The 241,911-nt window shown below is 44.4% G+C and overlaps 4 protein-coding genes, 1 long non-coding RNA gene and 1 pseudogene across 8 annotated transcripts; 3 read left to right on the top strand and 3 right to left on the bottom strand.

Moving 5' to 3' along the window:
• Window positions 1-29,577: 29,577 nt before the first annotated feature.
• TP53I3 (tumor protein p53 inducible protein 3) lies at window positions 29,578-80,532 on the top strand. Of its 2 annotated transcripts, none has more exons than XM_056564355.1 (6): window positions 29,578-29,645; window positions 56,376-56,518; window positions 68,927-69,194; window positions 69,277-69,489; window positions 75,593-75,789; window positions 77,415-80,532. In XM_056564355.1, the coding sequence occupies exons 1-6, from the start codon at window positions 29,591-29,593 to the stop codon at window positions 77,595-77,597; spliced, it is 1,059 nt and encodes a 352-aa protein (XP_056420330.1). In that variant the 5' UTR covers window positions 29,578-29,590; the 3' UTR covers window positions 77,598-80,532. The 2 variants fall into 2 exon arrangements, with proteins under 2 accessions (XP_056420330.1, XP_056420331.1); XM_056564356.1 differs by lacking the exon at window positions 29,578-29,645 and adding an exon at window positions 52,437-52,463.
• LOC130361405 (uncharacterized) lies at window positions 30,931-125,074 on the bottom strand. 3 transcript variants are annotated; one of them, XM_056564357.1, is made up of 4 exons: window positions 125,023-125,074; window positions 97,506-97,805; window positions 33,413-33,663; window positions 30,931-32,288 (listed from the first exon to the last, which is right to left on the bottom strand). In XM_056564357.1, exon 4 carries the CDS (start codon window positions 32,280-32,282, stop codon window positions 31,578-31,580), a length of 705 nt encoding a protein of 234 aa, XP_056420332.1. In that variant the 5' UTR covers window positions 32,283-32,288; window positions 33,413-33,663; window positions 97,506-97,805; window positions 125,023-125,074; the 3' UTR covers window positions 30,931-31,577. The 3 variants fall into 3 exon arrangements, with proteins under 3 accessions (XP_056420332.1, XP_056420334.1, XP_056420333.1); XM_056564359.1 differs by lacking the exon at window positions 33,413-33,663 and having other exon boundaries at window positions 125,023-125,068; XM_056564358.1 differs by lacking the exons at window positions 33,413-33,663; window positions 125,023-125,074 and having other exon boundaries at window positions 97,506-98,101.
• On the top strand, window positions 99,674-115,514 carry SF3B6 (splicing factor 3b subunit 6). The gene is made up of 4 exons (XM_056564360.1): window positions 99,674-99,832; window positions 102,334-102,452; window positions 112,278-112,416; window positions 112,839-115,514. The coding sequence occupies exons 1-4, from the start codon at window positions 99,803-99,805 to the stop codon at window positions 112,926-112,928; spliced, it is 378 nt and encodes a 125-aa protein (XP_056420335.1). The 5' UTR covers window positions 99,674-99,802; the 3' UTR covers window positions 112,929-115,514.
• Window positions 125,075-152,770: 27,696 nt separating the features above from the next.
• Window positions 152,771-238,506, bottom strand: FKBP1B (FKBP prolyl isomerase 1B). The gene is made up of 4 exons (XM_056564352.1): window positions 238,380-238,506; window positions 219,936-219,983; window positions 162,690-162,802; window positions 152,771-155,698 (listed from the first exon to the last, which is right to left on the bottom strand). Exons 1-4 carry the CDS (start codon window positions 238,414-238,416, stop codon window positions 155,570-155,572), a joined length of 327 nt encoding a protein of 108 aa, XP_056420327.1. The 5' UTR covers window positions 238,417-238,506; the 3' UTR covers window positions 152,771-155,569.
• On the bottom strand, window positions 219,264-219,356 carry LOC130363274 (U2 spliceosomal RNA; annotated as a pseudogene).
• LOC130361402 (uncharacterized) lies at window positions 231,448-233,530 on the top strand. The gene is made up of 3 exons (XR_008890995.1): window positions 231,448-232,434; window positions 232,528-232,597; window positions 233,181-233,530. It is a non-coding gene; the product is annotated as an uncharacterized LOC130361402 (long non-coding RNA).
• Window positions 238,507-241,911: the final 3,405 nt, after the last annotated feature.

Raw genomic sequence — 241,911 nt, 5'->3', positions numbered from 1 at the left:
GACAGTCCAGATCTGTGAAATGTGTCAATGGCTGGAAGAACTGACCTATCAGAATGGACATTCACTGGTAAAACCCCTGTATTACTGAAGCGTATGCACTGACTGATGTCTGGTAGCGCCCCCTACAGTACAGGGAGGTATTACATGTTCTGTACACTTTACCTGTACCAGGGTTAGCTGCTCCTTTGGACACCAGGTGACGGCGGCTCCATGTTACTTTTTTAGGACACTGTGTACTGTACAGGACCCTGAAGAAGCTCCTGTCCTCTACATAGACAAGTGTTTCCCAAGCAGGGTGCCCCCAGCTATTGAAAAACTACAACTCCCAGCATGCCCGGACAGCCTTTGGCTGTCCAGGCATGCTGGGAGTTGTAGTTTTGCAACAGCTGGAGGCTCCCTGCTTGGGAAACACTGATATAGACAGTGATTTACAGCTCCCAGGAGATCTTTCTTACTTTTATATGTAAGGATTTGCTTTATCTATATTAGTTATCTACTTATTTTTCTTTAATTCTCACTTTTTCCTATTTTTGGATGACATTTTGGTGCCTTTAAAGGGGTAGTCCAGTGGTGAAAAACATAAGGGGATAAGTTTGAGATCGCAGGGGTCCGACCACTGGGGCCCCCTGCGATCTCTCTGTACGGGGGCCAGGCTCTCCGGCCAGATAGCGGGTGTCGACCTTCGCACGAAGCGGTGGCCGACACGCCCCCTCAATACATCTCTATGGCAGAGCCGGAGATTGCCGAAGGCAGCGCTTCCGCTCTGCCATAGAGTTGTATTGAGGTGGCGTGTTGGCCGCATCTTCGTGCGGAGGTCAACACGCCCCCTTCCCGCGGGCTCTCGGGGCTCCGTACAGGAGATCGCAGGGGGCCCCAGCGGTCGGACCCCCCGCGATCTGCAACTTATCCTCTATTCTTAAGATAGGGGATAAGTTGTTCACCACTGAGTCACCACTGGACTACTCCTTTAAAACCAATTACCAGGTTTCCACAGAGTTCTGGCTTCAACATACAATGGTTTCAACATACAATTGTCGTCCCAGAACCAATTAATATTGTAACTTGAGGGACCACTGTATAGTAAACAAAAATGAGTGACATAAAAATAGACTTATGAGTGCACTGCATATAAACACATAAAAATAATACATAGTAAACAGAAATGAGTGACATAAATATAGACAAATGAGTACACTGCATATTAAATATGGAGTAAAATAAATGATGCAGCATAATTATATGATGAAGAGAGACCAGTTAAATCTACGAGACAGAATAGTAATATACATAAAATAGGGCTTATTGTAATTACATAGAAAAAATTATGTCCCATAAATAGAGCACACCATGCGGCCACCTTTTCATTTATTTTTAATGGGGACCATTCCGTGTTCCATGCATTCTAGGTGTGACAGTGTGATGTCCCAGTACAGGATATAGTCCCATACAGTACTTATGCGCTGTCAGGTTGAGTCCCTTTGTGTCCTAGGGGCTCTTATGTATTAACTATAAAGGACCTTTGAGGACCTTTGAGTTAGTCACATGATAATGTTGTCACATGTTTAATTCACATGTTTTGTTACCCAGAGAGCACCAGATAACCAGGTGACCTTTAGCTTGACCTATGGGCTCCTTGCTCATCCCCCCTTTATTAGAGGGAGAGGTACTACCATCTCTCTCTTGTGATTCATTCTCTGCTGAGTTCAAGTCCAGTCCAGACGTCTCAGAGCCGGTGTCCAGCACATCTGGAGGCCTCAAGCCTAAATTGCAGCCACAAGTCAGTAAGTCAAGTCCTCTCCGTCTCCTGTCACTACCTTCAGTCAAGTCTATTATAGTGAGCGTGGCTGTCCTAAAGTCTGTCAAGTCACTGCAAGTCCCAGCAAGCTGCGAGGTCCCTTCCGTGTTACTGGTCACCTCTCTGGGATCCTGGCCTAGCTGTAAAGACTGTATCATCTGTCTACCCCAGTAAAGCTACCGTTAACCCTGACCTGGCCTTGGACTCTTATTTGCCCTGCCTAACTAGGACTAGCGGAGCTACCTTCAGGTGGTTACATAGGCAAACGGCGCCCTGGCGTCACAAACATTTAGGGGTTAATACCATCTGCCCCTGGGCTACAACATCTGTCCCATACACCTCACATTGCACCCCCTGTGGCACACCACAAAAGCAAATGTAGAATGTTACCCCATACACAGCCATAAATGGATTCTGGATTATGTATAAAGAGCATGTGATGAAGGTGTTTGTACAGGGGATCAGCGTGCTGGACTTTGGTTTTTATTTTATTTGACAGTATAAAGGTCTATTCACATGGCAGAATTTCCACACATCCGCAACAATTCCGCTTCCGCACTCATTTGGGTGGTTTCTGGCTTGTGCGGAATCCGGATTCGGAAATTAAGAAGTATGAATGTGAGTGCGGAATCCCATAGAAGTCTATTGGGCTTTAATTGGAGGCGGAATCCGCATGCAGAAATTCTGCCTTGTGAATAGACCCTAAGGAAGGAAGGCAAACTTTTGGTAGTGCTGTGCCCAAATTTTTTTCCATGTCGCTTGGTGTGCCAGGAATATGGGTGTGGCTTGTTGTGGGTGTGGCTTGCTGTGTGGTGGGGTTTGTGGGGTGTGGGTTGTCACAGGGTGGGTTTCTTTCAGAATTGTCCCTATATATTGTTCTCGCTGTGCTTTTAACTCAGACCTGTATAATACAGACCACAGAATCAGTCCCCACCATAATACAGACCCTGGAATCAGTCCCCACCATAATACAGACCCTGGAATCAGTCCCCACCATAATACAGACCCCAGAATCACCACCCACCATAATACAAACCCCAGAATCAGACCCCACCATAATACAGACCCCAGAATCACCACCCACCATAATACAAACCCCAGAATCAGACCCCACCATAATACAGACCCCAGAATCAGACCCCACCATAATACAGACCCCAGAATCAGACCCCACCATAATACAGACCCCAGAATCAGACCCCACCATAATACAGACCCAGAATCAGACCCCACCATAATACAGACCCCAGAATCAGACCCCACCATAATACAGACCCCAGAATCAGACCCCACCATAATACAGACCCCAGAATCAGACCCCACCATAATACAGACCCAGAATCACCACCCACTATAATACAGACCCCAGAATCAGACCCCACCATAATACAGACCCCAGAATCAGTCCCCACCATAATACAGACCCCAGAATCACCACCCACCATAATACAGACCCCAGAATCAGATTCCACCATAATACAGACCCCAGAATCAGACCCCACCATAATACAGACCCCCCCCCCCCTACATAATACAGACCCCAGAATCAGACTCCTCCATAATACAGACCCTAGAATCAGATTCCACCATAATACAGACCCTGGAATCAGTCCCCAACATAATACAGACCCTGGAATCAGTCCCCACCATAATACAGACCCCAGAATCAGACCCCACCATAATACAGACCCCAGAATCACCACCACCATAATACAGACCCCAGAATCACCACCACCATAATACAGACCCCAGAATCAGATTCCACCATAATAGAGACCCCAGAATCACCACCCACCATAATACAGACCCCAGAATCACCACCACCATAATACAGACCCCAGAATCACCACCCACCATAATACAGACCCCAGAATCACCATCCACCATAATAGAGACCCCAGAATCACCACCCACCATAATAGAGACCCCAGAATCACCACCCACCATAATACAGACCCCAGAATCCCCACCCACCATAATACAGACCCCAGAATCACCACCCACCATAATACAAACCCCAGAATCAGACCCCACCATAATACAGACCCCAGAATCAGACCCCACCATAATACAGACCCCAGAATCAGACCACACCATAATACAGACCCCAGAATCACCACCCACCATATACAGACCCCAGAATCATACCCCACCATAATACAGACCCCAGAATCAGACCCCACCATAATACAGACCCCAGAATCACCACCCACTATAATACAGACCCCAGAATCAGACCCCACCATAATACAGACCCCAGAATCAGTCCCCACCATAATACAGACCCCAGAATCACCACCCACCATAATACAGACCACAGAATCAGATTCCACCATAATGCAGACCCAGAATCAGCACCCACCATAATACAGACCCCAGAATCACCACCACCATAATACAGACCCCAGAATCAGACCCCACCATAATACAGACCCCCCCCCCCTACATAATACAGACCCCAGAATCAGATTCCACCATAATACAGACCCTGGAATCAGTCCCCAACATAATACAGACCCTGGAATCAGTCCCCACCATAATACAGACCCCAGAATCAGACCCCACCATAATACAGACCCCAGAATCACCACCACCATAATACAGACCCCAGAATCACCACCACCATAATACAGACCCCAGAATCAGATTCCACCATAATACAGACCCCAGAATCACCATCCACCATAATAGAGACCCCAGAATCACCACCCACCATAATAGAGACCCCAGAATCACCACCCACCATAATAGAGACCCCAGAATCACCACCCACCATAATACAGACCCCAGAATCACCACCCACCATAATACAGACCCTAGAATTACCACCTGCTATAATACAGACCCCAGAATCACCACCCGCTATAATACAGACCCCAGAATCACCACCCACCATAACTGACCCCAGAATCACCACCCACCATAATACAGACCCCAGAATCACCACCCACCACAATACAGACCCCAGAATCACCACCCACCATAATACAGACCTCAGAATCAGACCCCACCATAATACAGACCCCAGAATCACCACCCACTATAATACAGACCCCAGAATCACCACCCACCATAATACAGACCCCAGAATCACCACTCACCATAATACAGACCCCAGAATCACCACCTACCCTAACACAGACCCCAGAATCAGACCCCACCATAATACAGACCCCCAGATTCACCACCCACCATAATGCAGACCCCAGAATCAGACCCCACCATAATGCAGACCCCAGAATCCCCACCCACCATAATACAGACCCCAGAATCAGACCCCACCATAATACAGACCCCAGAATCCCCACCCACCATAATACAGACCCAAGAATCAAACCCCACCATAATGCAGACCCCAGAATCGCCACCCACCATAATACAGACCCCAGATTCACCACCCACCATAATACAGACCCCAGAATCAGACCCCACCATAATACAGACCCCAGAATCCCCACCCACCATAATACAGACCCCAGAATCACCACCCACCATAATACAGACCCCAGAATCACCACCCACCATAATACAGACCCCAGAATCAGTCCCCACCATAATACAGACCCCAGAATCACCACCCACCATAATACAGACCCCAGAATCACCATCCACCATAATACAGACCCCAGAATCAGACCACACCATAATACAGACCCCAGAATCAGATTCCACCATAATACAGACTCCAGAATCAGACCCCACCATAATACAGACCCCAGAATCACCACCCACCATAATACAGACCCCAGAATCACCACCCACCATAATACAGACTCCAGAATCACCACCCACCATAATACAGACCCCAGAATCACCACCCACCATAATACAGACTCCAGAATCACCACCCACCATAATACAGACCCCAGAATCAGACCCCACCATAATACAGACCCCAGAATCAGACCCCACCATAATACAGACCCCAGAATCAGACCACACCATAATACAGACCCCAGAATCACCACCCACCATAATACAGACCCCAGAATCAGACCCCACCATAATACAGACCCCAGAATCACCATCCACCATAATACAGACCCCCAGAATCACCATCCACCATAATACAGACCCCAGAATCAGACCCCACCATAATACAGACCCCAGAATCACCACCCACCATAATACAGACTCCAGAATCACCACCCACCATAATACAGACCCCAGAATCAGACCCCACCATAATACAGACCCCAGAATCATCACCCACCATAATACAGACTCCAGAATCACCACCCACCATAATACAGACCCCAGAATCAGACCCCATTATAATACAGACCCCCAGAATCAGACCCCACTATAATACAGACCCCAGAATCACCACCCACCATAATACAGACCCCAGAATCAGACCCCACCATAATACAGACCCCAAAATCAGACCCCACCATAATACAGACCCCAGAATAACCACCCACCATAATACAGACCCCCAGAATCAGTCCCCACCATAATACAGACCCTAGAATCACCACCCACCATAATACAGACCACAGAATCACCACCATAATGAAGACCCCAGAAACACCACCATAATACAGACCCCAGAATCACCACCCACCATAATACAGACCCCAGAATCAGACCCCACCATAATACAGACCCCAGAATCACCACCCACCATAACACAGACCCCAGAATCAGATTACACCATAATACAGACCCCAGAATGAGACCGACCCTGCTCTATAACACGGTTTGTAATGGAGTAAACTGCACTAAATTCTGCACTTTATACTTTTGTTTGCTGCGATTTTCCTTGGATATAGGTAGCTATCTAGGTAGGTAGGTAGCCAAGTAGGTAGCTATGTAGGTAGGTAAGTAGATATGGAGGTAAGTTAATAGGTAGGTATCAAGGTAGCTAGGTAGGTAGTCAGGTAGGTAAGTGGGTAGCTATGTATGTAGGTAGGAAGCTGGGTAGCTATATAGGTAGCAATTAGGTAACTAGGTAATTAGGGTGCTATGTAGGTAGGTAGCTATGTAGGTAGGAAGAAATGTAGGTAGGTAGCCAGGTGGCTAAGTAGTTGGGTAGGTGGCCAGGAAAGTATTAAGGTAGGTATCCAAGTAGGGAAGTAGCCAGGCAGCTAATTAGGTAGGTTGCCAGGTAGGGAAATAGCCAGGCAGGTAATTAGGTAGGTTGCCAGGTAGGGAAATAGCCAGGCAGGTAACTAGGTAGGTTGCCTCGTAAGGAAGAAGCCAGGAAGGTAACTAGGTAGGTTGCCAGTTAGGGAAGTAGTCAGGCAGGTAACTAGGTAGGTTACCAGGTAGGGAAGTAGACAAGCAGGTAATTGGGTAGGTAGCCAGATAGGGAAGTAGCCAGTGCTCCTCCACATCATCACCCCCACCCCCTCACCTGCACCCCCTCCCTCTCATCTACCCTTTCTCCCTCTTACCCGCACCCCCTCTGCACACACAGCTAAAAGCAGCGCTCGCTCGCCTGGGGATTCGGGACAAGTGTCCCGGATTCCCATTAGCAGATTGAGCACCTCTGCCAGACAGGCCCCCTCTCTGCCCGGGGCCCCTCCTGCCACTCGAAGGCACTCTATGTGCCGTGAGTGGCATACATGCCAGGGGTTGCCGACCCCTACCTTAAGGGTATGTTCACATGGCAGAATTTGTGCGGAATGTCTGCACAAAATATTCCGCACTGACATTCCGCATGGACATTCCACTGCAGCAGAGTTGATTTCAATGGGACTCTGCTGCACTGTTCACATGGCAGAATTTCCGCAGAAATTCAGATTCCGGCACCCACAGAAAGAATAGACTTGTGTATTCTTTCTGTGAATACAACAAGGAAATGCATTACGGTCTATGAGCCACATGTGCGGAATGTCCGCACTTGTTTTCCATTTTCTGCCGTGTGAACTTGGCCTAACTCAGTATCTCGCTCTTAGAAAGACCTGTCTCTGTATCTTACTATCAGGCCGGTACATTTTGCTGTCAGCATTGTTTTGATGCATTGAGTCTAATTACAATAACAGAAGAGCCTGGAGACCAGGAGTGATGGTAATGATCCCACCGGTGCCCACGTGTCACATTACATACCCTGGGGATCATGGTTGCTCGGTGGCTCATGTGCAGCCTGTGCTAATTGCCAGCAGGTTGTAGTCATGTACAGGGATAGCAGTAACACAAAAATAGAGAAACAGAAACAGAGCCGCACATCCACCATTTGTATTTTGATCTATTTGCTTTTCGGCAAAACTTAAAAAACGAATAGGTTGTTAGTATACATTTTGATCAAAAAGTACAAGCCCACTCGCCACGTCAAGGCCACCTCGTTAGAGTGGGTCCCTAACCTGACACTGGCGTAGCGCCGGGCGGCGACCACTGCCTCCATGACACCAAGCCCATAGGGGTAATGACCCAGAGGCCGGGAAGCCCCACTGCTGCCTGACCAAGCCCCAGGCTCCAGGCCACACCGCCCCACAGACAAAACATCACAGAAACAATGACCGCCACAGAGCACCACACCAGTGTGAACACCTACCATGTGCTCCCTGCCAGAGGGCTGCGAGAATGCTAGGTGGAAACCCATATGCAGTCTCCTGCTAATTAAAAATGCCTGGGCCAAATGGGATAGCAGTGTTATCTATCTATCTAGTGTTATCTATGTATGTGACAGATTGTATTGTTGGTGGAGTCCTATATAATAATGTGGTAAAGGGTGTGATGCAAAGGGCAGATGGAATTACCCTAGGGGCAGATGGCATTATCCCCTTGTATTCGTGACGCCAGGGCATGGTTTACCCTCAATACCACCCAAAGGTATACTGCTGGATCCTGGGCTAGGCACAGGGGGCAATAATGACTCAGACACCATGTTTCAGACAACGGCAGCTTTACTGAGGATAGACAGATGGAAAAGTCTATACAGTTCATCCAGGCCCACGGAGGTGACCAGTGACTCAGAGACCTTAAGGGCTTGCTGGGACTTGTAGTAGATGGGGTCAATTTAATGCAAGCCATGTTGACTTGACAAATAATGACTGTGACTGACTTGACTGACTTGTGACTGACAAGACTGTGACTGTGGCTTACTTGTAACTTTGTAGCTGGTGGCTGCAGACTGGACTTGAGGCCTCCTGTGACTCTGGACACCAGGGCCGGATTAACGTAGGGGCGGATGGAGCGGCAGCTCCAGGCCCCTGCGTTAAAATAGGCCCGGCGGCCCGCACAAATGGCCCGCACAGACCGACCGACGCCCGCGACAATCAAGCCTCAAACTCCCTGCCCGCAGGTAGATGATGGTGGTGCTACTTCTGGTGGGGGGTGTTGCTGGTGGATGATGAGGGGCGCATGATGGGGGCATTATATGTAAGGGGCGCTGATGGGGGCATTATATGTAAGGGGCGCATGATGGGGGCATTATATGTAAGGGGCGCATGCAACCCAGCCTTACCCAGCTGCTACCTCCAATGGCCCCCAGATAATTTGAGTTTGAGACCTCTGCTCTATCACCTCCGTGCTGCCCCCTGAGATTGTTGCCCCTCCTGTACTATAGCATGGTGGAGCGGGAGCTGTCAGCTGTCCAGCTCCACCATTTCCTCACATTTCTCACACGCTGCGAGCAGCGGGGACGCCATCCAGGCATCCACGGCAGGCCAGCACATCATGTGACATCACATCATCGCGCTGGCGCCCGAAGATCACCTCCCGCAGAGCAGCGTGTGAGAAATGTGACAGCTGGAGAGAGGTGCTCGGGCGCCGTATGGTACAGGGGAATTATTAAAACTTGGGGGGAGGGGGGGGGGGTGGGCGGTGTGCATGCACAGAAAAGGGCAAATTATAAGTGAGAGGCACATAACAGGGGGGCATTATATGTGAGGGGCACTGGACAGGGGGGCATTATATGTGAGGGGCACAGAACAGGGGGTATTATATATGAGGGGTACATGAGAGGGGGGCATTATATGTGAGAGGAACAGGACAGGGGGCATTATTTGTGAGGGGCACATGTCAGGAGGCATTATATGTGAGGGGCACATGACAGGGCCCCCCTGTCATGTGCCCATATAATGCACCTATAATGCCCCCCCTGACATTTGCCCCTTACTTATAATGCCTCCCTGTCCTGTGCCCCTCACATATAATGCCCCCCTGTCCTGTGCCCCTCACATATAATGCCCCCCTGTCCTGTGCCCCTCACATATAATACCCCCTGTTCTGTGCCCCTCACATATAATGCAGCAATTTAGGGTGACCACGTGTCCTGGATCGCCCGGGACAGTCCCGCATTTGGAGAGTCTGTCCCGGGTCCTGGTCACCCTCATTCCGGGACAATGCAGTGTCCCGGAATCAGAGGCGGCTCTCTAATTAGGTGATTTAGGCAGCCGCCTAAGGCCTCGTGCTAAAAGGGGCCTCGTGGCCGCCTAGATCGTGTAGTTAGAGCAGTGATTTTGGCGAGATTTCTATTTTTTATTTTTTTTCAAATGTCCCGCCCCGGCCTGCGTGCAGGGGGGAAGGGAAGCCTGTGTGCGCACTGCGCATACAGCGTCCCCCTACGTCCCTGCGCACACAGCGTCCCCCTGCATCCCCTGCGTACATCCCCCCCCTCCCCCTTGCAGCGCAGTGAGCCGAATATGGCATTGGTGCCAAACGGCGGAGCGAGCTGCATTTGCGCCGGACTGCCGTGGAACTGCAAGCTGCGCGGGCCGGCTTGCTTAAGGTACCGTACCCTTTCCACCCCTCTGTTACCCCTTTTCAACCCTGTCCAAACCCCCCCACCGTCACCCAGGTCCACCCTCTCCCCCCCCCCCCATCACACATGTCCACCCCCCCCGTCATCCATGTCTGCCTTGTCTACCTCCCTGTCCATCCCTGTCACCCATGTCTACCCCCCCCGTCACCCATGGCCATAAATCTTTTGCTGTTGGGAAACCCCTTGGAGCCCTGCTGGCTCATCGAGGATCAGGGGCCCTTTAAGTGGTGTTACTCTGTTAGCTCTGGATGTAAATATAGCAATATACTCAATGATATAAGTATCCAGTCCAGTGTTTCCCAACCAGGGTGCCTCCAGCTGTTGCAAAACTACAACTCCCAGCATGCCCGGACAGCCTAAGTCTGTCCAGGCATGCTGGGAGTTGTAGTTTTGCAACAGCTGGAGGCACCCTGGTTGGAAAACACCGATCCAGTCCATACTCATCCCACACCATGGCCAGTTAGGATGTCAGGTGTGTACACTGTCCTTAATAATGTTATAATAACATGTACACCCCCTGTCACCCCTGTCCACCCCCCTGTCACCCCTGATCACCCTCCTGTCACCCATGTCCACCCCCCTGTCACCCCTGTCCACCCCCCTGTCACCCCTGTCTACCCCCTGTCACCCCTGTTCACCCTCCTGTCACCTCTGTCCACCCTCCTGTCACCCATGTTCACCCCTGTCCACCCCCTGTCACCCCTGTCCACCCCCCTTGTCACCCATGTCCACCCCCCTGTCACCCATGTCCACCCCCCTGTCACCCCTGTTCACCACCCTGTCACCCCTGTGCACCCCTCTGTCACCCCTGTTCACCCCCCTGTCACCCCTGTGCACTCCCCTGTCCACTCCCCTGTGCACCCCCCTGTCACCCCTGTCCACCCCCTGTCACCCATGTCCACCCCCCTGTCACCCATGTCCACCCCCCTGTTCACCCCCTGTCACCCCTGTTCACCCCCCTGTCACCCCTCTGTCACCCATGTCCACCCCCCTGTCACCCCTGTCCACCCCCTGTCACCCCTGTCACCCCTGTTCACCCTCCTGTCACCTCTGTCCACCCTCCTGTCACCCATGTTCACCCCTGTCCACCCCCCTGTCACCCCTGTCCACCCACCTTGTCACCCATGTCCACCCCCCTGTCACCCATGTCCACCCCTGTTCACCACCCTGTCACCCCTGTGCACCCCCGTCACCCCTGTTCACCCCCTGTCACCCCTGTTCACCCCCCTGTCACCCCTGTGCACTCCCCTGTCCACCCCCCTGTCACCCATGTCCACCCCCCTGTCACCCCTGTTCACCCCCTGTCACCCCTCTGTCACCCATGTCCACCCCCCTGGCATCCATGTCCACCCCCGTGTCACCCATGTCCACCCCCCTGGCACCCATGTCCACCACCTGTCACCCCTGTCCACTCCCCTGTTCACCCTCCTGTCATCCCTGTCACCCATGTCCACCCCCCTGTCACCCATGTCCACCCCCCTGTTCACCCCCTGTCACCCTTCTGTCACCCATGTCCACCCCCTGTCACCCCTGTCCACTCCCCTGTTCACCCTCCTGTCATCCCTGTCCCCCATGTCCACCCCCTGTCATCCATGTCCACCCTCCTGTCATCCCTGTCACCCATGTCTACCCCCCTGTCACCCATGTCCACCCCCCCATCACTCATGTCCACCCCCCCCCGTCACCCATGTCCACCCCCCCCCCCCCCGTCACCTATGTCTACCCTCCTGTCATCCATGTCCGCCTTGTCCACTCCCCTGTCCATCCCTGCCACACATGTTTACCCCGTCTACCCCCATAGTCTACCCTGTCACCCATGTCCACCCTCCTGTTCACCCATCTGTCCCTGTTACCCCCAGTCCACCCCTCTCTGTCACTCCTGTCCCTCTTTTACCCCCTTATCACCCTTGTCCACCCCTTTCTTCCATGTTCACCCTCCTCTCATCCATGTCCACCCCCCAATCCAACCCTCTGTCACCCCTGTCCATCCCTGTCACCCATGTTCACCCTCCATTGTCCACCCCCCTGATCACATCCTTGTCACCCATGTCCACCCCCTAAACACTGCCCTAACAAGTAGTCTAGAAGCCACATTGTATAAAAAAAAATCTCTGATGTGATTGCCTTTATTCTGCTTGAGTATCAGTGCTTTGGGCTCTTTAATAATTTAATAGGGAACAAGCAGTGTCGGGGGCTGCTGGGTGGTCTAGACTTATATAAGTTAACATGCCTTTATACTTGTTATCGTAATGGTGGGGAAGATAGGCCCTACTTTGATTCTGTCATCATTTATAGTCTTCAAAACCTTTTTTACATATATGCTTTTTTATTATTTCTTTTTTTTATTTCTTTTTTATTGTTTTTGCTTCACTCTGACATCCTCAAAGAATAAATAGGATCTAACAGTGGATTTATACAAGAAAAAATACTGGAATATGTTACCTCTATATTGTTTTTATCAGTGGATTATGGATGTTTACAGTAAAAGCATACCCACTATTAGCTGTGATCCCCCTGTCCCATTTGTAGCACCCCAATACTGATATTATACATAATTAGTAAATATATCAAGTAATAAGAAAGTTAAAGCCTGTGTCCACATTTCCTAGTCTGATTTGAACTTAGAATAGAACCTATCTATTTTCTAAGACTATATACAGCGAAGTCCCTCTTTGAGAAGACCACCCCTTTAAAGGGGTATTCCCGTGGAAAACTTTTTTTTTTTTAATCAACTGGTGCCATAAGGTTAAACAAATTTGTAAATTACTTCTATTAAAAAATCTTAATCCTTCCATTACATTTTATGGGCTGTATACTACAGAGGAAATGCTTTTCTTTTTGGATTTCTCTGATGTCTCGACCACAGTGCTCTCTGCTGACCTCTGCTGTCCATTTTAGGAACTGTCCAGAGCAGCATATGTTTGCTATGGGGATTTTCTCCTGCTCTGGACAGTTCCAAAAATGGACAGCAGAGGTCAGCAGAGAGCACTGTGGTCATGACATCAGAGAAATCCCCCCCAAAAAAAGCATTTTGTAAAAGTAATTTACAAATCTGGCACCAGTTGATTTAAAAAGAAAAGTTTTCCACAGGAGTACCCCTTTAAATCTCCTGTGATGGACTTTCAGTACCCCTATTTAAAATGGTAAAGAGAGCGCTGTGGTCAGCTCACCCAGTACGACCCACCGCAAAACAGACAGGTGTGGACCGGAGATGTAATTGAAGAAAATAGAAGTCCAGCGCGGTATTTCAGAGCAATTCGTGCAGTTTATTTACATAAGGCACGCAGTATAACAAGAAAGCATGATGGTGATGTGTTTCGGACAGTAGTACCTGGCCTTACTCATACCCAGTAAGGTCATGAGCAAGCCCAGGCCTTACCAGCCAAAACGCGTCACCACCATGCTTTCTTGTTGTACTGCGTGCCTTATGTAAATAAACTGCACGAATTGCTCTGAAATACCGCGCTGGACTTCGATTTTCTTCAATCACTATTTATAATGCACCACCTCCCCAGAAAACCTCTTTGTGTGCAATTTTGGGTAGTTGTCTTAGGGTGCATTCACACCATGTTTTTGCATTACAGTTCCCGTATCAGGTTTTTGATGAAAAATTGATTCCTCAAAACCGGACTAAACTGTATCAAAATGTGTGTACATATTTTAACCTGTATATGATTAAAAAACGTGAAAAATTATGTCCGGTTGCATCCGTTTTTTTAAGAAAAAAAGTATACGTTTTTAACTTTTCACTCCATTATTAATAAAGTTTCACTTGTTTGATTGAAATTTCAAGAAATTTGAACATACGGTCCTGTACGGTTCCCATTGACTCCCGTGTTGAAAAAAACGTATCCATTTTAATACTGTTTTTCACCCAGACCAAAAACGTGGTAGGCTACGGTTTTGGGTATGGGAAAAAAAAGGACAAAACCGTAAAAGACACAAAACGTATGCAACCGGATGCATCTTTTGGCATACGGTTTTCAATGGAGAGTCAATGCATACGGTTTTCAATACGGTTCCATACGGTTTTCACATTGAAAACGTATACAGGAACTGTATTGCAAAAACGTGGTGTGAATGCGCCCTTACACAGGGTCAGACTAAGACTAAAAAGTAACCCTGGCACACACACCAGCCCACAGAAAATCCAAAGGAATGCAAAAAGTAGACAAATAGTGGCCACTAAGTGCACTGCGGTGACTTTTGCAGTACTAGGTCAGAATGCATTATATAATATGTAAGTCCAAAATTTGAATGGATTCTGCCGTGCGCAGCTTATGTCCGGTGCAGCTTATGTCCGGTCTCAGTCCAGCACTGCTCCATATAGTACTAGTGCCCGCTGTGTCTTCACATAGTAATAGTGCACCCTGTGCCTCCCTATAGTCAATAGCTTCTACACCCTACTAGTAAAAAGGTAAAGACATACAAAATATGCTTGTTTTGCACCAAATATAGTGTTGAGCCCTGAACCCCTTAAGGACGCAGCCTATTTTCAATTTTAACCCCTTAAGGACGCAGCCTATTTTCAATTTTCCTCCTCGCCATAACTCTTTTATGTTTCATCCACAGACGCATATAAGACTTCTTCTTTGCTCGACCAATTCTATTTTGTTCTGACACCTTCAATTTTACCATAAAATGTACAACATAACCAAAAAAAAATATTGTGTGATGGGAAATTGAAAAGAAAAAACACAATTTAGCAACTTTAGGGGGTTTCATTTTTACGCAGTGCACTTAATGGTAAAACTAACATGTTCTCTTTATTCTGTGGGTCATTATGAGTAAAACGATACCCATAGTTAGACCCTTTTTATTATTGTACTGCTTTTTAAAAAAAAGCCATCCATCTTCGCTGCAGGGACCATCCGACTAGTGACGCTGCATTGATGCCGCCGCACAGGGACGTCCTTGCGCAGCAGACGTCCGTGATGTCAGGGGCTTCCCTGCGCTCGGACGTCCCAGCGCAGCAGCGTCAATGCAGCATCACTAATCTGGGGTCGGCCTGAAGCGGAGAAGAGGGCCTCCTGGTGAAGATGGGCGGCCTAGACAGACTCCACACCGGAATTGCGGATGGTCCCTGCAGCTACTAAGCAACAGGATTGAGAGAACTGGGGAGGTGAGTAGACAACGAGGGGGGCCTATATGATGACGCAACTTCCTGTCGCATAGCAGAGCCGACACTGAACAGCATGTATGAGTCGAAACTGTGAGACTTGCACGTGTGTGCTACAGAGTCGGTATAGCAGAGTCGTCATTGAATAGCATGTACAGCAGAACCCGTATATATGTTCTCCGCCACCTCCACGCTGCCGCCACCTCCACGCTGTGTCATTCAGCCACTATATGGTTTCCTTATGCTGCTGCCAACTCCACGCTGTGTCATTCAGCCACTATATGTTCTCCTCATACTGCCGCCACCTCCACGCTGTGTCATTCAGCCACTATGTGGTCTCCTCATGCTGCCGCCACCTCCACGCTGTGTCATTCAACTATTATGTGGTCTCCTCATGCTGCCGCCACCTCCACGCTGTGTCAGTCAGCCACTATATGTTCTCCTCATGCTGCCGTCACCTCCACGCTGTGTCATTCAGCCACTTTATGTTCTCCTCATGCTGCCGCAGACTCCAGGCTCTGTCATTCCGCCACTATGTGTTCTCCTCATGCTGCCATCACATCCACACTGTGTCATTCAGCCACTAAATGGTCTCCTTATGCTGCCGCCACCTCCACGCTGTGTCACTCCAGGTGGGGGATAAAGTCTGGCTGTGGAAGTTCCAGAGAACCAACAAGTTAGATTCCATCTGGGATAATAGCTCTTCTAAACACCCATGAGCACTTCCCTCTTTCTACCCTTAATACCTCTCCCTGTACACAACTATTCTTCTTGCATTTCCTGCTTCTCTTTGACATTGTCTGCCTACCTTTAAAGGGGTATTCTGGGATCTAACCTTTTAGCCCCTATCCAAAGGATATTGGATAAGATGTCTGATTGCGGGGGACCCGCCGCTGGGAACCTCCGCGATCTCGCTGCAGCACCCGCATTGTATGCTGAGCTGCGTCTCCAGTTTTGGAAACCTCCGGTTTCCGGGACTGGGGACATGACGTAACAGCACAACCCCCCCACCTCGTGACGTCCTGCCATGCCCCCTCCATTCATGTCTATGGGAGGGGGCGTAACGGCGTTACACCCCCTCCCATAGGATTGATTGGAGGGTGGCGTGGCGTCACGAGGGGGGCGTGGTGTTATGTCATGTCTCCAGTCCCTGAAAACCTATGGTTTCCGAAACTGGAGACTAAGCTTCGGATACAGTGATGTAACACCACGACCCCCCCCCCCCCCTAGTGATGTCATGCCATGCCCCCTCCATTCATGTCTATGGGAGGGGGCATAACGGCGTTACACCCCCTCCCATTGGCATTAATGGAGGGTGGCGTGGCGTGACGTCACGAGGGGGGCGTGGTGTTATGTCACGTCTCCAGTCCCGGAAACCGGAGGTTTCCAAAACTAGAGATTCAGCTCTGCATACAATGCGGGTTCTGCAACGAGATCGCGGGGGGTTTCAGCGGAGGGCCCCCCGCGATCAGACATCTTATCCCCTATCCTTTGGATAGGGGCTAAAATGTTAGATCCCAGAATACTCCTTTAACTCTTCTGAAATGATGTCCCCTAAGTCCCTAAGATACTGAGGTTAGGACTGTATCACATATTCTATACTCTGCGCCTGGGTTTTTAAGCCCCAGGTGCATTACCTTACACATGCATTTTTCTAGTTTACCTATATCCTTTTCGATTTGGCATATCCCTCCAGGAACATCAACCTTGTTACATATCTTTGTGTCATCAGCAGAAAGACCATTACTTTACCACCGAGACCTTGAGCAATATCACTAATAAAGATATTTAACAAAATTGGTCCCAGTACAGATCCCTGAGGTCCCCACTGATAACAAGACCTTGCTCTGAATATCCTCCATTGACTACAACCCTCTGTTTTCTGTCCCTCAGCCACTGCCTAATCCACTCAACAATATTGGAGTCCAAGCTCAATGACTGTAGTTTATTGATAAGTCTTCTATGTGGGACAGTGTCTAGATAAGCGATTTCTACTGCCCCTTAGCCATCTATTATTTTAGTCACCCAATCCAAAAAAATCTATAAGATTAATGTGACACGATCTCCCTGAAGTAATCCCCTAAACCAATGTTGTTTCTCATCTTGCAATCTATGGGATTTTATGGTTCAAACAGTAAAACTTTATTAAAAGATCACAAAATACAAATGTCACAGCAATGAAAAAACATCACTTAAACAGGGACAGTATATAGTAGGGTACAAAACAAGGGTATACAAAAACAGCATATTTGATTCCAGCAGTGCTCAAAAAATAAAAATTACTACAAAGAGAAACATTGACGGACATAAGGGAAAAATAAAGATGACAACTATGGATCCCAAACCTGATTATGAAATTATGAGTTAAACCAAGTATCTATGTGATTACAGATGTTCAACAATCCTATCCTTTAGTAGGATTTCCATTAATTTCCTCATTATTGGTGTCAGACTTACTGGCCTATAGTCATCTAATTTGGACAGAAAGTGTTTAAAAAGATATATTTATTTAAATGGGTTAACCAGGACTAGAAAACCAAAGCTGACTTCTTCCAAAAACAGTGCCACATCTGTCTCCAGGTTGTGTGTGGTATTACAAATTTGCTCCATTCACTTCAATGTAATTAACCTAGGGTTAAAAGACCTAGGCTTAGCCTAGTGGTTACATGTTTTGCTTAAGAGCTAGCCTAGGCTGGTAAAAACTCTCAGGTACTCATTTTTGATAAAATTATTAATAGTCATACTAAAAATACTTAAAATTATAAAAAAACTAAACTTTGATGTTAATACTAAAATATAGTTAGAGTGATGAAAATTGAAGTGGCCATATTTATGAACTGACTCTATAGTGCACCTTTTTGGTTCTGTCACTAGATGGCAGTGTTTCACAGCACATACATAGAAGTGCAGTACAGAGATTTTTTATTTATTTATTATTATACCAGGCTTTATTTTACAGCGACCATTATGGAACAGAATGGTAGGTACAGTATACTGTACTATGTTTTCACTATAAGCTGATATTCAGTATAATTTGGATGGTACGAATTGGGATGATGTGCTGTTTTATTCCAAACTTCCACTATCACTGGTCACCTAAATGATCAACTCTGTGACCTCATTTAAACCCCACGGTGAAGAGTTTAACCCCTTGGGGACTGAGGGTTTTCCAGTTTTTGCACTTTCGTTTTTTTCCTCCTTACATTTTCAAAATCATAACTCTTTCAATTTTGCAGCAAAAAATCCATATGATGGCTTATTTTTTGCGCCGCCAATTCTACTTTTTAATGACATCAGTCATTTTACCCAAAAATCTACGGCGAATTAAAAAAAAAATAATTGTGTGACAAAATTGAAGAAAAAATGCCATTTTGCAAATTTGGGGGCTTCCGTTTCTAGGCAGTATATTTTTCGGTAAAAATGACACCTTATCTTTATTCTGTCGGTCCATACGATTAAAATGATACCCTACTTATGTAGGTTGGATTTTGTCGTACTTCTGGAATAAATCATAACTACATGCAGGAAAATGTATACGTTTAAAATTCTCATCTTCTGACCCCTATAACTTTTTTATTTTTCCGCATATGGGCCGGTATGAGGGCTCCGTTTTTGCGCCCTGATCTGATGTTTTTAGCGGTACCATTTATGTATTGATCGGACTTTTTGATCACTTTTTATTCATTTTTTATGATATAAAAAGTGACCAAAAATATTATGGATTTTGGAATTTGTTTGCGCGTACGCCATTGACCGTGCGGTTGCAGTTTAATTAACTATATATTTTTATAATTCGGACATTTCTGCACACGGCGATACCACATATGTTTATTTTTATTTACTCAGTTTTTTTTATTGGGAAAAGGGGGATTCAAACTTTTATAAGGGAAGGGGTTAAATGATCTTTATTAACTTTTTTTCTTGCAGTGTTATAGCTCCCATAGGGGCTACAGCACTGCACACACTGATCTTTTACATTGATCAATGGTTTCTCATAGGAAACTATTGATTAATGATTCTGCCACTTGACTGCTCATGCCTGGATCTCAGGCACTGAGCAGTCATTCGGCGATCAGACAGCATGGAGAAAGGGATTGGGCTCAGGGCGTATAGGTACGCCATCAGTCCCCAAGGAGTTAAAGACTATGGCCCACATTTATCATTGTAGGTGTAAGTGAAGCATTTTTTCCACCTTTTTTTATGTGCTGGTAATGAGTAGTGTTAGGATTCAGCAGACTGGATGTGGATCCTCTGTGTCAGCGAGGGATTGGCATGGACCGCGTCGGTGGACCGGTTCTAGGTTGCTACTGGTATTCACCAGAGCCCGCCACAAAGCGGGATGTTCTTGCTGCGGCAGTAGCAACCAGGTCATATCCACCGGCAACGGCTCAACCTCGCTGACTGCTGAGAAGGCGTGGGACAGAAGGACTAGGCAGAGGCAAGGTCAGACGTAGCAGAAGGTCGGGGCAGGCGGCAAGGTTCGTAGTCAATAGCAATAGCAAGAGGTCAGGTACACTGGTAAGGCAAACACTGTAAATGCTTTATCTGGCACAAAGGCAACAAGATCCGGCAAGGAAGTGAAGGGGAAGTGAGGTTAAATAGACAGGGAGCAGGTGGAGGCTAATTAGACAGATTGGGCCAGGCACCAATCATTGGTGCACTGGCCCTTTAAATCTTAGAGAGCTGGCGCGCGTGCGCCCTAAGGAGCGGAGCCCCACGCGCCAGGACGAGACAGCCGGGGACCGGGACAGGTGAGAGACTTGGGATGCGATTCGCAAGCGGGCGCGTCCCGCTATGCGAATCGCATCCCCGCCGGCAGTGTCAGTGCAGCGCTCCCGGTCAGCGGGTCTGACCGGGGCGCTGCAGAGAGAGGAACGGTGCGAGCGCTCCGGGGAGGAGCAGGGACCCGGAGCACTCGGCGTAACAGTAGGTCTCCCCCTCTTAGGTCTCCCCCCCTTAGGTCTCCCCCTCTTTTTGTCCGGAAGTCGCTCCACATGGGACGAGGACATTGGGAGCGATTGTAGAGTCTCCTTCTGGAGGACAATGAAGTCCTGGGTAAGGCAGTTCAGAAGGAATGGGAATGGGGAGGGGGGGCAGAGGGTGAAGCTTGGCACGGGGCAGAGTGTTACCAGGACGGGGGCTATGAGGAGGCACGGCATAGTCCTGATAGGCCTTGGGGAGACCAGGTATAGGGGGAGACACTGAGGTTTGACAGACGGGACTGGGGGCGGACGTGAGGCATCTTTTGTGGCAAGAGGCACCCCAGCTCTTGATCTCCCCGGTAGTCCAGTCAAGGGTAGGACAGTGGCGTTGGAGCCATGGCAGACCGAGGAGAACTTCAGAGGTGCAGTTGGGCAAAACAAAAAGTTAAATTTTTTCGTGATGCAGTCCAATGCTCATGAGCAGGGGTTCTGTGCGGTAACGCACAGTGCAGTCCAATTTCACTCCGTTGACCGAGGAAATGTAGAGCGGCTTGGCGAGACGGGTCACAGGGATGTTGAACTTATTAACAAAAGAGGCCAAAATGAAATTTCCCGCAGAACCAGAGTCCAAGAAGGCCGCGGCTGAGAAGGAGAAGTTGGCAGAAGGAGAAATCCGTACGGGCACAGTGAGACGTGGAGAAGCAGACTTCAGACCAAGAGACGCCACTCCCGCGTGAGCTGGGTGCGTGCGTTTCCCAGATGTGGAGGACAAATAGGGCAATCCACCAAGAAATGTTCGGTACTAGCGCAGTACAGACATGAATTTTTATCTCTGCGGCGCTGCGGCGAGTCCTCTCTTCATGGGTCAGGCGAAACCGATCCACTTGCATAGCCTCCTCGGCGGGAGGCACAGGGGTAGATTGCAAAGGATACTGTGAGAGAGGTGCCCAGAGATCAAGGTCTTTTTCCTGGCGGAGCTCCTGGTGTCTTTCAGAAAAACGCATGTCAATGCGGGTGGCCAAATAGATAAGTTCATGCAGGTTGGCAGGAATTTCTCGTGCGGCCAGCACATCTTTGATGTTACTGGATAGGCCTTTTTTAAAGGTCACGCAGAGGGCCTCGTTGTTCCAAGAAAGTTCTGAGGCGAGGGTACAAAATTGGATGGCGTATTCGCCTACAGAAGAATTTCCCTGGACAAGGTTCATCAAGGCAGTTTCGGCAGAAGAAGCTCGGGCTGGTTCCTCGAAGACACTACGAACCTCAGCGAAGAAGGACTGTACAGTGGCAGTGACAGGATCATTGCGGTCCCAGAGCGGTGTGGCCCATGACAGGGCCTTCCCAGACTGGAGACTGACCACGAAAGTCACCTTCGACCGTTCTGTAGGAAATTGGTCCGACAACATCTCCAAATGTAGGGAACATTGTGACAGGAAACCACGGCAAAGTCTAGAGTCCCCATCAAATTTGTCCGGCAGGGACAAGCGGAGGCCAGGAGCGGGCACTCGCTGCGGAGGAGGTGCAGGAGCTGGCGGAGGAGATGGTTGCTACTGTAGCTGTGGCAGAAGTTGCTGTAGCATGGCGGTCAACTGCGACAGCTGCTGTCCTTGTTGGGCCAACTGTTGTCCAAGTTGCTCTATCTGTTGAGACTGCTGGGCGACCACCGTGGTAAGGTCAGCGACAATTGGCTGCGGGACCTCAGCGGGATCCATGTCCGGATCTACTGTTAGGATTCGGCAGGCTGGATGTGGATCCTCTGTTTCAGCGAGGGATTGGCGTGGACCGTGTCGTTGGACCGGTTCTAGGTTGCTACTGGTATTCACCAGAGCCCTGCCGCAAAGCGGAATGGTCTTGCTGCGGCGGTAGCAACCAGGTCGTATCCACCGGCAACGGCTCAACCTCGCTGACTGCTGAGAAGGCGTGGGACAGAAGGACTAGGCAGAGGCAAGGTCAGACGTAGCAGAAGGTCGGGGCAGGCGGCAAGGTTCGTAGTCAATAGCAATAGCAAGAGGTCAGGTACACTGGTAAGGCAAACACTGTAAACACTTTCCCTGGCACAAAGGCAACAAGATCCGGCAAGGAAGTGAAGGGGAAGTGAGGTTAAATAGACAGGGAGCAGGTGGAGGCTAATTAGACAGATTGGGCCAGGCACCAATCATTGGTGCACTGGCCCTTTAAATCTTAGAGAGCTGGCGCGCGCGCGCCCTAAGGAGCCGAGCCGCGCGCGCCAGGACTAGACAGCCGGGGATCGGGACAGGTGAGAGACTTGGGATGCGATTCGCGAGCGGGCGCGTCCCGCTATGCGAATCGCATCCCCGCCAGCAGTGTCAGTGCAGCACTCCCGGTCAGCGGGTCTGACCGGGGCGCTGCAGAGAGAGGAACGCCGCGAGCGCTCCGGGGAGGAGCAGGGACCCGGAGCGCTCGGCGTAACAAGTAGGAGCACCAAATGTATTAAATTGTCACAGAGCATTTGATCATTTTTGTGCAGGTCACATTTTCTGAAATTTCTCTCTTCACATAAAACAAAAAGCTAAGCTAAGTCTGGGCTGGTGTAGTTTTAGTGACTTTTCAGTGGCTTTGCGCCTTTTTTGCTCCTTTTTTGTTCCTTTTCACAAAAAGGCGCAGTTTATAAAACCCTTCCATATCATGTGTATTGCCAAAATCAGTGGATTGCAACTCAAAATCAGCAGAAATGTGTAAACCAAAAGGCTCAAAAAACCCTGCTTACGCCTTTTTTTTTTTTTTACCCTTTTTTAGACACAAAAGACAGTCTGAAGATAAATGTCAGCCTATATATCCAATACATTTCTATTTTGGCAAGAATTTGGAATCTATTCAAGATGTGAACAGGAACAGAATCTATTGCAGTGTTTCCCAACCAGGGTGCCTCCAGCTGTTTCAAAACTAAAACTCTTGGAGTTTTAGCTTTGCAACAGCTGGAGGAACCCCTGTTGGGAAACACTGATCCATTGGGAACAGGCCTAAAAATCACTGGCCTAAAAATCTCCACAATGCTAACCCATAGAATCCGAAATGTTTTAACTTTATGTCAATGGTGATTGAGCCAGCTATGGATGTCTTGGGATGTTCTGCCCACGTACTGTTTCCAGCGTCTCCATTCAATGATGTAATATGATGTAGACTGACTGACAAATGAATGGTTTTAATTCCACTTTTTATCATGCCACAACATTTGCAACAGGGGGGTTTCCGCATTTATGGACACAATTTGGTTTTTGAATAATACTTGTAGATTTATTTTTTGTTGTTTTTTTTATTTATTTATTTTTGCTTTAGTTTTTTTAAATGCTGAGTTTGCTTGGGCTTAGTACGTTTCGCATTGTAGGGGCTCTTTGCTATCTTCTCACATTGATTTTTTTTTTATATATAGCCTTTAGGTGTGGGTCAGATTGTAGAATGCGCCAGTGTTTCCTCAGATTGATCTGATTTGTTGATGTTTGGAAGTATAGGTTTTTATGAAATTCCTTTTGATCTGATGATCTTCTTTTATCCCTTTCTCTTATGCTGCGATGGCTCCTCTCTTTTAGTGAGACAATCATCCTGTTTAAGGTACATGTTTTTTTATAGGCTGCATTCAGCAGTTGTTCCCCTCAACCGTTGACCTTAAAGGGGTTATCCAGGAAAAAATAATGTTTTATATATCAACTGGCTCCAGAAAGTTAAACAGATTTGTAAATTACTTCTATTAAAAAATCTTAATCCTTTCAGTACTTTTAAGCTGCTGAAGTTGAGTTGTTCTTTTCTGTCTAATTGCACTCTGATGACACGTGTCTTGGGTACTGTCCAAAGTAGAAGCAAATCCCTATAGCAAACCTCTTCTACTCAGTTCCCGGAGATGTCAGCAGAGAGCACTACGGCCAGACAGAAAAGAACAAGTCAACTTCAGCAGCTGATAAGTACTGGAAGGATTAAGATTTTTCAATAGAAGTAATTTACAAATCTGATTAACTTTCTAGAGCCAGTTGACAAATAAAAATTTTTTTTCCTGGAATACCCCTTTAAATCTTTCTCTCTAAATTTTAGATTTGATCTGAAAATATTTTTGGTGCACGTTTTCTATGCTCTTTCGTTATGCCCATAGGGGATGTTCAGGCTCCATCTTGTCTGGTGACCGCTTCAAAATTTTAAAGTAGCTATTCGATTCTACTTGCTTGAAATGTGTTAGTGTTATGAATTCCTTTCTATATATGTAGTTACCAAATCTAATCATTTGTTTTTATTTTTTCCTGGAATACCCCTTTAAATCTTTCTCTCAAAATTTTAGATTTTTTCTGAAAATCTTTTTGGTGTACGTTTTCTACGCTCTTTCGTTATGACCATAGGGGATGTTCAGGCTCCATCTTGTCTGGTGACCGCTTAAAAATGTAAAAGTAGCTATTCGATTCTACTTGCTTGAAATGTGTTAGTGTTATGAATTCCTTACTATATATGTAGTTACTAAATCTAATTGTTACGCCGAGCGCTCCGGGTCCCTGCTCCTCCCCGGAGCGCTCACGGCGTCTCTCTCCCTGCAGCGCCCCGGTCGGTCCCGCTGACCGGGAGCGCTGCACTGATATGGCCGTCGGGGATGCGATTCGCACAGCGGGACGCGCCCGCTCGCGAATCGCATCCCAAGTCACTTACCCGTCCCGGTCCCCTGCTGTCATGTGCTGGCGCGCGCGGCTCCGCTCTCTAGGGCGCGCGCGCGCCAGCTCTCTGAGACTTAAAGGGCCAGTGCACCAATGATTGGTGCCTGGCCCAATTAGCTTAATTGGCTTCCACCTGCTCCCTGGCTATATCACATCACTACCCCTGCACTCCCTTGCCGGATCTTGTTGCCTTGTGCCAGTGAAAGCGTTTAGTGTTGTCCAAAGCCTGTGTTACCTGAACTCCTGCTATCCATCTTGACTACGAACCTTGCCGCCTGCCCCGACCTTCTGCTACGTCTGACCTTGCCTCTGCCTAGTCCTTCTGTCCCACGCCTTCTCAGCAGTCAGCGAGGTTGAGCCGTTGCTAGTGGATACGACCTGGTTGCTACTGCCGCAGCAAGACCATCCCGCTTTGCGGCGGGCTCTGGTGAACACCAGTAGCCTCTTAGAACCGGTCCACCAGCACGGTCCACGCCAATCCCTCGCTGACACAGAGGATCCACTACCTGTAAGCCGAATCGCGACAGTAGATCCGGCCATGGATCCCTCTGAGGTGCCGCTGCCAAGTCTCGCTGACCTTACCACGGTGGTCGCTCAGCAATCGCAGCAAATTGCCCAACAAGGACAGCAGCTGTCGCAGTTGACCGCCACGTTACAGCAACTTCTGCCTCTGCTACAGCAGCAACCATCTCCTCCGCCAGCTCCTGCACCTCCTCCGCAGCGAGTGGCCGCTCCTAGCCTCCGCTTGTCCCTGCCGGACAAATTTGATGGGGACTCTAGACTCTGCCGTGGATTTCTGTCTCAATGTTCCCTGCATATGGAGATGTTGTCGGACTTGTTTCCTACAGAACGGTCAAAGGTGGCGTTCTTAGTGAGCCTTCTTTCAGGAAAGGCCTTGTCTTGGGCCACACCGCTCTGGGACCGCAATGATCCTGCCACAGCCACAGTCCAGTCCTTCTTCGCTGAAGTCCGTAGTGTCTTCGAGGAACCAGCCCGAGCTTCTTCTGCCGAGACTGCCCTGCTGAACCTGGTCCAGGGTAATTCTTCAGTGGGCGAGTACGCCATCCAATTTCGTACTCTTGCTTCCGAATTATCATGGAATAACGAGGCTCTCTGCGCGACCTTTAAAAAAGGCCTATCCAGTAGCATCAAGGATGTGCTGGCCGCACGAGAGATTCCTGCCAACCTGCAAGAACTTATCCATTTGGCCACCCGCATTGACATGCGTTTTTCTGAGAGACATCAGGAGCTCCGCCAGGAAAAAGACTTAGATCTCTGGGCACCTCTCCCACAGCATCCTTTGCAATCTATGCCTGGGCCTCCCGCCGAGGAGGCCATGCAAGTGGATCGGTCTCGCCTGACCCAGGAAGAGAGGAATCGCTGTAGGGAAGAAAATCTTTGTCTGTACTGTGCCAGTACCGAGCATTTCTTGGTGGATTGCCCTATTCGTCCTCCACGTCTGGGAAACGCACGCACGCACCCAGCTCACGTGGGTGTGGCGTCTCTTGGTTCAAAGTCTGCTTCTCCACGTCTCACGGTGCCCGTGCGGATTTCTCCTTCAGCCAATTCCTCCCTCTCAGCCGTGGCCTGCTTGGACTCTGGTGCCTCTGGGAATTTCATTTTGGAGTCTTTGGTGAATAAGTTCTGCATCCCGGTGACTCGTCTCGTCAAGCCGCTCTACATTTCCGCGGTCAACGGAGTTAGATTGGATTGCACCGTGCGTTACCGCACAAAACCCCTCTTAATGTGCATTGGACCCCACCACGAAAGGATAGAATTTTTCGTCCTCCCCAACTGCACCTCTGAGGTCCTCCTCGGTCTGCCATGGCTCCAGCTTCATTCTCCCACCCTTGACTGGACCACCGGGGAGATCAAGAACTGGGACTCTGCTTGCCACAAGAAATGCCTCTCCCCCCCTCCCAGTCCCGTCAGGCAAGCCTCAGTGCCTCCTCATGGCCCCCGTCCTGGTGTCACCCTGCCCCGTGCCAAGCTTCACCCTCTGCCCTCCCTCCCCATTCCCACTCCTGCTGTACTGCCTGCCGTTGAGGAAACCCTTCATTCTTTCCCGGTGTCCTCGTCCCAGGTAAAGCAGTTGTCGGACAAAAAAAGGGGGAGACCTAAGGGGGGGGGGTACTGTTACGCCGAGCGCTCCGGGTCCCTGCTCCTCCCCGGAGCGCTCACGGCGTCTCTCTCCCTGCAGCGCCCCGGTCGGTCCCGCTGACCGGGAGCGCTGCACTGATATGGCCGTCGGGGATGCGATTCGCACAGCGGGACGCGCCCGCTCGCGAATCGCATCCCAAGTCACTTACCCGTCCCGGTCCCCTGCTGTCATGTGCTGGCACGCGCGGCTCCGCTCTCTAGGGCGCGCGCGCGCCAGCTCTCTGAGACTTAAAGGGCCAGTGCACCAATGATTGGTGCCTGGCCCAATTAGCTTAATTGGCTTCCACCTGCTCCCTGGCTATATCACATCACTTCCCCTGCACTCCCTTGCCGGATCTTGTTGCCTTGTGCCAGTGAAAGCGTTTAGTGTTGTCCAAAGCCTGTGTTACCTGAACTCCTGCTATCCATCTTGACTACGAACCTTGCCGCCTGCCCCGACCTTCTGCTACGTCTGACCTTGCCTCTGCCTAGTCCTTCTGTCCCACGCCTTCTCAGCAGTCAGCGAGGTTGAGCCGTTGCTAGTGGATACGACCTGGTTGCTACTGCCGCAGCAAGACCATCCCGCTTTGCGGCGGGCTCTGGTGAACACCAGTAGCCTCTTAGAACCGGTCCACCAGCACGGTCCACGCCAATCCCTCGCTGACACAGAGGATCCACTACCTGTAAGCCGAATCGCGACACTAATCATTTGTTTTTAGATGGCGAAGGATTAGAAGTTAGCCTGATGCCCCAAACCATTGTGACTGATAACCTGTACAAATTTTTATGAGATCAGACGAGCCATGCCACATAAAGAAAAAGAGGTCGTCGATATACCGCTTGTATATCGAGACGTGTTGTTTAAACAGTAGCAGGGATGTGATGTAGTGCCCCATCACTACGTTTGGATACAATGATGCCAACCTAAGCCTAGGTCTTTTCACTCACTTTATAATATGTTAGCCTAAAAGCGCAGACTTTTCTACAGAAGTAGTAACACGGAGCCCCACTCTCTATAGATAAAGCTTTGTGACAACTCCAGTTTGATAATATTATTATAAATATTACTTTTAGCATAACCATTGTTTTTAATTACATTTCTTAATATGGGACTGTCAAGTTCTTAATTTGTCCTTCATAAACATAAGTCATAAACATACCATCAGATTGCCCACTTGCTTTTTATCAGTATTTAAAGGGGTACTCCGGCCCTAAGACATCTTATCCCCAATCCAAAGGATAGGGGATAAGATGTCTGACCGTGGGGGTCACGCCCCCTCCCATAGACTTGCATAGTGGGGGCAGAGAGTGATGTCACACAGGGGCGGAGTCGTGACATCACGATACTCCGGCCCCATGGTCGGCACACGGCAGTTTGTGAGCTTGCAGCGCGGCGTGCAGCTCAAAGAGGTGGGTGCCACATGCAAGATTGCGGGAGTCCCCAGCAGCGGGACCCCCACGGTCAGACACCTTAGGGGATAAGATGTCTTCGGGCCGGAGTACCCCTTTAAAATAAGTATGCTATAAATACTACATGTGTATAGATCCCCGTTAGGACCTGATAAACAGATTAGTCCCCCCATGAAATGCATCCATTCATTAACCCACATGTTTGTTAAAGGGGTATTACGGTGATTTTTTTTTTTAAATCAACTGATGTTAGAAAGTAAAACAGATTTGTAAATGACTTCTATTTAAAAATCTTAATCCTTCCAGTACTTATCAACTGCTGTATGCTCCAGAGGAAGTTATTTCTTTATGGAATTTATTTTCTGTCTGATCACAGTGCTCTCTACTGACACCTCTGTCCATGTCAGGAACTGTCCAGAGCAGGAGGAGTTTGCTATGAGGATTTTCTCTGGCTCTGGACAGTTCCTGACATGGACAGAGGTGTCAGCAGGGAGCACTGTGGTCTGACAGAAAATAATTCAAAACGAAAAGAACTTCCTCTGGAGCATACAGCAGCTGATAAGTACTGGAAGGGTTAAGATTTTTAATTTAAATAGAAAAAAAATTGAAATATGTTTAAATTTCTGGAACCAGTGTATTAAAAAAAAAAATAATAAAATAAAATCTGTTTTTCACCAGAGTACCATTTTAAATAAATATTGCTTCTTAATAATTTTCTGTCCGAATCTGGATTCTTTTTATCAGCACAGCGACACAAAGTATTCAGCTTTCCCCAGGAACATTTTCGGTTGCTACATTCCTTGTGATCCAGGGCCTCACATTGGAGGATCGCGGCTGCAGCTGGACTCTATGTGCAATACTATATGTAACTATTGGTGTTGTACCCAAAGCCCAACCCAAAAAGGTTAGCGAAAAATGTATTTATTCTATACCTCTCAACCGGTAACGCCGCTTAGAGCACCCTCTGCACTTTTTCTATTTTATGTTGATCAGATGGATACAAATACATTCCCTAACATCCATTAAAATGAAAGGATCAGTCACGTGACAAAAGTCTTGTAACTTCAGAATCAGAATATTTACATTTTTACATAACAAGTTATTAAAGAGTACCTCTCATGATCTTGATACATTTTATAATCCTCCCAGTTCACTGCCCCCATCATGATAAACCACCCCCTGCCTTTATTTTTATTATTTTTTAGTTTTCTACCTTGATATTGCTCTGTATTTTCTGCTCAGTCAGATTCACAGACTGTGAAGGGGCGTTACCCAGCAGGCTGCAACATCATCTGAAGCCATACAGGGGAGAACTTCCTCCCTCACTCTGCTACACACAGCCCAGAGCAGTTCAGTGTGAGACGAGCTATGATTAGCTAAGGCTGCACACACACCCCTAAGCACTCCAGACAGCATTTCCTGATTTTAGACTTCTGCCAGACCAGCAGGAGTCCAAAGTCTGTGCAAGAGATGGGGGAAAAAGGGCTTTGAACAAGTAGGGAGACACCTAGTGGCAGCTTTTTTAAACACTAATAAAACTTAGAAAACTTTATTTTTAAACAAAGTACATTAGAAAGATTTTTTATTTACCATAAGGAGTACAATAGCAAAAATTAGTTTTAATGAGAGTGCCCATTTAAACAACACTCATCATTGTGATACATAAGATGATGCTGAATTATCAGAAGTCACTTCCTTAGGTGCAGTCGAGCTTTCATCTTCACTCAACTCCAAGGTAATGGTAACCTAAGATCTTCAGGCAGTTCTGTCTTTCTCCAGCAGAGGCCCTCAGTGTGCAGTACATGGTTCTCGTACACACTTGACTGGCTACCGGGAAGAGATGCCCAACGATGTGCCCAATGAGGAATATAAAATCTCTTGTATATGATGCTCAGTATCTACTGATTTAGTTCAGAGTAGCATGCAGTCCTACATTGGCCTCCCATAATACACATTCTCCTATACAATGGAGATGATTTATAAATTGCTGTATAATAATGATGCTAGGCTTTGAATAATCACATATTCTAGATTGGCCCTCCAGATGTTGCAAAACTTCAACTCCCAGCATGCCCGGACAGCCAACGGCTGTCCGGGCTTGCTGGGAGTTGAAGTTTTGCAACATATGGAGTGCCACGGTTTGAGATCACTGTTCTAGAACCTGATTCGCATGTCTATGGTGGAAGGGGGCCCCAGTCTGAATCAGCAAAGGGAGCTCCTTCTAGGAGGTGTTAGTAAACAAATAAGGGTATGTTCACACTGAGAAAATTCTGCAAGGTATTTCCACGCTGAATTTCCTTAGTAGCTCCACATCGCCCGAAATCGGCTCTTATTTCAAACAGAATATGCCACTAGAATAAGTCCCGAAATTCATAGTCCCGTTGATAATGGGCTTCTACGCATGGATTCCATCGACAAAAATGTCCAGCAAAATCCAATTGCTCATTGAAAGTCCCACTATTCCCTAGCGGTATAGACATGGGATTTCAGCAGGGCCTCTCCTTCTTTTACTAGAGCCCCCTTTCTTTTTTGTATGTCCTTTGGTTTTTGGCTGCCCGTTCTTCTTTTTATAAAATGTTGCAGGTATATAGAGGATATCAGGGGCGTAGCTATAGAGGTAGCAGAGGTAGCAGTCGCACCTGGGCCCTGGAATCTAAGGGGGCCCCAAAGCACATCTGCCCCATAAGAGACCAGTATTATTATTGGCATTTGGGGCCCTGTTTCAGATTTAGCATTGGGGCCCAGAAGCTACAAGCTATGCCTCTGGAGTATATATATATATATATATATATATATATATATATATGATCATTGGTTCTGGATTGTAAGCACCTATTTATTCCAGTTTCTGGAGGAATCTATGCACTCTCTCCTGTAGGTTACTGTCCATCGATCGGCTCAGTTGCTGTTTTTCCATCTTTTTCTGTTGTCGCCTCCTCTCGGCCTCCCTTGTGGAAATGTTCTCTAGACAAGCAATCTGAGTAAGCTGTTTGTACGTCAGCACCTCCTTGTCCCGTTGGTACTTCCCCTGCCCCGCTGGCATCACTGTCATTTCTCTTTCGTGTTTTATCATGTGTTCTATAGGTTTTACTTTCGTGTCATCTATGACAGTAAATCTTCTGTCACTTGCTTCTTCTTTTTTTTTTCCTTCCCTTTGAAGGTATGAGATGTCAGCAATCCTGGGCAAGCAAGATGAAGGAGGCGGCCATTTTGAACTGATCCCATGAACATGTAGCTCTGTGCTATCAGGAAGTTGGCTCCTAGCGAGGCCAGGACGGTTCTTATCTTTTTTGTATGTGTGGATTTCATCCATGACATGGTCCAATGAGGACTGGGGTGTGATGGCCCGTTGGGTAAGCAGACTCCTTCTTTGTCTGAGAACGTCGCCTTTAGTTTGCTTTAGTTTGATCAGACTAGCGCACTGCTGGTAGCGCAGGTTGTCCAGTCTCTCACAGAGGGACTCATCTTCTCTTTTGTTCTGGACATATGCATTGGTTATAACTGGAGCAGATTTGGGTCGGTGTTTTATGGGTTGCTCCATCTCTTGCTGTCAACAAAGAACAAAAGAAAAACTTCAATGAAAGAACAAAAATCTCACAATTCCGAGACCCAGTCTACACTCTTGTCAGCCATCTGTGTTAGACATAGACTAGCTATAGGCTCCACCAGCCAGTGGGTCCCATCAGGACCTACTGAGAATCTTATGTCTATGATGACCAGCAGGCTGCCAACCCAATTTGCTATCAGTGGAAACTGACAGAACAGGTTAAAATTACCATTATTTTCCCTGAAAATCAATTGGCAGCCTATAGACCAATGCAGGCTTTCAATGCATCCTGAGAGTTGCTGTTTTTCCAAACAACAATAGAGCCATAGGTTGGGGACCACTGCTGTAATTTGTAATCTGCAAGCAGGTTCTTCCAGTTGAGTAAATCATGTAACAATTTTATATTAGGATTGGCAAACAGGGAAGGTAGATGAAAGCTTTTATCGCACTGACGGTATATCTCACATACAAAAGAGTCATTTCACAAACCAGATATTTTATTTAATTCACACAACGTGTTTCAAGGCTGTTTGAGCCCTTTCATCAGGCGTCAGGACGTCTGATGAAAGGGCTCAAACAGCCTTGAAACGCGTTGCATGAATTTTTTTGTTAGATAATGTGCATAGATCATAAGAAACGGCTGTAACCACGGTCTGACTAATGGCGTCCTATACTCCCCTGTTTTTAATGTTTGTTCACATTGCACCTAGAATAAAGAAATGGTTTTCTTTTTCTGCAAGTGCCATTTATATTTCTATTCTACCGTCGGATTGTGGATTTTTTTACCGAAAATGCACTGCATAGAAACAAAACACAATTTTTCAATTCCGCCCTACAAAAAATAATAATAATAAAAATAAAAAAATTAAATATAATATATATATATATATATATACACATATATACAATAGATAAAGATGCAGCACTTTTTTTTATTTTCCCCGTAGATCTTGTGGTAAAATAAGTGATGTCATTACAAAGTACAATTGGTGGTGCAAAAATCAAGCTCCTAATTGGTCTGTAGGTGGGAAATTGAAAGGAAAAAATGGGAAATTGCTGCACCCTTAAGGGGTTAAGCGAATCCCTCACATCCGTATCATTACTGATACCAGGTGGTTGCTTACCTGTGGGGTGTAATGTCCTGCAGCAGCGGAGAGTGATGTGCCTGTATCCGTGGACGAGCTCTACACCGCACCTTCCCTGGTACTTGAGAGCTGACTACAATGAATTGATCGTGTTTTGTTTGCAGATATCACGTCTTCCCGTAATGAGTTGTGGGAGGTCTGTACTTTCTTACTGTTTGGGTACAGAACTATTTACCAACTGAAAGAGGATACTTCATTCTGTTTTGTGAGATGCAGACGGGTGCTTTCCACTATGGACAAACATAAAAGATTACCGACAAGTAATAAAACTCACCTCACAAATATGCCAGGATATAAAAACTATATTATATGGGCGATAGCTAGTAAATAAAAGGCTCATATAGTGTCCTAATTTATAACATTAAATAAAATCCCTCTTAAAGCAGCACTTGCGGCATTAAAATCTACTTCGTATGTTTTCGCATTTGAGTTTCTTTATGTTGTTTTCCTCATTTTCATACCTTTAGAAGTCTGCTGGTTGCCCATGTAAAGCTCCTCCCTTCTGTCAGACATGTGACCTCTTGACGACTTACAACCTGTTTTGAACATTTGATCATTTTTTTTCTCTCTTCTTCCATGGGGGAAGGGGTTATAATTGTTTTTTCTTTTTCTAGAGGGTCTTTTTTAGCAAGACAAACTGTACTTTATGTAGGTGTCCTTTTTGTTGGTATACATCCATTAAAGGGGTATTCCGGGCAAAAACATCTTCCATGAGAACTGCAATGTTGGCAAATAAAGGGAGGGGGAGTATTGACCTAAGGGTAATGGAAAGCAAGGGGACATAAATACCAGCCCTTTCTGTACTGGGGGTACAATCCGATGCCATAATACGAGACCCATTTTAATCTTTGCTTTGGGGCTCCTATTCTTCTATATTTGCCACAGATGGATATTAAACTATTTCTACCCCATTTTTCCCCCAGTAGTGAACAATTTATGGCGGTGCAATACAATTATACAGTATATGGCTGCCATGTATGCAGCACTGGGTAGGCTTTCACATCCTAGCTACATAAAATCCTTAATCCTTGTGGGTAATAATGACTCGCCCCCAGCACAATCTACGGTATTCTGCACATGTAGAATAGGTGTACTTGTTACAACAAACTGCTGGCAATGGACAATTGTTGCTTGAAGACTCTTCTGCCTCTTTCTTGGCTCCTTACAGGAAGAATCTGTTCCTTTTGTCAGTTTTTGGAACATTTTCAAAAGAAACACATCTTGTGCTGACAGGAGGGAGGATCTTAACTTTCTCCTTTTGTGGCGGTAATCACATTGTCAGGGTAAGACGAGTTATGTCAAGTTCCTCTTTACATTCCTTGTCTATTATATGGTCAACCTGAAAATAATAAGGTCACCTAAGACATATATGGAAACAACAGAGCCTCATAGAAAAGCTTAGAAGAGTTCTGATGTTAACAGCGGAGTACCCCTTTAATCCCATGCTTCTCTCCACACTATAAGGGTACGTTCACATGGGTGATTCCTTTTCAAACTCTCAGTGGATTTCCCGATAGGAATTTGAAAAGGGGCGGGGTCTTCGCACGCTACACGCAGCTGCTGTCAATAGGGTCTGCGGTGGATTTCCTACAGAGGAGAATGTCCTTTAATTAGATTAGACAAACTGGAGCTTTTTGGCAAGTCACATAAATGAAGCATATAAAGAAAAGAACACTGTACCTACTGTGAAGCATGGATGAGGCTCAGTTAGGTTTTGGGGCTTTGCTGCATGTGGCACACGGCATCTTGAATCTGTACAGGGTACAATGAAATCCCAAGACCATCAGGTCATTGTGGAGCGGAATATACTGCCCAGTGTCAGGAAGCTTGGTCTTAGGTCCTCATGGGTCCTCAAACAGGATAATGACCCAAAACACACAGCTAAAACACCCAAGAATGGGGTAAAGAGCAAAACATTGGACATCTATGAGCCCTGAACTGAATCCTATTGGGAGAGATTTATCAAAAACTGTGCAGAGGAAGAGTGGTGCCAATCAGATTGCTTCTTAAATTTTTAAAGAGACCTGTGAAAAATTAAATAAGCATTCTGATTGGTTGCCATTGGCCACTGCACCACTCTTCCTCTGCACAGTTTTTGATACATCTTCCTTATTTAGCATCTGTGGTAGGAGCATAAACCTGCAGTCTGGAGAAGACATCTTCATCCCTGGAGCAGACAGCTGGAGCAGTATCTTATGAGGGGTGGGCCAAGATACCTGGAGACAAATGCAGAAGTCTCATTGAGAGTAAGGCCGCGTCCACATGGCAGAATTTCTACACTGAATTCTGCATTTGAATTTATAGCCAATTCACTTCAATGAAATTCTGCTGTGTGAATGGGAAAGCAGAATCCCATTGAAACTTATTGGGGGAGATTTATCAAAATCTGTGTAGAGGAAGAGTGGTGCAGTTGCCCATGGCAACCAATTAGATTGCTTCTTTCATTTTTAATCTGTTGGGGACAGTACTTAAGGACAGAGGGCGTACCTGTACGCCCTCTGTATTTCCGATCACCACCGCTCGCTGGATAGTGATCGGACCGGGATGACTGCTGATATCTATCAGCAGGCATCCCGTGGCAATGCCTAGGGGGGTCCTGAGACCCCCCCATGTCAGTGATGGCTACAAATTTGCGGCTATTCCGGGCCAATCGGGTCGCTGGTGATCCGATCGCCCTTAAAATAAGAGTGATTGGATCTGTCAGAGACAGTCCCGATAATCTTAAGGGATAGGAGCGAGGTAGCAGGGGTGCCACCTCCTCCTATCCCCTGCCATTGGTCGATCAGGACTGACCGACCAATGGCAGTTGGGGGCGGGGGGTAAAGTTAATTTCCCCCGCTCTGCCCACTGATTGAAGTCCGGGCAGAGTGGGGGAGGGGGGGGAACCAGCGCAGCGAGGGGGGAGCATGGCCGGCTTACCGGGCGGTATCGGTGGTGGAGGAAGGGACATCGGATGGCGCCAGGAGGAGGAAGACTGGAAAGTGCGACGGTGGAGGAGGCTGCAGTGAAGATTGCTGGTAAAGGACCTTCACTGTGGCCTTCTAAAAGTTGCAAAACTACAACTCCCAGCATGCCCAGAGAGCCAAAAGCTGTCTGGACATGCTGGGAGTTGTAGTTTTGCGACATCTGGAGGGCCACAGTTTGGAGACCACTGTGCAGTGGTCTCCAAACTGTGGTCCTCCAGATGTTGCAAAACTACATCTTTAAGCATGCACGGACTGTCTGGGCATGCTGGGGGTTGTAGTTTTGCAACATCTGAAGTGGCACAGTTTGGAGACTAGTATACAGTGGTCTCCACACTGTAGCCCTCCAGATGTTGCAAAACTACAATTCCCAGCATGCCCAGACAGTCAGGGATGCTGGGCGGTGTAGTTCTGCAATATCTGGCCCTTCAGATGTTGCAGAACTACAACACCCAGCATGCCTGGGCAGTCTGAGCTTGGAGTTGTAGTTTTGCAACATCTGGAGGGCTACATTTTGGAGACCCCTACTTAGCGGTATCCAAACTATTCTTCCCCAGTTGTTGCATAACTACAACTCCTAGCATGCCTTTTGGCTGTCAGTGCATGTTGAGAGTTGTAGTTTTGCAACAGTTGAAGGTTTGGGTCGCCCTGCCCCCTCCCCCTTCCCCCATGTGAATTTACAGGGTACATTCACACGGGCAGAGTTTACAGTGGGTTTATTTCTACAAGTTTGAACTCCCAGCGGAAATCTGACTGTAAACCCCCGCCTGTGTGAATATACCCTAAAAACACTACACTACTACAAAATAAAAAGTTAACACTACATATACCCCTACACAGTGCCCCCTCCCCCCCAATAAAAATTAAAAACGTCTCATACGGCAGTGTTTCCTAAACTGAGCCTCTAGTTGTTGCAAAACAACAACTCCCAGTATTGCCGGACAGCCATTGACTGTCCAGGCATCCTGGGAGTTTTGCAACAGCTGGAGGCACCCTGTTGGGGAAACAATGCCGTAGGGTTTTGGTGGAGACATCCTTGTATCCGGGTCCGCCCCTGTTGCAAATTCCTAATTTAGGCCTCAAATGTGCATGGCGCTCTTTCACTTCAGAGCCCTGTCATAATTCAAGGCAACAGTTTAGTGCCACATATGGGGTATTTCCGTACTCAGGAGAAATGGTGTTACAAATTTTGGGGGCTTTTTCTCCTTTTACCCCTTATGAACAGGAAAAGTTAGGGGCTACACCAGCATGTTAGTGTAAAAAAATAAAAGATATTACACTAACATGTTGGTGTTGCCCCATACTTTTTATTATCACAAGAAATAAAAGGAGAAAAAGACCCCCAAAATTTGCAACACAATTTCTCCTGAGTACGGAAATACCCCATATGTGGACTTAAAATGCTCTGCGGAAGCACAACAGGGCTCAAAAGTGAGAGAGCGCCATGTACATTTGAGGCCTAAATTGGTGATTTGCACAGAGGTGGCTGATAGTTACAGCAGTTCTGACTTGAACACAAAAAAAAAAACACCCACATGTGACCCCATTTTGGAAAATACACCCCTCAACAAGGGGTATAGTGAGCCTTATCACCCCACAGGTCTTTGACAAACTTTTGTTAAAGTTGGACTTGAAAATTTTACATTTGTGGGGTTTTTTTCCCTGAAATGCTGGTGTTACCCCAAATTTTTCATTTTTACAAGAGCTAATAGGAAAAAAGACTCCCAAAATTTGTAACCCCATTTCTTCTGAGGAAGGAAATACCCCATATCTGGATGTAAAGTGCTCTGCTGGCGCACTACAGGGCTCAGAAAAGAAGGAGCGCCATTGGGATTTTGTAGAGAGAATTTGGCTGGAATTGAAGACCATGTGCGTTTACAAAGCCCCCATAGTGCCAGAACAATGGACCCCCCCCCCCCCACATGTGACCCCATTTTGGAAACTACACCCCTCACAGAATGTAATAAGGGGTACAGTGAGCATTTACACCCCACAGGTGTCTGACAGATTGTTTGAACAGTCGTCCGTAAAAATGGAAAATGTAATTTTTCATTTGCACAGCCCACTGTTCAAAAGATCTGTCAAACGCCAGTGGGGTGTAAATGCTCACTGTACCCCTTATTACATTCTGTGAGGGGTGTAGTTTCCAAAATGGGGTCTCATGTGGGGGAGTCACATTTTTCCTGAAATTTTTGAATTTCTCACCAAGAAATGATGTATCGACGAAAATTTACCACTAACATAAAGTAGAATAAGTCACGAAAAAACTATCTCTGAATCAATTTTATAAGTAAAATCATCCCAGAGTTATTAATGCATAAAGGGATAGAGGTCAGATTTGAAAGAAAATGCTCCCGTCCTTAGGGTCATAATAGGCTCCGTCCCCAAGGGGTTAAAGAGATGATTGGAAAATCAAAGAAGCAATCTGATCTGCAGAATTTCTCCAATGAATTCTGCATGGAATTCTGCATGAAAATTATGCATGAATTTAAAGCCAGCAGAATCCCAATGAAGTGAATTGACTATAAATTCATGCAGAATTTTCATGAAAAATTCCCTGCAAAATTCAGTGCAGCCATAGGCTGCGTTCACACAATGTAAATTCTGCACATCTGCATCAATTCTGCATCTGCATTAGTTCAGTAAAGAATTCTGCAGATGTTAAACAGATGCGGAATTGATGGAGAATTTGTGCGTAAATGTTCGCACGGATTCCGCATGATTGCGCATCTTCACTCTGCAGCCACCTGGGACTCCTGTACTGCTGCGGTACTACTACTACTCCCATCATGGAACAGACTCGTTTCCATGATGAAAGTAGTAGTTTCCCAGCTGTGGGAGTCTCCCGGCGGCTGGGGAGACTACAGCAGTGCTAGTACTACTACCCCAATCATGAAACAAACATGATGTTCCATGTTCGGGGTAGTAGTACAGGGGCTGAGGGATTGATCGCATTGGGTTTCACTTCTGTGAGCTGTGGTTAGAGAGATGGAAACCCAATGTGATCAATCCCTCAGCCCCTGTACTACTACCCCCAACATGGAAAAGACTCTGTTTCATGATGGGAGAGGTAGTACAGGCGCTGCTGTAGTCTTCCCAGCTGCCCGCAGTCTCCCAGAGCCGAGGAACTACTACTACCATCACAGAAGAGTCTGTTCCATGATGGAAGTAGTAGTACCACAGCACTGCAGGAGTACTGGGTGGCTGCGGAATAACATCTGGAATCCATACAGATATTCTGCACAAATTCCACCCCCATGTGTTTAAAAACTGCAGAATTCTACACCAAACCAGTTCTCCCTGTGGAAATTAATTGTGGTGGCTGAGTACAGGAGTGGCACCCCTCTACCCTTGCTGCCCTCTCAGGCAGCCTCCATACAGAGACCCCTGCCCCCCCCCCCCCCCCCCCTGCACCTGTTCCTTTGCATATTTGCTTCTATGCTTGTTATATAGAGTATTGTATATAAAATGTGTTATGCCTTTAAGACCTGTTGTCATATGATGGTAACCCAGACCATGTGACCTATGGGACCCCACCAGAGTCTCCCCCATATAAGCCCTGGGTGGAGCCTCCTCTCTTTCTTTAAGTCTTTGCCCAGTTGCAGTAAGGTCAAGTCCTAGGTGTGTGTCTGGAGTCCTAAAGAGGCCTAAAGTCTACCACGCAGCCATGGATCCTAAAGTCCAGTACCCCACAGGTCAAGTCAAAGCCTGGTAAGCTACAGAAGGGGTGAAGTCAGTCATAGTCAGTCTCAGTCAAGTCAGTCCAAGTCAAGTCTGCCTCAAGTCAGCGTGGTCCGGCATCAAATTGTCCAAGTCCACTATAAGTCCCAGCAAGCCCTGTGGTCTCTGAAGTCACTGGTCACCTTTTTGAGTCTAGCCAAGCTGTATAGACTGTTACATCTGTCTGACTCAGTAAAGCTGCCGTTGTTACGTAACTTGGCGTCGGAGTCATTATTTGGCCCCATGCCTAGCCCAGGATTCAGCGGTATTCCTTCAGGTGGTGTAGAGGATAAACCATGCCCCGGCATCACGAACACAAGGGGTTAATGTCATCTGCCCCTAGGGTAATTCCATCTGCCCTCATCACACCATCACCACATAATAATAAAAAAAATAATAAACTAAACATGATAGTTCGTGCGGATTCCGCACAGAATCTGCATGATTTCTGTATCAGCATTGGTTCGGTGCAGAATTCTCCAATTTTTAAACACCTGGGTGCGGAATTTCTGCAAAATTTCTGCACGGATTCCGCATGTTACTCTGCAGCCACCCAGGACTCCTGCAGTGCTGTGGTACTAATACTACTCCCATCATGGAACAGACTATTTTCCATGATGGGAGTAGTAGTTCCCCAGCTGCGGGAGGCTGGGGGGACTACAGCAGCACCTGTACTATTACTCCCATCATGGAACAGAGTCTGATCCATTTTGGGGGTAGTAGTACAGGGGCTGAGGAATTGATCACATTGGGTTTCCCTTCTGAGACCCGCTGCAATCATAAGTTGTTAGCCAAGGGAGCGGGCGTCATGCAGCGATGTACTTTTCACATTCACAAATTCATATTTAAATACCCCGCCAGGAGCCCTGAATGGCCGGCACCGAGTGGACATTCAGGGCACACGACAGGGGTTTTTTAAATTCTACAGTGCGGCTCAGAGTTTTTCAGTAGTAGTAGTACCCCCGGCTGTGGGGGGTCTGTGGGCGACTGTGGAATTACTTTAAAAAAAAACTATATATTTTATTTCATTAAATAGTGGTAGTCCGTGCAGAATCTGCATGTATTCCCCATGCATTCCGTGTGAATTCCGCACAAATTTGGCAGAAATTCAGCCCTATCGACTTCATTGGTATTCCATCACCGAAGTCCAAAAAATATAAGACCAGACTTTTCTGGAATGCGGTAAACAGAATTTTAGCAGCGTAATTCCGCATGCAGAAAATCTGCTTTGTGAATGAAATTGCGGAATTACATTAAAGTAAATGGGCAATACATTTAGACGGAATTCAGTGTGGAAAGTTTACGTGGAATTCCACACGGATACAGGGACGGCCTTAGGTGTTCAGGCGCCCTGTTACCCCATAAACATACACAAAGAGGAAAAAATATTTGCAACAAATATTTTATTTAAATATTTAATCATTCCCCTGCCCCCTTAATCAGTCCCATGTCCCCCTTAATCAGATGCCGTATAGTTCCCACACATTGGGTGCAGTATTGCTCCCCCTCATTAGGTGCAGTATATTGTTCCCCCATATTAGGTGCAGTATAGCTCCCCACAGTAGGTGCAGTATAGCTCCACACATTAGGTGCAGTATAGTTCCCCCACATTAGGTGCAGTACAGATCCCCACATTAGGTGCAGTATAGTTCCCCACATTAGGTGCAGTATAGCTCCCCCACATTAGGTGCAGTATAGTTCCCCCACATTAGGTGCAGTATAGTTCCCCACATTAGATGCAGTATAGTTCCCCACATTAGGTGCAATATAGCTCCCCACATTAGGTGCAGTATAGTTCCCCACATTAGGTGCAGTATAGCTCCCCACATTAGGTGCAGTATCGCTCCCCACATTAGGTGCAGTATAGTTCCCCACATTAGGTGCAGTATAGTTCCCCACATTAGGTGCAGTATAGTTCCCCACATTAGGTGCAGTATAGTTCCCCACATTAGGTGCAGTATAGTTTCCCCACATTAGGTGCAGTATAGTTCCCCCACATTAGGTGCCATATTGTCCTCCACATTAGGTGCAGTATAGTTCTCCCCATTAGGTGCAGTATAGTTCCCCACATTAGGTGCAGTATAGTTCCCCACATTAGGTGCAGTATAGTTATCCACATTAGGTGCAGTATAGTCCTCCACATTAGGTGCAGTACAGTTCCCCCACAATAGGTGCAGTACAGTTCCCCACATTAGGTGCAGTATGTTCCCCCACATTAGGTGCAGTATAGTTCCCCCACATTAGGTGCAGTATAGTTCCACACATTAGGTGCAGTATAGTTCTCCACATTAGGTGCAGTATAGCTCCCCCACATTAGGTGCAGTATAGTTCCCAACATTAGGTGCAGTATAGTTCCCCACATTAGGTGCAGTATAGTTCCCCCACATTAGGTGCAGTATAGCTCCCCACATTAGGTGCAGTATAGTTCCCCCACATTAGGTTGGCAGTATAGCTCCCCACATTAGGTGCAGTATAGCTCCCCACATTAGGTGCAGTATAGTTCCCCCACATTAGGTGCAGTATAGCTCCCCACATTAGGTGCAGTATAGTTCCCCCACATTAGGTTGGCAGTATAGCTCCCCACATTAGGTGCAGTATAGCTCCCCACATTAGGTGCAGTATAGCTCCCCCACATTAGGTTGGCAGTATAGTTCCCCACATTAGGTGCAGTATAGTTCCCCACATTAGGTGCAGTATAGTTCCCCACATTAGGTACAGTAAAGTTCCCCCACATTAGGTGCAGTATAGCTCCCCACATTAGGTGCAGTATAGCTCCCCCACATTAGGTTGGCAGTATAGTTACCCACATTAGGTGCAGTATAGTTCCCCACATTAGGTGCAGTATAGTTCCCCCACATTAGGTTGGCAGTATAGTTCCCCCACATTAGGTGCAGTATAGTTCCCCCACATTAGGTGCAGTATAGTTCCTCCACATTAGGTGCAGTATAGTTCCCCACATTAGGTGCAGTATAGTTCCCCCACATTAGGTGCAGCATAGTTCTCCACATTAGGTGCAGTATAGTTCCCAACATTAGCTGCAGTATAGCTCCCCACATTAGGTGCAGTATAGCTCCCCACATTAGGTGCAGTATAGCTCCCCCACATTAGGTTGGCAGTATAGTTCCCCACATTAGAATGGCAGTATAGTTCCCCACATTAGGTGCAGTATAGTTCCCCCACATTAGGTTGGCAGTATAGTTCCCCCACATTAGGTGCAGTATAGTTCCCCCACATTAGGTGCAGTATAGTTCCTCCACATTAGGTGCAGTATAGTTCCCCACATTAGGTGCAGTATAGTTCCCCCACATTAGGTGCAGTATAGTTCTCCACATTAGGTGCAGTATAGTTCCCAACATTAGCTGCAGTATAGCTCCCCACATTAGGTGCAGTATAGCTCCCCACATTAGGTGCAGTATAGTTCCCCACATTAGGTGCAGTATAGTTCCCCACATTAGGTGCAGTATAGCTCCCCACATTAGGTGCAGTATAGTTCCCCACATTAGGTGCAGTATAGTTCCCCACATTAGGTGCAGTATAGTTCCCCACATTAGGTGCAGTATAGCCCCACATTAATAAGAAGCAGTTTCGCCACATTAGGTAGTAGCAGGTTCCCCAAATTCGGTAGCATTGTCGTTCCCCCCATTCCCCCCCTCCCCCCACCGACTCACACACACACACGTAGACAGACACCCACACATGCACACACACACACAGACAACCACACATACACATTGACAACCTTACCTGACCTGCGCTGCGCTTCTCTTCTCTCCGGCGGCGCCCTGACGAGTGACGTCACTGACGTCCTGTGCGGGTCTGCGGAGGTACGTCACATATGCTACGTCCCTCTTCAGACTCGGGCCGGCCAGACAACAGGAGACGCGGAGGAGGTCGGGGTAACTGAAGCCTTCCGGTGTAATGAAGAAAACTGTGCCCTGAAGTGGAATGTGACCCTCCGCATAGGGACACAGTTGAGGGAGGGTAGTGGGAATTTAATGAGAGGGAGCGTGTCCCTGTGCAGAGCGTCAAATTCCGCTACAAGGCACAGTTTTCTTCATTACACCGGCATTTTGTGCTGCTTGCACGAAGCAGGGCTATATCCCGGGCATCGGGCAATACAAATTATATATACTTGGTGCGAGCTGTGTCGGCTGCCCGGCGCCCCTGTTGCTATGGCGCCCTGTGCGACCGCACAGCTCGCACACCCCTAAGGCCGGCCCTGCACGGATATTCCGTTGTATTGGGCTATCTTCACACAGCAGAATTTCTGCATGGAATTCTATGTGAAAATTCTGTATGAATTTATAGCCAATTCACTTCACTGGAATTCCTGTAGTGTAAATTCTGGCTATGTGAACATGACCTTCCCATAAATTTCTAGATTGCAGTGACTGCCAAAAAAGCTTGTGCAACAAAGTATTAAGTTCAGGGAACCATTATTTTTGTCCAGGACAATTTTATTTATTTTTTATTGATTCTGTTGAACCACAATCCAATAGCATTGTCTGATGTTATAAGTTAATTTTAAGTACATTTTTAGTTATTATTACTTGTCAGTTTTAAGCTATTTCAGGGAGCATTGTGGGTTTTTCTGTTTTAACAATGCAACAGCAAAAACAGTATTGCCATATCATAGCTACATAACAGTAGAATTCAGCAAATTAACAACAATTGTGTCTACTAAACATTGTCTTAAAGGGGTACTCTGGTACTCCATTGTTCTGAATATTTTGTTCAGAACGCTCAGTGCCGGAGGCCTTGATCGTGATGTCACAGACACGCCCCCTCATGACATCCCGTCACACCCCCTCCATTCATGTCTATGGGAGAAGGCGTGTTGGCCGACAAGCCCCTCCCATAGACATGAATGGAGGCGGCGTGGAGTGACGTCTCGACCACTGCCGCAGGAACCCAACGCCCGATGCTGCGTGAGATCACAAGGGGCCCCAGCAGCGGGACCCCCGTGATCAGACATCTTATCCTCTATCATTTGGATAGGGGATAAGATGTCTAGCAGGGGAGTGCCCATTTAATATATTAATATACAATTGTGTGGTGGCCCAGTACAGGAGTTGCTCTCCTGTACCCTTTCTGTCCTGTGTGGCAGACTCTATTTCAGTGTCCATGGGTCCACCTCCATGCTATGTACCCTAAATGGTTAACAGTGCCTTATGTTATTTATTCATTTGTCTTTCTGAGATTAATGTGCCTTTAAATGTTCTTACCAAGTTCTGTGTAACCAGGGAAGGTATCAGTGACCAGGTGACTTGTGGGTGACCTATGGGAGTCCTCCAAATTGCTCCCTTATAAACCAAGGGAGGAGCAGAGCAGTCTTAGTTCTATGCATGCTGAGTACAGTACAGTCAAGCCCTGACAGTGTCTGGTGTCCTAAGGGAGACCTAGGCCCAACCACGCAGCCACGCTTCAATCACCAAGCGCCCCTTCAGGTTAACGTCAAAGCCTGTTAAGCAACCACAGGGGTGAAGCCTAGTCAGTCATAGTCAAGTCAGTTAAGTCTGCTAAAGTCAGCGTGGGTCTGCATAATTCAGTCCTAGTCCACTGCAGGTCCCAGCGAGCCCCCAAGTCTCCTAAAGTCACTGGTCATCTCCTTGGGCGTAAAAGAGCTGTAAAGACTCTTCCATCTGTCTGCCTCAGTACAGCTGCCGTTGTTCCGTAACTTGGCATCGGAGCGATTATTTGCCCCTGATGTATGGTGACTATTAACCACTAACTCATTTGTTGGAAAGTATGTTTTGGCGCTCATAAACTGTGTTGGCATAGGAATATTTTAATGATATTTGCGTTAAATTACGGTAACTACTGTATTAAAATTCTAATACTATCTGTGCCTGGCCAGCAATGGTCTTCAGTATTTTCTTCTTTGTAGAGATGAAAGATAATCACTTGGGTATATTCCAATGAGCCGCAGGGGTGCTACAATAATTATTAGGCGAAATGTGATCTTCCCATCTAAGGTTTCATGCTGTGTTTGTAAAACTAAATGGCCTATGTTAGAGTTTGCCAGAGTACTGTCAGCTGGTGGCCACCACTCCACTGGTGATGGTAAGTATAGCAACAAACACTGTAACCCTGGCTGACATGAACCAGGGACAATACCGTCAACTCTGAATGGAAAGAGGAAATGCAGTATAAAATAACAGATGCTATAAAACATCAAGTGGAGAGTTTTCGTATGGTACAGTATAGAGATGAGCGAACTTACAGTAAATTCGATTCGTCACGAACTTCTCGGCTCGGCAGTTGATGACTTATCCTGCCTAAATTAGTTCAGCTTTCAGGTGCTCCCGTGGGCTGGAAAAGGTGGATACATTCCTAGGAGACTCTTTTCTAGGACTGTATCCACCTTTTCCAGCCCACCGGAGCACCTGAAAGCTGAACTCATTTATGCAGGATAAGTCATCAACTGCCGAGCCGAGAAGTTCGTGACGAATCGAATTTACTGTAAGTTTGCTCATCTCTAGTACAGTATACAGAGATTCGTGAGGGGAGAAGAGAACTGGAGCTGCTCTTTATTTAAATCTTAGGTGACTAAATAAATATATGTGTAAATTTATTTAGAGACATAATGGGTCCCTGTATTGGTACCCTATATATACTCTAGTATAAGCCGAGTTTTTCAGCACGATTTTTCGTGCTGAAAACGCCCCCCCTCGGCTTATTCTCGAGTGAAGTCTCCTCCTGTCAATCCCTTTCAGTAGTCTTCAACCTGCGGACCTCCAGATGTTGCAAAACTACAACTCCCAGCATGCCCGGACAGCCATCGGCTGTCCGGGCATGCTGGGAGTTGTAGTTTTGAAACATCTGTAGGTCCGCAGGTTGAAGACCACTGCGGCCTTCGTCATCATCCAGACCCCCCCTTTAGTTTTTTACTCACCTCCCCTCGGTGGGAAGGAAGGGTGAGCTGGTCTGGGCCATCTATGCTGCAGGGACCGTCCAGTGGGGAGGGTTAGTCGTTCTGGGCTGTCCATCTTCACCGGGAGGCCCTCTTCTCTGCTCCTGGCCTGGCCCCGGACTAGTGATGTTGCCTTGAAGATGACGCACAGGGACGTCCCTGCGCATGAACGTCCCTGTGCGTTGTCGTGGGGGGGCACTGGATGATGACGAATGCCGCAGTTGTCTTCAACCCGATGGCTGTCCGGGCATGCTGGGAGTTGTAGTTTTGCAACATCTGGAGGTCCGCAGGTTGAAGACCACTGAAGGGATTGACAGGCAATGATGATGAAGGGGGTGGGGTGATGATGATGGTGGTGTTAATGACGGGGGTCTGGATGATGACAGGGGGGATAATGACATGGGGGATGATGTATTTCCCACCCTAGGCTTATAGTCAAGTCAATAACTTTTCCTGGGTTTTTGGGGTGAAATTAGGGGCCTTGGCTTATATTCGGGTCGGCTTATACTCGAGTATATATGGTAGGGGATTTGTTATGATATGTTTATAAAGAGTCTCACATACAGTAATTGACAGGTTTCACTGCACATATACTGATATATATAAGCTGTCAATCTGTGTAGGTGGGCTATGCAGAACTCTCAGGCTATGTTCACACAGGGGAATGTCCGCATAGAAAAGCTCCATGCAGACATTCCCCTTACAGCAGAGGACCACTCGGAAATACAGCAGCTTATGAGTTTTGGAAGGGTTAAGATTTTTAAATAGAAGTAATTTACAAATCTGTTTAATTTTCTGGCACCAGTTGATTAAAAAAAATGTTTTCCAGGGGAGTACCCCTTTAAGGAAACTACCTGGTCAGTTTGATTTAAAGGGGAATTTTACTGAAGACCAAACATGTTCTTTCAGGTGCATATTGCCTTGAACTTCCCCTACATTTCCCTTTTCTGGGATCTACTTTGATGGAGGGTTGACTCACAGTAGGGCTGGGCTCACATGTAGTATTTTGTTCAGGTTTCTATTAGCCAAAACCTGGAATGGAACGAACATAGAGAAAACTATAATGAAAAGAGTTGCCTCTTTTTTCTATGTTGTGGACCCACTCATGATTAAAGGGGGTCTCCGCTGCTACACACTTATCCCCTATCCAAAGCATAGGGGATAAGATGTCTGATTGCAGGGGTCCCACTGCTGGGGCCCCCCAGGATCTCCTGGAGCACCTGGAATTCTAAACAAATGCCGGGTTTACACTGCAGTGGTCGTGGCTTCATGCCACGCCCCCTGGGGAAGTCACACCACGCCCCCTACATTCATGTCTATGGGGGAAGGCGCGTCGGCTGATCATGGCCTTAGTCTTCGAGCGCTCTGAACAAAATGTATAGAACGCTGGAGCACCGGAGTACCCCTTTAAATATTTTCCACATTAAAGGGGTTATTCAGGAAAAAAAAAAGGGGTTATTTTTTTATATATCAACTGGCTCCAGAAAGTTAAACAGATTTGTAAATTACTTCTATTAAAAAAAAATCTTAATCCTTTCAGTACTTATGAGCTGCTGAAGTTGAGTTGTTCTTTTCTGTCTAAGTGCTCTCTGATGACACGTGTCTCGGGAACTGCCAAGTTTAGAACAAATCCCCATAGCAAACCTCTTCTACTCTGTGCAGTTCCCAAGACAAGCAGAGATGTCAGCAGAGAGCACTGTTGCCAGACAGAAAAGAACAACTCAACTTCAGCAGCTGATAATTATTGAAAGGATTAAGATTTTTTGATAGAAGTAATTTACAAATCTGTTTAACTTTCTGGAGCCAGTTGATATAAAAAAAAAAAAAAAAAAGTTTTTTCCTGGAATAACCTTTTAGGACCAAACAGTAACCAAAATACTATGCGTCAACCCAGTCTAAGGCACAGACTCAGTCCCACATTGTTCCTCTGCCCAATCCAAGTCATCTGCAGGGTCCAGGGAACAGTAACCAACTTGTACCTGTCAATAACCAGGTGAATGAGTTAATATTTAGTAATTTTGACAAGTTATATTGATAATGATGGTTTCCATAACTAATATTCACACATACCAGGGCATTTACCTATAATTTATAATAATTAACCATTGGGTTATAATAGGAAATCAATGATGTCAGCTTAATACAATGACAGTATTCATATAGCTCCTTATGTCATTGTCAGGTCCTCCATCCTCAAAAATGTAAAACTCAAGAGAAGTGCACCTTGGGTAATATTCATGTGTGTAATGTATTATGTGATGGGCACTGAGTTTTATGTAAATTTACGCCACCATATTCATAGAAACAGACTCAACCATCATCCAGCAGCTGGTCTGTGGGTTGCTCCATCTATTGTAAATGGATCAGTCTGGTAACATCTACATGTATTCTTTCTTTGGCTTTAACCCCTTAAGGACCCAGCCAATTTTCACTGTAGGACCCGGCCATTTTTTGCAATTCTGACCACTGTCACTTTAAGCATTAATAACTCTGGGATGCTTTTACCTTTTATTCTGATTCCGAGATAGTTTTTTTGTGACATATTCTACTTTATGGTAGTGGTAAAATTTCATCGATACTTCCATCATTTATTGGTGAAAGATTCCAAAATGTAATGAGAAAATGTAAAAATTTAGCATTTGTTTTTTAACTTTGAAGCTCTCTGCTTATAAGGAAAATGGATATTCCAAATAAATTATATATTGATTCACATATACAATATGTCTACTTTATGTTGGCCTCATTAAGTTGACGAGTTTATACTTTTGGAAGACATCAGAGGGCTTCAAAGTTCAGCAGCAATTTTCCAATTTTTGACAACATTTTCAAAATCGAAATTTTTCAGGGACCAGTTCAGTTTTGAGGTGGATTTGAAGGGCCTTCTTATTAGAAATACCCCATAAATGACATCATTATAAAAACTGCACCCATCAAAGTGTTCAAAATGACATTCAAAAAGTTTATTAACCCTTTAGGTGTTTCACAGGAATAGCAGCAAAAAAGGAGAAAATTCCAAATCTTCATTTTTTACACTAACATGTTTTTGTAGGCCCAGTTTTTGAATTTTTACAATGGGTAAAAGGAGAGAAACCTTCCTAAAATGTGTAACCCAATTTCTCTCGAGTAAGGAAATACCTCACATGTGTATGTCAAGTGCTCTGTGGGTGCACTAGAGGGCTCAGAAGGGAAGGAGCGACAGTGGGATTTTGGAGAGTGAGTTTTTCTGAAATGGTTTTCAGAAAAACTCACTCTCCAAAATCCCACTGTCGCTCCTTCCCTTCTGAGCCCTCTAGTGCACCCACAGAGCACTTGACATACACATGTGAGGTATTTCCTTGACATACACATATGAGGTAATAGGAGAAAATGCCCCCCAAAATTTGTAACCCCATCTCTTCTGAGTGTGAAAATACCCCATGTGTGGATGTCAAGTGCACTGCGGGTGAACTACAATGCTCAGAAGAGAAGTCACATTTGGCTTTTGGAAAGCACATTTTGCTGAAATGGTTTTTGGGGTGAATGTCACATTTAGGAAGCCCCCATGGTGCAAGAACAGCAAAAAAAAAACACATGGCATACTATTTTGGAAACTACACCCCTCAAGGAACGTAACAAGGGGTATAGTGAGCCTTAACAGCCCGCAGGTGTTTGACAAATTTCCGCTAAAGTTGGACATGAAAATGAAAAATTAGATTTTTTTCACTAAAATGCTGGTGTTACCCCAAATCTTTCATTTTCACAAGGGATAATAGGAGAAAAAGCCTTCCAAAATGTGTAACCCCATTTCTTCAGAGTATGGAAATACCCCATATGTGGATGTAAAGTGCTCTGCGCATGCACTACAATGCTCAGAAGAAAAGGAGCGCCATTGAACTTTTGGAGAGTAAGAGTAAATTTTTTATATTTTTCATAAGGGGTAAAAGGAGAAAAAGTTTGTAACGCAATATGTAACGCAATTTCTCTTTAGTACGGAAATACCCCATATGTGGCCCTAAACTATTTCCTTGAAATACGACAGGGCTCCAAAGCGAGAGAGCGCCATGTGCATTTGAGGCCTATTTTGGGGATTTGCATCCATCACCAAAATACCCTATGGCCCAAACAGGGTGCCTCCAGCTGTTGCAAAACTCCCAGCATGCCTTGACAGTCAATGGCTGTCCGGCAATACTGGGAGTTGTTGTTTTTCAACAGCTGGAGGCTCCATTTTGGAAACAGTGACGTACAAGACGGTTTTTTTTTGTTTGTTTTTTATTGGGGAAAGGGGACTGTGTAGGGGTATGTTTATATGTAGTGTTTTACTTTTTATTTTGTGTAGTGTAGTGTAGTGTTTTTAGGGTACATTCACATGGGTGGGGGTTTACAGTGAGTTTCTCACTGGGAGTTTTAGCTGCAGCAGAAAATTGCTGTAACCTGCCCATGTGAATGTAACCTGTACCTCCAGCTGTTGCAAAACTTCAACCCCCAGCATGCACTGACAGACCATACATGCTGGGAGTTGTAGTTATGCAACAGCTGGAGGCACATTGGTTGCGCAACACTGAGAGTTTATTACTTAACTCAGTGTTTTGCAACCAGTGTGCCTCCAGCTGTTGCAAAACTAGAACTCCCGGCATGTACCGGGGATCCTGCAGCTCGCCCGGACTACACAAAATTATATTTATGGACCTGAGGAAGGTGCGAGTGTCCGTCGAAACGCGTTGTCCTGTTTTACCTATTGACTTCTTTTACCAATATAAGTTAGTCCTGCGTAAGTGCCGCTCGATCTCTGTTTCATTCTAACTCCCGTCGAGATACAGTAGCGCTCTCAAAAAACCCTGATCTTTTTGCACCCTCATCATGTCCTTTACATAGACAGTGATTTACCACTCCCATCAGATTATTCTTACTTTTATATGTATGAACTTGCTTTATCTGTATTAGTTATCTCCTTATTTTTCTTTTATCCACATTTTTCCTATTTTTGGATGACATTTTGATATTCTTCAGAAGCCATTACCAGGTTCCCATAGAGTTATGGTCTCAACATACAATGGTCTCAACATACAATGGTCGTCCTGGAACCAATTGATGTTGTAACTTGAGGGATCGCTGTACTGTAATACACTGAGGCTGCACATAATGCTGTGAGCTGAACTCTCCACCAGGGGGCCTACCTGGGAAATCCTGAATAAGCATGACGCAGCGACTGCACTGGAACAAACCATTTCATCTGAAGAGGAAGCGACGTACGCTTCACCATGAGACACACAGTGTGCAAAATGTGAACTTCACCTGACCACCGAGGGTGCTTTCCTAATTGTTTATCTTGGTTAATTTGAGTAATAAAACATTTTGTAAAACTTTCCCTCCCCACTAATTGTAGAATGGAACGCTCTGCATGTTAGTTAACTTGGTTGAACTCTCCCTTGCACAGTGCCAGACTGCAACATGGAGGGTGAGTGCAGAATACCAGGGTGCCCTCACAGAAGGGGCATGCAGGAGATTTATGGCATTTTATGCAGATACTATGTAGTATAAAAATTTTTTTTTTTGGGGGGGGGGGGTGTTCTAGTATAAGTAAAGCTTCAGCACTGTTTAAGCAAAACCTCTGCAACTTTCTAATGCTCCTTGTGTTTTAATGGATCATTATTCAAGATCTCTGCATGCTGTCAGTGAATGGGAACCGTAACATGCCTAATATTTTTCAGAGCTGAGGCTTTGTTTTATGTGTATACAGACTGTTGCTACAAACTATCAGATGCTGTTTACTGGATACATTTGTAGCACTGAAAGTGTTAGGTGAATTTTATTTTGTTTTTTATTTATTTATAGATGCTATTCCAGTGTTTCCCAACTAGTGTGCCTCCAGCTGTTGCAAAACTACAACTCCCGGCATGCCCGGACAGCCGTTGGCTGTCCGGGCATGCCGGGAGTTGTAGTTTTGCAACAGTTGGATTATACATAAATGCTTTTATGATAAATGAAAGCTTCTACAGGGTGTTCTACATTTTTAACCCCTCATGCTCCAAGTAGGTTAGAGTATTGAATTATATGTGTCAGAAAGTTGCACAAGTTGGCCCTCGTTTAAGGAGCGACTTTCCCACAGGAGCGTCTGTGCTTTACATGGACCCAATCCATTGATTCCAATTGCTGCCAAGTTCCTCCACAGTTTACACGTGATGGCATGGGATCTCAGCAACAGGAATGGTACAGGGAAACCTGTTGTCAGTTCTATGGTGCCCAAATGGCGGGCAGCATAAAACTGGTGCAGGCAGCGTAAAACCAGGCTCATGATTTTCAGAGTAATCAAAGTTAAAATGCCACCGGGACCTGGCACCCCACAGCAGCAGGACCCCCCCCCCCCCCCCACTGTTTCCAAGAACGGAGTAATTGAATGGCACATTTGTGGCCTGTGCTTCATTCATTCTCTATGGGGCTCACAAACATTGCCAAGTTTTCCACCGATCTCGTGATTGGTAGGGGTCTCAGCGGTTGGCGAGCTGGAAATACCCATTTCTGTACTCTTTTACAGCTTGTACAGGGGTGGCCACACTACTGTTTAATCTCTGTAATAATTGCTATACTGGTTGTCATTCAGATACCCCAACAACAGTTGTGACTCCTTAATCTTAAAGGGGTACTCCAGTGGAAAACAATTTTTTTCATATCAACTGGCTCCAGAAAGTTAACCCCTTAAAGACGGATCAATTTTTTTATCTTTAATCCCTTAATGACTGAGGGTTTTTCGGTTTTTGCACTTTCGTTTTTTCCTCCTCACCTTTTAAAAGTCATAACCCTTTCAATTTTGCACCTAAGAATCCATATTATGGCTCATTTTTTGCACCACCAATTCTACTTTGCAGTGACATCAGTCATTTTACCCAAAAATCTACAGCGAAACGGAAAAAAAATCATTGTGCGACGAAATTGAAGAAAAAACGCCATTTTGTAACTTTTGGGAGCTTCCGTTTCTATGCAGTACATTTTTCAGTAAAAATGACACCTGATGTTTATTCTGTAGGTCCATACGAGTAAAATGATACCCTACTTATGTAGGTTTGATTTTGTCGTACTTCTGGAAAAAATCATAACTACATGCACGGAAATACGTTTAAAATTGTCATCTTCTGACCCCTATAACTTTTTTATTTTTCCGCTTATGGGGTGCTATGAGGGCTCATTTTATTTTGCGCCGTGATCTGACGTTTTTAGTGGTACCATTTTTGTATTGATCAGACTTTTTGATCGCTTTTTATTCATTTTTTCATGATATAAAAAGCAACCAAAAATATGTTATTTTGGACTTTGGATTTTTTTTGCGCGTACGCCATTGACCGTGCGGTTTAATTAATGATATATTTTTATAGTTTGGACATTTACGCACGCAGCGATACCAAATATGTTTATATTTATTTTTATTTACATGGTGTTTTTTTTATGGGAAAAGGGGGGTGATTTGAACTTTTATTAAGGAAAGGGTTAAATCACATTTATTAACCTTTTTTTACACTTTTTTTTTGCGTATTATAGCTCCCATAGGGACCTATAACACTGCACACACTGATTGCCAGCACTACTCACTGCATAGCCATAGCTTTGCAGTGATCAGCGTTATTGGCGGTCGATTGTTCAAGCCTGCATCTCAGGCTTGGAGCAATCAATCGCCGAAGGCAGGTAAGAGGACCTCCGCTCGTGTCCCAGCTGATCGGGACACCGCATTTTCACTGCGATGGTCCCGATCTGCCCCACTGTGCAGCCGGGCAGCTTTCACTTTCATTTTAAAGGGTCAATAGCGCGCGGCACCGCGATCGCTGCCGCGCACTATTAGCCCTGGGTCCCTGCTTCAGATACATGCCGGGACCGACCCGATAGGATGCGGGGTCACCGCCTGACCCCGCGTTATATCGCGGGAGCCGGCCAGGGACGTAAATATACGACCTTGGTCGTTAAAGGGTACCTTTCGTCAAAAAAATATATATAAACTTATATATTATAGATTAATGTATGCAGAATAACTTTCCAATGGCATCTTATTAAAAAATATGCTTCTTTCTATTTAATTTTCCACTTAGAAAAAATAACCACTAGCGGTACCAGTCTTGACCGCTAGCCTCTTTTTTTTTTTTTTTTTTTTTTTTTTTTTTATATATATAGATTACAGACTCATGCTGGAGTCCTAAATCTCAGACTACAGCCGGGACACAGACAAACTCAGCACTGCTCCCTGCCTGTGAAAAACTCCAAAATATTGTGAAGAACTGGAAAGTTCTTCACAATATTTTGTGATGTATGCTACCTTTTGAACTTTTATATTTTGCTATTTGTACCAAAATTGGAAATTTTTTTTTTTTTTACGGCATTTACTGTGCGGGATAATTTACATTATAGTTTTATAGTACACGTCATTACGGACGTGGCAATTACTATTTTGTATATGATCTGTGTTTTTGATCTTTATTGATGACAATACACGGTTTTATTGGGAAATGTGCATTTTTAAATTTTTTTTTTCACTTCATACATTTATTGAACAACCTTTTATTATTTTATTTTTTACTTTTTACAGGTTATACTATGCTGCAATACATTTGTACTGCAGTACAGTATGACCTGAGCTGCTGCAGATACTACAGCCTGTGTGATTTAGCCTGTGGCTGGATCTCACAGGCTTCCGTAGCAGGCAGACAGAAAGTCATCATCTGACCTCCTGCCGCCATAGCAACCAACGGTGACCCGCGATGTTATTGGGGCATTAACATTGGTGAACGCGCGCTCCCCCTGTCAACACCATAGATGCAGTGATCAGGATTGATCACAGCATCTATGGGGTTAATGCTGCCGGTACTGGCGCTATCGCAGCACCGGTAGCTGCAGCGGGTCCCCGGCTGTTATTGACAGTGCAGAAGATCGCTAGGACGTATGCATACATCCCAGTACGCGAAAGTGTCGGGTGCTGGGACGTATGCATACGTCCTATAGCGGGTCGGGGTTAAACAGATTTGTAAATCTGTCTGACCAACCACAGTGCTCTCTGCTGACACCTCTGTCCATGTCAGGAACTGTCCAGAGCAGGATAGGTTTCCTTTGGTGATTTTCTCCTACTGTGGACAGTTCCTAACATGGACAGAGGTGTCAGCAGAGAGCACTGTGGTCAGACAAAAAAGAACAACTTAACTTCCTCCGTAGTATACCGCAGCTGATAAGTACTGGAAGAATAAAGATTTTTAAATAGAAGTAATTTACAAATCTGTTTAACCTTCTGGCACCAGTTGATATGGAAAAAAAAATAGTTTTCCACCGGAGTACCCATTTAAGTACATTCCCAAGCAACATTATTATTAAAGGTTATAGGACTTTTGTTTTTAAGGTAAAATGTTGGCAGCATTCTTTGATAAACCTGGAGGCCCAGAAAATCTGTACATTAAAGAAGTTTCCCGACCTATCCCAAAGGAAGGAGAGGTTCTGGTACAAGCCCATGCAAGTGCCCTGAACCGTGCAGATTTATTACAGGTATGTTTTCTGTTTTCATTATTATCCTTTCTTAAAAATCTTTTTTTACATTATATTCACACATAAAATGTATTCATCTCACTTTTTTAACCATTCCCTTACCCACCAACCCCACTGGGGGGGGGGGGGGGGGGGGGTTACTGTTCCTTGCCCCTTTACTCCACTTATTCCATTATTTCTCTCCTTTCCTCCAGGCTCTTTCCTCTATACCAAATGAATTCATAATTTTTATTTTTCCCGCTAGTCTTTGCCAGTCCTTAATGTTGCGCTTTGAAAAATTAATATTTCCTAGTGACCCCACTGATACTAAACCCATAACTGTGTGGCTTTCTGCAATGAACTAGCCTGATTGTAGAAGCCATGCGGTGATCCACGAAAAAAAGCACAAGATAACCGCTCTTTCTCTTCATTGACTACTGAAAGGTACATTCACAGGGTTACTAGCTGTTTCCTAACATAAGCTGGGAACTTCTGTATATGTTATTGTAATAGTACCCACTGGTTTAGCATTGATGATCCAGTAGTAACCGGACCTAACGCTTGTCCCATTAGAGATGTGTTTTATGACTTTGGATATCTTGAGAGCGTGACCTTTGTGCATAACATATAAGCAGACTTATAAAGCTAACAGTCAGTAAATCTATGACCAGTCCGTAAATCTATGATGTCACGCCACACTCCATTCATTCATGACTATAGACCTCATGACCTCTCATAGAAATGAATGGACGGAGTGTGGCGTGACGTCATGTCTCCAGCCCCCGCTGGGCCCCCGCAATCAGACATCTTAGGGGATAAGTTATAGATCGCGGGGGGTCCGTCCGCTGGGACCCCCCGCGATCTCCTGTATGGGGCCCTGGCCGTCCGCATGAAGGGAGGGTTTCCTCCCCGTATGATGCGGAGGCTGACACGCCCCCTCCATGTATCTCTATGGGATATATAGGGGGGCGTGTTGGCCACCTCATCAAGCTGGGGATGGACACGCCCCTTTCCTGCGCACTGCTGGGGCCCCATACAGGAGATCGTGGGGGGCCCCAGCAGCCGGACCGCCCGTGATTTATAACTTATCCCCTATCCTTCGAACTGCAGAGGTGACGTATAAGTTATATACCACTACAGTTTTCCTTTAAGATGCTTATGGCCGGAATATCCCTTTAAAGGCTACACAGTACGGACTCTCAGTTAAGGACTTGAGTGAATATATTTTATATATTGTTTTGTAAATACCTGAAGAGAAAGTTTCTATACAAACGCATGAATTAAGCAAGCAATATCTGTTCCGTGTTCTATGAACGTTGGACTAGTGAGGTAATTGGTGCTCATCCTAAAACCCGTCTTTTTGTCTGAGGATAGATGAGCTTCTCCCGTGTACTCAGAGCCCTCTCAAGTACAGGGTAGCAGAATTTAGGGCCCTTCCCATGTACAGGGTAGCAGGATTTAGGGCCCTTCCCATGTACAGGGTAGCAGGATTTAGGGCCCTTCCCATGTACAGGGTAGCAGAATTTAGGGCCCTTCCCATGTACAGGGTAGCAGAATTTAGGGCTCTTGTCATGTACAGGGTAGCAGAATTTAGGGCCCTTCCCATGTACAGGGTAGCAGAATTTAGGGCCCTTCTCATGTACAGGGTAGCAGAATTTAGGGCCCTTCTCATGTACAGGGTAGCAGAATTTAGGGCCCTTCTCATGTACAGGGTAGCAGAATTTAGGGCCCCTCCCATGTAAAAAAAACAATTTCTTTTACACCTAGATCTTAGATGGCTTGGTGCAGAAATAACATATCAAGGAATGTATACTGCATAACTAGTGATGTCACAAACATAAAATTTTCAGTTCGCGAACCGCGAACGCGAACGTCCGCCAAAGTTCGCGAACCGGGCGAACCGCCATTGACTTCAATGGGCAGGCGAATTTTAAAACCCACAGGGACTCTTTCTGGCCACAATAGTGATTTAAAAGTTGTTTCAAGGGGACTAACACCTGGACTGTGGCGTGCCGGAGGGGGATCCATGGCATGGAGTCTGGTTTTAATCCATAAAGGGCATAAATCACCTATTATTCCTAAATGGTTTGGAATAACGTGCTTTAGCCCCCTTTAGGCATCACATAGTTAGATTCCCCCCTTTAGACAGCACATAGATTCCCCCATATTAAGCAGCACATAGTTAGAGCCTCCCTTTAGGCAGCACATAGTTAGATCCCCCCCTTTAGGCATCACAAAGTTAGATTCCCACATGTTAGGCAGCACATAAGATTCCCCCATATTAGGCAGCACATAGTTAGAGCCTCCCTTTAGGCAGCACATAGTTAGATCCCCCCCCCTCTAGGCATGGCATAGTTAGATTCTCCCATGTTAGGCAGCACATAAGATTCCCCCATATTAGGCAGCACATAGTTAGAGCTCCCCTTTAGGCAGCACATAAGATTCCCCCATATTAGGCAGCACATAGTTAGAGCTCCCCTTTAGGCAGCACATAAGATTCCCCCATATTAGGCAGCACATAGTTAGAGCCCCCCTTGAGGTAGCACATAGTGGGATTTGAACACAAGGCCCCAGCGCTGCAAGGCAGCAGTGCTAACCTCTGAGCCACCATGCTACCCTTAGCATACATCTAATATCGACGGTTGCAAAAATGGACAGAGATGTCAGCAGAGAGTACCAGAAAAATTAGGCCTGTACACATGCCTGAAAAATGTGGTATTGTTGCAGCTGTTCTGTAGTAGCGGCCATAAAAATTGCAGCACATAACAATTGCCGCAGCAGAGGCCAGAAAAATTTGGCATGTACACCTGGATGAAAAATTGGTATTGTCGCAGCCGCTGTAGCAGCAGCCTGAAAAATTTCTGTTTGTTTTGCCAGGCAGAAAGTGCCCTAAAACATTGCGGCTTGAACCCTAGTTGGTGGCGGATAAGTCACGCAAGTCATCCGGCATTCAGAGTTCAAATACAGCAGCGTGTGGACCATTTTTAGCCCAAGGCAGCTCATCTGATCAGGCCTTGTTCAGTCAAATGTATCGCCCAGTGTCAGTCCCTTCGGGATCCATCCCTCATTCATCTTAAGAAAGGTGAGGTAATCCAGACTTTTTTGACCAAGGCGACTCCTCTTCTCAGTGACAATACCTCCTGCTGCACTGAAGGTCCTTTCTGACAGGACACTTGAAGCGGGACAGGCCAGAAGTTCGAGCGCAAATTGTGATAGCTCGGGCCACAGGTCAGGCCGGCACACCCAGTAGTCAAGGGGTTCATCGCTCCTCAGAGTGTCGATATCTGCGGTTAAGGCCAGGTAGTCTGCTACCTGTCGGTCAAGTCGTTCTTTGATGGTGGACCCCGAAGGGCTGTGGCGATGTGTAGGACTTAAAAAGCTCTGCATGTCCTCCATCAACAGCATGTCTGTAAAGCATCCTGTCCTTGCCGGCGTGTTCGTGGGAGGAGGAGGTGGATTACTTTCACCTTTTCCCCTGTTAGATCCCTGTTGTGCTGTGACATGACCCTTATACGCTGTGTACAGCATACTTCTTAATTTATTTTGGACCTGCTGAATCCTTTCCGCCTTGCTGTAATGCGGTAACATGTCAAGCACTTTATGTTTATACCGGGGGTCTAGTAGCGTGGACACCCAGTACAGGTCGTTCTCCTTCATCCTTTTTATACGAGGGTCCTTCAACAGGCACGACAGCATGAAAGACCCCATTTGCACAAGGACAGATGCCGAGCTAATCATGTCCCATTCCTCATCCTCAGTGATGTCAGGGAAGGTATAATCTTCTTCCCCCCCAGCCACGTCCAACACCACGGGAACCAGATAGGTGACAAGGAGCACCCTGGGATGCCTGCTGTGGTTTGTCTTCCTCCTCCTCTTCAAAGCCACATTCCTCCTCTGACTCCTCTTCCTCACAATCCTCTTCCAGCGTTGCCGCAGGTCAAGCAAGCGATGCTGATAAGGCTGTTTCTGGTGGTGATGGTGTCCACAACTCTTCCTCTTCACGCTCATCTACTGCCTGATCCAGCACTCTTCGCAGGGCACGCTCCAGGAAGAAAATAAATGGTATGATGTCGCTGATGGTGCCTTGGGTGCGACTGACTAGGTTTGTCACCTCCTCAAAAGGACGCATAAGCCTACAGGCATTGCGCATGAGCCTCCAGTAACGTGGCAAAAAAATTCCCAGCTCCGCAGATGATGTCCTAGCACCCCGGTCATACAAATATTCGTTGACGGCTTTTTCTTGTTGGAGCAGGTGGTTGAACATTAGGAGTGTTGAATTCCAACGTGTCGGGCTGTCGCAAATCAAGCGCCTCACTGGCATGTTGTTTCGCCGCTGGATATCTGACAAGTGTGCCATGGCCGTGTAGGAACGCTTGAAATGGCCACACACCTTCCTGGACTGCTTCAGGACATCCTGTAAGCCTGGGTACTTGAGCACAAAGCATTGTACAATCAGATTACACACATGTGCCATGCACGGCACATGTGTCAACTTGCCCAACCTCACCAACTCCTCTGCAGAGCCACGCATTCCATGCTTGGCAGCCGTCACCAAGTTTACCCAATGCGCAGTGTAAGTGATATACCTGCCCTGACCATGCTTTGCAGACCAGGTATCAGTGGTCAGATGGACCCTTGCCCCTACACTGTGTGCCAGACATGCCATAATTTCCTTTTGCACAATGGAGTAAAGGTTGGGGATTGCCTTTTGTGCAAAAAAATTTCGTCCGGGTACCTTCCACTGCGGTGTCCCAATGGCTACAAATTTTTTAAAGGCCTCAGACTCCACCAGCTTGTATGGTAAAAGCTGGTGGGCTAGCAGGGCAAGTGGTAGCATGAGAGGTGCCCAAAGCTAAGCTAGAGGAGGAGAAGGACGGTGCGTCAAGGTTCCGAGCGGAAGCTTTAGTAGTAGATTGGGTGTCTTGTGATAGCCAGTCAACTAAGTCCTCAGAACTTTGGGGGTTCAGGGTACGTGGCCTCTGAACACTGGCAATTCTAGGGCCAAAGGGAATCCCAGCACCACGATGACCCCTGAGGGGTGGCCTTCCTCTGCCTGTAATTTTTTTGGTTAAAATTATACAAGTGTCACACCTAATGTGATTTGCACTAGGGTGACACAATTTGCCTTGCAGGCAGGAAAAAGGGCAACTGTGACGTGAACGAACAGTGACGAATGATTTTATTTAACAGCCAAAAAAGGTATTTTTTTTAAATTTGCACAACTGTCGCAGCTAATGTGATTTGCACTAGGGTGACACAATTTGCCTTGCAGGCAGGAAAAATGGCAACTGTGACGTTAACTAACAGTGACGGCTGATTTTATTTAACAGCCAAAAAAGTTTTTTTTTTTTTTTATTTGCACAACTGTCGCACCTAATGTGATTTGCACTAGGGTGACAATGAGCAAAAAAACTTGCCAGCGGAGTTCCCCTTTTTTGCAGTGGTCCCCAACCAGGGTGCCTCCAGCTGTTGCAAAACACACGGACTGATATATTTATGCCCTTTGAATACTGTAGTAGTTAGTTGCTTTAAAGAAAAAAAGCTTACCAGCGGAGTTCCCCTTTTAAGCAGTGGTCCCCAACCAGGGTACCTATAGCTGTTGCAAAACACACAGACTGATATCTTTCAGCTCTTTGAATACTGCAGTAGTTAGTTGCTTGAAGGAACTTAAGTTTGATTCTGGAGTACCCCTTTTAACCAGCGGTTCCCTCCCAACCAGAACTGATATATTTCAGCCCTAAAAAGGGCTTTTTTGGGTGCTGTCCTTAAAGCAGATGTTACACTAGTGCTTTAGGAGTAAACTGGACCCTGAATACACCACCTAGCAGCAACCTAGCTATCACTTTCCCTATACAGCAGGAGCAGCTTCTCTAACCCTCCACTTCCTAAGCCTGCAGCATGCTGAATGAGGCTAAAATGGCGTCCGTGCAGGAGGTAGGAGGGTCTGGAAGGGAGGGACTGATCAAAGATTACTGCAATGTTAAAGTATAGGGGGTGGATAGAACTTCACATATGTTCGCCCGGCAATGCGAACGCGAACATGCAAAATTCGCCGGGAACTGTTCGCCGGCGAACAATTCGCGACATCTCTATGCATAAATAGGTAGAGATGCCATTCAAGACTCCAGTACATCTTGGTAACATTCTTTGCCAGAGCTGTAATAGCGGCCACATTTTGGATATTGCCTACCTGTTACCAATATAGATCTATTATTATTTTTCTTATCACTTCTTAGGCTACAGTCACACTGTGTAAAAATACATGCAGTGTGAAGATAGCTTAAAGATTTGTAAATTACTTATATTTAAAAATCTTAACCCTTCCAGTACTTATCAGCTGCTGTAAACTACAGAGGAAGTTCTTTTCTTTTTTAATTTGTTTTCTGTCTGTCCACAGTGCTCTCTGCTGACACCTCTGTCCATGTCAAGAACTGTTCGGGTCAGGAGCAAATCCCCATAGGATAGGTTTTATCCTGCTCTAGACAGTTCCTGACATGGACAGAGGTGTGAACAGAGAGCCCTATGGTCAGACAGAAAAGAACTATACAACTTCCTGTGGAGCATACAGTAGCTGGTAAGTAATTGAAGGATTAAGATTTTTAAATAGAAGTAATTTACACATCTGTATAATTTTCTGGCACCAGTTGATTTAAAAAAAAAAATCTCGGTCGGTACAATTCGGGGACACAGAAACCGGGGGTATATGCTCTTGCCACTAGGAGGCGCTGACACTAGGCATGCAATGAAAAGGTATCCCCTCCTGGCAGGATATATCAAGTCTACTGACCTTGATCTAATCAGTTTTAGCTTAGTGTCAGTAGGAGGCAGATACAGGTCTGGCGCTCTCTCCAGACATGATCTTCATTTTTATTTTTTATAGCTAGGGCCTGTTTTAGACTTTTTTTCCCCCCTTTTTATTTTCTTGTTTTCAGGTGGGGGTTCAGAAGCATGGTGCTACCTGTTCCCCCTTATGCGGCTAAGGGGCACGGGCATAGAGTATGCACCGTTAACCCCTTCCCACCAACGGCCAGCGCCTGGAGTTGCACCTTGGGTCCAGGTCCCCTATCTTCCCTGCTCGTCCCGCTGTCTCAGCCCGACGTGATGCAGGTGACTATAGCTGGCTGAAGACATCTTAATTATGGCGGTGTACAGGGTGAGTATATCCCTCCCCCTTCCTCTCCCCCCTCACACCAGCACTCTTTTTCTTATTATGCTGGGTCCTTACTGGGGAGCCCCTTATCTCTGGGGTCTCCTGTGGGTGGGACTTAAATCCATTTTCTTGAGTTGTGGAAATCGGGTGAGGTGTTTTCTCACAGTGCCGGGGATTGCGGTGCATTTCCCTCCCCCTCCCCTTCTCCCTCCCTGGCACTGCATACTTACAGCGCAGCGCTTCTCTATCAGGGATGCCGGCCGCAGCTCCTGCAGCTGCACTGCAATCTTGCGCCCGGCGTCCTTTTACTTTCACTTTCGCCGGCACTCGGCAGGCGCGCAGGGCAAGTGAATTAGTATAGACCGTGGCTGCGGACGGGTTGGGAGCTTCTCCCTGCCCGCATTTGGACACACAGCGGAGCTTCTGCCCACTTCTGTGGCTGGTCATTGAATAATTGCGCGTGCACCAGGGGTCACTGATTTACCTATCAGCTCAGTTCGAGCAATTGGGGTAATTTTTCACCAATGAGGGTCTGTCCTGGGGCAGAGGCAGCCTCCGGCATGGACTGTTAGCTCCTCCTCTCTTCTCTCCTGCTACATGGCCCATATCGTTGCAGCTGCTCCTGGTCTCCTCAGCTCCAGCATCAGGGGATCTACAGCCTGCTCTCTGCTCCAGCCTGCTTCCCAGCTCCAGCAGCGGGACACCCAGGCCTGAACCAACCAACCAGCCAGCCCCCCCAAGAGAGGCAACCGCGGCCCTGGTCACCTACTATGCTTGTGTGGGCTGCAAGACCAAAATACATGGTGGTTCCACTGAATCCAACTGTTCTGCCTGCTCCTCCAAGCGCGCCATGCCGTCTCTCTCAATATCTCAAGATGTTCCCCTGGAATGCGTGGGGTCCGTCCCTCCCCCAGAGTGGGTTTCTTTCCTCACCCAGTCGATTTCCAAAATGGCTAGGGTCTCCAAATCAGTGGCTTCCGCCTTGGAGAGGTCCTTCCTACGTACTTCTCCAAGGGAGTATCGTTCAATATCCCCTGACCCTGTATTCCAACATGCTCGCATGCGCTCTAAGGGATAGACACTCTTCCCTTAGGTCTCGCTCCTCTTCCCCAGCTCACAGGCAGCGTCCCCTCTCCAGGGGCCTTTCTGTGGGTAATCATCCCAGGTCTCCGACTCCTCGTTCCAGGTCTCACACACCTCAGTCTAAGGCTACCTCGTAGGGAAGTAGCGGATAACGGGTCGAAATCAACCTCGGATCATGAGGACCACTCTGCAGTGTCTGAAATGGTGGACGGATTGGTGTCAGCCATCAGGGACACTTTTCGTCTGGAGGACCCAAGAACTTCGGATCCTGATCCGTAAGTTTCTTTTCGCCGCTCTCAACGTTCTCTCAAGGCTTTCAATTCTCATGCGGAATTTGACAACTTGTTTGACAAGGCTTGGAAGCATCCGGACAAACAATCTCAGGGAACCAAGAAGTTTCAAGCTCAGTTTTCCTTTCTTCCGGATCTGGTTTCCAAGTGGACAGTGCCACCTACAGTTGATCCTCCAGTCTCTCGTCTGCCTCTAGTGGACGCAGCATCATTTAAGGATCCTGCGGACAAAAAGAACTTGGCAAAATTTTCCTTTGAAGCAGCAGGTTTGTCCCTGCTTCCCACCTTTGCATCCGCTTGGGTGGAGAAGGCTGTTTCAGTTTGGGCTTCCCAAATACGACAGGGCATTCTGTCGGGTGCTCCCTGGGAGGACTTAGCGGATATTGCTCGCCAGCTGTCTCAGGCCGGTGACTTTCTCTGCTCAGCAGTCTTGGAGTCCGTTCGCTGCAAGCTTTTGCTTCAGGTAATTTGGTTGCCATTCGATGCTCCATGTGGCTGAAGGCATGGAATGCTGATGCTGCTTCGAAGAAATCTTTAACAGAGTTACCCATCTCCGGTACCCGGCTCTTTGGGAAACAGCTGGATGAAATTATTTCCGAAGCTACAGGGGGTAAGAGTTCTCTGCTGCCGCAGAACAAGCCTCGTCGCTCCGATCCCTGTTGGAAGGGGACTTCCTTTCGGTCCTTTGCATCGGGTCACCCTCCCAAACAGTCCCACTCCCAATCTCGGATAGCCCCTTCGTTCAAGGCATGTCCTCCCTGGAAGTCAGACATCCTCTCCGGCGGTTTCACAGCCAAGTCTGGTACCCGTAAGCCTTCCTCTTCCTTAAGGGGTGCCCCACCCGCATCTTCTTCTCAGGTGGGAGGGCGTCTGTCTCTTTTCCGGGACGTTTGGCTGGCTCAGGTTCAGGACCTCTGGGTACGGGACGTCATTTCAGATGGTTATCGGATAGAATTTGCTTCCATCCCCAGGGATCGTTTCTTCCGATTCCGCCCTCCTCGATCCCCTTCTTTGGCAGCGGCCTTTCAGGTCGCTTTAAGTACACTCCTCTCTCAGGGAGTAATAGTACCAGTTCCAACAGGGGAGCGTTTTTCAGTGTTCTACTTGAACCTCTTTGTCGTTCCCAAGAAGGAGGGCTCTGTCCTTCCCATTCTGGACCTCAAGTGGTTTTCATGGACCAGGGGGAGTTTCTTTCGTTGGTGGACATCCGGGACGTCTATCTCTACATCCCTATTTTCCCAGACCATCAGCGTTTCCTTTGATTCGCTGTCCCTGAGGATCACTTTCAATTTGTGGCTCTACCTTTTGGCTTGGCTACAGCTCCCAGGGTTTTCACTAAGGTCATTGTGGGAGAAATCACCGTTATCCCCGAATCGGCGGATTCTTTTGCCCCCTGCTGTTCGGTCGTCCCTTCTGTGGTGGCTCCATTCTCGCCTCCTTCCTCGCAGTCCTTAATTCCCCTCCACTGGCAGGTTGTCACGACCGATGCGAGTCTCCAGGGCTGGGGGGGTGTGTTTTGGGATCTGACGGTCCAGGTTTGCTGGTATCCTTCGGAGGCTTGCCTTCCCATCAATCTTCTAGAGCTCCGGGCCATCTTTCTTTGCCTCTTCCACTGGGAGATCCTCCTTCAGGATCGGCTGGTCCGTGTTCAGTCGGACATTGCCATGGCTGTGGCATACATCAATCATCAGGGCGGCATGCGCAGTCCCTCGCCGATGGAGGTCTCCAGGATTCTGATCTGGGCCGAGGCTCGAGTTCCCGGGTGTGGAGAATTGGAAAGCGGACTTTCTCAGCCGATCTTTGGCAGATCCGGGGGAGTGGTCTCTCCATTCGGAGGTGTTTGCACAGATCTGTGATCTCTGGGAGACCCTGGATGTGGATCTCTTTGCGCCTCTCCCCAACAGGTGGGTTCCCCACTTTGTTGCAAAGTCACAAGACCATCTGGCTCTGGCGGTGGATGCCCTGGTCATTCCGTGGTCATCCTCCCATCTCCCTTACCTCTTTCCGCCTCTCTCCTGCCCAGGGTTCTGCAGAAACACAAGGCGGAGGGCGCTCCTGCCATGCTAGTGGCTCCAGACTGGCCCAGTACGGTGACATAATTTGGCTGGTCGCCGACGTACCGCTGCGACTTCCACTTGGCCCCGATCTGCTCTCCCAGGATCTTCTCTGCCACCCCAGTCTACTGTCACTGCATTTGACGGTGTGGCGGTTGAAACTGCGTTTTTAAGAGCTCGGGGGTTTTCATCCGGGGGGATTCACACCATGCTTTGAGAACGGAAGCCTTCCTCCGCCAGAATTTACCACCACACTTGGAAGGCTTATTTCCGGTGGTGCGAGGCGCAGTCCGCTTCCCTGGTCGTGTTTTCCTTACCGTGCCTTCTTGCTTTTCTACAACCCGGTTTAGATCAACATTTGACCCTGAGCTCTCTTAAGGATCAAGTGTCGGCTCTTTCTATTTTGTTTCAATGGCATTTAGCTTCTAAATCTCATGTCTGCACCTTTCTGCAGTGCGTGACCCATAAGGTGCCACCTTTGAGTTCTCCCACTCCTCCTTGGGACCTCAACCTGGTGCTTGGTATTTGAGGGAGGCTCAGTTCGAACCTCTTCGGGATGCCTCTCTTCACATCCTTTTGTGGAAGGTCGCCTTTCTCATCGCTATCACTTCCATTGGGAGGGTCTCTGAGTTGGCGTCTCTTTCATTTCGCTCCCCTTTTTTCTTCCTTCATCAGGACAAGGTGGTTTTTTGGCCATCTCCCTCCTTCTTGCCCAAGGTGGTTTCCCCCTTTAATGTGAACTAAGATTGTTCTTCCTTCTTTTTGTCCGGCTCCTTCCAATGCTAAAGAGCGTTCCCTACATAGTCTGAACGTTGTTCGGGCTGTCCGGATATATCTTTCAGTCACCTCTTCTTTTCGGCAGGGTGACTCCTTCGTGATTCCAGAGGGTAGTCACAAGGGTCTTCCGGCTTCCAAGGCGACCATTTTGCGGTGGATCCATTCTGCCATATTGGAATTGTACCGTCGTACAGGAAAGGCCCCACCTTTTTGGGTGACTGCGCATTCCCCGCGTTCCGTTGGGGCTTCTTGGGCTCCCCGCAATAGGGCTTCGACCATGCAAGTCTGTAAGGCGGCCACCTGGTCGTCCTTGCACACTTTCACTAAATTTTACCACGTGCACACATTCGCGTCAGTTTGGGCCGCAAGATGTTGCTGGCAGTTGTTGCTCAGTCCTCTGCCTGATTCTGTGTTGGGGTTTCTTCCGGCCCCAGGGACTGCTTTGGTACATCCCACAGTTTCTGTGTCCCCCAATGGTACCAACCGAGAAAAGTAGATTTTTTTATGCTTACCGTAAAATCTCTTTCTCTGAGGATCCATTGGGGGACACAGCGCCCACCCATGATTTGTGACTAAGGTTCGGTTTGTTTTTGTCTGAGGGCTGGTTCAGTTCCCTTTTTTGTCTGGTACCCTCGGACACCTGCTGGTTTCCTTCTCTGTCGGTTTCCTCCTACTGCTTTGGGACTAAACTGATTAGCTCAGGGTCAGTAGGCGGGGTATATCCTGCCAGGAGGGGCCAACTTTTCTTTGTAAGCCTAGGGTCAGCACCTCCTAGTGGCAAAAGCATATACCACAGTTTCTGTGTCCCCCAATGGATCCAACTAGAGAGATTTTACGGTAAGCATAAAAAATTGACTTTTTCCAATGGAGTACCCCTTTAAAGTAATTCTGGGCACAGCTTACATATTGTGTTATTCCTAGTACAGGGTATGAGGGTAAAATTCACTGATCAAAACAGAGAGAATTCCTGTGTCCTTCTTGACCCCAGTACTGTACTATGCATAACCCAGTGTATTGTTGTTGCCTAGAATGTTCTTCAACAAGGATGTCTTATTACATTTTCTTGGTTTTGCAGAGACGGGGAATGTATGCGCCACCCCCTGGTGCCAGTCAGATTCTAGGTCTGGAAGCTGCGGGTATAGTGGTGGCACTTGGTCCGGGGGTTGATGGACAGTGGAAGGTTGGAGATCGTGTCATGGCACTTCTTGCTGGAGGGGGTAATGCTCAATATGTGTCAGTGCCTGCATGTCAGCTCATTCCGATCCCCCAAGGCATGAGTGACACTGATGCTGCTTCCATTCCTGAAGCCTGGCTCACTGCCTTCCAGCTTTTGCACTTTGTAGGTGAGTTTCCCTGCCAAACCTATTCACTGAAAGTGCCCTGTTCTGCCACTGGTTCCAATTCTTCTATGTTGCCCATTTACAGGTAAAGTTCAGAAAGGGGAGACTGTGCTGATACATGCCGGTGCCAGTGGTGTTGGTACAGCTGCCATCCAGCTATGCCGCTTGGCTGGAGCAATCCCTATGGTAACAGTAGGTTCCTCGGAAAAAATAGAAATTGCCAAGAAACTTGGAGCTGCAGCTGGTTTCAATTACAAAGAAGAGGATTTTGGGAAAAAATGTCTTGAGGCCACAAACAGTAAGTTAATTCTAATATGTGTTCTATGTAGATTTTATAGGGTCTCTTATATTAGCTGCCCATAAAATGTCATAGGCAAATAAAGCCTAATCTATTGTATAATGAAAAGTTTTGCAATTCTCTAACATATTTTGTGTTTCAGTTCCTTACTGTCATGAGGATCTCTGCTTGCTGTCAGTGAACTAAAAAATTCTTGCTTGCATCTAGGGGGTGAAAAGGTGAATGGCTTGTTTCAGTGTATCGGGGTTTGTCATCAGTTGGTGGACAGCCTTCCATCTTCTAATGGCCCTACAGGGGCCCTCTGGAGCGACACCACTGACGGCAATGCAGTTTGTGCAGAATTCCGCCAAAAGAATGAACATGATAATTATTTCGGCAGAATCTGAATTTTGACAATAATTCTGCAGTGTGCACGGTACAGCAGACGATGAGAGGTTGGTGCACTGGAATTTTTGCAAGTAAATTCTGTAGTGTGAATGGAACCTAATCCCTTTAGTCCCACATCCAAAGGATAGAAACATTAAAAACATGAATATAAATAATAGCAAGCAGAAATACTGAATGCAGTAAGGAACTAACACGGGTGAAAACACACGATCAGGTTGCTTGGCAGTTGCATTGCAGTTTGTAGCTGAATTATGTGCGTTTCCAATTGTAAGCAATGGAATTTCATTGCAGTATTGGAAACTGCAACACAACCTGATCATGTGATTTCACCCTTAGCCCCCTTAAGGACCCAGCCCATTTTCACCTTAAGGACCCGGGCATTTTTTGCAAATCTGACCACTGTCACTTTAAGCATTAATAACTCTGGGATGCTTTTACTTTTCATTCTGATTCCAAGATATTCTACTTTATGTTAGAAGTAAATTTTTGTCGATACTTGCATCATTTCTTGGTGAAAATTTTATGAAAAGGTTTGAAAATGTTGCATTTTTTTTAACCTTGAAACTCTCTGCTTATAAGGAAAATGAATATCCCAAATAAATGATATATTGATTCACATATACAATATGTCTACTTGATATTTGCATCATAAAGTTGACATGTTTTTACTTTTGGAAAACACCAGAGGGCTTCAAAGTTCAGCAGCAATTTTCCAATTTTTCACAAAATGTTCAAAATCAGAATTTTTCAGGGACCAGTTCAGTTGGAAGTGGATTTGAGGGGCTTTCATTTTAGAAATACCCCATAAATGACCTCATTATAAAAACTGCACCCCTCAAAGTATTCAAAATGACATTCAGAAAGTTTGTTAACCCTTTAGATGTTTCACAGGAATAGCAGCAAAGTAAAGGAGAAAATTCAAAATCTCAATTTTTTTACACTTGCATGTTCTTGTAGACCCAGTTTTTGAATTTTTACAAGGGATGAAAGGAGAAAAGACCCCCAAAATTTGTAACCCAATTTCTCTCGAGTAAGAAAATACCTCATATGTGTAAGTCAAGTGCTCTGTGGGTGCACTAGAGGGCTCAGAAGCGAAGGAGCAACAGTGGGATTTTGGCGAGTGAATTTTGCTGAAATGTTTTTTGGGGGGCATGTCGCATTTAGGAAGCCCCTATAGTGCCAGAACAGCAAAATAAAAATAAAAAAATCATATATGGCATACTATTTTGAAAACTACACCCCCCATGGCACGTTTCAAGGGGTACAGTGAGCCTTAACACCTTAAAGGTGTTTGACGACTTCTTGGTAAAGTCAGATGTGTAAATGAAATCTTTTTTTTTTTTTTATTACTAAAATGCATTTTTCCCTAAATTTACCATTTTTATAAGAGGTAATAGGAGAAAATGCCCCCCAAAAGTTGTAACCGTATGAAATACCCCATGTGTGGATGTAAAGTGCTCTGCATGCGCACTACAATGCTCATAAGAGAAGAAGCACCATTGGGCATTTGGAGAGAGAATTTGTTTGGAATGGAAGTCGGGGGCCATGTGCAGTTACAAAGCCCCTCGTGGTGCCAGAACAGTCGCAGGTGGGGAGTTTGACTGGTGCTGTACACCTGTCAAACCATAACGCAGGTGTCCTAAGGCGAGCTCAGGGAGGACAGAAACCTCACGTTGAGCAGAAGGGCCCCCCCCCCCCCCACATGTGACCCTATTTTGAAAACTCCACCCCTCACAGAATTTAGTAAGGGGTGCCGTGAGCATTTACACCCCACTGGCGTTTGACAGACTTTTGGAACAGTGGGCTGTGCAAATTAAAAATTTAATTTTTCATTTTCATGGACCACTGTTCAAAATGTACCCACTATTACATTCCTTGAGGGGTGAAGTTTCCAAAATGGGGTCACATGTGGGGGGGTCCACCGTTCTGGCACCATGGGGGCTTTGTAAACGCACATGGCCTTCAAATCCAGCCAAATTCTCTCTCCAAAAGCCCAATGGCGCTCGTTCTCTTCTGAGCCCTGTAGTGCACCAGCAGAGCACTTTACGTCCACACATGGGGTATGTATATACTCAGGAAAAAAGCCCCCCATAATTTGTAACCCCATTTCTTCTATTACCCCTTGTGAAAATGAAAAATTTGGGATAACACCAGCATTTTTGTGAAAAAAGAAACCATTTTCATTTTCACAACCAAATTTAATGAAAATTCTCCAAACACCTGTGGGGTGTTAAGGCTCACTATACCCCTTGTTACGTTCCGTGAGGGGTGTATTTTCCAAAATGGGGTCACACGTGGGTGTTCTTTCTTTCCGTTTATGTCAGAATCGCTGTAACGATCAGCCACTCCTGTGCGAATCACCTCGAATGTACATGGTGCGCTCTCACTCTTGAGCCTTTTTGTGCTCCCGCAAAGAATTTTACATCCATATATGGGGTATTTCCGTACTTTTTTCCTTTTACCTCTTGTGAAAATCAAAAGTATGGGGCAACACCAGCATGTTAGTGTACAAAATAAAAAATGTTACACTAACCTGCTGGTGTAGACCCCAACTTTACCTTTTCATAAGGGGTAAAAGGAGAAAAAGCCCCCCAAAATTTGTTAGGCAATTTCTCCCGAGTACGGAAATACCCCATATGTGGTCGTAAACTGTTGCCTTGAAATACGAGAGGGCTCCGAAGTAAGAGAGTGCCAAGCGCATTTGAGGCCTGTATTAGGGATTTGCATAGGGACGGACCTGGATGCAAGAATGACACTTGCCTCCAATATTAAATTTCCCTACGGCAGTGTTTCCCAAACAAGGTGCCTCCAGCTGTTGCAAAACTCCCAGCATGCCTGGACAGTCAATGGCTGTCTGGCAATACTGGGAGTTGTTGTTTTGCAACAGCTGGAGGCACCGTTTTGCAAACAGTGCCGTACCATATGCTTTTCATTTTCCTTGGGGGGAACTGTGTAAGTGGGTGTATATGTATATGCAGTGTTATACTTTTCATTTTGTGTAGGTGTAGTGTAGTCCCAGCATACCCTTTGGCTGTCCCTGCATGCTGGGGGTTGTAGTTATGCAACTGCTTTAGGCCCACTTTTTCATAGAAAAAAATGTGCCTCCAGCTGTTGCATAACTACAACCCCCAGCATGCACAAACTACCAAAGGGCATGCTAAGAGTTGTAATTGTGCCTTCTGCTGTTGCATAACAACATCTTCAGGCATGCCCTTTTGTGCGTGCTGGGAGTTGTTGCTAGGCAACAGCATGAGGTACGGCCTTACCTCCTGCTGCTCTGCCGGATCCTGCCTGATGCCACCGCCGCTGTCTCCGCTTCTGGTCCAGGTGAGGACTCCCGGCACCTGATCTCGCCCTCCGGAATAGGGGCGGTGCTGGTGCCGTTAGGGACACCCCCACAGCAGGAGTCTTGATTTGTTGGCCGGTAACGGCCGACGAATCAGGACGATTGTGAGGTGGCTACAGGGTAATAGGTGCCATCTCGGACGGCACTATCACCCTCTTTTTCCAGGTGACCGGGGACCCGATTGACCTGGAATCAGTGCAAATTGCCGATCTGAATTGATCGGCGATTTTCAACGATCGCTGAAATGGGGTGGGGGAGCTCTCAGGAATCAACCCCCCCAAGGGTTTTTTTTTTGGGGTGCCTGCTGAATGATTGCAGCAGGCATCCCGCCTGGTACGCCCTGGATCCTTAAGGGGTTAGAACATGTTCACACACCGTAAAATGGTCCATTTTACGGCGTCTGAACGGGTCTCAGAGTTGCAGAAGATTTGGAGAATAATCTTTATTTAATATAGAGCTCTATTTTGTAAAGTCAATAGGAAACACAGAAACCGCACATACAGTTCCAGCAGTGCTATAGATGACTGTGTATACATGGCCAAGCCTACAGCCCGTTTGCCAAATGTATGTTAACAAGAGTCAGACAACACAGGGTTAGTTTGTAGTCCATGAAGACACATACGGTTGCTTACGTTAGGATGTTTTTAATCGAGACTAAAAGTTGCTAAAAGAGAAAGTTGCTTCATCTATTTGTTTTAAATGCTTTGGAACAATAAGAAAAAGGTTACAAAACATTCCACACGAGGTTGATGTTAATCCTCTTCCCTCTGTAGTAGTAGTACGTGCAGGTGCTGTGTTCACTTACCGTACTATTCTTCTGGTAATTAGGAAACTGTTTTGTTCCTTCTGAGAAGTTCTTGTGTCATTAAAGTCGTCACTTCTTTATTAATATCATTTTTTCCATGTGTGTTTTGGATGCCAGTGGGTAGAACAAACCGTATGAGCCAGGCTGCAGCCCTAGTGTATTGTGATAAGTGCAGGGAGTGGCGGAGTCCTTTCATACATTAGTAAATACACTACATGGATATGATAGAAGACATGTTTGAGTATGCCTTAGTGAGCTGGCATAGGATAGAGATCTGAGTGCTCAGCTTCTCCAGCTCCCAAAGATTATACTTGGGCAACTTCCAAATTAGAGTTTATAACCCCAAATACTACAGCAACTACTATCACGATGATTATGTTCATATGAGGGTGGTGTTTTCAGCTTATGCTGCCCTAAATTTGGACTGACTACACTCCATTAGGGTGATTGCATAAGCTTCAAACATGTTCATGCAGATATGTCCAAATACACAGCAAAAGCCTCCTGCAGATTCACCATGGCTCTCACCACTATACTCAGAATGCTGTAAAATCAATCACAGTATTTCTGACCCAAGTGGATTCAACCAAAAGGGGGAAAAAATTCTCTCCAGGCCACAACATGGCGGTGGCAGCTACATCAAAAGTATTTAAATGGACACTGTCAGATCCAAAATCTTTTTATATGTTGTTACTGATGCAAATTAAAGACCTTGGTTGTATGGTTATACGGTTGTTTCATTTTTTTTTTTTATATTAAATAAAGAAAACGGCTCCTGAAATTCCCACCACTAGGGGTCCCCATACCTACTGGGACACTAACCAGTCCTATAGCAGCATCAGCTTGTCCATGAGTCATGGACAAGAGATTACAAGGCTGGACAAGGCTGCATGAGCAGACACCCCAATCACCTCCCACCACCACAAGAGAGGGACACACCACCTCTCCCCATACAGGATTTCTGACACTGTCAGCTAAAGAAAAGAGTTTTTTTTTAATAATAAATATAGGTGATAGAGGCATATACATTAGATGTACATGGTCAGGGTTAGGTACTGAGTAACATATTTTTTTCTTTTTTCTTTCTGGGATCTGACAGGTATGCTTTAATTATTTTTCTTATTCACTGAGATGTTGCCCCCCTCAGCACTGCTGCCCTAGGCACAGGCCCACAGGTGTCTAATGGCAAATACAGCCTAAGGCTGGGTTCACACTAAGGTTTGTATTTACGGTTCCCGTATAGGGCTGGGAGGAGGGGTGGGCGGTGTCGTATGCGGTTTCCCGACCGCAGGCAAAAAACGTGGTCGACCACGTTTTTGCCTGCGGTCGGGAAACCGCATACGGCCAAAAAAGCAGCCGACCGGAGGCTGCAGTTCACTCCGGTCGGCTCATAGACATGCATTAACTACAGTTCCCGAATACGGCTGAGTGTGGGCGCCGCGGTTAAGCCCCGCCCACCCCTCCTCCCAGCCGTATACGGGAACCGTAAATACAAATCGTAGTGTGAACCCAGCCTAAGGTTATATACCACATTTTATCTTAAACCTTTCATTTTGTTTCATCAGATGTCGGTGCAGATATTATTTTAGATTGTGTGGGGGCCATGCACTGGCAGAAGAACTTGGAATGTCTGAACACTGATGGCCGCTGGGTGGTCTACGGGCTCATGAGCTCTGGTGTGATAAATGGAGACCTGTTGGCAAAGCTGCTGTGGAAAAGAGGAAGCCTTCTTGGAAGTCTCTTAAGATCTCAATCTAGTAAAGTAAGTAAATACCAATGTAGGGCTGGGCGGTATGACCAAATGTGTGTATCACAGTATTTTTGTAACTTTTGGCGGTTCCACGGTATATAACGGTATTTCCTCCTCCTCCCCTCCCCCAAATTAATTATCAGCCCAGCGCTGCCCCCATCGGGGTAAATACTCACATGTCACCCACAAGCGCTGCCCTCATCCTCCTGTTTGTTGCGGGCCTCCGGAGCAGACACTCTATACTGTGCGGTATCCCTATGCCCGGGCTGCAAAAGGTAAACAAAATAAACTAACGCATGTTCCTACGTCCGCCTTACGCTGGGGACGGGAACGTTGGAAAGCCGTCAGCCTATCACCGGCTGCACCGATGTTCCGCCTCGGCCGGTGATAGGCTAAGCCCACGGAGCTCTGGACGGCTTCTTACATGACAGTGGGCTCATCCTATCACCGGCCGAGGCGGAACATAGGCTGACGCAGAAGAAGCAGGTGAGGCCAGTACCGGACCAACGGGAGGTGAGTTAAAGTTTATTTTGTTTGTTTTTTGCAGCCCGGGCATAGGGATACCGCACAGTATAGAGCAGTGGTCTTCAACCTGCGGACCTCCAGATGTTGCAAAACTACAACTCCCAGCCAACTGCTGTCCGGGCATGCTGAGAGCTGTAGTTTTGCAACATCTGGAGGTCCGTAGGTTGAAGACCACTGGTATAGAGTGTCCGTGCCCGCGGCTGCAACAAACAGGAGGAAGAGGAAGGCAGCGCTTACGGGTGACATGTGAGTATTTACCCCGATGGGGACAGCGCTGGGCTGATAATTAATTGGGGGGGGGCAGAACAGCGCTCACGGGTCACATATGATTAATTCCCTGATGTGGGGACAGCGCAGCGCTGGGCTGATTCATTCAATCCAGTGGGGGGGTTAAAATTCATATCGTGCAGCACAAAAATTTCGGTATTCGGTATGAACCGGTATACCGCCCAGCCCTACTGGTGTTTTGTGTCCTGTTGTGTAGGTGCCTTCAGAACCCACTTAAAGGGGTTATCCAGGAAAAAACTTTTTTTTATATATCAACTGGCTCCAGAAAGTTAAACAGATTTGTAAATTACTTCTAATAAAAAATCTTAATTCTTTCAGTACTTATGAGCTTCTGAAGTTAATGTTGTTCTTTTCTGTCTAAGTGCTCTCTGATGACATGTGTCTCGGGAACCGCCCAGTTTAGAAGCAAATCCCCATAGCAAACCTCTTCTAAACTGGGTGGTTCCTGATACACATGTCAGCAGACAGAACTTAGACAGAAAAGAACAATTTAACTTCAGCAGCTCATAAGTACAGAAAGGATTAAGATTTTTTGATAGAAGTAATTTACAAATCTGTTTCACTTTCTGGAGCCAGTTGATATATAAAAAAAAGTTTTTTTCCTGGATAACCCCTTTAATAATAATGTGACAACCACAGAATCTATGAAGACCCCAATATTCAGGTACAGGTCTCCAAAATACAGTGCCAGATACATGTCACACCATACAACGTAGAGCACACATAATACAGAATTGGGATAGGGATATGATCCCTTTATAGAGACTTTGCTTTTCTGCTGCCTTGGATACTTGTGATAATTTACTGTTCTCTCTGTGTCACAGTACAAAGCCAAGCTGGTGAAGGCGTTTACAGAGCAAGCTCTGCCTTACTTTGCCACTGGAGGTCCCATTCATCTACGGCCGATAGTGGACAGTGTATACCCTCTGGAGAAAATCGTTGATGCCCACCAGCGCATGGAAGACAACAAGAACATGGGCAAAATCGTCCTTCAAATTCCAGAGTAATGAGAAAATGATGCTGGATGTAGGAATAGGGTCGGCACTGGCACACACGTGGTGCTCGAGGATGGAGAGCCAATATAGGGAAGTGAAAAGAAATCCTGGCACTCACAATTTAATGATTTAATCTTGAATCTCACGCGTCACAACTTTGGAATAGATGCATATGTGTGAATAAACACTAAGGCCGCGTTCACACGGCGGAAAATCCGCCTATCTGCATGAATTCTGCATCTGCATTGGTTCGATGCAAAATTCTGCAGATTCTGAACACATGCAGAATTCCGCATGATTCCGCATCTCGTTACATTACTCCGCAGCCACCCGGGACTCCTGCAGTACTGTTCCATGATGGGAGCTGTAGTAGGAGAGACGGCTCCTGTCGGGGAAGAAGGCGACATTGCGCCATTGCTCTATGAAGAGCTAGAATCTGCTCAGTATAACTTTAAAAACCCCACAAGGAGCCCTGACAGGCCACTTGGTGCTGGCCATTCAGGGCTCCCAGCAGGGTATTTGAATTAAAAGTTATGCTGAGGAGCGGAGCGGTGACATGCTCCCCACTCCCCAGGTTAATAACTTATGATCACAGTGGGTCATAGAATTGAGACCAGATGCAATCAATCCCTTAGCCCTTGTACTACTACCCCCAACATGGAATAGACTGTTCCATGATGAAAGTAGTAGTACCAGTGCTACAGTTATCTCTCCAGCCACTCACTGACTACCACAGGCAGGGGAACTACTACGCTCATCATGGAAACTAGTCTGTTCCATGATGGGTGTAGTAGTTCCCCAGCTGCTTCGGTCTGTGGGCAACAGTAGGAAAAAAAAGTGTCAATTTGTGCTGATTCCGCATGCATTCTGCTGGAATTCCGAACAAATTGGGCAAAAAGTCAGCCCTATTGACTTCAATGGGATTCCGCAGTCTCAAAAAATATAAGACCAGACTTCTATTTTTCCGGTGCTGAAAAACAGAATTTCAGCACCAGAATTCCGCATGCACAAATTCTGCTGTGTGAATGACAGCGTGGAATCCCATTAAATATAATGGGGAATAAATTCACGCGGAATTCCACGTGGATTTCCCGCAGTGTGAAGATTCAAGATTAAATTGTAAGCCAGGATTTTTTTTCACTTACCTATAATGATAAAATGATGGCTCTGTAGTCATAGGTCACTTAAGCTTCACTAGCCCAATAGTTTATTCTGATTTGTCTACACAATTAAATGCGTAAGGGAAAGGAACATCATCCAGATGAGCTCCTCTATTATTCCTTCTGGGAATGTCAATTAGTGGGGTCCCAAAAAAGTGTCCAATCAGTGCTGAGTGGACACATCTTATGGGCACGATATAGTGCTCTTTCCAAGAGAAATAACTCAAGAACAAAATACCTTATTATTAACAAATTGCTCCATTTTTTTATTTCATGGGGTGGGCCCCCCAGTGATCAACCATACGGGGCTCCGGCTCTCCTCCTGAATGGGGCTTGTTCAACCACTGCACACAGCGGGGCTTGTTCGACCACTGCACGAAGCGGGGCTTGTTTGACCACTGCGACGCTATATTAAGGTTCATTTTTGGCAGGGTGAGCTTTAGTTTTTATTGGTGGAATTCCGGGGTAGATTTTGACTTTCTTATCACTTTTTAATCCATGTTTTAGGAGGCAATTCTGGTTTTGTGTACTTTTCCTCCTACAGCGGTAACAAAACTGGATAAATAGCTTTATATTGTAATAATTTGGATATTCATGAATGCAGCAATATCAGTTGTTTAGATTTTTATTTTTTCATTCTTTTATTTAAGACTTATATTTGTAGATTGTATTCATCAGTACACTGCAAGATTAATGTATTGTGATTGTACTGCTCAGTACACCGAGGCATGATGGCCCTCCATACTCCCTCTCCAGCATTATAACGTACATGCACAAGTATCAGGAAGGGTTAAATAGAGAAGGGAGTGCAGAAAGTATAGTTACACAGGGGGAAATTCATCACTGATCTACACCTTGTTTGAAAAGTGGGTGGGTTTTAGTAAAATGTGGTGGGGTCTCACCAACCTACTGAGTTTACTTAAAGTTTTAGCAAAAGTCCATGCTAGCTCTGAGCTAGACTAGAGTTCACTCATAGGCGTACAGGGAAGCCACATACCTGCCCTTATTTATCAAAAAGAGAACACTTCTTGATAAATCTGGCAAAGGGTTTACTTATCACCGTTGGATGAAATAGCGGTCTTGTTAAACTTCCTCCATAGTTAGCATGGTTGAAATAGGACACATGTTCAGCCAAGGGAAGGGAGAAGATGTAGATAGTAGTCAAAAAAAAAAATCCACAAATCTGCTGCCATAAAGTAATCTGTGCCTGCAATTTCTGATATGTCTCTGCCTTATACACAAACTTTTTATTACCATATGACATCAGAGGGATAACATGAAACTCTTGAGCTAGAACAAAAAATCTATAACTGGGCCCCACCGACCGGGTGTATTTATAATACTGTGATCTTCCATCGTGGTGAGGGGGTCTTTTAGCCTTCTCAGACATTGGGCCCCAGGTCTGACTGTTACCTCTGCACCAATATCTTTACTCCTATACATGTCAGTCTGGGTCCATCTCATTTCTGTATACTGTCCACTATGTGATGTCTCATTATTGATTATGTGTTAACAACAATGGATTTTCAACAAGGAAAAATCTGCAGCTTTTTAGTCTCTAGAATACCTTGTGCAGCAGCTTTAAAGTGACAGGTTGCAGACCACTGCCATAAAGGCAAGTAACCTCAGCAGTACAGGGTATTTCTTCCAATACTTATATGATCAAAATTGCTTTAAAAAAAAAAATCGTATAACTTGGCTTGCAGCCAATCTATGGTTTAAGGGATCAATATGGTGACCATTTTTTATCATGTTGCTTAATTATATTGCTTTAATAATAAACTGTTCAGATAACGTTGTGTGTCTTTTATGTCATTGATAGCTAAAGTTAAACATTTTACATCTGTCTATATGGTTGCTGACAAATAATGCAGACCAGTTTTACAAAATGTTCAGTTAAAAGGGGCATTCTGAAGAAAAATAATCAACTGGTGCCTTACGGTTAAAGGGGTACACCGCTGCTCAGCGTTTGGAGCAAACTGTCCGGAACACTGGAGGCGGTGCCAGGAGCTCGTGATGTCATAGCCCCGCCCCCTCGTTGTGTCACGCCCACCCCCTCAATGCAAGTCTATAGGAGGGGGCGTGGCGGCTGTCACGCCCCCTCCCATAGACTTGAACTGAGGGGGCAGGGCTTTGAAGTCACAAGCTCCCGGCGCCGGCTCCAGCGTTTGGAACAGTTTGTTTCAAACTCTGAACAGCGGAGTACCCCTTTAAACAGATTTGCAACTTACTTCTATTTAAAAATCCTCAAGCCTTCCAGTACTTATCTGCTTCTGTATACCCTTTGTGGAAGTCATGTAGTCTTTCCAGTCACACAGGACGATTAACTATAATGCGAAACAGTGTAGGTGAAATAAAAACTAAAGCAATTTAGCAAAGTTTGGGGGGAGGGACTGTGGTTAGTTTTTACACCATTCACTGTGGGGAACAATTATACCCAGTTTGTATAATTTAGTGTTTTTTTTTCTTTTGTTTGTTTTTTAATTTCCATATTCTGACCCCTATAACTTTTTTTTTTTTTTTAAGTTTTCCGTCAATAGATCTGTGTTAGGGCTAATTTTTTGGTCTGATTTTTCAATAAATCAATTTTAGTTTTATATATTTAAACTGACCCAAACAATTCTGGCGTTTGGTATTCATTTACGCTTTTCACTGTACGGGATCAATAACATACATAGTTAAAGTGTACCTTTTGTTAACAAAAAACTGTATATACTGTAGATACTACTATTATATGTATATTTGTAATATACATTGATTAAATCACATTGATTAAAAAAAATTGTATATTTTTGGGCGAAAAAAATGCAGTCCCTGCAGCTATTGCCTGTGTGTCCCTATGAGGAGACCAAATACAGGAAGTGAGGGCAGGACAAGCCCACAGTGCACAGAGCCCTGCTTGTCCTCAGTGTGCAGGGCCCTGCTTGTCCTCAGTGCGCAGGGCCCTGCTTGACCTCAGTGCGCAGAGCCCTGCTTGTCCTCAGTGCGCAGAGCCCTGCTTGACCTCAGTGCGCAGAGCCCTGCTTGTCCTCAGTGCGCAGAGCCCCGCTTGCCCTCAGTGCGCAGAGCCCCGCTTGCCCTCAGTGCGCAGAGCCCCGCTTGCCCTCAGTGCGCAGAGCCCCGCTTGCCCTCAGTGCGCAGAGCCCCGCTTGCCCTCAGTGCGCAGAGCCCCGCTTGCCCTCAGTGCGCAGAGCCCCGCTTGCCCTCAGTGCGCAGAGCCCCGCTTGCCCTCAGTGCACACAACCCCGCTTGTCCTTATTGTACAGAGCCCTGCTTTTCCACCCTCACTTCCTGTATTTGGTCTACTCACAGTGACACAAATGCAAAAGCTACAGGGACAAAAATATACACATTTTTTTGTTAACCAATGTATGTTACAAATATACATTGTGAGACAGTGACAGGCAGAGTTATTGAGGGAATGTATATTTCTCCTAGGATGCTCTCCTATGCTGCTTTAGGCAGCTTGTGGACAGATACGTGTCACCGAAATGCCTGGGTTTCGGTGAAGGAAAACCGAAGTTATGTGTGTCAGTGATACTATGTTACTGGCACATTCTAGTTGTAGTATAGCGGATCCAACCCGCTTAATCCGGGTCGGTTTTCCTGGAGTGACCAAGTGCCGGGTGGGAGGTCACTCCCACATACCAGGTGAGGCTGATTGCAGGCTCCATTAAACCTGGGTCTGCAGGCCTGTGTGCGGCTGCTGGAATGCTAAGAACCATGATGTAAGTGGCCGTGTTCTACTGTTTTGTTTCACGTTCGGGGGCACCTAGTGTGTCTCTAGTATAGTTAGGGTCGTACCTTGTTTAGTCAGAGCTCAGCCGAGCAGGTGTTTATTTTGTATGTTTGGCCTGATGTTAAGGCTGTATTGTTGTGTTGACACTTAAAATAAACCCAGGCACAGCCTGGACTTGGACTTTACCTACAGTGTCCCTGTCTCTACTTGTGAAGCCCAGGCTGCCAAGCGACATTTGATGCTGTCCCTCTCACATATGGTGTCGGATGCGGGCAAAGAGACTCTTAAAGAGACATACACGTGTTAATGGACATTTGTAGCAACCGTTGCTAAGGACAACAGGCGCTTGGAAAAAGTGTTGAAAATCTATGTCCTGGATAAAAGCTGCAGCTGCGCAGCAATCAGAGACAGCCAGGATGGATGAACTTTTGAAACAGCTTATCCAAGCTAACAGTAACCTCCAGCTGATGACAGCAAACCAGCAGAAGGTACATGAGGAGGCCATGCGGGCCCAGGCGGAAACCAATGCCCTGCTGATAGAGGCTAACCAGCTTGCATTAAGGGAGCAGCAGCACATTAACAAGCAACTCCAAGAGCAAGTCCTGGCTGTGGCGCAAAATGTGCAGAGGCCGCCAAGCTCGCTTCCCACCACTCGTGCTGCTGTACAGTCGTCCATGCAGAAAATGACGCTCACCGATGATGTTGAGGCTTATCTCATGGTCTTCGAAAGAGTGGCAGAGCGAGAGAAATTACCCGTGGCACAGTGGGCTGAAGTAGTGGCACCTTTCCTGACCGGTGAACCACAGAAAGCCTATTTTGACCTCGGCGAGCAAGATGCCCAGGACTACGCAAAATTAAAGGGTGAGATCCTGGCTCGTTTGGGGGTGAACACCAATGTCCGGGCCCGACGTGTGCATAATTGGACCTTCTTTGATCACCTACCAGCACGCTCCCAGATGTACGACCTAGTCCACCTGGTTAAAAAGTGGCTACAGCCAGAGGAGTCTACGCCAGCACAGATAGTGGAAAAGGTGGTTTTGGACAAGTTTGTCCGCTCTTTGCCCCCGGAGATCCAGCGCTGGGTTGGACAAGGCGACCCCAAAGATGCGGAGCACCTTGTAAACCTCGTTGAGAGATATAAAGCAACCGAGGATTTACTCCAGACCACACCTCCTGGACGGTCCAACTCCGGGAACAGCAAATCGTCCGGAACCTCCGGTAAGACTGTTCCATGCATAAGGGGGGTGAAAAATGTCCCAAAGGGAGGTGGTTCACGAGGGCAAAGAAGAGAAAATGGGAACTAAGTGGACAGTACGGACCAGGCCAGAGTCACAAGGGGATCAGGGCCACATAATATGTTGGCGGTGTCGTGGACCTGGGCATATTGCAGCAAACTGTCCCCTTACCGTTGAGCCAATAGAGTGTGACTCAGCAAGGCGGAGGTCTTTGTTCGCACGGCCGGTTTGCTCGGCAGGGACTGTATTAGAAACTGAACAACAAATGTGTCATATCAAAGTGAATGACCATCCTGTAGAGGCTCTACTGGACTCTGGGAGCTTGGTCACACTGGTGCACGCCAGCCTGGTGGACCCTACATCATTCACCGGACATGTTATTGGGGTTCTGTGCATCCATGGGGACACCAAGGCGTACCCCACTGCCCTAGTAAAGCTAGAGACTCCATGTGGACTCGCCTCTCATGAGGTGTGTGTTGTGAGGTCCCTAATGCACACAGTAATTCTGGGAAGAGATTTTCCCCTGTTTTGGGACTTGTGGCAAACCAAGGCTTCATGTATTATGAAAAATAATAATGTTGGTAATGCACGCCCTGTTGTTGATCCAGTACCGTTTGACCCCGATGCTATGGTTCAGACTGTAGGGGTGACTCAGGAAAATAGTGATAATTTTCCCCTAGCAGTTCTTGCAGGTGAAACTGGGGAACAGGAAGAGGTGGCTGCAATGCCTGAACTGGGGGTCTCACGGGAAAATTTTGGGACTGCCCAGCTCAGAGATGCCACCTTAGTGAAAGCTAGGGAAAATGTTAAGGTTGTGAATGGAGAATCTCAATATCCCGGGGCTGATACAGTGTTTCCTCACATGGCAGTGAACCAGGAGTTATTGTATCAGATTGACAAGGTCCGTGGGGAGATAGTGGAACAGCTAGTAGTGCCACAGCCTTTTCGTAGAATGGTCTTAGACCTTGCCCACAACCATGTGTTAGGAGGTCACTTAGGGACCGAAAAGACAAAGGAGCGCATCCTTCAAAGGTTTTTCTGGCCAGGTGTACATGTTGATGTAAAGCGGTATTGTGAGTCCTGCCCCAAGTGTCAGCTAACAGCTCCTATGCCCCATTACAGAAGTCCCCTGATACCATTGCCCATCATAGAGGTACCGTTTGAGAGGATCGCAATGGACCTCGTTGGCCCAATAGTGAAGTCTGCCAGGGGCCATCAGTATATATTGGTGGTGGTAGACTATGCCACGCGTTAACCTGAGGCCATATCTTTACGAAATACCTCCTCCAAGCTTATTGCCAAAGAGCTGTTCCATATGTTTTCCCGTACTGGCATACCAAAAGAGATCCTTACTGATCAAGGGACCCCCTTTATGTCCAAGGTCACAAGGGAGTTATGTAAGTTGCTTAACATCAAACATTTGCGTACATCAGTATATCACCCCCAAACTGACGGTCTTGTGGAGAGATTTAATAAGACGCTAAAGAGTATGTTAAAAAACGTGGTTGGGAAGGATGGGAAGGACTGGGACTGTCTTTTGCCTTATTTAATGTTTTCAGTCCGTGAAGTTCCCCAGGCATCCACAGGTTTTTCTCCCTTTGAGCTAGTTTATGGTAGACGTCCACGGGGTCTCCTTGACATTGCCAAAGAAACCTGGGAGCAAGAGTCCACACCCCATAGGAGTGTGATCGAACACATTTCTCAGATGCAAGATAGGATTTCTGCAGTTATGCCCATAGTCAGGGAGCACCTACAGCAAGCCCAGGAAGCTCAAAGCAGAGTGTATAATAGGTCAGCCAAAATAAGAAGCTTCAACCCAGGTGATCGGGTATTAGTTTTGGTACCTACTGTAGAAAGTAAATTCCTGGCCAAGTGGCAAGGGCCTTATGAAATCATTGAAAAGGTGGGAAATGTGAATTACAAGGTATACCAACCAGATAAACGTAAGCCGGAACAGTTGTACCACGTTAACTTAATTAAGCCGTGGAAGGACAGGGAGACCCTGACTGCAGTGAGCATACCCCATAGCAAGGCCCCAGAGGTGTATGTGTCTGAGTCCCTGTCAAAGTCTCAGAAACAGGAGACCCTGGAGTTCATACAGAGAAATACTGATGTGTTCTCTGAATTGCCAGGGCGTACCAACGTCATAAAGCATGACATTTTGACTGAGCCAGGTGTAAAGGTCAATTTGAAACCTTACCAGGTCCCAGAAGCTCGTAGACTAGCTATATCAGAGGAAGTTAAGAAAATGTTGGACCTCGGAGTGATTGAAGAGTCAAAGAGTGAATGGTCAAGTCCTATAGTGCTCATCCCAAAACCGGATGGCTCATTACGCTTCTGTAATGATTTCCGGAAGCTGAATGAGGTATCAAAGTTTGACGCATACCCAATGCCGAGGGTAGATGAACTAATTGAGAGACTCGGTCATGCCAGATATTTCTCTACCCTCGACCTGACTAAAGGCTACTGGCAGGTTCCCCTAACCGATAGGGCCAAAGAAAAGACAGCTTTTGCTACGCCAGAAGGACTGTTCCAATATGTCTGCCTACCATTTGGTTTGCATGGGGCTCCTGCCACCTTTCAAAGGTTGATGGATATTATCCTCAAGCCCCATCGTCACTATGCATCAGCATACCTAGATGACATCATTATCTTTAGTGAGGACTGGGATAGCCATCTAGCGAAGGTACAGGCTGTACTTAATTCTCTTAGAGAAGCAGGGCTGACAGCCAACCCTAGGAAATGTGCTTTAGGTCTGGAAGAAGCCCGGTACCTGGGGTATATAATAGGTAGGGGCATCATAAAGCCTCAGGTCAATAAAGTTGAGGCTATACAGGGCTGGCCACAACCCACAACAAAAAGACAGGTGAGGGCCTTTCTAGGTATTGTGGGTTATTATCATCGCTTCATCCCAAACTTCGCAAGTATAGCAGCACCTCTTACAGATTTGACAAAGAACAGTAAGTCTGTCATGGTCTCCTGGAACCCAGAGGCAGAAAGAGCATTCCAGGTGTTAAAATTAACCCTTTGTAAAGAGCCAGTTCTGATCACCCCTAACTTTAAAAAAGAGTTTATTGTACAGACAGATGCGTCTGATGTGGGACTAGGTGCAGTACTTACCCAGGAGGTAGGTGGAGAAGAGCATCCAGTCACGTACTTAAGTAGGAAGCTTACACCTGCAGAGAGGAAATATAGTGTTGTTGAGCGGGAGTGTTTGGCCATCAAATGGGCCCTTGAGTCCCTCAAGTACTATTTACTGGGTCGTCACTTTAGGTTAATCACAGACCACTCTCCGTTAACTTGGATGTCTCAAGCCAAAGAAAGAAATGCCAGGGTCACGAGGTGGTTCCTGACACTACAAAATTTTAGCTTTTCAGTGGAACACAGGGCAGGAAAACTACAGGGCAATGTCGACGCACTTTCAAGAGTTCACTGTTTGATGGCTAAAAATGTCCGATCCCACAGGCTCGAACAGAGGGGGGGGGTATGTGAGACAGTGACAGGCAGAGTTATTGAGGGAATGTATATTTCTCCTAGGATGCTCTCCTATGCTGCTTTAGGCAGCTTGTGGACAGATATGTGTCACCGAAATGCCTGGGTTTCGGTGAAGGAAAACCGAAGTTATGTGTGTCAGTGATACTATGTTACTGGCACATTCTAGTTGTAGTATAGCGGATCCAACCCGCTTAATCCGGGTCGGTTTTCCTGGAGTGACCAAGTGCCGGGTGGGAGGTCACTCCCACATACCAGGTGAGGCTGATTGCAGGCTCCATAAAACCTGGGTCTGCAGGCCTGTGTGCGGCTGCTGGAATGCTAAGAACCATGATGTAAGTGGCCGTGTTCTACTGTTTTGTTTCACGTTCGGGGGCACCTAGTGTGTCTCTAGTATAGTTAGGGTCGTACCTTGTTTAGTCAGAGCTCAGCCGAGCAGGTGTTTATTTTGTATGTTTGGCCTGATGTTAAGGCTGTATTGTTGTGTTGACACTTAAAATAAACCCAGGCACAGCCTGGACTTGGACTTTACCTACAGTTTCCCTGTCTCTACTTGTGAAGCCCAGGCTGCCAAGCGACATTTGATGCTGTCCCTCTCACAACATATAATGATATTATCTACATTACATAAAGTTTTTGTTAACCACAGGCGCACTTTGATAGTTCAGACAATAATCGGAGGGATTTATTTTTAAAAGCATTTATTTATTTATTTATTTTTTACACCTAGACCTCAGGCTGCCGTAAAAAAAGGATCCGAACCACCGTACCACCAAGGGCATGCATAAAGGTTGTTTATAAAACGCTGTCAGCTTTGCCAACAGCACTCACACGGTTAAGAGCTGACATCACAGATGAGTGTCTCTAACCGACCGATTGTACTTTGTTACGACATCACTCAGTTTACCACAAAATCTACAGTGAAGGAAAAAAATATTTTTGGGTGTAAAATAAAAATAAAAAAGGCCATTTTGCTACTTTTGGGGGCTTCTGTTTCTACACAGTGCACCATTCAGTAAAATCTTTATTTTGTAGGGCCATACCATTACAGCAATACTCAATTTATAGGTTTGGTTTAGCCTTTGGCTGCCTAGTGGCTCTTGGACAGGTGTAAGGGGGTGTACAAACCTCCTCTAACTAAGTCCTGGACTCAATCATTTGGATAGCCAGTCTCTTGAAAGCGGGGAATGGTATGTTGGGACTGTGGACCGCTAACATTCTCAGTTGGGCTTTGTCCCACTTATTAAGAGCCCCATCAACGAATCTGTCCATTAACACCTTGTTGCCCTGCTCAGGACCTTGTCATGTGGCCCGCCGCCGGCAGCCAGCCTTCACCTTTAATCTCTTTTTTTTTTTAAAGAAATTCGCCTCTTCAGCGCATGCGCGGTGATCCTCCTTCGGTCCTCCGCCTCTATGGTTGTACGCACGGGACGTCAGTGACGTCCCGTGGGTACAACCATAGAGACATGGGAGGAACAGGAGGACGCGCGCAGGCCCTGGTAAGTGACCGGTGGCGCGTTATCTTCTTCAGCGTTCCGGTCACCACTCGACCGGTCCTGGCACCTACTGCTATGGTCCATAGGCCATAGCAGTAGATGTGCCCCCGGGCCGGAGGAGCGGTGACCGGATCACAGTGGGGGCAGCACACAGACATACACCCTCCAGCCATACACTGTTTATGGCTGGAGGCTGTATGTCTGTGGGGAGGGAGGGAGGGGGGGGGGGTGCTGCCAACCTAATGTGGGGGGAACTATACTGCCAACTAATGTGGGGGAACATGCTGGCAACTAATGTGGGGGAACATGCTGCCAACTAATGTGGGAGGAACTATACTGTCAACTAATGTGGGGGAAGATGCTGTCAACTAATGTGGGGGGAACTATACTGCCAACCTAATGTGGGGGAACATGCTGCCTACCTAATGTGGGGGGGAACTATACTGCCTACCTAATGTGGGGGGGGGAACTATACTGCCAACCTAATGTGGGGGGGGGGAACTATACTGCCAACCTAATGTGAGGAAACATGCTGCCTACTAATGTAGGGGAACATGCTGCCTACCTAATGTGGTGGGGAACTACAAGGTACTGTACATTGCGGTAGGAGGGGTAGTCTTATATGGCGAGTATATCCCAAACTCTACATTTTAACTGTAAAAGTTGTGGGTCGTCTTACACACCCAGTCGTCTTATACGCCGGCATATACGGTATGTGGGGAGGGGGGCCCTACAGATAAAACCGGCCCTTTGAGGGTGACTGCTGATGAGGCCCCTGATTAATTTGAGTTTGACACCCCTGCTCTAGGGCATTCTGCAAGCTCTCACCTGGCTTTTGTCGCCTTTCATACAGCCGGAGCCGTACCTCTGATGGAGAATGTGACTCAAATACCTGGTACAGTCCTTCAAAGATCTGCTCTACAGTCGTCTTCTCAGAGGCGGGCCAGGTGTGGACTTCTTCTAACACTGGTCCCTCGAGTTGTCCTGTGAGCAGTTGCACCTGTTGATTAGGAGGGAGAGAGTAAAAGACAAACTCTGGATCTTCTCATTGAAATCCCTTAAGGTGAAGGGATCTCGGTTGTAGGTAGGGAGGACAGGGTTCCCCATGAATATTGTTGCAGACACTGGAGCACCAGGACTATTGACGCTGACTGTAGGCAGGGCTGGCAAGATCCTCCTGGATGCTGGGAGATGAGCAGTTGGTGCCTGGTGGGCGGGCCACACCTCCGCAACAGCTGAAGTAGGCTGAGGCACTTCCGTTGGTGCCCGATGACTAGGCCAAGCCTCCTCACTCTTAGGAGATGGCCTGGGCACACTCTCAGATGACTTGGGACTTTCCCCTTCCAAGGTTGCTGGCCAGTGGTCGTCCTTTGGTAGCTGGATCAGGTTACAGGCCTCCTCGGCCCCAAGGGACAACCGTTGCCACCGGTCAGCGAGAAAAGTTGCGCTGTCTCTTTAAGATGATTTGAGTGTGCTGTCGCTTTAAGATAATTTCAGTGCGATGTCGCTTTAAGAGGCTGGATGATGTATTGCAGTGGCTTAGTCTGAAATACCCTGGGTGGCGCTCCCCAACTAAATGACAAGTACCCGGGGACACTGCTGGGTACTAAGGGGTTACTGTGACTCGCCACCGGTACCGGAGACTAACTTGCCATCGTTGGTGTCTGCAGAGCCTGCACTGCAGCAGGTACCCGGTCAGAATTTGCGGAGCCAGATACAGCCACCGGGATCTCCAACACGGCTGCGCACATGGGACTTCCTGTTTTGGTCCCTTCTGCAACGGGCTCCGGTAAAATGGCTGCTGTCCAGAAGGAAATATTTATTTCTGTTCTCAAAATTTAATTCACATAAATTAATATATAATATTAAAATGTTTTACGCAGGGCCCTTGCGTGTTTAAACAACATAGACCAAAACAAAAACATACATGGATCATAAAATGTGGCAATATGTGTATATAATGTGTCCACCTAATAAAAATGAACGCATCCACCTGAGAGGATTCACCTATAGAAACAACTAGAGTAATCCACCTAGGGACAAACAGCTCAAGTCTATAGGGTATAGTTCAATCACTCAATGTCACATAGGGTAAAAAGCAGGTTGTCAAAATGCACAGTCCCGTATAAGGTATTAGGATGCACAGTACCATATAAGGTATAAGGATGCACAGTCCCGAATCAATAACAGCAGAGTGGATAAGTCCCACCAGTGTCCACTATTGCACTCGTTGATTGATCGATAAAACCACATGTCTAGAACAGAGATTTACATAGATAGTATGGTTGAAAAAAGACATACGTCCATCAAGTCCAACCAGGGAATTGAAGGGAAGGGTGTAAGGGGATAAGGGAAAGGGATGTAGTTTTATAATTCTGCATAAGCATTAATGTTATTTTGTTCCAGGAATGTATCTAACCCTGTTTTAAAGCTGTTAATTGTTCCTGCTGTGACCAGTTCCTGAGGTAGACCGTTCCATAAATTCACAGTCCTCACGGTAAAGAAGGCGTGTCGCCCCTTTAGACTAAACCTTTTCTTCTCCAGACGGAGGGAGTGCCCCCTCGTCCTTTGGGGGGGGGGGGGGTTAACCTGGAACAGTTTTTCTCCATATTTTTTGTATGGGCCATTTATATACTTTTATACGTTTATCATATCCCCCTTAAACGTCTCTTCTCAAGACTAAACAATTGTAACTCCTTTAATCGCTCCTCATAGCTAAGATGTTCCATGCCCCATATTAGTTTAGTCGCGCGTCTCTGCACCCTTTCCAACTCCGCAGTGTCCCTTTTATGAACAGGTGACAAAAACTGAACAGCATATTCCAGGTAAGGCCGTATCAATGCTTTATAAAGGGGGGGTATTATGTCCCTGTCCCTTGAGTCCATGCCTCTTTTTTATACATGACAATATCCTGCCGGCTTTGGAAGCAGCAGCCTGACATTGCATGCTATTCTGTAGTCTGTGATCTACAAGTACACCCAGATCCTTCTCTACCAGTGACTCTGCCAGTTTAATCCCCCCTAAGACATACGATGCATGCAGGTTCTTAGGGGGACATGTATCATTGCATTTAGACCATTTTTCACGTCTACAAATTTTGCGCAATTGCGCTTTTTTTGCATAGAGCTGCGTTTTTTTTGGTGGACAGTTTTCTAAAGTTGTCACCAGTTTGGTCTACCGTACACCAACTAATCCAGTGGACTGGTATTTATCAATTGCGCAAAAAAAAAGTAGATGGTTTTTTTTTGCGCAATTGCGCTTTTTTGCAAGAAAAGTAGTCTAAACCTAAGAGTGCTAGCAAGGACTCGTAGAAAATGACAGACGGTGGAAGATGCAGGTGGGGGATGCAGGAGCCGTCTCTCAGCACTGCAGTACTACAACTACTCCCATCATGGGACAGAATCTGTCCCATAATGGGAGTAGTTGTAGTACCGGAGCGCTGAGAGACGCACATCCCCTGTCTGCGGGACTCTATTGTGACTGTTAGGACTACTACTCCCATCATGGACAGACTCTGTCCATGATGGGAGTTGTAGTCCTGGGGCTGAAGGACAGATCGCAGCAGGTCATTCTCCAGAGACCCGCTGCGATCTGCATTTATTAACTTAAAAAGCCGGCGGTATATGCGGCTCCACTGCGCTGCCGCCGGCTCCTGTATACAGATGTCACGATTCATAATCCCCGCCTCCGGGAGAGGGGAGCTCTGATTGGTGGAAAGCTATTCACCACTATTAGCCAATCAGAGCTCCTGTCTTCTGGCGGGGATTATGAATTGTGACAGGTCTATACAGGGGAGCGAGTGGAGCCGCTTCTACAGTACAGTATATAATTGTTATGTGTACTGTACCCCCCCCCCCCCCCAGACTAATACTGACCCCTTCTATAGTGAGCGCTGGGACCGCTGTGTGATTGACAGGTCCCCAGCGCAAGTGTCCGGCCCCACTGACCTTTATATGTTATAAATCTTTATGATACACACTGTCCGTCCTCCTCTTCATTCTTCTCATACCGGAGACGCGCGGCTTCTGCTTTCACTATAGTCAGAGCGCCCCCTGCCGTTGTCTGGCCCCAGCCCCGTGCAGTGTGGAGGCCGGGACGGGGAGCTCTGTCTATAGACTATGATACAGAAGCCGCTCGTCTCCGGTATGAGAAGAATGAAGAGGAGGACGGGCAGTGTGTATCATAAAGATTTATAACATATAAAGGTCAGTGGGGCCGGACACTTGCGCTGGGGACCTGTCAATCACACAGCGGTCCCAGCGCTCACTATAGAAGGGGTCAGTATTAGTCTGGGGGGGGGGGGGGGGGGTACAGTACACATAACAATTATATACTGTAGAAGGGGTCAGTATTAGTCTGGGGGGGGGGTACAGTACACATAACAATTATATACTGTAGAAGGGGTCAGTATTAGTCTGGGGGGGGGGGGTACAGTACACATAACAATTATATACTGTAGAAGGGGTCAGTATTAGTCTGGGGTGGGGGGGGGGGTACAGTACACATAACAATTATATACTATAGAAGGGGTCAGTATTAGTCTGGGGGGGGTACAGTACACATAACAATTATATACTGTAGAAGGGGTCAGTATTAGTCTGGGGGGGGGGGGGGGGGTACAATACACATAACAATTATATACTGTACTGTAGAAGCGGCTCCACTCGCTCCCCTGTATAGACCTGTCACAATTCATAATCCCCACCAGAAGACAGGAGCTCTGATTGGTGTATAGTGGTGAATAGCTTTCCACCAATCAGAGCTCCCCTCTCCCGGTGGCGGGGATTATGAATCGTGACATCTGTATACAGGAGGAGGGGGGAGGGGAGTGCAGCGTTGCCGCCGGCTTTTTAAGTTAATAAATGCAGATCGCAGCGGGTCTCTGGAGAATGACCTGCTGCGATCTGTCCTTCAGCCCGAGGACTACAACTCCCATCATGGACAGAGTCTGTCCATGATGGGAGTAGTAGTCCTAACAGTCACAATACAGTTTCGCAGCTGGGGGATGTGTAAGAGCCATCCCTCAGCACTGCGGTACTACAACTACTCCCATCATGGGACACAAAATTTCCCATGATGGGAGTAGTAGTCCAAGGGCAGACTGACGGATCTCAGGGATCTCACTCTTGAGACCCCTTGCAACTTCTCCGCCCCTGCCCCCTAGTGATGACATCATTAGGGGGCGGAGCTTCACAGTCCAGGCCTGAAGCCAAGGTGGTAAGTATGGCTCTGTTCTCATTATGCGTTTTGCATAATGGGAACAGAGCCTTTTTGGCAGTGTGTTCCCAAACAGGGAGACTCCAGCTGTTGTTTACCTACAGCCCCCATGATGGGAGTTGTAGTTTAGCAACAATTGGAGGCTCCCTCTTTAGGAACACACTGCATTATGTGCGCTCTACCCAGGGGAGAGCGCCAAAAATGTCATTTCAGATAAGTGAATGCAGAGGACTACCTGAGATTCGGTGGAGTGTGACGATGACTAGCATTTTTTTAATGTCAATAAAAGGGTTAACGAGGGCTGTGGGGGAGTATTTTTTAAAATCCATTTTTTATTTCATGTGTTGTGTTTTTTATAATTGAAATTTCAGGCTTATTAGTGGAAGCCGTCTTGTAGACGGAATCTATTACTAAGCTGGGCTTAGCGTTAGCCCCGAAAACAGCTAGCGCTAACCCCCAATTATTACCCCGGTACTCACCGCCACAGGGGTGCCGGGAAGAGCCGTTACCAACAGGCCCGGAGCATCAAAAATAGCGCTCCTTGGCCTAGGCGGTAACAGGCTGGGGTTATTTAGGCTGGGGAGGGCCAGTAACAATGGTCCTCGCCCATCCTGGTAATGTTAGGCTGTTGCTGATTGGTTGGTGTCTGATTGACACTGAAAATATGGGGAAGCCTATGTGTTGTTTTTTTTTGTAATAAAAAAAAGTGTGTGGTTCCCCATATTTTCAGTGTCAGTCAGATACCAACCAATCAGCAACGGCCTGACGTTACCAGGGTGGGTGAGGACCATTGTTACTGGCTCTCCCCAACCTAAATAACCCCAGCCAGGACCGCTATTTTTGACACTCCAGGCCTGTTGGTACTGGCTCTTCCCGGCAACCCTGTGGCGGTGGGTAACGGGGTAATAATTGGGGGTTAGCGCTAGCTGTTTTTGTGGCTAACGCTAAGCCCGGCATTGAAAAAAAAATGTATTTAAAAAAAAAAACACTCCCCACACAGCCCTCATTAAACCTTTTATTGACATTAAAAAAAAGCTGGTCATCATCGCAATACACTGAATCTGACGTACTCCTCCCCATTCACGTATCTGAAATGAGAAAAAAAAGGTTAGGACATCATTTGCGATCTCACCTGGGGAGTGCGCCCATACTGCAGTGTGTAACAGGGGGCCTCCAATTGTTCTTGTCTGCCTACTGTATCCTGTATATACAGTCATCTATAGATGGCTGTATATACAGGAGAGCGCACAAAGATTTAACTCAGAACTGCAGTGTGGGTTAACTCTTTCCTTGCTGGGCTCCTGTATAGTATACATGGATACACTATGCCCCCTGTAAACTATACAGTGGGCGGAGGTAAGTAGTGATGCTCTGCACCCTGTATATGTATATGCTATACATCACTCCTCACCTCCTTACACTCCGTGGGGCGGGCGCTCTGCATCCGACCCATGGAGTAGTACCTGCAGTGAAAAAAATGCACACAGGGTACAAAAATGTTTGTTTCCGCACACCAGCAAAAATGCAGGAAAAAACACAAGGGGGGAGATTAATCAAAACCTATGTAGAGGAAGAGCGGTGCAGTTGCCCATAGCAACCTATCAGATTGCTCCTTTCATTTTTGTAAAGAAGCAATCTGATTGGTTGCCATGGGCAACTGCACTACTCTTCCTCTGTACAGTTTTTGATAAATCTCCCCCAAGAAAAATTACCAAAATGCAGGAAAAGCTGGGACCGTTTTTCAGGCGTTTTTGCTGGTGGACAAAAAAAAAACCTCAGTGGAATCCTGAAAAACAATAGAACAAAAGCCCAGCGTCCAGGATACCCCACTATTCCTGTGAGGTGTAGAACAGGTCTACAAATGGAACTTTGTGGAGATTTAGACCATTGCACGAAATTTATCATGGGGCTTGCACAAGTTTGATAAATTTGGAGAAATTGCTCCAAATTTAGACCAAACAAAATGATCTACAAAAAACGTCTACCAAAAACAACATTAATACATCTCCCCCAAAATCCCAGCGTCCAGGATACACCACTATTCCTGTGAGGTGTAGAACAGGTCTACAAATAGAACTTTGTGGAGATTTAGACCATTGCACGAAATTTATCATGGGGCTTGCACAAGTTTGATAAATTTGGAGAAATTGCTCCAAATTTAGACCAAACAAAATGATCTACAAAAAACGTCTACCAAAAACAACATTGATACATCTCCCCCTTAGTACCCAGATGCATAACTTTACATTTATCCACATTGAACCTCATTTGCCAAGTGGATGCCCAGACACTTAGTCTATCCAAGTCATCTTGTAACTTATGCACATCCTCTATAGACTGTACCGTGCTACAAAGCTTGGTGTCATCTGCAAAGATAGAAACAGAGCTGTTAATACCATCCTCTATATCATTGATAAATAAATTAAACAACAGCAGGCCCAGTACTGAACCTTGGGGTACACCACTAATAACCGGGGACCAATCAGAGTACGAATCATTGACCACCACTCTCTGGGTACGATCCATGAGCCAGTGTTCAATCCAGTTACAAACTAAAGTTTCCAAGCCCAAGAACCTTAACTTACCTGTCAGACGTCTGTGAGGGACAGTATCAAACGCTTTAGCAAAATCCAGAAACACTATATCCACAGCCATTCCTCTGTCAAGGCTTCTACTCACCTCTTCATAAAAGCAAATTAGATTGGTTTGACAACTTCTATCCTTAGTAAACCCATGCTGGCTATCACTTATAATACTATTATCCCCTATGTATTCCTGTATGTAATACCTTATAAGTCCTTCAAACAATTTACCCACAATGCACGTTAGACTTACCGGTCTATAATTGCCTGGCGAAGACCTAGAGCCCTTTTTGAAGATTGGCACCACATTCGCCTTGCGCCAGTCCCTTGGCACAATACTAGACACCAGAGAATCTCTAAATATCATGAACAAGGGTACAGATATTACTGAACTTACCTCTCTAAGAACTCTTGGGTGTAGTCCATCCGGCCCTGGAGATTTGCTTACATTTACTTTACTTAACTTACCTTGTACCATCTCTACATTAAGCCAGTTCAATACATTATATGATGTGTTACCAGCACTGACCTGGCCAATGTCAGCTCCTTTTTCCATAGTGTATACAGAACTAAAGAACCCATTCAGTAGCTCCGCCTTCTCTTGATCGCCCGTGACAACCTCCCCATTATCATTATTAAGGGGTCCTACATGCTCTGTCCTTGGTTTTTTTTGTATTTATATATCAAAAAAAATATTTAGGATTAGTTTTGCTTTCTTTGGCCACCTGTGTCTCATTTTGAATTTTTGCTGTTTTTATTACATTTTTACAGATTTTATTAAGCTCTTTGTACTGTTTAAATGTTATCGCTGACCCATCAGATTTGAATTTTTTGAAGGCTATTTTTTTGTTGTTTATTGTTCTTTTAACCTCATTTGTCAGCCATGTAGGATTTAGTTTTAATCGTTTATATTTGTTCCCCTTTGGTATATATTTAGCTGTATAGTTATTTAGAGTTGATTTAAAGATGTCCTTAGTTTTGGCACTATGTGCCACTCACCGCTCCACGCCAGGGCTGCGGGTCCTGTACGGAGTTCTATCCAGCAGTGGTTGGTCTTCAAACAGCCGTGCGCCTGTCGGTGTCTCAGATGTAACTCGCGGCTGTAAGCTGGAGAGTTTCCGGTGACTGCGGTCAGCTGATTGCAGGTCAGCTGACCGGGATGTGACGTCAGATGGAAGATGATTGTTCCGTCAGGTGGAAAATAGCTTGTGGTTAGCGGTGGTGGTCTCCAATGGCAACAGACCTCAATAGTGGAGAAATATAGCTGGTGGGAAGATGTAGCTTTCCCTTTATCCACAACTTAGATAGAAACTGTAGAAATTATGGTCAACCCTTGGTATCCCAGTTAGGCATCCAAATTGATAACGCACAATGTAAACGGCATTCATGTGCAAGAACAATAGCTGCAGCAAACTAGTTTCACCAAACGCATTTCGGGGTATTAGAAATGAAGTCAGAACCCCTTCCTCAGTGGTGCATAAATGAAAGTCTAACATGGCATACATTTCATACCCTCCTCAATCAATCAGGTTTACATTTGCATGGGAGATCCCAAAAAACTGGTGTGGATCCAAGAAAAAGAAGGCAAAAGGAATATCATAAGGTTATTCCTATATGGAACTTAAAAGGTGTGAACATTACCCTTCAAGAATGTGTCAATATAGCGACATATTAAACATTTACAGAGACATTGTACCACATAAAACGAAAGAAATGAGATGAAAATAAAAATGGATAAAAATAGAAATTGAATTAAAATGAAATAAAAATTGAAATAAAAAATAAAGAATAAAAATGTGAAAATAAATAAAATAAAAATATAGAAATAAAAATTGAATATAAAAATAAAAACAATTTGCAGAGAGAGATGAAACAGATAGGGGGAGGTGTTCCAGACGCAGACTAGGGTGGAAGACTTGTGGTTTTATGGCTAAAGCATACACCTGTATTCTGTTTGTGAAGCCAATGTTTTGTGGTGAGCCACTGCAATGTGAGGTGTATGGGGCAGATGGTGTTAGCCCCTAAATGTTCGTGACGCCAGTCACCAGTCGGTTTTAACCGAGAACCACCCGAACGGTAGCACCACTAGTCCTAGTTAGGCAGGGCAAATAATAGTCCAAGGCCAGGTTAGGGTTAACGATAGCTTTACTGAGGTAGACAGATGGTACAGTCTTTACAGCTAGGCCAGGATCCCAGTGAGATGACCAGTAACACGGAAGGGACCTTGCAGCTTGCTGGGACTTGCAGTGACTTTGACAGACTTTAGGACAGCCACGATGACTATAATAGCCTTGACTGAAGATAGTGACAGCAGACAGAGATGACTTGACTTACGGACTTGTGGCTGTAATTTAGGCTTGAGGCCTCCAGATGTGCTGGACACTGGTTCTGAGATGTCTGGACTGGACTTGAACTCAGGATCTAAGAGCAATGAATGATCAAAGAGGCAGATTGCGGCTCCTCCCTTCCTTATAAAGAGGGCTGAGCAAGGAGCCCATAGGCTAGCTGCGGGTTATCTGGTGCTCTCTGGGTAACAAAACATGTGACTTAACATATGACAACCATTATCATGTGATCAATAACCATGTGACCATATCAAAGGTCCTTTACACATAATATACAATTATACAGATTATAGGGGTACAGTGCAGGTGAGTCCTGGTATGTTGCTGATAGGGGATGCATATCCTATACTGGGACATCACACGGGCATGCTGGGAATTGTAGTTTTGCAATAGCTGGAGTAACACTATTTGGGAAACATTACTATAGGACAGTGTTTCCCAACCAGGGTGGGTCCAGCTTTTGCAAAACTACAACTCCCAGCATGGCCGGACAGCCTTCGGCTGTCCGGGCATGCTGGGAGTTGTAGTTTTGCAGCAGCTGGAGGCACCCTGGCTGGGAAGCACTGCTATAGGAGTATGGAGATGATAATAATACACAACTCCCTGGTTCTCTAGGAAAGTATTTCTGGCAGCATAGGACATGTGAAGTGCCACTAGAATATTTCTCTCATAACAGTACCAGAGTGCCCCCATAGCAATGTCTATACACAATACAACAGCCGCCTTTAGGAAACAATGCAAAATAAAATCCACGGCTTCGACTAATCACGGCGGCCACATAACGAGGTCACGTGACTGCCGCCCGACATCTCCCTACAGTGCGCCGGAAGTGGTGTGAGTATTGTGATTACGTCACGGACTGTAGGTTTCTCTTCCGGTTCGTCAGGCAGGGGGGCTGAGACTTGTGTTTTTCTCGTCGTCTCCGGGAATTTTCTTCTATAAGCGGCAAAGATGGCGATGCAAGCGGCAAAACGTGCGAATGTGAGTCCTACCGGGAGGAGGAGTGGTGTGACCGGAGGGGCTGGATGTTACGGTGTAGTGTACGGTAGAGTAGCGCTGTGTACCGTGACGGTATATAAAATACACGGTACAGGGGCGGAATCTTTATAGCAGTGTGTGGGACAGGAGGCTTTTCAGTTGGTTTGATACTATAATTCCCAGCACTTACAGTACCGACCCAGGTGGGTTGTAGTTCCTGTAGAGTGGCCCATTTTAAAGGGCTGTACCATATAGGAGAAGTAGTAGTTATACACCAGATAGCAGACATGAACCTTATTACTGTTTTGCTTTTGGTGCAAAACTACAATTCCCCAACATGCCCCAACATACAGTTCCCCTAGCGTGTCCTGGCACGAGGCTACAATTACCCCAACATGCCCTGGCGTAAGGCTACAATTCCCATCAGTGCCCGCACAGCAGAGCTACAATTCCCATCAGTGCCCGCACAGCAGAGCTACAATTCCCATCAGTGCCCGCACAGCAGAGCTACAATTCCCATCAGTGCCCGCACAGCAGAGCTACAATTCCCATCAGTGCCCGCAGAGCAGAGCTACAATTCCCATCAGTGCCCGCACAGCAGAGCTACAATTCCCATCAGTGCCCGCACAGCAGAGCTACAATTCCCATCAGTGCCCGCACAGCAGAGCTACAATTCCCATCAGTGCCCGCACAGCAGAGCTACAATTCCCATCAGTGCCCGCACAGCAGAGCTACAATTCCCATCAGTGCCCGCACAGCCTTTCAACTCTCCGGACATGATGGGAATTGTAGTTTTGCAACAGCTGGAGAGCCGCTGGTGGGGTGACATTGCATCACACGCCAATCTTTGTACTATTCATTTATCTCTTTTATTCTTGTATACTGAAATCCTTACACTCTACTGTTTCTGTCTCGGTCTACGAGATCTCTGCTTACTTTCTGTGAATAGGATATTGCTGTATCTCTAGACAATGGTTCTTGAGCAGTCTGCACTTAGTGCTGATGCATCTTGCCTGCACTAACCTATTTCTAAAAAACCCCCTTTATAGAAAAAGGTTTAGGCCAGTGGTCTCAAACTGTGGCCCTCCAGATGTTGCAAAACTTCAACTCCCAGCGCTGGTTTAGGCGGAGTTCACACCTGTTTTGGAGGCTGCCTCACGTTTCTTGTCAAAAATACAGGACAAAATAGCACTGCATGAAGAATGTCATTATTCCCTTTAATGGCTAGAACCTAGTCAAGACATCTAGTATCTATGCTCAGATGAATGTATAACAGAAGTCACAGGACTTTTACAAGGGCTAACAAAAGTGTCCTGATGAATCTGTGACCGCTGCGGATCGGAAAGGATGATGGGGTCTGCGGTTGATGCCTCCTTGGTCGTCTAGTAAATACAGTGATGCCTCAAGATACAATAGTTTCAACATACAATGGTCTTTTCTGGACCATTGTAACTTGAAACCAGACTCAACATACAATGCGACAGACAGTCCAGATCTGTGCAACATGTCACAACTGGAGGAACTGACCAATCAGAATGGGCATTTTACTGGTAAATCACCTCTATTACTGAAGTGCATGCACTGACTGGTGTCTGGTAGCGCCCCCTACAGTACAGGGAGGAATTACAAGTTCTGTACTACTCCTTACCTGTGCCGGGTTTAGCTGCTCCTTTGGACACCATTTGGGACACTGTGTGTACTGTATAGGACCCTGAAGAAGCTCCTGCCCTCTACATAAACCATTGTTTCCCAACCAGGGTGCCTCCAGCTGTTGCAAAACTACAACTCCCAGCATGCCCGGACAGCCAACGGCTGTCCGGGCATGCTGGGAGTTGTAGTTTTGCAACAGCTGGATGCACCCTGGTTGGGAAACACTCACATAGACAGCGAATTACAGCTCCCAGCAGATCTTTCTTACTTTTATATGTAAGGATTTGCTTTATCTGTATTAGTTATCTACTTATTTATCTTTAATTCTCACTTTTTCCTATTTTTGGATGACATTTTGGAGGCTTCAGAACCAATTACCAGGTTTCCATAGAGTTATGGTCTCAACATACAATGGTTTCAACATACAATGGTCGTCCTGGAACCAATTAATATTGTAACTTGAGGGACCACTGTATATCTTTACTGATAACACAGATGAGATAGATGTCACCTTATATGTCATTACAGGGAAGCATTCATGAGGGTTGTTGCCCTTATATAATGTGGAATATTTTGGTATACAGTTGAGGATTTCCTTGTACTAAGTCCACGGTCTTTCTGTGCATATGTTTAATGTGCCTATGTGTGATTTATAGAATGCCCACGAGCACAGACCCAGACAGGTCCTCCCATTGTCCGTGGTCTTTTTTGCTAAATAGTGGGGCACATACCTTCATACTGACGCTGGAGAGGAGGTTTGTTGGTGTCACTGTTGTTTGTTCCGATAATGTTCACTGCAGGGATTTCAGCACCATAACATATATATAGTGATAGACATTTGCCCTCTCTTTCAGATTCGCTTACCCCCAGAGGTGAACCGCATCTTGTACATCAGGAACTTACCATATAAAATCACTGGGGAGGAAATGTACGACATTTTTGGGAAATATGGCCCAATCCGGCAGATAAGAGTGTAAGTTGATTTTTTTTATTATTATATGCAATTCTACTAGTCCCACTTTTTAGCTGTATCATGATAGGATCTTTTCTCATATACCGTATATACTCGAGTATAAGCCGAGTTTTTCAGCACGATTTTTCGTGCTGAAAACACCCCCCTCGGCTTATACTCGAGTGAACTCCCCCACCCACAGTGGTCTTCAACCTGCGGACCTCCAGAGGTTTCAAAACTACAACTGTCAGCAAGCCCGGGCAGCCATCGGCTGTCCGGGCTTGCTGGGAGTTGTAGTTTTGAAACCTCCGGAGGTCCGCAGGTTGAAGACCACTGCGGCCTTCGACATCATCCAGCCCCCTCTCACCCCCCTTTAGTTCTGTACAGTACTCACCGGTGGGATAGTGGTTCCGGGCTGCTATCTTCACCGGGGAGGCCTCTTCTAAGCGCTTCGGGCCCGGCCTCAGAATAGTCACGTTGCCTTGACAACGACGCAGAGGTGCGTTCATTGCCAACGTTACTTCTGCGTCATTGTCAAGGCAACGCCTCTATTCCGGGCCGGAAGCGCGGAGAAGAGGAGCCCCCGGTGAAGATAGCAGCCCGAAACCTCTATCCCACCGGACCACCTCCTCTCCGGACAGCCCTGCAGGACCGGAGCAGCCCCGAGCGGAGGTGAGTACTCAGAACTAAAGGGGGTGAGAGGGAGCTGGATGATGTCGAAGGCCGCAGTGGTCTTCAACCTGCGGACCTCCGGAGGTTTCAAAACTACAACTCCCAGCAAGCCCGGACAGCCGATGGCTGCCCGGGCTTGCTGGGAGTTGTAGTTTTGAAACCTCTGGAGGTCCGCAGGTTAAAGACCACTGAGGGCGGATGATAAGAGGATGATGGAGGGGGGGGGGGGTGTGGGATGATGAAGGGGGGTGTGTGGGATGATGACAAGAGGATGATGAAGGGGGGAGGGGGGTGGGGATGATGAAGGGGGGTGTGTGGGATGATGACAAGGGGATGATGAAGGGGGGATGTGTGGGATGATGACAAGGGGATGATGGGGGTCTGGATGATTACAGGCGGTGATGATGATGAGGATGTTAATGACGGGTCTGGATGATGACGGGGGATGATGTATTTCCCACCCTAGGCTTATACTCGAGTCAATAACTTTTCCTGGGATTTTGGGTTGAAATTAGGGGTCTCGGCTTATACTCGGGTCGGCTTATACTCGAGTATATACGGTACTTATCCCATGTTGTCCTTAAAGGGGTACTCCGGTGGAATACATTTTTATTTATTTATTTTTTAAATCAATTGGTGCCAGAAAGTTAAACAGATTTGTAAATGACTTCTATTAAAAAATCTTCCATTACTTATCAGCTGCAGTATGTTACAGAGGAAATTCTTTTCTTTTTGAATTTCTTTTTTGTCTTGTCCACAGTGCTCTCTGTTGACACCTGATGTCTGTATCAAGAACTGTCCAGAGCAGGAGACAATCCCAATAGCAAACCTATGCTGCTCTGGACAGTTCCTGACACGGACAGAGGTGTCAGCAGAGAGCACTGTGGACAAGACAGAAAAGAAATTCAAAAAGAAAAGAATTTCCTCTGTAGCATACAGCTGCTAATAAGTACAGATAGGATTAAGATTTTTAAAGGGGTACTCCGGTGTAAAACTTTTTTTATTTTTATTTTTTATCAACTGGTGCCAGAAAGTTACAGATATGTAAATTACTTTTATAAAAAAAAATCTTAATCCTTTCAGTACTTATTAGCAGCTGAATAGTACAGAGGAAATTCTTTTCTTTTTGGAACACAGAGCTCTCTGCTGACATCTCTGTCCATTTTAAGAACTGTCCAAAGTAGGAGAAAATCCACATAGCAAACATATGCTGCTCTGGACAGTTCCTAACATGGACAGAGATGTCAGCAGAGAGCACTGTGGTCGTGATGTCAGCAGAGAGCTCTGTGTTCCAAAAAGAAAATAATTTCCTCTGTAGTATTCATCAGCTAATAAGTACTGGAAGGAATAAGATTTTTTAATAGAAGTAATTTACAAATCTGTTTAACTTTCTGGCCCCAGTTGATTTAAAAAAAAAAAAAAAAAATGTTTTCCACCAGAGTACCCCTTTATGGCTGCTACCTTTTTCCTAAAGTGTAATTCCAATGTTGGTCCAGCGGCAGGATACCCGTTTAAATCTTCCGGCAACTTCAGGATATTAGTAGATGGATTTACTTAGAGTCCCATAGATTTCTGGCTATTCTAATGAGCAAGTATTGGGCTACAAGTTGCAACAAGATTTAAACAGGTATCCTGCCGCTGGACCAACATTGGAGTTAAACTTTTGGAAAAGGTAACAGCCACAGCTTCACAGGGGATTCCCAGGACTGGTATATTTATGCCCTGTCCAGTATGAGATTGTTGGGGGCCTGGCTTCACTTGGTCACCTTTAATCTATGTCCACACAGAAAATTTCCATGCTAGCATTCCCCCGACAGCGGACCACCAGCAGAATATGCCAGCACTAGGACCGCTCGGAAATGTGCCATCTCATAGAGCAGTGCTCCCCAACCTTTTTATCGTCGCAGACCGGTAAACATTTGATAATTTTTCCGTGGCCCTCTTGTTAATTTAGTAGGTCCCCTTTGTTAAATAGTTAAACATGTCACCTCAATAGCTAGATAGCGCCCCTAAAAAGTAGGTTCCCATATTAAGTCGGTAGCCCCCCCACTTCAGGAAGGTATGTCCCTTTATCAGGTAGGCAGTTAGGGTTCCCCTAGTAAATAATGTCCCAGATAGATATGTGCCCCCAGTTTATGGAAAGGGTGGGCTCCCCCAGTAGGCGGACAAAGCCCCAGATAGATATGACCCCCATCAGGTAGGGCTCCCCCATATGAAGACAGGCCCCCAAATAGATATGACCCCCCATCAGGTAGGGCTCCCCAGTAGGTAGACATGGCCCCAGTTAAATATGATCCCCATCACTGATGGGGGTCATATCTATCTGGGGCATGTCTACCTACTGGGGAGCCCTACCTGATGATCAGGTAGGTTTTCCCAATAGGTTTATACAGGCCCTCAGATATATATTACCCCTGGTATTTAAACAATTATGCCCCCAAAGAATATAGTTTTGCCCCTGGTGATCGGGCAGGTCCTCATATTAGGCAAGTTTCTCATTCACTCAGAATTCACACAGGTCCGCTCACACTGTTACTGTACTTACATCTCCATGCAGCAGTCTATAACGAGACTTCCTTGGGGGGACGTCAGCGTCCTGACGTCCTGAGCTGCGAATGTGATGGTGTCACCTATCGCGCACATCCCTGCAAGGAAGTCTCGTTATAGACTGCTGCAGGGAGATGTAAGTACAGTAACAGTGTGAGCGGACCTGTGTGAATTCTTCAGGCACTTAGCGCTGCACTTCAGGCACTTAGGTTTGCCTTTCGGCCAATCAGGAAGCGGGAGGGCCTGCTCCCTGATTGGCCAGGAGGAGGATCAGTGTAACAATAGCGAATTTTCATTCGCTATTGTCACACAATGGGCGGGCTCGGGAGGGCGCAATGCTCTGCGCCTCAGCCGCCACAGTAAAATTATTTAAAGTTCCTTGTGCGGCCCGGTACTGTCTGATCTACGGACCGGTCCGCGGCCCAGGGGTTGGGGAACACTCTCTTAGAGGACAATGCATTTCTGCACATACTCTGCAGAAAGAATAGACATGTCTAGTCTTTCTGCAGACTCCGTAACCCGGATGTGCACAGTGCAGCAGCATTCCATTGATATCAATGGGACTCTGCTGTGGCAGAATCTCAGTTCGGAATTATAATGCCAAATTCCAATGTGTGAACATAGCCTTATTGTTTACCGAGAACAATTCCGTACATGAAAGTGAATAGGACTAAGCTGTAATACCAGGCACAGCCACTGCCATTTATGCACTTGCTGGAATACCTTGGTCAGCAGGCGGGGTGCCGGGGTGGGTGGGGATGGGTCAGACCTCCACTGACCTGATACTGATATACTTGGTGTACTCATTTGTCACCACTTTTAAAACCTCGAGTACAACATACAAGACAAATTGTATCCTTTAGTATAAGGGGGCGCTATAATCTTGTGTCAAAGGACGTGATGATCTGTGATACACCCCAAATCTAATAAAACTTAGGAGGTTTATTTGTTCAGTCAAGTACAGGACACAACATAATGAAAGTAATCAAAACAAAGAAATCTATACAGAATTTTAGAAGAATCCCACCGCCTCCCACTGCTGAAATAGTCCACATTAACCCCTTCATGACTCGGGGTACTTTCATTTTTCCTCCTTACATTGAAAAAAATCATAACGCTTTCAATTTTGCATCTTGAAATCCATATGATGGCTTATTTTTTGCGCCACCAATTCTACTTTGTAATGACATCAGTCAAAAAACACCATTATGTAACTTTTGGGGGCTTCCGTTTCTACGCAGTACATTTTTTTGTAACAATGACACATGGTCCCAGTAGGTCCATACATTAAAATGATACCCTACTTATGTAGGTTTGATTTTTGTCGCACTTCTGGAAAGAATCATAACTACATGCAGGAAAATCTATACGTTTAAAATTACTTCTATTAAAAAATGTTAATCCTACCAGTACATTTTAGGGGCTGTATACTACAGAGGAAATGGTTTTTCTTTTTTGGATTTCTCTGATGTCATGACCACAGTGCTCTCTGCTGACCTCTGCTGTCCATTTTAGGAACTGTCCAGAGCAGGAGAAAATCCCCATAGCAAACATATATGCTGCTCTGGACAGTTCCTAAAATGGACAGCAGAGAGCACTGTGGGCTTGGCAGAAGAGAAATCCAAAAAAGAAAAGCATTTCCTCTGTAATATACAGACCCTAAAAAGTACTGGAAGGATTAAGATTTTTTTTTTTTATGGAAGTAATTTACAAATCTGTTTAACTTTCTGGCACTAGTTGATGAAAAAAAAAAAAAAAAAAGTTTCCATGGGAGTACCCCTTTAAGACCCCTGAGGAAGCTGTCAAGAAACAGACATTTCCATTGGGGCAGGTTTACAGTTGGTTAGGACAGTGTCCTCCAAACTGTGTGTCTCCAGCTGTTGCAAAACTACAACTCCCAGCATGCCCGGACAGCCAAAGGCTGTCCAGGCATGCTGGGAGTTGTAGTTTTGCAACAGCTGGAGACACACAGTTTTGAGGACACTGGGTTAGAAGACCCTCTATTTTGTATATTACCTTATTTCTCTTGGATATGTTTTTCTGAGGAATTGATCATTTCTGGAGCTGTTTCCAGAGCTGTAATACACCAATCCACTAGGCAGTTCACAAGGTTTATACAGAGTATGTTCTGCTGTATTGTTGGAAAGATGGGTTTTAGCTATGTAGTCTTCCGAGGATCTAAAGAAACAAATCTGAAAGTATGACTGCAAAATACTGAATATTATAGGATGTCTGCAAGTAAGTAAGGACAATACTGATGGTTCCCAGGTACCAAAATCCTAAACACAGCTCTTGTGGGGACTCGGGAATAAAAAACAAATCTTAGCCCGGTATAGAAGCCAGAAATGACTGCTGTGCGAATCACTTGATGTTTTTCCTTTTTTCTTAGTTATAGCAGAGTCCCCTAAATTGTGCTGTATACTGCTGCTTCTTCTATTAGGATGGACTACATACCCCACACACTGCGCTGTCATGTAGTAAAGTAACAGAATATTGTATGTCCTTTAACCTGTGACTTGGCGCTGGCCTCAGCTAGATGTGATTTTTCTTGTCGCGATCACGCTCAAGATTACGACAATTATTTTCCCATTACTGGAAATGACATAATTGGCTCGGCCCCTCCTGAGTGACATTACAGGAAACTCTGTGTTCTCTTAAGTATAATCCATTACTCCATCCCACCACATGCTGTTACAGCGGCTCTGGGAGAAGTGATGAGCAATTGGGTTTTGGTTTTTGTCACATATAACAATATTAATTCGTATTTGGGCTGTCGGTAAATGCATTTAACCAGATCAAGATGTAAGATTTAACAGACCTGCCAGTAAAGTGCTGAACGCATGGATTTTAATGTTAGTATGGTCACACGTGCCAAATTTTACTGCAGCTGATTTTGCCACCCATTGACTTAAGTGGGTAGGAAAATAAGCAGCAACAAATATGCAGCAAAATACAGCACTCTGCCCTAAAGTATATCTAGTCACAGCAAGCAGTAGAACTGCAGAAATAAAAACCTTAAAGGGGTAGTACTCCGCTGATCAGCATTTGGGACAGACTGTTCCGAACGCTGGAGCCAGCACCGGGAGCTCGTGACGTCATAGCCCCACCCCCTCAATGCAAGTCTATGGGAGGGGGCGTGACAGCAGTAGACTTGCATAGACTTGCTTTGAGGGGGTGGAGCGTGATGTCATGAGGGGGCGTGGTGTGATGTCATGAGGGGGTGGACCTATGATGTCACGAGCTCCCGGCTTCAGCGTTCGGAACAGTTCCAAACGTTGAGTAGCGTGAGAATCCAGTTTAATGTGTCAGTCCTTTACAACATAAATACAGAGCATCACTTTTAAGTACAAAAAACTAAATTGTATGTTGTGATATATAAGGTTAATAACTTGGGCTTTAAAGGGGTACTCCCATGGAAAACTTTTTTTTTTTTTTTTATCAACTGGTGCCAGAAAGTTAAACAGATTTGTAAATTACTTCTATTAAAAAAAAATCTTAATCCTTCCAGTACTTATTAGCTTCTGAATACTACAGAGGAAATTATTTTCTTTTTGGAACACAGTGCTCTCTGCTGACATCATGACCACAGTGCTCTCTGCTGACATCTCTGTCCATTTTAGGAACTGTCCAGAGCAGCATATGTTTGCTATGGGGATTTTCTCCTACTCTGGACAGTTCTTAAAATGGACAGAGGTGTCAGCAGAGAGCACTGTGGCCATGATGTCAGCAGAGAGCTCTGTGTTCCAAAAAGAAAACCATTTCCTCTGTAGTATTCAGCAGCTAATAAGTACTGGAAGGATTAAGATTTTTTTTTTTTTATAGAAGTAATTTACAAATCTTTTTAACTTTCTGGCACCAGTTGATAAAAAAAAAACAAAAAAAAAAAAACGTTTTCCATGGGAGTACCCCTTTAAGGAGGCTCTGCCACATAAGTAAAAAGGGGTTATTTCAAGATTAAAGGAAAACTGTCAGTAAAGTCACCCACACTAACCAGTAGTACTAGCTGGTAGTGCGGGTGATACTGATTAAAATGAGGCCTACCTTGCCCGCATCTGTCCCTACATTTGTCTGTCCGTTTAAAAAAAAAAAATGCTAATGAGGCACAAGTGGCCCAGGCAGGGTTACGAACCGAGCCTCTGGCACTGTGAAGTAAGTGCTGTTTATTCAGTGCTTTGTCTGGCTAATGAGTATTCATTCCCTCCCTTCGCCTCCCACTCTGTGAGCGCTTCTACTGCACATGTAGGGCTGCAGCTAACAATTATTTTGGAAAAAACACCAAAATGACAAGAAAAGAGGTTTAACTGATTCTACTTGAAAAATTATATACAATGGCAATATTAACCTGTTAAGGACCAATGACGTACCGGTACGTCCTGGGTCCTTTCCCTATCTATAACGCGGGGCCGCATGCTATTCACCCTTTAGATGCGGCGTTCAAAGTTGAACGCCGCATCTAAAGTGAAAGTAAGCCAATGCCGGTTAGCTCAGGGAGCTGTTTGGGATCGCCGCTATGAAATCGCCATATCCCGAACAGCTGCTGGACACGAGGAGGATCCCTACCTGCCTACTGGTGTCCGATCGCCGAATGACTGCTCAGTGGCTGAGATCCAGGCATGAGCAGTCAAGCGGCAGAATCGTCGATCACTGGTTTCTTATGAGAAACCAGTGATCAATGTAAAATATCAGTGTGTGCAGTGTTATAGGTCCCTATGGGAGCTATAACACTGCAAGAAAAAAAGTGAATAAAGATCGTTTAACCCCTTCCCTAATAAAAGTTTGAATCACCCCCCTTTTCCCACTTAAAAAAACAAACAGTGTAAATAAAAATAAACATATGTGGTATCGCTGTGTGCGGAAATGTCTGAATGATAAAAATATATTGTTAATTAAACCGCACGGTCAATGGCGTATGCGCAAAAAAATTCCAAAATCCAAAATAGTGCATTTTTGGTCACTTTTTATATCATGAAAAAAGGAATAAGAAGCTAACAAAAAGTCTGATCAATACAAAAATGGTACCGCTAAAAATGTCAGATCATGGCACAAAAAATGAGCCCTCATACCGGCCCTTACGCAGAAGAATAAAAAAGTTATAGGGGTCAGAAGATGACAATTACTGCATGTAGTTATGATTTTTTCCAGAAGTACGACAAAATCAAACCTACATAAGTAGGGTATCATTTTAACCCCTTAAGTACTCAGCCTATTTGGACTCAGACAATTTTATTTTTACGTTTTCGTTTTTACCTCGCCTTCAAAAAATCATAAATCATCCACAGACTAGTATGAGGGCTTGTTTTTTGCACGACCAGTTGTCCTTTGTAATGACATCACTCACTTTACCATAAAATGTATGGCGCAACCAAAAAAATATGTGGGGGAAAATGGAAAAGAAAACCACAATTTAGAAAATTTGGGAAGGTTTAGTTTTCACACCGTACAATTTACGGTATAGATGACGTTTTCTTTATTCTCTGGGTCAATACGAATAAAATGATACCCATGATAAGATACTTTTCTATTACTGTTGCGCTTAAAAAAAAAAAAAATTGCAAACTGTTTAACCAAATTAGTACGTTTAAAATCCCCCTATTTTGAAGACCTATAACTTTTTCATTTTTCCGTATAAATGGCGGTATGAGGGCTCATTTTTTGCGCCGTGAATCTGTACTTTTTATTGATACCATATTTGCTTATATAAAACTTTTAATACTTTTTTTAATGAATTTTTTGGGGAATAAAATGTTATAAAAAAAAAGCAGCTATTTTTGAATTTTTTTTTTTACGTTCACGCCGTTCACCGTACGGTATCATTAACATTTTATTTTAATAGTTGGGATATTTACGCACGCGGCGATACCAAAAATGTATATAAAATATTTTTTACACTTTTTGGGGGTGAAATAGGGAAATGGGACAATTTACGTTTTTATTGGGGGAGGGGGTTTTTCAAATTTTTTTACTTTTATTTTTTACTTTTATTTTTACACTACATAGGGGACTATTTATAGCAATCATTCGATTGCTAATACTGTTCAGTGCTATGTATAGGACATAGCACTGATCGGCATGATTGGTCATCTTCTGCTCTGGTCTGCTCGATCGCAGACCAGAGCAGAAGACCATGGGAGATGGCCGGAGCAAGGTGAGGGGACCTCCGGCCACCATTCTGGATGATCGGATTGCCGCGACGGTTTAATATACGATATATTTTTATAATTCGGACATTTCCGCACGCGGCGATACCACATGTTTATTTTTATTTACACTGTTTTTTTAAATGGGAAAAGGGTGGTGATTCAAACTTTTAATAGGTAAGGGGATAAATGATCTTTACTCACTTTTTTTTTCTCCCATAGGGACCTATAACACTGCACACACTGATCTTTATCATTGACCAGTGGTTTCTAATAGGAAACCATTGATCAATGATTTTGCCACTTGGCTGCTCATGCCTGGATCTCAGGCACTGAGCAGTCATTCGGCGATCGGACAGCATGGAGGCAGGTAGGGACCCTCCGGCTGTCCTGTAAGCTGTTTGGGATGCCGCGATTTCGATGCAGTAATCATACAGTATGTAATAATGGGGTAAACAACTCAATTCTCTCATTGTCTTATCTCTTGCAGAGGGAACACACCAGAGACCAGGGGTACCGCATACGTTGTATACGAAGACATCTTTGATGCCAAGAATGCCTGTGATCATCTGTCCGGCTTCAACGTGTGTAACAGATATCTGGTGGTCCTGTACTACAATGCAAACAGAGTAAGTTGTGTTATACAAGACCTGGATTTCTAGAATCTGACATCTAATAATCTGGCAATTACTGTCTGTATCTTGGCAAAGAAAGTGCATTAGAATCCAGAATCTCATCGGAAGAGAAAGAAGACAGGGAAAATGTCCCAAAAGAGGGGCATCACCCGTTGGACTCGCTTCTGTGAGCCAGGGTAGAACATCACTCAGAGTGCTTCCCACCATGACAAACCTGACTTGTCTTATTTTAGCGGTTGCAGCTGATGCCTGGGATTAGAGAAGCCAGACCTGCAGATCAACTGGATTGACCCTTTAAAGGGGTACTCCGCTGCTCAGTGTTTGGAACAAACTGTTCATCATTTTAACTTTAAAGCCTCCAGGTTTATTATGTTATTAGTAATAGTGATGTTTTATTCTATTTTTTTCTTTTTCAGGCATTTCAAAAGATGGATACCAAAAAGAAAGAGGAACAGCTCAAGCTTCTGAAAGAGAAATATGGCATCAACACAGATCCCCCAAAATAAAACTGAGTCTCTATATACATTTTTTTTCTATTTTAAATTGTGTATAGTTCCTGAGGTTTTTTCTTTTATTTTTTGTAAGGGAAGGACACATGGACTGAATATTTGTTATGTTTTCCCATGAGATGTTTAAAAAAAAAAAAAAAGACAATACAAACAGTGATTTCTTCAGCACAAAGCTACATGACTCGTGGAGACTACAATTCATTGAAAACTTTTTCTGTGGCTTTGAGGCCTTCTTGTGTTGGTTCTCAGATCGGTACTTTGGTCCTGTACGTGTTTCATGCTGAACATAGATGGATGTAGATACCAATAAACACAAATCACTTTTTCATATAAAAAGCTGTATTCACTGACCAAAAAAGCAGCCAAGGAACAATAATTAAAATGGCAGGTAATCAGCACTTCTAGATAGCGTCTCGCATACATATTTTAAGCTCACACCTGGATAGATGCTTTAAAGTGATGTTCTCAGCTCCAACATTGAGGAATACATTTATGAAAGATGTGGGTCCTGTTTCTTTTGCCTGCACCTATGCAGAGAATAGGTGCCCACTAACCTACCCATGTGTGCAGCTACCTTTTGCATTCATCCATTACTTCTTAGAATGCAGTTAAATAGTGGAAAAAAATTGCTATACTTACCTTTCTTACACCATCACTGTCACACTGTTTACAGCAGGACAGGGCTCTGTTACAGCAATGGGAGAGTAAGGAAAGGAAGTATTTTTTTTTTTCTAACTCTCTTGAGCACAGTAAGGCTATGTTCCGCACAAATTCCGATATTCCGCCAGCATTGCGGACAAGTTTTTTGGGGGAATTTTTGTGGTGCTCAAAATGCTGAATTCTGCCAAAATTAGAAGCCCTAATAAGTTTAATGGTGTTGCGTCTGTAATTCTGCAGAATGTAAAGACAAGTCCTTAAATTTCGCAGAATAGGACAGATGAATCACATTAAACTTGTGTATTGCTATAATAGACTTCAACACATGTTCGCCTCTGCATACTCCCATTAACAACAAGGTCCTTAGCAACAAGAGATTTAAGGCAACAAGTGTGCTTATATGACAGTACATTGTTATGAAATATGGAGAGTTCTAAGGAGGGCCCATGATGGACATTGAAGCAGCATCTGCTACACAGGATGGCCGGGAGTACAGAAGAACACGTGATTCTGTACTGGGTCACCATATAAATAAATTAAAAAAAACATTCTCTCGGCTTCCCACAAATTTAATAGCCTAAAAGCGCCATAAAAGGATGAAGAAAACCCCATTAGTGTCTGGCGTTTCATATCACCCTATTGATTCCAAACTAAAATGTACCCGCAGCGAGCATGGTGTTTTTATTTTTTTATTTTTGTTTACAAACACGCCAAGTGTAATCCCAGCTTAAATGAATGTTTTCACAATAGCTTGGGACAGGCTGCAGACTGTGCTATGTATTTGCATAGTCGTGGCGTACAGCATGTGCTGCATTTATGTGGCGGCTTTCTGCTGGCATATATGGCTTTCCAAAGGATAGGGGAAAAGATGTCTGGTCATGGAGGTCCTGCCGCTGGGACCTCCGCGATCTCCATGCAGCTGGGTTGTTGCAGCGCGGTCCTGACTTCACTGCGCCCCCCCCATTCATGTCTATGGGAGGTGGCGTGAAGTTACGACCCCCACCGCATAAACCCAGCGCTCTAAACATACTGTTTAGAATGACGAGTACTGCATGGAGATCGCAAGGGTCCCAGCAGCGGGACCCCCGTGATCAGAGATCTTATAACCTATTCTTTAAATAGGGGATAAGATGTCTAGGACTGGAGTACCCCTTTAACCCATTAACCACCCAGGGCGTACCTGTACACCCTTGGGATTTCCGGTCCCTGTACAGCAATCATTCAGCATGCACCCCATGCAAACCCCTTGCGGCGATCGGTCCCCCATGTCGCCGATCGCTGCAAATCACTGATCTCACCTCCCATGAGTCTACTCAGATCTCTATCCTATGCCAGATCACTAAGGCATACTCAAACATGTCTTCTATCATATCCATGTAGTGTATTTACTAACGTATGAAAGGACTCCGCCACTCCCTGCACTTATCACAATACACGAGGGCTGCAGCCTGGCTCATACGGTTTGTTCTACCCACTGGCATCCAAAACACACATGGAAAAAATGATATTAATAAAGAAGTGACGACTTGAATGACACAAGAAATTCTCAGAAGGAACAAAACAGTTTCCCAATTACCAGAAGAATAGTACGGTAAGTGAACACAGCACCTGCACGTACTACTACTACAGAGGGAAGGGGATTAACATCAACCTCGTGTGGAATGTTTTGTAACCTTTTTCTTATTGTTCCAAAGCATTTAAAACAAATAGATGAAGCAACTTTCTCTTTAGTCTCGATTAAAAACATCCTAACGTAAGCAACCGTATGTGTCTTCATGGACTACAAACTAACCCTGTGTTGTCTGACTCTTGTTAACATACATTTGGCAAACGGGCTGTAGACTTGGCCATGTATATACAGTCATCTATAGCACTGCTGGAACTGTATGTGCGGTTTATGTGTTTCCTATTGACTTTACAAAAGAGAGCTCTATATTAAATAAAGATTATTCTCCAAATCTGCAACTCTGAGACCATGTTCGAGACGGCACCTATCACCCTTTAGCAGCAGGAGTGAGGTGGCACTGGTGCCACCTCACGATCGTCCAGATTCAGGACTCCTGCTGTGTGTCCTTAACGGTACCTGCTCCGCCCCTATTACGGAGGGTGAGAGCGGGTGCCAGGAGTCAGCGTCAGGCAGGATCTGGAAGAGCAGCAGCAGGAGGTAAGGCAGTGCCTCCTGCTGTTGCCTAGCAAAAACTCCCAGCATGCACAAAAGGGCATGCTGGGAGTTGTTGTTATGCAACAGCTGAAGGCACAATTACAACTCCCAGTATGCCCTTTGGTAGTTTGTGCATGCTTGGGATTGTAGTTATGCAATAGCTGGAGGCACATTTTTTTCTATGAAATAGAGTGCCTCCAGCTGTTGCATGACTACAACCCCCACCATGCACTGACAGCCAAAGGGCATGCTGGTAGTTGCAGTAGTGTGCCTCAGCTTTTGCATAACTACAAGTCCCAGCATGCACTTCAGCTGTAAGTTAATGCTGAGAGTTGTAGTTTTGCAACAGCTGAAGGCACACTGGTTGCGAAACACAGAGTTTGTTACCTAACTCAGTGTTTCGCAAACAGTGTGCCTCCAGCTGTTGAAAACTACAAGTCCCAGTATGCACTGAAAGACCGCGGTTGCTGGGAGTTGTAGTTTTGCAGCAGCTGGAGGCACACTGGTTGTGAAACACTGAGTTAAGTAACAAGCTCTGTGTTTTGCAACCAGTGGGCCTCCAGCTGTTGCATAACTTCAACCGACAGCATTCACGGAGAGCCAAAGGGCATGCTGGGAGTTGTAGTTGGAACTCCAGCTGTTGCAAAACTACAACTCTTAGCATGCCCTTTTGGCTGTGCATTCTTAGAGTTGTCGCTAAGCAACAGCAGGAGGTGAACAGGCCTCACCTCCTGCTGTATCCTGCCGCTGCTGCGGTCACTGCTCCTGTCCGCCGCAGTTTTGCAGCACCTGGAGGTGGCTGATTGTTACAGCGGTTCTGACATAAACAGAAAAAAAATACCCACATGTGACCCCATTTTGGAAACTACGCCCCGCATGGAACGTAACAAGGGGTATAGTGAGCACAGGTGTTTGAGGAATTTTCGTTAAACTTGGACATGAAAATGACTTTTTTATTTATTTTTTTACCAAAATGCTGGTGTTATCTCAAATTTTTCATTTTCACAAGGGGTACTAGGAAAAAATCCCCCATATGTGGATGTAAAGTGCTCTGCTGGCGCACTACAGGGCTCTGAAGAGAAGGAGCGTCATTGGGCTTTTGGAGAGAGAATTTGGCTGGAATTGAAGGCCATGTGTTTTTATAAAGCCCCCATGGTGCCAGAACAATGGACCCCCCCCACATGTGACCCCATTTTGGAAACTACACCCCTCACAGAATGTAATAAGGGGTACAGTGAGCATTTATGCCCCACTGGTGTCTATGACAGATTTTTTTGAACAGTGGTCCATGAAAATGAAACATTTTATTTTTCATTTGCACAGCCCACTGTTCCAAGGATCTGCCAAACGCCAGTAGGATGTAAATGCTCACTGCACTCCTTATTACATTCCGTGAGTAGTGTAGTTTCCAAAATGGGGTCACCTGTGGGGGGGGGTCCACTGTTCTGGCACCACGGGGGGCTTTGTAAACGCATATGGCCTTCTTCCATTCCAAACAAATTCTCTCTCCAAAAGCCCAATGGCGCTCCTTCTCTTCTGAGCATTGTAGTGCGCCAGCAGAGCACTTTACATCCACATATGGGGTATTTCCATACTGAAAGGAAATGGGGTTACAAATTTTGGGGGGCATTTTCTCCTATTACCTCTTGTAAAAATGGTAGATTTGAGAAAAAAATGCATTTTAGTGAAAAAAAATTTTTCAATTACACATCCGACTTTAATGAAAAGTCGTCAAACACCTGTGGGGTGTTACGGCTCACTGTACACCTTGTTACGTGCCTTGAGGGGTGTAGTTTCCAAATTAGTATGCCATGTGGGTTTTTTAATTTTTTTAATTTATTTTTTTTATTTTTTTTTGCTGTTCTGGCACCACAGTGGCTTCCTAAATGCGACATGCCCCCCAAAAACCATTTCAGTAAAATTTGCTTTCAAAAGGCCAAATGTGACTCCTTCTCTTCTGAGCATTGTAGTTCGCCCGCAGTGCACTTGACGTCCACACATGGGGTATGACCATACTCAGAAGCAATGGGGTTACAACTTTTGCAGGGCATTTTCTCCTATTACCCCTTGAAAAATAGTTTCTCCTATTACCCCTTGAAAAGTTTGGGTGAAAAACTGCATTTTAGTGAGAAAAAAAAAAAGATTTCATTTACACATTCGACTTTAACGAAAAGTTAAAAAATAAAGTGTGGGGTGTTAAGGCTCACTGTACCCCTTGTTACGTTCCTTGAGGGGTGTAGTTTCCAATATAGGTTTTTTTTTTTTTTTTGCGCTGTTCTGGCACCATGGGGATTCCTAAATGCGACATGCCCCCCCAAAAACCATTTCAGCAAAATTAAACCCCCAAAATCCCATTGTCGCTTCTGAGCCCTCTAGTGCACCCACAGAGCACTTTACATCCTTTTCCAATGGTAGCAATGCAAAAGACTTTTGCATTGCTACCATTAAAAAAGGGGACCCAGCTCCCCGAAACGCGTCTGGTTTAGACTGCTATAATCTGCACTTTTATCGGGACACCTATCTGGCTATCCTCACCTCTACATCTGACCCCCGTGCCGTTGGAGCAGAGAGGCACTTCACAGCGCTGCCACACGCTGTTAAACTCCTCTTCAACACCGGACCCCTCTCTCATCTGCTCCCGTGCTACCGGGTCTGAGAGGCATCCAGGACATCACCACCACCGGACTCTTTTACATCTTCCCGTGCCGTCGGGTCAAAGGAGACGTACCACAAATACATCTGTAAATGCTGCCGTATGCCGGCAATCGTCCTCCTCCAGGAGCCGGTAAGAGGCGCTAACTTTGCTTCTCATTTACCCGGTCTCCGTGCTGTCGGAGATAGAGGATTATTGTTCTTAATGCGCGCACAAACTGTTACAGTGGGCATTTATTTAGGAGCCTCCAGCGCTCCCAAAACTGCTATTTGACTTTGTTAACCCACTAGCCCGAATATATTTTACTCTCAAGGCTTAACAATCTATTTCCCGCAACAGTGCATATTTTATGTATATTTTATGTACAATATAGGTCTTAATATTCTTTTAATATGTTTTGTACAGTCTGTGGCAAGGGCCCTGCCCAGACTATAGAACATCATTGAGACCATTATTCAATAAATACAATTTATCTATTTATGCTTTAGACACTTCTTCTTATTCCCTCAATTTTTTTTCCTATTTCCCCTATACCTAGTAGGACTGCATCTTTTTCTGTTTTACGAAATTATCCTTTTGGCACAAGGGTAGGTGCAACGCAGTATCCTCGGTGAAGGTTTTCTTACTAATATATTTGCGTTGAGCTTCCCCCCCCTTTAAAAAAAAGTAAAAACATGTCAACTTTATGATAAAAACATAAAGTAGACATATTGGCCCTCATTTACTTAGAAAATCGGGTTGTAAGTCTATCTTGCTTTCTTACCCGACTGCTTTTTTCCCCTGGTATTTATTATTATGTCGCATCCTGTTTGTCGCACGTGGGTTTTGTAGGTTTTGGTTTCCAACTCCTCTGAGCTGTCGGGAAAAAATCCACAACAATTCAACAAATTCGGGTTGGAAACCTTAATAAATACGTGGGAAAGCTCAGAAATGTCGAGTTACGCCCCTTTTTCGGGTTTGGGAGAATCCACATCGGGTCCATCGGGAAAAAATGTCGCATTGTGTCGCAGACTGGCGCACGATGTCTGCGACATGGCGCAGACAAAGATGCGCCAAAAAAAAAACCGACAAAAGAAGTCGGGTTTAAAATAGTAAATGAGGGCCAATGTATATGTGAATCAATATATAATGGCCCTCATTTACTAAGAAAATCGGGTTGTAAGTCTATGTTGCTTTCTTACCCGACTGCTTTTTTCCCCTGGTATTTATTATTATGTCGCATCCTGTTTGTCGCATGTGGGTTTTGTTGGTTTTGGTTTCCAACTCCTCTGAGCTGTCGGGAAAAAATCCACAACAATTCAACAAATTCGGGTTGGAAACCTTTATAAATACGTGGGAAAGGTCATAAATGTCGGGTTACGCCCCTTTTTCGGGTTTGGGAGAATCCACATCGGGTCCGTCGGGAAAAAATGTTGCATCGTGTCGCAGACTGGCGCACGATGTCTGCGACATGGCGCAGACAAAGATGCGACAAAAAAACCCGTCAAAAGAGGTTGGGTTTAGAATAGTAAATGAGGGCCAATTTATTTGGGATGTCTATTTTCCTTATAAGCAGAGAGCTTCAAAGTTGAAAAAAAATGCAAAATTTTCACATTTTTTCACCAAGAAATTATGCAAGTATCGACAAAAATTTACTACTAACATAAAGTAGAATATGTCACGAAAAAACAATCTCGGAATCAGAATGAAAAATAAAAACATCCCAGATTTATTAATGCTTAAAGTGACAGTGGTCAGATGTGCAAAAAAAAATGCTTGGGTCCTTAACCCCTTAAGGACTCAGCCAGGGCCAGATTAAGGCTGCCTGGAAGACGGAGCACTTCATTATGTTGGGGCCCCTCCCCCCCGACAGTTCCCCCCCCCCCTACAGTTCCCCCACATTAGGTGCAGTATAGCTCCCCAACATTAGGTGCAGTACAGTTCCCCCACATTAGGTGCAGTACAATCCCCCACATTAGGCGCATTATAGTTCCCCCACATTAGGTGCAGTATAGTTCCCCCACATTAGGCGCATTATAGTTCCCCCCACATTAGGCGCATTATAGTTTCCCCCCACATTAGGCGCATTATAGTTCCCCAATATTAGGCGCAGTATAGTTCCCCAACATTAGGCGCATTATAGTCCCCCACATTAGGCGCAGTACAGTTCCCCCACATTAGGTACAGTATAATTCCCCCAAATTAGGTGCAGTATAGTTCCCCACATTCGGTGCAGAATAGTCCCCCACATTATGTGCAGTATAATTCCCCCACATTAGGTGTAGTATAGTTCCCCACATTAGGTACCGTATAGCTCCCCACATTAGGTGCAGTATAGTTCCCCAAATTAGGTGCAGTATAGCTCCCCCACATTAGGTGCAGTACAGTTCCCCCACATTAGGTACAGTATAGTTCCCCACATTAGGTGAAGTACAGTTCCCCCACATTAGGTGCAGTATTGTTCCCCCACATTAGGTGCAGTACAGTTCCCCCACATTAGGTGCAGTACAGTTCCCCCACATTAGGTGCAGTACAGTTCCCCCACATTAGGTGCAGTACAGTTCCCCCACATTAGGTGCAGTATAGTTCCCCCACATTAGGTGCAGTATAGTTCCCCACATTAGGTGCAGAATAGTCCCCCACATTACATGCAATATAGTCCCCCACATTATGTGCAGTATAGTTCCCCCACATTAGGTGCAGTAGAGTTCCCCCACATTAGGTTCAGTAGAGTTCCCCCACATTAGGTGCAGTAGAGTTCCCCCACATTAGGTGCAGTAGAGTTCCCCCACATTAGGTGCAGTATAGTTCCCCCACATTAGGTACAGTATAGCTCCCCACATTAGGCGCAGTATAGTTCCCCCACATTAGGCGTAGTATAGTTCCCCCACATTAGGTACAGTATAGTTCCCCACATTAGGTACCGTATAGCTCCCCACATTAGGTGCAGTATAGTTCCCCACATTAGGTGCAGTATAGTTCCCCACATTAGGTGCAGTACAGTTCCCCCACATTAGGTGCAGTACAGTTCCCCCACATTAGGTGCAGTACAGTTCCCCCACATTAGGTGCAGTACAGTTCCCCCACATTAGGTGCAGTACAGTTCCCCCACATTAGGTGCAGTACAGTTCCCCCACATTAGGTGCAGTATAGTTTCCCCACATTAGGTGCAGTACAGTTCCCCCACATTAGGTACAATATAGCTCCCCACATTAGGTGCAGTACAGTTCCCCTACATTAGGTGTAGTATAGTTCCCCCACATTAGGTACAGTATAGCTCCACACATTAGGTGCCATATAGCTCCCCCACATTAGGTGCAGTACAGTTCCCCAACATTAGGTACAGTATAGCTCCCCACATTAGGTGCAGTACAGTTCCCCCACATTAGGTGCAGTGTAGTTCCCCCACATTAGGTGCAGTATAGTTCCCCCACATTAGGTGCAGTACAGTTCCCCCACATTAGGTACAGTATAGCTCCCCACATTAGGTGCAGTATAGTTCCCCCACATTAGGTGTAGTATAGTTCCCCCACATTAGGTACAGTATTGTTCCCCACATGAGGTACAGTATAGCTCCCCACATTAGGTGCAGTATAGTTCCCCACATTAGGTGCAGTATAGCTCCCCCACATTAGGTGCAGTACAGTTCCACCACAGACATACAGCCTGCAGCCATATACAGTGTATGGCTGGAGGCTGTATGTCTGTGTACTGCCCCACTTCAGTGTTCCGACCACCGCTCCTCCGGGCCATAGCAGTAGCTCCCGGGAGCAGAGGTCGGAACACTGAAGATGACGTGCCGCTGGTAACTTACCGTGCGCGCGCGTCCTCCTCACTGCTCCGCTCCGCTGTTCTCCCATAGCGCACGCACGGGACGTCAGTGACGTCCCTGCGTGTGCGACCTCCCGGTGACCCCTGCGTTTATCGCAGGGGGCCGCCGCAGAGTGGTAACCGCCGGGACATCCTTGTGTCTCGAAAAGATTTTTCCAGACACAGGGATGTTCCAAGTGTGACGGGGGCCCCCTGCGCCGTGACCCCGCATCACAGCGGGTCAGTCCCGGCTGCTAATGACAGCCGGGACCCTGGGCTAACAGCGTGCGGCACCGATCATTGTGCCGCGCGCTGTTAACCCTGATTTTATCGCGATGTCCCGATCAGCCCGACTGAGCTGCCGGGAAGCGTTTACTTTTGTTTTCAGACGCGGCGGTCAACTTTGATCACCGCGTCTGAAAACAAAAGTAAACGCTTCCCGGCAGCTCAGTCGGGCTGATCGGGACATCGCGATAAAATCGCGATGTTCCGATCAGCTGGGAGGCAGGCGAAGGTCTCCTTACCTGGCTCCGGGGCGTCCGATCGCCGATTGATTGCTCCAAGCCTGAGCTACAGGCTTGAGCAATCAAGCCCCTATCTGACTGATCCGTGCAAAGCTATGGCTTTGCAGGGATCAGCATAGGAGATCAGTGTGTGCAGTGTTATAGGTCCCTATGGGAGCTATAACACTGCAAAAAAAAAAAGTGAAAAAAAGTTAACAAAGGTCATTTAACCCCTTCCCTAATAAAAGTTTGAATCCCCTTTTCCCATTGAAAAAAAAACTGTGTAAATAAAAATAAACATATTTGGTATCGCCACGTGCGTAAATGTCCGAACTATAAAAATATATCATTAAATTAAATATCATTATCATTAAATCGCACGGTCAATGGCGTACGCGCAAAAAAAATTCGAAAGTCCAAAATAGCGTATTTTTGGTCACTTTTTATATCATAAAAAAATTTATAAAAAGCGATCAAAAAGTCCGATCAACACAAAAATGGTATCGATAAAAACTTCACAACACGGCGCAAAAAATTAGCCCTCTTACCGGCCCGTACGCAGAGAAATAAAAAAGTTACAGTGATCAGAAGATGACAATTTTAAACGTATGCATTTTCCTGCATGTAGTTATGATTTTTTTCAGAAGTACGACAAAATCAAACCTATATAGGTAGGGTATCATTTTAACCGTATGGACCTACAGAATAATGATAAGGTGTCATTTTGACCAAAAAATGCACTGCGTAGAAAGTGTGTCTTTAAAAAAATCTCAAGCTTTTTAACCAAATTAGTACATTTAAAATCCCTCTATTTTGACAATATTTGGGGAATAAAGCAGCACTTTTGGACTTTTTTAAAAAAATGTTTACTCCGTTCACCGTATGGGATCATTAACATGATATTTTGATAATTTGGAAATTTACGCAAATTACGTAAATTAATTATAATTTTTTTTACACTTTTTGGGAGTAAAATGGAAAAAATTGACAATTTACTTTTTCATCGCCCCCTGAGGAAGCGATTTTACAGCGAACTGGTCGTTGGGGTTGATATAGGTATAGTTTGGCACCCCTGTATTATGTTTGGCCTCCTTCTTTTGGTCTCAGGTCTGCAATAGTTTTGCATTCATGCACTTTAAAGTGGTACTCCTGTGGAAAACTTTTTTTTTTTTTTAATCAACTGGTGCCAGAAAGTTAAACAGATTTGTAAATCCCTTCTATTAAAAAATCTTAATCCTTCCAGTACTTTTTAGAGGCTGTATACTAAAGAGAAATCGAAAAAAGAAATTCCTGGACAGTTCCTAAAATGGACAGCAGTGGTCAGTAGAGAGCACTGTGGTCGTGACATCAGAGGAAATGCATTTCTTTTTGGGATTTCTCTTTAGTATACAGCCCCTAAAAAGTACTGGAAGGATTAAGATTTTTTAATAGAAGTGATTTAGAAATCTGTTTAACCAGAAAAAAAAGTTTTACACGGGAGTACCCCTTTAACCTGTCATCCTGTTTACTATACTGTGTTTATCCATTGATTTAACCTGTTCCATCTTCTGTGTATGTTCTGAGGGTTGAGCCTTCCTACCTATAAGTGTATGTTTCTGGTGCTGTCTTCTTTTTTGTATATGTATTTTTTATGTGATTTTATTGTGTAATGAAATAAAAGATATACCTTTTATATTTTGGTAAAAAAAAAAAAAAAAATCGTTCTAGTGGTGCATTCTTTCTCTTATTTGGTGTAAGATCATATTGATGCACCCTTCATCTGCACTTGTTGGCAGGGCTGTCTATATCGGTGTATAATGTTTATTATAGAAATGTAGTGTGTTGCTCGCGAATATTCGCAATTCGAATTTTATTTGCGAATATCGCATATTCGCGAATATTCGCGAATATAGAGCTATATATTCGTAATTACGAATATTCCTATTTAAATTTTTTTTTTTCACAGTACACATCACAGTGATCATCCCTCTCTGCTTCCAGCTTATGTGGTGTAAGAAGGCTCTAATACTACTGTGTGAGATTGGTGTGCGAATTTTCGCATATACGAAAATTTGCATATGATAATTTTCGCATATGCGAATGTTAGCTTATGTTAATTTTTTGTATGCACATTTTTGCATTTGTTAATTTTCGCACACGCGAATATTCGCATATGCGAAAATAAAACGAGAACATTACGAATTTGCGAATATTTGCGAATATGACGAATATTCGTCCATATATTCGCGAATATTCGCGAATTCGAATATGGCCTATGCCGCTCAACACTATAGAAATGCACATGGAACTGCACTAAAGACCTTTTGGACACAACAATGTGACACTTACCAGTCATGTGTATGAATCTGCCTTCCCGGGTCCCTACGGTGGCCAACATCGGCCCTTACTGATGAAGAATGAGCAGGAGCCGTGTTATTTCTGCTCAGTGCTGCTCTCTGGTGGACAATGGTTATGACATCACATGTGTGACACGCTGTTACCTCCTGGGAGTTCTATTTGAGCAGTGCTGCTCTCTGGCTGAAAAAAAAAATATATATACATATTCTGCATGACTGTTATCTAAGGGATTTTTGGCAATTTGTATAAAAATAGCGCTACTCCCCGTGGGTGCGTTAAATTTGTTTCTCCTAACCAGACACTCAGTATTTGTAATATAATTTGGTGGCCGAGATTGACATATACAAGGTCAGAGACCCCCTGTGGCTGTCCAGCTGTTGCAAAACTACAACTCCCAACATGCCCTGACAGCCTTCGGCTGTCAGGGCATGCTGGGAGTTGTAGTTTTGCAACATCTGGACGGAGATCTGTCGGAAGGGGGGGGGGGGGGGAAACACCATCTTTGTGGCATTTTTGCCAAAAACACTGGGGGAGATTTATCAAAACCTGTAAAGAGGGAAAAGTTGCCCATAACAACCAATCAGATCGCTTCTTTCATTTTTAAAAAGCCTCTGAAAAGTGAAACAGATCTGATTGATTGCTATGGGCAACTGGTCAACTTTTCTTCTTTACAGGTTTTCACACATCTCTCCCCAATGGCAATGTGTATTATTACAATAGAAGACTGCCCCCCCCCCCCCCCTTGGCCTTTTCTCAAGTCATGTGATCACAATTCATGTGATTCTTTCATCATGTGACTCAAGGATTTCTAGTGGAAAATTGGGAAGAAGAACGCCAAAAGTTAATGTGGTGTATGATGGGGTGATGTGTAGTTAACCGTTTCGTGACGCCAGGGCGTGGTTGACCTATACACCATTCGAGGTAGGGCAGCTTCACCTGTGGCATGCACAGGGCAAATAATCACTCCAACGCAAGGTTACAGTTAACTGGCTCGCTTTACTGAGGTTGGAAAGATGGTACAATCCACTACAGATCAGATTAGCAGGAAGGAGTTGCAGGGTGAACTTTGGGAAGTTCATCGGCTTGCTGGGACTTATAGTTGATTGTGCTGTATATGACTGACTTGACTTGTATGCAGCCCATGCTATACTGGAGTTACTTTGGACTTGTCTAACTTTCTGACCTGACTGGAATTATATCCCAGGACTGTAAGGCTTACCGCAAGACTTTGACTGTAACCTGGGTAGTGGGGTTTCTTTCTGACACCAGTTGATTTGAAAAAACTATTTTTTTCCAACGTAGTACCCCTTTAACCTATCCTGGACTCAGGGCGTATAGGTACGCCCAGGCGTCCTGGGACTTATGCACCCATGGCATGCCTGTACGCTCTGGACGTTTCTGTTCACCGCCGGTAACCGGGCGGTGAATGGAATGGGATGCCTGCTGACATCTTTAAGCAGGCACCCGTGCAAACCCCTGTCAATTCAGACCGTCAATTTGCAGGGATTCCGGGTTAAACAGGTCCCTGGTGACCCTGAAAAAAAGAGGTGATAGGTACTGGCCGACAAAGGACCTATCACCCTTTACCAGCAGGAGTGAGGCGGCACCTCATGATCGCCCTGATTTGTTGGCTGGTAATGGCTAATAAATCAGGACTCCTGCTGGGGGTGTCACTAACGGCACCCGCTCCGCCCCTACTCTGGAGGGCAAGAGCGGGTGCCAGGAGTTGACACCTGCTATGTCTATTCCTGTTGCTTAGCAACAATTCCAAGCATGCACAGCCGAAGGGCATGCTGGGAGTTGTAGTTATGCAACAGCTGGAGGCACAACTACAACTCCCAGCATGCTCTCTGGCTGTCAGTGCATGCTGGGAGTTGTAGTTTTGCAACAGCTAGAGGTTTGCACCCCCCCCCCTCCCCATGTGAATGTGCAGGGTACATGCACACTGGCAGGGGTTTACCAAGAGTTTCCTGCTGCAAGTTTGAGCTGTGGCAAATTTTCTGCTCAAACTCCTAGTGGGAAACTCGTTGTGAACCCCCACCCGTGTGAATGTAGCCTAAAAACACTACACTACACTACACAAAATAAAGAGTAAAACACTACATATATACACCCTTACACTGTTTACAAAACGGAGCCTCCAGCTGTTGCAAAACGACAACTCCCAGTATTGCCGGACAGTCATTGACTGTCCAGGCATGCTGGGAGTTTTGCAACAGCTGGAGGTACCCTGTTTGGGAAAAACTTCCATAGGGCACTTTTGGTGGAGGCAATTGTAACGCTTGCACTGGGTCCACCCCTATGCAAATCCCTTATTTAGGCCTCAAATGCGCAGGGCTCTCTTTCACTTAGGAGCCCTGTCATATTTCAAAGCAACAGTTTAGGGCCACATTTGGGGTATTTGTGTGAAATTGTGTTACAAATTTTGGGTGGTTTTATCTTCTTTTACCCCTTATGAAAAGGTAAAGTTGGGGTCTACACCAGCATGTTAGTGTAAACAAAATACATTTTTTATACTAACATGGCGGTGTATCCCAATAAAAGGAAAAAAAGACACCCAAAATTTGTAAGGCAATTGTAAAGTGCTCTGCGGGTGCACAACAGGGCTCAGGAGTGAGAGCGCACTATGTACATTTGAGGTCTAAATTGGTGATTTGCACAAGGGTGGCCGATAGTTACAGCGGTTCTGACAAATCATCATCCACATGTGACCCCATTTTGGAAACCACACCCCTTACGGAACGCAACTAAGGGTATAGTGAGACTTATCACCCCACAGGTGTTTAACAAATTTTCATTAAAGTTGGACGTGAAAAAGGAAATAAAAAATGTTTTCACAAAAATCATGGTGTTACCACAAATTTTTCATTTTCACAAGGGGTAATAGGAAAAAAGCCATCCCCAAATTTGTTACACCATTTCTTCTGAGTAAGGGAATACCCCCTATGTGGATGTAATGTGCTCTGCGGGCACACCACAGTACTCAGAAGAGAAGGAGCGCCATTGGGCTTTTGGAGATAGAATTAGGCTGGAATTGAAGGCTATGTGTGTTTACAAAGCCCCCATGGTGCCAGAACAGTGGACACCCCCCCACATGTGACCCCATTTTGGAAACTACACCCCTCATGGAATGTAATAAGGGGTGTAGTGAGCATTAACACCCACTGGTGTTTGACAGATTATTTGAACAGTGGTCCATGAAATAAAAAATAATTATTTTTCATTTGCTCAATGCACCCCTTATTACATTCCATGAGGGGTATCATTTCCGAAATGGGGTCACATGTCGGGAGGTCCACTGTTCTGGCAGAATGGGGGCTTTGTAAACGCACATGGCCCATGACTTCCATTCCAACCAAATTCTCTCTCCAAAAGTCCAATGGCACTCCTTCTCTTCTGAGCAATGTAGTGCACCTGCAGGGCACTTTACAGCCACATACGGGGTATTTCCATACTTAGAAGAAATGGGGTTACAAATTTTGGGAGCTTTTTCTCCTATTGCCCCTTGTAAAAATGAAAAATTTGGTGGTCACATTAGCATTTTAGTGAAAAAAAATCTAATTTTTCATTTTTTTGTCCCACTTTAACGAAAGTTCATCAATCACCTGTGGGGTGTTAAAGGGGCACTCCAGTGAAAAACTGGTGCCAGAAAGTTAAGTTAAACAGATTTGTAAATTACTTCTATTAAAAAAATCTTAATCCTTCCTGTACTTATTAGCCGCTGAATATTACAGTGGAAATTCTTTTCCATTTGAAATACAGAGCTCTCTGCTGAATCACGAGCACAGTGCTCTCTGCTGACATCTCTGTCCATTTTAGGAACTGTCCAGGGTAAAAAAGGAAATCCCCATAGCAAACATATGCTGTTCTGGGCAGTTCATAAAATGGACAGAGATGTCAGCAGAGAGCACTGTGCTCGTGATGTCAGCAGACAGTTCTGTGTTTCAAAAAGAAAATAATTTCCGCTGTAGTATTCAGCAGCTAATAAGTACAGGAAGGATTAAGATTTTTTAATAGAAGTAATTTACAAATCTGTTTAACTTTCTGGCACCAGTTGATTTAAAAAAAAAAAAAAAGTTTTTCACTGGAGTACCCCCTTTAAGGCTCACTATACTCCTTGTTATGTTCCTTGAGGTGTAATTTCCCAAATATTGTGCCATGTGTTTTTTTTCTGGTCTGGCACCATAGGGGCTTCCTAAATGTGACATGCCCCCCAAAAGCCATTTCAGCAAAATCCCATTGTTGCTCCTTCCCTTCTGAGCCCTTTAGTGCGCTCACAGAGCACTTTACATCCACATATTAGGTATTTCTGGCTTGAGAGAAATTAGGTTACAAATTTTGGGGGCTTTTTCTTCTTCTTTTATTCCTTGTAACAAATGGGGGGAAAATGGGGTTACAAGAACGTGTTAGTGGAAAAAATGAAGATTTTGAATTTTCTCCTCCACTTTGCTGCTATTCCTGTGAAACACCTAAAGGGTTAACAAAAAAAGTTTCTGAAAGTCATTTTGAATACTTTGAGGGGTGTAGTTTTCATAAAGGGGTCCTTTTTTGGGGATTCTAACACAAAGACCCTCAAATTCACTTCAAAACTGAACTGGTCCCTGAAAAATTCCGACTTTGAAATTATGTTGAAAAATTGGAAAATTTCTGCTAAACTTTGAAACTCTCTGATGTCTTCAAAAAGTAAAAACATGTCAACTTCATGATACAAACATAAAGTAGATATATTGTATATGTGAATCAATATATAATTTATTTGGAATGTTTATTTTCCTTACAAGCAGAGAGCTTCAAAGTTAGAAAAATTGTAAATTTTTAAATTTTTCATGAAATTTTTGCATTTTTCACCAAGAAATTATGCAAGTATCGACAAATACTTACCGCTAACATAAAGTAGAACATGTCACGAAAAAACAGTCTCGGAATCAAATTCATAAGTAAAAGCATCTCAGAGTTATTAATGCTTAAAGTGACAGTGGTCAGATGTGCAAAAAATGCTCCGGTCTAAAGGAGTTGTCTGGTGAAAAATAACTGAACCCCTATCCAAGGATTGGATCCTGACAGACTTTTTTATTTATTGATAATCCAGCTGGCAGACCACAGACTATTATTTTTTTATCACGCCAAAAAAAAGAACATAACTCTCACTTAAAAACATCGTCCTATTAATTGAATTTTACTGCATTTATTTGCAACTTTTTACCAAATCTCACGGCACTTAACCCCTTAAGGACTCAGGGTTTTTCCGTTTTTGCACTTTTGTTTTTTCCTCCTTACCTTTTAAAAATCATAACCCTTTCAATTTTCCACCTAAAAATCCATATTATGGCTTATTTTTTGCGTTGCCAATTCTACTTTGCAGTGACATTAGTCATTTTACCCAAAAATGCACGGCGAAACGGAAAAAAAAATCATTGTGCGACAAAATCGAAGAAAAAACACCATTTTGTAACTTTTGGGGGCTTCCGTTTCTACGCAGTGCATATTTCGGTAAAAATGACACCTTATCTTTATTCATACGGTTAAAATGATACCCTACTTATATAGGTTTGATTTTGTCGCACTTCTGGAAAAAATCATAACTACATGCAGGAAAATTTATACGTTTAAAAATGTCATCTTCTGACCCCTATAACTTTTTTATTTTTCCCCGTACAGGGCGGTATGAGGACTCATTTTTTGCGTCGTGATCTGAAGTTTTTATCGGTATGATTTTTGTTTTGATCGGACTTTTTGATCACTTTTTATTCATTTTTTTAATGGTATAAAAAGTGACCAAAATACGCTTTTTTGGACTTTGGAATTTTTTTTGCGCGTACGCCATTGACCGTGCGGTTTAATTAATGATATATTTTTATAGTTCGGACATTTATGCACGCGGCGATACCACATATGTTTATTTATTTATTTTTTTACACAATTTTATTTACACTGATCTCCTATGCTGATCACTGGCGTGTATTAACACGCCTGTGATCAGCATTATCGGCGCTTGACTGCTCCTGTCTGGATCTCAGGCACGGAGCAGTTATTCGTCGATCGGACACCGAGGAGGCAGGTAAGGGCCCTCCCGGTGTCCGGACAGCTGTTCGGGACGCCGCGATTTCACCGCGGCGGTCCCGAACAGCCCGACTGAGCAGCCGGGTCACTTTCAGTTTCACTTTAGAAGTGGCGGTCAGCTTTGACCGCCGCTTCTAAAGGGTTAATACCGCACATCGCCGCGATCGGCGATGTGTGGTATTAGCCGCGGGTCCCGGCCGTTGATGAGCGCCGGGACCGACGCGATATGATGCAGGATCGCGGCGAGATCCCGCTTCATATCGCGGGAGCTGGCGCAGGACATAAATATACGTCCTGCGTCGTTACGGGGTTAATTAATAGACAAGACTGTTTGGACACTACAACAATGTTTCACATAAAGTCATTAAAGGGAGACTCCATATTTCAACGCATCAGTCTGTATTAAGTTGTTAAATCATTTTAGTTTACTGGTGCAGCCAGCTTTTGTTCATCAGATTTATTTAGGCACCTTTCACACTATAAAAATACTTTCGTTATGAACGCCCATTAGGAAATCGGCAGTTATACGGCCGGTACAAAATCACTAACGGCCGTTAGAAAATTTTATTATAGTCTATGGGATTTTGCATGCACTATTTCTCCCTTTCATTCGCCCATCACAAAATAACGACCGTTATTAATAACGGGCGATAAAGGGTTAAAACGGCTATTAGAAAAATCCCATAGACTATAATGAAAAGTTAGTGATTTTGTACCGGCCGTATAACTGCCGATTTCCTAATGGGCGTTCATAACGGAAGTGTTTTTATAGTGTGAAAGGGGCCTTAAATCAACTGGTGCCAGAAAGTTAAACAGATTTGTAAATTACTTCTATTAAAAAAAATCATAATCCTTCCAGTACTTATCAGCTGCTATATACTCCACAGGAAGTTCTTTTCTTTTTGAATTTCCTTTCTGTCTGACCACAGTGCTCTCTGCTGACACCTCTGTTCATTTTAGCAACTGTCCAGAGTAGGAGCAAATCCCCATGGCAAACCTCTCCTGCTCTGAACAGTTCCTAAAATGGACAGAGGTGTCAGCAGAGAGCACTGTGGTCAGACAGAAAGGAAATTCAAAAATAAATGAACTTCCTGTGGAGCATATAGCAGCTGATAAGTACTGGAAGGATTAAGATTTTTAAATAGATGTAATATACAAATCTGTTTAACTTTCTGACACCATTTGATTTAAAAAAATTATTTTTTTCCAGCGGAGTACCCCTTTAAGGGTCGGATGGTTTTCTTGTGACTACTAGGTTATGATTATATCTCTTGTTGGTCTCAGTCTGACCCATTTACTTACCTGAACTGTAATACAGCACGATCACAGCAGTGGAGTATGGCTCGTGTTGCAGCCAAAATTGCTGTGTAGCCCTGGCACTATAGTCATGCCCATTGCCAAATCCAATCCAACCTACCATATTTTTATGTGAGGAAATATAAAGAGTGACAAGGTAAATGAGAATATATTAAACATATATTTCTCCACTGTATTCACAGAGGAAAATGAAATACGGAAGATAAACTCTGCCTTACATATCACCTGTCTAACCCAAGAAGTGCCACCTAGAGAAATTAAAATGGGAAATCACAAGGTCCAGATGGCATTCACCCCTACGTTCTAAGGATCGGGGATAAGATGTCTGATACCCGGGGACTCGCTGCTGGGACTCCCCGCGCTCTCTGTGCAACACCTGGCATTCTGTAAGTTATTTTTGATGGGTTTGGGCGACCGTGGCATGACGTCACACGTCCACCCAAACTCAGTGTTCTGACATCAGATGTCTTATATCAGATGTCTGGGGGCGGAGTACCCCTTTAAGTAATGTAGTAGACAGACCAAATATCCAATATTCAAGGACTCTATAGGGACGAGGTCTGTTCCCTAGGACTGGCGCATGGCAAATGTGGTGCCAATATTCAGGAGCGGTCAAAAAGTGACCCAGGGAATTATAGACCTGTTAGTTTAACCTCCTTTGTATGTAAATTGTTTGAGGGTTTTCTAAGAGATGCTATTTTGGAATATCTTAATAACAATACATGTATGACTCCATGTGAGCATGGCTTTATATGGGATAGGTCTGGTCTGGCTAACCTGATCAGCTTTTTAGGAGGAGGTGAGCTCCAGACTGGACCAGGGGAAATTGCTGGATGTCGTATACTTTAATTTTTCCAAAAGATTTGATACTGTGCCATATAAAAGGTTGGTACATCATGGGCTAGAGAACAGTGCAATGGATCTGGATATGTTGGAGGCTTGAGCTGGAAAGTGACAGATGAGGTTTAACACTGATGAATGTAAGATAATGCACATGAGGAGGAAACATCCAGGCTGGGAATTTGTATTAGGCTAGAATTCCACAGAGGTTTTTCCCCCCAACAAAAACTGCCAGGAAAACTGCAGTTTTTCTGGCGTTTTTTGTCCCCTGTGGCAGTTTTTTCACTGTCTTCAGGTACCACTCTGTGGGTCAGATGCTGATCGCCCGGTCCACAGAGTGTAAGGAGATGAGGAGTGATGTACAGCATCACTACTCACCGCCCCTGGCTGTATAGTATACAGGGGGGCATAGTGTACCTGTATATACTATACAGGAGCAGGGAATCCTGTCACTATACTGACAGGACTCCCTGCTCCTCTAGACCTTTGGGCGGTATACAGTATATACAGCTATCTATAGATAGCTGTGTATACAGCTGGGCAGTAGAAATATGATGTATATATACTGCTCTATATTAGCTGTTCTCCCGGCTCTGTAGCCTTGAGAACACCTGATCCCGACATTCACATCAGGAGGATCGCAGTGGGTTTCAGGAGAAGTGACATCCGCTGTGATCTGTACCTTACTGCGGCTACTACTACTCCCAACATGGAGCACACTCTGCTCCATACTGGGAGCAGTAGTACCTGCATGAATAGACAGATCGCAGTGAGTGTCACTCCTCCTGACACCCGCTGGGATCCTGCTGTATAATGTATAGATGCGGCCGCTCTTCTATGGTCCCCTGCACTGCCGTATATATACACCTATTCATATTTCCCACAGAGAGGTGTGATTGGCTGGAACCATCTGGCCAATCACAGCTCTCTGCAGGAAATATGAATATGTGTATATATACGGCAGTGCAGGGGACCATAGAAGAGCGGCCACATCTATACATTATACAGGAGGATCGCAAAGGGGCGATCTGTCAATTAATAAAGGTACTACTACTCCCATCATGTAACAGTGTGTTCCATGCTGTGAGTAGTAGTACTACCTAAAAAATGTAAAAAAAAACAGTTAAAGATACACACACACTACATTTTTATTATTGTCAGCCACATTTTTAGGTCCCTACCCGCCCACATAAATTGATCCCTGTTTAACCCCTTAAGGACCCGGGCTTTTTCCGTTTTTTCATTTTCAATTTTTCCTCCTTAACTTTAAAAAATCATAACTCTTAAAAATTTTCACCTAAAATTCTATATGATGGCTTATTTTTTGCGTCACTAATTCTACTTTGTAATGACATTAGTCATTTTACCCAAAAATTTACGGTGAAACGGGAAAAAAAGTCAATGTGCGACAAAATTGATGAAAAAACACTATTTTGTAAGTTTTGGGGGCTTCCGTTTTTACGCAGTACATTTTTCAGCAAAAATGATACCTTATCTTTATTCTGTAGGTCCATACGGTTAAAATGATCCCCTACTTGTATAGGTTTGATTTTGTATCACTTCCGAAAAAAATCATGAATACATGCAGGAAAATTTATACGTTTATACGTTTAAAATGGTCATCTTTTGACCCCTATAACCTTTTTATTTTTTGACCCCTATAACCTTTTTATTTTTTGCGCCGTCATCTGAAGTTTTTAGCAGTACCATTTTTGTTCTGATCACTTTTTATTCACTTTTTTGTGGTATAAAAAGTGATCAAAAATGCGCTATTTTGGACTTTTGAATTTTTTTGCGCGTACGCCATTGAACGAGCGGTTTAAAAAGCAATATATTTTTATAATTCAGACATTTCCGCACGCGGCGATACCACATATGTTTATTTTTATTATTATTTACATAATGTTTTTTTTATTCTTGGAAATGCCGGGTGATTCAAACTTTTATTAGGGGAAGGGATAATTGAAAGGGTTAATGATTTTTTTACACTTTTCTTATGCAATATTATAGCTCCTATAGGGGGGGCTATAACGTTGCATTTACTGATCTTTTACACTGATTGATCCATCTCCATAGGAATGGATCAATCAGTGTTTTCGGCGATTGAATGCTCAAGCCTGGATCTCAGGCTTGAAGCATTCATTCGGCGATCGGACAGCACAGGAGAAGGTAAGAAGACCTCCTCCTGTGCTACAGCTGTTCGGGATGCCGCGATTATACCGCCGCGATCCCGAACAGCTCCCTGAGCTAACCGGCAACTTTCACTTTCGTTTTTAGCCGCGCGGCTTAGCTCTGAGCGCGCGGCTAAAGGGTTAATACCGCGCGGCACAGCGATCAGTGCCGCCTGCTATTAGAGGCGGGTCCCGGCTTCACTATGACACCGGGCCTGCAGTGATATGATGCGGGGTCACCGTGTGACCCCGCGTTATATCGCAGGACCAGGACCCAGGACGTACCCATACGTCCTGGGTCCTTAAGAGGTTAAAAATTTATAAAAATTTTGTTCTAAAAAAGATACATTTCGTTAAAAAATATTTTGTCCATCACAGCTGTATCTTTTTTATTATTATTTTTTAACCCCTTAAGGACCCGGGCTTTTTACGTTTTTTCATTTTCAATTTTTCCTCCTTAACTTGAAAAAATCATAACTCTTAAAAATTTTCACCTACAATTCTATATGATGGCTTATTTTTTGCATCACTAATTCTACTTTGTAATGACATTAGTCATTTTACCCAAAAATGTACTGTGAAACGGGAAAAAAAATCAATGTGCGACAAAATTTATGAAAAAACGCCATTTTGTAAGGTTTGGGGGCTTCCGTTTTTACGCAGTAAATTTTTCGGCAAAAATGATGCTTTATCTTTATTCTGTAGGTCCATATGGTTAAAATGATTCCCTACTTGTATAGGTTTGATTTTGTATCACTTCAGAAAAAAATCATGAATACTTGCAGGAAAATGTATACGTTTAAAATGGTCATCTTCTGACCCCTATAACTTTTTTATTTTTCTGTGTTCAGGGCGCTATGAGGGCTCATTTTTTTGCGCCGTGATCTGAAGTTTTTAGCGGTACCATTTTTGTTCTGATCAGACTTTGATCACTTTTTATTCACTTTTTTGGGGTATAAAAAGTGATCAAAAATGCGCTATTTTGCACTTTGGAATTTTGTTGCGCGTACACCATTGAACGAGCGTTTTAAAAAGTGGTATATTTTTATAATTTGGACATTTCCGCACGCGGCGATACCACATATGTTTATTTTTATTATTATTTACACTGTGTTTTTTTTATTCTTGGAAATGCCGGGTGATTCAAACTTTTATTAGGGGAAGGAATAATTGAAAGGGTTAATGATTTTTTTTACACTTTTCTTATGCAATATTATAGCCCCCAGGGGGGGCTATAACATTGCATGTACTGATCTTTTACACTGATTGATCCATCTCCATAGGAATGGATCAATCAGTGTTTTCGGCGATTGAATGCTCAAGCCTGGATCTCAGGCTTGAAGCATTCAATCGGCGATCGGACTGCAGGAAGGAAGGTAAGAGACCTTCCTCCTGTGCTACAGCTGTTCGGGATGCCGCGATTATACCGCGGCGATCCCGAACAGCTCCCTGAGCTAACCGGCAACTTTCACTTTCGTTTAGCTTTGAGCACGCGGCTAAAGGGTTAATAGCGCGCGGGCCAGCCGCGATATGAGGTGTGTGTCCTTAAGAGGTTAATGGTACACTACGAAATTTTAATTAAAAAAGGTATCTCCATCACTTTTTGGGTTCGCTAATGTCCAAAAAAGAATAAAAACAGCCAGCAAAAACGCCAAAGTTAAAACCCACATGGCGTTTTTCTTGGCGTTTTTGCTCTCCCATAGACTTCTATGGGAGGAAAACGCCATGATTTCTGTGCAAAAAACGCCAAACTAGGTTTTGTCGGGCATTCTGGAAAACCAGCCTCTGAGCCCAAAATTGCTGAAAAACACCAAAAGGATTTAAAAAAAAACGCCAAACTGAAAAACGCCAGGTTGATCTGGCATTTTGCAGTTTACTATTGACTTGCAGCTAACATCTGGACATTGCGTTTTTTCACTGAAAAAACGCCGTGCGGGAAAATTGGCGTTTTTTATGGCGTTTTTGCAAAAAAAATCCTCAGTGGAATTCCAGCCTTAAAGGGATACTCCACTCGAAAACATTTTCTTTTAAATTAACTGGTGCCATAAAGATAAACAGATTTGTAAATTACTTGTATTAAAAAATATGAATCCTACCAGTACTTATCAGCTGCAGTATACTACAGAGGAAGTTCTTTTTCATTTTTCATTTTCTTTCTGTCTGATCACAGTGCTCTCTGCTGACACCTCTGTCAGCAGAGGAACTGTCCAGAGCAGGAGAGGTTTGCTATAGGGATTTGCTCCTACTCTGGACAGTTCCTAAAATGGACAGAGGTGTCAGTAGAGAGCACTGTGGTCAGACAGAAAGGAAATTCAAAAAGAAAAAGGAACTTCCTCTCTAGTATACAGCAGTTGATAAGTACTGGAATTCCAGCGGAGCACCCCTTTAAATTCGAAAACACTAGGGAGGACTGACATGGCAAAGGACTTTAGTTAGTTTTAGTTAAAGTGCACCTGTCAGATCCCACAAAAAACAAAAAAACTGTTATATGTTACTCATTACCAAATTCTAATTATATACATTTCATTTTTATGTATCTATCACCGAAATTTCACAAAAAAATTGAATATTACAGCTGCTCTCTGTCTATTTCATCTTCTGCGAGGGAGGGGGGTGTCCCTCTCTTGCCTGTACTGTGATGATTCTTCCAAATCCCTCACTCTGCTAACTCACTGCTCTCAGGAGTGAACCTGGCAGCCCTGCTCTGTAACCCTTTCTGGTTTTATGCTGTACACACACAGACACATACACACAAAGGGGGAAATTTATCAATGTTGGCATAGGTAGATGTTTTGTGTAGATTGTTTAGTTGGTCAAAATTTGGTGCAATTTAACCAAAATGACCTTACTTGTGCAAGACACATGATAAATTTTTTGCAAAGTTCTAAATCTCCACACAGTTCTATTTGTACACCTGAGCTGCACCTCACAGGAAAAGTGGACACAAGGATTTTGTTCTATTGCTTTGAGGCTCGGATTCCATTGAGGTTTTTTGTCCACGAGCAAAAGTGCCAGAAAAACTGTCACAGCTAATTTTACAGTTAATAAATGCGGATCGCAGCGGGTCTCTGGAGAATGGTTCGGTGTGATCTGCCTCTCTGCCCCTGTACTATAACTACCATCATGGGCAGAGTCTGTCCATGATGGGAGTAGTAGTCCTAACTGTCCCAAAATAGTCCCACAGCAGGGGAGATGTGCAAGTGCCATCTCTCAGCGCTGTGGTACTACAACTACTCCCATCATGGGACAGACTCTGGGAGTAGTTATAGTTTAGCAGTGTTGAGGGACGGCTCCTGCATCCCCCGGCTGTCTCGGTAGAACACTAGAGTCCTTTTTGATGGTGTATTTTTGCGCAAAAAAACAAAACAAAAACATTTGCGCAAAAAAATGCATCTAAACAAAAAAAACCCCACATGATTAATTAGTATCCACTGTAAAATGCATTCCAAAATACACAAAAAAATAGAGTACATGCTTTTTGCTCTATCAAAAAAGACGCACAAAAAAGACGCAGTGAAAAAAGGGTAAACTCAATGATAAATCTCCCACAGTGATTATTGGAGATTGCCTGTACTCTACCACCAAAGACAATATGGTGAGTGTATACCTTACAACTTCTTAAATTAGTAGTGGTTTAGTGCTAAAAGTACAGTGTTTTTTATGCATTCATGTGTATCATACTGTAATGCTCAGACTTGTAGTTTTGGAATAGTTGGAGATACACTGTTTGGATAACACTTTTTTACAGCAGTGTTGCCTTCAGCTGTGTGCCTACAGATTTTGCAAAACTACAACTTCCAGCATGCCCAGACATCCTTTGACTGTACAGGCATGCTTGGAGTTATAGTTTTGCAACAGCTGGAGGCACATGTTTGGGAAAACTCTGTGTTACAGCAGTGTTGCTGCAGGCTGTGTTCCTCCTGCAGCCTTATCAAACAGCCATCTCATGTCCATGACCCTTGGACACCCTCATGCTGCTGGGGGACTCATCAGTGTCCATTTCCATTATAGATTTATAAAAAGCCACTGGTTGGAGACCACTCATGTAGAGGTTGTGACAATATCCATTGTGGCCGATCCCATTGTTGGCAGACACTAGTCTACCATCGGCCACTGCAAACAGTCATTCACATTTACAAGCATAAGCGGCCATTCCAGCCAACCATTATCTCATGTGTATGGGCATCTTATAGCCGGCCCTTCCTCTGATGATAAAATAGCTGCTGATCCTCCCCCTGGTGAACAGCACAAGCTGAACATATTGTGAAAGTACAGTATAATATTATTATAATATTATTCTAGAAATTAACACAGAATTGCGGAACTAAGCAATAGCGTGATCTTAGAAGACTAACTATCTGCAGTATCTGTGCTAACCCGAACCCCACAGGGTTAACTGGAGAACAACAGAAATGAAGGCTGCAGGGGAGGCTCTTATCGGAAAACATAAATAGCAGCACAATTGTTTGCCAGCAAATGTCGCGCAGCCATGCGGAAGAAAGAAAAATAACTTAACTACAGTATAATTATCTATACAGAATGGATGGTGGGATGTCAAGAGGATCATGGGGCTTGAGATGACAAAGAAGATATAAGAAGTCACTTCGGCTGATGCTAATGGGTGCGGTGGGGGGGATCTACGAGTACAATGGAGATGGCCCCTGTTTTATGGCAGTTGCTAACCCATTAACAATCAAATGTAGTTTATGGCTGTCATTAATGGGACATAAGTGGCAGCACTGTAAGATAATTTCTGCATGGGTATCCTGTTGTAGTATCCCATCGGTGTCCTGTTGTAGTAAACCATGGGTGTCCTGTTGTAGTATCCCATGCGTGTCCTGTTGTAGTATCCCATGGGTGTCCTGTTGTAGTAAACCATGGGTGTCCTGTTGTAGTATCCCATGCGTGTCCTGTTGTAGTATCCCATGGGTGTCCTGTTGCACTATCCCATGGGTGTCCTGTTGTAGTATCCCATGGGTGTCCTGTTGTAGTATCCCATGGGTATCCTGTTGTACTATCCCATGTCCTGTTGTAGTATCCCATGGGTGCCCTCTTGTAGTATCCCATGGGTATCCTATTGTAGTATCCCATGGGTATCCTGTTGTACTATCCCATGTCCTCTTGTAGTATCCCATGGGTGCCCTCTTGTAGTATCCCATGGATATCCTGCTGTACTATTTCATGGGTGTCCTGTTGTACTATCCCATGGGTATCCTGCTGTACTATCCCATGGGTAACCTGTTGTAGTATCCCATGGGTGTCCTGTTGTAGTATCCCATGGGTGTCCTGTTGTAGTATCCCATGGGTATCCTGTTTTAGTAGCCCATGGGTATCCTGTTGTAGTATCCCATGGTTGTCCTGTTGTACTATCCCATGGGTTTCCTGTTGTAGTATCCCATGGGTGTCCTGTTGTAGTATCCCATGGGTGTCCTGTTGTAGAATCCCATGGGTGTCCTGTTGTAGTATCCCATGGGTATCCTGTTTTAGTAGCCCATGGGTATCCTGTTGTAGTATCCCATGGGTGTCCTGTTGTAGTATCCCATGGGTGTCCTGTTGTACTATCCCATGGGTTTCCTGTTGTAGTATCCCATGGGTGTCCTGTTGTAGTATCCCATGGGTGTCCTGTTGTAGTATCCCATGGGTGTCCTGTTGTAGTATCCCATGGGTATCCTGTTTTAGTAGCCCATGGGTATCCTGTTGTAGTATCCCATGGGTGTCCTGTTGTAGTATCCCATGGGTGTCCTGTTGTAGTATCCCATGGGTATCCTGTTTTAGTAGCCCATGGGTATCTTGTTGTAGTATCCCATGGGTGTCCTGTTGTAGTATCCCATGGGTGTCCTGTTGTACTATCCCATGGGTTTCCTGTTGTAGTATCCCATGGGTGTCCTGTTGTTGTATCCCATGGGTGTCCTGTTGTAGTATCCCATGGGTGTCCTGTTGTAGTATCCCATGGGTGTCCTGTTGTAGTATCCCATGGGTGTCCTGTTGTAGTATCCCATGGGTGTCCTGTTGTAGTATCCCATGGGTGTCCTGTTGTAGTATCCCCTGGGTGTCCTGTTTTAGTATCCCATGGGTATCCTGTTGTACTATTTCATGGGTAACCTGTTGTAGTATCCCATGGGTGTCCTGCTGTAGTATTCCATGGGTGTACAGTTGTAGTATCCCATGGATGTCCTGTTGTAGTATCCCATGGGTATCCTGTTGTAGTATCCAATGTTCTGTTGTACTATCCCATGGGTGTCCTGTTGTACTATCCCATGGGTGTCCTGTTGTAGTATCCTATGGGTATCCTGTTGTAGTATCCCATGGGTGTCCTGTTGTACTGTCCCATGGGTATCCTGTTGTACTATCCCATAGGTATTGTTACACTCCTGTTTCAGAAGACAGGAACTCCGGTGGATGTGGATCCGCTGGACCTGTGTGGCAGATGACCCGGACCGTACAAGGGAGCGGAGTCTAAGGTTCCGCTGGATTTCACCAGAGCCCGTCGCAAAGCGGGATGGACTTGCTGCGGCAGGCAGCACCCAGGTCGCTACCCCTGGCAGGGCTCAACCACACAGGTGGCTGAGGGGAGATGCGAGGCACAGGAGGGATAAGGCAGCTCATAGTCAGGATAGCAGAAGGTCAAGGCAGGCGGCACAGTAGCATAGTCAGGATGTAGCAGGAGGTCAGTAGGCATGCGCAAGGCAACATAAATCCAGCAGGGAAGTGAGGAGGGGGGAGGAATTTATCAATGAGCTACAGGTGAATTACATTAATGAGCGCACTGGCCCTTTAAAGCTTAAAGCTCTGGCTCGCGTGTTCCCTAGGGGACAGGGACACGTGCACCGGAGCAGAGAGGCAGAGGCAAGGGCAGGAGAAGCACCAGGTGAGTGAAGGACTGGGGCTCACATGCGGGCGTGTGCCGCAACACGAGTCCCAGCTCCGCCGGCAGCAGCAGGTAACGGGACCATGCGCTCATGGCCAGCGTCTACGGCCGGAGCGCATAACGTAACAGGTATTTTGTTGTACTATCCCATGGGTGTTCTGTTGTACTATCCACATCATTGTGAGACCACATGCTGGTGCGGTTGGCCCTGGTTCCTCCTAATGCAAGACAATGCTAGACCTCATGTGGCTGGAGTTAGTCAGCAGTTCCTGCAAGAGTAAGGCATTGATGCTATGGACTGGCCCGCCCATTCCCCAGACCTGAATCCGATTGAGCACATCTTGGACATCATGCTTCGGTCCATCCACCTTTGCCACGTTGCACCACAGACTCTCCAGGAGTTGGCAGATGCTTTAGTCCAGGTGATACAGGTGTTTTTTCACCTGCAAACGGGAAGGGGCTTGCTTCCTAATATATATATATATATATATATCCTAGCTGTTAGTCAGTATTGGTATGTCAGCTGAAGACGGCTAATCAGCCGTAACACGTTCTGCGTATTATTTGTAAAGATGCTTTATTAATAAACATGAAAGAGATTGAAGCATATTGTGAGTCCAGGATTTTCTATCTTTCTGATTTTGATTTGTATCTATGACCCGACAGCACAATAAACAATATTGCTGGATTTTAACACAAGTGCCTCCACATCTTTTGTCCTAAGATTATTGGATCTACCTTCTATGGATTGAGCACAGGATGAGACGGCGAGTGAAGATCAATGGGTGTGTTGGCTGCAGTGCACACTATCTCCTGGTACTGATGCAGCAGTGCCGACTGTGAATTTCTGTTTCTTTATGGACAATATGTGGTTGACATGCTCCTCCATGTATCCCTATGGGAGTGCCTGAGATACACGAGGCACAAGGGGCCCTAGATACGCCTCTGGTCCCCAGAATGGCTCTCCCTCTAATTTAGCATGGCTCGTCCCCCAGTGCAGCATCACTGCAATTCAGGTGAACGTCAGTCAGCCTCCAGTGGGCAGTCTTTCTGGCAATCAGCGTCCTTTGGGCAGTCTTGCTGACAACGTCTCTCTAGCCTATTAGGGAAGGAAGACTCCTGCTCCTCCCATGCATTTAGCCTCTCTAGTGGACAGGAATACTCCAGCTCCAACTTCCAACTATGTGCCCAGCTTCACCATCTGCAGCTGTCTCTTCTCTGCTTCTGTTCTCTTACTGTAGCACTAGTCTTCCTTTCCTTTTGCGCCATTTTTTTCCCCCCCAAGGACAGCCTGGTGTGGTTCCAGCAGCCTCATGCATCTTTACCTAAGGTTGCTTCTTCCCTTGCAACAACAGCCACCATGGAAGGCCTTATAGCCGGTACCAACTGCAGGGGAATAGTATTAGACGTGCAGCTCATGCCGTGCTTCCCTAAAATGGCACCCACCGAAGCTCATATTATGGCCCCATCCTCTTTCTTCCAGGGGTGGACTGACCGGCTGGTCCGATCGGACATGGTCCGAGGGCGCGGCCGGGTAAAGAGACCGCCGCTGCTGGGGATCCCGAACACTTGTCCCGGATCCCCAGGCAGACAGCGCTGCCTTCTGCTGTACGTGCGGTACAGGCACATACGACAGAAGTCGTCCCCTCTGTGTGAGCCATATCTGTGCCTACTGTACCACAAGGTGGAGCTCGATGAGGATATCACTTTCTGAAAATGTGAATATTACTGAAGATAAGGATGGATTTCTTAACAGAGAACCTGTCACAGTTTTCTGCTGCCTGAACAAAGGGCAAATGAAAACAGGGACAGGCTCTCTCATTACAATGGTGTCTCATTCCCTCTGAATGAAAAACAGTGTCTCATAGGGAACATACCGTATATACTCGAGTATAAGCCGAGTTTTTCAGCACGATTTTTCGTGCTGAAAACGCCCCCCTCGGCTTATACTCGAGTGAACTCTCCGCCTGTCAATTCCTTGTCAGTGGTCTTCAACCTGTGGACCTCCAGATGTTGCAAAACTACAACTCCCAGCATGCACGGACAGCCATCGGCTGTCCGGGCATGCTGGGAGTTGTGGTTTTGAAACATCTGGAGGTCCGCAGGTTGAAGACCACTGCGGCCTTCGTCATCATCCAGACTACCCCCCCTTTAATTTTCTACTCAGCTCCCCTCGGTGGGAAGGAAGGGTGAGCCTGTCCGGGCCATCTATGCTGCAGGGACCGTCCGGTGGGGAGGGTTGGTCGTTCCGGGCTGTGCATCTTCACTGGGAGGCCCTCTTCTCCGCTCCGGGCCGGCCCCGGACTAGTGACGTTGCCTTGACGACGACGTCCGTCATGTCCCTGCGCGTCATCGTCAAGGAAACGTCACAAGTTCGGGGCCGGCCCAGAGTAGAGGGTCTCCGGGTGAAGATGGACAGCCCGGAACGACTAACCCTCCCCACCGGATGGCATAGATGGCCCGGACCAGCTCACACTTCCTTCCCACTGAGGGGAGGTGAGTAGAAAACTAAAGAGGGGGTCTGGATGATGACGAAGGCCGCAGTGGTCTTTAACCTGCGGATATCCAGATGTTTCAAAACTACAACTCCCAGCATGCCCAGACAGCCGATGGGGATGATGACAGGGTGTTAATGACGGGGGTCTGGATGATGACGAAGGGATTGACAGGCAGGGATGATGACAAGGGTGATGATGATGAGGGGAATGATGACAGGGTGATGATGATGAGGGTGATGGTGATGAGGGTGATAATGACAGGGGTGATAATGACAGGGTGATGATGACAGGGTGATGATGACGGGGGTGATGATGATGAGGGTGATAATGACGGGGTGATGATGATGAGGGTGATATTTCCCACCCTAGGCTTATAGTCAAGTCAATAACTTTTCCTGGGTTTTTGGGGTGAAATTAGGGGCCTCGGCTTATATTCAGGTCGGCTTATCACTCAAGTATATACGGTAGCTATGAAAGTGACTGGAAATGGAGCTCAGAGTTACCAGGACAGACCCCAGGAGCTTCTCCCAGCCCCACATTGAAAGATCTCTATCTGTTTAGGTATAGTGAGAATCCTGGGGGGGCCATGGAGATCAATCACTCAAGTCCGATGGGCCATAAAGATCTATCATTTAAAGGGGTATTACAGGCAAAAACTTTTTTTTTATATATCAACTGGCTCCGGAAAGTTAAACAGATTTGTAAATTACTTCTATTAAAAAAATCTTAATCCTTCCAATAGTTATTAGCTTCTGAAGTTTTCTGTCTAACTGCTCAATGATGATGTCCCGTCCCAGGAGCTGTGCATGATGGGAGAATATCCCCATAGGAACTGCACAGCTCCCGGGACGTGAGTCATCAGAAAGCAGTTGGACAGAAAACAGCAACTCAACTTCAGAAGCTAATAACTATTGGAAGGATTAAGATTTTTTAATAGAAGTAATTTACAAATCTGTTTAACTTTCCAGAGGCAGTTGATATATATAAAAAAGTTTTGGCCTGGAATACCCCTTTAAGCCTAGTGGGTCATGGACTGCCCCAGTGACTCGGAGGTCTATTCCTTTCTGTATTCATATCTATGATTTCTCTGAAATGCTGCAGCTCTATTGTAATAAGAGAGCCTTTCCCTGTTTCATATGTCCGTGGTTCTGGCAGCAGAAAACCGATGACAGGTCCCTTTTAAGAAATTCGCCCTCATCTTGAGTAATATTCCAATTGTCAAACAGTGACATCCTCACCGAGCTACACCTTGTGGTACAGAAGCTGTCCCAGTCCTGCCTGGTTGGATGGAGCTTGTTCCTGTTTCATGTGCCAGTGGTTTGGGCAGCATAAAACTGAGAACAGGTGAAAGGGGTTTCCAGGCAAATGTAAGGCTGCATTCACACCACGTTTTTGCAATACAGTTTCCGTATCAGGTATTTGATGAAAAACTGATTCCTCAAAACCGGACTAAACTGTATCAAAACGTGTGTACAAATTTCAACCCGTATACAGTTAAAAACCGTATACGGTTTAAAAAATGATGTCCAGTTGCATGCGTTTTTTAAGAAAAAAACGTATACGTTTTTAACTTTTCACTCCATTATGAATAAAGTTTCACTTGTTTGATTGAAATTCCAAGAAAAAAAACTGTGCAAAGTCTAAAACCATATGGTGAAAACCAAATGAAACCGTACGCACATACAGTTCTATACGGTTCCCATTGACTCCCATGTTTACGGTATACGTATACGGTTTAATACAGTTTTTCCCCTGGACCAAAAACCGTGGTAGGCTATGGTTTTGGGTACAGGAAAAAAACCGTACAGGAGAAAACCGGACAGGATGCAAAACGGACACAACCTGATGCATCTTTTGGCATACTGTTTTCAATTGAGAATTAATGCATACGGTTTTCAATACGGTTCCGTACGGTTTTCACATAGAAAACGTATACGGGAACTGTATTGCAAAAACGTGGGGTGAATGCAGCCTAACACCTAATCATACGCCTCCCTGCACAATAAATAAAACATCCATAAGCTGCGTTCACCCCACGTTTTGTCCATACAGGGGCCGGAGCCGGCTGGGGGATGGGAAAACCGGGTGCTCGCGTATCCCAGCCGGTCCCCATCTCATTCATTTACATGAGCATACCGGAGTCAGATAGTGACTCCGGTCAGCTCATTTTTGCCCTGTATGCAGTTTTCTGGCTGGACTGAAAATCGTGGTATACTCCGGCTTTAAGTTCTGTCACAAAACCGGATACAGGGCAAAAATTAGCCAACTGGAGTCACTATCTGACTATCTGAATGAGATGTGGGCCGGGTCCGGCTGTGGTACGGATCGGGTGACCGTATTAACAAACCGTGGTGTGGATGCACCCTTACCTCCCCTGCTCCTGTGGCACCGATTCATACTATGCTCCAGTTCTTCCAATCACTGCACTAAGCTGGGAGTGGGATGTCCTATATAAGGACAGCTACATTGCCGTGGGAGCTGGAGAGGTGAGTATGAATTGTTTGTTTGTTTTTTTATTTCACAGGAAGGTATTTATGTAATACACAAATGGATTCATATTGATTGTGTTGGATTGAATTTCCTTTCTCTGTTCCACCAAGCATTCTGGTACGTGAGTGTGTAAGGCCTCCATAATGTGCTAGGCTGACCACCAGTGTTTCCCAACCTGTGTGCCTCCAGCTGCTGCAAAATTACAAGTTGTAATTTTGTCATAGCTGGAGACATGCAGGTTTTGGAACACTATTTTAGGGGATTGGTTACCCCCTAAAACTTTTACTCTGGAGGGAAAAAAACGTTTTAAATCAAATGGTGCCAAAAAGTTATACAGATTTGTGAATTACTTCTTAAAAAAAAAAAATTCTATTTCAAAATCTTACTTATCAGCTGCTTTTTGCTCCAGAGGAATTTGTGTAGTTCTTTTCAGTCTGACTACAGTGCTCTTGGTCTGTATCAGGAATGTGCGGAGCAAGATAGGGTTGCTATGGGGATTTGCTCCTGCTCTGTTCAGTTCCTGACATGGACTGAGGTGTCAGCAGAGAGCACTGTAGTCAGACTGGAAAGAACTACGCAACTTCAAGTACATAGCAGCTACACAAGTATATAGAAGCTGGTAAGTACTGGAAGGATTAAGATTTTTATGTAGAAGTAATTTACAAATCTATATAACTTTCTGGTACCAGTTAATTTCAAAATATTTTTTTTACCTAGTGCCCCTTTAAATGCACTCCTTTAAAATGCCCGTCTATGGCATTTTAATGAAACGGAGACACACTGGCCAAAGGCTGTCTAGGAATTCTGGTAGTTGCAGTTTTGCAATAGCTGGAGGCAGACTGGTTGGGGAACAATGTCTTAGAGGCTTAGTTACCTTAAATGCACCCCTTTAACCCCTTAAGGACCAGGCCATTTTACACCTTAAGGACCGGAGCGTTTTTTGCAATTCTGACCACTGTCACTTTAAACATTAATAACTCTGGAATGCTTTTAGTTATCATTCTGATTCCGAGACATATTCGTGACATATTCTACTTTAACTTAGTGGTAAAATTTTATGGTAACTTGCATCCTTTCTTGGTGAAAAATCCCAAAATGTTATGAAAAAAATGAAAATTTAGCATTTTTCTAACTTTGAAGCTCTCTGCTTGTAAGGAAAATGGATATTCAATATATTTATATACAATATGTCTACTTTATGTTTGCATCATAAAATTTATGAGTTTTTACTTTTGGAAGACACCAGAGGGCTTCAAAGTTCAGCAGCAATTTTGAAATTTTTCACCAAATTTTCAAACTCACTATTTTTCAGGGACCAGTTCAGTTTTGAAGTGGATTTGAAGGGTCTTCATATTAGAAATACCCCATAAATGACCCCATTATAAAAACTACACCCCCAAAAGTATTCAAAATGACATTCAGTAAGTGTATTAACCCTTTAGGTGTTTCACAGGAATAGCAGCAAAGTGAAGGAGAAAATTCAAAATCTTCATTTTTAACACTCGCATGTTCTTGTAGACCCAATTTTTGAATTTTTGCAAGGGGTTAAAAGGAGAAAATTTTTACTTGTATTTGAAACCCAATTTCTCTCGAGTAAGCACATACCTCATATGTCTATGTAAAGTGTTCAGTGGGCGCAGTAGAGGGCTCAGAAGGGAAGGAGCGACAAATGGTTTTTGGGGGGCATGTCACCTTTAGGAAGCCCCTATGGTGCCAGGACAGCAAAAAAAAACACATGGCATACCATTTTGGAAACTAGACCCCTCGGGGAACGTAACAAGGGGTAAAGTGAACCTTAATACCCCACAGGTGATTCACGACTTTTGCATATGTAAAAAAAATATATATATTTTTTTTACCTAAAATGCTTGGTTTCCCAAAAATTTTACATTTTTAAAAAGGGTAATAGCAAAAAATACCCCCAAAAATTTGAATCCCAATTTCTCCCGATACAGAAAACATCCCATATGGGGGTGAAAAGTGCTCTGCTGGCGCACTACAGGTCTCAGAAGAGAAGGAGTCACATTTGGCTTTTTGAAAGCAAATTTTGCTCTGGGGGCATGCCGCATTTAGGAAGCCCCTATGGTGCCATAATAGCAAAAAAAAAACACATGGCATACCATTTTGGAAACTAGACCCCTCGGGGAATGTAACAAGGGGTAACGTGAACCTTAATACCCTACAGGTGTTTCACGACTTTTGCATATGAAAAAATATATATTTTTTTTTACCTAAAATGCTTGTTTTCCCAAAATGTTTACATTTTTAAAAAGGGTAATAGCAGAAAATACCCCCCAAAATTTGAAGCCCAATTTCTCCCGATTCAGAAAACACCCCATATGGGGATGAAAAGTGCTCTGCTGGCGCAATACAGGTCTCAGAAGAGAAGGAGTCACATTTGGCTTTTTGAAAGCAAATTTTGCTCTGGGGGCATGCCGCATTTAGGAAGCCCCTATGGTTCCAGAACAGCAAAAAAAAAACCACATGGCATACCATTTTGGAAACTAGACCCCTCGGGGAACGTAACAAGGGGTAATGTGAACCTTAATACCCTACAGGTGTTTCACGACTTTTGCATATGTAAAAAAATATATATTTTTTTTACCTAAAATGCTTGGTTTCCCAAAATGTTTACAATTTTAAAAAGGGTAATAGCAGAAAATACCCCCCCAAAATGTGAAGCCCAATTTCTCCCGATTCAGAAAACACCCCATATGGGGGTGAAAAGTGCTCTGCTGGCGCACTACAGGTCTCAGAAGAGAAGGAGTCACATTTGGCTTTTTGAAAGCAAATTTTGCTCTGGGGGCATGCCGCATTTAGGAAGCCCCTATGGTGCCAGGACAGCAAAAAAAAAAAAAAAACACATGGCATACCATTTTGGAAACTAGACCCCTCAGGGAACGTAACAAGGGGTAATTTGAACCTTAATACCCTACAGGTGTTTCACGACTTTTGCATATGTAAAAAAATATATATAATTTTTTTTACCTAAAATGCTTGTTTTCTCCAAAATTTTACATTTTTAAAAAGGGTAATAGCAGAAAATACCCCCCAAAATTTGTAACACAATTTCTCCAGAGTACGGCGATACCCCATATGTGGCCCTAAACTGTTGCCTTGAAATACGACAGGGCTCCAAAGTGAGAGCGCCATGCGCATTTGAGGCCTAAATTAGGGACTTGCATAGGGGTGGACATAGGGGTATTCTACGCCAGTGATTCCCAAACAGGGTGCCTCCAGCTGTTGTAAAATTCCCAGCATGCCTAGACAGTCAACGGCTATCTAGCAATATTGGGAGTAGTTGTTTTGCAACAGCTGGAGGCTCTGTTTTGGAAACAGTGGCATACCAGACGTTTTCATTTTTATTGGGGAGGGGAGGGGGGTTGTATAGGGGTATGTGTATATGTAGTGTTTTTTACTTTTTATTTTATTTTGTGTTAGTGTAGTGTAGTGTTTTTAGGGTGGGGGTTCACAGTAGTTTCTCGCTGGCAGTTTGAGCTGCGGCAGAAAATTTGACGCAGCTCAAACTTGCAGCCGGATACTTACTGTAATCCTCCGCCCATGTGAGTGTACCCTGTACGTTCACATTGGGGGGGGGGACATCCAGCTGTTGCAAAACTACAACTCCCAGCATGTACGTTCTATCAGTGCATGCTGGGAGTTGTAGTTTTGCAACCGCTGGAGGCTCCGTTTTGGAAACAGTGGCGTACCAGACGTTTTTCATTTTTATTGGGGAGGGGAGGGGGGCTGTGTAGGGGTAAGTGTATACGTAGTGTTTTTTACTTTTTATTTTATTTTGTGTTAGTGTAGTGTAGTGTTTTTAGGGTACAGTCGCACGGGCGGGGGTTCACAGTAGTTTCTCGCTGGCAGTTTGAGCTGCGGCAGAAAATTTGCTGCACCTCAAACTTGCAGCCGGATACTTACTGTAATCCTCCGCCCATGTGAGTGTACCCTGTACGTTCACATTGGGGGGGTGGGAACATCCAGCTGTTGCAAAACTACAACTCCAAGCATGTACAGTCTATCAGTGCATGCTGGGAGTTGTAGTTTTGCAACAGCTGGAGGCACACTGGTTGTGAAACACCGAGTTTGGTAACAAACTCAGTGTTTTGCAACCAGTGTGCCTTCAGCTGTTGCAAAAGCTACAACCCCCAGCATGTACGGACAGCGGAAGGGCATGCTGGGTCTTGTAGTTATGCAACAGCTGGAGGCATACAACTTTGGCTGGGGATGCTGGGGATTGTAGTTATGCAACAGCTGGAGACACACTGGTTTGCTACTTAACTCAGTGTGCCTTCAGCTGTTGCAAAACTACAACTCTCAGCAGTCAGACAGCCAACGGGCATGCTGGGAGTTGTAGTTATGCAACCACCAGATGCACCACTACAACTCCCAGCATGCACTTTAGCTGATTGTGCAAGCTGGGAGTTGTAGTTATACAACAGCTGAAGGTACACTTTTCCATAGAAAGAATGTGCCTCCCGCTGTTGCAAAACTACAAGTCCCAGCATGCCCATAAGGGAATGATGGGAGTTGTGGTTGTCTGCTTCCTGCTGTTGCATAACTACAGCTCCCAGCATGCCCTTTTTGCATGCTGGGAGCTGTTGCTAAGCAACAGCAGGAGGCTGTCACTCACCATCCAGCCGCATCAGGTCAGTCCCTCGTCGTCGCCCCCCGCCGCTGCTCCTGGAGCCCCGATCCCAACAGGGATGCCGGGGATTGGGGTCCCCAGCACCTGGGGTGCACGTCCCGCACCCGCTCACGTTCTCCGGAAGAGGGGCGGAGCGGGTTGCGGGAGTGACACCCGCAGCAGGCGCCCTGATTGGTCGGCCGGTAATCCGGCTGACGAATCAGGGCGATTGTGAGGTGGCACCAGTGCCACCTCACCCCAGCTAGCTATGGCTGTTCGGGGCCGTCTCTGACGGCCCCGAAAAGCCAATAATTCCGGGTCAATAATTCCGGGTCACCGGGTCACTGGAGACCCGATTGACCCGGAATCTGCCACAAATCGCTGGACTGAATTGTCCAGCGATCTGCGACCATCGCCGACATGGGGGGTCATCATGACGCCCCTGGGCGATATGCCCCGATGCCTGCTGAACAATTTCAGCAGGCATCGGGCACCGGCTCCGTTCCAGATGGTTGCGGGGGGCCGGTAAAACACATGACGTTCTCATACGTCATGTGTCCTTAAGGACTCGGAAATGCAGACGTATGAGAACGTCATGTGTCCTTAAGGGGTTAAAATGCCCTTCTAGGGCATTTTGAGGAAATGGAGGGAAAGGCCGTCAACTGGATCGACATATCCATAAATCCAGATCAGTGTGTCACTAGAAAGCTTGGCTATTCTGGAGGACCCAAAGAGTCATTTGAGAGCAGACCTTATGTACACACCTTGTGCATCCACCAATTATGGAAGAAGAAACTTTAGTGGCAAGTAAAAAGTAAGAACGAAAAAAAAAAAAACACAAAAAAACACATCAACAAAGCAATAATGATTTTCATAAAATTTATTCTTCTTTTGTAATATATATATTTATATATAGATCTGTATATACGTAGTTAAAGGAGAGGCTCTCTTTAGATCAGCAGCAAGCAAGACTTACAGGACTGAGTCGGTGTGATACAGCAGATAACCTTTAGCTAATGCCCATTTGTGCGCAGAATGTGCTGAGAACATTCCTCGAGCACCTCCTTCCCTAAGTGTACTGTAAGGCAGTGGGCTTTATCTTGTGTCTATTTTTGTAGTGTGAATTATGCCACATGCAAATTAAAGGTTCTTGCTTCCATACGGCCCATCAGGCTTTAGGGTAGGGTCACGTGTAACTTATTCGCTGCATATTTGATGCGTGTTTGACGCGTCATATTTCTCTGCTAGCAAAGTCTATGGGAGTGAGAATAAACCCCCATAGATTTTGCTAGCACTGAAATACGCATGCATCATTTACACTACATGTGACCCTACCCTTAGAGTCCCTATCCCACATGCTTTGGAGGAAGCCATATTGTTTACTGAGCCAATTGTCATACTTGAGCAGCAGTGTTTATTCAGTGAACCCTGAGAAATTAAGTTGTAGTATCAGTTCTAACACATGGAAAGGCTTCAGGTCCTTGTGTTTTCTACTTATTCCTCCAATGAGAACCACAAGAAATATATGGAAAAAACAGACTAAGGGTGGAATCACACAGGAAATACACTGTGTAGTCTCCTATGAGCAGACACACAGGGCTTCCCATGGCAGCCCTGTGTGCGCAGTGAGGTTTAGAGGTAGGCCCAGCACACCGATGTGACTGCGACACGCCAGCCGGCCTCCAAACCTCACTGCACACAGGACTGCCGCCAGGAAGCCCTGTGTGTCTGCTCATAGGAAAATATTCAGAGGATTTCCCGCAGTGTGAAAAATACTACATATACGCTATATGTGTCCCTACCCTAAAAGTAATTATGCCCACATAGTGGTAACTAGGGTCATCAAAAAGCATGTTTCCAACCAAAAAAAAATTTATCAGAAACGTATTCAATAATTCTTGTTTATGGCCAACTTAAATGGATTTTAAAAACAGCGCCACTCTTCATGGTCTGTGAGTGATATCTCTTCAGATGTGCCTGAGTTGTAATACCATACACAGCCCAGTAATATGAGTAGCGCTGGTTTTTAAGAAAAAATACCCTTTTTTTGTTTCTTTTACAACCCCTTTAATAGGACACCATGGGGGCGATTTATCAAAACCTGTGCAGAGTAAAAGTTGCCCAGTTGACCATAGCAACCAATCAGATCGCTTCTTTCATTTTCAAAAGGGCCTGTGGAAAATGAAAGAAGCAATCTGATTGGTTGCTATGGGCAACTGGGCAACTTTTCCTTTGCGCAGGTTTTGATAAATCTCCCCCTATGTAGTGTTTTTGGCCTAAAATTACATATCAAAGTGGCAGGAACCCTAGCTAGATTGTGTTGTCATGACAATTGGTTCATTACATAAAATGGCTACCTCCATGAATACCATCTTGCCAAAAATATTTACCTCACTGGAAGGAGCTTAACAAAATGTACAACTTAGAGAGTGTTAGAGCCAAAATAGCAGACGTATTTGTGGTTGTAGTAGTTTTTTCCCCTTTGCTTGTCTTCTTAAAAATCAACACATTTTCTTAAGCTTCAAGACAAAAAACACAGACACCACTTAAGAAAAGAAAATGACAATAACAGCAATGAGCGCCCCCTTCTTATGGGGCAGATAATTTTTTGTGTATGTTTTTTTTTTTATTATTATTTCATGTATTTTTATTTTTTATTCTGGGCTGAGGCCAAGATCTGGGAAGATATTTTGATGAATGTATAAAAAAAAAAAAAAAAAGTTATAAAGTAACAGGTTAGTTTTCCTTAAGGCCCTTTAAAGAGGCAGTCCCTATAGCAACATTTTTTTCATTGTATTTTTTGTTGTATTCTAACAATAAGAGAAATTAAAAAAAAATGACACATGAAATACAAATATTTTTAATTAAATCAGGGCCATTTTGGTGCAAATTAGCCAACTTTATACAGCAAAAAAAAAAAGTTAAATATATTCAGGACTAGGTTGGTTCCAATTAAAACTTAAGAAATGTTCCAAAAATAATAAAATAAAGCTTTTTTTTTAAAAGATTTTCTACCCAACTACACTGGTTGATGTCATTTGATCTTCGACTTTCGGGACTGCCTCTTTTAGCTGCCAAGAATAGGGCGACTTTAAGGATCAGCAGCAGATGGTTTTCAGTTCTGGCTTCAAACTGGCCACACATCAGATACATTCATATTTTAAGCGTTTTTTTGTGATAGAAAGCTCATGGTAGATGAATTCCGGCTTATAAACAGCCAATGAATGATACCACCAATATATTACAAACCTACAGACACAGTGAAAAGTTGTGTACAGTAACTTTGTGGAATGTATGTGATTTGGAAGGTCCTGATATATCTTGAGTATAAACCAGTTCTATAAGCATCACTGATCTAGATGAAAAAAAGATGCAATGGGAGATCAATGAGTTCTTCACATCTCAATGACCTTGCTAAGAGCCTGTCTGGAGTCACTGCAAAAATTGACCTATGTTAGAAGACCATAAATTCCATCGTCCTGTCATAGTTATGCCAGAGAAGACTGCAATGGAAGCCAATGCAGTCTGCTTTGACAGTGCCATGGTTATTGTGAAGACTTGTGTGGCCCCTTTCTGCTGAAGTGGCCCTATTGGTGGTGGTCAGTAAAAGGAAGAGGTGGATAATGGTTTTGGAGATCTTTTTTCAGCCTGCCCTTGTATGCGGTCACTCAATTTTTAAAAGCTCCACGTCAAAAACCAAGGTAGCGTTGGGTGGGATGACTCCTGGGTGCCCAGTAGTTCCATATGCAACGTCTGGTGTGCAGGTCAATTTTGCTCGTTGACCCAAACTCATCTGGAGAAGAAGAAAGAAAAAAAATTACTCAAAATGACTTAGTCATCAGGTATTTTGCTTCTAGGGTAGGGTCACACATGGCATACATGTGTGGGTTTTTTTCTTTTAATAATTGTAGCCATTTATTTGTAATACATTTTTAGGGCCAGTTATATCAAAAACATGCTTCTGTATAGACAGTACAGCAAGGTGTGTCTTAAGTCAACTGGTGCCAGAAAGTTAAACAGATTTGTAAATTACTTCTATTAAAAAATCCAGATACTGTTTTCTTATTTTAAAATGAATTTAATTTAAGAGCATTATCATGGGGACAGCCATCTTAACTGAAACACTTTCAACAACATTTAGTGATATGCTTTATGGAGGACCAGGTGAACACAGGTACAATAGACTGTAGGGGACCCTATTCACTTTTATGGGAGACACCTGAGCAGAAGTCATTGTGCAGGGAGGGGGAGTTTGAGCTCTGAGCATCACTTATTATAAATGGCCTGATCCTGTCTTATCTATATACCTGTGTCACCTTTACTGTAATCCTGTATGTGATTATAAGGAGGAGACTGTGGGAAAGTGATTTCTACAGAACAAGAAGTGTCATATTATTAGGCTTAATGACCACAATGAGGATTTTTTTAAACAGATAGGGCCAGGGACTATTGCTAGGGCCAGGGACTATTGATAGGATTCAGATTATTGGGCAGACTAGATGGGCCAAATGGTTCTTATCTGCCGATACATTATATTTTTCTATGTTTCTATAGTAAAAACGAAAAAAATTAAATAAATTTGATACAGAATATGTATATAAATGAGTATAGGTCACAGCATTCATGCAGCAGACTCCAAGATGTCCAAAAAGCTGTAGTCTTTTTAATTTGTTACCCAAAGTACATGCAATGTTTCAGCTCGGGGAGTCTGCTGCTAAGATGCTATTGGCCTATAATTTTTTTATTATTTGTATTCCGGGTTGGCTGTCTGGACGGTCACCTGCACAGTGGCTTGATCCTGGTGCTGTCTTCCATTCTATCCATAAATAATAGGTCATTTTGAGATGACACATTTCCAATGAGCTCAAATGAATAGGAGTCAGCTGACAAAAATGTCACAGATTTCTACAGCCTACAGAAAGAACTGGATTACAGCTTAATCCTTCAGACACCAGAGAGTGACAGGGTAGCTGCATATAGAGCCTTATCTGTATGTATAGTGTTACTGTCCTGCTTTATCTAGGCCTCCAGCTGTCATTACTCAGAGAGATGGCTCTGCTGACCCAGTCCGTTTCTACACAGCAAAGCTTAAAGGGGTATCAGCTGCTGTATGCTACAGAGGAAGATCTTTTCTTTGTAAATTTCTTTTCAGTCTGACCACAGTGCTCTCTGCTGACACCTCTGTCCATATCAAGAACTGGAAGGCCGGAAGGCCGGAAGAAGCACGCATACACGTGTGAAACAGCTGGCGTAGCCTTCGAGCGCCCTTCTACCTGCACCGATGCTGTGATCCAGCCTTCCGTGGACCGGACCCCCATGCCGAGCTTTCTCCGCTGAGCGGCGAGTGCACATAAGTGCTTTTTTTTATTGTACATATTGATACTTCATATCTTTCGTATGTGCACCCTGCAGGAGACCTACTAGGGGCCACTGAGACCTTGCAGTACCCTCGTTACAGGTGTAGTAACTCCTTAGTGTGCTCTCTCCTATCTTGCTTCTTTGTATTATCATTTTCAAATCTGTTTAACTTACTGGCACCAGTAGATAAAAAAAAAAAAAAATGTTTTCCACTGGAGACCCCCTTTAGATCTGCATAAAATTAGCTATTTCAGCCTTTTGTGTGTGCTCCAGTGTGAAAACTGGAATATTTTAGGATATTGTGTATGGGTTATTACATTAAATTATATACCAATATATTTACAATAAAAACTATATAAATTATATAAATGTAAATATGTTTACAATAAAAACTACATTAATTATATAAAAGTAGTTCTAGATGGCAGTACTCTTTATACCATGGTAAAAATTTGACCATGTAGGCAATACTGCCCCCCCCCCCCCCCCACACACACACACACACAAGTTGAGGAAATTAGTCTTTCTATAAAAAGTATCTTAGCCATCTTAGCCGATGAATCATAGGCTACTTGTATTAGCAGGAGACGTCCAGGCTAAAAGGAGGCCGAGATGAAAATACACTATATCTATAAAGAGCACCTATAAAATATTTCAGACTACAATGTAAAAATAGCAGCATCATTTATATTGGTGCCACATTGGGGACAGGAGGTTTGCAGCCATCCATATATATATATATATATATACTGTGTATATATATATATATATATATATATATATATATATATATAGATATAGATATAGATATAGATATAGATATATATATACAGAACAAATTACCAACTTTTCACAGCTCAGCAAAAACCAAGAATAATGTTGACACATAGAAGCCAGTGCTGGGCGATATGACCAAAAATGGGTATCACTGTATTTTTCCAAAGTATCACGTTATTTCACGGTATTTATTTTTTACATTGAGACTTGCATTGAGGTGGCGTAGCGGAACTAAATGGGCTTTTGGAACTAAATGATCTGAATACTGGGGCAGTGGAGTACCCCTTTAAATAAATGTAACAAACAACCCTACAGCCTCCAGCTGTTGCAAAACTACAACTCCCAGCATGTTGGACTATATAGTAGTGTATAGTATAGGTCAGTGTTTCCCAACTAGGGGTGCCTCCAGCTCTTGCAAAACTACAACTCCCAGCATGTTGGACTATATAGTAGTGTATAGTATAGGTCAGTGTTTCCCAACTAGGGGTGCCTCCAGCTGTTGCAAAACTACTACTCCCAGCATGCCCGGACAGCCGTTGGCTGTCCGGGCATGCTGGGAGTTGTAGTTTTGCAATAGCTGGAGGGCCTCAACAGCTGGAGGGCCTACTGTAGGTATAGTATATTATACAGACCCCAGTCCATCCCAGAATCCTGACTCACCTTCCCAGTTGCTGCAGGGACTGTCCGGGGAGGGTGGTCCGGGCCATCCATCCTTCCTGTAGTGTCCGGCGGCATTCCGGGTGGAGGGTGAACCGATCCGGGCTGTCCTTCTTCTCCGGGGGTCATCTTCTCCACTCCGGGCAGGCTCCGGCCTAGTAACGCTGCATAGACGCCGCTGCGCAGTGACGTCCATGCGCAGCAACGCACCTGACGTCACGGACGTCCCGGTGTAGCGGCGTCTATGCAGCGTACTAGGCCGGAGCCTGCCCGGAGTGGAGAAGAGGACCCCCGGAAAAGAAGGACAGCACGGACCGGTTCACCCTCCACCGGAATGCCGCCGGACACTACAGGAAGGATGGATGGCCCGGACCACCCCCATTACGGGTAAGTTTAATTTTTTTTATTGACTCGGAGGGTGGGGGAGGGGCCTTACCGGTATAGCGGTATGGGCAAAAATCCATACCGTGGGAGAAAAAAAAAACGGTATCCGGTTCATACCGGTATACCACCCAGCACTAATAGAAGCCCAAGGAAAGTGATGAATCTATACCTGTCTCTAGATAGCAGAATGACAATGAACAGAACTTGGCCTTCCCATGTACACTGGCACAAAGCCTGTAAGACTGTGTAAGGCTGGGTTCACACCAAGTTTTTGCAATACAGTTCCCGTATCAGGTTTTTGGATAAAAAACGGATTGCTCAAAACCTGACTAAGGGTGGGTTCACACCACGATTTTCTATACAGTTTTTGGATACATTTTTTTTTTTTTTTTTAAACCGCATGCAACCGTACAGCAAACCATGGCCATAGACTTTCCATTCAAAACCGTATGCACCATATTGCATACGGTTGTCTCCGTTTTTCACACCACACAGTTTTTAACTTTTTTTTTTCTGGACTGTAAACACGGTTTTTGGTCCAGGTGAAAAACTGTATTGACCCGTATATGTTTTTTTTTTAACATGGGAGTCAATGGGAACCTTACAGACCTGTATGTGCATACGGTTCCATCCAGTTTTTACCATACGGTTTTTGACTTTGAGGTTTTTTTCTTGGAATTTCAATCAAACAAGTGAAACTGTATTCATAATGGAGTGAAAAGTTCAAAATGTATACGTTTTTTTTCTTAAAAAACGGATGCAACCGGACATCATTTTTCAAACCGTATACGGTTTCCAACCGTATACAGATAAAACTTTGTATACACATTTTAGTTTAGTCAGGTTTTGGGGAATCCTTTTTTTAATCAAAAACCTGATAAAAAAAACAGTATTTTAAAAACGTGGTGTGAACCTACCCTAAGGCTGCATTCACACCAGAATTGCAGCCTACGGTTGCCGGATCCGGCTGGGGGAGGGGAAAACCGGGCCCTCCCGTACCCTTGGAATTTCAATCAAACAAGTGAAAATGTATTCATAATAGAGTGAAAAGTTAAAAACGTATATGTTTTTTTTCTTAAAAAACTGATGCAACCGGACGTCATTTTTCAAACGTATACGGGTTAAAATTTTTACACACATTTTGATACAGTTTAGGCTGCATTCACACTATGATTGCAGCCTACGGTTGCCGGATCCAACTGGGGGAGGGGAAAACCGGGTGCTCCCGTATCCCAGCCGGACCGGCGCTTAAATCCATTCACTTTAATGAGCCGACCGGAGTCAAACAGTGACTCCAGTCGGCTCATTTCTGCCCTGTATCCGGTTTTGTGACCGGACCTAAAACCATAGTACACTACGGTTTTAGGTCCTTTCACAAAACAAGATACGGGGCAAAAATGAGTCAACCGGAGTCACCGTTTGACTACGGTCGGCTCATTAAAGTAAATGGATTTAAGCGCCGGTCCGGCTGGGATACGGGAGCACCCGGTTTTCCCCTCCCCCAGCTGGATCCGGCAACCGTAGGCTGCAATCGTGGTGTGAATGCAGCCTAAACTGTATCAAAACGTGTGTACAAATTTTAACCCGTATACGGTTAAAAACCGTATATGGTTTGAAAAATGATGTCCGTTGCATCAGTTTTTTAAGTAAAAAACCATATACGTTTTTTACTTTTCACTCTATTATGAATACATTTTCACTTGTTTGATTGAAATTCCAAGAAAAAAACTGTGCAAAGTCAAAAACCGTATGGTGCAAACCGGATGGAACCGTACGCACATACAGTTCTGTACGATTCCCATTGACTCCCATGTTAAGAAAAAACGTATATGGTTTCCATACGTTTTTTTACCCAGACCAAAAACCATGGTAGGCTGCGGTTTGGGGTACAGGAACAAAACGGACAAAACCGTACAAGAGGCAAAACGGATGCAACCGGATGCATCTGTTGGCATACGGTTTTCAATGGAGAGTCAATGCATACGGTTTTCAATGCGGTTCCGTACGATTTTCAAATTGAAAACGTATACGGGAACTGTATTGCAAAACGTGGTGTGAACCCAGCCTGACTCCTTCAAAACAGAGACAGACAGTCTCCATGGACTGGCGTACAAGCTCTATCAGACACCTTTTATATGAAGATGTTGCTTTTAAAGCAGTGTTTTCAAAGTAGGGTGCCTCCAGCTGTTGCAAAACTACAATTCCCAGCATGCCCGGACAGCCAACGGCTGTCCGGGCATGCTGGGAGTTGTAGTTTTGCAACAGCTGGAGGGACCCTGGTTGGAAAACCCTGTTCTAAAGAATACATCCATATGCTGGGAGTTGTAGTTTTGCAACAGCTGGAGGCACCCTGGTTGGAAGACCCTGTTCTAAAGAACACATCCATACATACAGGGTCCAATGGATCATACCACAGTTTTTCTTCCTTTTTGTCTCATGGGATCTCAGTATGAAGTCAGCAAAAGCTGTAGGGTAACCCACAAGGTGCCCCAAAAATGGCTACTAAATGTCTCTGACTGGTAGCAGCAAAGATGAACCAATACAAAATGATAAATTGAGATTCTAATATAATATGGATAACGCGTTTCTACGAGATTCTCCTAATCAGTATGAAGTCAGCAGCATGTGGAGGTTGAGCAGAAGCCTTATTCACCTGTATAGAAGCCCTAAAATGTACATAACTAGGCCATATAATGGGATATTGTCTATGCCACCTGTGCACAGGCATCTACCTGGCAATAACAGTGCTTTTAGGGAAAACTCTTTCCAATATATGGCACCGCACTTGGATCTTTATATAACCTTCAGATCTATTTTCCACATCGAATTACAGGCACCAAAGTAGACACATAATCATGGTTATGACCTAGAAAAACTAGTGTAAGTGAAGAAACTGGTGCAGTTACTTACAACAGCCCATCAATTTCCTGCTTTTTGATAGGGTTAGTTCAGGGCCGGGATGAGGGAGTTAAACAAAATTCACAAACAATTTATGCACATTAAGGTTTTACATCAATTTTTTGTCTGAGGACACAAAGGTGTGCAGTAAAAGGACACGTACAGATAAGGTCACATTGAAGCCAGAGGGTAGAGCACCAAGACTTCACATAGGTGGACATCATGAGCCACTGTGTAACTTTATGGGGTTTGGTCTTGGATCTGAATTAAACAAGGGTGTGGAGTAAGTATTAGTTTAGGTGGTCTGGGATCTTTTTCAGTGGTTTGCTTTGGGGTCTATATTAGTAGGGTCTGAATTTATTTAGGGGGTCTGATATGGGGCCTGAGTTTGTTTAGGGGTTCTGCCCTGGAATGTGTACTTTTTAAGGCAATCTTCAATGAATTCTGAGTGATGGGGGATCTATTTTGAGTGTAATGGTCTTTTTTTTTTTAATTGGGGGTCTGGAGTCTATATTATGTTTGGGATCTGTGTTTATGTTGGGGTCCTGGGTCTGAATCTATTTTGCAGTCTAAATCTGGGATCTATTAATTTTAGGGCATTATGAAGGAGTCAAATGTGCTTTTCGTGATTCAAATGCATTAGATTGACGGTGTTTGGGGCCATGGCTTAAATAAATGCTTGAATATACATATTTAAAAATCTAGCGTACCTGTGCGATGCCATCATCCCATCCTTTAATCACTTCTTGTCGTCCTAACCGAAATTTGAAAGGCTTGTTTCTGTCTCTGGATGAATCAAACTTCTTCCCATTTTGCAGCATACCTGAAATCATCAATTAAAAAAACAAAAAAAACAATGAAGGGAATTCTTTATGGAAATAGCAGTATTACTGGTCTGAAGAAAGTGGCAGGAATGTGGTCACACAGTAACAAGCTATGGTAGACATAACCAGAAAAGATACAAGAAGTACATGAACAGTAAAGTTATAATGGTGCCATCTATATACAAGAATATACTTACTATAATACTGCTTCCTATGTACCATAATATACTGCAACTACTTTAATACAGCCACTGTGTACAAAAATGTACTTCAACTACTTTAATACTGCCACCTATGTACAAGAATATACTGAAACTACTATAAGAATTCTCCCTATGTACAGGTATATAACTACTATAATACTTTCCCCATGTACAAGTATATAACTACTTTAATACTGCGGAAAGTATATTGGTAATTTCGTCTCAGGTATGAGATACACTGTGAGAAGTTGAGCTTAGAACAATGCAATGGGTGGCAATGGGATATATAGTGAATAAATAAGTATTGTAGTGTTCATTATTCCCAATAGGTGGCACCATTTGATAGCTAGCGGTCATTAAACATGACTTTCTCTGCAATTCATCAGGATGCATAGTATATATTACCCAGCACTGTTTTTACAGAAGGGGGATGAATCACGTTTCACTGACTATAAGGTTTACACTGGAAGACATTACAATATCCATCATGGTGTGTGTCACATTTTCCGTCGCCTCTGGCTCCTATCATCCATTTGCAATGCAGCAATGGCAGGACACTGCTCCTCCTTCCACTAGAGTTCTATAAGTCTGGCATTCAATCCAGAGAGGTAAACCAGACAACATCTTCCTGAATAACACAGACTATGAACTTTCCATCCAGGAAGTTCCCCAAAACAACCAAGTTCCAGTAAAAGATGAATTGTGAACTCAGCATTATCTGTGTAGAACCAGTAGTGAACCTCAGTGACCCTGTGGGCTACAGTCATGGCCGTTAATGTTGGCACCCCTGAAAATTTTCTAGAAAAGAAGTATTTCTCACAGAAAAGGATTGCAGTAACACATGTTTTGCTATTCACATGTTTACTCCCTTTGTGTGTATTGGAATTAAACCAAAAAAGGGAGGGGGAAAAAAACAAATTGGACATAATGTCACACCAAACTCCAAAAATGGGCTGGACAAAATTATTGGCACCCTTTCAAAATTGTGGAACAATAAGGTTGTTTCAAGCATGTGATGCTCCTTTAAACTCATCTGGGGTAAGTAACAGGTGTGGGCAATATAAAAATAACACATGAAAGCAGATGAAAAGGAGAGAAGTTCACTTAGTCTTTGCATTGTGTGTCTGTGTGTGCCACATTAACCATGGACAACAGAAAGATGAGAAGAGAACTGTCTGAGGACTTGAGAACCAACATTGTCAATCTCCAGAGATCTAGATTTGCCTTTGTCCACAGTGCGCAACATTATCAAGAAGTTTGCAACCCATGGCACTGTAGCTAATCTCCCTGGGTGTGGACGGAAGAGAAAAATTGGTGAAAGGTATCATCCGTCGACATTTAAATGAAATGAAACCCAGGAGGACCCCACTGCTGACACAGAGACATAAAAAAGCAAGACTACATTTTGCCAAAATGAACTTGAGTAAGCCAAAATCCTTCTAGGAAAATGTCTTGTGGACAAATGAGACCAAGATAAAGATTTTTGGTAAAGCCCATCATTCTACTGTTTACCAAAAATGGAATGAGGTCTACAAAGAAAAGAACACAGTACCTACAGTGAAATATGGTGGAGGTTCAATGATGTTTTGGGGTTGTTTTGCTGCCTCTGGCACTGGGTGCCTTGAATGTGTGCAAGGCATCATGAAATCTGAGGATTACCAATGGATTTTGGGTCGCACTGTACAGCCCAGTGTCAGAAAGCTGGGTTTGCGTCCAAGATCTTGGATCTTCCAGCAGGACACTGACCCCAAACATACATCAAAAAGCACCCAGAAATGGATAGCAACAAAGCGCTGGAGAGTTCTGAAGTGGCAGCAATGAGTCCAGATCTAAATCCCATTGTACACCTGTGGAGAGATCTTAAAATTTCTGTTGGGAAAAGGCGCCTTCGAATAAGAGAGACCTGGAGCAGTTTGCAAAGGAAGAGTAGTCCAAAATTCCGGCTGAGAGGTGTAAGAAGCTTATTGATGGTTATAGGAAGTTACATAGTTAGTACGGTCGAAAAAAGACATATGTCCATCAAGTGACTGATTTCAGTTAATTTTCCAAAGGGTGTGCAACCAAATATTAAGTTAAGGGTGCCAATAATTTTGTCCAGCCCGTTTTTGGAGTTTGGTGTGACATTATGTCCAATTTGCTTTTTTTCCTCCCTTTTTTGGTTTAGTTCCAATACACACAAAGGGAATAAACATGTGTATAGCAAAACATGTGTTGCTGCAATCCTTTTCTGTGAGAAATACTTAATTTTCTAGAAAAATTTCAGGGGTGCCAACATTTACGGCCATGACTGTATGAATTTTTCCTGTACACTTAAAATGAACCAATTATTAGCTATATTGTACCTAAAGGGTCAATAAAACACCAGTGTAACCTTGTAGCCCTATGCATGGTAAACCTGCCCATAGATATAAGTAGGACATTAAACCATTGCCATTGCCAGCCATAAACAGATAAATCTCTATAGGGGGGTTGAATGAACTGTGACCAGATGGTCCCCACAAAAAAACCTTCTGCAATGTACAGACACACACAAACTAAAGCAGTACAATCTTATCTCCACCGCCCATGTAGTGTCATACTCTGTGCCTATGTAGTATAGTATCTCCTTGTCAGAGGAGGAGAGTGCCATTATGCTTGTTCAGCATGTTTTTTGACAGGCAGAGAACACACTTCAGGTCATGGAACAACCTTCCCACCAGTGCAAAAGTAATAAACTTAAAAAATATAACTGAGCACCATCTCTTTCAACCCCTCTAAATATCTTACATATCTTAAAACAGGTTTCACTCCACTATTCATTTCTAATTTTCCCCATCTTGATCCCAGTACCACAGGAAATTCTGAATCTCCCGCTCAATCTTCTCCATGCCCTCTTTCCTAACATGTGGCACAAAGTTCAGTCCTTGGTCCTTCTTCATCTACACTTACAGCCTTGGCCAACTCATCAATTCAATATCATCTAACTATAAATGACATACAAATGTACCCTTCTGGCCGAGATCCAGACACCCAACTATCTTCTACCTGACTACAGTAAGTTCCACAGGTCTACTCTCTTCTTGAAACCTGCCCCATCACAATCTGCTTTCACACCTACCTGTCAACAACACACCATTCCCTACACATCCATTATAACACATAAACAACTGCATTGCCTAAGGGTAACATATGACCTCGGAGTGACAGGAGGTAAGTCAATGTTGATTTTTTGAATTGTGGCAGCCCAGGCATAAAAGGAAAATACTTTTTTTGTTTTGCCTATTTTACTCTGCTATTCCAATAGTTCTCCTCTCCATCCATTCCTTCATTCCCACCCCCTTTGTCAGTCTATTGACTGACTACCTATGAAACAGGAAAAAACTGACATGGCTATGGCAAAGTCTAGTCCGAAAACTACAAGCAACCATCAATCTGCCTGTGGAACTACTCTTTAACACCCAGATCAACTTCTCACACTTTTTCATTTCTAAGGCTTGTACTGTTAGTTGGAATTTCCACCTTCATTTCATCCAACAAAGTCTCAAAATGCTCAATAAAATATTTCTCTTCCATCAACCTTATAATCTGGCCTAAAGTCTTTCTCAAACAGTATTTCCACATTGTCTTCACCTGATTTGTCTACAGCTGCTGTTTTTTAAACCTCTTGCATCTACGCCCCAATCCTTATGGATGGTAGGTTTTAAAGCACCTTCGGTTCCGGGGCGCTGTACATGATAAGGGTTAAAAATTCCTATAACATAAAATCAAGTAAAACAGACCTCCATGCAACCTCCGGACATCTTGGCTTTGATTGAGATGCCATCAGTATACAGTTCCTTGGCTGACATCTTGGTTAAAGGGGTAATCCGGTGCTTAGACATCTTATCCCCTATCCAAAGGATAGGGGACAAGATGCCGGATCGCGGGAGTCCCGCCGCTGGAGACCCCCGAAATCCTGCACGCGGCACCCCGTTTGTAATCAGTCCCCGGAGCGTGTTCGCTCCGGGTCTCATTACAGGCGACCACACGTCCGGCGGCGTGTGATGTCACGCCTCCGCCCCCGTGTGACGTCACGCTCCGCCCCTCAATGCAAGCCTCCGGGAGGGGGCGTGACACACTCCGGGGACTGATTACAAACGGGGTGCTGTGTGCAAGATCCCGGGGGTCCCCAGCGGCGGGACTCCCGCGATCAGGCATCTTATCTCCTATCCTTTGGATAGGGGATAAGATGTCTAAGCACTGGAGTACCCCTTTAAATGAGTTGTCCAGGAATAGAAAAACAGAGCTACTTTCTATTAAAAACCGCTCCCCGTCTGTCTCCAGGTTGGGTGTGGTTCTGCAGCTCAGTTCCATTGAAGTGAATGGAGCCAAGTTGTAAAACCACACCCAACCTGGAAACAGGTATGGAGCTGTTTTTGAAAGAAATTAGCTGTGTTTTTCTATTCCTGGATAATCCTTTTAACACCTAGGTTGATGCCAGGTGCATTTGTGGTCCCTTAGTAGCTTTGGCGAAAAGGGACATCACACCCAGACCCTTGCAGGTAGCCCGGAAGGTAGAGGGTAGGTTTGTTGGGGGCCTATCTCCTGTTGGTGAAGGGCTTTGAGATAGACAGCATCCTTTGTGCACTTTTTCAAGTGTGACACATTTGCACTTTTGCTTGCACTTTGAGTGATAGAAAGCTTGTGCCTCAGCGAAAATAGACATGAAAAAAGTAAATGACAGACTGATACAATGGGTAAGAGAACCTTCACTGTGTGGACCTACAATCTACAAGGTGGCCGTGATAGAGGGACACGGCCATTCACAGTGCAATTCAGTGGTACCAGGGTTATTTTAATTGTAGGCTATTCTGAAGAGAAAGGTTATTATGGTGGGTAAAAGTTGTGTTTTTCAGGGTAGTGAGCTCTAGAGTATGAGGAAGTCCAGGAAAAATCTTGGAGATGGTTCTTGAGTGCTCTAAGTGGTTTTCAGGAACCTGATAAGAATGAAGGAAAAGAAAAAAAAAGTGGAAGATAGGAAGGTTAAAAATAGTTAAGGAGCGCCAAGGAATGTAGAGTCAAAGAATGTTTATAGGGAGGGTTGGCACGTTCTTCGGTACTATGTTGTGTCTTCCACCTAATCAGGACCACAGTTGTCCGGGCCATTGTGATGAGTGAGGCCAACCAAGACAAGTGCCGATACACCAAGGGAAGGCTCATCACATAGGGAATGGGAAGATAAGCTTGGGGGAGATTTATAAAAACAAGTCCAGAGGAAAAGTTGCCCAGTTTCCCATAGCAACCAATCAGATCGCTTCTTTCATTTTTAACAAGGCCTCTGCAAAATGCAGAAATGAAAAGAGGCAATCTGATTGGCTGCTATGGGCAACTGGGCAACTTTTCTTTTCCTTATGGAAAATATTCTATATGTAATGATATAATAACCAATCTTAAAGGACTCATGGTCAGATTAGTAGTTGTGTCTTATCTGGCTTTGAAATGTATTGATACCCTAGCATACAAAGTTTACTCTGTATAATAACCTTTTTGATGGCTAATAAAGCTAATAAAAAGGTAAGTGTTTCCAAACTGTGACCCTCCAGACTTTAGCATAAAGCCATGTATAGGGAATTTGGTGCAGCGATTATATGTACAAAAAAAAATATATATATATACATATATATATATATATATATATATATATGTATATATATATATATATATATATATATATATATATATGAAATGTCCCACAACGTAGTGCTTGACTATCTTGATTCCATGCCCATAAACTTGCAGATTCCACCAAATGAGATTATTCCACAATTCAATAATAAACGTTCTAAATGTATCTTGTTAATGTGTATTATAGACACTAACGTAATTCTACAGCACTTAGGATAGTCCAAGGAAAGAGGGTTGCATCAACACCAGTAATGGGATCTTACATCATTTACGGTATACTCAATGTTGAGACAAAAAGAAAATATATTATACATACGATACTTCGGTGGAAAACACTGGTCCCAGAAAGTTAAACAGATTTGTAAATTACCTCTATTTAAAAATTGTAATCCTTCCAGTACTTATCAGCTGTTGTTTGCTCCACAGGAACTTCTTTTCATTTTGAATTTCTCTTCTGTCTGACCACAGTGCTCTCTGCTGACACCTCTGTCCATGTCAGGAACTGTCCAGAGTACAAGCAAATCCCCATAGCAAACCTCTCCTGCTCTTGACAGTTCCTTATATGGACAGAGGTGTCAGCAGAGAGCACTGTGTTCAGACAGAAAAGAAATGAAAAAAGAAAATAACTTCCTCTGGAGCATACAGCAGTTGATAAATACTGGAAGGATTAAGATTTTTAAATAGAAGTAATTTACATATCTGTTTAACTTTCTGGCAGCAGTTGATTCAAATAAATTTGTTTTCCATCTGAGTATCCCTTTAATGCTTACACTAGAGTGTGGTACCGATGCCTAATAAGAAGTACTGCAGGTTTGTTTTTGTTTTTTGCCTGTATCGTGAATCCCCACCATAAAAAGTCATACAGCGCCATTTATTTTATTCCAGTGTAGCTGCATCCATGAGTTTCATTACTATAACTTAGTCAAGTGATCACCAGTGTGACTCAAAAAAGAAAAATGCATGTGGTTAATGTGAGCAAAAGGGAAAGAAAACATCATGCTTACCTAGTCCCAGTCCCCTGCAACTTACATTTGCCTCTGTCCAATCTCACGATCATCTCTCTTCTTTTGAGATTCCCGCTTGGAGCAGAACATGCCAGTTCAGCCAGTCACTGGCCACATAGGTCTCCCATCTCAACCAGTGATTGGGTGAGCAGGCAGGTCCTGCTCTAAGAGTCGAAAGCAGGAAGAAATAAAAGAATGGGTGGACTGGACAGACACTGCAGGTACTGGGGCTAAGTAAGTATGTATTTTTTTTATGTTTTTTCTATTGCCCCCACCCCAGCAGCATATTCTTTAAAAAAAAAAGAGTAGAATGTAGGTAGTATATCTTAATTTGTACCTTAATTTACAATTGTCACATTGTAACAAGAAAAGCCTAACCCTAAACACTTCTCAGCCAATCACTGGCAGCAGTGGTGTCCCGCACCAGAAAGTGGAGTGTGGCAGAGACCGGGAGCAGCTATACCTGAGGCTACGGGTGGTACCAAGGGAGGTAAGCACTTTTTGCTGGACAACCCCAACTTGAGATGGTCTGAGCTTTGTTGGTAGGTTAAGTGACAAAATTAAACACTGCTATAATACTGCCCCCTACAGAGTTGAATATGACTGCTATAATACTGCTGCCTGTGTACAAGAATATATCTACTATAATACTGCTCTCTATATACAATATATGACTACTATAATACTGCCTCCTATGTACAAGAATATAACTTCTATAATACTGCCCCCTATGTACAAGAAAAAAAACTACTATAATACTGTTAGGTATGTACAAGAATATTGGTAACTGTCTGCTAAAGAGAATATTTGAAATTTCAAAATTTGAATACAGACACCCTCTAAGTCTATTCTTTGTTCACCAGTGTGGGTTCCCTTTTAAAGTGTAGCAATGCTTACACCATGAGAAAAAATCTGCCACATTTTGGGGCTTCCTAGGGCATAGCTATGAATGTAGTTGTTATAAAGTTTCAGAATAAAAAGCTTTAAAGAAAACTCATTGGACTGTGCACAGCGGGGGCGCTCTCACACTGCCTCACTGAATAGGTCTCGGTAGAAGGGGAACATTAAAAGTGGAAGGTCTGGAGATTTTAACATGGAAAGTGTGTATTGCGCTTAGTATAATTAGCCAGTGTTTGGCGCTCTTCTCCTCTATAGGGGGTCTTTTCTGCACTACTCGGCTTGAGAATAATTGTGTACAGAGCATACAGTCTAAGCAGCAGGACCCAACAATGAAATCAAAGGCTTTTGTACATTCCCCTTACAGTACACCGTTTCACACCGGCAACTTTAAAAAAAAAATACTTTTTAATATTTTTTTTCCCTCTCGTCTTCTTGTACAAAACAACAGTTGTAAATTGTTATGGTAATTGTTCTGTAAAAGGAAGCAGAGAAGCAGAAATGCAATATGCAAAACTACGGCTTAAAAGCATATTCACTTTCTGAAAGATCAGTAGTATTCAGGGTTACTACAAAAAATATACATATAAAAATAGATTTAAAGGAGTATTTCATCCTATAACACTAATCTCCTATACACAGGTTAGGGGATAAGTGTCTGATTGCTGGGGGTCCGACCACTGGGATCAGCCACAATCTGGAGAACAGGTACAATAAAAAGAGCTATGGCGTGCATGTAAGACCCAACTTTTTCATCCATATGGAGATGCCTATCCTTGTGTCACGTATGGGCAGGGAACAGTGAAGCCCTAACTCCCCCACAGCCACAGTCCCTACCTATTGCCTATCCGCCCTTAGTGACGGATCAACAACCATGATGACAAACCCTCCCTGCCAAGTGCTGGGGCAGCGTTGTCAAAATAATAAAATACAAAAGCAGTAGGAGTCAGAGAACAGCTGGAGGCACACAAAACTAACAGAGATACACTAAGACTCACAGACACAGTCCAATCAGTGTCTGTCTATCCGAGGTCGGTACCAGGAGATAGCAGAGTACAGGAATGCAGAGCAAGAGAAGAGTCAATGGAAAAGTCAAAGAACAATAAACAAGCAGGTATCCAGTAAGCAGGAGGTGTCAGCTAAGGTATAACCTTTTACAGACAATGAACTGATCACTGCTCCTAGCTTATATAGGCAGGTGATCAGGGATACACCTTCCTGACAGGTGAGCTCCAAGCAGCTCCAGCCCAACTACAGTCATTTAACTCTTTGTGTTTGGCCAAAGCCAGACATTACACCTTGCCCTCGAGTTTGTGGGGGGGTCACAGTGGTCAGACCCTAGGGATCAGGCACTTATACCCCTATCCTGTGACACTAGGGGCCATACATTGCCATCACCCTGTTCATGGACACACAGCTATTGTACATGTGTGATCACCCATGTGTTCAAGGTAATTGTGGGGTTCAATTCCAAATGCTTAATCACAGGCTCATATGGGAACTGAGTTCCTGCACTTTTTCCACAGCAGGAATACTGCTCCTATTAACTGGAATCCTGCAGGACCAGCCCTTGAGTGGAAATCTTGGGTGAGAAATCTTGGATGAGAACATAAATATATTCTGCCTTTAAGAATGCAGTCAGGAAAAAAAAATTCTAATAAAAAAATATTCCTTTTCCTGGTGGCCAAAATGAACCCCGTCCTGAAAGGGTTAAATAAATATAAAAAGATATGATATCGATCTTCCGGTTTTATCTATAACCCGGTTTTCTTAAGAACGACTCCATAATGTGGGTCGCCTGCCTGTTATGTGTACAGATTGCTGCCAAGCATCACTAGGTCATGCGGTACACAGTCCCGCTCCATGTACAATGTCCTATTGGACTCCTGTGATACATATAGATGCCTCAAATGAGAGGTTTTCCTGAGAAAAAAGATTTATCATACTAATAAGATCGTGTGCAATGAAATTATAGCTATATATAATATTGCAGCACACCCCGTGACATACAATGCTCCCAACGGGCCCAGTAGAAACTATCACTCATAGATGTGCATACGGCACTGAGGACGTGGGAGGATCTCTACAGTTTACTGGGAAACGCTGCTGAAGGTACTATAGTGCTCTGGCTTATGGACAAATGTTCATGGTAATCCAACATTTTACGGTAATAGAAATAAAGCCGGCACTCACCGTTCTTCTCAAAATTCTTTCTTTATTGTGCTTCGCATAAATTCAGGGGTAGGGGACAGACATAGGGGGGTTACATAGTATTATAGTAGGGTGTGGCAGTATTATATTCTGAGGCACAGTGTGTGGCAGTATTATATTGAGGGGCACAGTGTGTGGCAGTATTACCATGAGAGGAACAGTGTGTGGCAGTATTATATTCAGAGGCACAGTGTGTGCCAGTATTATATTCAGAGGCACAGTGTGTGGCAGTATTATATTGAGGGGCACAGTGTGTGGCAGTATTATATTGAGGGGCACAGTGTGTGGCAGTATTATATTGCGGGGCACAGTGTGTGCCAGTATTATATTGAGGGGCACAGTGTGTGGCAGTATTATATTGAGGGGCACAGTGTGTGTCAGTATTATATTCAGAGGCACAGTGTGTGGCAGTATTATATTGAGGGGCACAGTGTGTGGCAGTATTATATTGAGGGGCACAGTGTGTGGCAGTATTATATTCAGAGGCACAGTGTGTGCCAGTATTATATTCAGAGGCACAGTGTGTGCCAGTATTATATTCAGAGGCACAGTGTGTGGCAGTATTATATTGAGGGGCACAGTGTGTGGCAGTATTATATTGAGGGGCACAGTGTGTGGCAGTATTATATTCAGAGGCACAGTGTGTGCCAGTATTATATTCAGAGGCACAGTGTGTGGCAGTATTATATTGAGGGGCACAGTGTGTGGCAGTATTATATTGAGGGGCACAGTGTGTGGCAGTATTATATTCAGAGGCACAGTGTGTGCCAGTATTATATTCAGAGGCACAGTGTGTGCCAGTATTATATTCAGGGGCACAGTGTATAGCAAGGGTCCCTTTGAAAACAACACAGTACCGCTGTTTCAGGGCATTATGATGTATTAATCATACTTCATATGGCCTTAGTGTACACATAAGCCCCCACCATGAATTCAGATGCATGATACCATCCCAAGGTGGGTCCTGCAAATTCAATTACATTACATTGGTGTAATTTAGGTTGTGTATATATATATATGGTGGGTCATGCAACTCTAACTATATAATATGACCATGGTGTCATTGGGATTGTACATATTTACGCAATACAAAAGAAGTGACTAAGAAAAGTCACACAAGTGTCTTGATCCTCGTTCACTTGTATTGTTGCATCGGTGTGCAAATGTTTAATTACCTATCATTACTTAATGCAAGGTTTACAGCTAATCAAGTTTAATGCTAGTATATGGACTAAGATGCAATACCAGACAAAGGCTGAGGACAAGAGTGGCGCTGTTTTGTCAAAAAGGGCTTTTTTTTTTTTATTTCTTTAACTCTCTGACAACAGCTTTATCTTATAGAGAATTCAATAGGTTGCTTCCAGCAGGGTTTACCCACCTTGTCAAACCTATAAAGGAGCAATATCACCTCCCTCCTATCAAGAAGTGGTTAATATTGAACACATACAAAAAGTCAGGAAGGCAATATATTCTGTATATAGAAAAGAGTTCTGGCTATACATCCTAGCTGTAAAATTACCCATACTCATTGCGCCTATTAATTTTCATTTTTCTTTTGGGACACGGTTCTATGGCGCGAACCCCGAAGCTGCTAATTACCAGTAATGTATTTTCTCTTCCAGCGGGATTAGAAAGCTTAAAGTTAATATAATAACATATGCCAAGACATTCAGAGCATTGTGTGGGTTAGTGCTTTAGAGCGAGGGGGAAATTGATAGAACAATGGCACAGTCTGCTCATGGCTGTCACTCTGAAGCGTTCCGACGTCACGCAGACCCACATAATTGTTAGTCACTGAGCAAGTAGGTGTTCTGTCGTATGGATGGGGACAAATGTTACAGCAACCCGGTAATCCAACACACATTTCTCGGCAAACCCCTTCGCTGCTGTCTCCATGCAGACTTGCCTTACGATAGAACAGCACCGAAAAACTGCAACTTGTAGATATATATCAATATTCTGTACTCATGTCCATTTGTACGGTATTCTAGTAGTTGGGGGATGGTATAGAGGTTTAGAAGACAATGGCCTATATTTATCAATCAGCCTGAAACCCTAATTGTCTGGGTTTTTTTTTCACAGCAACCAATTACAGCTGAACTATCCCTTTACAAGAGCTCGTTAAGATATGAAAGCTGAGCTGTGATTGGTTGTAGTGGGAAAAACCAGATAATTAGTGTTTCAGGCTGATTGATAAATATGGGACAATATACTGGCTGTTCATCCTTCATGCATAATTAAAGGGGTAATCCAGGCAAAACCTTTTTTATATATATATATATATATCAACTGGCTTCGGAAAGTTAAACAGATTTGTAAATTACTTCTATTAAAAAATCTTAATCCTTCCAATAGTTATTAGCTTCTGAAGTTTTCTGTCTAACTGCTCAATGATGATGTCACGTCCCGGGAGCTGTGCATGATGGGAGAATATCCCCATAGGAACTGCACAGCTCCTGGGATGTGAGTCATCAGAGAGCAGTTAGACAGAAAACAACAACTCAACTTCAGAAGCTAATAACTATTAGAAGGAATAAGATTTTTTAATAGAAGTAATTTACAAATCTGTTTAACTTTCCGGAGCCAGTTGATATATAAAAAAAAGTTTTGGCCTGGAATACCCCTTTAAGCAGGGGGCAACTGTGAGCCCAGGAAAAAGCTTCTGCCACAGAAAAGATAATATGGCCCTGGATTGTGATGGGAGTAATATTTGGAATTAGTTGGAGGGTCTGGGCAAAATCTACTTTTTAAAATGTTAATTTAATCAATTAAGGTCAATAACAAGAGTAAAGGAACTGCCGTAAAAGTTCACCAATTTTGGTGTGATCAGCCGATCATGTATGGAGGCCTCTTGACTCTCCCTTAGCCCCTTAGCAAATGATATGAGGGGGGAAGGGTCAGGCATCACGTTGGGATTTACTGTGCCCGATCCTTTTTTCTTGGGTGAGGTGTCTTAAGAGCAGCCTTCTCCTCTTTGCCCTGGCCAGAAGAAGCATCAGCTGACACGAAACTAGTTGCCACTCCCTCTGCGTGCTCCTGCGTCCTGAGAGCGGCTGCTCTCCCTCCCCGCACTTTGGAATTGCCTTTTTCCTATTTTTGCTGCTCCATCTGCTTTATGGAATAAAGACATTACTTTTGGGATCAATAATGTGGTGAGTGCGATTCTTTCACCTTTCTACTGCCATTGAAAGTATTCAAAATGACATTCAGAAAGTGTGCTAACCCTTTAGGTGTTTCACAGGAATAGCAGCAAAGTGAAGGAGAAAGGTCAAAATCTTTTTTACACTCGCATGTTCTTGTAGACCCAGTTTTTGAATTTTTACAAGGAGTAAAAGGAGAGAAATCACCCCAAAATGTGTAACCCAATTTCTCTCAAGTAAGGAAATACCTCATATGTGTATGTTAAGTGTTCTGAGGGCGCAGTAGAGGGCTCAGAAGAGAAGGAGCGACAATGGGATTTTGGAGAGAGTTTTTCTGAAATGGTTTTTGGGGGGCATGTCGAAAAACTCCAACAGTAAAAAACCGCAACATGGCATACTATTTTGGAAGCTATTCCCCTCAAGGAACGTAACAAGGGGTACAGTCAGCCTTAACACCCCACAGGTGTTTGACGACTTTTCGTAAAATTTGGATGTGTAAATTTTCACTAAAATGCAGTTTTTTTGCCCAAATTTTAAATTTTTACAAGGGGTAATAGGAGAAAATAACCCCCAAAATTTGTAACCCCATCTCTTCTGAGTATGGAAATAGCCCATGTGTGGACGTCAAGTGCACTGCGGGCGCACTACAATGCTCAGAAGAAAAGAGTCACATTTGGCTTTTGGAAGGCAAATTTAGCTGAAATGGTTTTTTGGTTGGCATGTCGCATTTAGTAAGCCCCTATGGAGCATTGTATGGGGTATTTCCATACTTTTTTTTTCCTATTTGTCCTTGAGAAAATGAAAAATGTAGGGTAACACCAGCATTTTAGTGCACATTTGAGGCCTAAATTGGGGATTTGCATCTGCCACCAAAACACCCTACAGCAGTGTTTCCCAAACATTGTGTCTCCAGCTGTTGCAAAACTCTCAGCATGCCTAGACAGTTTTTCAGCAGCTGGAGGCTTTGTTTTGGAAACAGTGCCGTACAAGATATTTTTTATTTTTATGGGGGGGGGGGGGGGGGGATGACGACGACGACGACTGTGTAAGGCTATATGTTAGACTCGTGCACTAGAAAAATTTTCGTTTAATTTCGTTTCGTTTTTTCGTTTTGGAAAAAAATTTCGGTTCGGCAATATTTTCGGTTTAGATTTTTCGGATACATTCGGTATTCGGGTATTCGTGTTGTTTTTTTCGGATACATTCGGTATTCGGGTACATTCGGTAAATCTTTTTAGTCTTTTTTTGGACTTTAGCGATCCTAATAAATAATGGAGATACCTTTTTTATTAAAATTTCGCAGGGTATCATAAAAAAATCATAATAAAAAAGATACAGTGGTGATGAAAAAAATTGTATCTAACGAAATGTATCTTTTTTATTATGAAATGTTTATTCATTTTTAAACAGGGATCAATTTATGTGAGCGGGTAAAGCACTAAAAATGTAGCCGACAATAATGAAAATGTAGTGTGTGCGTGTTTTTCACTTTTTTTTAAAACATTTTTTAGGTAGTACTACTACTCCCAGCATGGAACACACTCTTCCATGATGGGAGTAGTAGTCACCTGTACTAATTGACAGATCGCCGGGGTCCCTTGCGATCCTCTTGTATAATGTATAGATGCGCCGGCTGCTCTTCTATGGTCCCCTGCACTCACGTATATGTACACATATTCATATTTCCCGCAGAGCTGCAATTGGCCAGATGGTTCCAGCCAATCACAGCTCTCTGTGAGAAATAGGAATATGTGTATATATACGTGCAGGGGACCATAGGAGAGCGGCCGCCGCTTTCATACATTATACTGGAGGATCACAGCGGGTGTCAGGAGTGATACCTGCAGTGATCTTTCCTTTACTACAAGTACTAATACTCCCAACATGGAGCACACTCTGCTCCATGCTGGGAACTGTAGTACCTGTATTAATAGACAGATCGCAGCGGTTACACTTGCTGCCATATGTCTATTAATGCAGGTACTACAGCTCCCAGCATGGAGCAGAGTGTGCTCCATGTTGGGAGTATTAGTACCTGCAGTAAGGGACAGATCCCAGTGGATGTCACTTCTCCTGACACCGCTGCGATCGTCCTTATGTGAATGTCGGGATCAGCTGTTCTCAGGGCTACAGAGCCAGGAGAACAGCTGACGCTGAGCCGTAGGTATACATCGTATATCTACTGCCCAGCAAGAACTTACAATGAGCCTGCAATGTGTATATACAGTATACACATGGCTGGCTCACTTAACCCCTTGCTGAGCTGTGCGCTATGCGCAAGCCCAGCAAGGGAAGAGTTAACTTACACTGCTGGACAGTGTAGGTTAACCCTTTGTGCGGTATACACTTTATACAGCTATCTATAGATAGCTGTATACAGTGTATACAGAAGACGAAGTCCAGCTTACTTCCCTTGAGTCCCGGGCCGGGTTCGTGTAGCTCCGCCCCCTAGTGGTGACGTCATTAGGGGGCGGAGCTACAGAAGGGAACAAGGCTAGTTTATCTGAAGCTCTGTTCACATTGTACGTTTTGTATAATGTGAACAGACCCTTCTGGCAGTGTCTACCCAGACAGGGAGACTCCAGCTGTTGCTAAACTACAACTCCCAGCATGCCCAGACAGCCAAAGGCTGTCTGGGCATGCTGGGAGTTGTAGTTTTGCACCAATTGGTGGCTCCCTGTTTGGGTAGACATTGCATCATGGGTGCTCTCCCCAGCGGACAGCGCCAAAAATGTCATAACCAATTTTTTGTGTTTTTTTTTCTTCTCGTTTCAGATCCGTGTATGCAGAGGATTACTGCGGATTCGATGGATTACGGCGGATAATTTTTTTTCCCTTTAATAAAATGGTTAACGAGGGCTGTGGGGGAGTGTTTTTTTAAATAAAATAATTTTTCCAATGTGTTGTGTTTTTTTTAAATTTTTATTGAATTTTCAGGGTTAGTAGCGGAAGCTGTCTTATTGACGGAATCCATTACTAGGCCAGGGCTTAGTGCTAGCCCCAAAAACAGCTAGCGCTAACCCCCAATTATTACCCCGGTACCCACCGCCACAGGGGTGCCGGGAAGAGCCGGTACCAACAGACCCGGAGCGTCAAAAATGGCGCTCCTGGACCTAGGCGGTAACAGGCTGGCGTTATTTAGGCTGGGGAGGGCCAGTAACAATGGTCCTCGCCCACCCTGGTAACGTCAGGCTGTTGCTGTTTGGTTGGTATTGTGCTGAGAATGAAAATACGGGGAACCCTATGCGTTTTTTTTTTTTATTTAAATAAAAAAATTAAAAAAAAAAACGCATAGGGTTCCCCGTATTTTCATTCTCAGCCAGATACCAACCAAACAGCAACAGCCTGTCGTTACCAGGGTGGGCGAGGACCATTGTTACTGGCCCTCCCCAGCCTAAATAACGCCAGCCTGTTACCGCCTAGGCCCAGGAGCGCCATTTTGACGCTCCGGGCCTGTTGGTACCGGCTCTTCCCGGCACCCCTGTGGCGGTGGGTACCGGGGTAATAATTGGGGGTTAGCGCTAGCTGTTTTTGGGGCTAGCACTAAGCCCTGGCCTAGTAATGGATTCCGTCAATAAGACAGCGTCCACTACTAACCTTGAAAATTCAATAAAAAAAAAAAAAACACAACACATTGGAAAAATTATTTTATTTAAAAAAACACTCCCCCACAGCCCTCGTTAACCATTTTATTAAAGGAAAAAATAAATAATCCGCCGTAATCCATCGAATCCGCAGTAATCCTCTGCATACACGGATCTGAAACGAGAAGAAAAAAACACAAAAAATTGGTTATGACATTTTTGGCGCTGTCCGCTGGGGAGAGCACCCATGATGCAATGTCTACCCAAACAGGGAGCCACCAATTGGTGCAAAACTATAACTCCCAGCATGCCCAGACAGCCTTTGGCTGTCTGGGCATGCTGGGAGTTGTAGTTTAGCAACAGCTGGAGTCTCCCTGTCTGGGTAGACACTGCCAGAAGGGTCTGTTCACATTATACATAACGTACAATGTGAACAGAGCTTCAGATTAATTAGCCTTGTTCCCTTCTGTAGCTCCGCCCCCTAATGACGTCATCAATAGGGGGCGGAGCTACACGAACCCCGCCCGGGACTCGAGGGAAGTAAGCTGGACTTCGTCTTCTGTATACACTGTATACAGCTATCTATAGATAGCTGTATATAGTGTATACCGCCCAAAGGGTTAACCTACACTGTCCAGCAGTGTAAGTTAACTCTTCCCTTGCTGGGCTTGCGCATAGCGCACAGCTCAGCAAGGGGTTAAGTGAGCCAGCAATGTGTATACTGTATACACATTGCAGGCTCACTGTAAGTTCTTGCTGGGCAGCAGATTTACGATGTATACCTACGGCTCAGCGTCAGCTGTTCTCCTGGCTCTGTAGCCCTGAGAACAGCTGATCCCGACATTCACATAAGGACAATCGCAGCGGGTGTCAGGAGGAGTGACATCCGCTGGGATATGTCCCTTACTGCAGGTACTAATACTCCCAACATGGAGCACACTCTGCTCCATGCTGGGAGCTGTAGTACCTGCATTAATAGACATATGGCAGCGAGTGTAACCGCTGCGATCTGTCTATTAATACAGGTACTACAGTTCCCAGCATGGAGCAGAGTGTGCTCCATGTTGGGAGTATTAGTACTTGTAGTAAAGGAAAGATCACTGCAGGTATCACTCCTGACGCCCGCTGCGATCCTCCAGTATAATGTATGAAAGCGGCGGCCGCTCTCCTATGGTCCCCTGCACGTATATATACACATATTCCTATTTCTCACAGAGAGCTGTGATTGGCTGGAACCATCTGGCCAATCACAGCTCTGCGGGAAATATGAATATATGTACATATACGTGAGTGCAGGGGACCATAGAAGAGCAGCCGGCGCATCTATACATTGTACAAGAGGATCGCAAGGGACCCCTGCAATCTGTCAATTAGTACAGGTAACTACTACTCCCATCATGGAAGAGTGTGTTCCATGCTGGGAGTAGTAGTACTACCTAAAAAAAAAATTTAAAAAAAGTGAAAAACACGCACACACTACATTTTCATTATTGTCGGCTACATTTTTAGTGCTTTACCCGCTCACATAAATTGATCCCTGTTTAAAAATGAATAAACATTTCATAATAAAAATGATACATTTAATTAGATACAATTTTTTCCATCACCACTGTATCTTTTTTATTATGATTTTTTTATGATACCCTACGACATTTTTATAAAAAAGGTATCTCCATAATTTTTTCGGATCGCTAAAGTCCAAAAAAAGAATAAAAAGATTTACCGAATGTACCCGAATACCGAATGTATCCGAAAAATCAAACTATCTATATCCTTTTTTATTATATTTGTTATCAGAATGAATTCTTCACGTTCGTTTACAGATAACGAATGCATTCGTTATTTACAGCGTTATGGTCGGGAAATAACGAATGTATTCGTTACTTTGCTATTCATATTATTGTGGCTATTCGGGAATGTTCAAAATATGTTTTCGTGCATTCGGATCGGTCCGAATGCACGAAAACAGTAAAATTCGTTAATTTAGACATTCGTGCCGAACCGAATTACACATGTCTAGTATATGTATATGTAGTGTTTTACTTTTTATTTCGTGTAGGTGTAGTGTAGTGTTTTTAGGATACATTCACATGGGCAGGAGTTTACAGTGAGTTTGTCGCTGGGAGTTTGAGCTGTAAACCCCCGCCCGTGTGAATGTACCCTGAACAACCTTCAGCTGTTGAAAAACTACAACTGCAACTCTCAGCATGCATTGACAGTCGAAGGGCATGCTGAGAGTTATAGTTTTGCAACAGATGGAGGCACACTGCTACAACTCCCAGCATGCCCTTCGGCTGTCCTTGCATGCTGGGAGTTGTAGTTATGCAACAGCTGGATGCAAACTTTTTCATGGAAAAATGTTTCTCCAGCTGTTGCATAACTACAACCCCCAGCATGCACAGACTACCAAAAGGCATGCTGGGAGTTGCAGTTGGAACTCCAGCTGTTTCAAAACTACAACTCTTAGCATGCCCTTTCGGCTGTGCATGCTTAGACTTGTTGCTAAGCAACAGCAGGAGGTGAACAGGCCTCACCTCCTGCTGTATCCTGCCACCGCTGATGCCACCACTCCTGAGGGGAACCCCGCCAGGCCAGGCAAAGCTAGGAGACACCCTTTTTTTCCTGTGTAACCAGAGACCCGATTGACCCGGAAGGAATTGCCGCAAATCACCGGTCAGGTGGTTAAAGTGTACCTTTCACCAAATAAACTTTTCTAAACTAACTCAGGCTATGTTCCCTATCTACTCCTAACAACCCTCCTGCCCTTAAAAAAAAATTCAGAGCTTTAATAAGCTCTGTATCTTACCTTTATTCTTGCTCACATAGTGCAGTCTCCCAGCAGGGGAAAGGGGGCGTTTCCCAGCAGGCATTAAATCACTGAAGGCTGCTGGGGGACCACCTCCACCCTCACATGGTTACAGTTCTGTGATGAATAGAAGACCTCAAGCTCTGTGTATCTTTCAATGAGGCTCTGTGCATGTTTCAGTCTGTGCAGCTTTCACTGAGGCTCTTTGCAGCCTTTAAAGAGGCTCTTTGCAGCTTTCAGTGAGGCTCTGTGCAGCTTTCAATCAAGCTCAGTGCAGAGAAGCACTTCCTGAGTTTGGTCTTCTGCCAGGCTGGGAGGAGACCAAACTCATTGTATAAACTGTGGAAGGAAAGGGAACAGAACAGAGCCACCTAGTGGCCATTTTTTCTATTACATTTTAGACATATTTATGTTGATAATTTTAAAAGCAAGTGAATGGGAAAGTGTCTGCCAATTACACAAGGAACAATATACTTAAAGTTTTATTTGGTGACAGATACTCTTTAAGCAGGTAATTTGGAGTTCTGTTTAAGAAAAATTTAGTTTTTGAGACATGAATCAGCACAGAATGTTGATTCTTTTTAGATCGTGCCCGGAAATGCTGATGCAACAAAATCCTATTGCTGTCAATAGGATTCCGCTGCACAGTGCACACTACGGAATTTATGGCACCGAAAGAATGACCATGCTTATTCTTTGGCCGGAAATCTGCGTGGAATACAGTGCCGCCTATGGGGATGGCAATGTCCCCGCGGTTCTAATGCCAAATAAATCAGCCGGCCCTGGCCGTCCTCAAAATTGAAATATTCCAGGCGGAGATTCCATAGGATACACCGAGCCTTCTTGTCCTGTAGTTGCATATTCATGCTAGGACTTGTAGTTTCGGAAGCGCTGCAGACCATGAACGATACCCGCTCTACTCCAACACGTAAGGAATTTATCCTCTCGCATGACTGCAACCCTTCAACCAAAACATCTATAGTGTTAAACTAATGATGCAGATCCAAATACATCTCTCTATTGTTTGGATTTTTTTTTTACTGCCTTACATTTGGAGACCACACAATACTATCGCCCTGAAGAATCTTCATTTATTTAACAAATATTGTATTTACCAGTACAAAATAGCATCACAAAGGTTAACTTTTTAACTTCAATTTAACATTATTTTAGCTCCAGTACCAGGGTGCCTCTAGCCAAAGGCTGTCCGGGCATGATGAGAGTTGTAGTTTTACAACAGCTGGAGGCACCCTGGTTGGAAAACACTACAGTATGCAGTAAATGCATTAGCCCCCTCTAAGGCAATGATCCCCTACCTGTGACTTTCCAGTTTGTTGCAAAACTACAACTTCCAGCATGCCCTGACAGTCGAAGGCCACAGGTCGGGGATCACTGCTCTAGGGAATGTTTCACTGTTGCCCAGTTGTAGGTTTAAATGTTTTGACATTTAATCCCTTTCCATATATTTTATAAGGGCATATGAACACCATAACACCATAAACACAATGCATTCAAGTATGTAGACAATGCGTTTTGAGGGATATATCCCCTCTCACTCAGGTCATGAGGAAGAGGGGATGTATGGTAGCCACGAGGGTGCTAGGAAATACCTTATCACTTCGTGATGCCAGGGCACCATTAGCCTATACACGGTCCAAGGTTGGAGACAGCTTCTCCTGGGCCAGACACGGGGAGTAAAGAAACACTTTGGCGTGCTGTTTTTAATGCCCCATAAGTCTTATTTTGTTTTTGTTTCCATGTTTTTGATCTAAGACAGTAAAAGCTATGTTTTAACAGCAATCCACCTGAGAGCTGGAACCCCTCTTCTATCCTTCTAGTAAAGAAACACACCAACTTCGGGTTACGGATAACTGTCTTTTACTGAGCAGATGGTATTACACACCAACAGTATGGTGCATAGTGGAGATCATGCAGTGTAACCCCTTGGGAGCCCTCTTGCCTTGCTGGGACTTATGGTGCTTTTCACCCAATAAAGATTTGATACTAACTTGAAATGAGACTGAAGTTTGTTCCAGGTAGCTAGGGTTCTGTCAAGGTCCTGTAGCTTTCTCCGCCAGGGCATGAACCTCCACCGTGCGGGTGATCCTTGCAGAATGACTGGACTTGAGAAGATAGTTTTGTTCTGGACCTTCCCTCAGAGCTTCACCACAAACCTCACACCTTTACCACACTTGTGCTCTACTCTCCACAGTGACTAGCACAGAACTGGACTCTGAACTCAACTTGGGCAACTCCTCCACCCACCACTCTATACAGAAAGTTAAGGGGTTCCCATTAGGCATACAGGGTCACATGGGTCCGCACTGCTCCTCTCTTAAAGGTACAACACATATACATAAATAATATATATATACAAAGAACATAATACTTGAAAATATATTAAACTTCTAGTAAAGCGCTCGAACACAATAGTAATAACATTCAGTCCTATAATGGGCCCAACACCTGTGCCGCAGGCCTGCCCGAGGAAGTCTGTGCCCATCAAAATGTGTTGTTCGCATACTTAAATAATTTTTTTTTATTTATTTATCCTTTGCGATTGGCAACTTTTAAGTATCCAGCTTTTTCCAGAGGAATTCTTGGGTTTCTATCAGATCCTTCATCCACTGCACTATAACAAAGAGTAGCCACTCTTTCCCCATCATAGTCTGATATATTGGTATAATCTTCTATAACAATAATACGGTATCTTATCTTGGTAACAAAATATGTTATATGCAATGATAGAAAGCGGCGATGATACAAAAATTAAGTCCAGTAATATCACCTAATAGTAAGGTGATATTATTTATTACACCATGGTTTATTATTATTATTATTTATTAACTCATGGTTAAAAAGGCAAAAAGTCCAGTTGCCAGGTTTGATCTGGGTGTTAACTCTGGCCAATAAACACAGGATTTTGGCCCACGTGAGATCATTGGCTTCCATAACCTCCTGTAAGACACAATCAGACATCGACATTTCTGGCCATGTAGCTCGGCAGAGCCGTGTGTGCTGTGTGTAATATAATATCGCAGTAATCTGTCTGGACATTGCAAATCATTAATATGTCTGCTGTCTACCAACCCCCCCAGATCATGCTCATTTAGCAATATTAACAGCTCAATGTAACTAGAGGTGGTGGGATTCCTCTGCCGGCTATACTTAGCAGTGGAAAAAAGCAACTGCATCAGAAACACTAGACCCCCATCCATCTGCCCCTATCCTGGGACCATGTGTCTGTCTGGAAGTAAAAATACATCTGTTAATTGTCTGCACATCAGGCCTTGCTCTGTCAGACGATGACATATGTCTTGGCAGGGGAACAACTGGGGTGGGATATGCTGCTATCATTTCTATGTTATTTATATGGTGATAATACAATCTACAGCAATGTACAGTGAATGGATAGGTATCAGCTCTTAATTTCCTTTTCAGATCCTAAGGGCTCGTTCACACTACAGAATTCAGCAAGGAACAATTTCCTCAATTTGCTGCGGAAATCTCCAGAAATTCTCCAGTCACTTCTTCATCAGCCAATAAGCGGCTAGCTGTACTGTACCTGTCAGCTGCCTACTGATGGGTTCCCCTGGAGGAATAGAGCTGAGAGCCCAATTGTTTCTGTTCTTAGTGTGGTCAGTGCGGGTTCAGCTTCCTTCTGATTAGTTGGATGGCCATTCTTCTGTCTAGCGACACAATACGCAATAGTTATCCCCAGTGCGAAGAATTACAGCGCCCAACATGTGGTCCAGCACAGAGGGGACCTGCCAGGAGCCCTTGGCCTTCCACGATGTCCTTACAAAAGAAAGTCCCCCAGTGAGGCTGCACAAACTGGGGTTATGAAGTTCGACATACTGCGACACATGGGGCTTTCTGTGGAACATCACTCGTGAATTCCGTGTTCAATCTTCCTGCAGAATCCAATTTCTCACTGGAAGTTCAACTACAGAACTTCAAACATGTGAACTAAGCAGCAGAATCCCAATGAGATCAACTGGGACGCTGCTTCGATTTCAATGTGTGGTAATTCTGGACGGAAATTTTGTAGTGTAAATGGGGCCAAAATGTATCAGAAAAAATGGGCTTTGAGTGTTGCTGGGTATACTAGGGGAAGGGGTTAAAATGTCCAGCGTATGGAAAGCCAAAAGTTGGGGGGTGTAAATATTTGTGCCATGCATTATGATGTAGCTATCTGACTTGGCTACTGGTCACTTATGAGGATACCATTAAGACTAAGTGTGGCACCATTCCTGATGGGCCTCTATAAATGATGTAACTTAATGAATGTCTAGTATGCCGCTGATGACTGCTATTTGCCGCAACAAGTGCTGCGCAAGATGAGGTCGCCAAAGATGTTTGCTGATGTTTGCAGATTTGCTGCAAACTATAGTCATGAGTGTGGAGATCTTTTTGTATACCACAAAGGCTTGACTCAGTCTGTCAAGGAGGCATTGTTGGGATGAAAGCGTTGTTGAGTGCCGGTGCAACTATGTACTGGTTGGCCCAGAGTAGGAAAAGTGCCAGATTGATACAAAGCAGTAAGGCCTGATTATTGCCATGGAGAAGCCGTCAATGAGCTGGTTGAAGTAAGTGTCTTGTATACTACCGAGTCGTGTGCAACATTCAATACAGTGATAGGCAGGGCTGTCTGGTATCTTTAGCCCTGTGGTAAGCCACAGTAAGGCCTACAGGGACTGTTTGAGACTGGGCCCTCAATAAAGTATTGGGCGATGTGCATGTTTCTTAGTTGGGAGTAATTCCCTAGTAGGTAGAGAATTTGCAGTCAAGAAGAACTCAGAGGATTCTTAAATGGTCCCCAACCTTGGTAAGGAGTTTCTTAGAAGAGAACTGCACAGTTATGTTTAGTACCATGTTGGAGTACCATAATTTTAAGGTCCCCATAGTATAAAGACCCGCAAATCTGACAACTTTAGCGGGGACCCCCCAACTCTCCTCTGACATATGATGTCGGAGGAGAAAATGGTTGGGCATTTTGGATTTTAACTGCCCAACTCTTTTTCTGAGGGAGGTAAGCCATTGCTAGAGTGGCTTCTCACTTTTCTCTCCATTGAGAAATTGAGAACACATGAACATTTGGCTATGCTGAATGTCATGTGTATTAAAGATCCGGAGAAATAGCCAGGGTTCAAGTCCCCCAAGAATGCATCGGAACTGAGTTCCTGCATTTTTTTCCACAGCAGGACCACCATTCCCATTAGTTGAAATCCTGCAGTGCCAGCCCTTGAGTGGAAGAGTTCCCACACTTTCTTTCCCAAAGACTTGACCCCTGGAAACAGCTGTTGGCCATGTAAATATTCAGCCCACAGCTAGTAAGTGTAAGGCCACTTTAAGACCATCTATCTTACGCCATGTGTTGATATCCATCTAGCTTTCTGTGCCTACTTTGTGAAGAAATATAGACTGCTATTGTTTAGTATAATTGGCGATCATTCTTTAAAGTGAACTCTAAGCACTCCTTACATGGCCTTCTCCACTGAGGTCTATGGAAGTTATGGGGCAGCTAAGCAAGTGACTATTTTAGACTTCAAAAAAGAAAGTCATATGCAGATATGGCCACCATTCTAACTCCTATCAGGATAGACAAAACAGCTATCAAGGAGTCAGGCGGGGCAGTAATGGAGACGTGAGGGCAGTTCACACACCTATAATTGGCCACTGAGAGAGTTGCCACCTTTCTTGAAAAAAAAAATACTGGCCATGCTAATTTGCATATTTAATTATATATGTGTGACATCACAGGATACACCTATGCGGGGACAATTTTGTCATATACTGACGTGGGGGACCTGTATGAGGGCTCATTTTTTTGCGCCCCGATCTGTAGTCTTTAACAGTACCATTTTTGTTTTGATGTGACTTTTTGATCGCTTTTTTAAATAAAATTTGGGAGTTGCAGTTAGTTACTAACTACAACTCCCAGCATGCCCTGATACAGCCTGTGGCTCAGCAGCTGCCCCAAACAAAAACTACAACTCTCAGCATGTTGGACTATATAGTAGTATATAGTATAGGCCAGCATTTCCCAACCAGGGGTGCCTCCAGCTGTTGCAGGGATACAACTCATAACATGTTGGACTATATAGTATAGGTCAGTGTTTTCCAACCAGGGGTGCCTCCAGCTGTTGCAAAACTACAACTCCCAGCATGCCCGGACAGCCTGTAGTTTTGCAAATGCTGGAGGTGCTCTGGTTGGGAAACACTGGTATAGTATGGGGTGCAAAATTCCGTGAGTTGGAAGATTGGTTGGATAAATACCAGCCATTGCATGCTGGTATTTTTAATATTAAAATACCGGCAGAGTGGCCAAAATACCGGCTGTGCTGGTAAAATACCGGCCAGGTAGCAACCTTAGCCACTGAAAATAATATTTACCTAAACTTGCCATACATCCTTATCTCTCTTGTTCACCTAGGCTAAGCCTATATGTGTTCTGAATAGGAAAAAGGGAGGTAAGCTGCTACCAGACTGCTCACGCATTGGCTGATCCCCTAGAAATTGTAGGCGCCAATAACACATATAACAGCGCTTGGAGGAAAAAAATCAGATTATCCCATCTCTTCAGCTGCTTTTCAAGTGTTCTAATTTGCTCCATCGAATGATAATAGCACAGTGCATTCTGGGAAGATTGGTTCTATTATTAAGAATATAAATTACCTGCAAGTGTGAACGTCCTTGTAAAAAAAATAATTAGAGCTTCGGCTGCTCATTAGAATCAGTTTTATTACATTATTACGTCTATTTTGGCCTGGATAATGAAGTACACATTGGGGGAGATTTAACAAAACCTGTACAGAGGAAACGTTGCTGAGTTGCCAATAGCAACCAATCAGCTTGCTTCTTTCATTTTTAAAGGACAACTGTAGTGGAACACATTTATATATGCCTGGGCCTCAAAAATAAACAAAATAAACTCATACATACCTTCCAACAAGCCCCCGTTGGTCCGGCACAGGCCTCACGGTCCGGCAGTGCTGACCTCATTCGATTTACTGGGGATGGGGAAGCGATGTCCCGCCCCGGCCTGTGATAGGCTGAGCCCACTGTCATGTAAGGAGCTCTGGCCGGCTTCTTACATGACAGTAGGCTCAGCCTGTCACAGGCCGGGGCAGGACATCGCTGCGGCCGGTGACACGCCGACGGCTCTGCGGCGTCCCCGTCCCCAGGAAGTGGAATGAGGTCAGCACTGCCGGACCGTGAGGCCTGTGCCGGACCAACGGGGGCTTGTAGGAAGGTATGTATGAGTTTAGTTTGTTTATTTTTGAGGCCCGGGCATGTGCATATATAAAAGTGTTCCACTACAGTTGTCCTTTAAAGTGACCTGTGAAAAATGAAAGAAGCGATCTGATTGGTTGCTATTGGCAATTCAGCAACTTTAACTCTGCACATGTTTTGATAAATCTCCCCCAATGGGAGGACATTGGGGGACATTTTTTAAAACCTGTGCCGAGAAAGAGTGGTGCAGTTGCCCATAGCAACTAATCAGATCGCTTCTTTCATTTTTCACAGGCACCTTTAAAAATGAAAGAAGAAATCTGATTGGTTGATATGGGCTGCACCACTCTTCCTCTGCATAGGTTTTGATAAATCTCTTCAATTGTGCCTATAGTCCATATGGCCAATTGTCTTGTGTTTTTCTTTCATCCTTTGTGCCATAAATCAAATCTGCCTCCTCCACCCTCCCACATTGTCTCCTGTGAAGAGTAATATCTGCTGCCCACACAACACCATTACTAAAACCCAGTCATATCATACAGTACGGTATTGATGGAACAGAATAAAAATACCCAAAATACATAGCAAAATAAGCAGTATGCTTTTTTTTTTTTTTAAGAACCTATGATTATTTCTCCTTTTCTAGCTTCTCCAGAGAGTCAGGTTGCCTAGGAGCCACACGACTTCTGTCGAGGTAATCACTATTTTACCATTGTAGCTACACGAGGTGATCACAGATACTAGTTGTTAAAAAATAGCAGAAAACAATGTAATCGGAGTAAATAGGAGTCAGGAAGAGGGGGCCCTACTATAGTTATTGATCGATGGTCTGCCCCCATTGGGGGATTTTTTTAAATCTGCTTAAAGGAAATCTGTCATCAGTTTCACCTGCACTAACTTGTCAGTACAAACAAATAGTGCAGGTGACACTGATGAAAACTATACTTACATGGTCCTGTTCCGTGCTCCAGTTCTCCTGCTATCTTTTTCTGTATCTTCTGTTCTGGGGCAGACTTGAAGAATGGGCATAACTTAGTGGCATCACCGCTCCTGCTTCTCTGCTGGGTCCCGCTGCTAGCAAACAAAAGCAGTGACGTCACGAAGCTCCATCCATGCTCCAAGTGGGCCCGATACGGAAGATGCAGAAGAAGATAGCTTGAGAATAGGAGCACGCAACAGGATCAGGTAAGTATGGTTGTCATCAGTATCACCTGCACTACCTGTCTGTACTGACAGGTTAGTGCAGGTGAAACTGATGACAGATTTCCTTGAAAAGATGTGATCAGCCAAAACGAGCATCTGCTAATTTGTCAGTTGATCGCTCGGCCTATTGCACAGACAATATTGGCTTGTTTGGCTGATAATCCCCCTTTTTCCCTGCTCCGGCCCATCATTCCGCCACTCCTCTGCTGCTGCTGCCCTGCACCATCGCTCTCCATTGCCGTCTCATCACTTGCTCTCATCACGTCGCTGCTCATGCCACCCCGTCATCTAATAGGGGCGGCGTGAACAGCGACATAATGACGGCGATGGAGAGCAACGATGTAGTGATACAGCATCAGAGGAGCGAAGAACTGACGGGCCAGAGCGGCGGGGACATGTGAGTATGATTGAGCATCCATGGTACAAATCTCTCAACATGCGATGGTTTCAACAAACGATGGTCCGCCTGGAACCAATTACCATCGTATGTTGAGGGACCACTGTATATCCATTCATGATGTAAAGCCATATGATTTTGGGGTGGGTATCTTCTAGCATCCTAATAACCATGTATATGAACATGACTGCCCATAAGAGCCAGTGACTCAATAAATTCAGATAAAGAGTGCCTCTCTTTTTCACAAGCTGTTTCTGGTATTGAAACTCTGCTGCATTAACTTAAATGTGGAAGCTCAAAACATATTATACTTATATATTATACTTATATATTAGAAAACCCTGAGGTGCCGTCATAAAACTTAACTTTTAATGATGTTATAAAAATCACCAATTCACAAACAATAGTGACTCCCAAAAAAGAAATACACTGTTCCAAAAAATAAAGGGAATGTTACGCCGAGCGCTCCGGGTCCCTGCTCCTCCCCGGAGCGCTCACGGCGTCTCTCTCCCTGCAGCGCCCCGGTCGGTCCCGCTGACCGGGAGCGCTGCACTGACATGGCCGTCGGGGATGCGATTCGCACAGCGGGACGCACCCGCTCGCGAATCGCATCCCAAGTCACTTACCCGTCCCGGTCCCCTGCTGTCCTGTGCTGGCGCGCGCGGCTCCGCTCTCTAGGGCGCGCGCGCGCCGGCTCTCTGAGACTTAAAGGGCCAGTGCACCAATGATTGGTGCCTGGCCCAATTAGCTTAATTGGCTTCCACCTGCTCCCTGGCTATATCACATCACTTCCCCTGCACTCCCTTGCCGGATCCTGTTGCCTTGTGCCAGTGAAAGCGTTTAGTGTTGTCCAAAGCCTGTGTTTCCTGAACTCCTGCTATCCATCTTGACTACGAACCTTGCCGCCTGCCCCGACCTTCTGCTACGTCTGACCTTGCCTCTGCCTAGTCCTTCTGTCCCACGCCTTTTCAGCAGTCAGCGAGGTTGAGCCGTTGCTAGTGGATACGACCTGGTTGCTACTGCCGCAGCAAGACCATCCCGCTTTGCGGCGGGCTCTGGTGAACACCAGTAGCCTCTTAGAACCGGTCCACCAGCACGGTCCACGCCAATCCCTCGCTGACACAGAGGATCCACTACCTGTAAGCCGAATCGTGACAGTAGATCCGGCCATGGATCCCGCTGAGGTGCCTCTGCCAAGTCTCGCTGACCTTACCACGGTGGTCGCTCAGCAATCTCAGCAGATTGCCCAACAAGGACAGCAGCTGTCGCAGTTGACCGCCACGTTACAGCAACTTCTGCCTCTGCTACAGCAACAACCATCTCCTCCGCCAGCTCCTGCACCTCCTCCGCAGCGAGTGGCCGCTCCTAGCCTCCGCTTGTCCCTGCCGGACAAATTTGATGGGGACTCTAGACTCTGCCGTGGATTTCTGTCTCAATGTTCCCTGCATATGGAGATGTTGTCGGACTTGTTTCCTACAGAACGGTCTAAGGTGGCGTTCGTAGTGAGCCTTCTTTCAGGAAAGGCCTTGTCTTGGGCCACACCGCTCTGGGACCGCAATGATCCTGCCACAGCCACAGTCCAGTCCTTCTTCGCTTAAGTCCGTAGTGTCTTCGAGGAGCCAGCCCGAGCTTCTTCTGCCGAGACTGCCCTGCTGAACCTGGTCCAGGGTAATTCTTCAGTGGGCGAGTACGCCATCCAATTTCGTACTCTTGCTTCCGAATTATCATGGAATAACGAGGCTCTCTGCACGACCTTTAAAAAAGGCCTATCCAGTAGCATCAAGGAAGTGCTGGCCGCACGAGAGATTCCTGCCAACCTGCAAGAACTTATCCATTTGGCCACCCGCATTGACATGCGTTTTTCTGAGAGACATCAGGAGCTCCGCCAGGAAAAAGACTTAGATCTCTGGGCACCTCTCCCACAGCATCCTTTGCAGTCTACGCCTGGGCCTCCCGCCGAGGAGGCCATGCAAGTGGATCGGTCTCGCCTGACCCAGGAAAAGAGGAATCGCCGTAGGGAAGAAAATCTTTGTCTGTACTGTGCCAGTACCGAGCATTTCTTTGTGGATTGCCCTATTCGTCCTCCACGTCTGGGAAACGCACGCACGCACCCAGCTCACGTGGGTGTGGCGTCTCTTGGTTCAAAGTCTGCTTCTCCACGTCTCACGGTGCCCGTGCGGATTTCTCCTTCAGCCAACTCCTCCCTCTCAGCCGTGGCCTGCTTGGACTCTGGTGCCTCTGGGAATTTCATTTTGGAGTCTTTGGTGAATAAATTCTGCATCCCGGTGACCCGTCTCGTCAAGCCGCTCTACATTTCCGCGGTCAACGGAGTCAGATTGGATTGCACCGTGCGTTACCGCACAGAACCCCTCTTGATGTGTATTGGACCCCATCACGAAGTGATTGAGTTCTTCGTCCTTCCCAACTGTACCTCTGAGGTCCTCCTCGGTCTGCCATGGCTCCGGCTTCATTCTCCCACCCTTGACTGGACCACCGGGGAGATCAAGAACTGGGACTCTGCTTGCCATAGGAAGTGCCTTTCCCCCCCTCCCAGTCCCGTCAGGCAAGCCTCAGTGCCTCCTCATGGCCCCCGTCCTGGTGACACACTGCCCCGTGCCAGGCTTCGCCCTCTGCCCTCCCTCCCCATTCCCACTCCTGCTGTACTGCCTGCCTTTGAGGAAACCCTCCATTCACTCCCGGTGTCCTCGTCCCAGGTAAAGCAGTTGTCGGACAAAAAAAGGGGGAGACCTAAGGGGGGGTACTGTTACGCCGAGCGCTCCGGGTCCCTGCTCCTCCCCGGAGCGCTCACGGCGTCTCTCTCCCTGCAGCGCCCCGGTCGGTCCCGCTGACCGGGAGCGCTGCACTGACATGGCCGTCGGGGATGCGATTCGCAGAGCGGGACGCACCCGCTCGCGAATCGCATCCCAAGTCACTTACCCGTCCCGGTCCCCTGCTGTCTTGTGCTGGCGCGCGCGGCTCCGCTCTCTAGGGCGCGCGCGCGCCGGCTCTCTGAGACTTAAAGGGCCAGTGCACCAATGATTGGTGCCTGGCTCAATTAGCTTAATTGGCTTCCACCTGCTCCCTGGCTATATCACATCACTCCCCCTGCACTCCCTTGCCGGATCCTGTTGCCTTGTGCCAGTGAAAGCGTTTAGTGTTGTCCAAAGCCTGTGTTACCTGAACTCCTGCTATCCATCTTGACTACGAACCTTGCCGCCTGCCCCGACCTTCTGCTACGTCTGACCTTGCCTCTGCCTAGTCCTTCTGTCCCACGCCTTCTCAGCAGTCAGCGAGGTTGAGCCGTTGCTAGTGGATACGACCTGGTTGCTACTGCCGCAGCAAGACCATCCCGCTTTGCGGCGGGCTCTGGTGAACACCAGTAGCCTCTTAGAACCGGTCCACCAGCACGGTCCACGCCAATCCCTCGCTGACACAGAGGATCCACTACCTGTAAGCCGAATCGTGACAGGGAACACTAAGATAACACATCCTAGATCTGAATGAATGAACTAATCGTATGAAATACTTTAATCTTTACATAGCTGAATGTGCTGACAAGAAAATCACACAAAAATTATCTATGGAAATCAAATTTATCAACCAATGGAGGTCTGGATATGGAGTCATAATCAAAATCAAAGTGGAAAACCACACTACAGGCTGATCCAACTTATATGTAATGTCCTTAAAACAAGTCCAAATGAGGCTCAGTAGTGTGTGTGGCCTCCACGTGCCTGTATGACCTCCCTACAATGCCTGGGCATGCTCTTGATGAGGTGGCTCCTTGACAGTCTGTGGTGCAACGTGGCGTTGGTGGATGGAGCAAGACATGATGTCCCAGATATGCTAAATCCGATTCAGGTCTGGGAAATGGGTGGGCCAGTCCATAGGATCAATGCTTTCCTCTTACAAGAACTGCTGACACACTCCAGCCACATGAGGTCTAGCATTGTCTTTGATTGGGAGGAACCCAGGGACAATCGCACCAGCATATGGTCTCACAAGGGGTCTGAGGATCTCATCTCGGTACCTAATGGCAGTCAGGCTAACTCTGGAAAGCACATGGAGGGCTGTGCGGCCCCCAAAGAAAGGCCACCCTACACCATTACTGACCCACCGCCAAACCGGTCATGCTGGAGGATGTTGCAGGCAGCAGAACGTTCTCCACGGGATCTCCAGACTCTGTCACGTCTGTCACATGTGCTCAGTGTGAACCTGTTTTCATCTGTGAAGAGCACAGGGCGCCAGTGGCGAATTTGCCAATCTTGGTGTTCTCTGGCAAATGCCAAACGACCTGCACGGTGTTGGGCTGTAAGCACAACCCCCACCTATGGACGTTGGGCCCTCATACCACCCTCATGGAGTCTGTTTCTGACCGTCTGAGTGGACACATGCACATTTGTGGCCTGCTGGAGGTCATTTTGTAGGGCTCTGGCAGTGATCCTCCTGCTCCTCCTCGCACAAAGGCGGAGGTAGAGGTCATGCTGATGGGTTGTTGCCCTCCTACGGCCTCCTCCACGTCTCCTGATGTACTGGCCTGTCTCATGCTCTGGACACTAAGCTGACAGACACAGAAAACCTTCTTGCCACAGCTCGCATTTATGTGCCATTCTGGATGAGCTGCACTACCTGAGCCACTTGTGTGGGTTGTAGACTCCGTCTCATGCTACCACTAGAGTGAAAGCACCGCCAGCATTCAAAAGTGACTAAAACATCAGCCAGGAAGCATAGGAACTGAGAAGTGGTCTGTGGTAACCATCTGCAGAACCACTCCTATATTGGGGGTGTCTTGCTAATTGCCTATATTTTCCACCTGTTGTCTGTTCCATCTGCACAACAGCATGTGAAATTGATTGTCAATCAGTGTTGCTTCCTGAATGGACAGTGTGATTTCACAGAAGTGTCATTGACTTGGAGTTACATTGCGTTGTTTAAGTGTTCCCTTTATTTTTTTGAGCAGTGTATAACCAAATCAAAAACCAAATATAAGCAGTTACTAAAACATCAATTCAGCCTGCAATAAAGTCAATTGAAATGCTAGACTACATGTAATAAACAAATAGCGATACTCTTATGTGGAATTAGTTAACTGCACAAAAAATTCCCCTTCCCAACACGTTTCTGCGCATGTGCATTTTAAATCTCACACATGAACTTCCTCAAGGGAAGAGACTAAGGACTAAGAGCACGGTCTTCTACTATATGTTTTGAGCTTACTTTAGTTTTCGAGAGGTGATATTATCAGGTTTACGTGTGGCCCCCTTGACTTTGCACATGTACAACTTTATTTCTTTGTTGAATGTGGACAAGCTGCAATACCAGACACAGCCAAGAGATAGAAGTGGCACTGTTTTTTGGAAAAAAAAGCAGACTTTTTTTTTGTAATTCTGGAGACCTCTTTTATCTCAGCAAAGTAGATTATGATCATTAGACCCATTTCTGGCTGTTTCGAAGGGTTGAGTTTCGAAATGGTCTTTTAAGGTTCCTTACATATCCATTAGCTTTATAATGAGTGTAATAAGTCATAAAATATTGATAACTTAGTTTTATGTGCACACTGACGCTGAGCATAAAATATTCTTAATACACATGGTGGTTATTCAATCACAGGATGTTGTGGGACATAATGGAGATGGCATTATGGATTTGTTTAGTTCGAAATATTGTTAAATCAATTCTGATAAGGAGGTTCTTTGTCCAAAAGAGAAAGCTCAATTGCTTGGCGAGAATGCCAATAGTAGGTCTACAATTTCTAAATCATTTTTATCTTTTCTAACCAATCCCTTGAAATAATTTTTATTAATAGTTTTTTTAGGTTAAAAAATCCACCCTAAAGTGCTGTTTGGTTTGTAAAATCCATTTTCATCTTCAAAATTAGGGAATTCAGAGAGGGTGTTCCTCTGTTCAGGATCTTGTTCCATAGAGAGCAGTTACTAAGAGCTTTGGAGGACTGCCCTGTCCTGCTGTATTGTCCCAATAGGTGTGAATCCACTGTGCCACCTACCAGTTTGGCTTTTTGGCCAAACTTGGGAGCAGAAACTAAGTACTTCCCCTGTTTTCACCCTTAATCTCGCTCCAGGATGTGGAAGCTATACTTATGCTGCAGGGGAGATACCAGGTCACTAACTCAAGGGTGGTCCTGGTTAGGTGGCAGCTGGCCTTGCAGGCCAGAACGCGCTGGTGCCAAACACCAGGGATACAGACAGGAGGGGTGAGCACAGCAGAGTACAGGAGTAGCAGAGCTGAAATGGTGATGAAGCTACACAGAGTCTGTGGAACAACAGAGCTGAGAAGCTCAAATGCAGCCAGGTGTGGTAGACTAGATAACAGTTCAGACATAGTCAACAATTGAGTACAATTACACAGAGAGGATTATATATGTGTGGCCAGCATTTACTTTGTACCATGTTTACTTTGTAGACAAAAAATGTACAGCTTAGGCTAGGATCCCATTGCCGTCAGGCTCCAATAAAGGCAGCTCCATCAGCAAGTCCGTCCTAATGACAGGAGTTGCAAAGGAAAGAATAGTGCATGCACTTTTTATTTTCCCTGCTAAATTCTGTGATGGACCTCATTCAAGTCAATTAAATAAAGACCTGGTGGAGTCAGTTGCAGAGTTTTGGAGCCGAACGGCGCAAAGATAAAAGAGCTGAACAGACCAAGACTGAGACTAAGCACAATGACCATGTGAACCTAGCCTTATAGCTCTCCCTAAATGTCCTGCCTCACATGTACTAACAAAACAGAAGGCATAGAAAACATGGCTGCCTTTTAATCAACTGGTGCCAGAAAGTTAAACAGATTTGTAAATTTCTTCTATTAAAAAATCTTAATCCTTCCATTTCTTAACATCTGCTGTATGATCCACAGGTTCTTTTCTTTTTGAATTTCCTTTCTGTCTGACCACAGTGCTCTCTACTGACACCTCTGTCCATGTCAGGAACTGTCCAGCAACTAAAACAAAGAAAAGCGCTCCATAGTGTGATAATGTAATTGTATAGATGAACGGTAGTCAGTTTGCTCACCAGCGCTGGATGAACTGACCAAACACAACAATGGTAAAGGCATATGGAGAGGGATACTCTCTGATCTAGCAGCCGCTCCTGGGACAAATTCAGCAACCACACAAATTCCTCCAAAAGAACCACAGGATCAGGCAGGCGCTTGCGTCTTTTTAGAAGCAAGAGGATTTATTAACCACAATGCAACACGTTTCCCACCTGATGAAGTGATTTGCCGTGAAATGTGTTGCATTGTGGGTAATAAATCCTCTTGCTTCTAACAAGATCCAAGCTCCTGCCTGATCCTGTGGTTCTTTTGGAGGAATTTGTGTAGGAACTGTTCAGAGCAGGAGAGATTTGCTATGGGGATTTGCTCCTACTCTGGACAGTTCCTAAAATGGACAGAGGTGTCAGCAGAGAGCACTGTGGTCAGGCAGAAAGGAAATTCAAAAATAAAATAACTTCCTGTGGATCATACAGCAGCTGATAAGTACTGGAAGGATTAAGATTTTTTTAAATAGAACTAATTTACAAATCTGTTTAACTTTCTTCCACCAGTTGATTTAAAAAAAATGTTTCCCAGTTAAGTACCCCTTTAAAATAAAATACAATGCTTTCCTATTCTATTTTTTCTAGTTTTGAAATTATAACCTGGACAAAACTGGAACAAAACAAAGATCACTATAATGTGAGGTTTCATTTATGGTTGCTTTTTCTTGGTTATATGTTCATTGATCCTTTAACCACATCCTCACTGCTAGGCTTCTTACTTACATCCTTCATCCATGCATCCTGCTGAGAGTTAAGTGTCATCCTGGATAGATTCTGGGTCAATCAGGGTAATCTGGGTCAAGTCAAGGCATAAATCCGAAGCCAGCCTTTGCGCCATCCTTAGGTCACCCCTTTCCCTTAAATACCACCATCTTCCAGTGATGGGCATGATCTACTTTTCCCTACAGCTCCAAAAGACAGAAAAGAGAATCCTACACAGCAGAGCCACCGATATCCGCCTCCCTTCCTTGTCTGGCATGCTTGATTATATCACAAAAAGACGCCAATGGTTTCTAGTCTCTTATCTTTTAAAGGTGACCACAAACTAGAGCAGTGGTGGTCTCCAAACTGTGGACCTTCAGCTGTTGCAAAACTACAACTCCCAGCATGCCTAGACAGCCAGCTGGGAGTTGTAATTTTGCCACAGATATAGGTCTACAGTTTGGAGACCACTGCAGAGTCTATAACCATCTTTATAAGATAAGTGCTATATTTCTTTATTAATATAGTGAACACTCTTGAGACTTCCTATATCAGTCCTATAATAATTGTGTAATAATTACTATGAGGAGAACCAGCACATACGGAACCCTCCTTTCTGTCAAGACTGAAGAGCCCAGTAACCTCCTTGCAATATGTGGCTTCCAGATGGTGAGTACGGTATTTCTTCATGAAGGAAGAAAATCGATTTGGGAAATTTTGATTTCATTTCCGAGCTACATCTGATTTTTCAAGGAGGCATCAACCAGGAACTGTTCTTTATCATTGGTCCTTTACATGGTGCTTTGTACCAGGGCTCCATGGCTCCTATGATCTCCAGGTGGCACATTTGATGTAAGATGTGCGCACATTTATTGAGATGAAAAAAACATGGCTGTTGCTCACACTGACATAGGTTCTGTGATGTTTTGATGTTTTTCCGATTTCTCTTTTTTTTTATAGAAATGTGAAAGGAGACTAGACAAGACAATCTGTGTCTCATGTTCATCTCTAGGCATAAATCTAGTGAAAACACAGGACTTCATGTCACCTAGATAAGAGTTCCTGCTGTAGTGTTTAAAGGAGCCGTTTGGAGAAATAGCTTTATGTTGAAGGGTATGTTCACACGTGGCAGATATGCTGCAGATGTTAACTTTCCTATTGAAGTTAAAGGGGGAAAAAAAAAATTCAAATCAACTGGTACCAGAAAGTTAAACAGATTAGTAAATTACTTCTGTTTAAAACTCTTAATCCTTCCAGTACTTATCAGCTGCTGTATGCTTCACAGGAATTTGTGTAGTTCCTTTCCAGTCTGACCACAGTGCTCTCTGCTGACACCTCTTTCTGTGTCCGAAACTCTCCAGAGCAGAAGCAAATCCCCATAGTAAAACTCTCCTGCTCTGGACAGTTCCTGACACAGACAGAGGTGTCAGCAGAGAGCACTGTGATCAGACTGGAAAGGAACTACACAACTTCCTCTGGAGCATACAGCAGCTGATAAGTACTGGAAGGATTAAGATTTTTAAATAGAAGCCATTTACAAATCTGTTTAACTTTCTGGCACCAGTTGAATTGAAAAAATGTTTTCTTACTCAGTAGTACCCCTTAAATTGGAAAATCTGCTTCAAATCGGCAACATTCCTGGCTAGAGTGAACATATACTATGTACATATACTATGGGGGACATGTATCAAAGATTTTACCCTTGTTCTGTGTGTATTTATTTTGCGCAAAATTTTGCGCAAGCCCTTTTTTTCCGCATTTTTTTGCGCACGTTTTGGTAGAGCTTGTCCTCCAGATGTGGCCTAATCAGAGTACCTTGGAGTGACATCTATAGTACGCATGGATTTATTAACTGCGTACTTTTCCTTTACACCAAAAATGTTGCCGCAAGAGCTGTTTTTTTTGCGCAAATATAAGCCATCTTGGACTTAACGTAGCAAGATGCTCTAAATCATCGATTCTATTTTCCAAAGAGTGGATTGAGGAGATTACTATATTTACCCGCAATTTATGAAGCTCATTGCACTTGATTGATAAATTTACCGCTTCTGCGCATAATTTAGAATTCGGGAAAAGGGGTAAACTGCTTCTACCATACACAAATAATGATACATGTCCCCCTATGTTCTCAGGGTAGCGGGAAACAATGAAAACCTATGTACTCATCTCCCACCGATCCCCTGTGGGTGTTGTTCCTTTTTGTTCACATTTTCCTGTTCTCTGTCCAGACATGCAGGACATACCCAGTCAGCCAATCACTGGATGAGGTAGGTCACCACTGCAGCCACTGACCTGCTGAGTGAACAATTTCTGTGTGTTGGGGTAGAAAACAGGAAAGCTAAGCAATTGGGGACTGGCACAGTTGAAACCGCAGCAGCTGGGATTGGTTCAAGGTGAGCACTGAGCAAAAAATATTTCTCCACCCAACCTCTATATGGGGGCTTTTTTTTTTTTCTTTTTATTCAAGAAAGTTTATTAAGAAAGCCAAGTAAATACAAAGCAGATGGGAACAAACTATACACCGATCAGTGGCCTTGTAGGCCCAAATAAAAGGAGTACTCCACTGAAAGATAAATACGCTGTCCAACATGAGAAAAACATAGCTGCTTTCTCCAAGAAACAGTGCCACACTTGTTCACAGGTTGTGTGTGGAATTGCAGCTAAGCCTAATTAACTTTAATAGAGCTGAGCTGCAAAATCGAACACAGCTTGATGGTTGGCATTTTCCTTTTAGAAAAAGAAAGTTTGAGGCTAAGTGTCCACTTGTTGTTTTTTTTCCTTGTGTGAAAAAAATGCCAGAAAAAACGACAGTGCAATTTCTTGCATCTGACGTTTTTTCTGGCGTTTCTGCATTTGACTTGAAATTGCATTTTTGACCCCTTTGGCGTTTTTTTCAAAATTTGTTGGGTACCAAAAAAAGAAAAAAAAAGGGATGCAGTAGGGATGGAAAAAAATTTATTTAACAAAATTTTATTTTTTATAACATTTTAATAAATTTTTAATAAAGTGTGTGTGTGTTTCACTTCTTTATCCTCCATTTTTTTTAACATTTTTTAGGTAGTACTACTACTCCCAGCAAGGAACAGACTGTTCCATGATGGGAGTAGTAGTACCTGTACTCATAGACATATCGCCCCGGGTGTCACTCCTGACACCCGCTGTGATCCTGCTGTATAATGTATAGATGCGGCCGCTCTTCTATGGTCTCCTGCAATGCCGTATATATACACCTATTCATATTTTCCACAGAGTTGTGATTGGCTGGAACCATCTGGCCAATCACAGCTCTCTGCGAGAAATATGAATAGGTGTATATATACGGCAGTGCAGGGGACCATAGAAGAGCGGCCGCCACATCTATACATTATACAGGAGGATCGCAACGGGCGATCTGTCAATTAGTACAGGTACTACTACTCCCATCATGGAACATTGTGTGTTCCATGCTGGGAGTAGTATTACTACCTAAAAAATTTAAAAAAAGAAAAAGAAAAAAAATGTGAAAAACACACACTACATTTTTATTATTGTTGGCTACATTTTTAGTGCCCTGCCCGCCCACATAAATTGATCCCTGTTTAAAAATTAATATAAATTTCCATCACTACTGTATCTTTTTAATTATTTTTTTTTATTGGTACCCTACCAAATTTTACTATAAAAAGGTATCTCCATCACTTTTTTGGATCGCTAAAGTCCAAAAAAGTATAAAAACCGCCTGCAAAAATGCCAAAGTTAAAACCCACATGGCGTTTTTCTTGGCATTTTTTTACTCCACAATTTCAGGGGGAAAAAACACCATAGGCTCAACATGCCGCGATTTTGCTTAACCACCAAGGAGCTGAAAAACTCAAAAAAAGAGTGAAAAAACGCCAAAAGGATTACAAAAATGCCAGACTGAAAAACGCAAAGTGGAAAAAGAATTTTTCATTGATTTACAGCTAACATCTGGTCACAGCGTTTTTTTCAATGAAAAAAAGCCCCCCCCAAAAAAACTTAGCCTAAAGGTACGTTCACACATACGCAGATTTGATGCGCAGGATTTGCTGCTGCAGATTTCAATGTAAACTAAATGACTGAGCACGGCTTCTAATCTGCAGTTACAAATCCTGTGCATCAAATCAGCGCAGGATCCTGTACGTGTGAATGTACCCTAAAGGGGTACTCCGTTGAAAAACAATTTTTTTTTCATCTCAACTGTCTCCAGAAAGTTAAACAGATTTGTAAATGACTTCTTAATGCGCAATATTAGAAGCAGTAGAAAACAGTATACCGTGATAAGATTGACTCCGTCCTGTAGATTTATGAATAACAAATAAAATATTGATTTGCCTAGGAAGCCAGAACCGTCCACTGTCTATACTAATCCTTAGGAGATGTTACTGTGGTGGGAGAGAGTGCCTGTGTGACCACCGCTACACGTCCAATAAAATGACATTGTTTCATGTCTAAGACTATAGATCTGCGTCTTAAAGGAATCCTCCTTTAGAATAGTAAATGTGCTGGAGGCAATGTTTTAATGAGCAGTGTGAATTGATAAGTATTTATATGAAGAGGTCCTCCAGAGCATTTACAATTCTGCAAAATCAGTTTTATTTATATGTAGCATATAAATCCTATAAGCTTTAATGTAGGCAATTAACCCCTTAAGGACTGAACCCTTTTTAACCTTAAAGGGGTATTCCGCCCCTAGACATCTTATCCCCTATCCAAAGGATCGGGGATAAGATGTCAGATCGCCGCGGTCCCACTGCTGGGGAGCCCCGGGATCCCCGCTGCAGCACCACACTATCATTACAGAACAGAGCGAGTTCGCTCTGCACGTAATGATGGGCAGTACAGGGGCCGGAGCATCGTTACGTCACTGCTCTGCCCCTCGTGACGTCACGGCCCACCACTTTCAATACAAGTCTATGGGAGGGGGCGTGGCGGTCGTCACGCCCTCTCCCATAGACTTGCATTAAGGGGACGGGCCATGATGTCACAAGGGGCGGCGCCATGACGTCACGCTGCTCCGTCCCCCGTATCGCCCGTCATTACGCACAGAGCGATCTCGCTCTATGCTGTAATGATAGCACGGTGCCGCAGCGGGGATCCCGGGGCTCCCCAGCAGTGGGACCGCGGCGATCTGACATCTTATCCCCTATCCTTTGGATTGGGGATAAGATGTCTAGGGGCGGTGTACATCTGACCACTGTCACTTTAAACATTAATAACTCTGGAATGCTTTTAGTTATCATTCTGATTCCGAGATTGTTTTTTCGTGACATATTCTACTTTAACATAGTGGTAAATTTTTGTGGTAACTTGCATCCTTTCTTGGTGAAAAATCCCCAAATTTGATGAAAAATTAATAAATGACCCCATTATAAAAACTACACCCCCCCCCCCCCCCCAAAGTATTCAAAATGACATTCAGTCAGCGTTTTAACCCTTTAGGTGTTTCACAGGAATAGCAGCAAAGTGAAGGAGAAAATTCACAATCTTCATTTTTTACACTCGCATGTTCTTGTAGACCTAATTTTTTAATTTTTGCAAGGGGTAAAAAGGAGAAAATTTTTACTTGTATTTGAAACCCAATTTTTCTCGAGTAAGGACATACCTCATATGTCTATGTAAAGTGTTCGGCGGGGGCAGTAGAGGGCTCAGAAGGGAAGGAGCGACAAATGGTTTTTGGGGGGCATGTCACCTTTAGGAAGCCCCTATGGTGCCAGAACAGCAAAAAAAAAAAAAACCACATGGCATACCATTTTGGAAACTAGACCCCTCGGGGAACATAACAAGGGGTTAAGTGAACCTTAATACCCCACAGGTGATTCACGACTTTTGCATATGTAAACAAAAATTATTTTTTTCCCTAAAATGCTTGGTTTCCCAAAAGTTTTACATTTAAAAAAAGGGTAATAGCAGAAAATAACCCCCCCCCCCCCAAAAAAAAATTTGAAGCCCAATTTCTCCCGATTCAGAAAACACCCCATATGGGGGTGAAAAGTGCTCTGCTGGCGCACTACAGGTCTCAGAAGAGAAGGAGTCAAATTTGGCTTTTTGAAAGCAAATTTTGCTCTGGGGGCATGCCGCATTTAGGAAGCCCCTATGGTGCCAGAACAGCAAAAAAAAAAATAAAACACATGGCATACTATTTTGAAAACTAGACCCCTCAGGAACATAACAAGGGGTTAAGTGAACCTTTATACCCCACAGGTGTTTCACGGCTTTTGCATATGTAAAAAAAATATATATTTTTTTTTACCTAAAATGCTTCTTTTCACCAAAATTTGACAATTTTTAAAAGGGTAAAAGCAGAAAATACCCCCCAAAATTTGTAACACAATTTCTCCCGAGTACGGCGATACCCCATATGTGACCCTAAACTGTTGCCTTGAAATACGACAGGGCTCCAAAGTGAGAGCGCCATGCGCATTTGAGGCCCTAATTAGGGATTGCATAGGGGTGGACATAGGTGTATTCCACGCCAGTGATTCCCAAACAGGGTGCCTCCAGCTGTTGTAAAACTCCCAGCATGCCTGGACAGTCAGTAGCTGTCTGGTAATACTGGGAGTAGTTGTTTTGCAACAGCTGGAGGCTCCGTTTTGGAAACAGTGGCGTACCAGACGTTTTTCATTTTTATTGGGGAGGGGGGCTGTGTAGGGGTATGTGTATATGTAGTGTTTTTTACTTTTTATTTTATTTTGTGTTAGTGTAGTGTTTTTAGGGTACAGTCGCGCGGGCGGGGGTTCACAGTAGTTTTTCGCTGGCAGTTTGACCTGCGGCAGAAAATTTTCCGCAGCTCAAACTTGCAGCCGGATACTTACTGTAAACCTCCGCCCATGTGAGTGTACCCTGTACATTACCATTGGGTGGGGGAGGGGGGGAGAAACATCCAGCTGTTGCAAAACTACAACTCCCAGCATGCGCTGACAGACTGTACATGCTGGCTGAGAGTTTTAGTTTTGCAATTCCCTGGTTGGACTTGATGGACGTATGTCTTTTTTCAACCATACTAACTATGTAACCATGTAACAGCTGTAGGCACACTGGTTGTGTATCACTGAGTTTGTGACCTAACTCAGTGTTTCACAAACAGTGTGCCTCCAGCTGTTGCAAAACTACAACTCCCAGTATGTACGGCGCATGCTGGGAGTTGTAGTTTGCAACAGTTGGAGGCACACCGGTCGTGAAAGACTGAGTTAGGTTAAAAAAACTCACAGTTTCACAACCAGTGTGCCTTCAGCTGTTGCAAAACTACAATTCGCAGCAGTCACCGACAGCCAACGGGCATGCTGGGAGTTGTAGTTATGCAACCAGCAGATGCACCACTACAACTCCCAGCATGCACTTTAGCTGTTTGTGCAAGCTGGGAGTTGTAGTTATACAACAGCTGAAGGTACACTTTTCCATAGAAAAAATGTGCCTCCAGCTGTTGCAAAACTATAAGTCCCAGCATGCTGGGAGTTGTGGTGGTCTGCCTCCCCAGCTCCCGGGGTGCATGTCCCGCACCCGCTCACGTGCTCCGGAAGAGGAGCGGATCGGGTTGCGGGAGTGACACCTGCAGCAGGTGCCCTGGTTGGTCGGCCGGTCAGAGACGGCCCCGATCAGCCAGTAATTCCGGGTCACCGGGTCACTGGAGACCCGATTGACCCGGAATCAGCCGCAGATCGCTGGGGTGAATTGTCCAGCGATCTGCGGCCATCGCCGACATGGGGGGTCATCATGACCACCCTGGGCGATATGCCGCGATGCCTGCTGAACGATTTCAGCAGGCATCAGGCACCGGCTCCCCTCCGGCTAGCGGTGGGGGGCCGGGATTTAACAGGACGTACTCAAACGTACTGAGCCCTTAAGGACTCGGAAAAGGGGCCGTTTGAGTACGTCCTGCGTCCTTAAGGGGTTAATAGTAGAATCAATAGACGAATCACGGCTTGTAACCAGTCTCTTTTGAGTCTTCTAGCAGAGGGACTGTGTTAAAACATTAAGGCTTAGTTTCTTAACTTCACTTGGTTTTATTTCTGGCAGTTTTTGGATATCTGCCACTGCAGTTTTCGAGCCAAAGCCAGAAGTGTATTCAAAAGGAATAGGAAATATAAAGGAAGGACTTACACTTCTCCTCCCTTATGGATCCACTTCTGACTTTGGCTCAAAAACGGCAATGACAGCTTTCCAAAAACTGCCAGAAAATTAAACAAGTGGAAACTTAGCCTTAAAGGGGTATTCCAGGAAAAAAGTTTTTATATATATCAACTGGCTCCAGAAAGTTAGACAGATTTGTAAATAACTTCTATTAAAAAATCTTAATCCTTTCAGTACTTATGACCTTCTGAAGTTAAGGTTGTTCTTTTCTGTCTAAGTCCTCTCTGATGACACCTGTCTCGGGAACCGCCCAGTTTAGAAGAGGTTTGCTATGGGGATTTGCTTCTAAACTGAGCGTTTCCCGAGACAGGTGTCATCAGAGAGGACTTAGACAGAAAAGAACAACCTTAACTTCAGAAGGTCATAAGTACTGAAAGGATTAAGATTTTTTAATAGAAGTAATTTACAAATCTGTTTAACTTTCTGGAGCCAGTTGATATATGAAAAAAAAGTTTTTTCCTGGAATACCCCTTTAATGTTCATTAGAGAGAAAAAAGCCAACATTGCTTTACCCCAGCAATATCACTGAGCTTAAAGAGGACCTGAGGTCAGCCCAAAAACAATTTTTTTTATTTTTTTTATATATAATCTAGATATAGAAATGATAGTCTTGGCTGTCCTGATTCAAATTATGTTTTTACTTTCTCGCTATGCTATTTCTCGCTTACTTTCTCCTACATTTCAGAGGCTTAGTCCGTGATGGGCAGGAATCTACCGTATATACTCGAGTATAAGCCGAGTTTTGCAGCACGATTTTTCGTGCTGAAAACACCCCCTCGGCTTATACTCGAGTGAACTATCCGCCCTCAGTGGTCTTCAACCTGCGGACCTCCAGATGTTTCAAAACTACAACTCCCAGCAAGCCCGGACAGCCATCGGCTGTCTGAGCATGCTGGAAGTTGTAGTTTTGAAACATCTGGAGGTCCACAGGTTGAAGACTACTGCCCGGGCCTTCGTCATCATCCAGCCCCCCCTCCCCCTTTAGTTTTGTACTCACCTCCGCTCGGTGGGACGTTCGGGTGAGCTGGTCCGGGCCATCTATGCTGCAGGACCGTCCGGTGGGGAGGGATGGTCATTCCGGGCTGTCCATCTTCACCGGGTGGGCCTCTTCTCCGCGCTTCGCGTCCGAAATGGTGTCGTTGGCTTGACGAAGATGCACAGGGACGTTGCTGGATGGGCTGGATCATGACGAAGGCCCGGGCAGTAGTCTTCAACCTGCAGACCTCCAGATGTTTCAAAAGTGCAACTCCCAGCATGCCCGGACAGCCGATGGCTGTCCGGGCATGCTGGGAATTGTAGTTTTGGAACATCTGGAGGTCCGCAGGTTGAAGACCAAATCAGACATTGACAAGCGGTGATGATGAAGGGGGTGGTGTGGGATGATGACAGGGTAATGATGAAGGGGGGGATGATGACAGGGTAATGATGAAGGGGGGGATGATGACAGGGTAATGATGAAGGGGGGGATGATGACAGGTGATGATGATGAGGGTGTTAATGACGGGGGTCTGGATGATGACAGGGGGGATGATGTATTTCCCACCCTAGGCTTATACTCGAGTCAGTAACTTTTCCTGGGTTTTTGGGGTGAAATTAGGGGCCTCGGCTTATATTCGGGTCGGCTTATACTAGAGTATATAAGGTAATAAAAACTAGTCATGGCATCATGGCAGGCTGTACTAATAGAGCAGTCGATCTAACAAAATGCCAGATTTGCTTTTTTTTTGTTTGGTCACTTTATATCCCACAAAAAAAAAATAATAATCATGTGATCAACGCCAAATTATGGTGCTAAAAATTAGTTTTTCCTTCCTAATCCTTGTTGGGGAGGAAAATCAACAAAGGAGGAAGCTTTTTACTTCATATCCCATCCTCTTATTTTGTTGTCATATCCCAACCCCATTTCCCGTAACCATATCCCGTCCTCATCCCAACATCATATCCCGTCCTTATATCCCATCCTCATATCTCAACCTCACATCCTGACCTCCTATCCCGACCTCATATCCCGTCCTTATATCCCAACCTCCTATCCCGACCTCATATGCCTTCCTCATATGTCGACCTCGTATCCCGTCCTCGTATCCCATCCTCATATCCTGTCCTCATATGCCGAGCTCCTATCCCAACTTCATATTCTGTCCTCATATCCCATCCTCATATCCCATCTTCATATCCCGACCTCATAACCCGTCCTTTTAGCCCGTCCTCATAGCCCGACCCCATATCCCGTCCCCATACCCTGACCTCATATCCCATCCCCATAATTGTGATGAAGATATTGTAAGTTGAAAAATAGAAGGGGACGTGGCTTTGTGGGACTGGGCGTGATTTGCAAGCCAGACCAATTCACAAAAAGGGTAGATAATTAAAGGGGTGGGGCTTAAACAGTAGGCATGTCTATGTGAGATGGGGTGTGGCTTGCAAGCCGGACTAACACATTCACCAGGAGATGCAGATCGGAGCTTGTGGAGTAAAGTACTGGTAGTCTCATATACTTGCATGGGACTTGAAACAAAAAGCCATTTTTTATATAAGGGTGTAGGTAAGGTATAATTTAACTATCATATCTTTTTATTTGACATATAAGTAATATGTGTACCAGGTATTATTGAAATATCTCCAGCCGTACGGAAGTTACATTTCGCATAGATTTGCATGGGACCTTAAACAAAAACCCCTACCCTCACAAATTGGGGTATTTAAAAGGGTACTCCACCCCTAGACATCTTATCCCCTATCCAAAGGATAGGGGATAAGATGTCAGATTGCCGGGGTCCCACTGCTGGGGACCCCCGGGATCTACCATGCGGCACCCACCTGTAGTGGCTTCTGGAACTGCTGGAGGTCCTCAGGCTGAGTCCATCTCGACTACAGAGACAGAAGATCGTGATGTCACGACTCCGCCCCGTGTGACGTCACACTCCGCCCCTCAATGCAAGACTTGGTGGGCTACAGGTGGGTGCCGCATGGTAGATCCCGGGGGTCTCCAGCATCGGGACCCCGGCGATCTCACATCTTATCCCCTATCCGTTGGATAGGGGATAAGATGTCTAGGGGAGGAGTACCCCTAGGGTTAAATTAACTATCCTATATTTTAAGTGGACAAATAAGTAGCATTTGACCAAGTATTATCGAAATATCTCCAGCCGTTCCGAAGTTATGTAGTAACATATATTTCCCATAGACTTGTATGCGACTTTAAACAAAAACCCCGCCCCTGGCAAATGGGGGTGAATAAGGGTTAAATTACCTATCCTATGTTTGTTGCTGACATATAAGTAACATGTCTGCCAAGTTTCAGATTAATATCTTTAGCTGTTTGGACGTGATTCTGGAACATACACACACTGGGGGATATGTATCAAAGATTTTACCCCTGTTTTGTGTGTATTTTTTTGCGCAAAATTTTGCGCTAGCCCTTTTTTTGTGCATTTTTTTTGCGCACGTTTTGGTAGAGCATGTCCTCCAGATGTGGCCGAATCAGGGTACCTTGGAGTGACATCTATCGTACACATGGATTTATTAACTGCGTACTTTTCCTTTACACCAAAAATGTTGCCGCAAGAGCAGTTTTTTTTGCTGGGCCTGCGTAGCGACCTCACTACGCTGCTGCGTACGCCATTCCTATTGGATGGCGTGCGCAGCAGCGTATTGACGTCACCGGAGAGGGCTGAGAAGGCACCGGAAGACCAGCGCTGGACCCGGAGGGCATCCCGGAGCATCTTGAAGGGGTAAGTAATACTTACCGCACCACACGGGGAACATTAAGCTGCTATCCGGCAGCAGCTTAAGCATTTGGCGCTGCCGGATAGCACTTAATGCGATGGCCCCGACATAAAAAAGCATCGTATGTCGATGCTGACATCGACATGCGATGGCCTCTGAGAGGCCATCGTATGTCGATTTCATCATATGTCGGGGCCATCGTAGGTCGGGGGGTCACTGTATTTGTCTTCTCTCCCCTGCTCTGCAGACGTGCGGGTGGAGATGAGGGGGCGTGGCTTCTTGCTCCCCGTGCAGACCTGCGTCCTCTACCTTCACTCCCCCCAGCTGTAGCTTCGGAGAGCTGAGGGGAGGAGGCACGTCTGCACGGGGAGATGCATGCGGCGCTCTGCAGTATGTATGGAGCGGGCTCGGGATTCCTGCCCGCTCCATACTCTACAGCCCCTGACTGTTCTCAGTAGCCGGGGGCCACCGCTAATAGTCAGCATGTGGCGATCGCCGCGGCTGGCTATTAACCCTTTAGATCGCCGCTGTCAAAGCTGACAGCAGCGTCTAAAGGGAGATGTGAATGCTCCCTGATGGGCTAGTGGGGTGGATCGCCACCCCCCCCCCCCACCCCCCACCCCCCCCCCCCCCCCCCCCCCCCCCGCAGCACGATCGCAGGGGGAGATCCACTATAGAGGTAGCCGGATGGCTTACCTCCTCTTCCTCCTGTCCCGGCTCTGTCATTGATAGATCCTGGCTGGACCAGGCTCTATCAATGGATCACAGAGCACACAGATTAATAGAGTTCAATAGAATCTCTTTTCATCTGTCTGAGGAATCTAATGATTCCTCATAAGTCTAATAAAGTGTAAAAAAAAAAAAAATTTTAATTTTAGTATAAGTTTGAAAGACACATTAACCCAGTGGTCTCCAAACTGTGGCCCTCCAGATGTTACAAAACTACAATTCCCAGCATGCCAGGACAGCTGTTGGCTGTCTGAGCATGCTGGGAGTTGTAGCTTTGCAACATCTGGAGGGCCACAGTTTGAAGACCGCTGCATTAACCCCTTCCATGTTAAAAGTTCAAATCACCCCCTTTTCCTGTATAAAAACATGTAAACATAATAAAAATAAAACATTTGGTATCGCTTCGTGCATAATTGTACAACCTATTAAAATATAACATTGTGTATCCCGTACGGTAAATGTAATAAAAATACCAAACCACAAAATTGCAATTTTTATAATATCCCAGAAAAAAAAGTTAAAAAGCGATTAAAAAGTCAGATCAATGCCAAAATGGTACCAATACAAAAAACTGATTATGGCGCAAAAAATGAGCCCTCATACAGTCTGGTATGCGGGAAAAAATAAAGCTACAGGGGTAAAAAAATGGCAATTAAAAAAATTAGAAAAAGTTCAGAATTAGTAAAACATGACGTAAACTATACAAATCTGGTATCGCTGTAATCAGGCGCCTAAAGTATAAAACTAACATGTTACCTCAACCACAAGGTAAATGGCGCAGAAAAGAAAAACCACCAAATCTGCAAAATTATCTTTTACTATTTCAATTTCACTTCCCTTAAAAAAAAAAAAAAAATATATATATATATATATATATATATATATATATATATATATATATTTTGGTTCAGAGAATATGTTATTGAAAAATTAAAAGGTATCCTTATAGTAGGTAGTTATGGCTATTATAGGGCCAGGAGGAAAAAATGAGAGCGTAAAAGCGAAAATTGGCCCAGACAAGTGGATCGTCATGAGGGACAAGTAGATTTTGCTCCATTTTAGTCCTGTGGACAAGCAGTTTTTTAATAAAATTTCCACACCCCTGTATATATATATATATATATATATATATATATATATATATATATACACCCATATGCCTTTCCACTATCCCCTTATTATGTGCCTGTAAATAAGACTTTAATAAGAAGCCTACTTTCTGACCTGCAGCACTTCTCACTTTCCACTTTGTCCAAAGGTTGCGATTGGATATGGTTGGAAACAGTAAATAAATTTAGGCATTCCTGGGGCAAATATATATCTACCCTATGATAAAAATAAAAGGAAGCTAATATAAGGACAGGCTAGATCAGACTAGATGGATCAGGAGGTCTTTTTCTGAAGTCAGTCTTCTATGTTTGTATGTGTGGTGAATGAATGCGGCAACCACATGCTTGACTGTGACCTGTGAATTCCTATCTGCGGACATATGAAACCCCTGGAGTGCATGAAGTGGCCCAGTACCAAGGCAATATTCAAAATGCAACTTTAAGAAAAGCTTTGATGATATATGATACGTACATTATACAAATTTAGGATAAATTTAATCATAATCATCAACACATTTTATTTTCCTGCCGTTCCTGACATTTTTCCTATATAAAAAACATAGTGAAGTGTGAATGTCCTTGAGACAATGCTAGGATCACCTCTCAGAAACTTAGGAGAGCTCTACAATGGATTACAAACATCACTATGGGTTCCTCGGGGGGCATCAAGAAAGGTAAAGAGTATTTTCCACTGTTTTTGGGAAAATCTTCAATATCCTTGAGTTTGGGCTATTAAGGCTTGTGTCGCCATTGCCGGGTGACAGTGAGGAAATGGGAAGAGCTGTGGGTCAGGCAACCTTTGGCAGGGTTTAAAAGCCTGAAATACGCATGGCTTAGATCAGAAAAAAGAACAAAAGGGTGCTGTGTATGGAAGCCATCATGGAGGGTAGGCTCCACCTTGCTCAGGGCAGGGACAACTGAAAAATAGGGATGGAGTCTGCAGTGGAAAAAACTGCTGAAAAATGCCATAGACAAGTAATATAATGGCAAGAAATAGTGCTATCACCCATAAAGCTGGTAAACCCATAGATTGTTCTACAGGGTAAATCGGACCCTGAAAACTTTCCAGATGTCAATGCAAATTATTCGGACCCTTTTTCAACCAATCACATGACAAATCCACAATGTAATCTATCAGGTGAAAGACTTAAAATCTGCACAAGGTATGATGGAACGCTCTCTGCTTTGGACATCTGCAAAGTATAGAACTTTGACCTCTTCCATACAGCAATTATATGATATGAAAAATTACTTCCTGGAAATTATAGGATCTGTCTACACCTGTATACTCTACATATGGGGAACAGTGGTGAAACACAAAGCCCATTTGCTCCTTGTAAATTTTCTCCTAGAAACACTAAACTCAGTCGTTCTAGGGAAAAACCTTGTCCACTATAAACAATACTAGACTTTAATACTGTAGAATGCTTGGCACCATCTTAATAGTTCTCTTAATTGCGATCTCCTTCCCCTCGCCTGGAGTCCGGAAGTAACACTCTCCTTGAGTCCATCATGCGTTCCGCCAGTTCATCCATGCCAGACTAAGGTTACACCACTGCCTTTGCCCATAAGTAACCTATTTCCAGCTACCGTACCTATATAGAGCTAATACATTGCTCCCTTGCCGTATCTGTTATCTTTAGCACTACATTCTATATTACCACCCGGGTTTATTATCAGTGTTGCACGCTGGGTTATATCCCCTCCCATTGAGTGTTGCTGTACTCTCACATGTATAAATGGCTGTATCCCTCTGCATCAGTGTTTATATTTGGGTTATAATTCCCTTATCAGCCCCTATGTGTTTTATTATTTAGATCCCTACTTGGTCACCATAATTACCCTGATGGTAGGTCCAGGAGTACGTGTATCAGCATAGGCAGGCATCTTACTAGTTTGTTAGCTCTCTAAAATTATCTGATCACCAGCTACACATATGCCCTATACCCTCATTTACCCAGTATATATATCTTGATAGGACTTTCATCATTGGCACTCAGGAGACCCCCTCTTAAAAGAAACATGGATTGATTTTCCCTCCGTCCCTCATGTAGAGATACTGTACACATTTCTCTCTCCTCATGTATATCATTTGTAGATCACATGTACCGTATTTTTCGCCGTATAAGACACACTTTTTCTTCCCCAAAACTGGGGGGAAAAAGTCGGTGCGTCTTATATGGCGAATACACACCTATCGCGGCGGTCCCTGCCATCAACGGCCGGGACCCGCAGCTAATACAGGACATCACCGATCGCGGTGATGCCCTGTATTAACCCTTCAGACGCGGCGATCAAAGCTGACTGCCGCGTCTGAAGGGAAAGTGACACTAACCTGGCTGTTCAGTCGGGCTGTTCGGGACCGCCGTGATTTCACCGCGGCGGTCCCGAATAGCTCGACTGAATAGCCGGATTAGTGCTTACAGGACACCGGGAGGGACCTTACCTGCCTCCTCAGTGTCTTCTCCTTTCAGGGATCCCCTGTATGGCCGGCGCTCTCCTTCCTCGTCATCACGTCATCTCGTACGTGCGTCGGCGTGCGTAACGACGTGATGGCGGTGACGGAGAGCGAGGAAACCAAGCCGGCAGCAGAGACGTTCCGGAGCGATGGGGACACGGCGACAGCGATGGAGCAACATCCAGGGCCGGGTCCGGAGCGGCGGGGACACGTGAGTATTACCTCCTATGCAGTGGTCTTCAATCTGCGGAGGTTGAAGACCACTATTGGGTTTAAAATCTTTATTTTTTTAGATTTCCCACCTATAAATTGGGTGCGTCTTATACGCCGGTGTGTCCTATAGGGCGAAAAATACGGGTATATCATATAATTTTTCGCGCTTCCTATATACCTTCTTTCTCTATCCAGAATCATTTTGAGGATTACTCGCAATATAGACATATATGCACATCACATCCTTATTTGCTTATACTACACATCCATCATTTTTATGGTAGGTTGGGTATCTTTTTTCAAAGTAATGGGTACATACACCTAACTCTATCAAGTTCTTACAGATTTTACCTCTTCATTTATCTACAGGCCACTACATCTGGACTTATCATCACATACTACTAACACAGTCCGTGGCATCTTTATTCTATTCCCGTGGACTACCACAAGATTACCTAAAGTGGACAAGTTCTGGGACACTAATATGGGGTCTCTCTAAACATACTAAACCAATGTTTATGTTTATAACAAACCTCCTTGTGTCACACAGTGCTAATTACTTTGTGTTTAGGAAGAGACAGGTTGCAACGCCATTTCACCGTCACTCCTAGTCCTTCCGTATCACTCCATTACTCACTCCCTGAGGAGTTGTGCCGCTTCTGTTATGCGACACAAGGAAACGCTTTGGATTTATGTGTACAGACATCATGAGTGTAATGTAACTATGTGATAACAAATTGCTACTATATGAGTGTATCACATATACTTTACCACAGGGTAACTATTTGGAGGACATTGTCAGTCAGTAGCTTTGTTAACCTATCTCCTCCGCCTGTTTTTTTGCCCCTGAACTCTTCCCAATTCCGATATCATAGGGTAAGGTAGGAGGTTCCAGGTGCAGGCAGGCCCTCATAAGGAAGGCCTCCCTGCAGAAACGGTAGGGGGTCCTTTGACCAGCAGGGTTAAAATTCATGAGGAGAATACCATTTGTCTATCTATCTCTGGTTACCTACTACTGACCAAGACACTAATTGTATAATAATATTTTGTGTATTGTAATTGTTCACAATCTCATATATTGTGCATTTTATAGTTTAATATTTAATAAATGCTATGTTTTAGATCTCTGTGTTTTTTCTATACTGTAGTTGGGCTGACACAGGTCATATACTACCATTATACTAACCTCTTCTCCTGTAGTTAATGCTCTAACTTGTTTCTTGGCTTTCAAATCCTCTTTTAAGGGATTATTTTCTTCATAATATAATTTTGTGTGGAGATCCTCTTTAAAATTTTCCTATAAACAGATATGCCCAGTTCCCACTCAACAGACATGAGGGGGGCTTGTGCCTAATGTCATGATTTCGTTTAATGAACACTTGTTTCAATCCATGTTCCAGAGCTGGAAAGCCTCCATATTGGCATAATGTAGTGTATACTGGAACCAAGGGATAGTCCTACTCACAGAAGTGAACAACATGCTGATGAGAAACAGCTCAGATCGTGAAAACTAGGATCCCCTTCTTTTTTCTTTGTATACATTGCCATTTGCCAAACTACCCCCCCCCCAAAAAAAAAAAAAATATATAAAATATATATATATATATATATATATATATATATATATTTATATATATATATATATATATATATATATATATATATATATATATATATATATATATATAATAATTTTGCCCAAAAATTCTGAATCTGGTCATTATAAAATCCCTATTTCAAGATTGAAAGATCCCCGGGCCAGGAAAGTAACAGGTCTGAAAATCTCCCAAGACACCTCACTTTTTGTCTAGCCTTCTGCAGTGGTCTAATTGACACCTAAATTCTAATGTGTCTGCCTATCTTACAAAAATTATAATTGGTATTGCAAAAATCTATTCCTGTGATAAATTTTCTACTGGGCTAGTGGATTTTCACTGGAAAGAATGAGAAAAATATATTTTTAGGGTTCAGACCCTTTAGAAACTTTTAAAAGAGAATCTTTAGCCCTCCATGGAAATCATAACCAAAAACATCTTATGCATTTAGTACAAAATTTGGATCTATCAGACAATTTTGGAAACGTGTCAGACCATTTGATTAATAACTTATATTGATTAATAACTTATATTCTACTGTATTCATAGGTTCCATTTTTTCCCCCAGAAATAGCGCCACCTTTGTCTAAGAGCAGTGCATCCCTGGAAATCTATATTACATGTAGGGAGATATGCTGAGCCAAGCGCTATCTCCCAGGAGCATCCTATGAATATGATATGGTGCTTGTAAGCTGAGAAGGTCTTGCACACACTGTAACTTGACAGTAACCACGCTCAAGTGTCCCAAATGCAAAAACCAAATGTTACAAGGTATGTATATTGGTCACTCATACATGCCCACTTATTATAAGCATCCGGTAGTTCAACTTCTGCAAATTTATAAAGAAGGCAATACACATTAGGTATGTGTCAGCCGAACCATCCATTTTTGGTGGGACTGGCCGACTATCTAAAGTGCACCGACTCTTCTTCAATGGAGCAGGAGAGAGTAGGATCAGGCATGTTGGATTTCAATTGCCTGATCCCTTGGTGTCTAGTACCGAGTTTCTCCCTGCTCTCAATTGAAAACACGTACACATTCGTCTGAGCTGAACATGCATACATCATCCGTAAAAATAGCTGTTGGTCAAAAAACATAGACTTGCATTGAGGGGGTGTAGCCGACCCCCGCAGAACACACACAGCGTTCAGAATTAAATGTTCCGAACACTGGCCAGTGGAGTACCCCTTTAAGATGAACTGGCGAAATAATCCATGACACGGGTTCTATGTTGCCATGCAACTGTTCTTATTGAAGATATCTTGACAGCTCATGTACACTGCTTTGCTTTTAATCCAACCATTGACTAACTCTAATCTCCTGTAACCTCCTCTTTTAGGGTAGGGTCACACGTAACAAATTTTGCTGCATAATTGCTTCTGAATATTTTCCTACGAAATGGGTAGGAAAAGACGGTGAAGCAAATATGCAGCAAAATTCGCTACTTGTGACCCTACCCTTAAAAAGTTTTTTTTTCCATTAAAATCATTTATAACCTATTCACAGGATAGATGATAAATAGTTATAGTTGGGAATCTTACTGCCTCAACTCAAGCAGTCTCAAAGAGCAGTCCCTACCTGCTGTGAATGGAGCAGTAGTGCACCTATGTGGCCACCACTCTATTCACTGCTATAGGGATGGACAGTCTCCGACATTGTATAAAGTAGTGGCCACAAAAGCACACACCATCACTTAATTTTATTTTTATTTTTTTATCTAAGAGCCGAGGAACATGCTCTCGAATCACCCAAAGTACAAGAAAAAGTGCAAACGTGTTACACTAAAAAAAGGATGCACAAAAGATGCGGTCTATCGCAAGCCCTTCTCCAACAGGAGAGAGGCCTCCCAACAAACCTTACCCTTCGCCTCCGGACTGAAGGGTAACTGCGAGGTTCCAGATTCGATGTCACTTTTTGCCGAAGCTACTAAGGGACCCCAAATGCTCCCGGCATCCCCCTTGGCATTAGCCAAGGTATCTGCCCGCAGAGCCAATAACGGTCGGTACCCTGCCCATGCAGGAGTACCCAGGGTTTTTGCAGGGAGGTGCAGAACCTAATTGCCACACACACCTCCCCTAGACCACTAGGAGGGACACCCAGAAGGGCTACCACATGCAAACAATCCTGTGGACACACAACACGCAAAAAGTGGCACAGTGACAAAAAAGAAATAAGTGAACGTGTGCAGATATACTGCCCGGACATCCAGCCAATCTATAAAAATTTCTCTGATCCTAGCCAGAAGGCCAGGAATCAAGAGGTGAGTGCCACAAGGTGAAGAGTTCATGGTGCCAGTGCTTCCACTCAGTGAGCCAATACTCCCAGTCAGGTCACATTGGGGAAGCCGTCGAGCTGATTCCTTAGAACCAGCCCCGGAACGCCCTGGTACACCTGCCCCCCTACCATACAGCACCCATCCACACCAGCTCCACACTGGTGCTGTTTGGACCATAGGCATGAAACTGATAAGAACAGATACTACACTTGATCTTAGCCAAAAGGACGAGAAGCGATCCATCACTTAATGCACAAACAGCACTAAAGGACCACCATTCACAACATTAATGGGGGGGGGGGGTCCCAGTCGTCAGACCCCAACAAACACACACTTACCACCTAACCTACGGATAGGCTATAAATGATTTTAGTAGGAAAACCCCTAAATGGACTCTGGCTGCTTTCTGCCTACCAACATAAATTAAAGGTGGCTTTGTATGTTCAATCTCTCCCAACATTTATTTGCACATGAACGTTCTGCATTTTAGGGAAACCCTTAATTGTCCCATCCCTAATGTCTCTTCCAATTTTCATGGAACCCCTACTTAGGTCTCAACATCCATCAGGGTCACAAATAATTCCTGTAGGATAACATGGCTTTTAGTGAGTCCACGAGACAAGGAGATTAGAAAAGTTTTCTTCTGACTAGCCAAGATAGCCCATTGCAATGGTCATCAATCACATACAGGGTGCCCTTAGTTTCTTCCTACCCAATATACTGTGCATTTTAAATGACAGCAAGTAACTCCATACACAAGAACATGGCCAGAGGATGTCCTGTAAGAACATTAAATGATAAACTATATAGTGTCTTACCCGTGTAGTGAACGACACATGTCTGACCCTTCTTGGGGAAAGTCCTTCCTGCAGAATACAAAAGAAAAAGGACAAATAAATACAAGAATAAACTGACTTTTTAATATAAAGCTTTTAACAACAACATGTTTTAGTAGTAATGCTGCAAATATTTTATATGGCTTTACACTACAGATTCTCCATATCCGCCCCATTATGCAAACAGGGCTGTATTGTCTTTCCATCTGCTTACAGACTGTAAACATTATTCATACAATTCACCATCATTTCAATGATGCTGGAAAACTGCACCTCAAGAGCCTATTAAAGGGTACCTCTCATCAAAAAAACTTTTGATATATTATAGATTAATGAATGCAGAATAACTTTGTTATTAAAAAATATGCTTCTTTCTATTTAATTTTCCACTTTGAAGAAATGACCACTAGGGGTCTCCCTACCAGTCCTGGCAGCAAGCATTTCAGACTCATGCTGGGGTCCTAAACACTACGAGCTGCCAGTCTGCTTTGTTCACAAAGGAGAACACTCAGAGCTGCCAGCCTGCTTTGTTCACAACCTGTTTGGCTGTGAACAAAGCAGGCTGGCAGCTCTGAGTGTTTAGGACTCCAGCATGAGTCAGAAATGCTTGCTGACAGGACTGATCAGGAAAAATACAATAGAACGAAGCATATTTTTCATTAACATGCTATTGGAAAGTTATTCAACATTCATTAATCTAAAATATATCAAAAGTTTATTTGATGAGATGTACCCTTTAATTTCCATTTTTGCCTTCATGTTCATGCAAATGTAATGTCTATGACTGACCCCTTGACCTCATATTACACTTCCATGGGTTCCTGTCTTCTTAGAGAATGTTCATCAGGCTGGATGGACAAAAAGGGTCTATTCACACGGCAGAAAGTCTGCCTGAAATTAAAGTCCATAGACTTCTAAGGGATCCCGCACTCCAAATCACACTTCTGAATTTCCGCTTGTGTGAATGGGGGGACAAAATCCCATAGAAGTCTATGGACTTTAATTTGAGGTGGAATTCCGCAAGCAGAAATTCTACCGTGTGAATAGATCCTAAGACTGGAAAAGAAAATCTACGACTGTGTCATGATCCATGACCATTACCTTCACCAGTACTCTACTACATCAGCAGTGACACACAAAGGCGAATAATAATAATGCATATAAAAAGAGTATTCCCGCTTAGGCATGTTATCTCCTATCCTCGGGACAGAGCATAACATACTGATTGGTGGGGGTCTAACCACAGGGACCCCATAAATACATGAAATGGAGGGAAATGTGACCCTGGAATGAATGGATCTCACTGCGTGTACACAATCAGCGCTCTAGTCATTACCTATAGGGCTTTTGAACATTGCGGAGCACTGAGCTTTGCAATGGCCAGAAGCCCCATAGACAATAATTGTAGCCCTGCACCATATGTGTGATAAGCTTGTTCATTTCATTTTACAGATCAGTAGGGGTCCCAGCGTTTCAACCCCCATGATAAGCGTGTTACCCCCAAACTATGATGTGTTGAGGGAAGAGCAGAGATTCAGATTTTTGGGCTGGTCCTCCAGAACACAACTGTTTATGGTGGGTGTTGTATAGAGGGTGGAAATTCAGAAGGAATAGCACTTAGTATTCAGAAGAGTGGTTGTCACCTTTTAACTCCACGTCTACCCACTTTTTCTTTGGTCTGTCCTTCATATGCTTTTGGGTGGTCGAAAGTTTGTTGAGTAGAATCTCAATGACACAAACAATGTGAAGATTTATCAAATTTTGTGCACATGATCAATAGAGCAGTTGCTAATAGCAACCAATTAGATTTCGTCTTTAATTTTTTTTAAAGGCCTCTGAAGAATAAAGCTGGAATCTGGTTGCTATGGACAACTGCTCACTGTTCCTCTGCATATGGTTTGATAAATCTCTCCCTAAGTTCATATATTTATCGGATTATACATTCGCCAGTCAGCTCTCCTACGTGTTGACAGTTGCTAGGTAACAGTGCTGCACGTCTCTATTTGGCTCAGAGATCGTCAGGTTTGCTAAGAGGAAACCTTTTCACCCCAACCCAAGAAGACTCTGTCACCGTTAGGGATGGTGGATAAATCATTTGCAGACAAGGGTAGGACATGGGCACGACAGGGTAGAGCTCTGAAATGAAACTGCGAGAAGAAATAGCATTATGAGTATGAAAACCATATAAATTCCACATGGCTATGGATGCCATTATTAAAGCATTCATGCCTAGTTGATTTCAATCAATTTCTACCATAAAAATCACGATTTCGGCATCCGCAGGAACATTGAACTGTTTTAATGTTTCTGTGGATTCTGTTTGTAAATAGATTGCTGTCTATGAAGACGGCTTATTTTTTTCCGGGCGGACATTCCACACATTTTCGGTCATAGGAACATGGCGTTCAGGAAATTTTGGAGACATTTGAATTCAAGAGAACCCGGTGCATTGCCATAGAATGAAATTTGCCATAGAATGAAATGCTCCGCCTCCATCACATCCTATTGGCTCACACTTGTCACGTGACATATTTAACCGTCACGCATCGACGCGCACAGCAGTCTCAGTTTGGCTATCACAGGGACAGGATCTCCTCTCCCTGTGATAGCTGAAGCTGCACGGAGCTCACATGGGCTCTGTGGCCCGATTCAATTGGGCCACAGAAGCTCATACATTTACTCAGCTCATACGGCTCATACATTTACTCTTTTATTACATTTACTGTTTTATAGATCTACAGAGCTATCGGGATCCCTATGCCCCATAGCGCTGTCATCAGCGTGCCTCCCCGCGAGTGCTTACTACACCCCACACCCGCAGCTCTGCTCCCCGTCCCCCGTTAACTCTCAGGGAGCGGGGAACATACAGTAGAGCATCGGGCGCTGGTAAAGTAGTATTGCGCAGGCGAAGCACTACGCAAATAGCGTAGGGCTAAAGTTAGTATTGCGCGTGCTCAGTTGTCCTTCCCTACGCAATTTGCATAGGGAGGCCAGCTGGCCATGCGCAGTCTGTATGCATTGCAATAGAATGTGATTTGCCGTCGGATGGCTCCGTGCAGCTTCAGCTATCACAGGGAGAGGAGATTCTCTCCCTGTGATAGCCAAACTGAGACTGCTGTGCGCGTCGATGCGTGACGGTTAAATATGTCACGTGACAAGTGTGAGCCAATAGGATGTGATGGAGGCGGAGCATTTCATTCTATGGCAAATTTCATTCTATGGCAATGCACCGGAACCTACAGTAATTTGACTTACCTTTCCCAGCATTCCATGCAGCCAGAGACAATGGGGGAGATTTATCAAAACCTGTGCAGGGGAATAGTTGACAAGTTATCAACAGTAACCAATCAGGTCACTTCTTTTATTTTTCAGAGGCCTTTTTAATAATTAAAGAAGCTATTTGATTGGTTGCTAAGGACAACTGCACACCTCTTCATCTACACAGGTTTTGATACATTTTCCCTAATATGTCATAAGCCACATGGTCTCCAGGGGCGTGGCTGTGCTGCAGTGTGGTGGGTGTATAGGAGAGTGGAAGGGACTTACTAAAGTAATGCTATCCACCTACCCACTGCAGCATAGCCACATCCCCTGGAGACCATGTGACATATTGTCTCTGGTGGCATGGAATGCTGGGAAAGGTCAGAGACAACAGAAAAAAAAGACTTGCACTACATCACTTCTGTTCCTGTGCTTAAATAAAAGGACAAAGTGGCGCACAGAGGTAGTAGAAGCATATTACACAATATAATAACTTGGCATCATGGGCTCATGGCTGAAGAAAAAATAACTACTGAAATATCCCTTTTAAGATCCTCCTTCCAATTGTTGGCTGAAAATGTAATACACACCAGACTTTTCAGAAGATCTGTCTGTCATCAGTCAGCTAAATCCATCATTCATTGTGCATCAATCATTGTTAAATTTTACCCAACAAATAATCATTTTTGGTTAAAATCATCCATTTTTATAAACTTCAATTTAACGTGGACACCTTAAAGTAAAGCAGGTCATACATTTCCGTAAGCTGTCTTATGTTCGACAGCTATCTTTCCCTATCTTGGCTTAAACATGCATACAATGGCCAAGTACTCATGTATGTTGGGTGGGGAAAAGAGACATCTTTGGTGGCAGCTTATACCTTTGAGGACAAAGGCATTGAGCATATTGACATTCAGCATATCCCCCATATCTGCCCTTTGTGTAGATTCAGGTGGCCCCTTACGCAGCTGATCAGCCATTACCTCTCTCTTAAGGTGCCCATATACCTTAGGCTAAATTCAGCCAAATTCACTGACTTCAGTGGGTTCGGCCAAATGTCCAAAGTGTATGGTGGCCTCCTGACTCTTATAGTCTGACCCGATAGATGATGTTGGTGGAGAGAAGGGTCATTCGTGTTGTATTTTAACCACATGATCCTATTTTACTGGGAGAGATAATCCAGCGCAAGAGCTGTCTGATAAAGGTTACTCCACCCAGTGGAAACATAAATGTTCAGCTCTGTATGGGAATGTCAGGAGAGAACAATTTTTTTAGGGACAGGGCTGCAGCTAACATTCGAATTGCAACATTTACTAAATCTTTGTGGCATTCTTTTTTCTTCTTTTCACCCTTAAAGGGGTACTTCACCCCTAGACATCTCATCCCCTATCCAAAGGATAGGGGATAAGATGTCTGATCGTGGGGGTCCTGCCGCGGGGGGCATCACATAGAATTGCATTGAGGGGGCGTGGCTGTAATGTCACAAGCCTCCGCCACGCATCGCCAGTCATCCAGCACGGAGTGAAGTTCGCTCCGCGCACCGGATGTCTGGGGTGCCGCAGCCAAAATCGTGGGGGGGTCCCCGGCGGTGGGACCCCCACGATCAGACATCTTATCCCCTATCCTTTGGATGGGGGATAAGATGTCTAGGGGGAGTACCCCTTTAAGGTTGTGCCCACTGTCACAGCCTGATGTTGTAGTCAATTGATTCGTTTAGTGGCACCCATTGGGGCGACCTTTGTACTGCAGAGGATGTTACCGGTACAGAACATCTTGCAATTCCCTGTTATTGTAGTTGAACATGTTGAAATAATTGTTGTGCCATTCAGTCATAACCACCTGGGCAACATGTAGAAAATCACCCATGAATACCCTGATCTATGTGCCATCTGGTTTTAGAGTAAAAGGTTAACCCATGTGGTGCTAGAGAGAAGAGTTTAAACATAGAAACATCCTACGCCTGACCTTTTCTGCAAAACCTCCCTAGTCTCCAGCTTCAATTACACTGGGAGCACAGTGTGAATGTCATATATACAGAGGAGAGTCACAGCATGAGCCACATTATTTCCCTTAGTTACAGCCTACCCCAACAAGCTCAGCAGAACATGTTACTAAGACAAAAACACTCAGTTCCAAGAAAGTGACTGCAATCTGCACACAAACAAATCCTTGCTACTCCATTTCACGTGTTTCTATGGTTTTGTTTACTACTCAGTATAACTAAAAAGGTACATTTATCAAACCTTGTGCAAAGGGATAGTGGAGAACTTGCCTATAGAAACCAGATTTCTTTCCATTTTATTAAAAAGGCCTCTGAGAAATGATTACAGGTGATTGCTGGGGTCCCACCATGAGAGTACTATGAGATAAGCTTTTTGTAAAAAGGGCCCCAAATCCAGATATCACAAATCCAAAAAGTAGGGGGGGGGGGTTCCCGTACAGGGCAGCAGGATTTTACATCCATCCCTGCAACGCCGACATCAAATGGACATTTACAGCAATTGCAGATTATTAATATTTCTACATATGATCTCACACCAATGGAAATGTCAGTACTACAGAGGGGCTTATCATTTTCACCCATGCACCCTCTGGACAAGTTTGAGGTAACGAAGGATATCTATCTTTTTTTTGCAGGAAGCTTGTATTGAAAATACTGCATTCCTAATCTGATATGCTCTCCTCTATTGGACCTGCGGACCAACAGGTCATGAGGGACCTACTTGATTTACTGGATGACAATGAGGTAGGCCAACCTAATGTATTCCCTTGTCGTATTCCATCAGAGACAGCTCCTCCCTTGTACATGTTTCCGGCTGTACAATATTTTTTTGACGTGATGAAACAAAAAATACAAAAATTACCCTCATACTCTTTTACAGGACAACTTCTCACCTCTGAGGGATGTACAGCGCTCCGTAGTCTCAACCCCTTAAGGACCCAGCCCATTTTCACTTTAATGACCCGAGCATTTTTTGCACATCTGACCACTGTCACTTTATGCATTAATAACTCTGGAATGCTTTTATTTTTCATTCTGATTCCGAGATAGTTTTTTCGTGACATATTCTACTTTATGTTAGTGGTAAATTTTTGTCGATACTTGCATCATTTCTTGGTGAAACATTCAAAAATTTATATTGCATCATAAAGTTGACATGATTTTACTTTTGGAAGACCTCAGAGTCCTTCAAAGTTCAGCAGCAATTTTCTAATTTTTCACGAAATTTTCAAAATCGGAATTTTTCAAGGACCAGTTCAGTTTTGAAGTGGATTTGAAGGGTCTTCATATTAGAAATACCCCATAAATGACCCCATTATAGAAACTGCACCCCTCAAAGTATTCAAAATGACATTCAGAAAGTTTGTTAACCCTTTAGGTGTTCCACAGGAATAGCAGCAAAGTGAAGAAGAAAATATTAAATCTTCATTGTCACATTTAGGAAGCCCCTATGGTGCCATAACAGAAAAAAAAAACAAAAAAACACATGGCATACTATTTTGGAAACTACACCCCTCAAGGCACGTAACAAGGGGTCCAATGAGCCTTAACACCCCACAGGTGTTTGACGAATTTTCGTTAAAGTCGGATGTGTAAATGAAAAAAAAAATTTTTCCACTAAAGTGCAGTTTTTTTTTCCAAATTTACGATTTTTACAAAGGGTAATGGAAGAAAATGCCCCCCAAAATTTGTAACCCCATTTCTTTGGAGTAAGGAAATACCCCATGTTGGGACATAAAATGCTCTGCTGGCGAACTACAATGCCCAGAAGAGGAGTTACATTTGGCTTTTGGAAAGCAAATTTTGCTGAAATGGTTTTTGGGGGCATGTCGCATTTAGGAAGCCCCTATGGTGCCAGAACAGCAGAAGAAACAAACAACCCACATGGCATACCATTTTGGAAACTACACCCCTCAAGGAACGTAACAAGAGGTACATTGAGCCTTTACACCCCACAGGTGTTTGATGACTTTTCGTTAAAGTTGGATGTGTAAAAAATGACATTTTTTTTTCATTAAAATGCTGGTTTTTCCCCAAATTTAACATTTTTACAAGGGGTAATCGGAGAAAATGCACCCCAAAACTTGTAACCCCATTTCTTATGAGTATGGAAATCCCCCATGTGTGGATGTCAAGTGCTCTGCTGGCGCACTACAATGCTCAGAAGAGAAGGAGCACCATTGAGATTATGAAGAGAGAATTTGGTTGGGATAGAAGTCAGGGGCCTTGTGCATTTACAAAGCCCCCGTGGTGCCAGAACAGTGGACCCCCCCCCCACATGTGACCCAATTTTGGAAACTACACCCCCCTCCCCCCACAGAATGTAATCATGGGTGCAGTGAGCATTTACACCCCACTGGCGTTTGACAGATCTTGGGAACAGTGGATTGTGCAAATGAAAAATTACTGCACCCCTTATTACATTATGTAAGGAGTGTAGTTTCCAAAATGGGGTCATGTGGGGGGGGGGGGTCCATTGTTCTGGCACCATGGGGGCTTTTTAAACACACATGGTCTTCAATTCCAGAAACATTTTCTCTCTAAAAGGCCAATGGAGCTCCTTCTCTTCTGAGCTTTGTAGTGCACCCACAGAGCACTTTACATCCACATATGGGGTATGTTCTTACTCAGAAGAGATGAAGTTATAAATTTTGGGGGGCTTTTTTCCTATTTTGTGAAAATGAAAAATTTAGGGTAACACCAGCATTTTTGCATTTTTCCCCCTTTAACGAAAATGCGTCAAACACCTGTGAGGTGTTAGGGCTTACTATATCCCTTGTTACGTTCCGTGAGGGGTGTAGTTTCCAAAATGGGGTCATACGTGGGTATTTATTTTTTTGCGTTTCTGTCAGAACCGCTGTAAAATCATCCACCCCGTGCAAATCAACAATTTAGGCCTCAAATGTACATAGTGCGCTCTCACTCCGGAGCCTTGTTGTGTATAAGCAGAGCATTTTATGCCCATATATGGGGTATTTCCGTATTCAGGAAAAATTGCGTTACAAATTTTGGGGGTCTTTTTTTTCCTTTTACCTCTTGTAAAAATAAAAGTATGGGGCAACACCGGCATGATTTTTATTTTTTTACACTAACAGGCTGGTGTAGACCCCAACTTTTCGTTTTCATAAGGGGTAAAAGGAGAAGAGCCCCCAAAATTTGAAACACAATTGTTCCTGAGTACAGAAATATCCAATATGTGGCCCTAAACTGTTTCTTTGAAATACAACAGGGCGCCATGCGCATTTGAGGACTAAATTAGGGATTGCATAGGGGTGGACTTAGGGGTATTCAATGCCAGTGATTCCCAAACAGGGTGCCTCCAGCTGTTGCTAAACTCCCAGAAGGCCTGGACAGTCAGTGGCTGTCTGGAAATGCTGGGAGTTATTGTTTTGCAACAGCTGGAGGCTCTGTTTTGAAAACACTACCATACGATACATTTTTATAGTTACATAGTTAGTATGGTTGAAAAAAGACATACGTCCATCAAGTCCAACCAGGGAATTGAAGTGAAGGGTGTAAGGGGATAAGGGAAAGGGATATAGTTTTATAATTCTGCATAAGCATTAATGTTATTTTGTTCCAGGAATGTATCTAACCCTGTTTTAAAGCTGTTAATTGTTCCTGCTGTGACCAGTTCCTGAGGTAGACCGTTCCATACATTCACAGTCCTCACGGTAAAGAAGGTGTGTCGCCCCTTTAGACTAAATCTTTTCTTCTCCAGACGGAGGGAGTGCCCCCTCATCCTTTGGGGGATTTAACCTGGAACAGTTTTTCTCCATATTTTTTGTATGGGCCATTTATATACTTATATACGTTTATCATATCCCCCCTTAAACGTCTCTTCTCGAGACTAAACAATTGTAACTCCTTTAATCGCTCCTCATAGCTAAGATGTTCCATGCCCCATATTAGTTTAGTCGCGCGTCTCTGCACCCTTTCCAACTCCGCAGTGTCCCTTTTATGAACAGGCGACCAAAACTGAACAGCATATTCCAGGTGAGGCCGTACCAATGCTTTATAAAGGGGGAGTATTATGTCCCTGTCCCTCAAGTCCATGCCTCTTTTTATACATGACAATATCCTGCTGGCTTTGGAAGCAGCAGCCTGACATTGCATGCTATTCTGTAGTCTGTGATCTACAAGTTTTTCATTTTTATTGGGGGGGAACAGTGTAAGGGTGTGTGTATATGTAGTGTTTTACCCTTTATTACGTGTAGGTGTAGTGTAGTGTTTTTAGGGTACATTCACACGGGCGGGGATTTACGGTGAGTTTCCCGCTAGGAGTTTGCGCTGTGGCGGAAAATTTGCCACAGCTCAAACTTGAAGCAGGAAACTCACTGTAAACCTCCGCCCGTGTGAATGTACCCTGTAAACCTCCAGCTTTTGCAAAACTGAGAGACTGTGCATGCTGGGAGTTGTACTTTTGCAACAGCTATAGGCATACTGGTTGGAAATTCTTCAGTTAGGTTCTGTTACCTAATTCAGTATTTTCCAACCAGTGTGCCTCCAGCTGTTGCAAAACTAAAACTCCCAGCATGTACTAATCACCGAAGGGCATGCTGGGAGATGTAGTTATGCAACAGCTGAAAGTACACAACTACAACTCCCATCAACCGTTTGCTGTTCGTGCATGCTGGGAGTTGTAGTTTTGCAAGATTTAGAGGGCCACGGTTTAGAAACCACCGCACAGTGATCTCCAAACTGTGGCCCTCCAGATGTTGCAAAACTACAAATCCCAGCATGCCCAGACAACAAACCGCTGTGTGGGCATGCTGGGAGTTGTAGTTTTGCTAAATCTAGAGGGCCACAGTATAGAGATCACTGCACAGTGATCTCTAAATCGTAGCCCTTCAAATATTGCAAAAATACAAATCCCAGCATGCCCAAACAGCAAACAGCTGTCTGGGCATTCTGGGAGTTGTAGTTTTGCAACATCTGGAGGGCTACAGTTTAGAGACCACTGTATAGTGGTCTCCAAACTGTAGCCCTCCAGATGTTGCTAGGCAACAACTCACCCGCTTCCGTAGTCTGCACCAGGGAGCTGCACCTCATCACCACCCACCGCCGCCGCTGATCACTGCCAGTAAGTGACCGCAGGTCACAGCACATTTCCCCCATTCTGCCCGGAATACTGTGGGTGGGCAGAGTGGGGGAACCAAACTTATTCCGACCAATAGCAGGAATAGGAGGGGTGGCACCCCTGCCACCTCACTCCTATCCCTTCAGGGGGATCGGGGGTGTCTTGGACACCCCCGATCCCCCTTATTTTCCGGATCACCGGAGACCCATATGACCCTGGGTTCTTAAGTCCCAGTGCGTCAGGGTGTACCTGTACGCCCTGGGTCCCTAAATGGTTAAACGGTACAAGGAGTTTTTAATCGAGGAAGCAGACAAGGGTGGTAGTGTTGTGATTTGGCCGATTGATATGTACATACAGGAAGCGGAGAAACATCTAATTCAAGATACTACCAACGTCTCCCATCTGATCTAACAGATGTGTTTCAGAGGAAATTGAACTCTCTATTAGATACAGCTCTTGAAAATTGTATCATCTCAAGAAAGGAATTCTCATTTCTGCAGGTAAAATCACCTCATACAGAAAACATATTATATGCTCCCAAAGGTGCACAAGAATTTGTTTTGTTCGACGGGCCACCCGATTATCTCGGGCATTGGCAATATGTGTGAGAAGGCATGTATCAATATTGACTTTTACCTCCAGCTATTGGTGACAATGCTTCTGTCTTATATCCAAGATTCGCTATTATTAAATCAAACATTATAGGACTTGACCCTACCAGATGATGTATTAATGGTTACTTGTGATGTGGAGTCTTTATACTCCAACATCGATCATTGAGATGGGATTGCCGCCACCAAATTCTTTGTTGATAAAGCAGATCACATTGACTCCAACTTGAGTTGTTGACATTTGTTTTAAATCACAATTTTTTTGTATTTGATTTCAAATATTATTTGCAGATTTCCGGCACCGCAATGGGTGCACGTTCTGCCCCCTTCTTTGCCAACCTATATTTGAGTGGGCACACGTATACCCATCAGGCTGCTTCTGTTATTCATTGGTATCGTTACATTGACGACATAAAATTTTTTCTGGAAAGGTTCAAAGGAGGAGTGTATTAAGTTAATCTCCTCCCTTAACTGCAATGACCATAACATCCTGCTAACTTATAATATTTCATCTTCTACAGCTATTTTTGGGGATTTGGAACTCACAGTCATTAATAATCGAGTGGAAACGGATTTATATAGGAAGGAGACTGCCACCAATAACTTACTACACTTCTCCTCATTTCACCCATTTCATACAAGACGCGGAATACCAACTGGTCAAATCTCAAGAGTGCGCAGAAATTGTAGCAGTGATCAACAATTCAAAGTACAGGCACGTGACTTGACCCAGAGATTTAATGATCGGTGTTACCCTAAGAAGATCATCTTGGCAGCTTTTCAGCGGGCCAAACAGGCTGACGAGAAAAAACTACTATTACCAACGAAGAGATCACAAGATGATATAGTACATTTTATATCTACTTACCACAATCAGTGGAACTGAGTGAGCAGTCTATTGGAGCAGCATTGGAGTATTTTGCAATACGATAATCACATCAAGGACATGATACCACAAAAAAACGGTTTTGGTCTCAAAGAATGCACCTAACTTGAAGGAGGTCTTGACTCAGAGTCATTTTTAACGACTCCCAGCTAAACAGACGGTTGGGATTAGATTACAAGGATCCTTCCCTTGTGGGGATTGTAGTGTCTGCCAATTCATGAAGCCCACGCATATGTTTAAAAATCCAAGAGATGGGAAAGACTATTGTATTGGTTCCTATATGAGTTGCAAAACCATGAACGTAATTTATGACCTGATTTGCCTCTGCCAATCTGTATATGTTGGACAAATGGGACAACAACTCCGGAAGAGAATTCAGAAACATTTGTCCAACACAGCATTGGCAACACGTGATGCTAAACATCAGAAGAAACTTAATCCTGTAGCTCTTCATTTTTTGAACTACCATGCTGGGCTTGCTGCAGGCCTGACTGTTGTGGACCTGGAATGAGTACAGGGTGATAACAGAGGTGGGTCTCTGACCAAAAGACTCTTACATATGGAGTCCAAATGGATTTACAACCTGGACACCACCAGACCATCTGGTCTCAATGAGGAACTTTTGTTCACCGGATTTTTCGGTGAGTAATTAATTGCACCAGTAAGGTTGGACCATATGGGTTGGAAATGCTGTCATCTGAGGGGGAACATGGTTTACTCTTTGTCTGTTTTAGTTTACAGGATAGCTCCTTTGTACCATTTATCGGAATGGGAATTGTCTGCTATTATGATTTCCTTGAACTGGTGAGTTATTTATATATGTTATATTATTATTATTTAATTGTAATAGATTTCTAATGATGATTTATGCTTTATCATGGTGTAATTATTTTTAAACAGATATACACATTAGTATTGTCCATTATTGGGGTTACATGGTTTACACATCCACCTTATCAGGGGTCACTTGATCATTATGAGCTTACAGTGCTCTGGTTTTCACATTTGACCACAAACATACAATTAATGGGAGGGTCACAATTGTGTTTATCACACACACTTATTTAGCACATTAGCGTTTTTACACAACCATGTTCACCACACATCTTCCCCCTTTTTCCGCCCAAATTATTATTTTTTTCCCCTCGTTGCATATTCACTCACATTTACATGGAGGGTCTTAATCCGCAGTTTGTTTTTTTATGTTTTTCTCTTCTCTCCTCTGGCTTTCATCACTTTTGTCTTCACATCCATACTCACCATTCACACTCTCATTTTTCATTCCTTATTATTTTTTATTTTTTCGCCCTCTCCTCCTTCCCCTTATTTTGTCACACACCATTATCAATGGCTAAGTAGTGACTTACGAATTTTTATACCTTTGCAGTCTATTATACTATCTCCAATTGGAGGTCGACCCACTGGCTCTCCTTGGATGACTGATAGATAAGCAGAATGGGTTCTTTTGGATCCACTTCAGATGCCATTCAACATATTGAGGATTGGACTTTGATCATCTCTTTGTGACCCTTTGATTCTTCGTTATTGCCACCATGTATTCTTTTGCCCAGAAGCCCATGTGACACTCATTGACTAATTAGTTCATATGATATCTGGACTTTGGTGATATCTTTTGCCCAAATATTGACTCTCTTGAAACTATGTTACCCCTTATGGAGTGGGACTCACTATCATTATTAATGTATTTTTTTATACCTGTCTATGATTTAATACTTACCTTGTGACTCCACTGGGCCTCTGATATTTATTTTTCCATCGCACTGAATCCCTTAGGGGTCTGAACGCATGTTCGTATGTGCCAATTTTTGACATAAATACTTTTTTGTTTTGATTTCTGTGATCTCGTGGTTTCCATGCCCACATCAGCTAGCTCATACGTTGATACAATGGATACTTTCATGTGCTATGGACATCAGGATGATAACATGTACTAAATCATTCCTAATAATAATCATGTGTCAGGTGTGGTACATGACTTGGCGGGACGCTTGCGCATACATGGGGGTTAAGTGACTTTTGCAGGCAGGGTCATTGGACATTGGTGCATAATGGTCATTTTTGTGGTTGGATCAGTTGACCCAATCACATCTCTTGCACTGCTTTGTTTATAGTTAGGCACTTTGATTCCAATACATATGTTCATTTTGGTATGGATTAGAGGTAGTAGATAGGTATATTGGTATATGTATGTGCCCTAAGCCCTTTAAACTGATAGTGGACAGGGCTATTGGATGCTGTACTTGTATACCCCACGTATAATATTGTAATTAGATAGGGTTAATGAACCCCCTATGTGTCCATACATGTACGTTGTTATTTTTTGTTGTAAATTACTTGGTACAATTGTGGGCATTTGTATCACATGGAGGGGATTTTTTGATACAGTCACTGTAACTAATCTATTTTTGATAATTTTATAGGTAATGCAAAATTTTTTTTTCATATATTTTTTAAATTTTTATTTCATTTTTTTATGTGTTTTTTTGCAACACATAATATAGGTATTATTTAGATTTAGGTATTATTTAAATTATTGCTTTATTTATTTACTAATTTTCATTATATTCACTTAAACTCTTTGGTATTTATATCAATAACTGCGCATGAATAGGGCCGACTTACCTGAGTATGTTCGCTGGCACTTGTGTATGAGCAACAAGAATATATGATGAGTTTTGACTCCTGAGACCATACTGTCACTGCATGGGTATACTGACTATGTTTAATCACTATTATTTTGATACCCTCGAGTGATAGGTTCGTATCATGTGATTTATTCGATCATGGGATCTATATTAGTGAAATGCTTGATCACATGATTGGTGCAGTGCCAGCACTTATAGCTCGCCTACAATATGTAAGAATGGTGACTTTTGGGAGCCATGTGACCTTAAACTTGTGATTCATTCAGTCACATGATTGGAGGATCATGGGCACTTGATGCGCACTCACAGCATATTGAATGGAGGGTCATGTGCTTTGAACATGTGATCCGTCGGGTCACGTGATCGGCGTGATGCTGGCGCACACTGTGCGCTGAGAATGCAATTAACTATGGCCCTCACGTCAGAGTATGTGCATTGTGGGCCCGCCAGGTCACGAGTATGCCATTTTTTCCCACACCTGACAGGTATTCTTTTGCTTTATGGGGTATATAAGACACAACATATGATTACACCTCTACACCCCTGAGGAAGTCACATTCAGTGACGGAACGCGCGGGTCTTCTCTATGGACATGGGCTGACCAGGGTAATTTACCCTCCCTTCCTTCCTCTGCCTGTGGTTCCCGTTTACAAGTGGTGGTATTTCAGCAGATCTATGTTGGTTACCGTACTTACCTTCATGACTGTTATTTATATCATATGCACTTACTAACATTGTTTTGGGTTGACTCTTTCACATCTGAGATCTTAACATTGTTTTTGATTCAACATAATTGGTATCGGGTGTGCATCTATTATAGCATTTAGCTTTTTTGTGTGGTATTAAACTTATTGTAAGAGGACCTTTGTAACAAGAATCTCTTCAAAGGAAACCAGCCATGGCGATCATGCAGTCTAATCTGCATGCACCATGTTATAGAGAAGGAGAAGCTGAGCAGATTGTTATATAGTTTTCCTGGAAAAGTTCCAGGATAACTTGTTATTTATTTATGTAAATATCTGCTCATTAGGGGATAAGTAGTCAAGTGGGCAGTGCTACCCAGTAATTGACAACTTTCTCTGTATGCACACTTACATGCTACACTGCCCCTTATTTTTAAAACTACGACATAGATTTTAAAGGCAACCTGCCCCACTAAAAGTGCAGTCCAAACTGCAGGCGTCGTGTTATAAAGCAGGAGGAGCTGAGCAGATTGATATATAGTTTTGTGGGAAGTAATCAAGTGGGTGGCACTAATCTGTGATTGACAGCTATCTCTATAGGGACACTTGTACACAGATATCTGTGAATTACTGAGAAGGACCACCCACTTGACTACTAAGCCCAGAGTGAGCAGAAATTTACATGTATAAATGGCAAGATATCCTGGGAAATTTCCCACAGAACTATATATCAATCTTCTCAGCTCCCCCTGCTCTATAATGTTTGGATTTCCCATTAAATCAAGAACTTCATGGTTAACGTGTATTTAATAGAGAACTCCACCCAAAATAATATTCTCAGACTTGCCAAATGAGTGTCTGTGGGCTGCAACTATCCTTCATTTCTAGAGTATAAATTGGGTAAAGGATATCCTAATCTTTAATTTCTAGAGTATATAATGGGTAAAGGATATACTATATTGAGTAATAGAATGTCAGAGATACAAATCCCTGAGGGGCACCACAACAGGGTCTGGTAAGACTAAAGAGATAGCTCCATGGACTCTAGTCTTTGGAAATAAGTGGGGCCCAGCTCACAGTGTCCATCTAATAGTATCTGTATATAGAAAACAAGATGGTGTATCATTTCATTAAACAGTAGCTGTTGCAGTACATGATCTTTAATGACCTGTCCAGATTTGTCCTAGTCTGGAGAAGACAATGTTTTCATGGCAGTGAATGTTAATGCCACCAAGTACTTCCGAACACTGATATGTCTTTTGAGGCATCATGCGTTTCATGTTCCCCTAAAATGATGGGAGCTGGGGATATCTGACAGGCACTTATCTCTTCCCTCTCCCTAGGCATTCTAACCAATCCCACCACAATGTTTACTTTCACAGAAATTGGTGACATATTAGATAAACTCTCCTTGAGCTTCAATACCCCCAAGACATAGGTACTGGCACTGCATAAGGTCTCTGCTCAGAGTGTTGGAGATACCAAGTGATGGCTATCTCTGACTGGTAGGGTGCTGGCAATAGACTTTAATATCTCCAATGGATAAGTGGTTTGGGGCTTTACCATGGTTTATGGTTCTGCAATACTTCTGAATATAAATTTCCATGTTTTTCTGAGCTGAACACAGCGTTGGCCAGAGTTCTCTGAATTATGTTTCTTAGACAGGTACCCTCTTCTCAAACTACATCAAAGTACCCTCCAAGGCTATCATCGAGGACAAAGTCAGTGCCCATTGGGCTACATGTTACGAACCTAGAATAATTAAGGTCTAGTGCCAATGTAGGTCTAGATCTAGCTGGGGCACCATGATCTACATACAGATCTACATAGTCTGTAAATATGTCACAATAATTTATATAATAAAAATTATATCAAGATGAATTCCCAGACACGCACGACCCATCTGTCTGGAGAATCTCATAAAACAATATGACCTAAGATGAAACAATGTTTTCTCAAGAAATACCTGAAAAGCAATGACTTGCATACATTCATAAGAGCATTCAATGATCCCACGCACATAGGCAGAGTGCAATAGGGAGAGCAAGAAAACACAAAGGTATAGCTAGGAAACGCAGTGATAATACTGAGCATACATATCAGGGTATGAAAGCATTATGTGCCACGGGGTGCAAAGAAAAATATACAGAGAACTATACAGATGTATCAGAGATGAATTGTTGTTTACTTCTCTGATGCTTCTTTGTTGGTGAATTGTAATCATTTTCTATGATAAAGCTGCAGTCCTATTAAGATCACCATCATGTCACCCGGGCATTTGGTAAATTACAAGCTCAGCTTTACTGTATATACACAATACAATGTATATAGCCAAAGCTATGTATATACAAGCAGATCAATTTGATTTATTAAATTCCATAGGTACTTACTTTGGAAAAAATAGTTCATACTTCAAAAATAGATATCCCTTATGTAGAAAATGCCCTGTTACTATGTACTACAGAGGTATACAAGCAATGTGGTATGTGACTAAATAGTCAGAAAACATATAGCAAACACTATACACAACATAGTCTTTGAATGAATCAAAGAGTACATGTATATGTACAGGCGTCGCAGACCTGAGTTAGTCTTTTGGACAAATTCTCGACGATAGAACAATCAGTGGATTCATTCAGGGCTGCAGGTAAACCTACTAACAAAATCAGCTCTGCTGCATCTGTCTACGGAAATTGGATTTTCTGATCGCATTTTATGGATGAAGAATAGGGAAAAAATATAGGTAGTCGTACAATATAGATAAATAAATTGATAGAAAAATAGATAGATAGATCATCTTTTTATGGCATAGCCCAAGCTGACAGTAATGATGATGTATGGGTGGAGGATCTATCCCTGCAGGATCTTCAGTGCTTTGTGGGTAGGCACTAGCTAGGCATTGGTAATATTAATATTATCCTTTATTTATACAGCTCCAACACATTCTGCAGTCGTTCACAATCCGTTGAAGCAGTATACAAATGTAGCAGAGCCAAGTTTGCTATTCTCCACTACTCGGTATCTGTGGTTTAGAATAAAGTTTACATAAAGCTGCACAGTTCTTGCTGCAGTTAATGATGAATTCAGCCCTGCTACATCTGTGCTATGAAAAATGACAAAAAGCTATGAACAAAACAAACATCTGCTACCGATATAACCGGTAGGCCTTGCTGGACATAAGAGCTTATCCTCTAATATCTGTCTATAAAGGGGGCAGGGGGTGTAATGTAGGCATACCGTCTCCTGGAGTGATGGTCTCTATCTCCACTCCCATGGCTGTGCTGTGAACAGTGGACAGGTCTGAGCTTCCCGTGTGAGTGTGTATGGTTCTCAGCCTGTGTGCTCTGGATAACACCTCTCTCTGTTATGGTGGAGGGGGATGTCTACGCTGCAGCCAATAATGCTGCTGGTTGGTCAGGAAGGGTGGCTGGGAAGGAAGAGACTGGCAGGGGCTGGATCTGCAGGCTGGGAATGCTGAATGGAGGAATAGTCAATCTCCTGCTAGGCATGTTAACCCTATCCATTCTGCTGTGCCTGCAGCCATATTGCCAGGGAACATGTTTACCTGTACATGTTCTGTGCTGGCTAAACAGCTATAACTTTTTCGTAAATAAAAACAAAAAATCTTACGCATATCACGTCATATTACTTTGACTTCCTCGCATTTCGAGTCAATGCGGTTTTGTTATTCTGTAGTCAGTGTGCTAGCTACGCTCCCCACTCACCACGCCACCCTAATAATAGTTTTTATTTATATGCGACAACATATTCTTCAGAGGGTGCATGTAAAGAGAGAATCAGACAATACAATTTATGAGGACACAGGGATGACACAAAAGCTGCTGTCAATCATTTATCATTTGCACATTCACCCTTTATACATAAGCTATTTGATATTTTATCTTTTTTTTGTTTTCAAATCCTTGCCCCTTTAAATGAGTACTCCAACCCTAGACATCTTATCCCCTATCCAAAGGATAGGGGATAAGATGTCTGACCGCAGGGATCCCGCCGCTGGGGACCCGTCACGCCGTCACGCCCCCTCCCATAGACTTGCATTGAGAGAATGGGGCGCGACGTCACACGGGGGCGGAGTCCTGACGTCACGGACTTCCGTTCCCGTGGTCGCGACCGAGACCCTCCAGCGCTTCCGGACAAGTAACAGGTGGGTGCCGCATGCAACATTGCGGGGGTGCCCAGCGGCGGGATCCCTGCGGTCAGACATCTTATCCCCTATTCTTTGGATAAGGGATAAGATGTCTAGGGTGGGAGTACCCCTTTAAGGCGAGGTTTCTACACAGGTTTTTTCTGGTGTTTTTTGGAAAACTGCCACCGCAGTTTTTGAGACAAAGCCAGAAGTGTATTCAGAAGGAATGGGAAATATAAAGGAAGGACTTATACTTCTCCTTCCTTCCCCCCCCCAAAAAACACCAGAGAAAAACCTGTGTGGAAACCTAGCCTAAGGAATTCTTTTTGTGGGTATGTTTTTCAAGCTTTCTTTAAAGTGCACCAAGTAGCATCACAACATTTTTGTTGGCCCATTTAAGTAGATCACATCCCAACCTACAGCATTAGGATCCCAAAATAGTGCATTTCACACTCTTCATCACACCCTAAAACACATACGAACCCCCTTAACTAATGCACACCTCCAGGCTAGACCCCTAAACAAATACAGACCCCAGAAACAAATACAGAGTCTAGACTCCTAATAAATAAATGAATACATGAATGAATAAATAAATAAGTAAATACAGACCCCAAACCAAAATCCATAAACAGATACAGACTCTAGACCCCCTAATAAATAAGCAAATACATTCCTAAAACCAAACTTCATAAACAAATACAGAGTCTAGAACCCCTATTGAACAAATAAATAACTAAATTAATAAGGAATAAATAAGTAAATACAGACCCAAACCAAACTTCATAAACAAATGCAGAGTCTAGACCCCCTAATATATAAGGAATACATAAGCAAATACAGACCCCAGAACAAACTCCATAAACAAATACTGATTCCAAACCCACAAATAAATAATAAATTAATGGATAAATAAATAATAAAATAAAAAATAAACACAGACCTTAGGCCAAACTCCTTTAACAAATACTGATTTTTAAACCCCCCCAAATAAATAAGGAATAAGTAAGTAAATACAAACCCCATATCAAACTCCATAAATAAATACTGATTTCAAACCCACAAATAAATAAATAAGGAATAAGTAAGCAAATAAAGATCCCAGATCAAGTTCCATAAACAAATATTGATTCCAAACCTCCCAAATAAATAAATAAACAAACAAATAATGAGTAAATAAGTAAATACAGACCCCAGACCAAACTTTGTAAACAAACACTAATTCCAAATCTCCAAATAAATAATTAAATAACTAAATAAACAAACAAACAGTGAATAAATAAGTAAATACAGACCCCAGACCAAACTTCACAAACAAATGCAGAGTCTAATAAACCCCTAATAAATCAATAAAGGAATAAATAAGAAAATACAGATAAAGATCAAACTCCGTAAAGAAATACTGAGTCTAGACCCCCTAATAAATCAATAAAAAACTAATATATATTAATAAACAAATAAGTAAAAAATAAATAAGTAAATACAGACCCCCAGACCAGACCCCCTAAATAACAAAGAGCTCAGTCCAGACACCCTACATAAGTGTTTTCTGAACAGTGTGTCTCCACTACAGCTCCCGTTCTGAAACAGCTGTAAACACACTATTTGGAAAACACTGGCCTTGATAAATACAGACACCAAGCACTCCCAACGATCAGCAAGTTATCACTTAAAAAAGTCCTTTAACACAATCTGTTTATGAGTTGGTATCTGGGAGTAAATAAAAGTGTGGGAACAGGGAGAGATGAGTAAATGTGTGCATTTATATATCACAAAGAGGAGATTTGCCTGCTCTTCTAGGAGTCCTTCCCTTTCTACCGGAGTCTCACAGACATTCCGGGAGAGTTGGCACCACCAGATTAGCATAGGCTCTTTCATCATAGATCCTTTCATCCGGCATCCGATAATAAAGAACATTTGATGATATGGCACCTGATTTCAGAAAAAGAAGTCCTGTATCCTACAAATGTTTACATGATCAAAAGCTGAAGATTTTACAGAGAGAAAATGGAGAAAACTCTTGGATTTCGGTCAGGGCTCCCCAGTGATAACATGTTCAGATTGCGGTGTATTGTGGTGCGATATTGTGCATCACACTCCTAACAGATACCACTAAAATATAACTTTTAATCAGTACTCATGTAAAAATTAAAGTAAGCCCAGAAATCTTTAAAATGAATGCCAGATGACTTGTATATTAGTGATGTGCACCAGGGTTTAAACCCTCACGTATCAAGGTCTAGGGTACTGCAGATACCCCACAACCCTATCTGGATATCATTAAAATGAACACACTGGATTGCCAGCTTCATGTTTCGCCGTCACAATGGCGTTCTCAAGAGGCAAACAGTGGCATCTAATAGGGGTGTTATACCCCGGGCTACGGCCCTGGGGTTTGGTGAATAATTAATTGAGAGGGCCCCTTATGCCCTTTGGGCTGAATTGTCACATATACACTCCTAACATTACCCTATGGGGGGAAGGCATGAAATGAGATGAAATGGAATCCAGTTATCCTGGGTGGATGAAACAGTGTGTGTCTATGACCATGTCACAAGCCAGAATACCTGATAATCTGACCAGTTGCATTGATGCTTGATATATAAATATATATATATATAT

The sequence above is a fragment of the Hyla sarda genome, chromosome 3 (assembly GCF_029499605.1).
Source record: "Hyla sarda isolate aHylSar1 chromosome 3, aHylSar1.hap1, whole genome shotgun sequence".
NCBI classification, from domain to species: domain Eukaryota; kingdom Metazoa; phylum Chordata; class Amphibia; order Anura; family Hylidae; genus Hyla; species Hyla sarda.
This window is presented reverse-complemented; position numbering and strand designations above follow the sequence as displayed.

What these genes read in the sequence shown, in the direction of transcription:
- SF3B6 (XM_056564360.1), top strand. Translation starts at nt 99,803, where the DNA reads ATGGCGATGCAAGCGGCAAAACGTGCGAAT. An exon ending in CCAATCCGGCAGATAAGAGT is followed by an intron (nt 102,453 to 112,277) that starts GTAAGTTGATTT and finishes TATCTCTTGCAG; the next exon opens with AGGGAACACACCAGAGACCA. An exon ending in TGTACTACAATGCAAACAGA is followed by an intron (nt 112,417 to 112,838) that starts GTAAGTTGTGTT and finishes TTTCTTTTTCAG; the next exon opens with GCATTTCAAAAGATGGATAC.
- TP53I3 (XM_056564355.1), top strand. Translation starts at nt 29,591, where the DNA reads ATGTGCAATACTATATGTAACTATTGGTGTTGTACCCAAAGCCCAACC. An exon ending in CCAGCTTTTGCACTTTGTAG is followed by an intron (nt 69,195 to 69,276) that starts GTGAGTTTCCCT and finishes GCCCATTTACAG; the next exon opens with GTAAAGTTCAGAAAGGGGAG. An exon ending in ATGTCTTGAGGCCACAAACA is followed by an intron (nt 69,490 to 75,592) that starts GTAAGTTAATTC and finishes TTGTTTCATCAG; the next exon opens with ATGTCGGTGCAGATATTATT.
- FKBP1B (XM_056564352.1), bottom strand. Translation starts at nt 238,416, where the DNA reads ATGGGAGTGGAGATAGAGACCATCACTCCAGGAGACG. An exon ending in ATGTGTCGTTCACTACACGG is followed by an intron (nt 162,803 to 219,935) that starts GTAAGACACTAT and finishes TGATGATTTCAG; the next exon opens with GTATGCTGCAAAATGGGAAG. An exon ending in GGGATGATGGCATCGCACAG is followed by an intron (nt 155,699 to 162,689) that starts GTACGCTAGATT and finishes CTTCTTCTCCAG; the next exon opens with ATGAGTTTGGGTCAACGAGC.
- LOC130361405 (XM_056564357.1), bottom strand. Translation starts at nt 32,282, where the DNA reads ATGGAGCAACCCATAAAACACCGACCCAAATCTGCTCCAGTTATAACC.